Source organism: Pelobates fuscus, chromosome 1 (genome assembly GCF_036172605.1).
Source record: "Pelobates fuscus isolate aPelFus1 chromosome 1, aPelFus1.pri, whole genome shotgun sequence".
NCBI lineage: Eukaryota > Metazoa > Chordata > Amphibia > Anura > Pelobatidae > Pelobates > Pelobates fuscus.
In genome coordinates this window covers 169889777-170178134 of record NC_086317.1, presented here as the reverse complement: position 1 = coordinate 170178134, position 288358 = coordinate 169889777, and the positions used below count along the sequence as shown (strand labels likewise).

Below are 288358 nucleotides of genomic sequence, written 5' to 3'. Positions count from 1 at the left end.
TGCAATGTCTACTTTAAACCATTTGCACTTGGTATGTTTTTAGAACAAAGACATGACAACCATTTTTCCAATAATACATTAAGATGTATGCTAACTCTTAGTAGTAGTTATGAGTGTTTTGCACACTGTGTAAACATCTAATCTATCTCAGTATGTTATGTCATACTCCATGATGCAAATGTGGGAGCATAGTCTAAAGATTTTGCTACAAAAAAAAAGCTCTACTTGGCAAAATGTAAGGTGACCAAAAAAGTCACCTTAAAGAGACTGTGACGTTAGGATCTGTATTCCTGTATTCCTGTATTCCTGTAATCTGTATTCCTAATTCTATAGTTTTACTCTGCCTAGTTAATTTCAGACTCACACCCCCTCAGCTGCATTAAAAAAATTTAAATAAAAATAAACCAAACAAAAACATTTTTTTTTTTACTAATCTTATTTCTAGCGTCAAGTCTCCCTTGGCGCAATCACATCCTTCTCCTAACATGATGTCATCCAGTAGGCTTGACTTATAATTATTAAAATATAGCTTTTTTTAAGCCTGGCACTGAGGGGAAATACTGTAGGCAATATGACGAAGTTGCTATAGTGAGTACAGTAATCCTTTAAATTCAGTGACATATTAATAACATATACGTTTAATGTTTGTATGAAACACATCACCTTTAAACTGTATTAGTGTATCCAGTGTTATAGTTTATTTGGTACCTGCCTCCAAGCTTCTCTGGTCTGTAACTCATATCACTCTTTGCCAGTCTTCACTTGACTTGAGGATGTTGGTAGTTATAGTCCACAGTTCAGAGCCAGGTATCCTGCAATGGTTGCCAACCCTAATCCTAAAATGCTACCTGACACCTACCCGTAGCTTATTAGCTTCTTTTGCAAGTGCTATCTGTGACATTTAAAATACACATTTTTTAACAACAGTATTGTGAGTATATAGAATTGTTTGCTTATTAAGATGTAATTTAAGATATAGACACACAAAACACAATTGAATAGATTTAGCTAGGCTAAACAGGAGATACTTGAGGTGCAAAGTGCTAAAGGTTGAGTGACCGTTGATTGGTTCCCATGGTGATTGCTCCTTATTTAGCACTTTGACCTAAATTAACACCTGTATTTACCTTGTTATATATCCCTCAAAGTTTTATAGTAAAAAGGCTGCATTACAAATGTTTACATTAAATGAAGCAATGCATTCACATCTATGCTAAATAACACATTCACTGTCATACTGCAACCATCCCCATATTTAAATAGTAAACGTATGCTGTTTTAGTCACCCCTTTGTGAATTCATTACACAATTACCTCTGTTGCAATCCTGCTGCAAGATAGTACAGACTCACCTGTTATAGTGGAAAACACCTTCACCGATTCCACATCTTATATGTGCTATCATTATTATTATATGTTGCTATCATGTCATGTTTTCCATACTTTTATTTTATCACATTCCTACAAATGTATCCATAGCTATTCTCATGGTCCACTTATAGAACCCACAGCAATCTAGAATTTACACAAATTTTATTGTAGGTGTTACCTATTTCATAAATCAGATGGTGCTGTGAGTAGCCTTTCTGTCTAATGGTTTTAGAGTGGTCATCAGATCATATAAGTACCTGTGGTGGTCTGCTTAGTCAAGCCATATGAAGTGTTATTGTTATGTAATAAGTAATAGTTCAAGAATGATTAATGCTAAAACATTCCCCTAACCTGCAATATTAAAAACTGCAGAAGAGTTAGTATTGTTACCATCAATTTATCTTAATCTCCATCAAACAGCTAGAAAACAGTCAACACTTGCTTACTTCTACTTGAAACAAATGTTTAAAATAATAGACTCTCCTCAAACTGTTGTGACCAACATGTCATCTTGCACTTACCTCTATAAATATTGGTCAAATTCATACATACCCTTTTCTTGTAAAACAATCAGATGGCTCACTTTGTTCATCATCATCTCATTGAGCTCATTACGTTATTTATCTGTCAGTAGCCTCAGTCACTAGCTTAGTTAGTTATTTCTTTTGTCACTTGGCTTGTCATGGTATAGCATCTAAAAAAAAATAGTATAGTATAAAAAAAAATAAAAAATCTCCTTTTGCGTCCTTTACCTGATCTCTCAAACACTAGCTTGCTACTCTCATCTGTCCAAACCACATGCGTCTTTGATATTTTCTTGTCTCTTTAAAGTATTTTTCTTCTGTCGAAGTCTGATGTCTGTATTACTGTTCAAGCCTTCAAGCGGTATTACAGCTAGAAACGTCTGCCATAGATTGCCTTCAGCTAGTTTCTCACCTCAGCTATCACTGTAGACTTCGCAGCCTCGTAACTGCTTCACTATCAAGCAACTGGCCTTTTATAGAAAGGCAAGATGACATGAACACTTCAACAGCTGTCCCCTGTACATACATACACATGAATGACAAACTTCAACATACTCACACACTTTTATTCAGTCATGCACACTTAGCTATAAATGTGGAATTTCCCGGAAAATTACCATGTCAAACAACCCCAATTTTTTAAAAGACTAAATCTCCTTTCTTCCAGTCTAAATGCATGACCTTGTGTCCTATGTATAGTTCTGTTTATGAATAGATTTTCAGACAATGGTTTGTAATAGCCCTGAATATATTGAAGTGCTGTTTTTCTAAACTAAAGAAATTAAAATTTGTTAGCCTGCTTTATAACCAAAATGTTTCATTACTTTTAATTTTGTTGCCTGTCCCTGCACTTTTTCTAGTTTATTTTTGAACAGGTGCCCAAACTTGCACAGCATATTCAAGATGTGGTCTTACCAGTAATTCATACAGAGGCAAAATATTTTCATCCCGAGAATGAATGCCCCTATATATACATGACAATACCTTGATGATCTTAGCAACTGCCGATTGACATTGCACATTGTGGCACTGGAAACATTGCACATTGTAGCACTCCTAAATAATGGGAAAGTTTGAAAATTAGGACAGAAGTATTTTTCTAGCCCTACTTACTGCAAGATATATTGTATTTAATCTCTCTAGCACTTCATTTTCTCTCTGAGGTCACCATCTCTTATTTTTGGTTCTCAATAGTCCCTTCACCCAACATTTTCAATTTAACTCTCCTCAGCTTAGGAGGAACCTTAAAGGGACACTATAAGTACCATACAGTTTTAGCTTATGGAGTGGTCTTTGTGTACAGATCATGCCCCTTCAGTCGAACTGCTCAGTTCTCTACCATTTAGGAATTAAATGTCAATTGGCAGTGGCTAAGGCCATCAAGGTATTGTCATGTATAGATAGGGGCATTAATTCTTGGGCTACAAAATTAAAAGTAATGAAGCATTTTGCTTATAAAGAAAAGTTGACAAATTAAAATTTCTTTAGTTTGGTAAAACAGTGCCTCAACATGGATTTGAGAGTATTATAAAAATATATTCAGGGCAAAAAACAAACCATTGTTTGGAAAGCTATACAAAGGAATACATAGGACACGGGGTCACACATTTTGTTGACCCAGGACATTTTTGTAGACCCAGAGAATACTTGAAAATGAGAGAAATCTCAATGTATCCTTCCCGGTAAAATATTTTATAAATAAATAAAAAATAAATAAATTTAGACTAGAAGAAAGGTGATTTAGTCTAAGGCAAAGGAAAGGTTGTTATTTTTTTTTTTACAGTAAGAACAATAAGGATGTGGAATTCTATGCCGGAAAAGGTGAATTTATCAGAGTCTACACAGCTATACAATAAATACTTACAAAAATATAATATTGAGGGATATAGTTTATAATTAGTGGGGTTATAGCTTCTTGATTCAAGGAGCTTTCTGGCTGCCATTTTAAGATCAAGAAGGAATTTTTTCCTAGTTTGTTTCAAATTAGAAGCGCTTCAAGTTCCTGTAAAGAGATATCTTAAGTTTAAACTTCTTTTATTGCACACTGTTTGCCACTGTTCTTCTCTTCTTCTCCTGCCCTTCAGTTCTTCATCCCACGTATTGAACAGGAAATGTCTGACCCACTGTTTTAACCTTGCCCCACAACCTACCCTTTTGTTTTAATTCCCTTGATCCTGGTCACATTTCTCTTCCCCTGTGCCATCCTTAACAACATCTTCAGTTGCTGTCTTTCCTGTGGTGTATTTCCTATTTCTTTTAAACTATCCTTCCTAAAAAAAGCCATCTCTTGACCCAAATGCTCCAACTAGCTGGTGTCTCAACCCACTTTTTCCTCAAAGCATCTGGAAATCTATCCATAAACAGGACTTAACATAATACTTGAGGCCACCCATTTAGGCTGGAAGAAAGGATATTTGGTCTAGGACAGGGTTCAGAAAGAACAATAAAGATGTAGAATTCTCTACCTGAAAAGGTGTTTTTATCAGAGTCTGTACAGATATTTAAACGGTAACTGGATGAATTCTTGCACAAACATAGCATTCAGGTAATAATTTTCAATACGTGGGGTAACATCTTCTTTATCCAAGGATAAATCTGGCTGCCATTCCAGGGTCAAGACAGAATTTTCGTTGTTTGTTGCAAAATTGGAAAGCACTTCAAACTATGGTTTTTGCTTCCTTTGGTTCAGGACCAAAAACAGGTGTGAGATGCAAGTCTTTTTTCAGTTTATGTAACAATCTGCAGTTGCTAAGGCCAGTAAGGTTTTGTCATGTATAAATAGGGGTATAATTTCACAGGATGAAAATATAATTTTGCTTCTTTATAAATCGCTGGTAAGACCACACCTTGAATATTCTGTGCAATTTTGGCACCTCTTCTAAATAAAGATATCATGGCACTAGAAAAAGTGCAGAGACGAGCTACAGAATTGATAAAAGGAATGGAGCATTTTAGCTACGAAGAAAGGTTAAAAAATGTAAATCTCTTTAGTTTGGAAAAACGGCAAACCATTATCTGGAAATCTTTTCATAAACAGGGCTATACTTAGGACATGAGGTCACACATTTAGGCTGGAATAAAGGAGATTTCATCTAAGGCAAAGAAAAGTTGTTGTTTTTTTTTATAGTAAGAGCAATAAGGATATGGAATTCTCTGCCTGAAGAGGTGTTTTTTTTTACATTTAATATTTTTTATTGTAACATATCTGGGTTTGACATATAGGTATCCGCTTGGTACATTACATTTTTAAGTGCATATATATATGGTAGGAAAGGTGTTGTACACTTATACAGAAAGACAAGATGCATGATATGACATTATTCCTGCTTAGCTTTTTATACTCTGGGAACAATTGCACATTATGGTGCGGACTGTGGAGTATCATCAGGTAAACACGCATTTAGTGGGAGGGAATGAGAGTCCCGAGAGAGAGTGGGATCGACCCTGCAAAAATGCTCACCAAGGAGCGATGTGGTGGGATTAGAATTTAAACATCAAAAATTAAAATTAAAGATTAGAGATATAGCAGTTCTATGCAAGCACTAAAATGGAATAAGGGTGGTCTTAGGGCCATCTTAAGCATTAACATTAGAGTGGATATGAGTACTTTCCCGCTATGGTTGCAAGCGTCTAGTGTCCTTAAGTGATCCTGGTGTCGTGGCTCGCTTCTGCCTGGGGTAGAACGGCTGGATATTGGCAACGTCCCAAGGTGATGGGGTATGTTCCATGGAGGTAGGTGGGGTATGTCCCTGTACATTCTCCAATGCTGGCAGGTTCAGAGCTTTGAGAAAACGTCCCGCTTCTGGAGCTTGTGCGAGGTAAATTCTCTTTGCGCCGTGTTGTACCGACAGCTTTCGTCCAGGTCCCCAGCGGTATCTGACTCCATTTTCTTGCAATAATTTTGTGACAGCTTGCACAGATTGCCTCCATATCATGGTGGGTCTGGAGATATAATTGAAAAAGGAGAGGCTTGCGCCTTCGAAGTGGAAGGTAGGTGACTCTCGGCTGCTCGACTGTAGGAGCTGTTTGCTCTGAAGTAGCTGGAAGCTCAGGAGCAGGTCTCGAGGCGCTTCGGCTGGGGCCTTAGGCGACTTAGGAATCCTGTAATAGTGGTCGAGCTGTATAGTTTTTGCCCTGGATGGTGTGAGCTTTGCACTTAAGAGCCTTCTGAGGTAATGTGGGACCTCAGTATCTGTTATGTCCTCAGGAACTCCCCGGAGCCTTAGGTTGCGCTGCCACTTAGAGTTCTCCAGAACGGCAAGTTTTTCTTCCATGGTGTGGGTGACCTGTTTGAGTCTGTCTATCTCGGCAGACATATTGCTTTGTAGGTCTCTGGTGATGCACCCTTGTCCTCCAGTGATTGCAGTCTGGTGGTTATAGCCCCCATATCTTGGCGGACAAGAGCGATGTCGGCCGAGAAGTAGGCCTTCATTTCAGCCAGCATGTTCTTAATGTCAGCTTTGCTGGCTGGCATGGTCTCCATGTGCTGTGTAAGGCTGGTGCCTCTGTGTACTGGGGTCAGCTCTGTGTTGGCTGTTCTCTGGCCGGGTATGCCACTTTCAGAGTGTGCTGATAGATTCTCTTCCGAGCCAGATTCTGAGTCTCCCCTTGCGGGCGCCATTTTGGCAGTCCGCGGCATCGGCGTGCAACGGAGCAGAGCTCCGATATCTCCGGGATCTCGAGTGTTGTCATGGCAACGCCCCTGATCTCGCGAAAGTGAACTCTAGCCTCGCCACCAGCACCACCAGGGATGGCAGCATGGTCCCCCCCTCACAGGCTAAAGGTAAGAAGGGAGGGGAGGGGATATAATGCCTTTTTTTTTGTTTGCTTTCCCCCCCACAACACAATCCCTTTTAACATATAGACACATACATCACCCTCACACACAGCACCCTCACACACAGCACCCTCACACACAGCACCCTCACACACAGCACTCTCACACACATCACTCTCACACACATCACTCTCAAATCTCACATACATCACTCTCACACACAGCACCCTCACACACACATTACCCCTCCCCACACACATTACCCTCACCCACATTACCCTCGCACACATTACCCTCGCACACATCACCCTCACCCACAACACTCTATCACCCACAACACTCTCTCACCCACATCACTCTCACATACATGTTACCCTCACACACTGCACCCTCAAACACACACAGCTCCCTCTCTCACACACATTACCCTCACACACACAGCTCCCTCTCACACACACATTACCCTCACACACACATTGCACCCCTCACACACACACACATACTGCACCCCTAAACACATTCCATTCCAGACACACACTAGATCCCTTACCCAACTCTGGATCATCTACACACACTAGATCCCTATATACACTCTGAATCCCCTATATACACACACTCACTAGATCTCATATACACATTCTGGGTCCTTCAAACACACACTAGGCCCCTACACACACACACACACACACACACACTAGATTCCTTGTAAGCAAACGCATACTACATTCCCTAAACACACACTCTACAACCCCTACAAACACTACATCACCTATACAAGCATGCACACATTTGCTACATCCCCTATACACACACACTCTACTGTCTCCTGGTATCCCATTTATAGAGACACCAGAGACAAGACAACAATTACAAGGCCTTTTTCGCATGCTAGAGCTCTTCTGCAGAGCTCTGCGCATGGTCTAACCTGGAAGAGCATTGAACCAACATGCTCACGTTGAGAGGGGGCATGCTTGTCATTGGTGATGACAAAACACACCCTCTCTGCCCCGCCCCCTTCTTAGTGGGCCGCTGTGCTAAAAAAAAATGCCGGGGACGAATTGTTTGCCCAGTCCGGCCCTGTCTACAGTTCATAATGAACGCTGCTTCCAGACTTAGTTTTCTTACTTGTCACTCTTTTCTCTTTAACGTTAATTAAATTGACTTTACAGTTACATTCAAAATGTTAACTTATCAGTTATTCCTCTCGTCCAAAGATGGCCTTCTGTTTGCTGCTTTTACCTTTACTGCTAACTCTCGCCTACATAATTTCCATTCCAATGCAGTGGCCTGCCTCACCCATCAGACTTTGTCCTAGTCTTTGTAACGGACCGTTTCACTTACAAGAGGATAAAACCCAGTTTAGGTGATATCCCCCTTTTCCATAGACCAGCAGCTACTGCAAGCACCAATCTCCCGGACTGCAAACTGTACAAATCTTCCAACTCCCGACTGAACAGGAAAAGCATACAATCCGCTTACACTCCTGGCAGTCAGCATACAATCCAATTCCCCCAAAAACGAGACGACACATCGGTTTGAGGGTCAAGCAGAATCTGAGGTCTGGAACACCCAGCCTGGTTTTTATTACAGTTGTGCACATACAGGACGCACCCAGGGGGAGGCATAAAACAACCAATCAAGCAACAGTACAACCCACACATCCCCTCCCCTCAGATAAGCAATTAACATAATTATTACATACAGTAAAAATACAGTTTAATTGCCATGGAGCCAAAGTCTTTCCCATAGTCTTTCATTATATGAATAGGCTCCACGGCATAGCTATCTGGGGGTATCACTGCTCACACAGGGCAAGTACCGAATGGCCCCACTGTGTTTAAAGGGTCAGAATGAGTGACATGCACTCTGTTAGGGCCGAATACGTTTTGTAAAAGGGCCCAATCTCCCAGGGCCATAGTCCAAAGGCAAGAGGCGGGCAAGCAGCCCCCTCCAAGCACACGTGGCGAGGTCGGTTTCGCCACAGTCTTCAATCCTCAAAGAAGTCCTTTACATACCATCTCTTCGATGAGTTATTGTCATTCCTTAAAGCTGTCTCTTACTCTCTCCTAACATAAACAGTCCACTTCACTCTCTCACTTTCCCAAAACTTTCCAAAACTCTTGTTTTTTGTTCTTATCTGCTATGTTGCTCTTCCTTTTGTGTTCTTATACCTCACATTCTCAAGATTGTAAGCTTGTTTGAGCAGAGTTCTCATTAACCTCTTGCTCCTGTTTATATTTGTAATAGTTTGTTCCGTTTGCTGATAGTCCATGTTGGTGCTGTATTATTGTAGATAATAAGAGTATTTCAGCCATATTTCTAATATGGCACATATACAGTGAGGGGAGAAAAAAAGTATTTGATCCCCTGCTGATTTTGAACATTTTCCCACTGACAAAGAAATGATCAGTCTATAATTGTGTATTTTAGGTGTATTATTTTTTTTTTTTTAATTCTTTATTTTTGAATGTGCAGTGTTAAATACATAGGTCAGTGACGACAAATGATATTACATTCAGTAGATAATTGGTAACCTTGTGGTAACAGATTCAGGATGCTCTGCACTTTTTTTTTTGTTAAGGAAAACAAGAGTAAACATAGACAGGCATAGCAGAATGAAAGGAAATAACAGGCTATACATGCTGCCTAAACACTTAAGCTTCGAGGTAATATTGCAGGGTTATATGAAATACAAGTCATAGATTGTAGGTATCACATTTAAACTGACTGCATTTTGTAGCTAGATCAACAAAGAACGTGTTATGCAGTTCAACGAGAAATGGTACCACTGTATATCTGCCTCAGTATACGGTTGCCCAGGTTAGGATTTCTTACGATGGCACAGAGAAATTGTGTTGCAATTGATGCTATAACGAAGCGTATGGTGGGCAGTGGCTGTAAGGGGCCATAAGATGACACTATTAGATAAGCGGCATGCTGCGGGGCATAGTTCTTAAGACCTGTCTGGTACTATTAGGATGATTGTGAAGGCTAAGTTGCAACATGCACTTAAGGAGAAAAAAACATAATAAGTTTTACAATATATTATATGAGGTAAACTAGGTTAGGTTAGCAACACTTTGGATATATCTAGACATGGGATAGCGCCTATGCATTTTGATCAATCTTAGCTTTGTAAATTGTTCATGGATTGAGGCAGTCAGTGTAGCCTGTAGTAGGTAGTGTATTGCCAGAACCAGCTCTCATGATGAGTGAAACAGGTCCCTCTGCAGGCTATTCTTCACCCTATGCCTTGTCTGCAGGGTTCCCTGAGCCAGGAGTGTTGGACCTTCATTGTCTGGACCCAGTTGGTATCTGCGACAAAGTTCGCTGTGTGCTTTTTAGGGCGCCTCCTGTGATGTCTTAGCGGCCCTTTATCGGTTGTGAGGTGACGAGAGACTCTCACTGCAGTGGCGTATACTTTACACCGATGTCGGGTAGTTGTTCGTCATGCAGGTGGTCGATGAACTGGTGAGCATGTCTGTCCCCCCCTCCGCTTGAGTGTCGGTGAATCTGCTGGATCTGTCATACGTTTCGCGGCAGGGGGGTGCTTATTATGGTGTCGCCGTCTTGCAGCCTTAGCCGTTGGAGGAGGCTGAGTGCTCGGGGGCTGCCGCTTTTGTGGTGAGTTGCAGTCCGGTGTTGGTGAGGAGGGTGCTTGCAATGCACGGTTTAGTTTTGCCACTAACCACTATCGAGTGTGGTTACTTGAGAGGTCTGGGTTCTGGGTTGTGCTTCGCACATGGCGTGAGCCATATTGGTTTGGTCGCTTTGTTTCCTGCTTTGGGAGGCTGCCAAGTGGATGTGCACATCTCCGCCAGGTAGCCTCCCGGACCGGGATATCCCCCACTTTGCAGATCCTCTACATGTCATTAAGGCAACTTGAGCCTTCAGCTCCCTCCACAGATTTTCTATGGGGTTAATGTCTGGAGACTGGCTAGGCCACTCCAGGACCTTAATGTGCTTCTTCTTGAGCCACTCCTTGCCTTGGCTGTGTGTTTTGGGTCATTGTCATGCTGGAATACCATTCCACAACCCATTTTCAATGAGAGAAGGAGAGTCTCACCCAAGATTTGACGGTACATGGTACATAATTAAAATTATAGACTGATCATTTCTTTGTCAGCGGGCAAACGTTCAAAATCAGCAGGGGATCAAATACTTTTTTCCATCACTATACATAAGTACTGTAACAAACCACCTCTTTTACAGGTAGGACTTTGTCACTGATCTTGTAACCACAGCCTTCTAGGGTAATGAAAGTCCAGGACACATCCAGCTCTGTTTTCAGATTTATTTGGTGAAAATTATATACAGGTGTTTCCAGGGCCGTCTTTAATATTGATTGGACCCTGGGCAAGCATCTGCTTGGGCCCCCTGGGCATGCAATCACTCCCTCCACCCCAACCTAGAGGCGAAACTAATGTAGGGAGTGCCTTGGTGCAAAAAAATTCAGGCCTTCCCTGTAGCACAAGAGTAAAGAAAAGATAGATCCCCATCTGTCATACAACTCCTGCGATGCTATGCCAGGTGGGGATCTACCATCCTTGCAGGGTTGTATTTTTGAGCAGTGTTTGTGCAATTGAATGACAGCATGTTATTGTATAGAGTGCATGTGTGCATGAAGGGGTGTATTTGTATGTACTGTTACCATTGGAATGCAGTGGTGTACTTGTGTGTAGTGTTTGCGTTTGAATGCAGGGATGTGTGATTGTCTGTAGTGTTGGCTTTTAAATGCAGGTGTACTTTTGTGTGTAGAGTTGGTGTTTGTATATAATTTTAGCGTTTTAATACAGGAATGTGTTTGTATGTAATGTTTGTATTTGCATGCAGGGGGGTGTTTGGATGCAGTGTTGTGTTTTAAATGCAAATGTACATTTGTGTGTAGTATTGTTGTTTCAGCAAACTGATGTGTTTGTATGTAATGTTTGTGTTTGCAGGGGTCTGTTTGCATGTTGTGTGATTTCTATAACACATATACACATTAACACGCAGATACACACATAAGCACACTGACACATGCTCACACCTTGACACATACTGGCACATACATTCACACACACTCAGATACACACCCTTTGACAAACAGATACAAGCAGTTTGATATATATATGGTAGGAAAGGTGTTGTACACTTATGCAGAAAGACAAGATGCATGATATGACATTATTCCTGCTTAGCTTTTTATACTCTGGGAACAATTGCACATTATGGTGCGGACTGTGGAGTATCATCAGGTAAACACGCATTTAGTGGGAGGGAATGAGAGTCCCGAGAGAGAGTGGGATCGACCCTGCAAAAATGCTCACCAAGGAGCGATGTGGTGGGATTAGAATTTAAACATAAAAAATTAAAATTAAAGATTAGAGATATAGCAGTTCTATGCAAGCACTAAAATGGAATAAGGGTGGTCTTAGGGCCATCTTAAGCATTAACATTAGAGTGGATATGAGTACTTTCCCGCTATGGTTGCAAGCGTCTAGTGTCCTTAAGTGATCCTGGTGTCGTGGCTCGCTTCTGCCTGGGGTAGAACGGCTGGATATTGGCAACGTCCCAAGGTGATGGGGTATGTTCCATGGAGGTAGGTGGGGTATGTCCCTGTACATTCTCCAATGCTGGCAGGTTCAGAGCTTTGAGAAAACGTCCCGCTTCTGGAGCTTGTGCGAGGTAAATTCTCTTTGCGCCGTGTTGTACCGACAGCTTTCGTCCAGGTCCCCAGCGGTATCTGACTCCATTTTCTTGCAATAATTTTGTGACAGCTTGCACAGATTGCCTCCATATCATGGTGGGTCTGGAGATATCATTGAAAAAGGAGAGGCTTGCGCCTTCGAAGTGGAAGGTAGGTGACTCTCGGCTGCTCGACTGTAGGAGCTGTTTTCTCTGAAGTAGCTGGGGAGCAGGTCTCAAGGCGCTTCGGCTGGGGCCTTAGGCGACTTAGGAATCCTGTAATAGTGGTCGAGCTGTATAGTTTTTGCCCTGGATGGTGTGAGCTTTGCACTTAAGAGCCTTCTGAGGTAATGTGGGACCTCAGTATCTGTTATGTCCTCAGGAACTCCCCGGAGCCTTAGGTTGCGCTGCCACTTAGAGTCCTCCAGAACGGCAAGTTTTTCTTCCATCGTGTGGGTGACCTGTTTGAGTCTGTCTATCTCGGCAGACATATTGCTTTGTAGGTCTCTGGTGATGCACCCCTCGTCCTCCAGTGATTGCAGTCTGGTGGTTATAGCCCCCATATCTTGGCGGACAAGAGCGATGTCGGCCGAGAAGTAGGCCTTCATTTCAGCCAGCATGTTCTTAATGTCAGCTTTGCTGGCTGGCATGGTCTCCATGTGCTGTGTAAGGCTGGTGCCTCTGTGTACTGGGGTCAGCTCTGTGTTGGCTGTTCTCTGGCCGGGTATGCCACTTTCAGAGTGTGCTGATAGACTCTCTTCCGAGCCAGATTCTGAGTCTCCCCTTGCGGGCGCCATTTTGGCAGTCCGCGGCATCGGCATGCAACGGAGCAGAGCTCCGATATCTCCGGGATCTCGAGTGTTGTCATGGCAATGCCCCTGATCTCGCGAACTATAGCCTCACCACCAGCACCACCAGGGATGGCAGCATGGTCCCCCCCTCACAGGCTAAAGGTAAGAAGGGAGGGGAGGGGATATAATGCCTTTTTTTTTGTTTGCTTTCCCCCCCACAACACAATCCCTTTTAACATATAGACACATACATCACCCTCACACACAGCACCCTCACACACAGCACTCTCACACACATCACTCTCACACACATCACTCTCAAATCTCACATACATCACTCCCACACACAGCACCCTCACACACACATTACCCCTCCCCACACACATTACCCTCACCCACATTACCCTCGCACACATTACCCTCGCACACATCACCCTCACCCACAACACTCTATCACCCACAACACTTTCTCACCCACATCACTCTCACAGACATGTTACCCTCACACACTTCACCCTCAAACACACACAGCTCCCTCTCTCACACACATTACCCTCACACACACACAGCTCCCTCTCACACACACATTGCACCCCTCACACACACACATACTGCACCCCTAAACACATTCCATTCCAGACACACACTAGATCCCTTACCCAACTCTGGATCATCTACACACACTAGATCCCTATATACACTCTGAATCCCCTATATACACACACTCACTAGATCTCATATCCACATTCTGGGTCCTTCAAACACACACTAGGCCCCTACACACACACACACACACACACACACACACACACTACATTCCTGACATACACACACTAGATTCCTTGTAAGCAAACGCATACTACATTCCCTAAACACACACTCTACAACCCCTACAAACACTACATCACCTATACAAGCATGCACACATTTGCTACATCCCCTATACACACACACTCTACTGTCTCCTGGTATCCCATTTATAGAGACACCAGAGACAAGACAACAATTACAAGGCCTTTTTCGCATGCTAGAGCTCTTCTGCAGAGCTCTGCGCATGGTCTAACCTGGAAGAGCATTGAACCAACATGCTCACGTTGAGAGGGGGCATGCTTGTCATTGGTGATGACAAAACACACCCTCTCTGCCCCGCCCCCTTCTTAGTGGGCCGCTGTGCTAAAAAAAAATGCCGGGGACGAATTGTTTGCCCAGTCCGGCCCTGTCTACAGTTCATAATGAACGCTGCTTCCAGACTTAGTTTTCTTACTTGTCACTCTTTTCTCTTTAACGTTAATTAAATTGACTTTACAGTTACATTCAAAATGTTAACTTATCAGTTATTCCTCTCGTCCAATGATGGCCTTCTGTTTGCTGCTTTTACCTTTACTGCTAACTCTCGCCTACATAATTTCCATTCCAATGCAGTGGCCTGCCTCACCCATCAGACTTTGTCCTAGTCTTTGTAACGGACCGTTTCACTTACAAGAGGATAAAACCCAGTTTAGGTGATATCCCCCTTTTCCATAGACCAGCAGCTACTGCAAGCACCAATCTCCCGGACTGCAAACTGTACAAATCTTCCAACTCCCGACTGAACAGGAAAAGCATACAATCCGCTTACACTCCTGGCAGTCAGCATACAATCCAATTCCCCCAAAAACGAGACGACACATCGGTTTGAGGGTCAAGCAGAATCTGAGGTCTGGAACACCCAGCCTGGTTTTTATTACAGTTGTGCACATACAGGACGCACCCAGGGGGAGGCATAAAACAACCAATCAAGCAACAGTACAACCCATACATCCCCTCCCCTCAGATAAGCAATTAACATAATTATTACATACAGTAAAAATACAGTTTAATTGCCATGGAGCCAAAGTCTTTCCCATAGTCTTTCATTATATGAATAGGCTCCACGGCATAGCTATCTGGGGGTATCACTGCTCACACAGGGCAAGTACCGAATGGCCCCACTGTGTTTAAAGGGTCAGAATGAGTGACATGCACTCTGTTAGGGCCGAATACGTTTTGTAAAAGGGCCCAATCTCCCAGGGCCATAGTCCAAAGGCAAGAGGCGGGCAAGCAGCCCCCTCCAAGCACACGTGGCGAGGTCGGTTTCGCCACAGTCTTCAATCCTCAAAGAAGTCCTTTACATACCATCTCTTCGATGAGTTATTGTCATTCCTTAAAGCTGTCTCTTACTCTCTCCTAACATAAACAGTCCACTTCACTCTCTCACTTTCCCAAAACTTTCCAAAACTCTTGTTTTTTGTTCTTATCTGCTATGTTGCTCTTCCTTTTGTGTTCTTATACCTCACATTCTCAAGATTGTAAGCTTGTTTGAGCAGAGTTCTCATTAACCTCTTGCTCCTGTTTATATTTGTAATAGTTTGTTCCGTTTGCTGATAGTCCATGTTGGTGCTGTATTATTGTAGATAATAAGAGTATTTCAGCCATATTTCTAATATGGCACATATACAGTGAGGGGAGAAAAAAGTATTTGATCCCCTGCTGATTTTGAACATTTTCCCACTGACAAAGAAATGATCAGTCTATAATTGTGTATTTTAGGTGTATTATTTTTTTTTTTTAATTCTTTATTTTTGAATGTGCAGTGTTAAATACATAGGTCAGTGACGACAAATGATATTACATTCAGTAGATAATTGGTAACCTTGTGGTAACAGATTCAGGATGCTCTGCACTTTTTTTTTTGTTAAGGAAAACAAGAGTAAACATAGACAGGCATAGCAGAATGAAAGGAACTAACAGGCTATACATGCTGCCTAAACACTTAAGCTTCGAGGTAATATTGCAGGGTTATATGAAATACAAGTCATAGATTGTAGGTATCACATTTAAACTGACTGCATTTTGTAGCTAGATCAACAAAGAACGTGTTATGCAGTTCAACGAGAAATGGTACCACTGTATATCTGCCTCAGTATACGGTTGCCCAGGTTAGGATTTCTTACGATGGCACAGAGAAATTGTGTTGCAATTGATGCTATAACGAAGCGTATGGTGGGCAGTGGCTGTAAGGGTCCATAAGATGACACTATTAGATAAGCGGCATGCTGCGGGGCATAGTTCTTAAGACCTGTCTGGTACTATTAGGATGATTGTGAAGGCTAAGTTGCAACATGCACTTAAGGAGAAAAAAACATCATAAGTTTTACAATATATTATATGAGGTAAACTAGGTTAGGTTAGCAACACTTTGGATATATCTAGACATGGGATAGCGCCTATGCATTTTGATCAATCTTAGCTTTGTAAATTGTAAATGGATTGAGGCAGTCAGTGTAGCCTGTAGTAGGTAGTGTATTGCCAGAACCAGCCCTCATGATGAGTGAAACAGGTCCCTCTGCAGGCTATTCTTCACCCTATGCCTTGTCTGCAGGGTTCCCTGAGCCAGGAGTGTTGGACCTTCATTGTCTGGACCCAGTTGGTATCTGCGACAAAGTTTGCTGTGTGCTTTTTAGGGCGCCTCCTGTGATGTCTTAGCGGCCCTTTATCGGTTGTGAGGTGACGAGAGACTCTCACTGCAGTGGCGTATACTTTACACCGATGTCGGGTAGTTGTTCGTCATGCAGGTGGTCGATGAACTGGTGAGCATGTCTGTCCCCCCCTCCGATTGAGTGTCGGTGAATCTGCTGGATCTGTCATACGTTTCGCGGCAGGGGGGTGCTTATTATGGTGTCGCCGTCTTGGAGCCTTAGCCGTTGGAGGAGGCTGAGTGCTCGGGGGGCTGCCGCTTTTGTGGTGAGTTGCAGTCCGGTGTTGGTGAGGAGGGTGCTTGCAATGCACGGTTTAGTTTTGCCACTAACCACTATCGAGTGTGGTTACTTGCGAGGTCTGGGTTCTGGGTTGTGAGGTGATTTCCACTCCAGGACCTTAATGTGCTTCTTCTTGAGCCACTCCTTACCTTGGCTGTGTGTTTTGGGTCATTGTCATGCTGGAATACCATTCCACAACCCATTTTCAATGACCTGTCTGAGAGAAGGAGAGTCTCACCCAAGATTTGACGATACATGGTACATAATTAAAATTATAGACTGATCATTTCTTTGTCAGCGGGCAAACGTTCAAAATCAGCAGGGGTACATAAGTACTGTAACAAACCACCTCTTTTACAGGTAGGACTTTGTCACTGATCTTGTAACCACAGCCTTCTAGGGTAATGAAAGTCCAGGACACATCCAGCTCTGTTTTCAGATTTATTTGGTGAAAATTATATACAGGTGTTTCAAAAGTAAAATAAACAAAACAAAATTCCTTGCTCTTGTTTGAGCACTTACTAAACAGAGTAATTACTATCTGGAATTGGGTGGCTTTCCCACTTACCAATTTTCACAAAATCTAAATAGCTTTGCAATAAACACAATAGTTATTTATCTCTCCTTCAGCTCTCCTAGCTGGCTTTTTCTCCCTCACCCTGCAGCCTGTTCTTTTTAAAAGCCTTCTAGCTACTTGATCAGCTGCAATTAGACATAAGTGATACTACAAAGCAAAATAAAATTTCTGGTTCAACTGTTACATAGCAGCTGGTGCTATTGGAGCACTGGCCCACCCTGCTCTCCAAGTGCTCCGCCCCAGGGACCCATACCGTGGTTTGCAGAGTACCAGTAATGCATCTTGCAAACCTAACATCTCTCCCTGGGACATTTAACTCTCAAACCTCAGGCTGCTGTTCAGTAAATCAGGCCTAATATATACGCCATTAACTACCAAACCACATTTCCTCTCACAGTACATTGAAACGTACACCGTGTTTAATATTTTATTTCAGTGTAATATTAAATAACTAGACAATGTAATATTTAAAAAAAAGTTTCAAACTATATTTAGTGTAAGAACATCCAAGCTGTTTGCAGTCTGGTTCTATTGATTCCTTGGATTTCTGCTTGATAGCAATTGTCTTTGATTTAGTTAACAGAATCATCGTCATACATAACTAATACAACATTTGTTAGATGTATCTCTAGGCTGTGCACATCCTGGCTCTCTTACACCATGTTAGAATCACCTCCTGCAAGTCTCTGGAAGAGCTGCAAAACAAATGAGTAATAATACTGTTAGATATGTGAAGAATGTATAGTTAATAAACACAGCTACTATACAGAGAAACTAAGCTGGACATTTATTTAACGCTACTATATGGTATGTTTGTGTAAAAGAATAAAGATAGTTACAATGAAATGTTAGAGCTTTAGAGATTATTCAGGTTATAGTGGAAATGGGAATCAGAGACTGGGTTGTATTGAACATGCCTTGACAAATTTCTCTGGAAGTCAAGTACAATTTTCTTTAGACACATGTACCTAGGTAACACCACATCTCATCACACTCACTACACATATAACAAATACATATAAATAGAATATCTTTATTTCATGACAAACAGAATCGCCAGTTACTATGGGGAGACTTTGTGTTTCCACAAACTCATTCTGATTCTAATCCTTGAATTCTGCTTAATTGATGAATGAATTGCAATGGTTACAGTTAACCTGTCATAAATCGTCCCCATATGCATTGAATACTCCATATACAACAGAGATACATGATGTATTCAATGTAAAGTATAGAGATAATCTCCACTCTAGTGCTGCCATGTCCTCTTCTTCCTGGGCTTTTTCTATTGTGTTATTAGTTAATAGCTGCTAGGACGTTACCCTAGCAATAGCAACCACAAGTATGTGTGGAGAGCAGAAGGACGGTCTGTGGGATGTTTCTTCTGCTCTCCCTTCTCATTCAATTTCTCAGCATAGACTTGCTCAAGAATTGACTTATAGATATGGGTGAGGAGAAAAAGGACAGTCTCCTCTCCCTTGTCAGTCAATTTTTCAGCATAGAATTGCTGAATAATAGACTTGACAGGTTGGAGAAAGACTTACTTTTAGGTATTTCTCCAAGTCTATACATTTGCGAGTTAAACTGCAACTACAGCGTATAGATGAAAGATTATGCTCTTTCAATAGAGTATAAGGTGTAGGTAGCTTGTGCTCTCAAGGGAGGTTAGGGGTATTCCTATTGGGGATGTAGTTATATTTTACTGCTGCCGATACTTAAACTCCTCACTACCTTTAGTAAGATAGTTTCACGATCAATTGACAAAAGTCTACTCCCCACCTTTAAAACTCTAGCCCTCTACCAAGGGTTCCTCAGCTATACAACTTTTCTTTGCTTATCCAACTGACTTGGTCTACATCAATATTAAAATGTTTGGGTGTCCATATCCCTAGACACTTGTCACAGCATCCTCCATTCCTTGACTCTATGACTGAGGACCTAGATAGAAGGCCGTGACTATCACTCTCTTTTTCAGACAGCGTAAGCCTTTTTAAATTAATTCATTTTTCTAAATTACTTTACCCACTTTAGGTTGTGCCACTATTTTTGTCAAACAAACATGAGTCTTTTCTCAAAAAAAAAAAACTGTGCCACTTCCTCTGGAAAGGAAAGGCAGCCAACTTGAGTTTGACAAAAGTCTCTCAATACAAATTTCTTGGTGGGCTGAGTTTGCCAAATATTAAAGATTTCAATTTAGAGGCACAGGCACGTTACGCAATGGATTGGATTACAGGAGAAAGCTGCTACTCAGTGGTCCATTTAGAATCAGGGCTGGCACATCCTTTTTCGCTATGTCAATCTTACATAGTCTCCGCTCCTCCTTACCACCACAAGTAGAATCTAACCCCCTATATTGTTGTCCCCAATTAAAGCTTGGAGTTTGTTACACAAAAAAGTAGGGACACTCTCTATTAAATCCACATTTTTGCCAATCATCAGTAACCCAACTGGTGCTAACAATTGGCCATTCTTGCAGTGGGCTAGTCAGGGGAAAATTAAATTGTATGAATCTTTCCTCACATACGATACTCATTATTACTGAAATTTGTGAGAGATTCCCTGACCTTCCTCATCCCTGGTTCTTCTACTTACAATTAAGAAATTATGTCTGTTTATTTATATGAGATTTTGCACAGGCTGACTGTAAAAATCCCAAAAGCAACAAGATTCTCTGCACACAGGCTCCACCATACAACCCGGCCATCTATCAAGAAGGTGCTCCGTGTGAATGAACACCGCAAGTCCGTTGGACAATGTAACAAGAAGAAAACACAGGTAGCACTCCGAGATACTGATGTTTCAAGTTTTTTTAGGGAATACCACCAAACATGCATCATTTCGGCTCCCAAGAGCTTTAATCATGCATTAGTCATATAGAATCACGTTTATGGGGGGTGGGGCCTGGCAGCCAAGATGGCCAGACGCGTATTCCTGTAGCTCTCATCGACTAAATTGCTGTGGGAAATCATGCAACGGAGAGTTTATTTTACCTGCAACAGCTCAATCACCTAAACATGCTTATTTAAGCCTGATTTGAAGCGTTTTGCTGGTTGCCAAGTGCACCAGATCTTGAGGCCTGCTGTGTCCGGCGCACGCAATGTTGGGAAAGGCAGACGATCCCCTAACACCGAGTGCTCATAGTAAGGCTACAGATCTGCAAACTCGTTACCCATCTCTCCCCCTTTGGACCAGTGGGGGATATCCCGGTACCCACTGGGTTACTTTATCCACCGACAGTGGCCTGAAACCTTGATACCCCGGGCACCACGTGGCGTGCACAAGATGGCTACTGCACCGGGCATCCAACACTGTGTCGAAAAGCATCAGTGGAGTTGAGGCAATATGCTGGAAATTCTGGCATTGGATAAATAGCCGACTTACTACACCTGATCCACCGGCAGTGCAGGAAGATCATACCAGCCACCTGCTCATCTTCTGGGCCAGGGGCATCTCCACGCCGCCTACCAAATAACCGAGGGCTTATCGGGAACTTGTGGGCCCAAGACCACTCTTTTGGGACCTGGAGGCCTTGTGGATACGGAGCACAGACGCAGAACAGCTTACTATGCATCGTGTGGCAGAGCACCCAGGGAGACCTGCACTGTGCTGGGTCGAGAAACTGAGATACCAGGACAGGCATGGAGCTGAACTGTTTAAAGTGGCACAAAAGCGGCATAGGTTGAATATGCCTGGTTCCTCCTTTCCATCTGCCGAGATCATCATCCTGGTTTCCTAGCTGTACTTTTCATCATGAGCATCGTCATAGGCTATCTGTCAACCCTAATCATATCATAGATACCCATCTATGTCAGTTAATACAGCCTGATTTTCCTCATGCAATTTTTTATCTCTCTACTGACATGTTTTTCTTTATCTTCTTTATCTTTAGCATTATCATCTTTGTTATACTTCACCAGGTCAGGGCACCCTCTTACCTAGTTTTATCATACAATAGTCTAGCCACTCACCTGACTTATTAATCATCTTGTTTATATGATCTCTTTTTAAAAAAAATGTGCAGCTTATCAAGACAATACAAAGAAGAGTGTTTATAATCTATGTGAACATTTATGTCATTTGTTACGTGTATATTTACTACTGCACAGCAAGAAAATAATAATATAAAAATAAAAAAAATCACTTTTATGTTCCACACCTGTACCCAAATACCAGTCATTAGGGTACGCCAGTCTTTTCAGATACAGACTGGCGTACCCTAATGACTGGTCCCATCACAATAGCTACAACATTTTTCCGACTTCACTTTTGAAGACCTTTTCAAACAATATGCATACCTAGTCAAATTCCTAACTTTTGGCACATATTATGAAATGACTGTAAAAATACTACATCCTGCCTTTTATGCGCCATACGGACAGTTTAAAATGGGAAAGAAATAATCATAGACTTGTTTTAAATACCCTTCAGGTGTTGCAGATATGTATCATTGTTTCTGGGACTGCCCGTATATTACAGAATTTGTTGAGTACAGTGACACAATATCTTAAGACACATAATTTTACCTTTTATTTATATTACTCCTGATAAGGCTCTCTTTGGTTCCTTTCCTTCAACAAGGATGCATAGTTAAAAAAAAATAAGCACATATAACTGCAGTAGGGCATAAAACTATCTTACAGCATTGGAACCAACCAGACACTCCCCCCTCTATTGCATTTCCATTAAATAACAAAAAATAAATGGTTGGAAAGGGCCTCTCCATTTCGAAACAATATATTTTTACCATAGATGCGTCCTTTAAAAATACAATAAATAATACATTGGAGTACACTGCCTGGTACACTCCTGAAATGGTAGCTGGTCATAAAACCTTGCCCATCTGAATATTTATGAAGTGGAGGCAAACCTGCACATTCCCCATCCAAACCCTTACCATGATCTCAGTGTTATATTTGTGAGATTGAGACATTTGTTTGTTTGATTTTATTTATGTTTATTTATTTATTTATTTTTTTATTTGTCAATCTGTTTTTTATTTAAGGCATATGAGATGGGGTACAGAAGAGAAAACAAGGGAAATGTACGAATAATTTACAGCATTGGGTTTAAGACATCAGTAATGTTCACATTTCTAGGTTGGTAATGCCTCTTTTTTTTTTTTTTGAGAACAAAAAAAAGTATGCGTTTGAACAGAAGCTGAACCTAAGTAGAGTTAGATTAGCTAAAATGGCACCGCCTAGATCTAATCAAGTCAGGTATACAAGATGCTACGATGCGTAGTTAAGTTAGTGTGGTTGTACTATACAAGCGTGTTGTGCCACGTTTTTAGGCAGTCCGGTTATGAGACTAGTCGATTAAGATATATCAGTGAGGCTCAGTACCATTCTAGCGTAAATGCATGCATACAAAGGTGACTGTATAGTCAGGCTAGTACATTTTGCCCACTGTGAAAGTGAGCTCAGAATGAACAGTGAGTAACAACTGTGGTGTGACTCTGCGGTTTCGTCAGGTTTGTGTCGATAGACCTATGGTGTTTTATGATTTCGTGCATGGGGTTACGTGTAGACTTCCCTGCCTCATCTGTCGAGTTGGGCTTCTTGGTGTGGTACGTTTGAGCTGAAGGGAGCGTATGTCTCTGCGAGCTCGGGTGTTGATGGAGTGTGGAGGTGCTAATGGGTTGAATTGAATTTAACCCCCGCTGCCTAACTACCAGAAGTGCTGCTCTGCTGGAGCGTGCAAGCGACACCCCTGCGAGGTGTGCCAGACTTTGCCTGAATGGCGAGGTGCTGGTGGTGTTGTGCGGGATTCATGGGGCGCGTCTTCGGGGGTACCGAGCGTGTTTGGGTGTGTGTGCTCTGCAGTGCAGCTACTGGATTGGTGAGTGTGTACTCACTAGATGTAGGTCCTAGATGTAATTACTCCTGACCAAGGGAGTTACGGGGGGGTAGGAGGGGTGCTTTTGTTGTTCTGCTACAAAGTGTGAATGTAAATGTAGGGGTAGTGCCGTGTCCTGTCGATTTTAGGTGGGCTATGCAGTGCATCTAGTGTCAGTGGTTGCTAGATGTTTGCAGGTTCTATCCTGTAGAGTGGTGACTTAGAGGCTACATGTAAGCCTAGTCATTCACCATTGAAGGTTAAATAGGCAGGCCAACATAAACAAACAACAACCCCGAACAGAGAAAAGATAAAAGATAAAGAGAAAAAATAAAATAAAATTGTAGTTGTAGGATTTGCAAGGATTAATTAAGTCCTGAATATGCCTCCGCTGAAAAGGTTAGGTGCCCTGCGTCAAACCGGTCTCCAGAGGCGGTCGCTGTTCTGTGTTCTGGGAGCTCCCAGCCCATGGGACAAAGGGAGTGATGCGTTCTGGGTCCCATCTATCCGTGGCTGTTCTCCGAGGTGGGATAGCAGCGATCGGGATGTCCAGACCCAGTGTTTCTAGGAACACGGGTGCGCCTTCCATTGAGGTAAGTGTGTGTAGAGTTCCGTTTCACTGTCAGTGAGCCGTTGGTCCCCCACCTGTATTCAATGCTCGCCGATGTCAAGCTCCAGGTGAGGGTGGCTCTCGTGAGGTCCTGGAAAAAGTCAATGTAGTTCCTTCGAAAGCCAGTGGTGTTTTCCCTTTGAGAGCCGCCATGAGCTGTATTTTGTCTTGTACTGTTGGGCACTTTAGTATCACGTCTCGGGCAATGTTTGTGGGTGTCCTGGCGGATGAGGGTAGACGATAGATCTCTGCTGTGGCTAGTTTTTTTGCTGTAGCTGGAGGCAAGATTGTGGCCAGGAAGCGTCTGGAGAAGTGTGGTAGTTTGTTCGGTGAGATTTCAGCAGGGATGCCCCTTATTTTTATGTTAGTGCGCCTTTGCCGTTCCTCCAGAGCAGTGAGCTGTGCAGTCATGTCTCTTTGGTGTGTATAGATTTGCTGCACTGATTCTTGTAGCTCAGACAGGTGGTCTTGCATGCATCACGTGTTTTTCTGATGCCTGCACCCGATCGGTAACTGCTTTGATGTATTTTTTAATGGGAGCAAGTTCCGCCGCCAGGATCTTGTGAAAGTCCGTCAGCAGGGTTTTTAGGTCCTGCCTGGTGATTGGGGCCATGTCAGCTGGGTCATCCGGCAGTTTTGGGCACTCTGCTTGGGTTTCTGTGGAGGCTTCTGGGTCAGGGTGATGTGAGTGACGGGGCGCGGGGATTCAGCAGGGGCGGTTTTGGCCTGCGTGGGCCGTTGAAGCATGGGCCCGATATCCCTGCTGTCTGTAGTGTGTAGTGGTCGTTGGGAGCGACGTCCCATGGCTGGCATGTGTGCCGGTAAGTCTGTTGTGTTGGGGGCTGCCCTGTCCCACCCTTGATAATGAGGGGGGGGACCTACTGTCCTCCCCCCGGCCCCCACCCCTGGGCGGCGGGTGGGGGCCATAATGATAATGAGGGGAACACCTACTGTCCTCCCCCCCTCTCCGGCCCCCACCCCTGGGCGGTGGGTGGGGGCCATAATGATAATGAGGGGGGGGACCTACTGTCCCCCCCCCGGCCCCCACCCCTGAGCGGCGGGTGGGGGCCATAATGATAATGAGGGGGGGGGGACCTACTGTCCTCCCCCCCCGGCCCTCACCCCTGGGCGGCGGGTGGGGGCCATAATGATAATGAGGGGGAGGGACCTACTGCCCTCCCCTCCCCCCGCCCCCCCCAGGCGGCGGGTGGGGGCCATAAAGATAACGAGGGGGGGACCTACTGTCCTCCCCCTCTCCGGCCCCCACCCGCCGGCCCCCAAATAAAAATCCATTATACCCGTCGAACTTAAAATAAAATAAAAAACCAAAACGCAAAAAAAACAGACGAAAAAGAAAAAACCAGAGCGCAAAAAAAATAATCCATCTTCACCCATGGAGGGCTCCGCGCAGACTGAGCTCCGCAGGGCGGGGGAAGGCTTATAAAGCCTTGCCCCGCCCTGCAATTAGGCTAAGAACACTCTGATTGGTGGGTTTAGGCCAATCAGAGTGCTGTGTGTCATTTTACACAGCGTGGGAAAGTTCTTTGGAATTGTCCCACGCTGTGTAAAATGACACAGAGCACTGTGATTGGATGGCTTGAAATCCATCCAATCACAGTGCTCTGTGTCATTTTACACTGCGTGGGAAGATTCCAAAGAACTTTCCCACGTTGTGTAAAATGACACAGAGCACTGTGATTGGATGGCTTGAAATCCATCCAATCACAGGGCTCTGTGTCATTTTACACAGCGTGGGAAAGTTCCAAAGAAAACGGGATTCGGCATGACAGTGCCGCTTTAAATAATTGTATCTCAATCTCTAAATTGAACTTTAATCACATACAGGAGGCTCTTGCAGGGTCTAGGAAGCTATTAACATAGCAGGGGATAAGAAAATCTTAATTAAACAGAACTAAATAGGGCTCTCTTTACAGGAAGTGTTTATGGAAGGCTGTGCAAGTCACATGCAGGGAGGTGTGACTAGGGTTCATAAACAAAGGGATTTAACTCCTAAATGGCAGAGGATTGAGCAGTGAGGCTGCAGGGGCATGTTCTATACACCAAAACTGCTTCATTAAGCTAAAGTTGTTCAGGTGACCATAGTGTCCCTTTAAGTTATACCGTGTGAATGTATTCAATAATCTTCATATTTAGTCATTTCTACCTATTGCCTTTTAAGATGACATTATGTATTTTTTCATGATTTGCATATTACACTCACAAACAAAAAAACTGTTGCATTAAAGAAGAGGGGAATTTTTTTTAATTATTTACTCTATTTTTTTGCTTTTGTCTCATCTGTCCCTATGGATGCCCCTATCTTAAAAAAAAAAAAATTACAAAAAAATCTCACAAGTGGGCATTGTGATATAAGGCCCTAGGTAGATATAGCACGCATAGCATGATTATTTTCACATTAGATCTATAGGGTTACATTACACTTAATAATATGTTGATTTTTTTCTTCCTACATTTTCCTTCTTGAAGATTCAAAAACAGTATGTGATGATATCTTGTAACTGACCCCAGGGAAAGTGGCAAGGTTGCTACAGGGAGGTTGTGGGGATCAGCACTGAGATAGGAAGCATGTGGTCTCAGTAATTGTTCCCCCACAATCCATGATGCAGCCTGGGAATGCCAGCTGCTGTGCTCTCACTTACTGCATGCCAGAACTGCAAGGGAGCAATTTCTGTGGTCTACAACTTAGGAACAGCACCAACAAAGGAGCACCAGGGACAGCGTTGTCTTAACAGATGTGCATGCTTGCCAGCTTTTCAGTATATTATTCCAGGAGATGTATTCAGAAGTTTCAAGCCCTCTTTATTAAAATGTTTAGGTGGGTTAATAACCGTACATGCGGTCTTGCTGTTGTGAATACAGATCTTGACCTCAGCGAAAACAACGTACACATTCTAATTGTACATAAGCAAGACAAAATCAACACATATAATGTGCTGAAGCCGTAAAGCTATGAAAACGTTCTTCTAATATTTTTACCAGTCCATGTTCGTTGCCTCCCCCGCAACCTACTAAACGTTTATGTGGATTAAAATGTGCTATACAGCATTATTTTTCCCACAGGTTGTTTAGTTTTTTTTGGAGGTACCAATAAATCTAAGCTTAAAGGGACTCTCCAGCCAAGCCTTTTTTGTCACCTGGTTCCAGCGCCGGGAGCCTCGTGAAGCCGCGCCCCCTATTTCGTCAAAATGATTAAATAGGCGGGCGCGAGCAGGGAGCAATCAGACGCTTCCATTTGGAAGCGTCATTGCTCCCTTGTGCGCATGTGCGGATTCGCTGCACATGCGCACATACTTCATAGGGCGGCATTTATGCCGCCCTATGAAGTCCTGAGCGCACTACCGCGCATGCACGCGGTGTGCGCGAGCTGAGCTGACTGACAGCTCAGCTCGCGGTCTTTGCCTGCCCCCTCTCCTCTCTGACAGGCTGGAGAGAGAAGGCGCGCACACAGTGCCTTCTCTCTCCTGCACACGTCAGCCGTATTTTAATACGTCTGACGTGTACAGGGCCTTTTTAGGTCCCTACATGATAGGAAGTACCTCTGGTGGCCGTCTAAGTGACAGCCACTGGATGTATTCCTATCAATCAATGTAAACACTGTATTTTCACTGAAAATACAGTGTTTACATTAGATTGCCTGCAGGGATCTATAGATCTCACCTGAACAAATACATTAAGTTTTAGTTGTTCAGGTGACTATAGTGTCCCTTTAATTTTATCAATCATTTTCATTCATTTAAGTCGTTGTGAAGGCAGGGCCCCAGTGCACTGCTTTGCCCAGAAGCCTATAATGCTGTTAAGATGACCCTGACCAGGGATCATAGCCCCCAAGTGCAATCACTGCCAGCAAACATCACACACACATTACAAACTGCCAGCAAACATAACGCACACATTACGAACAGTCAGCACGAACCGCACACATTACACAACTGAGGCAAACTGTTGTGATGATAACTAAGTTGTAGAAATGTTTTAGATCACCTTTTTTGACTCACATTTTCCATTTGGATTTAGAAAAAAAATCTGAGTTTAGTTAATAACCCTGTCGATGTGTAGGGCTCCAGGCAGGCGCCCCAATCTAAAATAATTTTGTGTGTCAATACAAGCAGATTACCCTGATAGACAAGTAGACTGGGCTACTGCTTTAGTCCTTTGGACCAAGTAGATTGTTAAATTTCTACACTCCCTGCTTATGAAAGTTGCTAGTGTCAAAACATGTGTTTGCTTTATTGATTAGGGAGATAAAGTGGTTGTGTTGAGTTATCCTTAGCCTCTTTTAGACATCTGACTCTCTTTCATTGACCAATGTGGGATGTGCTGAACGTTTTTTTTCTTCTGTTGTGCCTGTCATATGGAGCCAAGTGATGGCTGTTTGGTGTGTGAGTGTACATATATCTTCTTCTAATTTGTTGTTGGATGAGCTGTAAAATATTTTCTTTATTATTATTATTATTATTATTTTATTATTTATATAGCGCCATCAGATTCCGTAGCGCTGTACAATGGGTGGACTAACAGACATGTAATTGTAACCAGACAACTGGAGGGCCTTGCTCAATGAGCTTACATTCTTTAATTTTTTTTTTATTATTGGACAAGCAAGAAGAAATTATTTTTATGAACTTATACATATTTTTTTTTTTTCGTTTAGAAACATATTGGTACTTACCATGGTGAGCAGTGGAATGTTCCCTAGTGAAGCCAAAAAGCCAAATACCACTGGAAAGAACCCTCTGAATGAAAAAGAAAAGGAAATATAGTAACATTCATAAAGGTTGATCAGTTATATCAGTAGTTGTGGGAAATTGACAAAATAATTGCATTTATTTTACCAAAAATAGGAAAAACACGCATTAGTCTCTGCTATAGATTGTCTTCTGTTGCTAGACACTATATATAGCGGTAAGAGGTTAGTGAACTGATTGTGGGATGCCATGGAGAATTTGAACCATATTACGTTGTGTCTGTAAATTCCCACCATGCAATCTTTTTCATCCAGGAGTAGCCATGAACATTTAAGTACTGGTGACCACTGGCATCTGCAGGCATTGCTCATTTATAACATATATGTCCATTTGTTGCCGGGAGTGTCCTTTAACGTTTAACCCCTTAAGGACACATGACATGTGTGACATGTCATGATTCCCTTTTATTCCAGAAGTTTGGTCCTTAAGGGGTTAAACTGCCCTGTTTTAATTTCTCTCACTTATTCTCAACCCTTTGTTGAATTGCAATTTAAAAGCTAAACTGGAAATTGACAGGAATTTATTAGGGTGTAAGCACATTGTATTACTATTATAACAAGGGAGATATAGTAAAATTAGGTTGTCATTGGAAAATATTGGTGTTCTCTGTGGATATCAACTATCCATTTTGAGAGACTGGGGACATGGTCGAGCTGGGAAACTAAGGAAGAGAGCTAGCTGGAATATGAATGGGTTATGGAGAGAAGAGAGAGTGAAGAACTTGTATTTTGAGAGGCATTAGAAGCCACTGGTCACGTCTTCAGCATAATCTTGGATAGATCAGTTGACTTGACCCTGCTTAGTTTTGGTCAGATCTTCTGCAGCACAACATTTTAATAGATCAATTGACTTGACACTGCTCAGTTTGTATAGTTACCTGAATAGGCTAATGAAGCCATAGAACTCGCACAGCATTCCAATCAGAGGCCAGCGGAGCAGGACCAGCAGTGCCCCACCTAAAAAGAACGAGCTACCCCTTAACTTTTGTCGCTGGAAGAAGAAGCTAAATGTCCTTCTGAGGCCAATAATTAGTGCCAGACCAAACAGAAATAGGACCTACAAGGGATAAAGTAGGGGACATGGTGACAGGCTGTGTAAATACAATGTCTTGTTTTCCATGCAACAGTAACATACACTTTACACTAAGTGCTTACATTTCCAAAGGCCAGAAGCACTCTATCAAAGTATAACAGTACCCCAAAGATGAGGAAAAAAATACCAAATCCTGCTAAACCAGCACCGAACTCTGTAAATAAGCAGAGAGAGAACTGTCAGTGTTAAAAGAAAGCAAGGTTAAAGAATAACAAATAAATATATATATATATATATATATGTATATATACACATCTGACTCAACAATGGTATTCAGATGGGCAAGGTTTTATGACCCGCTAATTGTATAAGCCTGCCTAGTTTCATGTTTTCTGCATTCTGATCTAGGTTACTGGTATTATTTTACCCAATTTATCAATGAATTGCATCTTTAAGTTCCTGATGCTATCTTTCTAACCTGGGAAGTTTCGGTGGTATGTACAGTTGCTGTATCAATAAAGGTACAAGTATGCTTAATCACTAGAGGGCTTTGCTAATTTATGTAGTTATGAGTTTAGGTAGCTTTCATATTTGTGCCCCCTTTTCTTCAGGCCTACCATGTTCATTGGTTATGGCACACCACAACCGACTTGCTACTACATATTCCTTATAGTCATTAGTCAGGCTACTTTCACCTGTTTCTGTGTGGACAGATGAAGGTGGGATAACTCTGTGAAATTCCCGCTCATGCCCAGTTTAACACTTGGGCATTTGCTATTGTACAAAATTTGGACGTGAATTTTGGCTAGTTGTTCATTCATGAATGAATAGAAATTAAATGTTTTCTTTTTCCTAAAAATCTTATTTTTTCGACCCCAAGAAATCCATAAGTCCCATTGAACTAATACAATTTAAAAGAAGACCCAATCGCTCTCCTCCTTTCCCCCAACCCCCCAAAAAAGCACTTAATAAAAAATAAAATCCAGACAATAAAAATGAATCCATCTTCACCCAGCGAGGGCTCCGTGCACACAAAGCTGCAGGGAATGGAAATACTTATAAAGCCTACCCACGCCCTGCAATTTGACTCAAAGCGCTCTGGTTGTTTGGCTTAAGTCAACCAATCAGAGTGCTCTCACAGGTAAATCTTCAGTCTTACTTGATTGGTTACCTGCAAGGCTGGAAGTTTACCTGTCCGAGCACTCTGATTGGGTTGTAATGAGAAATCTCCTCCATAGTGATGGTGTCTGATATGCTCAGAGTCAAATTGCAGGGCGTGGGAAGGCTTTATAAGTCTTTCCCCACCCTGCGGTGCTCAGTCTGTGTGGAGCCCTTGCCGGTTGACGAAAGATTCATTTTTATTGTCAGGATTTCTTTTTTTCTGAGTTTTTTGTTTTTAGCGATTGGGTCTTTTTTATTTTATTAGTTTGACAGGATTTATGGATTTCTATTTGGCCTTTATTGGGGCTGAAAAAAAGATTTTAGAAATTATTGATTTTTCCATATGGATTATTAAACTAGAGAATAGCAGGGTAATTTTTAGCACTAATGTTTCATTTTTTTATAGATCAAATGCCTGATAATGCACATCAGATTTCTGCCAGTCACTGACTATACTGAATGATCTGAAGTATCAATCTACATGAATAATTTCTCTGAAAGTCTGCAGCCAGGTTGTGAATTAAAAGCAGTTCGATCAATTCTGTTGGGACATTGTGCATACATTTGATAAGGAAGTCTTTCTGTCATGAGGGGGTATGTCTAAAGAGGCAGGCTTATGTTATTTTTGTGCAAAAAGTAGATTTGAGGTGGTGGAGCTTGCCATTTAGATGGAGTGGACACTATATTGTATAGCTCTTGCAGAAATTAGCCAATTCTGTGAATATCACGATCCCATTCATTCATCGATACAGGATTAAGTCTGCACTTGCCTCTAGGCATCCCCCTGAGTCAATTCACGTCATTTTTTCTCACACCAAAGATGAAATGGCAGAAACGCAGACCTGGGGCCTACCATCTACCTTGCGGCTTTGGACAGGAGGAGCTACTCGGTGGTTCCTTGCCTGATAGTGTGCCTTAATCGGCCACCGCATCCACCTACAGTTTTGGGGCCATGGTTCCAAAACCTACCAGCCGTCATGCCTGCCGAGACAAGAGACATTGGAGCCCTTACCCAGCGACAAGCACAGCCTAGGATGGCTACTACAGAAGATCCTGAGGCCTCTGTTACACTACCATGCCAACCGCAATAATCCACCTGAAGAGAAGCTGTTGGTGGCAACCATGGCAGTAATGAAAGGTGATGTGCAAGGGGTCACAGACAGGGTGCGTGCCTCCGAGAAGGATATAATTTTCTCGCAACACTGTCTTCCTTGAGAGACTCTATTCAGCACATGTTATCAGTGCAACTTATTGCTCTGTATGATCCAGGAGGAATCATCTCAAAATAAGAGGCATATCAGACACCATCACTATGGAGGAGATTTCTCATTACATGCGGCGCATTTTGGCATTATTCTTACCTCCAAGCTTGGCTAGGAAACTTACTATTGATGTGATCGGTCTACCTAATTCACTTAATGCATCATCCTCTGCGGTCCTGAACATTATTATGCACTGTTCATCCTCACAAGACAAGAGGCATCTTGTCAGCATTACAGGGCAAGACATCATATTTTTTGAAGAATCTATCCTCACTTTTTATCAAGACCTAATAAGGTCCACTCTACAGTGGCGAATATCTCTCACACCAACTGTGATTAGATTCAGTGGAATATCGGTGGATGGCACCCAGGTCCCTGGTGTTGAATCATAATGGGACTGTTCACAAAATATCTTTGAATAGAGAGGCACCTGCTTTCCTTAGTTCTTTGGGACTTTCAGCACCTGCTATAAAATCAGTTAGGCAACCTGATTCCTTTTCATTTAAAAAAATAATAAAAAATTGGTGACAGTCTTGGCATATGTTATATGATAATTGTAATCTAATTATATATATATATATATATATATATATATATATATATATATATATATATATATAATGTAAGGAGTCAGTGGTACCAAAATTGAGGAGATGAAGTCGAATGGTTTGTGTTCTGGCTCTACATCCCTGATTTAGGGAATATTTTTACATATGAATTAATGTAGCCAACCCAGGCCCATAGTATGTGTGAGTACCGTAAAATCTGTCCTGCCTGCATGCAGTCACTGACAAAACTGCCTATCACATTTAGAATCCTCAAATCACACACAGGAAATTCCATCAAAGTTTACTTTTTTATTTAATGACCTGTTATGTACAGTATTTTTATTCATGTAGAGGTTTTACTGTGAGGAATCAGACAAAACCCTCCATAAGTGAATGTTCCTCAGCATTCAGACAGTAAAAAAAAATAAAAATTAAAAAATGTATACATTTGTCGAAGAAGAATATTTTTCAACTTTTTAGCTCTGACTTACTGATTTATTTTCTTTTTCTAATTTCAGATTGCACCTGTGACCATCGATGAGAAACCATGTGCAACGGTATGTAGAGGCTCTTGTAACTTGAAGACAAGCGTTTTAGAAATAGGAATGAAATCACTCTAACCTACTAAGTCATTTAGTGAATGTTTCCCAATAAATGTGCGCCTACACAAAGTATTGTGTGGCAGTGTAATGTTAGTCACAGTGCATAACCTTTCATGAAGTATCTCATATAGTTTTTGAATTGTTTTCAAATAAAACCATATGTTTTAGGTTTTATTTATTTATTGTAGTTTCTTTTTTGTTTGGAGTGATCAAGACATGGATTTATATAAAGGCTTAATATGCAGTTCTTACACAGAGTGGAAAATTGTAGACTTCCAATGGGAAGCTATAAGGGTTGCTTTTTAAATTTGATTAGGAGTTGAATATTTAAATTACATTCAATCAAATATATCCCCTTCTTGGGGAGACGTGCCCATATCTATATCACATAATAAATATTTGGGTGATCATCTTCAGTGATACATATACAGTATCTCTTATGTGTATTTCTATATAAAATGACTGTATTGTCTTCCTGTATGTTAAAGGTACACTACAGGCACAATTAAGTGGTCTTGGTGCCACGTTCTCTTGTTTTAACCATGTAACTGAAAACATTGCCATTCTGCAGGAACACCAATGTTTTCTTGGTGGGGTTACCTGTCTAGAGACAGTCACTAGAGGAGCCTTCAGATGGTCTCAGAGCCGTGTTGCGCAATGGAGCTACTGCCTGGAAATTGCAAGGGTGGATGTATATTTCTTTAGTTACTCGAGGCAACTAAAGGGTTGTAGAAATTAGCTTGGCTAATTTAGCTTGGTCGCTGCTACTAAGTGCTGCATGCAATTAACCAATCCTAAAGCTCCATCTTTAGTGGCCAATGCTAGTGTTTTCCAGCACTGAAGATTAGATTGGTATAGAGCTGTGTATATTACCAAATATATTTGGTAAAGCATCCCTCCCAGCCTTGACGACAGGCATTCTGTCCATATTAGTCACAAATTGCACTATGACGTCTCACTAAGTAGATTTGAGGGCCATAGTAGGTCTGTTAATGCAGTAGCAGCCATCCATTGTTGGTCTGTTTCTAGAGGTACAATCCTTTTGAAGTTGTATTGTGGGAGAAAGTTAAGTAATTCTGCTCAAAGATGCATCTCATTTCGAGATTCTTGCTTTGGCTTTTATCCTCCTGATCTGCTTTTCTCTGGGAAAGTTCCACTTGTATATTGATGAGCTGCACCTGCACAGATTTAAGTGAGTTGGGCCCAAAGATCATGTGCCACCTCTTCTGTGTCCTTGGGCTGCTTGTACTGTATATATACGCTCAATTTGCTGTATATTCACTGATGACTAATAAACCATCATAAAATTGCCCACATTTCAATTATTCCTGGGCAGTCTGTTGGCCTTATTGTGTATACCTCCCTTGAACATTTCATCTAAAAAATTCCAAATGAAAGCTATATACAAGCTATAAAAAACTCGACATACACGTTTTAAGTGAAAATTTGTATTTACAATTGAAACTAAATGTGTTACATTTACCTGACGTATGCTACCATTTGTGGCTATCACATCTTACAATGTTATCTCACAGTGAGTAACACGCGGTATTAACAGTGCTATTCATATTTGTAGTATTTATCCATATGTGATAGAGAAGATGTCAAAGAATGAAATTCTATCGGTATGTTATCCAGCAATTTGAATAGCACTTGTATGAATTGTTTCATTACATTACATAGCAAGTGCACTTTAATTTAAGTGCTCGAAGTGGTTAAATATTTAATATTTCCCACAGATGTGTCATCAGCGGCTAGGATTCATTAGAAACCAAATTATATATTTGCAGAATGTATCTATTTTTTTTTTAAATTACTTTTTTTTTCTTTTTCAAAACAAAATTTCACTTTCAAGAAATGAATGTGAAACAGTAGTAGCAAGCGTTCTGTAATAGAAGGAACAGTAGTAACAGCGTTCTGTTCTAAAGGGAAGAATAGTAACAGCGTTCTATAATGCAATGGTTTGAGGACTGAATTGGACTTCACAATTATATTGTACTAGAAAGAGCAGTGCATCTGACAAACCTTACATTTGGACATTGAGCTCTTTGCTCTCTCCGGAATTGTATGGACACAATCTTGGCTATATGAAATGGAAAAACCTGTAGCATATTGTGCACCTTATAATCTTATAAGGATCTTTATTAAAGTGTAATAACTTCTAGCCAGACATTACCCTAAAGCTGATGCACTGAGTATTTGTGATACCTCATTTTTTGGAGATGAGAAGGGTTAGAAAAATCTGTAAGAAATGGTTGAATACACTTAAGAGCATAATTGATATTTGAAGTTAGAAAATGTAAGTCCAGCAAGCGGGTTTGCAAATCTCGGGACACTGAGAATGGTGGGATATAAATATCATAGTATGTGACAGCCAGAAAGACAGTATTAAATTACAGGAGAAAGTGACAGTCTATGAAGAAGAGAGCGACTAATACGAGAAAATAACCCAAGGCAGTATATAAAGTCAGAAACTGAAGAACCCCTTTTATGTGATTAATCAGTTTCTAAATTACTAGTACCCGTGGGAAAATGTACATTATTGCATCATCACAAATAGTATGACCGTTCTTACACCCTTTGCTGCCTAAAATGATCTAAACACAGATCTGTATAGTAGTGACGGGAGAAATGGACAGCTAAGCCATGTTTTTTTAGTAATCTTTTAGGAATCGTTAAACTCCCGTTAATGAGTAGAACAGAAAAGTTATTGCTGTCACACTCACTCTGTAGTTCGCTGATCATTGTCCTCACTGCCTGATCACGCAGAAACAGGATTCTGACTTCCTAGTTTACGTGTCCCATCCCCACTGACCCTTGGAATATGAAGAGATATTGAATTCAGCAAAACGTTAACTATTTGACTGGCATTGGTTTCCTGATTCTTTCTGCAGAAATATTGCATTTGCTGTACACAATAAAGCATTGAGTGCTGTTGCATGCCTTTCCTTAATTCTCAGTGTCACATGTATGACATATTATTTGCAATTCGATCAGGCAACTCTGTGAAACTTAAATGGCCAGGTTTCTATTTAAACCTCATTGAGAGACGGTTTATCACAGTAGGGGTGCAGTGGATGATTGGTATCTGCTCTTATGTGTAACATTGACACGTTGTGATGTAATATAAGATCTCTATTCCATGATATCAGTAAGCAGCATAGTGAATGAAGAATATAATGGGTTTAAAGTATGCCCTGCAGATTGGAGGCTATTCATTTCCCAACTCAATGGTTCATACTTTATGAATCTCATTGGGAAAGCATCACAGAATAATGAAGGCTGAAATTGAACCACAAACATGTGGTTTCATCAGATACTGCAAAGGTGCACTAATCAGTGAGCAAGATCACAGGTTAATTTATACATAGAAAAAAGGTCATCCAACCAGGCCCTCGGCAAGTTACATTACTGGTTGGGCCTTCCATTCCTTCTTTAACCCCTTAAGGACCAAACTTCTGGAATAAAAGGGAATCATGACATGTCAGACATGTCATGTGTTCTTAAGGGGTTAAATAGGGGTGGTCAATGGAGCTCTGCAAATTTAAGGTTCTGGAGCCACTTTCTACCCCATAGGCCCTAGCTGGTTGTCTAATGTTAATCTTACTCTGGTATGCACACAGGATGGGTTGAGGTGTGGGCCAGACGGAGATGGAGAGTGTTGGCAGATCTGCCTGAAAAGGGGATAGATTGATTCAGGGCAGCTCTGACCATCTGGTATGGTGGGACAGGATCTTGAACTCTGGATTGTCCTGCCAAAACTAGGAGAGTTAAAAGGCATCCATGTGAAGCGGGCTTAGACATTTTTTTTATTTCTAATAGATAATAATTGCAAGTTGTACGCAGAAATGTAAACAAGGTGTATACTCACAGGACGCCACAAAATCATTGATGCAAGGCTTGGATGTTGTTTGTTTATTTTACACAGAATATTCAAGGACATAGTTAATATGTATGCGAACAGGTTGTTAAACAAAGGAAAATTCTGACTGTCTTATTGGAATCAAGAAGGATTTGTTTTCCCCCTTGTGGAATAATTGGCCGTTGCTATAAATTTCTATTGTATTCTTTTGTCAATTAGTGACTGAATAAAAACAAACAAACAAACAAACGTTTGGTATAAGTCAAAATTACACCTTAGCACTATTATAAATTTAATATGTGAAGGGGTTAAACTTACCCCATGAATTCTTGATATACAAAAGGTGTATGTCAAGTACATAAAAGATAAGGAAAGGGGGGCGGAGCCAACGGCGTTCAGGAGCAGACGCCATTTCACCCAGCTCCTCGATCATCGACCGAAAATCTGCCAAAAAACGGCGCACCAACGAGCAATCAAAGCCAGAATTGAGACCCTCGTACTGGGGTTAACATTCCGGAACCGTGGATGCCTTTTTTATGCCCGACGGGCGCGAAAATCCGGCGCAAGGTGCCTCGGGCCTACCGAGCTGGAATCCCGCGACAGCCACGCATCACACCCTGGGACGGAGACTACTGGGACACGATCCCTCAGAAAGCGGACGAAACCGGGACCATACCTGGAACCCCGATGGGCCGTAAATCTCAAAAACCGACCCCTGCCGCAGCAGCCTCCAACTATGACATCAGCCAGATGCTGACCACAACGCCCCGCACACGGGGGCCTCCATCCCCCAGGCGGGAAATTACACCCGACCCAGTGGTGGACACTATACCCGAGAAAGGCACCAAGGTTACACCCGAACCAGAACCGCCTGTAACAAAGCGGGACATCCACGACCTTTTGGCACACTTCCAGGACATGTTCTTTGCAGAACTTAACCTGGTAAAAGCCGAAATGCAGGCCATAACAGAACGCCTACGAGCATCCGAGGAGGATTCTGCAGACACGAAATGAGACATGGCCACCCAGGAGGAAGCACTAAAGCAGCTACAAACCTCTCACTCCCAAATCGCAGCCAGACTGGATGCACTGGAAGACAAAAGCAGACAAAACAATGTCAAAATACGGGGAATAGAGGACACTGTACCAGCTGAAGAACTGCCTCACCTCATCAGGCGACTCATAGCAGCTATTCTCCCAACCAAGCACGCTAAACTGTTTGCCCATGACGGACTTTACCGCATTGCGACACCCCTACAAACACCAAACTCCCAACCTAGGGACGTTATACTATGCTGTAGATCCTTTGCGGATAAACAACGATTGTTGCAAGCACTACGGGGGGAACACCCCATTCCAGTTTGAGACTCACTCACTCACATTCTATCAAGACCTCAGCAAAGCCACGCTACTGTGGCGGAAAACGATGCGCCCAATCACGTAGCAACTACAAAAGGCTGACATCCCTTACCGATGGACTAACTCAAGAGCACTGATGTGCATGAAAGAAGGCAAAACCTACAAAGCTACAAACCCTTCCGAAGGCCCACAACTCCTGAGAGACCTAGGCCTGCCTGGGCTGGAGCCAGCGACGCAACCCCAAAGGATATGGGACGTTGACATACCTCCTTTCGTCCTCGGAGGGGAACGGGACACTGCCACTTGAACGAAGCCCCAATTGCACCAGGTTTCCCAAACAAGAAGGCTCAATATTTTGTTTTGAACTGTTAAACTACTTGCGAACACGTTTACAAACGACTTCAGTAGAAGCCACTTAGTTTAATTTTCAAATGTTCTTTTATTACACACGATGTCCACTCTCACTTGGACACACAAATGCTCCTGACGCTACCATACACACGACTTCAGCGGCCCTTACATCTGTTAAACCAATACACAAGTATAGGTCCGTCTGACACTGACACACACTTGCCCTCCCCCCACATAACACCCAGCGAAGCGAGGGACAATAAGTCCCTAGGGCCTTCCTAATGCACCTCTGCCCTCCTGGCACTCAAGGCCCAATTACACCACTATTAAGCACACTGACATAGCCGACAGACCAACAATAAGTACAGCGTGTAACCTACGCAGCATGGACACCTACCTCCTATAGGCTCACATTCACTCAAGGTACGACTCAGTACACACTCCAAGCTACACGAGTATAACCGAAGTTTCGGTCTGCACAATGTGTCAGTGTCTCTAAGAAATGACCAAGCTTGTATAATTGTTGCCAGCGATGCTGGTATATATCTTGTACGCCCTCAGGCTGCAACTGCAGGCCTATGTTCCAGCTTGTATATTTAACTCATAAAAATGTGCAAAACCTAACCCCTGCTTAAAAATGTATATAGCTTGTACCTAACTGCTAACAACATCATCAAAAAAAAATGTGCAGTACTATGGTGCCAAGTTGTGAATATTGATACACATTTTATGCGTGCTGTTGTGGCACTTTACTCATGTTTGTTATTCCCATGCACAGAAAAATAAAGAATTAAAAAAAAAAAAAAAGATAAGGAAAAAGGACAAAATATAGTGCAAATGGTACTGAAATTAACACCAAATTTCTTAAATAAAATTAGATCACTCACATGTGGTGGAGCCTATATGTGTAGTACATTTACTTCAAATCTTTAAAATGTACAGTAGATATCAAGCTCACCTTTTCCACAGCCTAAAATCTTGGCTTGGGGGAATAAGTATAGTTCCAAAATTCTGGGGATGGCACCTTCCCAATGAAGATTCCTGGGGCTCCATAGGACTTGGTTAAAGGGAAACTCCAGTGCCAGAAAAACGATCCATTTTTCTGGCACTGGAGGGTCCCTCTCCCTCCCACCCACCAATCCCCAGTTACTGAAGGGGTGAAAACCCCTTCAGTGACTTACCTGAGACAGCGGCAATGTCCCTCGTCGCTGTCTCCTCCTCCGCGACGCTCCTTCCATCTTTTGAATCCCTTGTAAGCCCTCCTCTTTCGTCACATGTGTGCTTTACTGGGCCAATCACAATAAAGTTCAGGCCCCTCCCCTTTAATGTTTCTTTACCACCTGTTGTTTCATAATCCTATTGAATAAAGCGTTTTGCGCCTTCTAGAAATCTAATGTCATTGGTGGCCAGTGATAGCAGTTTTGGATGTATCCTATGCCATTCATGGTTGGCGGAAGTGATGTCAACGTAAAGTTCTGCTCATCACAACCGCCAACCCTTATCGGCACTGTACTCCTGCCCCAGTCATCCTCCTGCCAGCTGCGGCAGACCCAGCACCACCCCCAGGCCCACTGCACATGTGCAAGCCTTCATTGATGCAAAAAATGGCATATTTATTGTGGGAAGTGAAAGGCAAGGGATAAAGGGAAAAAAAGATCTATATGAGTATATCATTTAAAGATTCTCCACACCAAGCATGTCAAACTCAAAGTCTAGCACGGGCCACATAAACATCTAAAAACATAGAAACTTAAGTTTATTTAGAAAATTACAGTATTAAAAAAAACAAAAAACAGCATCCCCCTCTACTAAACCACAGCACCGCCCTATACTAAATCCCAGTTCCCCCATATACTAAATCCCAGTCCTTCCCCTCTACTAAATCCCAGTACCCCCTCTATATACTAAATCCCAGTCCTCCCCCATATACTAAATCCCAGCACCCCCCCTCAAACCAACAAGCAGACTCCACTCACATTGCCGCTGCCAGTATGCGACTCCGGAGTCCAGCCTCTGGTATACCCCAAATGGCGTCATCCGCACCCTGTGCCAAATCTGATCCTCCCGCTACTTCTTGAAACCCTGTGAAGGTGGAGCACGTTGATGTCACGTTGAAATGTGACGTGGCGTTGCGTGCCTCCATGCACCTCCAGGTACTCTACTGTCCAGTTGCAGCCAATGCAACATTGACCCACACACACACACTCACTGAGCTAAACACACACTCACTGACAGATGCACACAGACACTGACAGACAGACACACACTGCCAGACAGACACTAACAGGCAAACTCACAGACAGACACACACACACAAATACACATACACATTCTTGCACACACATACTTTACTTTATTGCTCCCTACCTTTTGGAGCTGATGTGGGGCCTCTCCCTGGGGTCCTTGCTGCTCCTCATTGCTCCTCGCGCAGTTTAGTGATGCCGGGTGCCTGAATATGATGTCATATTCCGGCGCCTGGCTTCACTACAGACAGTGCGCGCAAGGGAGCAGTGAGGAGCCGGAACACTGAGCTCCCTCGCTGGCCCTCCTCCCCGGCCTGGTACGTTTTAGCAATGTGGGGAAAGCAGGTGCCTTCTCTGCTATAACACCAGCATGTACTCACGGCTCGCCGGGCCGCAAAGATGTCCCTTGTGGGCCGCGAGTTTGACATGCTTGCTCCACACCATATAATGTTAAATTTAATCTTAGATACAAGCACACTTTATATAGGTGTACAAAGTGTACTAGAAATGCTTTTCAATGCTTTCCTGTGGGAAAATGAGCGACGCTGGAGGTCCTCACACAGCGTGAGGACGTCCAGCGACGCTCTAGCACAGGTTTTCTGTGTTATGATACAGGAAGTGCCCTCTAGTGGCTGTCTAGTAGACAACCACTAGATGTGGAGTTAACCCTGCAAGGTAATTATTGCAGTTTATAAAAAACTGCAATAACTACACTTGCAGGGTTAAGAGTAGTGGGAGATGGCACCCAGACCACTCAATAGTTCCTTTAACCTTTCCTTGTAAGTTTTATCCTGCAATCCATGAACCAGTTTAGTAGCCCTTCTCTGAACTCTTTCCAAAGTATCATTATCCTTCTGGAAATACGGTCTTTAGTACTGCGTACAATATTCCAAGTGAGTTCTACAATGGAATGAGCACTTCCCTCTTTCTACTGCATCTCCTGTTCTATTACATTGTCTGCCTACCTTAAAGTTATCTGAAACTATTACTTCTGAATCCCTTTCCTCAGATGTTGAGGTTAGTAGGGTATCAAATACCCTGCCCTTGGGTTTTTACTTTGAAGATGCATTATCTTGCACTTATGCACATTAAATGTCAGTTGCCACAGCTCTGTCCAGTTTTCTAGTTTACCTAAATCATTTGCCATTTAGTTTATCCCTCATGGAACATCAACCCTGTTTCAAATTTTAGTATCAGCAGCAAAAAGACATACCTTACCATCAAGACCTTCTGCAATATCACTAATAAAAATATTAAAGAGAATGGGTCCAAGTACAGATCCCTGAGGTACCCCACTAGTAACTAGACCTTGCTTCGAATATACTTAATTGACTACCACCCTTTGTTGCCTGTCATTCAGATACTACCTAACCCATTCAACAATATTGGAATCCAAACTTAAATATTGCAGTTAATTGATAAGCCTTCTATGTGCAACAGTGTCAAAAGCCTTAATGAAATCTAGGTAAGCAATGTCTACTGCACAACCCTGATCTGATTATTTTAGTTAGCCAATCAAAAAAAATCTATAAGATTAGTTTGGCATGATCTCCCTGAAGTAAACCCATGCTGTTTCTGATCTTGAAATCCATGTGATTTTAGATGTTCAAAAATCCGATCCTTTAACATGGTTTCCATTACTTTCCCCACTACTAAAGTAAGGCTTACTGGCCTATAGTTGCCTGACTCCTCCCTACTACCTTTCTTGTGAATGGGCACAACATTCACTAATTTCCAGTCTTCTGGGACTACTCCTGTTATCAATGATTGGTTAAATAAATCTGTTTAGGGGGTGGGGCTGGACCGCCGAGCCGAGCGGTCGTAGGGAAGAGCAGCTCCTGCATAACATGGCCTATCCACGTTATAAATCGTGATTTACACAGACCCAGGCGACCAACAACCGTGACTGGAAACACAGACGGGCTACCGGAGCCGGGGAGAGGCTTGCTCCCGGAGTTCTAGTCCGCCTGAGGAGGTTTCCCTGCAGCCAACGGGATCCAGCCTGGCGGTGAGTGGAGTGGACGGCCGCCGCTCCACTATCCTGCCCAACGGAGCCCGTCATGCATGCGACACAACGGCGGATCCGGTCCTGAACCCCCCCCCTCCGGACCGGGGGGGTGATCCCGGTCCATGCCCCAAAACTTCATTCGGAGGCTTTACCAGACCACCATGCAGGCCCAGGGCCAAGATGGTGGGGGCCACGTGTGCGATGACCGACCTGCAGAATCCGAGCCGGAGAGCAGACACAACCTGGCATGGCACACAATGCTGCAACTCACACCATACAACGGTGCCCAAGCCCAGAGACTCACCGGGCGCAAAGCCCTGAAGACCCTGCTCGACACACTGCTCACGTGGACGGGGCTGCCCATGAGACCGCTCGCCCTTCTTCTGGGCTGGGCGCTCACCAAGAGGAACCCCTCTGCAGCCTGCCATACACCCTGGGAGAAGATTGGGATTGGAACCCAGGGCCCACGATCCTACTGAAGGGATCAATGGCATAAGGGCGCAAGCGCCTACAAAGGCCTCAGGCCTCAGGCTAGTGGCATCCGGACGCAGTACCACCACAACACCGGGGAAACTTGAGGACGGGCGACATCCACCTCGAGACGCAACTGCATACCTGGTGGAGTATGAAGAACAACAGGGGGAAACTACCACGTAACCTGGACTTGAGCCAAAACCTTTGAAACAGCCGGTCGCAACATCTCTGCACACTGCCTTGATCTGACCGATAGACTAGCCGCACACACCTTGGGGCGCAGCGGGCAGGAACTATGCTCATCGAGACATAGCGGACACGCAACACTGGACAGCTTGCAGCACCAAGCGGGACATAATTACTCGAAGCACTTACCGTGTATACTTTACTGCATAAGCCTCCTGACTGTGCTCAGTCATACATGTCTCACAATGTGCCTGTCTTAACGCTCCAGCCCTACCAATGTCACGTATGTGTAGTTATATGGGTCTAAGGGGCGATGTTAACTAGCTCACATATCTAGCTTACATTTAAGCATATACTCAGCAACTCGTACCAGCATATAATGCCTGCATGCCCCCCTTGTTGTGTTTTCCTTGCCTCCCAGCCACTTAATCATTAGCCTCCGCATAGCATATTGTATATTTGACATGTACTTAACTACAGACCTGACCCCTGGGGCCAATACCATAAACTTATGTACCTTCTATGTAATCGACTAACATTTCCACGGGGCCAACTGCGTGATACCTAGCATGTGCCCAAACAGACACGACACAAGTAATTCGCATTTGAACCCTGTCCAGCATGTAACCTAATCTTAACTACCACCTAAGCAACCTTACCTTTAGCAATGTTTAGCCTATTTTACACGACTCATCCAAGATGCGTTTATACAGTGCACTGTTCTACTGTACCCCGATGCTCTCAATGTTATGCTATCATTGTTTTGAAACTTGCTTGTGGATTGCCATTGGGGCACTACATGACTGTATGTTACCCTCGTATGCACTGCAAAAAAAAAAAATATATCTGTTTATGGTTTTGCTAGTACACCACTAAGCTCTTTTAATAGCTTTGGGTTTATTCCATTAGGTCCCATTGACTTATTTGTCTTTACTTTTGACAGTTGAAATAGAACCTCTTCCTCTGTAAACTCATATGTAAGAAATGACTCATTTGGCCTTTTTGCTAAGTGAAGTCCCTTTCCTTCATTTTCATCTGTAAATAATGAACAAAAATATTAATTGAGGCAGTCAGCTAGACCTTTATCCTCATCTATATACCTTCCTTCTTTTGTTTTTGGTTTTTTTCATTCCAAAGGTTTTTATTAAGCGTGCATGGACATTTTACAAACATGTTTAAGTATGTCTTCAGTTGTTACAAAATATTCATAACATTTATAAAACATAGTATTCCAACGTTAATTGTTGGGTAGAGGAACATGTCATTATTGTGTCAATATGTTTTTGTAGTAGTGTGTCATTGGAGAAGGTTGCACATTCCCAGGAGTTTTAAGCATAGCTTCTCTGTGGTCTTGGTTACTAGGGGGTGTGTAGGGAAAGTACCCGTTGTTTGTTTGGGGGTCTCAGGTGTTCGTCCGTGTCTCGGTTCTTTACATGCTTGACGGAGTAGTGAGGTTTTTGGGCTGTGCTTGTTTTGATGTACTCATGTCTCTTTTCTTGTCTGGGGATTGTTTCCCGTTTTCTGGTTTGGTCTCTCTTGTTGTCTCTCCTGGTGTCTGGTGTGTTGGTGTCTCAAGTGTCCTAAACTTCCTTCTCATGTATTTTTTCTGGCTTCATGTATATTCTGTCAAAGGCTGTTGTATTGCCTACCTCGCTATTTACTTCAGTTAGTCGTCTCTAATCGTGTGTCTAGTTCCTTAGGTCTCTCTGTCTCCCTTCTCGTTATTCTTTCATGTCCCTGTGTGAGGGTGTCCCCTGTGCCAGGGATATGTGTGCTGTTAATGAGTTGGCAGAGTGGCTGATGTGGCTATGTGGAAGTGCCCTGGGGATTCCTGTCGTATGTCTCCTTACGTTAGGGAGAACCGTCCCTTGTTTGGGTGTGTGTGGGATAATGGGGCACTATGGTGGGTATCAGGGTTGTTCGGGGTCAGGCCCCGTTTCTCCCCTGGTGTGTGGCATGTGAGTCTCTGAGCTTTGGCTGCGGGCATGCGTGGGAGTGGTGCATGTCAGTGCGTTGTTGCGAGGGGTTCCTGCGGTGGGGGCAGCGCCAGGGTTGGTCACGCTAGGGTGTGTGAGTGTTCCTGGCTAGTAGTTCTGGTGCCAAGGCCATATGGAGGGGGGTGCGGTGTCGCGCCCCACCCGTAGCTTCCTCCCCCGGTCCGGAGCTCCTTGGAGACACCCCTCGTTCCCCATCGGTGGTCGGTCCTTGCGTCCATTACCGGTCGTGTCCCTGGGATTCTCCTCTGGTTCCCAGGGTCCTACCTCCATTTCTTCAGGAATGGGTATTTTATGGTTGTCTGGTCGTTAGCCATCGAAGCCAGTGAAACCATATCTTTTGGTATCTCTGGGTTTGTCCTCTGGCTGTTAGGATTAGTTCTTCTATGGTTCTCATGTCTTCAACCCTTGTTATCCAGTCCTTCATGGATGGGGTTGCAGTCTTTTTCCAGAATGCTGGGATCAGGCTGCGTGCTGCGTTGATTAGGTACGGTGTGATTGTTTTTTTGTATGTAGCTAGTGGTAGGGGTGTCAGGTGTAGCAGGTAGTTTTCTGGTGTGAGTTCGACCGCGTTGTCTGTTAGCGTGGTGACTGCTTGATGAATCTCCTTCCAAAAAGGCTGGATCCGGGGACATGTCCACCAGATATGGTATAGAGTGCCCAGTTCGGTTTCGCATCTCCAACATTCCAGCGCGCTCGATGCGTGCATGGTCGCGAGTTTCTCGGGGGTTTTATACCAGTGTGATACCATCTTGTACCCCGATTCCTGGTATTTGGTACTTATGGAGGTTTTGTGCGTCATTGTGAACATTGTGGTCCACTGGTCTTGGGTTAATGGGTGTCCAAGATCTCTCTCCCAGTATCTTACAAAGTATGGCGGTTGGGCGTCTCCCCTCGGTGTGTTCAGCATTTGGTATAGTAGTGATATGGCGTGTGGCGTGGGTGCCGGTTGGGTGCATAAGTTCTCGAACGGGGTTAGTGGTCTTGCCGCAGTTTGGAGGTCGGGTATTGTTTTTAGTGCGCTTACTAGTTGGTGGTACCTGAGTGTAGTCATCGGGTTTGGGGGTTCGGGTGTGGGTAATTCCGTTAGTGGGGGGATGTTCCCGGTTTCCAGGAGATGTTGTAGCCTGCATGGGGTCGGTAGGCCTAGGCTCGTCATGGTTTGGTTGCTGTCGATCATGTGAAATCTAGGGTTGTCTGTGATATTGTGCAAGGGGGATGTCGGGGGGCGAGGTCTTTGTTGTCTGCTATTTTCTTCCAGACCATTAGGGTGGCTGATATTGTGGGATGTCCCTTTCCGTGTCCCTTTATCTGTTGTGGGGGCATCCATGGTAGTGTGTGGAGTGGGGGTTGGGTGAAGCTTGCCTCTATGGCGATCCAGAGCTTATCTTCCGTCCTTAAGGTACATTCGGCAATTCGTTGGAGGTGGATGGTTCTGTGATATTTGTTGAGATCGGGGAGTCCCAGGCCCCCTTGTGGTTTGGGTTTTGTGAGGATGTCATATTTTATTCTAGCTGTTCTGTTCCTCCAGACATATCTCATGAAGGCTGCACGTATTTGGGCTAGGAAGGTCTGGGGGATGAAAATTGGGAGTGTTTGCATCAGGCATAGGAAGCGTGGTAGGGCGTTCATTTTGAGAACGTTTACTCGTCCCAGCCAGGTGATGTGCGGTATGTCCCATTCTCCGAGGTCTTTAAGTATGCGGTCAAGGAGGGGGGGGGAGTTGTGGTTGAATATGCGGTGTGGGTCTGCAGTGAGCCATATGCCTAAGTATTTTATCGCGTCTTTACACCAGTGGAATGGGTATCGTGCTTTTAGGTTTGTCGTTAGGGCGCGTTCGCAGCCTAGATTTAGTATCTCCGATTTTGTATAGTTGATGCTCAAATTGGAGAGTGCGTTGTAGTCCTCGAATTCTTTTTTTTTTTTTATTCTTTATTTTGGTTGTGCAGATAATTACAGGTTATCAACAGACGCCACAATGGCATGTTTCAGGAATCACAGAAATTAAACTGTGGCACAGAAGTTTGCACATTTTTATATATATAGATAACAAGCTTGACTGAACATTTATCTTGTTAAAATAGCATTTGAGTAAATGATATTCAGCAGGTTAGGTGTGTTGATTAGCTAGACAGTTGTGATGCAGGTTGTAGGCATTGTATTTGTTAATGGTGTGTTAGGAGAGACAACCACAATACAATGCTAGCTAGACATTTTGATTTTGTAGACATTTTCATATTGTAGACATTTTGAACAGCCTAGTGATATGCTGATATTTATACGTACTGTATATGCTTGTTGCAGGTTGCTAAGCAAAGGGGTGAAAATAATTATCACTGTGCTTGGTAGGCTATATGGATTGCTTGACAGTATGCGCTATGTGTGCTGAGTAGCTGATGCAGCTTGCATGATTATGGGTTAAGCTATAGGTAGGTATGCTTATCTTGTGGTCGCTTGGTCTCAAGTAAAGCCCCCCCCTGCGGTCCATGGCTGGAGCAATGGGAAGTGGTGTTAAGGCTGACAAACAGATTTGAAGTGCCATGACGGCAGCAATAACATACATCAGAAAGTTGTATCATAGCATTGGAGGGTTGTGCACATTTTTATCATTTTAAATAACAAGCTGAACTATCGTTTTAAACAGAGGTGTTAGTCAGGGCGTGTACAAAGGAGGTTAGCTGGGCTCGTTAGCGGACTATGTGTAAAAGATTAACTTGTAACCAACGTTTGTCTTAACAGTAACTGGGGAGACAAATATACCAGAAGAACAATGAAAATGATTAAACCTCATCTATGCCTGGGGATGTGGCTTTATATGATTAGGAAACATAGCGCCAATAGTCCAGGCAAGGGTTGGTACATGTCAGTCAGTGGAGTTGAGGCAAGGCAGTAGCTGAAATGTACGCCACAGGTAGTGCATTGTTGGGAGTTCACCCTATGCCCTGACTTGGCTTCCGACCTCCTTGGTTAGGGAAAGTCTTGAGTGGGCCACCCAGTGTAGCCTTGGCCCTAGTACTTGCGAGAGCTTATCCTGGTACCTCGGACATCATGCGAGTCCCAGTGGTGGGCAGCTGCGGCATCCTCTTGTGTGTCGTCCAGTGTAGCTTGGTCTGGATGCCTTTGAGCTGTGAGTGAGCTCTTTTGATCTGGCCGCTTGCTTTCCGGGTTTGTCTGCAGATGCCGTGTCTGGGGTAGCCCCCATGGCGAGTATCCAAGCTTTGAGGTTTAGAAGAGAGGCAGTATGTTTCGGCAGTCAGGGCTGAACCCTTTCCCGGCTTGTCAGGCTTGAGCTTGCACCGTGCTGCCGTTAATGACGTTGATTGCTTCTGCGGCTTCTCTGGTGAGGTCTTCACCGTGAGTGTGTGTTTCTGCGCGGTCTTGAGCTTGTGGGTGTGCGGTGCATGGTTCGCCGCATGAACGGAGTTTCTGCCGCCGGTGCCTTTGAGGACTGTGTCTGGTGACCTCGGGGTAAGCGCTTACACGATCTTGGGAGGGCGGTCGTGCATCGTGGGTCGGTTTGGGTTGGCATACCATGCATTGGACAGGTGGGGCTGTCTGGGGCTTTAAGGCTTCCCCTTGCTCCCCTTCTCCGCGGGGTCAGACAGGGCCCAGTCTGGCCCGATCCCGGTGCCATGGAGGCGTTACGTTGATGGAGGGAGGCAGATCGTTGTGGTGCCGTGTCTTGTCCAGCTCCGAGTACCAGTTTCTCCTGCAGCCTCTTCCAGAAGTTTGCAAACAGTTGGTCGATGCGGGCTGGCAGGTCATCGCTTAGTAGTTGTGGGCCAGCGTGGCGCCCTTGTGTCTTTCCCCTGCATGCAGCCGCCATTTTGGGTAGGTGCTGTGACATTGTGCTTTCGGCTTGTGCTCCTTTGGGTCTGGAGCTGGACCGGGATAACCCCCTCCGGTCCGGGGGGGGGGGGAGGAGGGCAGCTGTGTTGCAGCAGTTGCTCAGCGGCTCCGAGAGCTGAGAGAGCGGCCTATCACGCGGTGGCCGCAAGCCTCGGTTCGGGGATTCCAGTGGCCTAAACGCTCATAAGGGGTATCCCCCGGTACCCAGATGCTTACTGAGCCGGGTCCTGCCGGTTCGGGTCCAAATCGCCAGGTTGGCCCATGTTTATAATCCAATCCGCTTGTTTAGGCCCAGGAGCTCTTACAGTGTGCGCCCGTTTAGCTCCACAGCCAGGCTCCGCCACGTAGTCCTCGAATTCTTGCATGATAGCTGGGAGTGAGGCTTGTGGTTCTCGAACTGTAAACAGTAGATCGTCGGCGTAAGCCGATATCTTACTTGTCCTTGTATGCCCCTAATGTCCGGTCTGCTGCGTACCGCATTCAGGAATGGCTCCAGGCTGAGTACAAAAAGCAGAGGTGAGAGGGGGCATCCCTGTCGGGTGCTATTGTGTATCTGGAATGGTTTTGATAGTGTGCTGTTGACATAGACACACGCCGTCGGTTTGTTGTAGAGAGCTGCGATCCACGTCCTCATGTTGGGGCCGAACTCTAGGTGTTGTAGCGTCGCGAATAGGAAGGTCCAATCTACTCTATCGAGCGCTTTTTCCGCGTTGGTGGAGATTAGAAGTGCTGGTGTTGTCTGTATCCTGGCCGTTGATTACTTTGGTGGTGTTGTCTCTGGCCTCTCTATTTTTGACAAATCCAACCTGGTCCAGGTGTATCAGCTTTGGCAGGAGGGGTTGGATGCAGAGTGCCAGGATTTTAGCTAAAAGTTTCAAGTCTGTATTCAACAGGGAGATCGGTCGGTAACTTGGACATTCCGTGGGGTCTTTACCTTCTTTGGGTATCACTACAATGTGCGCCTTTAGGGTGTTCTGGTCGAGGTTCCCCCCCTCCTTGATGGCATTTAGCATATTAAGTAGATGTGGAGCCAGTGTTTTATAGTAGGTTTTATAGTACTTAATGGTGTAGCCGTCGGGGCCCGGGCTTTTCCCATTCTTGATTGTTTTCAGTGCCAGGGCTAATTCCTCTGGTGTTATTAGCTCTTCCAATGTTTGAGCTGTTTCCGCGTCTATTTTGGATGTGAGGTGTTTGGCGCGATATGCGCTTTGTCTGTCGGGTTTAGGTGCGACAAGGTCTCCCGTCTCGTCTCCCTGGCTGCGGAGGTGATACAGGGATTCGTAGTACCGTCGGAAGCCGTCCGCTATCTCCTTTGGGGTGTGGTGGGTGGCTCCTTTGAATTTGATCTCTGAGATAAAGCATTTTTGTCTGGCTTTCCTTAGGGCCTTTGCCAGGAGCTTGCCGCTCTTGTTGCCGAATTCATAGGTCTTCTGGGCTTGTCTGTATTGGAAGGCAATCCGTTGGGAGAGGTGGGTGTTCAGTGCTGCTCTCGCCGCGACTAGTTGCGCATAGGTGTTGTCGTTGAGTGTGGTTTTATGCTGTTTTTTCCAAGTCCGCCACTTTCTGCGAGAGGTTTGCTGTTTTTAGCGTGCGCTGTTTTTTCCGTTGTGCGCCATGTCGAATCAGGATGCCGCGTATCACACATTTGTGTGCTTCCCACACCTTGTCCGGAGTGGATTCCGGTGTGTTGTTTGTTTGAAAGAAGTGGTCTATTTGGGATTGTATCTCTGTCTGGATTAAGGGGTCTTCTAACAGTGACTCGTTTAGTCTCCAGGTCTATTGTTTCTGGTATGGTGTTGGTGAGGTTATCGTGATGATGACCGGGGCATGGTCCGACCAGGACACAGGGGCTATTGTCGCAGAGAGGAGGTCATCTAGGTGGCGGTGGCGGAGGAAGAAGTAGTCTATAGGTGAGTACGAATTGTGAGGTGGGGAGTAGTACGTGTAATTCTTCTCTGTGTGGTGCAAGGTGCGCCAGCAGTCTGACATTTGGAATTCATGCAGGGTGATTCGCATGCCTCTGAGTACATGGTCTAGAAGGGTCGAGTGGCCTGCGGATGTGTCCAGTCTTGGATCCAACGGTGCGTTAAAGTCGCCGCCAATAATTAGTATGCCGTCGCTGAAGAGGTCTAATGCCGTCAGGGCTTTCCTTAGAAAGGGTTTTTGTCCCTTGTTAGGGAGGTATAGGTTGGCGAAGGTAAAGCGTGTGGCATGGATTGTGCCCTTCAGGAAGAGGTATCTTCCATTGGGGTCTGATAGGTTTTCTTCCATTTGGAATGGTACGTCGGCGGAAAAAAGTATCGCCGTTCCTTTAGATTTTGAGTCCAGGTTGGTGGCGTGGAAACTCAGCGGGTAATTTTTGTTCGAGAACTTGGGCCGCTTGTCAGTTTTGAAGTGGGTTTCTTGGAAGAACGCTATGGATACATTTAGGGCTTTCAGTTCTCTCAGTGCCCTTGCACGCTTTTGTGGGGAGTTGAGTCCTTTAGCGTTGATCGTGAGGAGTTTGAGGGCCGGCCCGGGCCGGGGGGACGCCATCCTGACACGGGTGGCTGTGTGGGGAGGGCCTGGGAGAGAGAGGGGAGGGGAAGGAGGAGAGGGGAAAGAAGTAAGAGAAGAAAGAAAAAAGAAAAAGAAAAAAAGGGGGGGAAGAGGGAAGGGCGGCTAGGGGGGTCTAGTGGTCGCCCGCATGCGCCCACCGGGACGTTTTAGTCGTCCACCGCCGGGGGCACGCGGGAGAGCTGTATATGCTGTGGCTGATCCTTTGCGGTGTGTTTGTGTAGGGTGTTAGTTAGTTTCGGGAGTGTGTCTTCTCTCCTTGCCTCTTGTGGGTCTGGTTCTATGTGCGGTCGTGTGTTGTTCTTCTGTGTTCGCTATCTCCCTCGAGTTAGAGGGTGTGGGCCGTATGGACGGCAATAAGGGGCAATCTGCCTCTGGGGTGAGGTCTCACGTATATAGCGAGTGTTCAGTGAGCCTGGCCAGTGGTTTGGCAGTGAGCCCGTGGGGAGGTGGGTGGCGGTTCTTTGCTCTCTCGCAAAGTTAATTTGGTGGTTTGTTTGGTCAGGTGGCCGGGGAGTCCGAGCCCTGCTACTAGAGCTTTTATGTTATGTGGTGAGACCGTGGGTGATATAGCTGTGTAGAAGCGTCAACATGCAACATTCATATTCAACAGATTTAAAAAACATTTGTATAACAAGTTTAGAACATTTGTATGGCAGGTTACTAGAGTAGTATTTCAAACTGATAACTGTTAGAGACATATCATGGAGGCCGCCAGCAACCGTCTCTCTGCAATTACACTCTTAATGTTTCCCCATTCCATGGTGCGGGTCGTTGGGGGTCGGGTCTTGTCTGTGTGTGAGAGTGGTGCATTTTGGTGGTTGCAGGTGGTGTGTCTGTGTGTGTGCGGGAGGTTTGTCGGTCCCTGGAGGTAGTGTGGTCATAGTCGTCCTTGGGATGCGGGGTATTTTCGTGTGTGGTCCGTCTTCATTTGTTCCCGGGTCTGGTCGGTTTCCCCTTTTGGTTCTGAGTCCATAGTGGGTGGGCGGGGTAGTCCTGTCATTCGTGCATGGGTTTGAATGTGTGTCGGGCCGTGGGTTTTGTCAACGGGGGGTGGATATCTTTTCCGCTTAGGGGGTCGTGTCGTCTCGCTGTGTCTTGTCCAGGGGTGCTATCGTCCGTGGCGCCTATGTGTGTGGGTCCTTCCCCACCCCCCCCATACCTCCAGCCCCCCCCTCCCTCCTCCCCCAGCCCCCACCCCTTTGGTCTCAGCTCCGCGTTCTGAGCTCTCATGTGTTTGTGCGTAAAGCGCCACGGAGTCTATGGTTCCCACTTGGCTGGTGTTCTAGCAATATAATGTGGCATTACATAGTACAGGACTTATTATATATACAACGCCAGGTATTCGTGGGCAGGATCTTCTGGGTGAGTCCGTGAGGGCAGTTTTGGTGCGACAACAAAAAAAAATAAAAAAATAAAGTCTCTTTGTTGCACAAAGTTTATGTTTGTCCTTGCACATTGTACGTCCGTTCTAGAGTGTCACCTTGGGGTCTACTTGAGTGTTGCTGGTCGGGTCTCCATTGTCCCCAAGCTTTATTCTTCTTGTGCTGTTTGGTGGGGCGGGATAGTGCCCACGTCCATTCCGTCTGCGCTGATGGGTCGAGTTACCGGTCTGCCTAGGTTTCTCTCGTTGAGGGGCCAGTCTCTAACCGAGGTGGCTGGTAGACCCAGGGTGTCCAGGAAGATGGAGACATCCGCTGGCAGTCGTATTGTAGCCTCTATGTTATCCTTCCTTGCTGTACGTGCGAACGGGAAGTGCCATCGGTATCTTAGATGGTGTTCCTGGAGGAGAGTCGTGATCGGTCTGACAGCTCTGCGCGTTTGCAGGGTGAGGTGGGAGAGGTCATTGTAGAGCTCCACGTTTTGGCCTTTGTACCGCCATGTTCGTTCTGTGCGTGCTCCCTTCATGATGTCTTCTGTCAGCTGGACATCCTGTATATAGCAGATGGCGTCTCTTGGCGGTGCTGTAGGTGGCGGTTTCGGGCGAAGAGCGCGGTGTGCTCAGTCAATGTATAGGCGCGCTTCAGGGGGCCTATTCAGTATGAGGTTAAAGAGTGGGGTTAGGGTCTCCCTCAGATTTTCTGGGCCTGCTGGCTCACGCAGCCCTCTCACTCTGATATTGTTCCTGCGGCTCCTGTTATCAAGATCTTCAACATGGAGCCGCAGGTCCATAAGCTGTCTGTCATTATTGTGTTTTTGCTGGGGTACTGGACCTGCTGATTCCCATGCAGATTCTAGTGCGGTCACCCTTCCCTCCAAATCTAACAGGGAGGTGCGCAGTGAGGCTATCTCCGTTCGGAGGGTTGATTTTACCTCCTGGACTATAGTGTGTAGGTCTTCTTTCTTTGCGAGGGAGTCAAATAAGGCATACCATTTGTGTGAGGGTCCCTCTGTGTCTCGGGTGCCGGTGGAGGTTTGCAGGCTGTCCTCCGACACTGTGGATCCCGGGGAGGCAGGCGCCATGTTGGATGCCTCATGTTGCGAGTCGAGAATCTCCGGGGTGAGCAGGTAGGCGCGGATGGAGGCGGATGGTCCATCCTTCTGTGTCCTCGGTGTGGACGCGGTCATTTGTGCTCGTTTAGTGCGGCCCATCGGGTCTCTGGGGGTGCTGATTGTTGCTGGATTGGGCTGCAAGGCTCGGAGCGCTGGATTTAAGCCGCCATTCTCTTTCGGCGCCAAGCCACGGCCCCCCTTTTTTTGTTTTTAATCTAACTAAACCTTTTTTTTTGTAACTTTCCTTTTCTCATTTATCTAAAAAAAATGTGTCCCCCCTTTTTTTTTTTCTTTTTTTTACGGACTGCTATTCTCTCTCTGTGTGTGCTTTGGATGCTCTTATAAGTTGCTTAGCCTCTTTCTGTCTAATCTTATAGATCTGTCTTGTCTTCCTCACTGTTTTTTTTGTTTGTTTGTTTGTTTGTTTTTTTATAATTACTAAATGCTAACTTTTAGTTTTTTTGCTATGTGGGCCATTTCTGCGAGTACCACTTTTTTCTTGATTTCTTGATTCTTGAATTTTTTGCTTTTACTAACAAGCCTAGAAATTTTCTATTGCTTTCAGTAGTGCGACTTTTAAATAATTCTGTTTCTCCTGGACTCCAGTCTGATAATGACTCATTTACACATATTCTAATTTTAGAAAAGTCTGTTTTTCTAAAATCTAAAACTTTTGTTTTTGTGTGGTGTGACCCAGTCACGTTTCTTATATTAGTATTAGTGGTGATCACTAGATCCTAAACTTTCCCCTACAGTAATATCTGATACTAAATCTCCATTTGTTAACACTAAATCTAGTATGGCCTACTTACGAGTGGGCTTTTGAACGACTTGTTTTAGAGATAATCCCAGTAGGGAGTTTAGAATATTGTGTGCTGTTTTGGTTTTCCAGTTCACATCAGGAAGATTAAAGTAATTTTAGCTATTTTTTCAACTAGTAGATTATCTAACACTTCTGTTTGTCGAGGGGGCCTGTAAATCACACCTACACGAGTTACTGTGTGATTACCAAATTCTAAAGTAACCTAAACTGACTTTTTGTTTGCCTCACTAACTTCTATTTTCACATACAGGGCCACCCCTCCCCTTTCTTCCATTCTCTTTTCTATATAAAGAGTACCCTGGTATTGCTATGTCCCAGTCATTTTTCTCATTATACCATGTGCCAATAACAGCCACTAAATCTACAATATCAGTTGCCATTATTGCCACGAGTTCATGGATCTTATTCCCTAAACTGCGAGCATTTGTAGACATGACTCTAACCTTATCATTTTTTAACACACTCGTTACAGTTATTTTCTGTCCTTGTTTTGGGGGGCAATTGGATTGATGTTTTATCACCCTTTTGTCCCCCTCCTAGTTTAACCCCTTAAGGACACATGACATGTCTGACACGTCATAATTCCCCTTTATTCCAGAAGTTTGGTCCTTAAGGGGTTAAATACTTTGTATTTAAAAAAAAAAAAAAAAAGTTTTTTTGGAGGGCGTGTGCTGAGATATGATAGGTGGGAACACTTTGGGGAGGGGTTGATGCTTATACCCGAGACCTTCAGTATGAAGGATTCTACCCTGACAAAGGTGCTTTTAGAGCACCAAAACGTGTGTCAGGCTTTTCTTATTTTTCATTTGCTTGCACTATGCACTAATTGCACATTTTTCACTCTTAAGTTTTGGGTTATTATTTAAGGGAGGATGGGAAGGGGGGCTAGGTGAGGATATACTTCATGATATCAAGATGATAGGAAGCTGCTTTTGAGCCCAGAATTTAGGGAGTTGAAGATTTAGCACCAACGAAGTTGCAGGAGGGAGTATCAGTACAAGGATCTTAGCACCATGAAGGGTACAACAGGATCTTAGCACCCATGAAGGTGCAGGAGAGAACATCAGCTTAAGTGGATAATTGGATACGTTGATTGACTTGTTTCTAGCCCAGAAAGCTGGAGAGCTAGAGATTTCTTGGAAGAGCAGCAGCAGGCAGATTCCCATTGCAAATTATCTTTATATCAGAGGATATACGTTTTTGTCTTTACTGCTTATTGTGTGAGTATTATTGACATTGAAGGGTAAATACCAGAACCTCTGTAGATGATCGGCTGTGAAGGTTATATTGATTGTTGTCTGCCTGTGTTTATCACTGCATCCAAACTCTTATATACTTACCTGCTTATTTATATTTTTTCCTCCTATCCTTATAAACCTCCCTAGGATGGTCTTCCTATTATAAGCCCATTCTTCCTTTCTTCCTTTCCACTAGCTTTTTGTCCTAGGAATTCAGTAACTATAGAGAGAGATTCTACTGGGGATATGGCTTTATTATTTTAGTTCCCCCACGTAATGACTTGACTCACTTAGCAAACAGATAAAAATGCTGTTCAAATGTTCAATTTTGGCAAAGAGAAATAAAGCCTAGAAAGTCACTGACTAGACAGCCAAGTGTATAATCTGTTGCAAAATTGTATCTATTTCCTCACACACTATTTACTGCTTAGTTAGTATATTCCAGTTACCTTCTTTTTGTTCAAATACCATATTAGGGATGTCTCAGTAGGGGTTTCCCTTACTTTTGATTCGTATATAATTTTAAGGGTTATGCCCTGGGTGGAATTGGTACCACCCACACTGACCAACCCTTATTCGGAATACTTTCCATGTAAGGGTCAATCTATCAATCTTTTTCTATAAGTCCTAGCAAAACCTCTGAACTGCTCACTGAGAACATTTGTTACCTTTGGAGAAAGATGCAAAACATCTCTTTTTTTGTACAGTTTATTTCTATTCCAAATAGAGCTACCATGAGAAACAAAGCCAAATCCTTGCTCCCGACACCATTGACCAAGCCACGATCCCTTATACGCATCCGCCTGGCATTCTTAATGTTATACACAGGCAGTACTTCTGAGAATGACAGCGTAGACACAACCTGTCGTATATCATTGGCAAGAACACAAAACACTTCCTTTACCTCTGAAACCTCATTGCAAGCCAAGTCATTTGTCCCTAGATGGACAAGTACATCCAATTCCCTTTCCTGCTTTGCTTGCCTAACAATATTACAAATATGACTCCTGTCTCTGTGAGCAGTAGCTCCAGGAAGACATCATAACAAATCAACTATAGTCACAACGTACTGTGTGATGTGATCTTTACTTTTAAATTATTTATGTTGAGTTTCTTGTTGAGTACTGCAGGAGAGATGCCACTCCTTTCTTATCACCTTGTAGTGCTGTGCTGTGCCCTGCTGGCACATAAATTCACAGATTTTACTATTAACCCTTTAAGACCGGAGGGCGTACTATTACGCCCTATTTTAAGCAGCTGTAAACGCCACCGGGCGTAATAGTACGCCCTCTGTTTTTTTGTTACTTACCCGGTCGCCGGCAATCCCACGCCGGCGATCGCGGTTGGGGGGACTCCCAGGGAGCCCCCCGCGGCACGTCCTTCCTCCTGGGGGGCCCTCGGCCATGTGAGAGTGAGGTCCTTGCGAGGACCTCACAATCACATGGCCGGGTTAGCTGGCTCAGGCATTGGCAGCAGGGGGACTAACTGTAATGACAGTCCCCCTGCTGGCTGGAAATCAAATAAAATAAAAGTTAAAACTTTTAAGTGTAAAAAAAAAAAATATATACTTAGATCATATATATATAATATATATATATATATATATGATCTAAGTATATATATACACATATACATACACAAATATACACTGTCTAGGTGTATTTTACTATTAATATATATATATATATATATATCAAATTACACGTAGACTAATACTGATTAAATCTATATATAATTTTTGTTATATATATATTTATATATAATACAAAAAAATATGTAAATACGTTAAAAAAAATGAAAAAAATAATTAAAACTAAATAAAAAAATATATAGATGTGTTATTTCGTTCTAACTGTATTGTGATATTAATATATATATATATATTTATATCAAACTACACGTCGAACGAAATAATATATATATACCTATATATAAATAAAAATATTAAAAAAAATTATATATATATATATATATATACATATATTAATTCTACACATATATTTATGTAATATTTTTACATAATTAGGTATCTTAATTAATTACAATTAGCGGGACCTGCCTGACAACCCATGCCGAAAGTAAAGGGAATTTTATTTGCTACCACCACGCGGCGGTTGGCCATCTTGGATCCTTTGTCTCCCCAGCGGTGTTTGGTCGTCGAGCGCGTGGAACTAGAAACGGATACTCGACAACACGAACACCGCTGTACTTCCAGGCCGTTTGGGAGCTCCGGACTGCTCTTATTGTGGTTCCCCATCGGTGTTCGGTACTTTTAAAACGAATTGAATAAGTAAATGTATTTTGTGCGGCGTTCGGTTGTTTTAGCTGGGATCTGAGCGGTATTCACACGAAATGTGCACTCTGACCCTAGCTATCTACCGAACGTCTGTTCGTGCAAATAAGGTGAATATTGTTGGAGTTATGGATTTAAATGTGAAATGCTGGTTCTGCTGCACGGAGGGATAATCCTGACTGTGGATTTACCTTTAATACCAGCGGAGATCGTGGGATTTAATATTGCCGCTCCGCTACAGACACATTTGAAGACATGCACAATTTTGTAAATAATAGCATGTTAGGACAATATGCTAAAACATAACTCAATAATAGAATAATGGTTTAGATTCAGAATTTCAGTGTCGTCATAATATCGTGAGATTATTCATGTTGACATGTCATGCATGGCTTAATATGTAGCAGTGTAAAAAACAGTTATAAACTGAGGTCTAGGTAGGTTTTCTGAGTGAGGAGGTACAGAACTGGTTCGTGGATTAATTAGCTCTGCTTGAGACATGTGTGGTATAAGGGACATGTCCGGGTTGGCATCCGAACGTCACTCAATCCAGATTTTTCCTCGGATGTGCCTTACTCAGCCCACAGCTGTAGTATCAGGGCCCAGTTCACACAGGCTTAAAGGTGGGTCTGCGCCTTCCTTAGCGTTGTAGTTTGCGGTGACACACCAGCCCCAGGTGTAGTCATGGATCTTTTCCGAATACCCAACGCACTCCTCAACCTTCACCGGGTGGTAGCCGCATCGTTTCAAGTGATGATGTCGTGCCCTGGAGTGTTGGCTGCGTTTAGATACACACGCCTTCTTGCTTTCCCGTCTAATGGGGGACATCGGAAAGGAAGCGCTGACCAGCGATCGTGCTGTAGGTGCACTGAATGAAGTGCTGATCCATTCGTGCTGGTTGCTGTCGCCTATTCTCCAAGCACTCCCAGAATCGCTTGCATTTGTTGTAAAATGTTTGCTGGAAGGCTGCTGCCCAACTGCTGGAAGTCACTCGCTCTGTAGGTATTGCGGTGCTATCGGTCATCTTGGTTAGGCCTTGTGTCTGCAGTCTCTTAGAGTTGCGCCCCGTAGCGATTCAGAGGTAAGTGCTCTCTTGTTGGGGGTCCGGGATAACCCTCACCAGTCCAGGGGGGGAAGTGCGGGACTCTGTGTCACCTCTAGTAAGTAAGCACGAACAGCCTCAACGGTGTGATCGGCTGTTTCATCCGCCAGGAAGCTCCCAGGCCGTAGACAGCTGTAGGGCACATTCACCATTTCTCATGCGTGTTGCTGCAAAAACCCTCTCCAAAGTTGCTCCTGCCATTCTCAGCACCAGCATCAACCTGTGAGTGTCCAAAATCTGGGTGTTTGGATCTAAGAAAGCTTGTTTTAGGCACTGTCAGGAGCTCAGGCTCTATGCAACCAGTCAGCATGGTGGTCAAGCCCTGCCCCCCACGTCGGAGACACTCTTACAAGAGATTAAGCAAAACAATATGACAATTTGGCAGAAAGTTGTTGAAGAGATAACCAAGAATGATATAGCAAGTTGTAGAGAAAATTTAGGACAAGAGAAACGTCCCACAGGACTGAGTAATGTGGTAAGGGAGAAGCAAAACAAATGCTACAAAGGAGTTGGCATACAAATGTATGACATCTGACAGAGGCACCATCTATCCCATGATGTCCGGCAGAAACAGCCAATCTGTAAAGGTTCACAGTACAATATGCCCTTTCCTCTTCAAAGAACAAAGTCAGAAAATAAACGTTAAAGGAGCCGATACAGGGTCTATATTTGGTTCCAGGCATCAAATCATCCATACGCCCCAAGCAGTTAGATAAGCTTGTCTCATGCCTGGTGGTTGTCCCCTCATTCGCCCTTGAGAAGTCTAAGAGTCGATAGTCCAGGGTTGGCTGAAATTAGCCACACTCAGATGTAAAATGCCTTAGAGGGTCAAAGGATGACACTGACTGTCCAGATCCCAGAGGAAGCAATTGAGGGTTGGGAGAAGTGGAGAATCGATTGCCATCTGCAGTTGAGAAGGGAAGCATGGCAGGGATGGCCACACAGGAGTCACGATCATTTAAGTGCCTGAGTGACATCGTAAATGCAGAAAGCAATGAGAGATGAGAACAAATTGAGGAAAAGCTAAATTCATTTTGGAAGACCAATCTTGGAAAAAGGCATTGGTTGCCAATGCCATTGGATCTGGCCTCCAGCTGAAAAAAATGGGGAAGCTGGATATTTAAGAATGAAGCAAAACGATCCACATGTAAGGGACCCCAAACGTCCCAGATTAGCTTGAAAACCACTAGAGTCGGCTGCCAATCGCTGGAGTCTTTAAGGTGGCAGGAATACCAGTCTGCCATAGTATTGGAGAAACTAGGAATGTATTTCTCCATAGCAGAGATGCCAAGTTAGGCAAAAATGCCCAAAATCTCAAGCCATGTTTGCCAGTACCTTGGACTACGTGCCACCCAAGTGGTTGATGTATCGGACAGCCAACACATTGTCCACCTTTAAGAAGATAGGGCACTGGGCCTGAGTAGGAGACAGGCTGGGGATCACGAAGGACCCTTCAAGAAGCTCCAGGCACTTGATGTGAAGCATTGAATCCACATCTAATCATCTGCCTCCTGTGGTAATGTCTCCACAGTGAGCACCCCAACCATATAGGCTTGCATCCAAATATATGAGCAGGTCTGGAGCTGAACTAAATATGGCATGCCCTAACCTTCCAAGTAAAGGAGCCACCAGTGGAGCTCATCTCTTGCTTCCATGTCGAGTCACCATATCCTCGTATGATGTGCCTCCCCTGAGGTAAAAGGCTTGCAATTGTTTAAGAGCTCAATAGTGAAAGGGGCCTGGGCATATGGCCTGTATGGAGGCCGATCATTCAGACCAGGTCCTTGAGAGAGATAGAGTTGGGTGGCTGCGAGCATGCGTCTGAACTCTTTTTTTAATGTTTGATAATTTAATATCTGGAAGGTGAATTGTCTGAAGGGTGGAGTCGACTATGAGACACAGAAATTTGTTGTGTAGGAACCAGGATGGATTTCTCCCAATTGATAAGGTAACCCTGATTTTACAATAAAGGCAAAGACTAAGACAGATGATCCTGGAGAAAGTGGATGAACTGAGCGAGAATTAGAATGTTGTTCAGATAAATAAGACGCACTCCTCGTCTTCTCAGCGTGGTGACTACAGGCTTTATGATTTTAGTGAAGCACCATGAAGTCGAGGATAGTCCAAATGGCAGGCACCAGAATATTTTACCCTTGCCACATGAACTGCAAGAAGGCTTGATGGCAGATTGTGACAGGTACTGAGGTAAGAGAAAATTCTGCGCACTCCATTATCCCCTAAACAGCAACTTCAGGGCTGACAGATATAGTTGATTTTTTTTGTTTTTAAAACACCTAATCCAGGCAAACAAATTATTGGGGTTTAGTTACATTATATGATCATACATGTAGATGGAGTAGATTGACGTTGTGGCAGGCTTATGCAATGTATGATCATATAATGTAACTAAACCCCCATTATTATTTTTTTTGCCTGGATTGGGTGTTTTACCTCTCAGGTACTTGGCCATCCAGTCAGACGGTTTAGGCAAATCACGTAAACAATGCACACCGTCTATCTTGAAGTGGTTGAAAGACACATAACAATTGAGTTGTTTCAAGTTTATCACAGGTTGAACACCTTTTTGTGAACCAAAAATATTACCTGTGTAATATTGACCAGAATCTGGTGCTGGCATGTTTGTGTATCAAATCTTGATCTTATTATGGCAATTCCTAAGGGAAAAATCCAAACCCTTCTTGAGTTTCCAACCAAACTTACACATCTTTTACGGGTCACCTTCTCAAGGGGTTTGCAGACATGGGCAGAATTATAGTATGTCACATATTCGGAAGGCGACCATTCAGTCGACCTTAGATGACGTACATTATCAGGGTCCCTAGGGATCCAGAATTTTTCCCGCATCGTCAGTCAATGGATGACTCACCTCTTCTTGACCCACTTCAAATGCACAATGACTCAAGGTCAGATAATTCGTCAGAACGGACTCCGGTTTATATTTCTTCTCATACCTGTATGTAACTTTAGATTGATTAAGTTCAATTGAGGATCCATGTGTAATTTTATGTTGTCCTATGGACTTTCAATTTGCAGATTTACTGAAGTGAGAATTATTGTTAAAAGTGAATTTCAAATTAAAGGGTTACTCCATGACATTGTCAGTGATTTGAAGTGGTCATAGTTCCTAAAGGCTGTATGTGGAGCGAATTCACTGCACATACGGAGTTTAACCCCTTTGCTGCCTGTGGTGTAACTCCACCTCAGCAGTGTAATGGGGTATCCAGCCTGAAACTAATGTAACGTTAGATGTACATGCATTCATTCATCGCTGATTTGGAGAATTATTTCCCAGTCTGCCTATTTTTGGCCTTACAATTCATTTTACTTTGTATTCATGACAGTGCTCAATTTAGTTAACAACCCTGATTGTAGTAATGTGGAATCACTGAGGCACCCAATAAAAGAAAAAATAGGAGCTTAAGTAATCCCTACACTATATAAGAATTTTTTTCTTTTTTTTTTAATAACACTTTGCATTCTAAATGGAAACAACCTGTATTGCCACTTGCATGAATTTTTTTTGTATGCTGCAAAATCGCATATTTTTTGCGTCGTGTGGTTTTTTGTTTTTTTTTTACCTTCCTCTTATGGTTACATATACTCAGCAAGTGATATTCAAGAGGCAAAAGTTTTGTTTTGCATTTTTAATGTTATTTTTTTTTTTTATGATCCTTGTTGAATATTTGCTGTGAATTACTGATGTGTAATTTGATATATCATTTTCTTCACAAGCATAAGAGTTTAGTAGTAGAATTGCTGTGAATGACCATAAAATGGACCATGATTGACTGTCCAATGAAAATGTATATGGAAAACACATTGCCTAATGGCACAGTATATGGGAGACCAGTTTTTCGAGTCTTCCGAAAGTTAATTACCTGATAATCTGCATAACACAAAAAAAACACACACATATTGTATATAGCTGTTTTTTTTTATTTCCTAATGCTAGCAAAGTCAGTATCAGACAATTTCAAGAGCAGTTTATTCCTTTAGATGACCGAAATGTGACTGCATGGCAAAAAAAAAGTGCAAAAAAATAGAATCCCTTTAATGCTGGTTGACATCCACCTACCAACCTTCTTCCTCTCTGTATTGCCCGTGTGAACACGGGTATTGCTTCTGCTATACGGGTTTTGGAGCACCACTTGCACTGCAGCAGTGACTTTGCCCCTGCTTCTGTCCAGCATGAATCCCTGTAATGAGAATATGTTGCCACATGGACTCCATTTGCACACTACAGCTGTGCCTGTTGCAATAATATACAATGCAACAGAGCTGGGAAAGTTTATGCGTTCAAAACCAGAGCTTTGTAATGCTTAGTTAGCCGCCATCTTTGATGCTCACTGTGATTAAAAGTAGTGATCTTTGAAAGTTCTTTAAAGGAGCTTGATAAATGATCAAAAACGTATACTCTTTCTGTTATTACTTTGTCAGATTAAAACTTCCTGTAAATCATTAGCAATATTTCTAAGGCAGGTAAGAAACCCGCCAGGTTCAAATTTGGCTTTTCACATAAATTCCTTTTATGTATAAAACACATTCACATTTCTAATGTCAACTGGATTTCATTTTTTCGTCTGTAAAAATGTTAAACTTGCGTTGCCTTGTAAGAAAAACTGACGACACCTCCATTGGCACAGCCATTTGAAGATCCCATTCAAAAGGTTTCCTAATTATTGTCCTCCCTATAATTAATGTTTCCACCATAAAGGAAAAAGCTGATGCAATTATCTGTATTTAAAAATAACTTGTGGCTACATAAATGCCGCAGAGCTGATTGACCTAGATTTTTCATACTTTTCTCCATTAAAAGAATGTTTTGTTTTTTTGTTTACATTATTTACCTTAGAAAGGTACACTGAGATTTGAATTGTTTTCAAGTACATCATGTTGGTAATGTTATAAGCATAACAACTGAAAGCAAAATATTTACTATGATGTATGTATATTCACTGTGACCTCTGCTTTTCACATTGTTAATGCTTTTAGCGGTGATTGAAAAAAATAAAAAGCCAAGGAAGTCCCATTACCAATGCTGGATGCGGGAACGATAGAAATTTGTACCATTTAGTTTTGTGATTTCGTTTTCTGAGAAGCCTTTAGAATACTTGGATTCTTAATTATAGGTCACTTTAGTTTTAAAAAAAAATATATAAAATAAAAAAAGGACAATATATGGACCCTTTTAATGAGAAGCATTTGATGTGAGGTCATAGGCTTATTTGATAGGCAACTAAAGCCCTTATTCGCAACACATCCACAACATTTAAACCCAACTGTTCCCCACATTATATACATACAATAAATATTGTTCCTTTGAAGCAAAATATATATAGCTATATATATATATATATATAGAGAGAGAGAGAGAGATATGTATTGTACACTATATTAATGGTCTGTGCCAGGTATGGGTTATTCCTGGCCCTTAATATACATAGATTGTAGTTTGGACTCTCTGAGTAAGTTACTCTGTTATTGCTAGGTTTGCCTGTAGAGATTTTCCAGAGAGCACAAATATTATAGGCTCAATGTGAAAGATGTGGCAAGCCTGCAGTGAATGGATTAAAACCAACACACCTACAACTTTTGTGCAATATACGTTTGGTTCTATAATTATTGATGTTTAAAGCCTGATGAACCAACTTACTGCTGCTGTCACTGTCACATGGAGGCTACACATTACCTACATCTATGACACTATGGCTACTATTTCACTTTTTTTGAGGGACATGAACCAGCCTAAGGTTTTATAGCAGATCGGAGTACCCTTATATGTTGACTAACATGGGATAGTCTTTTCCTCTATGAAGGACATTTTCAGGTGGTTTCTGGACGTGCTGCATCTCTTTGAAGACTGTTCAATGATTTTTATATTCCTCTTTGTAATGTTTCACAGACAATCAATTTTCTGCAATCAGATTAGTGTCAGGAGTGGGATTCAAGTCACTGTCATGGTGACTCCCTCATGTTGCTCCCTCCAAAAACAGGCACCTGTCCCATCCCATGGTAATGTCAAAGAGCTCCATGTGTCCAGTGGAAAAGGCGAGCCCTTCCCAGAAGGCAGCAAGAGAGGTGCCTAGACTTTGTGTAACTTTGCAGCGGTCACTGCTTGCTCTGTATGAAGAATGATAAAAGTACCAAATTAGATAAAATAACAGTGGCAACTAGAATATAGAATTTAAAGAAGAAGAAAAATTAGAATTTTTTTATTTATTTTTTTAAATCACTTGATCAGTAAGATATGGATTTCAAAAGGAGTTAGAATGACAAAATTAAAAGCTATGAAAAATGATAAGGTTCTTAATTAACACAAGGGACAGGTGATAATTTAGTAAAGCGCGTAAATTTATTTTCTCATTAGTTCTCTTAATAAAATATAGAAACATAGAATGTGACGGCAGATAAGAACCATTCGACCCACCTAGTCTGCCCAGTTTTCTAAATACTTTCATTAGTCCCTGGCCCTATCCTATAGTTAGGATAGCCTTATGCTTATCCCACGCATGCTTAAACTCCTTTACTGTGTTAACCTCTACCACTTCAGCTGGAAGGCTATTCCATGCATCCACTACCCTCTCAGTAAAGTAATACTTCCGGATATTATTTTTAAACCTTTGCCCCTCTAATTTAAGACTATGTCCTCTTGTTGTGGTAGTTTTTCTTCTTTTAAATATGGTCTCCTCCTTTACTGTGTTGATTCCCTTTACAATTTTATTAATATAGGTAAACAACTGGATGAAAGCAAGCAAAAAATAAAGTCCATATACATATTTTGTTGTACCTACATAACACCCACAATACCTCTGCAATTGGTTTTAAACCAACACAGCTTTGTTGCTCTATGTACAATCTAGTGTTGTGCAAACTACTAGATGCATTTTTCATAAATTCCTTTCCATTCAACACCTAAGGAATAAACATTAAGTTCAATTGTGGTTGCCTATTCAGAAAATCTAACTGGGCAAAAACACGCAATGTTTGTTGGTTTATAAAATAATATAAGATTAATGTTTCTCTTTGCTCCCTGCACCTGTACCATTTTATTTAAATCAAATTCTGAATCTTTTTAAAAGCCTGACTATATGGATTTTGTACTTCACGATCAACTTTATGGAGCAGTCACCCAGCTATCTTTTATATTACACATGGTTAGTGTGGCCGTATGGTAATGTGTACAGTAAAATAGCTGAAATAAAATAGCTGATTTATTTAGCTTGCTAAATAAATAACACTTACAATATGCTGATCCGTGACGTATGGGTGCCAGCTTATTGTGGTTTTGTAGTAGGTGGTATTAGTTCCCTGCATAGTTTACTTTTCTCTGGTATGTGGTTTTGCTGTGAAACAGATCTTATGCTATCTAAAATATAAGTTGGCACAGAGCAGATTTGTCTGTTCATGCAGCTGTGACACAATAATGCCCTAATCCTGTGATTAGGGACATTAAGTCATTGAATAGATGAAAAACTGCTAGAGAAAGGTAGAATAACCAGCATACAAATAAAAACAAATTAATCTTTCCTCCCTCTCACATTTCAACATAACATTTTAAGCTGGAGGTTTTTGGGGTGTATGAAAGGCAAATAGCATCTTACACTGCTGCTCAGACACACATGATGTTCGCCCCGTATTCCCCAGCGCTGTCACTGCTGCTGCTGCCGCCCCCCAAGGCGGAGCGCTCAGGAGAAGAGGGGAGGGTCTGAGGAGTTGGGGACGTGGGAGACGTAGGGGGGCTCGGGGTGGCACACAGAGCTGGAAACAGAAAATGAGAATGAGATGGTGCAGTGGGTTGAAAGCAGTTTATGGGCATCTGTGTGAAGAAAATGGAGACAAGGAGATAGTATCTTATCCCATACTTAAACAGATTTCATCCAGATAAGATACGGCTGACAGTGGAAGGACAAGCCAGTGCTGCTGTTCTGGGTTGTGAGATTACCATCTTGATTTTGACCATTGAACTTAATTTGATAGATGTACAATTTGGAACTTTAACCCTGCACTCACATTAGTTCAAGGTAATACTCTGGCCATTAGAATATATTCTGCTACTATAAAACCAAAAATGCAATATGGAGTTTCACTTTACAAAACATTATGCAGAGAAGAAACGGAAATTCTAAATATCTGTCCCCGCATCTACAAAATTCTCAGTTTAGTGAATAATACTGTTTTGTACTATTTAAAAAAGTTTAGTTTTGTAAAAAAAAATGACATTTAATGTAACTTTTATTGCAGGAAAAAGCCTTAGAGAGATTGTTTCTGTTGTTAGTACAGAAGGGGAACTAAATGATAAGAGAATTAATATAATTTGTCTGGGGAATAAAGTACCAGATCTTTTCTCCTGTTTGCGAAAGTCTCTTGAAAGAAGAAAAACCACAACATTTTAATTATTTTACTCTGTTGAATTTGTTATCATCGTTGTAATAGATGATATGAAACATAGATGACTACCATGTAAATATTTGGAAAGCAACAAGTCTATATTTTAATATAGTAATAGAATATTTAGTGGTAGATTTACTTTAGCATAAACATATTCCATTATAGCTTGTACAAAAAATATGTAAAATGTAAAGTCATTGGCTAATATTTTATGAATACCATTCAGCCACTGTAATTCTTCACTGAATGAAACTGTTAACATCACAAGAAGAGTACCTATAAAGTCCCTTTCATTGATGCCACTTAAGTCAAGATACAATTAGCTAACCTTACAAAACAGATAGTACCCATTCAGTCCTTTATTGATCCAAACTGAATTATTTCAGCAATTTCAGCTATGAGCATATAAACTCAAGCTTCTGTAGCAAACTAAAAAGAAAATTACAGCTAAACTCACCACAGCTGATACCCAAAGAAAAGCATCATCCCCTTCTACATCTGAAAGTTAATGAGACGACATCTGTCACAAAGGACAAGATAATTTGGAAGGGGGATAGATGCATAGAAACATGTCTGGGTCAGGCCACAGAACAATGTCAATGATGCAGCAAAGAACAGCACAAAGTGTATCCTTCCGACGATCACTCCATAAGAAAGGATTTTGTTGAACTGTGCATTGACACAAAAAATTGTGGCTGAATAGAGCAGCTAGTTTTTAATAAGGCCATATCCATGAAGGATCACAAATTATGAATACAGACCATCGTGCTCATTTAAATACAGCCTTATTAAGAACTATGGCTCTAGATTGCAAATTTCTGGGATGGTGCCAAGTAAGCTAGCTTTGGTTAATTTGCTATAAAATTGCAAATGGATGGAAAGAGGGGACCCCAATTACTAGCATATGCATTGTCGAGAGGGTTAGTAATGTGTTTATTAGAATAACCATGGACAGGTTAATTATTGAAAGCATGCAAATGGGACAAGCTGTGCCAAGTTCTATTTTATCCATTGCTTTGAACTTTAGTGAATCCCATATTTTATGTTTTGTCTGAATGAATAGGAAGTACCCAGTCCATTCTCTTATACTGGATCAGTCTTACCAGAAAGAAGACGACCACGCCGGGATGCTTCTGCCGCAAGTGCACAAGACAACTCAATACGCTTTTCCTGCTCCTGAAGTTGGGACTCTGGATCTGGTGGTAACTCGAGTTCAGAATCACTCAGAGGAATCACATTTTGCAAACTACAAGGAGGAAACATATTAGAGTATGATAAACAAAAAGTCTAAAAAAAGATCCCAATATTAGAAATGTGTGTGGTTTCCCATACAATAAGACAGTATCTATTGCCAGCATAGTCAGCTCTTGAAGGCCTCCCAGCTGCCTAACTCGACTTAGGGCAGGCTGACCATGCAGGCCCTCGGTTATGGATTGAGGGGCTGAAACCAGGAGATTCAAAGTGAATTTGAAATTTAAGGTCATAATAACCAAAATTCTCAGCTTTGCTTTCAATTTGGCTTCTTTGGCCTTAAACTCGAAATTTACTTTACTGAATAACCCTGTATATGAACACAAATACCGTATATATTCGAGTATAAGCAGAGTTTTTCAGCACATTTTTTGTGCTGAAAAACCCCAACTCAGCTTATACTCGAGTCAATAGTCTGTATTATGGCAATTTGCATTGCCATAATACAGACAGAGGCTGTGGGGGCTGGCAGAGCTGTAACTTACCTGTCCTGCAGCTCCTGTCAGCTCTCTCCTCCTCCGCGCCGTCCGTTCAGCACCTCGGTCAGCTCCCAGTGTAAATCTCGCGAGAGACTTACAGTGGGAGCTGACAGAAGAGCTGACCGGACGGCGCGGAAGAGGAGAGAGCTGACAGGAGCGGCAGGACAGGTAAGTTACAGCTCTGCCAGCCCCTGTCTCCCCCCCACTGAACTGCCAATGCTGGACCACCAGGGAAGGAGAGCCCCCCTCCCTGCCATGTATCAAGCAGGGAGGGGGGACGAAAAAAATATATAGTAATAATAATAAAAAATAATAAAAATAATAATAATTAAATAAAATAAAATAATAAATAATAATAATAAAAAAAATCAAAATTAAAAAAAAATTAAAAAAAATTGTCCACCCCCCACCAGGGCTCTGCAACACACACACACACACACACACACACACACACACACACACACACACACACACACCACTCATACACACACGCTGCACTCATACACTCACACTGCATTCATTATACACACACTGTAAATAAATATTCAATTAATATATTTTTTTTTAGGATCTAATTTTATTTAGAAATTTACCAGTAGCTGCTGCATTTCCCACCCTAGTCTTATACTCAAGTCAATACGTTTTCCCGGGTAAAATTAGGGGCCTCGGCTTATATTCGGGTCGGCTTATACTCGAGTATATACGGTACTTAATTTAACAGTGTAATGAGGTTTTAAAACCTTGTTTCGGGGGAAAAACAGACAATAAGCCATGGATTAGGTTATTCATATAAGTAAAAATATTTTCTTTGATCTTATTGGCAGATCCCTGGAACTCATGATACAATTTTATATTATTACTAATACTGGGTAAATGTTCAGCTTTAATTGCCTCTTTATTGCTGATAACTTGGATTGAAATCCCTAGTTTCTATAGGCTACTGGTTGTATATCGTATGTACAATTCTAAACACATGCACACTGTACCCTCTATATACAAACACAGTAGCACCTATACATATAAAACACAACCCCTGTTTTTTTCCCATTATGGGTGTCATTGGGGAGCCTCATACTCTAATTCCCTGGCAAAGTCTAGAGCTGCCACTGCTTGCCAGTGTACTATTACAATTAACAGTTCTACAGTGATCTCACAATACCAGATTTAGATTAAATCCTGTGTAGTATTTTTCTATTTTTATTGTGAATGCAATATAGAATAGATGTGGCATGTATAATTTCAACAGCAAGAAAGTAGACATAAATTATCGATAAAGGCATTCAATCCGTTACATTCACCATTTTCAATGTATCATACCAAAAGTAAAACAAACTAAACAAAAATAAAGTTAGTGAAGTATCAAAGCAGGTCATGGATAACATTCAAGAATTGTGGCTGTAACAGTGAACAATAGTATAACACAGAAATATCACACCAAATCTAGTGAATGAGATGGTTGTGCTCAACTAAGAGCAGAATAAGATACTCCAAAAGGAAGTTGACACTGCAAGAGCTCAGTTAAGCTACCAATATAACTGGTGAAATGAGAGACTAAAAACAAAGTTAACTGGTTGCCGGCATGCCATATTACCCCTCCCACGGCAGGGCTCGACGATCCCAGGTCACCATGGCAACCAGGAATTTTGTCCTGGCCCGTGGATATTTATCAGCCCGTTCAGATGAGGTGGCCAGCCAAGGGAGCATGGAGGTGGCCAGCCAGACTGCTGAGCAAGAATGGATAATGGCTGAAAGAGTTTGAAGGTGGTCGGCTGGCTAAGGAAAAATTGAGCCAGGCAGGGACACAGCTGTAATATTCAAACCCTTCTTGCTCTGCTCCCTGGATATGATGTCACTTCAGCCCCGGCATTACTAAACAGCGTGCAAAGGAGCAGAGCAAAAAGAGCTTGAAGATTACAAGTTCAAAGCAGCTCCACTGGATTCCAAGGGAAAGGATCCACTCCAGCTTGCAAGGTAGGGAGGCTGAGTGGACTTTAAGTAAAAACAAAAAAATATTTGTGAGTGTTTTAGATATGTGTGTGTCTGTCAAGTGAGTGTTAATATTTAGGTGCTAACCTTGGTCTTAAAAAAATCATCTAGAGCAATGGTTTCCAAACCAGTCCTCGTGACAAACCAGTCCACCAACAGTCCAGGTTTTGTCTCCATTGGAATAAAATAGGTAAATATATACAGCTTGAATTGTTGGTAGGCCATGAGGACTGGTTTGGGAAATACTGATCTAGAGGAAGAATATACGGTCACCAAGTCAAGAAATTTCCTGCCAAAGAGTTTTTTTTTTATTGGTCAATGTCTAAACATTCCTTTTTAAATACAAAAGTAAGTTTGGATACGAACTATTACAATTATTATTAGCTGGTTCCAGACCTGAAGAATGGTTTTGCGCCCAACAGCTGCTTTGATAAGAAGTTATAGTTTGTTAGGTAAGAGATGACTTGGTAAGGGTCCCAATATCAAAAATTCAGGGGAGAGTGGCAAAGTGGACATGCCATCCCTATCTAAGTATGAGTTCAGTTCAGCCCAAAAAGATTGCATTAAAGTGCACTCCCACAGACAGTAATACAGGTCTACCCTAGTGTGTGTACACTTGAAACAGGTTGCAGTCTCCTTTCTAGCCATAAGATGCAGTCAGTGAGAGAAACAGTAAGCATAATGTAGGTTATGTATCTAAAGAATTGAATAGCAAAATTATTCTAATTATTATTTTGATTGCAGCTCTACCATGTCTTGGATTTTAGATGGTTAAGCATGATACAGGATCTATAGAATTGTTTTCTGTAATTTATTTTAATTTTGAATTATCCATTATAAAATGGAAGACTAAACAAACACAATTCCACAAAATAACTTACAAAACCTTTTTTTTTACTGGGAAAGAAGTATCATGAATTCAACTTGTAACTCGCCAAGGTAAAAAAGAAAAAGGTGCGTGTATTCAGCTTTCCTCACTAGGAAGATATAGATGTACTCTGCAAGCCACAGCACATTCATAAGGAATGCAAAAATTTTTCCCTAAAGTAATACCATATATTTTTGGGAAAACTGGGAGGGTAGGGACCCATGTGAACTAGCTGTGACTTCTCAAAGCCCCGTCAGGAAGTGGGGGAGGCAGAATTTAGAGCTTAGTAAACACCAAGTTGAATGAGATATTGCTGTGTATTTCAGGAGATAAGCTTAAAGCAACAGAACTCTTTGAAAACATTTGTTTTGGTATTTTCAGCAAGGAACAGACAGCTTGTCTGTCTTAGATCTGTGTTAGCTGTTTCAACTGGTCTTATTGACCACACATGGAATTGTGGAGAACAGAACAGAGAATGGAACTGCACATTTTTTTTTATTAAAATAGCCCAACAGAGAATATATTTTACTATCCTTGTCAAAAAATGTGTGATTCCCTTGCAAAGTTTTAAAGGAACACACGTTCTTTTGTAAAGGACCAGTTTAGTTTTAATTATGATTTTTTTTCTTTGAGGATAAATCTGAAAACAACTTGCAAAAGCTTCAGCTCTCTTGTCTGCAGACTTTTGCGAGTCTTCCCTTTTTACGCAGCACATAATTTTAGTCTGTGCCAGAGAAATCACCAATTAGAGGCTTGTCATTGAGAAGCTTCTTATTTTGAGCCGTTGGAAGGCTTTCCAGGTAGCCAAAGGAGGATGCATGGACCAGCCATGGTCGCAAAGTTAAAATGAGCCCGGTGGATGTGTATGCATGCACTCATAGATACAATGAGCATGACTGCAACTTCCATTGATAGCTGGAGATTGGATAATGATTAGATATCCCAGAGATCATTCATCTTCTGGAAATCTCATACTTAGACACTATAGATATCAAAACAACTTTAGGTTAACGAAGTAGTTTTTCAGTATTGATCATGTCCCTGCAGTCTCACTGCTCAATTCTCTGCAATTTAGGAGTTAAAGTTTCAGCCTCAGCCACACCTCCCCTGAATGTGACTGACACAGCCAGCATTAAAAAAAATATGTTTAATTTTCAGATCATATTTGCCTTACATGGTTGTTTTTTTTTTTTTTTTATCTCCTGCTCTGTTAATTGAACGTTATTTACACAAAGTAGGCTCTTGCCAGAGCAGGAGATACTAAATTCTAGATTACACAGTGTGTGCAATAAAGGAACCTAGAATATCAAGGTTCTTTTTCATTGAGTGCAGGGAGGTGTGACTAGGGTTGTAGGAACAAAGTGATTTAAAGAGACACTATAGTCACCAGAACAACTACAGCTTATTGAATTTGTTCTGGTGAGTAGAATACAGTAAACACTGTATTTTCAGAGATACAGATTGCTGTTAGAGATCCTTCCTGGGTCATGGCTACCTAAAATGCATCCAAACATTCAGTATCTCCTCCATCTGCATGCAGACACTGAACTTTTCTCATAGAGATTCATTGATTCAATTCATCTCTATGAGGAGATGCTGATTGGACAGGGCTGTGTTTGAATTGTGCTGGCTCTGCCCCTGATCTGCCCCCTTGTCAGAATCAGCCAATCCTATGGGGTAGCATTGTGATTGAATCAGGCCACCACTTCAGATGATGTCAAAGGAAGTTCACAGGCAGATGCAGCAGCTTCAGACTTGAATACAAGTAAGACTTTATTATCTTTATGGAGGCAAAGGGGGCTAGATAGTGGTTTTAACCCTATAGGGTCTGGAATACATGTTTGTGTTCCTGACCCTATAGTGCTCCTTTAACTCATAAATGGCAGATAATTGAGCAGTGAGATTGCAGGGGCTTGATCTGTACATCAAACTGCTTCATTAAACTAAAGTTGTTTTACTAAATATAGTATCCACAGAAACAGTAAACTACATAATTTCAAGTGATCTAAATGCTAAGATTCTTATTAACCTAGTCCTGCCAACATGTTCTATATGATAGTACTACTACATTCCTTCCAATATGGTAATTTCCAGTGTACATTTTACTTGTTAGTTGAGATAGAACATTGTTGTGTGGCTCACCTTGATTTGGCTATTAAGGTCTTTATCCGTTCCACTTTCCTTTGTTTTTCCTGCTGCTCCTCCGGGCTCAGAGGGCTCTCTGGCTCCATATCGATGTAGCGCTCCGGAATGAAGACTTTGTCTGGGGTGGAGAGCTGAGACACAGAGACGTACATACATGGTGTGATACAAACAGCGTGTATGGTGCAGCAAGTGTATTACAAATGTGAGGTACCATACATGGTGTGACATACAATGGGATTATGAGACATAGATGAAGCTAATATTCCAATGATAGACCCAGTGTGTGGTTTTGGTAGAATATATGAATGACAAACAGTTGTACTGTGTGTGACCACATACAGTATGTACAGATTGGTGTATATGAAATACAATATGACATTCAGGGATTGGCACCTTGTCTGGGGTGGAGAGCTGAAAAACACAGGGGTACATTTCATTGGTAACAAGGAGAAAGTGATTTTTAAAAACAATTTAATTAGGGTGAAATGAAGGTGTTAAAATCAGTATTAAGGTCATAGCAAATACATAAAAGAGGTGAACAAAGGGGAAGGACAGTAGGAAAAGTTATACAAGAGCAGAACAACAGAAAAGTGTCTGTTCACTAAACTCAGGAGTTTAAGCCAATGGAATAGCGGTCTAAATTCCTCTGCAACATTGGATGAACTAGGCTGTGCGCACACTGCAAGTTCAGTGGGCTCTGCAGAGGAAAAGTTACCAAAACCAGTGCTGGCATTGCTAGATTCAGCTGATAACCACTACAAAGCTTAGCCTTTATAGTTTAAATTCTTCATCAGTTTTGTGATACACATTGGCCAACTCAACCATTAGTAAAGAGACCAAAGAGACTTATTTTGTGAGTGACAGGTATGCATTAGTCACCTCTCTGCTGATGTCCAAGCTGAATGCTTGAGGCTCCAAGTCCATCTTCCGCAGTCTGGCAATCTCTTCTCGTGGTGACTCATAATTTCTCTGAGGCTCCTGCGACCGCAAAGCAGCTTCTAAATCAGAGATCTCCACTTCATGGATGCTGCGATGCCGTCTGACCTGTAACCAGTAAGCAAAATAGGAAACTAGAAACCAAGACAAAATTTTTTTCTCCAGAATACAGTGCATGCTCGCATACTCCAAAAGCGCTGACTAAATACATTTTTTTTATGATGAACTTAACTGTACGCTATAAGTCACTTTACTAAGCACACAGAATCTTGAAGATTTATACCTGTCTTTGTAAACAATGTTCACTAAGCTTTGCACGTCCAAGTATTTACTCACCACCCTGTAAGATCCTGCTTGTTTGGTACTATTTGGTTCTGTCTGCTGATTGGATGGGAGCTGCATGCTGCGCCTCTTTTCCTTCATTGATCCACTTTGGTGTCGTTTCATGCGATCAATTTGCTCCTCCACACTCATTTTGGACTTGACTTCACTGGGGAAAAGTGCACTCTTTGGACGCTCCTGCCCACCAATTTACAGAACACATGTACATGGCAACATATTATAAGCAATAAAACACATATGCACAGATCACATACACAAATATATATCATAACCAATAAAGCAAACAAAGGTTTTTAGACATAGACCTGTATGATGAAGAAATGTACTTTGATGATAAAGAGTACTTTACAATGAACTAACAGAATTTTCTGCTTATATGTCCAGTCATTACAGTGTGAAATCTAATTGCCGTATTCAAAACAATGTTTGTCAATGTTTTGAGGCACAGTTACAATTTAAATATTGGGTCAACAGTAGCTACATGGAAGTGTGGATTTAAGCGTTAACACTCCCCCATACACTTACCTTAAATTACTGTGAGTGTAATAGTGATATGGGGCCACAATATACATTTCACCTTGAATATTTAGGGAAACAGCGACTGAATATAATCACTAAATACAAGGAAAACAAATAAATATGGCAAATGTATACTATATGAGCCTCACCCGAGAGAGTTGTCCGTTATTTACTCGTCCGCCTCGTCGAACCACTGATGGTTTCACTGCTGGTCCTTCCTCACTAGGCGACTTTGTCCGTGGGGGTACAATGCCAACTTGTTGGGCAGAAAGAGAAGAAATGAAGGGGGCATCCTAATAACCACTGACTTTCACTCATCACAAACTCTTTTCACATTGTGTCTTATTACCTTTGTTGACTGCCTGTGATTGTTGCTGTTTATCAGCATCTAGCTCAGTCCTTTGCTGTAGTGAACTGATCGCTTCATTAGGTAGTGAGGAGGAAAGCTGAGGGGATTCTCTCTTATATGGCTCTAAGCTGAGCTTCAGCTGCAAGGGGCAAAAAGGCAAAACATGAGAGCAGAACAAATACATGCTGAGATGGAATGCAACGTGAATGGAAATATTGAAGATAGAAAATGGGAACATGCAGAGAAATGCAAGAAACTAGAGGAGGTTGCATGAAGATTAAGAAAGGAGACGATGACAAAACAGAGAAAGTTGCAGGGGAAAAGAAAACAATGACCACATTTATTTCTATGCTAGAATATGGAAGAAAGATGGGAACATAAGACCATCAAGAGAAGGGATAGCCATACGGCATGCACACAAATTACTGTATGAATACATACATACATACAAACTTGCTCAAATACATATATTTAAAGCAAAGGTAAAACACTCACAAGGATGTGGTCATAAATGACTAGATTAATAATGCATGGCATATATAAAGCGAGATGACATTCTCGCTATAAAGTTAGCCAACTAAGCCGGTTTTGAATTGTAGTCTTATTAAATAATGTGTCCGCAAAATATTAACCATGCTTTTTGGCTCAACATCTGTTTTTTTTTTCTTTTTCTTGCCCAGAGCCAGGTTTTAACAAATCATAAAACTGGAAGCAAATGCTGGACATGTTTATGGTATACTTTAGAAAGATTAGGGGGGGGGAGGGGGAAAGTTCCCATCTTGTGTGGATTTTCACAATGAATCTGCCTCACCCTCACACCCCCTCCCACCCCCCAATCAGAAATTGGCTTATTCTATTATATAGTTTGAAAACATTATAAGACAAAATACTATTACCATATAGTAAATTAACATTTAGTGATAAAATCCACACTTTGCCCCTGTTAGCTACCCACAAATATGTCCATCACAAGCCCCATCTAGTTACCTCACTGTGTGGCCAGCAGGGGGAGATGGGGTAAGGCCATGGCTGGAAGCGGCCCTCCCCGGGGGGTGGAGGGACAGCCGGAGGAGAGTCCAAGGGAGTGTACGAAAGAGGGAGAGGGGGCCGAGGGGGGCCCGAGTCCTGAGACAGAGAGGAAGCCAGACAGCATTAGCAGTAAGGGACAGGAAGGGAAAAAGGAAATGGGGAAAATAGTGAAGGTATAGATTAGTCAGATATGAGAGGAGCAGTGACGTGTGTTAAGAGTTGCGCTTTATGTTAAAGTGAAACTTAAAAGTAAGGTAAGAGGTAGAGGTATTAAAAATATTGAAAAGAAAAAAATGACTAATTTAAATAAAGAAAAAAAACATGCATAACAAGGTTAACTTATAAAAGTACCAATCTGCACTTTAAATCTGCACTTTTTGTATAATAAAAAAAAAAGAAGATAAACTCTACACACATAAATCATTTCAGCAAGGTGAAGCGCTTTATGCGTGTGGAGTGTCCCTTTAATATAAATGCATTAGTATTTATAAACATATATTGAGACCATCACCAAAATAAAAAACGTTTCTAGAAGTAACTATGAAGTCCAGAGACCAAATTGCTGGTATGCCATCTTCACCTTTGATTCAACAAATAAATAAATCGCATTAAAGGTCCACTGGGTGGACTGCCGTGTTCCCGAAAATGAGACTGGGGCACTAATACGTGTAAGTTCAGAGCCATATCGTCAAAAAGGCTCAAATCAATGTAAGCATCTATACGCCACAAGCTTACTTTCATGCAATTTTATAAACCTTGTTGCACTATGTATTTTATTGTTTCTGCTTCTGTTTCATGTCAGTGATAACTAATTACCCCATATCCATAGAGGGGTAAGTGTAAACTAGATATTTGATGTTTTTTGTGGTGGTGGTTCATCACTTAAACATTCCTGTAAATCTATGTTTGGGGAAACTTTGCCGAAAATAGATTAGTTTACTCGCTAATAGAATACTGCAAATCTATGTTCGGAGAATAGATTCGTTCACTCACTAATGGAATCTTGCGTATCTATGTTTGGGGAACCTTCCCCAAAAATAGATTAGCAAATGACTATGGCTTATTTTCAGGGTAGGGCTTATATTTGGAGCATCACCTGAAAATAAGCTAGTGCTTATTTTCAGGGGATGGCCTATTTTCTACCTTTATAACAACAGTAGTGCCCTGTTGTTATAAAGGCAGATAACAGTAAATCAAATTACAGATTTCCCCCCCAGATATATGTAAAATATATCCACTGCTTTAAGGACGGAGGTATGTGTTTATTCCACCGTAATTTAACCGTTTATCTATAAATGCCCCCATACATTTTTTTTTTTTTTAAGGAATATCATATATATACTGTATGAATAAAACATAACAAATAGAAAAAGCTAAATTCTTTATATTTTTGCTTATAAGAATTTTTACACATCAAGTGCAACTAAAATAATTCAAAACAGATTAACGTACCAATACTGCTTGTTAAACTGTTTCATTTGTCTATGATCTAAATTAATTGTAGATCTTAATGTTAACCCTATACCATCCCCACAACTCTATACTAACTCTATTCTTGTCTCCCTACCCTCTGTTAAGGTCAGCAGTGGGATAACCCCTAATCTAAAAACTACAAGTTAAGAGTATCATGTGCCTGCCACCTATCGTTTTTTTGCATGACAAGATCTCCCTGCAATGCGGATGCTTGGCATGCCGATGCTGGTAAAGCTGAGCACCAACCACATTGGCAGTTTTGCATGCAGACCACAGGCCTGACCATCTGCATCTGAGTGCTGGCAGGCTCAAAATCACTGCAGCTGAGCTTGATTGCGCTTAGCTGCGAGGGTTAAAAAGGATGTACAGTGCTGTATTCCGTGTCAGCTGACAGATTGATGCTCCAGGTATTGACTGATATCTGTGTCTCTCTGGTGTAAGCAGGGATTTAACCCTGCTCACACCAAACTGTTCGGATGTTCAATGCCGTCTTAACGCTGTTAAAGCCCACTCTGTAGAATAAGGGGTCATTAAGGGGTTATAGTATTAATTTCATTTATACATATTTTACGGTTGAGAACCTGGATTTGATATTGTCCTCACTGTGTGGGATTTTCTCCAGTAAAAATATGCACAGGCAACAGGTCAACTAAATCCAGGAACCGTGGGATCGGTTCATGAGTATATGAGGATGGTCTGTGGAAGATCATGAGAAGTGGGTGGAGAAATAGTAGAGTCTTCCAAAAAAACATTTGTGATATATGTTGCACAGAGATTGCATCATGGATTTATTACAGTCCACATCAATGAATGACAGCTGATTAGCGGGAGGTAATTCCAGCAGTTTTTAATTCACAGTTAAAGTTATGAGACAAAATATTCCATCAGGGTGTCTAGGACTGGCTAAGCATCACAGGCGGTCATGTTCCACAACAAATGAGGCGCAAAATGGGCTAAAAGTGTTCTAGAGATAAATGTATAGCCAAAATAGATTTTCTTAAAAATAGCCTTTTCTTCAGTTCTAGCTACATTAGTTTTTACTCTTTTGCCCTTAAATGTATTTATTTATAAAATATTTTACCAGGAAGGATACAATGAGATTTCTCTTGTTTTTAAGTATGTCTTAAAGATTAAGGGTTCCTTCTAGTGTTAGAAGTAAATGTCTCCAGATTTGAGTGATGTACAATACATTGTTACAACAATCAACATTAAACTAAATGCAGTATTTAACCAATATTTGAAAGGTTTTATAGAGTGACAGTGCTGACATATCACCTGGGGTTGACAACTAAGCCGATAGCCTCTTACTTCTGCAGCAAAAGGTTCACCTATATTATTATTAATGTATTATTTATATAGCGCCATCAGATTCGGTAGCGCTGTACAATGGGTAGACTAACAGACATGTTATTGTAACCAGACAACTGGACGTACAGGAACAGAGAGGTGGAGGGCCCTGCTCCATGAGCTTACATTCTAGAGGGAGTGGGGTATAGTGACACAGAGGGTAAATGTAGGGGTACGAAGTAGGTTGTCAGAAAAGTATTCACTGAGGGCTTAGTAAGAAATTTGACAGTTGCAGGAGATGAGTCATGGGGGGTGGGGGATAAAAACCTGCTAACATCAACCCCGAAGTATTCCTTCTCCTTCTATTACCAAAGGCAACACACAAACACCAGACATACCTCACTTCCCATATCATCATAGCCGCTCTCACTAGCATAAGTAGAAAATTGAATAAACCCCCCCCCCCCCCCAATCACTCAATGCATCGCAACAATAGACACCAACAAAACATATGAAACCATGGCCAGACGAACGCAAAAAGCAGCCCTATACTGGCCCAGAGCATAGGAAAACTGGGAAAAACATAAACCTAATTAACCCTACTTAAGGCAAATATCGCAATACAATTAGGCCTCCTCGACCAGAGGCAACGCGCACATCACCCCCCCCCCCCCACTGACACCTGCTTCGAATAGAGGTCAACCCCCCCTCTTCCCCACCCCTGCAATGGCCCGTCGAAAACAAGGGCATGCACTGCTGCTCAGAATGCGAAACCCTAACAACACCCACTTATGGGACAAGATGGTGCGAGGGTAAGGGCACTAAGCTATGTGAGCCACAATGACGCACTAAGGGATATAATGACACAATCACTGAAATGCATGTAATACAATGTGTACCATCTTGAAAGGCGGTTTGAATATATGAATATACAATGTTTAAAAATGACCAGCTCATCCTTGTACCATGATAGGGCTCCCCTACCTCCTTCCCCCCGATTATTTTCTGTACCCTTACCCAACTCACAAGCATACTGCAGTTATAAAAAATGTTTTCTTCCCCCCTTCCAACCTCTTTTCTGTATCCTTATGACGAATTGAAAACCAATAAAAATTGTCAAATTCAAAATCCTGCTAACAGTTTAATTGATCTGCTTTCTTGAAGAAGTGAATTTTCAATGATTCTTTGAATGAGTGGAGACTGGGTGAAATTCTTACGGAGAAGGGAAGGGCGTTCCACAGAAGAGGTGCAGCCCTGGAGAAATCTTGAAGGCGAGCATTAGCGGTGGGAGTACGGACAGAGCATATACACGTAGGCCTTTGGCAGAGCCTAGAGGCCTTGACGGGGCATACTTGTGTATTAGGGAGGATAGGTAGGTTGGAGCAGCATTATGTAGGGACTTGTAAGCAAGCACCAGAATTTTAATTTGAGCCCTATATCTAACTGGAAGCCAATGCAGGGACTGACAGAGCGGGGAGGTGCGAGTGGACAGGAAAATGAGCCTCTCCGCCGCATTCATTATAGATTGCAGCGGTGCAATCTGGAAACATGTAAGACCACTGAGAAGGTTATTGCAGTAGTCAAGGCGAGATAGAACAAGAGCATGGACCAGCACCTTAGCCGCATTTTGAGATGGAAGCGACAGGATTTAGCGATTGATTGGACATGGGGGGTGAAGGAGAAGTTGGAGTGAAAAAAGAACACCCAGGCAGCGAGCCTGCGAGGTAGAGGTGATGGTAGCGCTGTTGACTTGGAGGGAGTCACACGGGAGTAGCAACACTTGAGGGAGGAAAGACCAGAAGTTGTTTTGGACAAGGTTGAGTTTAAGGAAGTGAGCAGCCATCCAGTTTGAAATGAAAGAGAGGCAGTCAGAGACACGAGTCAAGATGGATGGAGAGAGATCAGGAGAGGGCAGGTAGATTTGTGTGTCACTCGCATAGAAATGATAACGGAAGCCAAAGGAGCTGATGAGTTTACCAAGGGAGGCAGAATAGATAGAGAACAGTAGGGGACCAAGGACAGAACCTTGGGAGAAGCCGACAGAGTGGTTGGGGGGGAAGAGTCAGAAACACTGAAAGAGCGCTGGGAGAGGTAGGAGGAGCACCAGGAAAGGGCAGTATACCGCAGATCAAAATTACGGAGAATGCGAAGAAGCTGTTGATGGTCAGCAGTGTCAAAGGCAGCGGAAAGATCAAGGAGAATTAGGATAGAGTAATGGGCGCGAGATTTAGCAGCAATTAAATTGTTGGATACTTTGGTCGCAGCCATTTCGACAGAATGACCAGCGCAGAATCCAGACTGAAGGGGGTCAAACCAGAGAGTTGGATTCGAAAAAGTCAGTCTGGTGTACACAATTCTCTCGAGGATCTTTGAGGCAAATGGCAGTAGCGAGATAGGGCGGTAGTTGGATGGGGAGTTGGGGTTACAGTTGCATGTTAGAAGGGTGAGGGAAATGTGCCAGAGGAAACGGAGAGATTGAAAATTTTAGTGAGAGGAAGAGCAAGAGAGGGAGAAAGTGCGGATGAGATACGAGGGAATAGGATCGAGGGAACATGTGGTGGGGCGGGAGGACCGGAGCAGAGCATAAATCTCTTCTGCTGTAGCAGGTACGAATGAGTGTAGAGTGGTGTAGGGAGTGGGGTTGGGTGATGTATTGGTAGGGGAAGGAGAGAAATTATCAATGTCTTCTCTGATTGTAGTAATTTTCTCAGTGAAGTCAGATGCAAAGTTTGTGGCGGACAAGGTGGTAGAAGGAGAGGGAGTAAAAGGGTGAAGAAGAGCATCAAAAATGTGAAATAGGTGTATGGGTTGATGGGACAGTGTACTTATGAGGGTGTTAAAGTAATTTACTTTTGCAGCGGAAAGAGCCAGGCTGTAGGAGCGCAGCATAAATTTATATTGGAGGAAGTCCGGTGCAAAGTGAGACTTTCTCCAGCAGCGTTCAGCAGTTCTGAACATTTTTGGAGGTGCTGGGTCAGCTTGGTGTGCCAGGGTTGGTGTGTAATTGAAGGTGCTTGCTGTGTTTAATTGTAGGAGGTGCAATGATGTTGAGTTGAGAGGAGAGAGTTGAGTTGTAGAGTGAGGTTGCAGAGTTAGGGCAAGTTAGATTTGAGATGGGTAAAAGGAGAGTTTGGAGTTTGGTGGAGAAATGCTGGAGATCAAGGCAGTTGAGGTTTCTGTGAGATTGGAGAGTTGAGGGTGGTGAAATTTGGGTATGGGGTATGCTGATGTCAAATGTTAGCAGATGGTGGTCAGACAAAGGAAATGGAACAGTGGAGAGATTAGAGGTGGTACAGAGATTGGTGAACATGAGGTCAAAAGTGTTTCCTGCTGTATGAGTTGCTGAAGTAGACAACTGCATGAGGCCAAAGGAGGAGATTACAGAGAGCAGACGGGAGGCATCATGGCAGTTGAGGTTGTTGATTGGAATGTTAAAGTCCCCAAGTATGAGGGAGTGCTAGAGGAGAGAAAGTGGGGTAGCCAGGAAGAAAAGTGTTCAATGAATAGCCTAGGATGACAGGGGATTCTTAAAGGAGTGGGCTTAAAAAGGCAGACAGTGTGAACTTCAAAGGAAGTAAAGGAAAGGGCAAGGGCAGGGAGGATACGTTGAAATGTACATTGAGGGGAGAGAAGGATACCTACACCGCCTCCTTTACAGTCGAGTCTGGGAGTGTGGGAAAATTGTAGTCCACCGAAACATAAAGAAGCGGGAGTAGCAGTATCAGAGATGGACAGCCAGGTCTCAGTGAGTGCCAGTATTGTGAGTGAGTTAGACATGACAAGGTCAAGTATAGCTGTTGATTTAATATTACTACAGATTGAATGGGCGTTCCAGAGTGCACACTGAATGTTGGTAAAGGAGGATAAACTGCAGGGTATGTGGATGAGGTTTGTGTGGTTTCTGGTTGTCTTAGTGTGAGCAGATGAGGTGAAGGGTCCTGGGTTGGGTGAGACATCACCAGCAGCTAGAAGTAGGAGGAGAGATAGTGACAGGAGGTGTGAATGTTTTTTTTATGAGCGTAGAGCAGGAGAGAGAGAATAGAGAAATGAGTGCAGGGCTTGAGATGAGAGAAGGGGGGAGTGAAGCAGAGATGGATTAATGTTGATGTTATTGTGTTGTTGAGGGAAATTATACATGTGATAATAAAGTATGTATCTTTCTATTATGTGAGGAAAGATTTATATAAGTGTATTACACAATATTGTAAACAATAAATCTGATATACATTAGTTACTGACTCTCTAGATAATATCTTCTCAACGATAGCCAGTTTGATTGGATATAGGCAAACAGGGCCTGCATTAGGCGCCCTGTGCAAAAAATCTTCATAGAACTACACCCCCCATCCTCCCCAGTCATACACATATAGGGGATTTATTAAACTAATAATGATTTAAAAACAAATATTCATTCCCCCTTTCCTGTTACCTTGCAGTGAGGGGAGAATGTTGATCTCCGATGTTCCAGTGTGCTGGGAATCTGGTCTGCACCCTTCACCAGGTGCAGACTATGAGTAACTGTCTCGTTAGCTCAGGCATTTACAGTGTCAAGGCTTCAATCCGCAGCTACGCACTGATTGGTTGGAGCTTGGAAGACAGCTACTTATGGTCTGCAGCCAATAGAACTGCAGGGCAGAGGTATCAGACTGCTTCCCATGCATTACAGAGGGGCAGACTAAGTATGTCACATATTATTGTGATACCCAATTATAAGCAAACAGTCACACACACTCAGTTGCAAGCATGCAGTCACACACACACACAGAATTGCAAGCAGACAGTCACACACAGTTACAGGCAGACAGTCACATACACAGTTACATGCAGACAGTCACATACACAGTTACAGGCAGACAGTCACACACGCTCAGTTACAGCCAGACAGTCACACAGTTACAAGCAGACAGTCACACACGCTCAGTTAAAGGCAGACAGTCACACAGACACACACTGCAGGATAAAAACTAGTTGTCTTAAAGGGATAATGTAGGCAGCAAAACAACTTTGGAGTATAGATTATGCACCTGCAGTCTCACTGCACTTTGTTTATGAAGTACTTGTCACACCTCACTGCATGTGGCCTGCACAGTCTCGTCTTTCTACACCAATTTCTACACCAAGAGAGATCTAATGTTTAAACTGCCTTTATTATGCAGCCTGTATGATTATAGTCTGCTAGAGAATGCAGGAGCCTCCTGTGTGTAATTATAATTCAATTTACAGAGTAGGAGATAAAAACGTATAAAGCAAGTTAACATCTGATTGGTCAAGAAACCATTTTTTTTTCATGCAGGCTGTGTCAGTCACAGCCAGGAAAGGTGTGACCAAGGCTGCATATGCAGAAACAAAAATGATTCAACTCCTAAATGGCAGAGAATTGAGTGATGAAATTGCAGGAGTTTGATCAATACACCCAAACTGCTTCATTAAGCTGAATTAGTTTTGGTGTCTTTTAGTATCCCTTTAATTCAGTAAAGCCAAAATGTAAAAAGATCATGTAGTCTTTGTAATTTATACCTACTCTCTCTACTTTGTGAGACTTCCAGGAAAATCAAAAGAACTCCTAAAATCCTGCCAAAATGGTCAGCTCAGAATCCTTACAACACTGCTCCATATAATAATCACATGAAACCTGTTTCCTTGTTAGTTTTTGTAACTAACCGCCTTTTTTTTCCTGAATTTATTGCTGATATACTTGCCTTACAGTGTCAGTTGTTCCCATATTGTTGTATCTTTATGAATGTATTCTTAAAGGGATACTATAGACAGCTTAATGTCGTTGTTCTGGTGTCTACTGCCTGTCCCTGCAGGCTTTTTAATGTAATGTTTTCATTACTGCCACTGGACACCTGCAGTGGCAGTCACTCAGACGGCCACTAGAGGTGCTTCCTGGGTCAGTCCTGCACAATGTGCAACACGGACGTTCCCCGTCTCTATGTTCTGCATGGTGGCACTGAACGATCCTCACAGAGATGCATTGATTCAATGCATCTCTATGAGAAGATGCTGATTGGCGCAAAGCGGGGTTTTCCTGCAAATGTGCAATGGCCTCCCAATGCTTTCCTATGGGAAAATATGAATTGGCTAAGATAGAGTCCGATGATCTCAGTCAAAAGGGTGGAGCTAGCCTTAAGGACACCTGCGCAGCGCTGGAAAATGCTGAGTAAATCACCTTTTTAATGGTGGACAAAAGAGACAGGGGACCTAAACAGCACTAATTGAAGTATAATGTCAGGAATACATGTTTGTATTCCTGTTAAGTGTTCCTTTAATGTCTTCTTTGGGATTGCAAGGTTATTTGGATGACTTTGCCATGTTGAAAATGCATCTGTTATTTCTTTTGATTGTAAATAATATAAAAAGTGCTTGCCTACTGCAAACTTGAAAATATTTGAGGTCACATTAATTTCAAATTAAGGTAAAAAAATAAAAGATTTTCCTGCAGATGCAAATTAGAAAGCCAATGGCGAAGCATGAAAGGAGAAAGAAATATGAAGGAATACAATTTGGCTGTTGGAATGAGGAAATATAAATATATATTAAAAGCCAGTTTAAAAATAACAAACATCAAATACAGAGGATCAACTAGAAAGTAAAGCATACATATGGACAGACGATTGAATATCGCCCTCAAGGGCTGCTAATTGACAGGAGGAACACTAAACATTTACTGAAAGAGACAGAAGTTAAAATGCAAATTGTCCTGAATTGTCCAAGGAATTTAACGTTGTTGTCCACAATAGTGGAGGCTTTCAATCCAGCGAATTCCTAGTCAATTCTGTTGATGTCATGGTTTACTGAAAAACTCAATAAGCACACGAGACCACTGGCAGGTGCCGTAATACGGATGCAGGGTGAATTACGGTCAATAACTCATGAAGCCTGTATGTCTCAGAATAAAACATTGAATCTGTCTGGCAAGAAATAAAGTAGCATGTATCTGGATGCTACAATACTGTGTTTCCAGTTTGTTCTATGAGAAGGTCCCGTAATGATCATGTCTGAGAAGCACTGCCCCAGAGCCTACATTGTTACTGTGCTCACTTACCTCACTGGTGGTTTGTTTAGTGGGTGAACCTTGTGATCCGGAGATGAGTGAGAAGGGACTGAGAGGACTAGTCAGGCTGGCAGAGCTCAATGGGCTGGCTGGACTGTTGGAGCTGAAGGTCGCAGAGGGACCTGTGACAACTGAAAAAGGAGAGGAGTAGAGAAAACTATGTTAGCAGATGAAGATGTTTGAATATAGTTGTTTGATAGTAGGCATAGCATAAATTAGAAAAGAGACCAGAAACTGAGCGCGTTAACAACTGCAGTGGACACAATATCTTCTATATATAATCTGTAAAAAAAATATTAACAATATATAGTGCAGACTATCTGGTAACACGAAGAAGATAATATATGAGTGTGACAGGGAGTAAACTCACATGTACCAGAGCCCTATCACCCCTGGCTCTGGGTTTGAATTGCTCCACTTGAGGATATGTCCCACTGCTTACATCAAGGCTGATGACTTTCTTCCATCAGGTATCATACCAGGAGCTTCTATGCAGTGTAAGAGTTGTGGGTTTATTGTTGGCAGCCTTGATGTAAGCAGTGGGAAATATCCCTCTCAAGTGGAGCAATTCAAACCCAGAGCCAGGGGTGATAGGGCTCTGGTACATGTGAGTTTACTCCCTGTCACATTCCTATATTCTCTTCTTCGTGTTACCAGATAGTCTGCACTATATATTGTTAATATTTTTTACAGATTATATATAGACATTATTGTGTCCACTGCGGTTTTTAGCGGGCTTTGTTTCTGGTATCTTTTGTCATTTTGTGTCATGTAGTGTCACTTTGGGGTAGTGCAGCTACACTGCATATATTCTCAAGCGCTTTGACATTGTTTGGTTTGTGATTCATAGCATAAATTAGAGTGGTTTTTTTTCCTGATATTTCTATACATGGTGTCTGATGTGAGTGCATCAATTAATTGGGCATCTACCGGATTTCCATATGTATTTGGGTGTGTGAAGTGACTAATTGGCTTCAATACATATTTAGCTTTTGTTGATTGTATGAAGTCTGTATGGGAAAGGTGATGCAATTTTGCAATTTGTGTTTATAAAATCTCACCTCTGTGCTTTGCTGTGTCAGTCCCCCTGGATGGATTGTTCTTTCTTAATCCTTCCATTACATCTTGAATCCTCCAAATCTCTCTCTGGATGTGTCTGTTCATCAGTTCATTCTGAGGGTTCAGAATAGGATGTCAGGAACAGACATATCTTGCTATTTACCACCATACAAATACATGGTGCCCACCTCTCACCTGTATATTGAGGTTTAGCTGCTCCCACAAAGCATCATGTAGAGCAGATACCTCTCCCTCCAGAGCATCATATTCCAGACTGCTGTTGTTTAGAGCCTAGAAGAGAAAACTAAACTATAAAATCCAAACTTTGCCACTTCAATCCCAACTTGTACACCATTACCAAATCCCCTAACCCTGGATTGATTGTACTCATGAATGTTACCGTAGTGGCCTGGGATAATTCTACACGGATGCTAATCAGCTGGTTCTGCAGTGATTCCTTCCGGTGAAGTAGTTTCTCTGGAAATGCTGTCTGGTTACCAAACATCTCCATCTCTTGGTGAGTTCCCATCAGTGCACTCTCCAAACTCTCCTGAAATGTACACATGGGAAACTTGCTAAAAATTTTACAATGTTAAACAGACCGAACATGCAAAGATGCATAAATTCACACTACACATGTGCAGCCTTTCCAGACCTCTCTAATTTAGTCCTTTTATTGCTGCACCACATCACAGAACCCTCATTATCTAGAGTGGGTTTGACAAGTAGCTCTTCTCCACACTTCCTTCACCTCATGTACAAGGAGATGGAGGGTAATCATACATAATTAGGAATGACTGGTCATATAGGACTACGGACTGGGAATTACTATGATTTGTTGTACATAGGTTGTACATAGGATTCAGCAGACACAAAAACATAGTTTGTGGAAAGAAGGAACTTATTGTATCATCTAGTTTTGTTTAAAAATATATATTTGTATAGGACAAATATATATTTGTCCTAAAAGTTCCAGGAAATATAGCACAAAATATTTCCTGGAAATAGCACTATATTTCCTGGAAATAGTTCCAGGAAATATAGCACAAATCAAAAAATATGATTCATAAGGTCACAGTATTACGGTTAATGGAAAAAAAAACATGCAAAGGTGGATCTAGAAATAATATGAGCGGATAATATTCATGTTGTTTTCTACAGTTTTATATTTGGAGTTCTCAGCAGAAAAACTAATTGATGCAAATTATAATGAAAATTTAAGGAATTTAATGTCTTGTTAAATACAGAAATAAACTGTCCCCTTCCCAAGCATTTTTTTTCAATCCTATTTTACTTTCGCTTCCTGCCCTTAACCTTCTCCAGCCTTTCTCCTCCAAGCTTTCAGCCTGTACATTTAGCCATAATCACACACCCTTTTACCACTATGTATTTTGTTAATTATGCCTCCAACACCTACATCTCAACCTGTTTGGACCTTTCTTACCTTCTCTGCCCTCAGCTGCTGTACCAAGCGGTCTTGCTCTCTCACCACCTTATGCTGTTCACAAAGTCGACCAAGGAGTTTCTGAAAGGGGTCAAGCACAGTTTTACTATGGTGTTGTAATGGGCTGAAATACTTTATCCTCAATCATTGCCAACTGTAATATTTTCCAGATTATTAGATACAGACTGTTTTCTTTGGAGATATAAATGATGTATATCATTCTACTTCCACATCACTTACATCAGTATCCTGCTCATTGATCTTGTAACTCTGGAGAGCTTCTCTGTATGGATCTGCATATGGGGAAACCTGCAAAATACAGAGACACTTTCACTATATTTCAGCAACAAAAATCTTCTTTCTATAAGATTCATTGGGGGTGGGGGATTTTCCCTGAGAATACCCTCCCACCCTTTGCAATGTCTGCACTTCAGGAGTTGGAAGACCTTTGTGGTAATTTCATACAACCGTTTAGGCTTTAATGTACATATGCGAGAAACTAACCAAATGGCATAGAGAAAAAGGAAACAAGAGAAACGGCAAGGCTTTTCCCAAAGTTGATTATATACATTATCACATACAACCCATGAGAGTTCTTCTGTCAGTTTCAGACAATAATAACCTGTTTTTTGCCAACTTTCAGGATTAGTCAATATGTGAGGTCACCCAACTCGTGAATGGCAAGGGGTGAGTAAAACGTTACATGGACCGGTGCAGTTAGCATGCACTGAAGACGTGTAAATGAAAACATGTGTATGAAGACTACAAAATGTTGTGTTTTTTTTTTTTTGTTTGTTTGTTTAATGTTTTGCAAAAAAAACAATTCACCCTTCCCACCTACATACAGGTTTCTTCCAAATGCTGATAGTACTCATACATGCCCACCTTTTCTGTAAAATATGAGGTGCTTCTGAGCCCATGAATTATAGTAAATTAATTAAGGACCTCCATACAGACTTTTTGACAGGTCTTGAGAATGACAGAACACCATCAGGATTTAACTTTCTATCTACATGAGAATGGGGAGTGAGTCCCATGCAGAGTGAGGTGACACATGTGAGTGCTCTCTTACTTGCATGAAGATCTGTGCCCGGGGAGAGGAGTGAACCATATTATTCACCATGCTGATCAGGGTCTCACTCTCACTCATCTGCAGCAGGTTGGGGGGGAAAGGCAGGATGAGGACAAACAGAGCCAACCAACTCCCAGACACTTTTAAACACCTTCTCTACACTAGCAACCCCCAGAATGGACTACACATAAAGTTTGCCTTTCTGAGGATGTAGAAAGATGTCCATAAAAACACCTGCAATAAAACCTTTCCTCTGATTCTTAACAGTCTCGGAACCATTTACAACATGCAGAAGATCACTTTTTTTTTTATAAAAATTATTTTGTGGCAAGACTGTTTGGGCAGCATCCAGAGCAAAGTCCTTGAGGGAAAAAAAAAAAAAATCTAAAAAAAATTTGGCTCAGTTCTCTTAACATTCTATCTTAAAACTTGTGTCTGGACTTTGTTTTGGATATTGTATACCCTGGGAGTGCTAATCATTTCCTGAAGTTCCCCAAGTGGGATATTTACTCTGAGTGTCTCCCTCCCTCTGTTTAAGCAAGGCATGAATGTCGTTTGGTTTTTGGTTTAATGTATGGGTGCAAACCACTACTCATACCATCACAACTGGCATACTACTGCCAGTTGGAGTTAACACTACACACCACAGGGCACTGACTGGTTGGTTTCTTCTGAAATAGTATACAAACTGGGTAGTCATACCATGAAATGATATCAAGCATAGTAAGAACATGCTATAATATTCCTCAACTTAAAAAAAAATAAAAAAAAATAAGTAAAACAAATATAGTATCCTACATAAAACTATTTCACACAAAAACTTGCATGAAAAAGAAAAAAAGTCCATACTAATGAGTATACCTCAGTTTTTGTGCTACTTAGCATATGTTAACTCATTAAATGACTTGTGAAAATAAATTAAACTAATAATGTCACCTGCCCTTATAATAGAATCGGTATCATGCCGAACAAAAAAAAAAAAAACCTAATTGGTAAATTTAAAGATAAGGAAATTACAAGCAATAGCAGACTTTATTCTATATATTGTTGACAGAATAGAATTTGCTAATTACTTTATCTACACATCGATGCATTAGATTCCTAAACAATCTCTTGAGATTTAGTGGTGAGAACTGATCTGGAGGGCTCAAACAGACCTGCTACACATCATCTGCTGTAACTCCCTTTGTTCCATAGAACATCTCCTAGAGTTCCTGACATTCCTCTCTATATTGATGCTCTACCATCTCCCTATAAATCTTCCCTCTCACTAGAATTACACTTACACTTAAGAAACAAAACAAAAATGTTAATTATATTAACAGCTTCAGGAATATGTCCTAAATTTGTATATACTCTTAAATGACATTTGCATACAATACAACATAGAATACACTGCTAATTATTCTAAGAAATACTAAGCCATTAGGGATCTATTCTATTGTACACAGCACAATAGGAAGAGAGAGTGCAGGCAGGCAGACACTGTGACAAAGAGACGGTCACGGGAGGGCACATAGCTGTGTGACATCCTACCTGCTGATCCAAAAAATCAAGATGCCTCTGTAACTGCAGATCTAACATCTCTTCCTGTGGGGAAGGGGAGGCAGCGGCAGGAGACAAACACAGGGTTAAAAGGGCAAAGCTAAAGCACAAGGTGGGCAGTGAGTAATGTCTACACTTCTGTCCCTTAATATACATTGCCATTGATATCAAGTTCCTAGCAGGCTGCAGGTAACTGCGCAGATAGTGCAGTAGCGGGGAAGGAAAGAATGACATACAGCGTGTGATGCAGCATAAACACACAACGCACACAGTATGTAAACAAACAATGCACATTCGCTCAGCATTCTAAACTGTGACGTAAGAAAAAAGACATTGTGTATCGTATTGTAAAAGGTACATAAGGTGAGAAGGTTTTGTAGATGGAGTGACAGGTTACAGAAAGGGTTATGGATACAAGGTATAGTTCCTCTATTGCATGTTTAGAGAAGAATAAAATATAAGAATTCAAAGATCTTTGAACAGCATAAAATAAAGATTGATAATAATACAGTATGTTAATGTTTAGTCATATGGAAGTCATATTCAATTACCTTCCATAGTCATGAAGGATAATTCTTTATTTCTTCACCTTAATAAACACTGTATGTAAATCTAAGTATCCATAATAATAACCTCTGATAGTCTGGAGACGTTATCTAATAATGAGGACTGAGATCCTGTATCGTTAATCTCTTGAAATAGTACCGTAATTTCAATATTATATTGTGTGAATACACTAACCGTAAACAAAGAATAATACCATTAGCAATCCAATCTGTGTATATAAATATATATATGTTAAAGGTAGTCCTCACGTTACGACTTACCTGTATAACCAAGGCTCTGACTTACTACTAGCTCTCCAGCGTGAGGATTCAAGGGATTCCCCCCGTTAGACAGGTGGTCTATGTTCGGGGAATTTTCCCCGAACATATATTAGAGAGACCCCTGCTCTGGTACGTTTGTCTATGTTATGAGAAATTTCCCCGAACATAGACAAGCGCACCAGAGCAGGTGAACCCTCTAATCTATGTTTGGAGAATTCTCCCGGAACATAGATTTGAGTGATTCCTTGTGCTAGTGATCTGTCTCTGTTCGCCTCGAACATACACCTGCTCTCTAGCGCATGTGAGACTCTGCATCCTCATTAACCGACCAATTTGTTTTGCGAACGGGTCGTAGGAACGGAACTTGGTTGGTAAGTGAGGATCACCTGTAATAATATCCTAGAATGGTGTTTGTAATACTTGCTTAAGGTCTGAAGTGGTCACCAGAACTCTGAATGCAGAATGATTTCCTATTGTATTACCCTCTTCTAGTCCCTAGAGGTCACTACATAAAAAATACATACTAGAATGAACACTTAATGATCTAACAAACAAACGAAACCTGTTTTATGTATATAGCATACTGTTGCTTGCATAGTTTACACACCGTTACTACAGTGACATCACATGACCTTGAACTTAACAGGGTGTCTATTTAAATGCTATATATTGATTTAGATTTTTGGCACCGATGACCCTGGCGTAGCTGGCAGATAGATACACTGCGTGCAGAATTATTAGGCAAATGGGTATTTTGACCACATCATCCTCTTTATGCATGTTGTCTTACTCCAAGCTGTATAGGCTCGAAAGCCTACTACCAATTAAGCATATTAGGTGATGTGCATCTCTGTAATGAGAAGGGGTGTGGTCTAATGACATCAACACCCTATATCAGGTGTGCATAATTATTAGGCAACCTCCTTTCCTTTGGCAAAATGGGTCAAAAGAATGACTTGACAGGCTCAGAAAAGTTAAAAAATAGTGAGATATCTTGCAGAGGGATGCAGCACTCTTAAAATTGCAAAGCTTCTGAAGCGTGATCATCGAACAATCAAGCGTTTCATTCAAAATAGTCAACAGGGTCGCAAGAAGCGTGTGGAGAAACCAAGGCGCAAAATAACTGCCCATGAACTGAGAAAAGTCAAGCGTGCAGCTGCCAAGATGCCACTTGCCACCAGTTTGGCCATATTTCAGAGCTGCAACATCACTGGAGTGCCCGAAAGCACAAGGTGTGCAATACTCAGAGACATGGCCAAGGTAAGAAAGGCTGAAAGACGACCACCACTGAACAAGACACACAAGCTGAAACGTCAAGACTGGGCCAAGAAATATCTCAAGACTGATTTTTCTAAGGTTTTATGGACTGATGAAATGAGAGTGAGTCTTGATGGGCCAGATGGATGGATTGGTAAAGGGCAGAGTGCTCCAGTCCGACTCAGACGCCAGCAAGGTGAAGGTGGAGTACTGGTTTGGGCTGGTATCATCAAAGATGAGCTTGTGGGGCCTTTTCGAGTTGAGGATGGAGTCAAGCTCAACTCCCAGTTTCTGGAAGACACCTTCTTCAAGCACTGGTACAGGAAGAAGTCTGCATCCTTCAAGAAAAACATGATTTTCATGCAGGACAATGCTCCATCACACGCGTCCAAGTACTCCACAGCGTGGCTGGCAAGAAAGGGTATAAAAGAAGAAAATCTAATGACATGGCCTCCTTGTTCACCTGATCTGAACCCCATTGAGAACCTGTGGTCCATCATCAAATGTGAGATTTACAAGTAGGGAAAACAGTACACCTCTCTGAACAGTGTCTGGGAGGCTGTGGTTGCTGCTGCACGCAATGTTGATGGTGAACAGATCAAAACACTGACAGAATCCATTGATAGCAGGCTTTTGAGTGTCCTTGCAAAGAAAGGTGGCTATATTGGTCACTGATTTGTTTTTGTTATGTTTTTGAATGTCAGAAATGTATATTTGTGAATGTTGAGATGTTATATTGGTTTCACTGGTAAAAATAAATAATTGAAATGGGTATATATTTGTTTTTTGTTAAGTTGCCTAATAATTATGCACAGTAATAGTCACCTGCACACACAGATATCCCCCTAAAATAGCTATAACTAAAAACAAACTAAAAACTACTTCCAAAAATCTTCAGCTTTGATATTAATGAGTTTTTTTGGGTTCATTGAGAACATGGTTGTTGTTCAATAATAAAATTAATCCTCAAAAATACAACTTGCCTAATAATTCTGCACTCCCTGTATATATATATATATATAGCTATCTTTTTAAATGTATCTTCTTTTTTTTCCATTGGACCTGTGATGGAGCTCCCTGTACCCCAACTGGGTACCTCCGCCAAGTCCGCTTCCTAGCTGCTTGCAGCAACCCTGGATCGCTTCTGCCCCAGTCACCGCAGATCGACTGGTAACCTGAACAGGGAGCAGCTCTCCTTCCAGGCAGGTATCGTCCCCCCTGCTGCCTATTCCACTGCCACCCTTCTTCAAGGCAGTTATCGTCCCGTCTGCCTATTCCGCAGCAGCTCTGCTTAAAGTGATTGTAGTATTTGCCTTTGCAAAGGCAACTGCGGCTCTCAGGCCTAGCTCTTTTGTTTAATCCCAGGGCTAGAGGGATCCTGCAACCCGAAAACAGGTCCGAAGACTAGATTTTGTAGGGATCCTAGTGACAAGTTCCAAAAGAAACTGACATACAAAACTTTATTTTTCTTGGGTCTAGCCCATAGACTCATTACATGTAGATTGCTGGGACAATTTAAATAAAATACAAATAACCAAATTATAGCAGACAACATACAGCAACTTAATATAACACAATTACATATTTATAAGGGGGTGGGGAAGAAAATAATTAACATAAAATATCTATCTTGTCTGCAGAATTGGCAATATGCAAATCTACCTGAATATGAAAATTAGCATGCCTTGCTATTCAGGTAGTGCATATAGTTGTTGCTGCAACCCACAGAGGGCGCTACACAGGCTCCATAACCAAATCCTCCCACTTGGTAGCAAACATCAGCAGGAAAGGAAAGCACACAAACAATTAACAATGAATACATAATACACGAGGGGGCGGGGCCTGACAGTCAAGCTGGCCAGACGTGTTTCATGAGAGCTCTTGCACAGCAGAACTAAACTTTGGCTTTTATTGCCCAAAAGCGATATATTTGCAGACCCGCATGATGGTAGATACCTGCTGAATCGTGTGGGAGCCCGTGGATAACAGATCCACATCATCCTGAGGAGATATACCGCACCTTACACATGAGGCCTAGAGAGGAAGGCGGCCAATCTCCCGACACAGGGGGCCGCGTGGAGTGACAACCCTCCTGTTGCCCTTCTACCCCCCTCATCTCCCCTTTGGACGAGACCAAGATGGCTGCCACGCCACAACATCAGAAGAGTCTGTCATGGGGGGCGTGGCCGGCAGAGCACTGAACCAGACGTCTATCTGTGGAGCTCCGACAGGAATCCACAGAAAAAGAAAGAAAAGCCGTAAAAAAACCAAATTTTACTCACAGCACGAGACCCACGAACCACCAGAGAACAAAATGGGGCGCAAGAATCGACAAAGAGCACGACCCGAACCCCCGCGTATGCCTGATATCAGGCTCTCCTTCAGCAGGCCTGAACCGCGGCTGCAGCCCAAGATGGCGCCCGAAGCCCACACAGACCCAGAAGCCTCGGAAGACTCTCAGGAGGGAGAGGAATCGATTCCCTCATCCGTACAGGGGGAGACCCCCCCACACCTCGGAGTCGGAAGAAGACTCATCCCCATCCACTAAAGGGGACATTAAGAACCTGCTAACGGACCTGAGAAAGATCTGGAAGGCAGATCTGGCAGAGGCACAAAATGAAATGGGGATTATACACCAAAAAGTGAAAGAGGTGGAGGAGAGAGAAACCGCCAGAGACAGCCACATACAAAGCAACAGCAGCCAAATAGCGGAACTCACCGCTCAGGTACGCCAGATGCAACGGGCAATGACACTGCTCGAAACAAGACACAGACAAAGGAACATCCGTATTAGGGGTATCCCAGAGTCTGTCGAGGGGGAGCACTTATTGGAGTTCGCCAGGAACTCGATCGCAGCTTTGGGAATCAAAAACGAAGCAACCTCACCCGCCACAAAAGCAGCATTCAGGGTGAAAAAGTCAGCTGCAGCACCTAGCGACGCCCCGAGAGATACAATCGCTCTCACAAGAGACATAGCGGTACGAGCCGCGATCATGGCCAGATCCAGGGAATTACAAACCATACACTACGAAAACACTACACTGGCGATATACAGTGATCTCCCTTTTGCAGTATTGGTAGAGAAGAGGAAACTGGCACCCATAGCAAAGAGACTAAGAGACAATTCCGTGAAATACAGATGGGGAGCGGACGGGTCACTCTTGGCAATGTCGGGAACAGGACAGGTCACCCTCACTTCCTCCGAGGAACCAGAACCTTTCCTCCGCAGCCTTAATGCACTAGCAGACAGACGACAACAAATGCTACCGGAACCTACACCAAAGAAACGAGCTGACCCCAAGGGGCATGACAAACTGACCCCAATGGCTCAGGGCCACACTGCACCACGGTGGAGACTGGAATCTGCGGTAGTAAAGACCCTTCCACTGCAAAAATTACGGGGCTCGAGGAACACTACCTGAAGAGTTCCAGCGAAGACTTACACTGCGAGGACGGCAAAACAAGCCTACTATCAAAGACGAGAGACCGAAGACGCAACTAAAATCTAGAGACACTTTACTCTAACCCTAGACATTACAAGTTAAACTAGCATAATTTAACCTAGTATCATTTATCCTTAACATGTAATTGTTGTTTGACTATATGTGATAAGGACCCATACCCAGCATTGCAAATGTTTATATTTTACTATACTTTACTCTACCCATATATTGGTCACGTTGTAAGATTTATGTGCAAAAGCAAATAAAATGCAAATTAAAAAAAAAAAAAAAAAAAGGGGGGCGGAGCCGAGCAAGCAAGCTGGCTGGTCGCACATCGCATGGGCTCCAGCTTTCTGGGCTCCATAACATTGCCAAATCGAGACACAGCGACAAGAGAAGCGAGCAACCACGACAATTGGACTCACACTGAGCTTGTGCACACAACGATACCCATATCGAACCCCGGCATGCCCGGGAACCGCTACAGCTGGCTTGGGCCTACTGGAGGAGGTGAGGGGGAAGGACGGCCGCCTTCCCGCCCTACTCAAAGACCCCCAAGCGTTCGAAAATCGCTTCCCCCCCCCCTATGGACCGGTGGGGGTCATCCCGGTCCCTGCCTGAAGGGAGACCCCACACGCCGCACCGACCAACGGCTCCCGCCAGCCTGCCAAGCAACGCGGCAGTGAGGGCCCCCAAGATGGCGGCTCTGCTAGAACCAGATAAGCGAGGTCAGCGACGACCAGATCCAACCCCAGGCACCACTGCCTCGCTGGGGACGGTCACCCCCGCAAAGCGGACTAAACTGGCAACTAATACTGCATTCAAACGAGATGGCGGACACGCAACCAAGATGCACAAACCACCCGAACACATAACAGTGTTCTTTGAAAAGCTTCGCACGTACCTTTGGGAGAAGTGTGGAGCCAAGAGGCAGCCCTTCCAACAAGCGGTGAGAGCGGCGGCGAAGTGGATCCGCCCGGCGGTTCGGCGCTGCCTGAGGGGAAATCCCCCACGCGGCCCCAGTACAGCCTCCCGAGGCGACACAGCTACCCGCAGGCGACCATACACAAGCGAGCCCTCCATGAAAGCAACGTCTACTAAGGCATCACCAAGCCTCCTTCCCAGCACCCGGCACAGCACCACCTGTATCCCTGCGGACACATCCACAAGGAAAGAATCAGAGCGGCTGCATACACTTCTGAGCGGGAAAAACGGCGGGTCTTTCCCTCCATGGGAGCCGGCTGAACGGCCTAAGACTCTCTACCATAGTGGAACTGTGGGTCATCTCTCCCTTGGGCTGGACTGTGCTCTGCCCCTCGAGGGCATCGGATGAACTGAGCCGGCAAGTGGGACTCTCTGGGACTGGCAACCAAAAAGAGTGTTCCTCATGATCGCTCATTATTTTTTCCGTTCACATTATTATTTTCTTTTCCTTACATATGATGTTTAATATTTTGTTTATAATTTTTCTGGGGACATCCTTTTGATGTGCTATATGGATAACCAGCGATATATTGCAAATGTCCACCAATAGCTACCAGCAATATATTTCACTTGCTCTATAACCAAGTACCCCTGCTTTAACTTTATATGCTTATTACTTAACCTTATTAAATAATGTGTGGTGTACTACACGTCGAGCTACGCATTACGTTATGCTCATCTCTATAGCAAACAATTCTATGCATGAGCCTCCTTATAACCGTGCTACCGCACCATGACCGTGGCTAATAGCGCAACCTAACTGCAGTTTTATGACACATCGCTCTACCTAATCGTGCACCCCACCTGTCCTCTTCACTGAGCAGGGAAAGGTGCCTATAATAGCGGTGCAGCTATGCATTCTAGAATACCTATGTAATAATGCACCATACTATAGTGAATACCCACCCAAGCACTGTTAGCATTATAAACCTGAAACCAACGCTTTAACCTTTTGGTCCACTCGTATGTTATTTTAGTTGATGTTTATTAATTCGTTAAATCTTGCATACCTCTAGGTCCAACATTCGGCAATCTGCATGTCTATATCAACATACTGTCACTAAAAAAAAAATGTGCACTGTTTTCATGCCATAACTGTATAGTAACTGTGTAATGCTTCGCTTTCCAAACGCTGTTGTGGCGAGGAAAGAGGTCTGTTACCTTTCATGCACGCAAAAATAAAGAATTCAAAAAAAAAAAAAAAAAAAAAAGAAGAGTCTGTCATGGAGGGAGAACTTCGAGGCCCGCTTTGATCTGATTTGTGAGGCATTCTGGAAGCGCATACAATGCACACCTCCCTCCCAAGATACCCCTGCTACCACAGAGCATGAAAACGGAGCAGAGACTTACCGATCCTGCCCTGGGTCGGAGACCCTCCTGCAGGTGCATTCAGCTTGCCGCCTGAAGCTCCGCCAAGTACCAGGACGTCCCAAAGCCTGCGTTCATGTGGCATGGAGACAGAAGCCCCCTCTGTGGGTGAAGCATTCCCCACATATAGCTTCGGCTCAGAGAGATGCAATCCCCGAATCCAGCAGACCCTCAATTGCTCATCTGCCTGCCATCTGGCTGTTCCCGTGGAACTGTCTGTGGACGAGGGGTGACAGCATGACAGATCGGGAGATGAAGTGTCTATCGAAGCATACTCGTGGCATTGGCTAGATGCTACATGGCAGGGAACCTCTATTACCTGTATCCACCTCCCTGGCATACCATGCAGGGTCTCCTACCACAATGTGTTTCCAGTTATGATAGGTACCAGTGGCACAACTACTACTCAATGTTCCTAATGTTAGCCTAGCCTGTACTATTAAGCCTTTCTACATGCCCACATAACCTATCACTCTTGTACTCACATAGTGATTCTCAGCCAGTCTATAACCAGCCCAAACTGCGACCAATGGCTAGACATGTATGACTTGCCCCGTTTATCTTTTCTGCCTAGCTTACATTACCATTTCCACAAAATTGTGCATGTATACTAAATGCCAATGTTATGCTCTGTTTTGTTGTTGAAAAGCTTGTAATCGCTGTCGTGGCATTTCAAGTATGTTTGTACATCTATGCACATCAAAAATAAAGATAAAAAAAACAAAAAAAACATAATACGCATACCCTGCACCTACAATGGGCACGGGGAGACAAACATAGGAGTCATCCAGGGATCTAATTCAAGTGCCCATCTTATGTTCCCAGTGAATGTGACTACCGTCATAGGACCATTAAAAGTATTGATCTAGGGGGGGCGGGGCCTAACAGCAGAGCTGTGAAGACGCTTTTCTCAGCAGCTCCTGCTAAACTCGACATTTAAAGCAAAATTTCACTGCCACACCGGCACCCAATTGCGATTATAAGGCCACCACATGAGAGTGGGCAACGAGGTGAGAAAAACGATACCTCTCAAGCGAAGGACCGAGCAAAACTCACTGTGAGGCCTACAAGCATGGCAGGTGCAAGGGAGATGGCCGCTCCCCAACCGCAACACCATGCTGGTCACCTGGCAGTGGGCCAGTGGGGGTCATCCCGGTCTACCCACAACCGACCCCCCAGCAAAGCAACGGGCCAGCACCGGATCCGGGGAGCCCAAAGCCAACTGGCTCTGCGGGCGCTAAAATGGTGGTAACCTACCAAACCGCCGACTCACCCAATGCATGGCAAGAAACGGAGATGCGGCTGAATAGCATCTTCTCTGCTTTCTGGGCAAAGCTGGAATCACACATGAGACCCCTGGCGCCTGAGAAGCCGGCTCAGCCATCACCACAGTGTACCCAGCAGGAGGCCAGACGGAGACAAGCAGTAGTGCACCCCTACCGCATCACCACGAGAAGCCAGCTTTCATTGCAGTCCCACTCGAGGCCAAGCACCGGAGAACTAACGGCGAACGGTGGTGTGAGGCATCTGATCCCCAGGACCCCAAGGGTGTCAACGAGACGGCTGCATCAAACAGGTTAAGCTCACCCAAAGCGGCAGGAGCAGAAAAGAGATGCAAGGCCCAAGAAGGCAGAAACTAGAAGATGGCGGAAGGTCAAGCACTCACCTCTCCCACGCCAGACAGCAAAGCTGAGGGGACCGTTGAAGCCAAGCTCAGGACCACCTCAGGTACCCAAAGCAGCAGGAATGACCCTACCCCAGTGGCACGGCCCAGCCAGTCGACCACACACAGACCCACCCGATAGCTACACCGCAACGCAACATCACGGGCAACAGCAGCCGCAACGAGGCATCGGGTAAATCACCCAGGGTGAATCGGGACACTAGCTTTCCTGGCCGTGAGACCTCACACAGCGCCCAACGCAATAGCAGGAACTCACAACCTTGGGGGCACATCTCATAACTGCCGACTTGGCAGGAGCGGAACTTACGCCTGGGGGACCCCAGGGGACATTATGGATTTGATATGTTTGATTTATCTATTGACACTATCAATTTGCTATCTCACGTACCAAAACCCAAGGCACACACTGACAGCTCTCACACTACTCCTCACATGTTCCAGCTTGTTAAACTTTATAAAATGTTTATTATGCCTCACACGTGCTACACCATGCTCCTTCAACCCTAAGCATAGCTTTTATATCTGTAAGCACAGGTAGCTCAGCACCTTCACCTCAACGACCATCATGCCAGCAAAACCATACACTCATCGGGAATAGGGTGAACCACTCGGACTCCCTATCAACAACCGTGAGCTCCATGTTGCGTAGTACATGGATCCACAAGTTGTCCTGATATACATACATGCTCAGGTATATATTGACCCTCACTGTTTAAATCCATAGTGCTACCAATCGCCAGGTACCAGTAACAACCCGGTATAGCCAGTGTGAAACCTAAAGAAAAACGCTAATGTTTCATATGTTATGCCAAATCCACAGTTATAACGTCCTCTTAACTTACTTTAAATAAAATAAAAAAAATGTGTAGTTTATTCTTATGCAATGCCATGCCTGTTACTATACAACGTGCGACAGCCGTTGGGGCAGAGCAGGTTTACTGTTACTTCATGCACAATGAAAAATAAAGACTAAAAAAAAAAAAAGTATTGATCCTAGTATGCATATTTTATATATTATATATGGAAAAAGGACAAAAGGAAGCAGCGCCTTAAAAGTATCCTCAAAATCCAATCAGGATCTAGTAATTATCTCCAAATATATGCGCTCTAACGAGCCAAAAATTACACAGAGTATGGCCTGTACTCTGTAACATTTTTAAAAAGCCTGTAATCTTTGGCAAAACACGGTAGTGTTTATTCCTGTTACGGTTTTATTTTTAATAAATGTAGTTATTTTTAACGATATTTGCACCTTCCTGATTTTATCCAGAAGATTGTATTCAGAAGAACCTGACATCATATCCCCTGGGGAACATGCCACCTAAACTATAAGGATTGGGCAAAACCCTTTTGCTCTCTACTAGTGAGTATATCTAATTGTATTACCTATATTTATTACAACAAAGAGCACTATATATATTTTTATTCTTTTATATATATTGAATATCCTGGCGACCCTTTGCCGATCTACTTCTGTGCACTGACCAGCGTAAATCCTGAACACCTTGAGCTACAGCGCTCATACCAAAACAGCTACCAGAACATCAACCGTATCGACTCCCACACGCAAGGTCAAGTTATTCTACAGATTTATAGGCAGGGATTATATAGCCCGAGCACATATATTTGGAGCTAATAATGAACTCCAAAAAAGTATACATGCTTTTCCTTTTATTCATCTTACTAACTATCTGAAAATACTACACCATATTTAATTTTTGTCCTTTCTTTTGCATATTGAATTTTCCTGACGGGTTTTTGAGGATACTTTTAAGGCGCTGCTACCCTCCGTCCTTTTTCCACACCATCCAAGACTCTGGTTTGGGTTGTTCAAGCTGCCTACCTGAACTACAAACAAATGTTAGAAACCTTACATTTTGTATGATGTATATTAAATATATATATTTTACAGGCTGTTCTTGACAAGCAACAGAGGGTTGTAGCCACCTATGGGCGACGGTATGGGGGAAACCTACTGTCCTCCCCCCCCCCATCCACCCACCCATGGGTGACGGCCCTAAAGTCCTGCCACCCATGAGCGGCGGGTAGGGACACTAAATGACAAGGTAAGGGTGGACCTTGTCTATGGGCAATGCGTGGGGGCTAAATGTAAACCCCCCTCCCCCAAGGTCACTAGGGGTCCCCAAGCCCCTAGTCACCCCACACCCAAAAAAAAACCCTACCTACCCCCTTCTCCCTAAAAATAGTGAGGGGGAACAAGAAAACGAAATACCTGTAAATAAAAATAAAACTTACCATTTGATGTCGTCTTTTTTTCAGCCCCAAAAAATGGCAAATAAAAATCCATACCAGTCACAACTGTTAAAATAAATAAAAAAAAATAACAGAGCGCAAAAATAAATACGACGAAAAAAAAGACTAGGTGCTAAAAAAGTAATCCATCTTCACCCAGCGTGGGCACTGCCCAGACTGAGTTTCGCAGGGTGGGGGAAGCCTTTTATAGGCTACCCATGCCCTGCAATTTGACCTAGAGCACTCTGATTGGTTGATTCCAAGTCAACCAATCAGAGTGCTCTGACAGGTAAGTCTCTACATATACCTGTCACAGCACTCTGATTGGTTGGCTTGAAATCCAACCAGAGTGCTCTGTGTCATTTTACACAGCATGGGATTTTTTTTTGTGGAATTTTCCCATGCTATGTAATTTGACTTATAACACTGTGATTGGTTGCTTTCCATGCCCCTACTAGCAGTATAGTAGTAGGGGCATGTCTACTAGTATTAGTAAATTTGTAATTTAGTAAATTTGGCTGAAAGACCAATCTTGTTCTTTGAGCCTTTTGGTAGATCGCTCCCTAATACCGTGGGAATTGTAATTGTAATCGAATGAAATTCCGATCCCCACAAAGTCCCGAATTGCGTCCTAACACGAATGAAGAAACTGTTCTTATTCTGTTAGGATGTAATTCGGTAATTTTGCCTGCGTCCTGTCAAAAGACAGGAAGAAATGAAGAACAGATCCTGACAGAGGGAGGGAAGAGGAATCAATTGGGGAAAGGTGAGTTCGGCATGACAGTGCCACTTAAACCATACGTGACGTTTTTGTGAATCTAGCCCACATTGGAAGATTCAGTAAGTGAACCTCCAAACACTTATATTTGGCACATTGGAGAGAATTACCCACAAATACAACAGTGTTATTCCCTAAATTGTAAATTCACCAGGAAATTGGACATCCTAGGCCAACATAGCCAAATTTAAAAAATTAAATGTGCAAGTCAGTTATGCTTCCAACTTGGGTATTTTGGATTTAAAAATTTACAATTCTCAGAGTTTTCCTGGGAACTCATGGTACAGTAAATGGCATGTGAAACCGCCATGGTGGTCACTTACTGCAACATTAAGTGATAAAATGGACACCTAAATGCTCCTAGGGCTTATTCACTAAACTCCAAAATGCAGTGAATTCAACGGGCTATAATACCCAGGCAGTTGCTATATTGCAGTTGACAATTGTTTTCCAAATAAGCTATCTTTGTCTAATTTTTACAGTTTTGATTTCTAATTGACTACAATTCACTGTTTAGTGGATACACCTTACAGTGTAAGTGTATCAAGAGTACATACAGAGCAATATACTACATGATCACCACCATTCTTTTAGTCGTGCCACATTACCTACATTCCAAACAAGGATGGGAGGGTCTATTTCAGTTCTGCATAGAGAATAATAAGCTGATTATGCTGTAATTTGGGCAGATAATTGTCGTAGGCGTCACATTATATTTACTTAAGCCAAACATAAATACGTGTTATCCTTTTATATCATGATGGCAAGGTCTCCGTTATCACCCGCATGTGTACAAATAGTTCTGATCAGACCTTAGTAAAAGTTACTCTCATCAGCGTGCACGCAGGAACAAACATTTAAAGTGTGATGTGGTTTACTGACCAAACAAAATAGAAAAGACAGAAATACAGTCAGAATTCAGTGCACACAAATGCATACACGGCATCACAAGTAACATGATGGAAAGCACATGCAAATAGTATAATGGTGTAATGGCGCAACCTGACTGCAAACTCGTTATACATACATACCCATGGCATCGTATTGTCAAACAAACACACGCAATTTCTGTCCACACTGCTGTGTCTTACATGCATACAGGTGAGATTTTCTGTTTGCACAAGAGGCCAGGCAGTACAGAGAGAAGTCAGAACTGAAAGCACAGAGAGGCATACAGTGGGCAGGGGGGACATGTGACGTGGAACAACTTATCACTAATGTATTCTTCTAGCAAGCCTCTTACTGATACAATACAGTAATCTGGGTTATAAAGTAAATTCATTAGAATTGCTCTTCCAACCCATATCCCCCATATCACACAACGTACCATTTTGTCACGAAGAGGAGGAGAAGCAGGATAGTTGTAGGAATACATCCCCGCTGGGAGTGGCCGCCGGTCACCCATGTAGTCATACTGAGGGGAAAGATTGAAAAATAAATATTTTTATTGGATATCCAAGCATCATACTTAGATGAAGACACACAATCATATTACAATAATTGCTTTTCTTTTTTTGGCAAAAGAACTTGAGAATGCACCGTATGACCCTTTATTTAAGAATGTGCTCAAGATCAGCCTACTTGAAGGGCAATGGTGTAGCTAGAACTAAATATGCTGACAACGGAGTTACAGGCTGCATTTTATAGGGTGTATGCAGAAACGTTGGGGTTTATAAATATATATACTTAATTCTTACTTTTGGGGAGCTGACTGATCGTCTCATGGTATATGCTGCTGGGTCCCCATAATTTTCATCTCCTGTCACACTGTCAAATCTGGCACTTGGGGAGCGCACGGGAGAATAGACCCTTGGACGAGTGCTATATGTCCCTTGACTTGGAGAGCGAGGTACCGAGCGGGATCTAGGTTGCAAGGATAAGCGACGTAGAGATCCACATGCTGCATCAGTTTCCTGATAATAAAGAGATGGACGAGGACCCCACACTTCCTGCCGCCCATAGCCCACCGGTTCCTTCCAGTCCAGTGGATGGTATGATGCTCCATTGAGCATGACCTGCCGCTTGTCTTCAACACCCCATTGAGGGATTCCTCGATCAAAAGCAGGCATTGAACAGATGCTATCTGGTCGTGAACTAGAGGGTGTGCAGTACTGGTAGCTATCAGCATAATGAGAAGGGTACTGGGAGTAATAGTCGGGTACTCTGTGTGACCCTGGGAAGAATCGGCTGGGACTGAAACAGAGGGAAAGAGTATTGTTCATTTTATATACCAACATAACTGCTCACAATAATGGAAAAATGTGCCATTTACTGGTGTGGTGCTTTCATACCTTTGCATGTCCTCGGTTGGAGCTGTACCCCTGCGCAGGTTCACCCACTGTTGCAGCTGTGACATTGAGTTCTGTCTTTGCGCTAGTTTCTCTGGATGATTTCTGGGCAAGTTCCCACGGCGCTGCCCGCTTCCCTCTGGAAAAGCAGCACTCACCGGTCGACCCGGAGAAGGAACAAAACCCCACCCATTGGGTTGTGATGGACGTTCGCTCTCTGGTAGATGTCTTGGAGGCTCCAGGTCAGGATGTCTCTCTGTAGATCCCCCTGTCCCGTTGACTTTAGTCAGTGGCTCTTTCCTGCATTCTGACCTCCTTTCCAACTTCTCAGACCCTCTCCCATCACCCTCCCCACGACTCCGGGTGTCTGGCTCACGATCTCTGAGAGGGGGTATGTTTTCACTGTCCTGCCTCTCCAACCTACACATTGAACACAAGTATATATAGCAAATACAGTCTTGAAGGGTTTTTAGTTAGCATGTTATTTTTGTTTCTTTATTTTCGTCTTACAGTCCAGAATAGCAATCCAGAAATTCAGTAAATCATTATTTCACTAATAGCATTCTACATTAATTATCACTAGTTTCCTTGCTCACATTGTATGATTAAGGACACTACCTTTTTTCTTAAGTTAATAGAGTTCATTCCCCCCACCCCAACACAAAATTATAAGGAGGACCTGCTGTACACAAATGGAATGCAATGTTGTCCTCTATTTTTATAATTCCTTAAAGGGGCAGTCTAAGTATTAACCATATAACCATTACAGTCCCCAACATGGAGTGCCCTGATTACTCCCCATGGTAAGTGAGATGGTTTGACAATCTACAGTGGACTAAACATTAGTACCTAACATTTCCGTAGCTCAAATGTACGTTTTTCCAATTTGGTGTTTTTCGCCTTTGACATTTATATATCTTTGGACCGGTAATATTTACTTCTATAAAACTAGATTTGTCACTAGTCATATGTACAAAGTGAGAGTGCCAGCTCTGGTGAAGCATGGCGTAATATATCTGATGCATTAATTGCGCAGGGTTTCTGACCTAGGAGTAGGTGAGTTTTGCACTTGCGACGCCTCTCCCATGACTCGCACCCAGGACTCCTGTTCTTCTTTGCTTTCTGCACTGAAGTAGTAGGTTCTAATCCCAGCGTGCTCTGCCTGCCGAGAGATGGGGGCTGTGTTATGGAAAGTGTTGTCTCCCACCCAGCAAACGGTCACCTAAATGGACAAAAGACATAATTAAGAGGATACAGATAGAAGATGCACAAACAACAAGAAAACATGCACACAAACAAGTAGAACACACAAAACACTTATGTTAGGCAATGACAGACAATCTCGTACCTATGTTACAATAAAAAAGGTTTAAGCCCCTAACACTGGTTTGCTTTGACAAAACAGGAGACAATTTTAGTATGTAACAATGTCTAGGAGAAGTGTATGCGATAAAAAGCACTAACAATGCATATATTGCCCTACTCACTCCAAACAGTAGGAGAAGTAGAACACACTTTTATATTGTATTCCTTCACACCTGTGAGACATTTATCAAACACATATTAATGTACACATGAATCTGACCACTCATGCATTTCCCCATACATGCACTGGGTTGCAGGCAACACATTTTAAGAACAAATCTATTTTTCCAGCTCGCACTATGAATGTGGCAGCATGCACTTTCCTGTGTCTGGATCGGTTGTTCATGCAGCATGCATCCTTATCTAGTGCCAGGCAGTGGGTAGGTAACACGGACATGCAGCAGGTACAGCAGGACTTACTACCTAGCATAGCGGCTCTGCAGGGGGCAGGCTCTTGGCAAGGGACGGTCCTTAGGATCCTCTCTCCAGCACAGGAGGGAAGACAGAAGAGGTGAGAGGGAGTATACACAAGGGGCTGGTCTGAGCCACTCAAAGCATAAGCCCCATACGCAGCTTAAATGGACTGCACACTTTATATGGCTTAAGTGCATCGCATTAAAATGAAAATGCCGAAAAAATAACAGAGAAATGGACTAAGGACAGTGCCATAGTTAAAAGTTAAATATAATGCTGAAAGTCCAGATATTTTAAAGAACCCAACAGCCTAATTGGATTCATTAAACAAATCCGACCATTACATTAATTACCAGCTGAGCTTTATCCAACCAAGTGATTAGCAGAATAAGAAGGAAATGGGATGCCAGTGGCCTGGTACAATTTGTAAACAGAAGAATTTCACTCAGACTGGACCCTCTGAAGCATATCACTGTCATTAGTGCATCTTGATCATTGGCAAAACAAAAAATAAACCCTTACACATAAGTACAAGTATATCTATAAGACCGTCTAGGGGTGATCTAAAAATGCAATTTCTAGCACAAAAATCAGTCACCCAGTCTTACATTTGACAGTGCATTCAGTATAATGATACCGTCAATGGTTTGATAAATGTGAGAAAGGAAGAAGCAATTGCAAACATTCCTGACATAATGTCATATTTACAGTGTTCTACCAAAACAAAATGATACAAGACTATCAAAATGCTTAATACTGTGTGCATCAACATTTTTAAACAATACATTTATATATCTCTAACAGAAATGTTGCTTCGGCAACACTTTTATATACCTCACCGATGTGCTTTGTCAAAGTGTAACTTTGGGACACTACAAGTAAGTTTAAAAGTGATTTAAAAAAAAGAATTAAACAAGCTAGCAAAAAAAACGGTTACAGCTCAATGTAAAAATCCCTTGCCGATATGTTTGCTATAAAACCAACAACAAGCAAGGCATTATTTTGCATTAATATATTTCTTACTTACTTTACCAATGAGATTAAAATTAAAACTGCAGTGTTTTGTTTGTGTGCTTTTAGATAACTACTTTTATTATACCGACCTTAAAGGTGTGCTTGCGGCTGATGTTATCTGACGGCTGGACCGGGGAGATTCGGAAACTGAGTAGAGGGATGCTGCCCAAAATCCCTTCTTCCTTTTCATCTGGATTTTAAAAACAAAGAATGAGAGATTGCAATGGAGAGGACCTAAAAACCATATGAGCTAAAAGGCAGAAAGGTGTATCGACGACTATGTGGAAATAAGGTGTTAGAAGGTAAAAGAGAGAGAGCACTGTATGAAGAGAGATTTCATTTAAACGGGAAAATAAGCTGACGCAGATACCTAAAGGAAAATAATTAAACCTACAAAAACACGCATCCTCTGCAGCAGTAAATCATTGGTAATAGAAATTGGGAGCTGTGGAAAGTTGCCAGTAGATTAAAAGTTAAACATGTCCTTAGAAATAGGCAATGAGGTTGAACACCTGCTGTAACTCTCTCCCTGCCAGAAGATCCGGCGCCCGAACACAATGCTTTACTGTTCTGATTAGACTGGGACAGTGTTTCCCTCCACACAGTTAATCCCAGCACCTGCCTGCGTGCCTGTGAGAGTTATGTGTGGGAGGCTTTTGTACATGCAAAATATTCCCTGAACAATGTAAGACTGATAAATTATTGAAACTTCACCTGCTCCGGGCCTGAGTGCAGGTGAACAGAGCGTTTGAGAGGCACCATCTGGGATCACAAGACTCCAGGCTATGAACCTTGCTGTCAATGTGTAAAAACCTCACACAGACATACCCCACAATGAGTGTTACTTTCCCACTTAGGTGGGATTCTGCCCCCATATTATGTACCTTTATAATAGAAGAGGCAACGATCAACCAGGACAAACCAACGCTTGTTCCACTGCTTTACTCCAGAGCTGGCCTGCAGCAGATAAGACTAGTGTCAAAGTTACACAGAGAACAACAATGATGGAAGATCAGAAACGCTGGGAGTAGATAGAAAGGGGGACTCCCACCTTGGCTATCCAACTAATAGACTTAAATAAAAACTAATTCCAGCTAGATGGAATGCCCGGCGTCCAAGGATGGACAAACCCTGCATAGAAAAATGCTTCTCAAATTGGAATGGAGGGCAAATACACTTTAAACTTATTTGCAGTAATGCCAAGATCTACGAAAACCATAGCATGACTATGATATCATATTTAATTTAATTTTCTAGATATGCATTATCATTCTATGCATATGTGGGCAATATATGAATGCTTTTCATTAATTACACAGATTGAACGCAGAGCGTTTATTCAATGCATCTGGTCCTAATTTTGCTGGTGCCATGCAGAGAATGAGATGTATTGATTATTTGAAATGGACTCTGGCATGGATTGATGCACTGCGATTCTATCACTGAAGTTTACAACAACACATTCCTTTCTAGAATGAATTAGAATAGAACAGTGTAACAGGGTTGCACATAAATGTAGGGGTGGTGTGCGTAGAATGAGTGATGATGGTATGTGATTAAAGAGAATGAAGCAACATTTCCTGTTCCTCGTACAGTACATACCTGCTTGTAAAGCCAGCCTGTCTTTGTCACCTCCGCATTTGGATTCCTTTTCATGGAATTGGACCGTTTTCCAAATGCTATTCCCTTCTTGGACGGTCTTGAGGGCTTCAGAAACCAATATACACACACTATTATTTCTGGTGATCTCAAAACAAAGACTATGGATACTTTAATGTACAAAGGTCTGCATAGATACTGGGGTACGAACAGGAAATGTTCCCAATTAGTAATCCATCTCTACTGCTGTGTGACAGGAGGAGAGGGACTCAAAGGGAGACAAAATAATGAAAAATAAAATATACAAAAAAAAAAAAAAAAGAATCTTTATTGAGATTTTGTGCAGCTCAGTGATTAAGTGAAAAAAGGAAGAAAGGATATACGAGAATACCAGTTTTTCACTAAACACCAAACTGTAGCAGCTGAAACATTATTAACCTTAGATGATGTTGGGTGAAACGTTGTTTAATAGTTGGTTATTTTACCTACCACTGCATCAGACTGCCCCAACATGGGAAGATAAATATATTATAATGCTGTGTGTGGAGGGCTGTACTATATAAATGAAGCTAAATCATACAAACTAAATAGACTAGAATAGAGAAGTTAATGGAAATAGGTATAGATTGTCAATTAGTAGGATAACAATTTCTCCTTTATAAAGACTAACAACAGACTCTATGGCAGCTGAATGTGTTCTACATGAAACTCTCACCCTTATGGACGGCCCTTCCGGAGAGGCATCGGAAACCATGGTGTAAGAGGAGTTTTCGCTGGCTAGACTCGTAGAACGCTTCCCTCCAGCCTCAGCACTCATGTCAGACCTGGGTAGGAATGTAAGGTACCTTAATGTCATGCCAGAAGGACTACAGAGGAATATCCCCCCCACAACAGGACAGTGAAACTGTAACTCACCCCAGATGTCCACTTTCCTTTGGGATTTGTCCAGTCACTGGGTGCAAGAGAGTGGTGAAATGGTCATTGTGGCTGTAATAAAAAGAAACAAACAGGTCAGATGACTAAAGTGTGGCATTTCTGTACTACAATTTGTAAATTATATCCCGTATCTATACAACATGGACTATAAGAATAAAGACTGGTTCAGAAGTTGTCTACATTTAATGAACATACATCTTGGTGTACCAAGAAAAGAGAAAACAAAAATCAAAAGAAATGTACAAATTGCTATCTTATATAAACGTTGGTAAATGCAGTACAGAACAGAATATGGGAGTTAAAACAATGAAATTAATGGGAAAGAAATAGCATTGTAATACATTCTAAACAATCTAAAACTCAACAATTCTTAACCATAGTTTCCTATTCCATTTTAATTTGTTGGTATTGATTTCCCACAGTTTCAAAATGTTGGCAGTTTCAACTCCCCAGATGAGCAAGACACTAGCCGGTTACTACAAAAACACCATGATCCAGCAGAGTACACAAATCATTACAGCTTTATTAATATGAAGAACATCGGCAATTGGAACTGCACCACAGGGGGAGCCAAAGCCTATCCGTTTCAAACCCAATGGTCCTTAGTCTCAACCCCTGCCAGGAAAGCAGACCCAAAATTCACTTCTCTTTTTGAGTCAGAACATTTACAAACATGAACCCATAACCATAAATGATGTGCTACGACTGCTGTAGGCAACCTTTTTTGCAGTACTGCGCCAAAACAAGACCTTGAGGTCCCTTGGCATGCCAGTCCTATTCATTTCTATATTTGAGGTGTGCACGTTGTGTTATTTATAGGTGCTGTAGTTTATTTGTAAAGTTTGTGGGAAATTGTATATGTTCATGAGTAGTTTGTGGTATTGTGTATGATACCTATGAATATGGGCAGTGTATGGGGGGCTGCGTAGGAAATTGTGTATGTGGATAAGTCAGATAGTGTGTTTGGTGGTGTATCTATGTGTGGGGCTGCTTGTGGTACTTTATGTAAGAGGCTGCTTGTGCGCTTGTGCGGTTGTGTGTGTGTGTATGTGGATTGTCAGTGATGTTTGTGTGTGGGCTGTTTGTATTATTTGTATGGATGGGGGGCTTATTCTGCTTTTCTGTGTATATCTAGCAGTGTGAGTGGCTTACCTGGGATCCAGTGGGGACCAGGCTGACCCGGTACAGGTCACAGGCAGGAGCTGCGATAGCTGCCGCGGGCTGCTTTACTCCACTGTGAATTCCAGTTCACAAGTGCTGGGAGGAAGTGATCAGTGATCACTTCCTCTAAGTGCTGTCATGCATAAATTGAGCATTGTCCCTCACTACGTTTTTGCACTAGCAGATATCTCAAGTTCCGCTGGGTTCCTGATAGGCCTGAGCCTGTTTCGCTCTGGCAGCCTTGACTGACATGCAAAGCTACCGTAAGTGCCATAGCTTGCGGACTCCTGTGCTAGGACTTATAAGTAATGTAGCTATCAGTCCTTTAAAATGGTACCTACAGTACTTTTCCAATCCCAGCTCAGGGTACCGGTCCCATACAAATTGCAGGATGGGTGATCTGAAAATCTACAGAAGCTTTTAAGTCTATGTCTTCAGAACATCTGCTTGGTTTATTTTGTGTGTGTGTTTTGTTCTTAAGAGACAATGTATACCTGATTATAACATGTTGAACTAATCTTTGCTCAGAGGCAAGCAACACATGACTCCCATTGTACAAGGTTCTAAAACAGTAGGATCTTTATAGGAGATGTAGTCAACATCTGGAGTGCCGAAAGGTTGCTTACTTCTGTTCTATAGACTACATAGCTAAATGTTACATGCAATTTGGTCACCAAACAGCTACAATGTTGACAATCTCTCCCCCCCCCCCCCCCCCTCCCTTCTATGCAAACCAAGGAAAAACATGACAAACTGCTAATGTTATCTCCACTTCCACAACATAATGCTGTTTAACTGCTGTAATCATGTGTTTAAATAACCAGCACAAGAAGCAGCCACAGTTAAGTGTTGCTAAATTTAATTCCATATAATGATTTGTTCAGGATCTAAAGGCACTAACACATTTCTTAAAATAGGAACGCACCATCATATCAGCCCTCATTAAGGTGCTATTTACAGAAGGGAACAATGGCTGTCCTTGTGCTCCCTCGCTATATCTTAAATACAAACACGCCCTATTCAACATACAGAGACACAACAATCGTAGTACACCCAGTCTACTAATAGCTATTGTCCCCCAGCTAAGCACAGAATTCCATGTTTACAGGATGGGATTGTACTCATACGTTAAGAGTCAAATCAGCAATAGATTGACACAGATTGCACAAAAGCACCAATGCTGAAGGAATTAGTAACCCAACAAGCATTTGCACTGTCGATAGTCCAACATAATCCGTACCATCAATCGATGTAATTCATTTTTTGTTTTGTTAACTAAAATGAGATACCCATTGTAAAGTGCTACTGAATTTGTTGGCGCTATATCAATATAATAATAATAATAATAATTACAAAGTAAGGGACATAGTAGCTGAAATATAAGCGTTGCAGTGCATTTTTCCAGTTTAAGAATTCAAGGTGACTTTCAAAGCTAAAGGCAAAATAGCCACTTTAGTTAATACCCGGTAAAAATGACGTGACTCGTTTATGCCTAGCACTACTTATATAGGAGTGCCAAGTGAGTTCTCCTGACTGGCATTTGATGGATTAATCAAGTGATAGAGAACATGTTGAATGCTAGAACACAATAATAAATAATAGTATAGTACTGAGACAGTCCTGTAAACAGTATTTTAATAAGTTACAGAGGCGATTAGCAGTGATAAAGTGAGTAATGCCCATCTTATTTTCAGTATACATGCTCTGATGTACATCTAAGGGATTTCAGATCCAACCACCGTACTTTCCAAGATGTAACTTTTTTCCTGCTGTTGGGTAGTGTATGCAAATTTCTGCCCAGTAATACACAGAACCCATATGCTTTAATAAGAAATCCCAGATTAACTGCCCTGATTGATTTATCTTCTGCAGCATAGGAATGCTATATACCAGTATAGAGATTTCATGTGCTGGCCATGAGGAGAGAGCTCAACTAAGGTATGGCAGATCCAACAGCCAAACTTGAGCTGGATAGTGGCCAGTATTTCAAATTAAATGCTTCTAAAATAACGAAAGCACAAAACATTCTTCCGTGAGCTGTACCTGACAAAATCTATGATCTCATTTTCCTATCGACACCAAAAATACATTTTCCATCTGGTCACTGTAAAAGCTTCTTTATGTGAGTCATGTATGTTTACCAAGCGTGTGACATTTTTACCTGGCAACCGGCTCCTGCTTTTCGGTGTAGCTAGTGTTGAACCTGGCTTTGTCCATTCTATACTAATTATCCAATGACCATTATCCTCCTGTACAGGTTTCCTTACTCTTTGAAGTTAAATTCACAGATTTCACACTACCTCCACAGTAAGTAAGTGAGCCACCTAGCTACTGGTGTAAATGTTAATATCCAAACATACCTACTCCAATTACTTTAAAGAGTTACAGTGTTGTTCATTAAAGTGCACATTCCCAGTAAATGTAATATTTAAGGTTAAAATAGCCGAACAGGAAAAATTATCCAAGTCAGGTAGGCTTTCAATTAGGCTATTTTGGCTTTAACTTTAAAATTCACTTTGAATTCTCATTTTAACCCCTTAAGGACACATGACATGTGTGACATGTCATGATTCCCTTTTATTCCAGAAGTTTGGTCCTTAAGGGGTTAAAAGACAATATTGGCACATTTTATCAGCACTGGAACCTTAACGTAAAGCGGTCTCGGGTTAATTATGTGCAGTTCATTGATAAATCAAACCACATTAAATATACAACTGATATTATTGGGGGTTTTTTTAGAAAGAAATTAACACTTTACCACTTTCACTGTGCTAGAAAAATTATTTCAAATCTCACAACTTTGCTTTAAGTCACATAATGCCTTGTGGAGCAAATCCTGCAAATGTGACAAACCACTATGAAAGATCTGTGGAGATGCTCTGATATAACCAGCTTTCATTTTAGTTGTTTAACACATTGCCAAAGATCTCATGTGATCAATTTGCAATTATGCCAAAAGAGTTTACTGAAACAAAAGTAGCCTTAAAGTACTTTTGGCTTTTACAAAAAACTTTACTGTTCGGAGACAGAAAAAAATACACCCTCAATATGTATCTTTTATGAGGGTTTCCTTTTAGGCATAATGGTAGTGGATCAAGTACTGTGCAAAACAGAGCTTACAACCAATCCCCGCAGCATGTCCAACAGTACTTTTAGGAAAACCTGTCAATTAAAGACTATTCCGATACTCAATGCCAGGAGTTCAGCTGCATCTGTAGCACTAAATACTGCATTGCAGCATTGCCTTCATCACCTTGTCCTCGCGGCTATGTAACTAATGCTAGAGTTTCCTATTTTTTCACAGCACAGCTGCTGGAAGGCCTCGATATGAATGGCAGCAGTGAAAGGGTCTATTCGCTCCTATACATACCTGCCTTTGCTGTCAACACGAAATTTCAGCATGGTTCTGCTCCCTTCTGCCCTCAGAGGTGAGATGGGAGGCAGCTAATACTGAGGAGCCACGTGTGTCCCGGACAGAAGAGGTCACATCAGAGGATAAAGGGGTAGAGAACAGGCCAAGAGATACAGAGAATAAGGAGGTAAGACACGGGCAAGGACAGCAACCGTCAGGGTGCTAATTCTAGCATGCTTGGAGTTTTAAGGGGACTGGATGGTGAAGGGAGTGTCTTTGAATTTATAGATCTCTGGCTATTGTAGTGGAAAACAGGTTGAACACCTGCACAGATATTACAGTGGGGCAAGTGCACCTTTAAATTATATATGCAAGGTTATATCAATCGGAATTACCCGTTTCATCATTATATGAAATTGTTTGGTTTTTTTTTTTAAAACAAATGTATTAGTACATCTGTGCAGTCTGATACTTTGAAACATTGCTGAATCAGTGGGCCACCGTCCTCTTGGGAGATATGACATTTATTGGGAGCAGAATGGATGGGGGTTGCAGGATTTTGGCAAAATATCGTAGGGGCATGAGACATGCTTGCAATAGAATTAAATTGGCAGTTTTTATTGCAGGTAAAAAAAAATATATATACATACACATACACATACACACACACACACACACACACACACACACACACACACACACACACCCCGTATATAGCAATTGATTTACCATGAAAGATACATCACTTGCATAAGCTAAGGACATTTATGAAAGGAGGTAATGTAAAGAAAGGAAACCAATAGCATAAACATAAAGCAGTGTTACTGTGTACAGTATTTATATTGGTATACATACACCAATAATTTATCTTGCTGAGAGATGAGAGCTTTAGAGGTACAGTAACCTCCTCATGAGAAATTGTTGTCAATCTAAAGGCAGAAATATTTGAGGTAGGTATTCTGTAAGCCATAAAAATTTGAAGCACTGATAAAACAATTTTGTCTTCCCTAATATTGATATGTCATAAATCAATATGTCGCATGATTTAGAGTCAAATTTGGAGTTTTTTTTATTTATTTATTTTTAATTGACAATTATTTACTAAATGTTGCACCTTGGTTGGCAACTTACTGTTTGGTAAATAAAATGTACCAGATTTCCATGAGCAATCATTATTATTGCTCCAGTATATTTGACTGGACATAAGTGTGAGGTAGGTTTAATGGACTCTGGAGGTAAAAATGACCTGGCCTAAAAAAATAGTCCACTGGAAACATCAGGTCTACAAAGGCTACATACCTGGATTTTTTTATGTGATTTTCCTATTTGTGCCAAAAGATTCCTTCCTGTACTTCTTACATCAGTTAATTTTGAATTTTGATTTTCCTCCACTGTTTTCCAAGAGAAGTAATCCCCTTTCACTATTTCATTCTCTCTCTCTCTTTTTTTTTTTTTAAGGAACAAAAACTTCTTCATATTGTGAATGAATCTTTTTTTTTCATGGCAATATTAGATAATTGTAATAATTATATGTGTGTCTTCTTTTATGAATGCAATGACTGGTAAAATCAATGGAGCTAAAACCCACAATAGAAATAAAAGGTGTCACCAAAAATCATCTACGTTTAAATGGTGGAGTAATAGTTGTATACATATGAAATGGCACATGTGCACATACTGACACAAAATGTCAAAGTGAAGGTGACAATTTTTTTTTTTTAAATAACATGTTCTGAGTGTCAGATGGGCACCTGTACCTCATGTACGCCACCTGACAGTACAAATACCCTGGAGTCTGGACTTTCCAGGAACAGGAGAATTAAGAGTATATTCTGTCTCCCTGTAACTTAAAAAAAAATAAGTAGTTCTCTGGTTCCCCATCTATGAACTCGCTTCATGATTTTGTAGTAGACAGTGCAAATATAAATATATACACATATAGATATACACACACACACATATATATATATATATATATATATATATATATATATATAAAAACATACATACATACATACATACATACATACCAACACAGTTGTGGTGGATAAAAAGATGTGGATGAAAACCCCTTCCACCTGAAGTAAGTGGATAGTTAATTAATTGCAAAACACAAATACACACACCAGTCAAGCCATAAGACTTGCTTTCCCCACATAAATCTCACTTTAACAGTGCTCTCACTACTGCAATGGATTCTGGGTAGGCATATGCAAATTTGCTCAACAAAGAACCACATTTTTGCCACATAATTCCACTTTATACATGGATTCCTTGGACTATGTGTTTGCTGTATACAACAGATTTGAAACAACTCAGGAAGAGTAGCAAAGCCATTCCAAAAATGTGGTTCTTTGTTGAGCTTATTTGCATATGCCACCCAGAAACCCTTGTAGTGAGTAGTGAGAGCATTGTTAAAGTGAGATTTATGTGGGAAAAGCAAGTCTTATGGCTTGACTGGTGTGTGTATTAGTGTTTTGCAATGTATTAACTATATCAATATATATATATACACACACACACACACACACACACACACAGTATCTCACATTTTTGTAAATATTTTATTATATATTTTCATGTGACAACACGGAAGAAATGGCACTCTGCTACAATGGCACCTCATGGCAAGAACTCGCTAAGGATCTGAAAAAAGAATTGTTGCTCTACATAAAGATGGCCTAGGCTATAAGAAGATTGCCAAGACCCTGAAACTGAGCTGCAGCACGGTGGGCAAGACCATACAGCGGTTTCACATGACAGGTTCCACTCAGAAGAGGCCTTGCCATGGTCGACCAGAGAAGTTGAGTGCACGTGCTCAGCGTCATATCTAGAGGTTGTCTTTGGGAAATAGACATATGAGTGCTGCCAGCATTGCTGCAGAGGTTGAAGGGGTGGGGTGGTCAGCCTGTCAGCGCTCAGACCATACACTGCATCAAGTTGGTCTGCATGGCTGTCGTCCCAGAAGGAAGCCTCTTCTAAAGATGATGCACAAGAAAGCCTGCAAACAGTTTGCTGAAGACAAGCAGACTAAGTACATTGATTACTGGAACCATGTCCTGTGGTCCGATGAGACCAACTTATTTGGTTCAGATGGTGTCAAGTGTGTGTGTGTGGCGGCAAACAGGTGAGGAGTACAAAGACAAGTATGTCTTGCCTACAGTCAAGCATGGTGGTGGGAGTGTCATGGTCTGGGCCTGCATAAGTGCTGCCGGCACTGGGGAGCTACAGTTCATTGAGGGAACCACCATGAATTCCAACATGTACTGTGACATACTGAAGCAGAGCATGATCCCCTCCCTTTGGAGACTGGTGCCACAGGGCAGTGTTCCAACATGATAACGACCCCAAACACCCCTCCAAGACGACCACTGCCTTGCTATAGAAGCTGAAGGTAAAGGTGATAGACTGACCAAGCATGTCTCCAGACCTAAACCCTATTGAGCATCTGTGAGGCATGGGTGAGCGCAAGGTCTCTAACATCCACCAGCTCCGTGATGTCGTCATGAAGGAGTGGAAGAGGACTCCAGTGGCAACCTGTAAAGTTCTGGTGAACTCCATGGCCATGAGGGTTCGGGCAGTGCTGAAAAATAATGATGGCCACACAAAATATTGACACTTTAAGCCCAATTTGGACACTTCCACTTAGGGGTGTACTTATTTTGTTGCCAATGGTTTAGACATTAATGGCTATGTGTTAACATTTACACTGTTATACAGGCTGTACACTTACTACTTTACATAAATGTATGTATGTAGATAGATAGATGTGGTATAAAACCACAAGACGCAAAGTGCAATGTTTCAACAAGAGAAGAGAGAACTAGGAAGAACAATTAATTTTATACATTATACATACACTTTATCTACAACAGCATGTGTTCTGCTACAAAGTTGATTGCAATAATATGCAATCATTCTTTCTGAGATCATATTCGGAAGAAGAAAATGACTTTGTAAGAATGTATATTGAGAAAAAAAAATAGCTAATAAAGCAGTACCGCATAATACTAATTAAAAGATCACTATAGGGTCAGGAACACAAACATATTCCTGACTCTATTGTGCTAAAACCACCATATAGGTGGCTTGCCCCCCCCCCCCTAGCACCCCTATAAAAGATTAAAACCCACCTTATTCACTGCGCCAAGCGGGTCTGCCAAGGGTGAAAACATTGGATTGGCTAAAATCGGCACGGGGGTGGGGCCAAATGCGATTTTAGCCAATCAGGACCATTGAATCAATGCATCTCTATGAGGAAAATTCAGCGTCTCCATGGGGACACTGAACGGCAGGGTTGCACAGTGCCAGGAAGCCCCTCCCCAGTGGCCATCTAAGGAGTTGCACTTGGAGGTGTCCCTAGGGACAATGTAAACACTGCTTTTTTTCTGAAAAGGCAGTGTTTATAATAGTCCACTTCAGGCATTTTCATGTACTCACCAGAACAACTACATTAAGCTGTAGTTGTTCTGGTGACTATAGTGTCCCTTTAATTTTCAGAGACCTATATTTAAACATATGGGGGTATTGTTGAATTTAAACGGTCTGTCATTCGGTTTGCCAGTTGATGCAGGGCCCTCCTGTGTTCAGTCAATATTAATTTTGTGATCCGCTTCTTTAATGTAATAAAGTACATATACACCCATTGATGTATCAGTTGTATATGCATGTCTGCTCTTTGCCAGGAGAGGGAGCAATTTCATTACATTTTGTAGATTCGTGTGACCTTAATCCTCTAAGAGGGTTTTGCTGTAAAACCTGTAAGAGTTAGAGATGGCCTCATTTGGCCCATTCATGTATGTCCTAAAAGTACAATTTATAAGCAAGTAAATCCACTAAACCATTACTATCAAAATACCCTTTCACTTGGTCAAATCCTTTATAAGATTTAATTATTTTCGTTTTTTTACAATGAGGATCTATGAAAAGCATTCACTTACAGTAATCTTAAAACATTAAAATAATTTTACTGAAACTGGCATTTTTATTAAATCCCATGTTGTGTGTACCCTGGATAGGTACAAGTGATAAAAATGTAAATGATGGTGATGCATACCATCAATTTGAACGCTTTAATAATCATTCCACAACGAATATATTTATCATCAGTTCTCTAACTGTTTAGACAGGGTTTGGTTTCCCCTAAAACTCTGGGATCAAGCATTATGGGCAGACCTAGCTCACAGTAACCAGTCCCAAGAAATCGAGACAGACTGGTCCTGATGATACAAATCCTGGCAGTGGGAGGGTCTCTCTCTTTAACCCCTTAAGGACACATGACATGTGTGACATGTCATGATTCCCTTTTATTCCAGAAGTTTGGTCCTTAAGGAGTTAAGGAAGACAATTAGTGCAGGAAGGAAAACATCCACTGTTTAGCAGGAAGCAACTGCCCCGAAATGTTGGCCATCGTTCTAGGTGTAGGATTGAATACAAATATACCTGCTAAAAAGTATTAATTAAATATTTGTACTTCACTGCAATACAGATTTCTACATGTACCATCTGCATACCTCGTTCTCGTGCTACTTTAGTACTGTTTGGAACTGTTTTTTTCTATATTTAAATAAAATAGCTTACTACTACGAGGACTGTCCTAAAAGCAGAGACGGACCACTTTCCCATATCAAGGTTACTCTCACATCATGACCAGCCTGGCTGTATATTTTGGAACAGGCCGTTGCAGATAACGTGTTCCCTGGATTCCAGAGACTGAGAGAAGAAACATCTGGAGCTAATAGTCTCAGGAATGCACAACCCCCTTCCTAAGCACACAATGGTGGGATCTGCTGCAGCCCCTCAATATCCATAGAGGGGCTCAGCTAACAAAACAAACAGAATACCATTCATAGGAAACAGCCTATCACTTCAGGTGTTAGTGGTGGCCTACAATGCACAGGAAAAAAAATGAGTTTGGAGAAGAAGAAAAAAAACACATTTAATTAAAACACAAAAGAACACTTTCTGTATTTAGTACACGTAACATGCAGTACTTTAAATTAGTCGCAGTAGTACATGCTATACCTGTATAAATATGACTGTCCAAGTGCTAACTAAACCAATAAAAGAAATGATCAACTCCAATAGCATCAATAAGTTAACCTGGCACGTAATATACATTTATTATAGTGACATCACAGTACACATCCAAATAGTATTAAACAGCTAAAGATCTACTATATTTAGGGAAATGGTAGAAAAATTGTATCCCTCTAGTAGCATAAAGGGCAGAAATAAGTTCCTGAAGTCACAAACCCCCCCACAGATGTTTGACTCAAGGCCTTTATCAAAATGGTCATATCAATAAAAACGATAAAATGTTAATATGTCACTTGTGTGCTGCATATTTTAATGAACAGCTGGACACTGCATTCAGCACTGTATTTGCCGGAGGCAAACAAGACATTTGCCTTGGGCGGCACTTTTCCAGACTAATGCTTTGTTAGCCCTGGGGCAGACGACTTATCTGAGCTCCAGAGGGGCGTCGAGGGAAAACGGATTTGTAAGCTAGCGGATTTGTGACCTAGCCGGGAGCCGGAATATGCCGCCCACCTGGACCTCAACTGGCTGAACGCCTGCCCAAACAGCCAGGCCAGCAGCCCCACTGGACCCGAGGTAAAGATCAAAGGTAGGGAGTCTGGGCGGATTTAAATTAAATTAAAATATCTGAGGGGGGGGGGTGGTGTGTGTGTGTGTGTGTCTGTCTGTGTGTGTGTCTGTCTGTGTGTGTGTCTGTCTGTGTGTGTGTCTGTCTGTGTGTGTGTCTGTCTGTGTGTCTGTCTGTCTGTGTGTCTGTCTGTCTGTGTGTCTGTCTGTCTGTGTGTCTGTCTGTCTGTGTGTCTGTCTGTCTGTGTGTCTGTCTGTCTGTGTGTCTGTCTGTCTGTGTGTCTGTCTGTGTGTGTCTGTGTGTGTGTGTCTGTGTGTGTGTGTGTGTGTGTGTCTGTGTGTGTGTGTCTGTGTGTGTGTGTCTGTGTGTGTGTGTCTGTGTGTGTGTGTCTGTGTGTGTGTGTCTGTGTGTGTGTGTCTGTGTGTGTGTGTCTGTGTGTGTGTCTGTGTGTGTGTCTGTGTGTGTGTCTGTGTGTGTGTGTCTGTGTGTGTGTGTCTGTGTGTGTGTGTCTGTGTGTGTGTGTCTGTGTGTGTGTCTGTGTGTGTGTCTGTGTGTGTGTCTGTGTGTGTGTCTGTGTGTGTGTCTGTGTGTGTGTCTGTGTGTGTGTCTGTGTGTGTGTCTGTGTGTGTGTTCCAAACAGGAAGGTTTGATAAGGTGTTGTTTGTTTTTTTGTTTTGTTTTTTTACAGATTATTAACATTTCGATGATTTTATTATTATTTCTTTTAATACTAAAATATTTAAGGCTATAATAGTATATAGGTGGGGTAATCGGTTGTTGATCCAAGGAGAAATGTGAATGCCATTTTGTAGTCAACAAGGAATTTTTTTTTTCCCATGTTTTTACAAAATCAGAAGCTGGGTTTTAGCCTTCTTTTGGATCATCAAAATAAACAGAGATGTGTCAAATGCTGGTGTATAAGCATTTCTTTTTATCAATAGGAGCAACAAAAATGTATGAAAGTTTACAAAATAAAACAAAGTATCATTAGGGCCAATATCAATTGTGTGCATATCGGAACGTAAGCACACACAGCATGCTGGTGACAGGCATCCAAGGCAGCACTCTCCCCTCGTGCAGCTCATGTCCTCCCCTCTCCTACAATTCTCCCCCTGGAGAAGGGTTACTGTAAACACAATTGTGTTCTTAAAACTATTTGTAAGTTGCAGTAACCCTTTAAATTACCATATTACTAATCAATTATATTATATTACAACATGACACACTAACATGCAATTACATCTGGTAGAATTATTGTTTCAAACCCTGCATTTTTATGAACTATTTACAAAGTATGAAAGGATGTGGCATCTTGGTTTTAAGCAAAAGGGATGCTACACGACATGTAAGAGGGAAGGACAAGAAAGTTAAAGAAATGAATGTAGTCAAATCAGAACATCAGATACAAATGTAAAGGAAAATTAAACCGGTACAAGAGCACATAATGTATGCATATCCAAAATACTTTGGAGAAACATATGTGTATGTCAAGGAAGCGTACAATACCTCGGTACACAAAGTATAACCCAAGTAATAAAATGTGCTACCGGGTCTTAAGAGTGGCCGGACTTCACAATAAATGACAGACAGGTAGAATAGTTAGGACTAGCCAGAGTTAAGGGAAACCATAAGATAGACGATAAGACAGAGCCAGTTCAATGATCAATAGCCGTATTTCAAAATAGTATAAACGCACTACTAGGTCAAGGATTTTAGAGGTTTTATAGGCTGGGAGGCTATTGCCATAATGATGCTCCCAAAACTTTGCGGGGCAGTAGTTCGACCCAATTCCATTACTGGCAACTTTGCCAGTGTGCCATATTATAAAAAGGGCTGTGAGTGCAGCGGTCCATCATTGTTGCTGTGCAAGACTGCAGGGGCTGGAACTATAGCAGTCCACCGGGTCGGCACTACACGCGACCAGCAAGGAATTCACTGAACCCCTTACTGTATCAATTGGAGGGAAAAAAATACATCTAATTAGTTTTAACAATTCTGTAAATAAGCTATTTTAGATCAAAGGATGGAAAACATGGACCCCAAGGTCCAAAAAGATACAAAAGGCTATAGGAAACATTTTAAATGTTGTGACTGAGTGCCAGGACTCCGTCTGAGTACCTCAATCAGAGTTCACTCGCGCTGAAGTGACTATTGCCTTTTCCTCAAACTCCAGACGACAATGCTTTATTGAGACAGGCACACATTTATAGGGACAATCACAATAGGGGCTCCACAGCAGGGACAATATTTTCTCTCCCTGGCGCTACGGTGTCTGGGGGGATAAAACGGATGATTTTATTAATTCTCAGACAGGGCACCTGACAACAGTAACCCCAAAACATGACTTTCTCCAACAGTATGTAAACAACTTATAAATCCCTAGACAGGGCTGATCCCCCCTCAGCAAAAATGTCCTAGAAGTGCCAGACATGGATGTACACTGACCAGCAAGGTGTCCCCCTCACTCTGGTTAAGAGGGTCAAGTAGTGCTTTCCTGGTGGACTAGGTAACTGAATGGCAATAAGTGTAATTAAGTTGCACTGGGCAGCCACCTTGTGCTCCAATTTAGAGCTCCAGACGGTTAGCTCCTGATTCTGCTGGAGAAGTCACGGCTGCCCCTGTCCTTTGGAGCAGTCCCAGGGATGGAAAATAGAAGGTAATGTGGATGGAACAAAGGAACGAGCCAGTAAGAGTGAATATGCTCTTTTAGGGGAGTTAGACATTGAGTCCTGCACCAGTTGAAGTATTATTGGAGCAGGCTCCGCCCCAAATATATTTATTGTGGCTCCATAATTAGTTCTGCTTTTGTTCAATAAAAGATACTAATCATTTTATGATCTTTGTTTTTAATCAACATTGTAATTTGGTTTCACGAATTTGCTCAAAAGAATTTGCCTTAGGATTACACAATCATAATAGCAGATAAGGCCAAAAACAAATTGCCCATAGGAAAGTCAATTTGGAATCAAATTTTTTAATCATGCCTCCAGCACAACGTTTCTCACTGAGAATAATAATAATAATAATAAAAAAAAAATTGGTAATTTTCCAGATTTTACTCGGGCAAATGTTGCTTGATTTAGAAAGCTAAAAATAAAACGTGCTCTAGTTGGCATAACTTGTCAAAATCTCTCTCCAACATCATATTGGGCTAAGCAGGCATTCCCATTCACCTACTGCCAATGGATTCAGGTTTACTCACAAAACTCGGAATTATGAAGACTTTCAGGCCAAATAGCTAAACTGCAATAATTCCCCCAAACAGCATTTTTTCTAAATTACCTATTTTGGCCTAAAGTACGGTAGCTTGTGGGCTTTAAAGAAATATTCCAAGCACCATAATCACTGTTGCTCCCTAAAGTAATTACAGCTTCCAGTGTGCCCCGGCGCTGTTGTCAAACAGTTTTAGTACTTATCTCATATTTGTAGCATTTTATATAAAGTATTAAGTATTAAGTAAATCATCCGAAAGGTTACAATCTTAATAAACCGTATACATTGAGATAAGTAGCAAAAGAAAACATCGAATTTTATAACCAGAGATATGAGGAGCATCAAGGAAAAAACAGTGAATTTATCAGCACTCGGGGAGCTCACAAATGAGTAAGCGGGTATTAAGCAGTGAATTCACATTGATAGGAAACGATGATATTTTAAAGTAAAGCAAGGTTGTGGTGGCAGGATATAGGTAATGGACAAGAGGATTGCTCTAATTAGGGTTTGAAAACTAAACTGGAGATTTCGCACTTCCACAATATAAAAGTAAGCCTTGTTTCTTTTCTGTCTGCATTGCATTGAATATCTCTACACTGAATGTTATTGCCAGAGTTGGCAAATGATAGCATCACAGAACACACACACACACACACACACACACACACACACACAGACAGACACACTCTGTTCTAAGTCTCAAACTCTGTTCTTATCACTGTGACAGAAACAGCACAGGGTCACAAGGTTAAACAAAGTATATTTACTGCTTGGATTAGCCACACAAACAAACACGAGTTCAGACAGACATACTCCTCCATGGAGTTATAAAGTTCTCTAGCTATAAAAACATGCAGTACATTGCAGTGTATAGATACACCTACTGATAACATGAATGGGAGAACCAATCACTTCTATCACAGTTAGGCAAAAACATGTATGTATAGCATAGGAGCAGGTAGAAACTGGTGGAGAGTGCAGCCTGAAGGCACTAGCCATGTGGCATAACACTAAGCAAACATGGCCACTTACGTGGGCAAACCCAACGAATATTCAAAAGTGGATGCAATTGCATAGTTCTGATTTGCCATGCAATTCCTCAACACTTCAGTTGGGGTAGTTAAATACAAGGGAAGAATAGCCCAAGGGCATCCAGGATATTTCCCAACTGTACCTACATAGAGTCCTTTATCCTTATATTCCTCTTTTCTAGCAGTTCCATATTGTTGGTGTATAACAGAGCTCCACAGGAATTCTCACAGTAACACACAGACATGTCTCTAAACTGCAATACATCTGTCTAGTAATCTGTCTGTGTAAATAAGACTGTTATTGTTCTAATTTACATTTTAGTTGCCGAAATTGTGATCAGTAAGTCATCTACAATTTTTCAGAAAAGTCCTGAAATCTGCCACAACCCCACTGACTCACACCCCTAAAAATGTATTTATTATTTATTACTGGTATTTATAAAGCGCCAACAGATTCCGCAGCGCTGTACAATTAGTGGAGAACATACAATATACACAGATATATATAAGAGGTAGAGAGAGCCCTGCCCGTAAGCTGATATCTAGCCATTGGAGCTCTTTTATACAAAGTGCTTAGCTAGACAGCCCGTGAACTTACAATCTAAAGGATACAATGGGGATTTGAGACAAGAGGTAGCAGGGGTAATTTGGAGGTGATGGCTGAAAGAGTTAACAGAGAGAAGCAGCTTTTGGTAAAATATAAAGGGAATGAAGAGGTAATTGAGTGAGAATCTCAAACAAAATTAAAGTGTACCTCTTTGTCCTACATTATATATATATAGTGTAGATTGGATTAGCCTTATTAATCCAGTAGACAAGATGCCAAAATACCAGAGTATTTCAGTATGCAATGAAACATTTTTTATTGGACTAACATAATATTTCAAAGACAAGCTTTTGAGAGAATACTGCAATACTCTAGTATTTTGTCAGCTCATTCTATATACCGTATATACTCGAGTATAAGCCGAGTTTTTCAGCACATTTTTTGTGCTGAAAAAGCCCCACTCGGCTTATACTTGAGTCACGGTCTGTATTATAAATGCAGAAAGATAAGTCCTGCGCTCACTCCCATCACTGGGCGGCAGCAATGACTACAGTACACATCAGCCCCAATATATAGTAAAAAACAAAGAAAAACAAGTTACCTGCGCTCTCTCCTTAATCCCTATGTATTTTTAAACAAATGGAGGTTTTTAGTTACCTCCAATGGCCATGAGAGGATGAGCCCACCTGCCAACGTCAAGGCAGACCCCCCTAGGTGGGTCCTAACTCTAACCATTCACCTTGCTTCCTTGAGCCTCTGGCAAAAATCTCTAATGAGACAGAAAGGGGTATTTTTTTATATACACCCCTATATATTATTAACCCTTGTTTAAAAATACATAGGGATTAAGGAGTGAGCGCAGGTAACTTGTTTTCCTTTGGTTTTTACTATATATTGGGGCTAATGTGTACTGTAGTCATTGCTGCCGCCCAGTGATGGGAGTGAGCGCAGGACTTATCTTTCTGCATTTGTATCCATTTTTTGTATCACTCAGCCTTGTTACAATGCAGCCGCCCATCCCATGTGTTCCCTATTAAGGGTTAATAATATATAGGGGTGTATATAAAAAAAATACCCCTTTCTGTCTCATTAGAGATTTTTGCCAGAGGCTCAAGGAAGCAAGGTAAATGGTTAGAGTTAGGACCCACCTAGGGGGGTCTGCCTTGATGTTGGCAGGTGGGCTCATCTCTCATGGCCATTGGAGGTAACTAAAAAACCTCCATTTGTTTAAAAATACATAGGGGGGGGCATGGCCTGCACGGGAATGGAGTAGGACGCATCTCGAGCCTGCTCCGCGGCCCCAGCTCACACTAGCACCCATTAACGAGCGCTAATCGAGCCGGGATGGGTAAATCCCGGAGACCCCACACACCGGGTCCCTCACAAGCCGGTTCGCCGGGTCGCACCTCCGGCCCCATGGACGGATATGTCTGCACGCCGCGAGACACGCGGTCCGCACCGGCCGCAGCCAAAATGGCGCCGGCCTCCCCAGGAGCTTACAGCACAGACAGCCAGACGCAGGGCTCGCCCAGGGGGGAATCCCTTGCCCAAATTGCATCGGATGTGGCCAAGATCACGGCCAATATGCTGTCCCGCGCAGACAAGACTAAATGCTGGCTGAAATCAGGGCTGTGATCAGAGAAGAAGTTACAGAGGTGAGGAAAGACCTGACAGCCCTTGAACACAGGGTTGAGGCCCTAGAAGCAGACAGAGCCCAGACTGTACAGCACCAACAGGCTACTGACACTGCCACCACCAGACAGGGAAATGTCCTATTGGACCTGAGGAGACAGCTTGAAGATCTTGACAACCGCGGACGGAGAAACAATATCCGCATAAGGGGCCTACCCGAAAACGCAGACGAAACGCTGCCCGAGCTCCTGACGGACCTGTTTACCCATATTCTGGGGGACAGAGCCCCAGAAGACTACGGCATCGAAAGAGCCCATAGGGCGCTGCGGCCTTTGTCCCCTGAGGGGCCACCAAGGGACGTAATATGCTGCCTGCTCTCTTACGCCTTAAAAGACGACATCATGAGAGCGGCGCGACACCAGCAGCACATCGCCTTTAGAGACGGACAGATCTCGCTTTTTCAAGACCTCTCTGCACTCACGCTGGAGGCCAGGAGGGCGCTGCGTCCGCTAACCGCCATCCTCAGAGAGCGGAGGATCCCTTACAAATGGGGCTTCCCCTTCAGCCTGCAGGCGAAGGTGGGCTCTTCCTGGCATATTATCCGCTGGCCTGCAGATGTACCGCGCTTCCTACGAGCCACAAGCCTACCTGCGGTGACAGTACCCAATTGGGTCCTGGAACGACAACCACAGCAGACACGAGCCGCTAACGACAGACCGGGCACGGGCCTTACAGGCAGCGGGTTCCGGCGGGGCGGCCCGGACAGCCACGAAGAATGATGAAGCCCTATGACCCTGACCCCCTTTCGGCTACCCCGACCGCTGACCTGCCCCCACATCAATGACCATCTATCCGCTGCTGAAAGAAACCACGAGACGTCGCTGAAGACCTGGCCAACCACGCCGGAAGCCCCAGTGGGTGTCGGACACCTTGTACGGTCATGGCCCCCCATGGATCCGACAGAAGCCTTGACACATCTTGGTATGTACTTTGTACCCTGACCCAAGCCCATATATAGGGGTCCTGACCCACACTGGCGGGGGGTGGCCTAGACGGAGCCTTACACCCGAGGGGGGACTCACCGGGGTTGGAATTCGCCTGGACATGCCTTGCTAGAACTGGCCCAGCTGCCGCTGTTTGGGAACACTAACCACCTTTTGGGTGGGTGGAGAGTGGGGTTGGGGGCGAGGGGACTTACACCAAGCCAAAGTTTTTTGCACCCCGCTGAGAAGATTAACTCCCCAAGCCCTAGCCTGATAGGCCCGGCCTATAGCACGGACTCCCGCTCCACCTGGACTGCTGCGGGTTTCTCTGTAATGTGGTGGTGTCTCTGGGGCGGGGAGGTGGGGGGCCCTTTGGAGGGGGGGAAAAAGGGACCAGTCTCCACAATTGTTTAATGTGACTGCTATGTAGTTTCAAATGTTTGAAAATGTTTGCTTAGGCGTTATAAAGTATGTATAGAAACAGTTCCACACTAGCGTGCAAATTGGGGGCCGAGTCACTCGGATAGCTCGCACGTGGGCCACGACAGGGAGGGACGCACGGGGCGGGTGGGGTCTCCGGGGTGGGAACACACTCGGATAGAACCAACTGACACGACTGATGAGCTGGGAGCCCGGGGAAGGGCTCACCACGACTTTCACGGACGACCCAGACCAGAGAGACCACATACCCCAAGTAACGGACTCACTTTGTACATATACTCAGAGGCCTCTGAGGTGACTTAGGGGACCTGACACCTGAGGGCGATAACAACCGAGGCGAGTCACAGTTGCCTTTCTCCTAGACAGACTTCACCCCTTCCCGGACATCCGACAGACCTAACTACCCTTTCTCCCCCAATTACCGACACACACACTCCCGCTCACGCACCCCACGCTCCACGATGCAAGCGATGGGCTCTAACTATAAGCCTACGCCACTGACCCTTTGGTCGAACAATGTGCGAGGCCTTAACATCCCTGAAAAGAGGTCCCAACTACTCCGCACACTGTGGGCAGAGCGCGCCTCAGTGGCGTTCCTACAGGAAACCCATTTTCATGGCGCAGATGCGCCGGCCGTGCGAAACAGCCGTTACCCCACAGGATTTTATGCTAATCACCCAGATGGGAAGAAGGCCGGGGTGGCAATTTTACTCTCCAGTACGATTCCATTTGTCTGCCTAGAGCAGAAGTCAGATCCCGGGGGTAGATACTTATTTATTAAGGGAACAATCGCACAAACCACCTACACTTTCGCCTGCTTGTACACCCCCAACAGGCGCCAACACGTCTTCCTGGCTAGGACGCTCACCCTACTAAATAAATTCAGGGATGGCCTTTTGGTAGTTGCCGGTGACCTCAACACCCCCCTTGACGCTAGGCTGGATACATCCAGGGGAGAAACCTCGATACCAGGTCACTGCATACGCTCCACAGGAAGGGCACTGGCCCGGTGTGGCTTGGCCGACTGCTGGAGGGTGGCAAACCCTGAGGCCAGGGATTACACCTTCTATTCGGCTGTGCACCAACGCTACAGCCGAATCGACTACATCTTAATGGCACAAGAGGCCCTGCCACTGCTCCAAAGAGCTAACATAGGGCTCATCGCAGATTCTGACCACGCACCAATTACAGTACAAATACAGTCCCCCCTGCACAAACCCGCTGAACGGCAATGGAAGTTAAACGAAAATCTACTGCTCGACCTAGCGGATAGGGAACAGGCCAGGCAAGCCCTGACACATTACTTTGATACTAATAACACTCCCGACACCCCCCCCCTTACCACTTGGGAGGCGCATAAATGCGTCATCAGGGGCCACTATATCAAAGTATGCTCACAGCGCAAAAAGGAGCGCGCACAACAATTGACCGCCCTACACGCACAAATCGCCACTTTAGAACAGGCACACAAACAAAATCAGGGGGAGGACGAGTTCCACCAACTGACGGAGCTCAGGAGGCGGAGACGGGACATACTAGCCAAGGGACTCTTGCGCACCCTTAGAAAGACGGCTCGACACTTTTTCGAATACTCTAACAAAAGCGATAGGCTGTTGGCTCGCCAACTCCAAGACAGACGTAGGTCGAACCACATACACAAAATTAAAGCGAGGAACGGAACTGAAACAAGCCTACCAGACGGTATCCAACGTGCCTTTGTAGACTTTTACACTGACTTATACAACATCCCCCAGCCCACGACGGACGCCGCATATACCCAACGACGTAAACAAATATCTGAGTACTTAGACCAACACGTAGTACGACAACTTACCCCCGAGATGATAGGAGACTTGGAACGACCCCTCACGGTAGATGAGTTAGCAGCGGCACTAAAAGTCTCCAAATCCCACAGGGCACCCAGCCCAGATGGCCTCCCACTGGCATACTTGCGGACATTCCGCGACATCCTACTGCAGAACCTCCTACGGGGTCTTAGCTCACTACAAGACGGGGGGCGGTTTCCCGCCGACACACTAGCGGCCACAGTCATGGTAATACCCAAAGAAGGCAAAGACCCAACGAACTGCGCTAGCTATCGCCCCATATCCCTGCTCAACGCTGATCTCAAGCTGTTCGCCAAGACACTGGCCCTACGAATCGCGAAGCACCTGCCTCACCTAGTACACTCGGATCAGGTTGGGTTCATCCCTGAAAGGGAGGGTAGGGACAATACCATCAAAGCCCTCAACATTCTGCAGGTGGCTCGGTCGCAACGTCGGGAGCTACTCTTGCTCTCGACGGACGCTGAGAAGGCATTCGACCGAGTAGACTGGGTGTACCTGGAAGAAACGCTCACACATATGGGATTCGGCCCACATATGCGATCCTGGGTCCTTTCCCTGTACACGAGCCCGACGGCTCGGATACGGGTGAACGGAGCATTATCCGCCCCCTTCACCATACGGAACGGAACCCGCCAGGGCTGCCCCCCCTCCTGTTTGCCCTCTCCCTGGAACCCTTCCTGGGGGCGGTCAGACGGGACGGGGGTATCACGGGATTCACTGTTGGTCATCGAGAATATCGGGTGGCCGCATACGCGGACGACATGTTGTTCTTTCTCACCTTACCGCGGGTTTCACTCCCTAATCTTCTGGCCGCATTCCAAAGGTTTGGCTCAATATCTAATCTTAAGCTTAACACAGATAAGTCAGAGGCTCTCCACCTGCCTAACCCACAGGACCCCCCCTCGACGCTACATACCCAATTCCGCTTTAAGTGGTGTCCCACTAAATTGAAATACCTGGGCATCTGGTTACCTAAAGACACAACCCAACTGTACTACCATAACTATCATCCACTGCTACAAACGTTACAGGCAGATATGAGAAAATGGGCCCCTCAATATATATCATGGTTTGGGCGTATTAACACAGTCAAAATGAACCTACTACCCAGGCTGCTTTACTTATTCCAGACTGTGCCGATCGCGGTCCCCAGAGCGTTCTTTAGCTCCCTGACGACTGCCATCCGCAGATTTGTCTGGAACTCGCGCCCAACGCGCACCAAGAGGTCGACACTGGAACTACCCAAACCGCTGGGGGGAACCGGACTGCCCTCAATAGAGACTTACTACCGAGCAGCACATTTACACAGGTTCATAGACTGGCATGCACAACATCCCACAAAACAATGGGTCACTTTGGAATTAGAACAGTCGGAGGGGCATATACCCCCCAAACTGTGGCTACACACGGCCACGTATGCAGCCCTACAAACTAACAATCCCCTAATTGACGCAGCCATACGGGTCTGGATGGCAACCCGATACCGACTGCAACTCACCACCTCACCCAGCCCCTTGACCCCCCTCATATATAACCCGGACTTGGCAGATACGCTGACGCGCGGGGATCTAGCCGGGCTCCAGCCGACGGACTGGCCATATCTACACCAGTGGCTCAGTACCAGCGGCCTCAAAACACTTGGTGAGCTATGTTCCGATAGAACACCCTCATTTCTAGAACAGTTCAGGTACTGCCAAATAAAATCGTATTATTCATCCCTGTCGGGTAGGGGGCATATACATAGACCCTTAACCGACTTCGAAACCCTTTGTGTACACCGCACACACATCGCTAGGGGTATTTCAACACTTTACACGTTACTCATGGCCCGGGCGACTAGGGACGTAGAGCTTAGGTTCAAGGATCATTGGGAAAGGGATGCGGGAGAGACACTCACTACCCAAGACTGGGAAAAGATTTTCACCCTCACGCACAAATGCTCCATTAGTTCAAAATTTCAGGAGCTAAACTATAAAGTGCTAACACGCTGGTATAGAACACCCGACACACTGCACCGCATGCTCGGTACCACATCAGATGTTTGCTGGAGATGCGGCACACAACCTGGCACGTATATCCACATGTGGTGGTCATGCCCGGTCATTGCCCCTTACTGGGATCAAATTAGGAGAGTGATCAACAACATCACAGGCTCCGATATACCCCTGGCTCCCTTACCGATGCTCTTGCATCACACCCGTAGCCCACTGAAAGCATATAAAAAATCCCTGGTGCTGCCCCTCCTCAACGCCGCCAAATCCCTCATCCCTAGGATGTGGAAACAGCCAAGTGCGCCCACCCTGAGGCAATGGGTGGCGGCGGTAGAGGACATACACTCGATGGAGACCCTGACGGCCGATTTACACGGTAGACCGGAGCAGTGTGCATTGACCTGGTATCCATGGACCACGTATGTGGCTGATAGAACAGTAACCCCCGCTCCAACTTAACTGAAATTCGCTGAACATCACAACACATATCCTGCCTCTCATGGACACAGACACCCCCACCCAATTCCACACTGACAACCGACGGTTCCCCCCACAAACAAGACTGACAACGAGACGACTTAACACTCACTTGGACTTCTGCCCACACCACTGAGACCTGGAGCAATCCAGGACTGATAACTTAAATCAGCCAATAGCTCAGAGCAGGTTTGTGAGACGGAATCACCTGGTTCCCGGTTAACAGCTGGACCCCAAAGCTCATGCGAATTGCCCCGAGCACCGCCCCTACAGTAGGTAGAATGCTACTAAGTGAAATGGAGGCCCTCCCCTGACTCTGAGAAGCACAGTTGACCTCCCATAAGACTAGCACAACACTTCACACCGTAATCTGCTGGGGGGAAGATACACCCTGGGACGACAGACACAAACTGGGGGGCACAGACAATCTGGCCCAAAGGTAAACCGGGCACCTCAGACAGCACTGGGTTCCCAGGAGATAGCCCTTAATGGCTTCTGGGGGAGCAGGGGCAGTGTCCCGGTGACAGCAAGCCGGCTGCGGACATCTGGAACCACGGCCTTCATCGGCTGGGGCCGATGCGGCTATTGCCGCACAGTCCTGAGACACTGGCCTGGCTTCGTACAGGGGCTGTAAAACGCAGGCTTTAGCCTAATTATCTAGATGGTCCAATGGAAAAGAACCTGTAGTCTGATTTGTGTATTGGCAAGAATTCATCCTTACATGTGTAATGTTGTCTACTCATACAAAATGTATTATCCCTGACTGACATATGTTGCCTTACCTTTTGAAAAATATCGATAAATAAAGATTGTCAAAAAAAAAAAAATACATAGGGATAAAGGAGAGAGCGCAGGTAACTTGTTTTTCTTTGGTTTTTACTGTCTGTATTATGGCAACTTACATTGCCATAATACAGACCAGGACCACCGGGCTCATTACATATACATTATATACACACACTCTGCATTATATACACATAAAGTGTGTGTGTATATAATGCAGAGTGTGTGTTTGTATGAGTGTGTGTGTATATAATGCAGAGTGTGTGTGTATATGTGTATATAATGCAGAGTGTGTGTGTATATAATGCACACACTCTGCATTATATACACACACAGCATTCACACAAACACACATTCTGCATTCATTATATACACACACACTACACACAAACACACGCTGCATTCATTATATGCACACTCTACACAAACACACTGCATTCATGATATGCACACTCTACACAAACACATACACTGCATTCATTATATACACACACTGTAGCTGCTGCATTTCCCACCCTAGGCTTATACTCTAGTCAACAAGTTTTCCAATTTTTTTGTGGTAAAATTAGGTGCCTCGGCTTATATTCGGGTCGACTTATACTCGAGTATATACGGTATATATATATATATATATATATATATATATATATATATCTGTCCATGAGTGGTTCACTGGCTTTGCATCTTTTCTTAAATTGTGTTTCAAAGATTTTGTATACAGCAAACAGACTCACAGTATTACTGTAAAGTACAATGGGGTATGTTGGCGTTATATACACTTTAATAATGATATTTGGGTAACTTATGACGCGCTTAAAATGCCCAGAAAACACCAAACTTGTTTAAGTTTATGTCCGCTACTCTGGTAGTTCACAAGAAAAAAAAAAGGTTTCTGAAATGTACAATGTTATATTCCTCTCTCTAAAAAAAAATAATTCCCATCTGAAACTCGAAACTTAAAAAACAAAGTATCTGTGTATTTGTGTGTGAAGTGGTTATAGACTATTATTGTAAAAAAAAAAAAAAAAACATGCTAGACATTTATTGCACTCAAGTGTTTATTGTGAAGTTTACCCATAGGTTTTTAATATCCCTTTAAGCATGGTGTTAAGAGATTGAAGGAAAGATTAGCACAGTCTCTGCTTGTGGAATGTTCAGAAAAGCAGGTTAATAATTCACACTGAATATTACCTCTAAATGGCAACTTAGATAGCCATGGGGCAAGAATAGCCCACGAGTGACCTCTGTGCAGAGGCGTGGAGGTCATTTTAGCACCAGTTCTTAACGCAGCTCCTGTGCTCTGTTAGGGTTGTGGCTATAGTGTATTTAGGTTTGAGTGATGTTCGCTGCGCCTTTTAATAAGCAGTATTCCCGGTGACCCAAACCCATATAAAGCTATTTGGCTCACACAGCTGGAGACAGATGTTGTGTTTCTGAATCTCTTTCACCCAGACATATTCCAGCCACACCCAGCACAGGCACTCTCTCCCCTCCATCCCTTCAGCAGAAACAAAGCCTATACAGCGCTGCTCCATTTACTGTGTACAGCTGAGGGCCTGCAGAGCATTACTCCTTTAACTAAGCACTGTTGGAGTGGATGTGCAGATCATTACTCCCTTAACAATGTACTGCAAAACATATCACCATTAATGATAAAAAAAAAGCAAAAAAAAAAAAAAAGCAGAACATTCCTCCCCTTAAGGACCACACTTCTGGAATAAAAGGGAATCATGACATGTCATACATGTCGTGTCCTTAAGGGGTTAAACAATACACTCACAGGGTTATTTACGGAAGTGAGAGTTCATGGTAAATTCAAAGTAGATTTCAAATCTAAAGGCAAAATAGCCAAACTGGAAAAATTATCTGTGTTCCCTATACTTTCTATTCAGCTACTCTGGCCTTAATTTAGAAATTCACTTTGAATTCTCCTTAAATCACTTTAGTATATACAGATACAGAGCAATGGTTAGATAAGCAGTCACTGCTAGAGTAACAAACAAGCTCAGAGCATCACTATGTAATGCTAGAGGATATGCAGATTATCAATTAACCATATAGTCTCAGAGAAAAATGCAGCCTGTCGCACTTCACTATAAAAATGCTAGAAAGTGCAGAGTATTGTCTGAACAAATACAGAGTAGTACCGCTCCAAAACTCAAGTACCGCTAGACAAATGTGTCAACTATTGCTCCATTTATGAGGATACAGAACATCCCTTCACTAATTATGTACTAAAATAGCAAGCAGAACACTGCTTCTTCAACGCTGCATTTGAGGAGAATACACAGAGATCACAATACATTAAATCCACAACATGATCAATGCTGGTGAGTGCAGGGGAACATGGCCGTTCAAAAAAAATATAATTTTTAACTCAAACAACAATCCTAGACACGGTCCTAAACAAACTAGCCACTAGTAAACAACAGATTGTCTTGACCTGCAAGTTACATGTTGATATGCCACCACTGCAAACAACACAGACCTCGCAATGTACAGCGACAGACATAAATAGTGTTTCCAGGTCCTCACCATGGAAATGGGAATTTAATACTGAATATATAATGGTGTATGGAGAATTGTAAATTTATTAGCCAAGGAAAGGTATGTACATTGATGGCCACACAGGGCCACAGTTACTGAGACATTTAGCACATTCTGAAGGCAGAATTTCATTTGGAGCGGTGTGCTGAAATATTCTACTGATGTTTCTGGTGATTTCTCCAACTTGTATATACTTCCCAAATCCCAATAAATGCTCCATTGTGACCATAATTGAGTCTCATCATTGCCAGTCATTCTGCACTTTAATAATGTTCTTGGCTTTGACCTTTGATCAGAATGGGATCAAATGCATAGAGTGATATGCAGGAGAAATACTGGTAGAGACAAAAAAAAAAAAAAATATCGAATATATTCTTTCTGTACCAAAACATGGTTGCAACTTCAAAGCAAATTGTTAAAATGCATGAGACACTATTTATATGCAGCGAGTAAACCAGATATATAAGGTGTTTTTTTCTTGTTTTTGGGGGGTGGGGGAGATTTGGGGTATACAAACAAAAATGGCAGGACACACTCACCAGGGAGAAATATTCACCCACCAACAGCTAGAAATGTTAAGCATTTATAAACATTAAATGAACTTAAGAGGAGGATGCCTCTGTTGGGTTTATACTTGGGGTGTATAAATCAGTGGGAGTATCACCATGTGCAGTACTGGCATTCAGCATCTCCAAGCTCTGCATGGAGGCACTAAATGCTTCCCATGGAGATGTATTGATTCAATGCATTTCTACGAGGAGATGCTGATTGGCGCTACACAGTGTTTTATTGCATGTGCAATAGCTTCCCAATGCTTGGATGATCAAATTTGATGATCTCAGCCAAGGAGGTTGAGAATGGCACATCGCTGGAAAGACAGCAAGTAAAAACCTTTTTAATCAGGGGGGAGGGTGGAGCGACTTAAACAGCGCATCTAGAACTATAGGCAGAGAATATGAATTTTCTTTTTATTTTATATTATATTGCATAAATATAAGCAATCGTACACATCCAAAAATTAGAGAATAAATGCACTCATTAAATTACTAAATCTAATTTAGAGCTGCACAAAAACCTCAAAAGTGGTCCTCTCACAATTCCAACTTAAACAAACGTGACCTATAACTGCCAGAAAATGGGAAGTGCACTCTAGAAACAGAAGGCACAACAGCAAGTGTTAAAACACTTATCAATATCACAAATGATTGCTTCATAAGAAATGTGATTTGTTTATACATGTAAAGAAAAAAAAACAAGGACATAATAGTGCAATACATAAAAAACTCAAATATGCACAAATATCTGGACAAGAAAAAATGGTGATGTGTGAAGTGATTTCAGGTGAAATAGGTGTGTTGGCCACTTGCTGACAGTAGAGCCCAATCTGGGCTCTATATTCAATAATAACTTTGCCTCTTTTGATAGCAAGGATAGTTTCCACCGTGATGTGGGCCTCCTTCCCTCCTCCGTAAGCAGATACACCATGGAAAATAGCAACACGCCGGGCAGGTATAAGAAGAAACAATGTTTCACATTTATTCAGAAAAAAAAGGTGCAACTTTTTTTTCTTATACCTACCTGGTATTGGCTAGGAAAGACAGGGGGTGGGGGGCTTGCAGACAAGAGATCTGCAGCTTTTGCAAACTGTTTTGAGATAAAGCCCCATTGGAAAAAAAAAAAAGTGTTTTAATTAGGGGATTATTTCCTAAGCAGTGATTTTTGTAGAGGCAGTGATGTGTCCCTTTAAATTTCAAATTCAGTTTAAATTTTCATTTTGGTAAATAACCGTGACAGTTTAGACTCCTGTGCCGAAAAGTAGGCAGTAACACTGCTGATTGTAGTCAATCTTCCCACAGCTTACACCACAGTAATACTTTAATGACTTTGTTTAAATGACACCAATAGAAGAGATTTATCTAAACACATGGAATTAGGTAACAAAAACATTTCAGAAGTTATTAACTCTGACATATATTCCTCTAAAAACTATTTTACAGTGAGGCTAATATATAAATGACTTCAATGGCAAAACCAATATATAATGCTGAATAAAAAGGGACACACCATGCACCAAAACAACTACATCTTAAAACAACATTCCTAGCACCATAACAGACGTTTCTGCTTAGGAACAATGGGGGGCATATATCAAAACATAGTTAAGGAACACATCCAACATTAACAATAACACAATATATATATGTATATAGTTAAAGTGTTCCTTTAAGGAAAATGTGTCAAAAATGCATACATAGTTAAGAGGAGCAACTGTGTTCATGTTTTATGTTCTTTATTTTTTTTTAATTTAATAACACGTTTGTACTATCATTACTACTCTTTTGTGTGTGCAACATAATATTAACAAGCACAGGCTTGACATCGAGTTTCCCATTGATTGAATATCTTTGTAACTTTGTAAGCATCAAAAACACCCATAGATTTGCAGGCATGGCTGATGAATATCCAGAATAGTTTTATTCTCGGTGTCAAATTGCAATCGAGTTCTATGCACTCTCACAATGGCGATACAGACTTCTAAATTACATAAATTTCTCTAGCGAGAGAAAGAGAAAATAAAATACATTTACCCATCGTATATGTGATGTATCAGTAAAGCTATTAAAAATAAATAAAAAAGATCCCACAACAAGTGCATCATGCAGTTATATGCATGGAAATGTTCTATCAATTTTTACAAATGATAAGGTCAATGGCAAGAAAGCAGGTCACAATCACATCAGGTACACATGTAACACAATAAGGGAATCTTGCATACAATGCTTGTGTGAGCAAAAAGAACTAGTTAATGTAAGTTATTATACAGCAATCCAACCTTTCAGTAAAATGATGTGCTCCTAGGGGATTGCTTGCCATGGAATGGTCCTGAGTGACCTTATGGAATGTATAATGGAGACAGTGTGTATGATCCATTAGGTTGTAAAATGAAAGCCCAATAAGGGGTGGTATATGCCTGGGTCATGGTGCAGAGGTCTTTCCTTCTGAGGCCATCAAGATCTTGGGAAGAAGGGCCAATGCACAGCTGGCCTAAGTACCATACAGTATTACTAAAATCGTATGATTAAGTAAAAAAAAAAAAAAAAAAAAATTGTCAACCTCTTAATATATGGTGCAGTTGATAAAGACAATGGCACTGCTGTACTAATCTGAGTTTTAATTATTTTCTTTGCAGCATTTGACTATAAAAACCACAAGCCTGCTTTAGTGACTCTCCCCTAGTCTTCAATCGTTTAAGAAGTGCCTTAAAACCCATCTCTTTAGGAAAGCTTATGGCCTCCCAGACCAGGCCTCACATACCTGTCTCTTGCTCTCTCCTAAAGGGCAGCACTTTACTCTCTCTCTCTCTCTCTCTCTCTCTCCTCCAGCTCTGCTTTACTCCCACCTTATTTAATTGCCATCTCCTGTCCTAATGTGTTTTATACCCCACCTCCTATATACTGTAAGCTTGTTTGAGCAGGGTCCTCTTCTACCTATCGTTCCTGTAAGTTTTCTTGTAATTGTCCTATTTATGTAAAACGCTACGGAATATGTTGGCGCTATATAAATAGCAATAATAATAATAGTGGTTATGGTGCTAGAGTGCCCTGGCGTTCTTCCATATTTTGTGTGTGTGTGTGTTTATTTATTAACTTCATCAAACTGTTTTCACTGGTTTGACAACATACTTGGGTACTGCAGGACATCCATTCAGTAGGACCATGTAGAGTCATGCTCACTGACTGCTCTCATCCAATGATTGTGGCTCTAGGTCCGCGAGGCATAGCTTACTGAAAACATCTGACTTTTCATGAAGGTGTATCCAGGTAGGTTGTTAAACCATTTTAAAACGGTTCAACAAATTACACTGGGAGGGCGCCAAGGTATTCCTGGACCATAACCCACTGTGGACTGTATTGAGATGTTTCCATTTTCAGTACCAGTGAGCGCAAAATGTGTGTATATACAACACTGAATAGATATTCATTCAACATTCACATAAATCATAACGAAGACAAGCAGCAGCGAGAAATATTAGCATATCACTTAAAAAGAAAAACAAAACAGCTAAGATGTAGAAATCGAAGGGAAAAGGGGAAATAAAGTGGGGAAAAAGAAAGGGAAAAAAGAATTAAGCAGATCACAAATCATGAACAGGCAAAAAAGAGTAGGGACTTCAAAGTGTCAGCCAGTCCACTTGAAAGGCTAGAGGACTTGGTAAGCCATTCATGGAAACCAAGAGGAGAATATTTTATGAATGTGTTCTTCAGCTGAGTTGTCAATGTTTACATGGTAAGAATAAACCAGATATTGTGACTTGAAGAAATTAAACGAGGGACCCCCTTTCTAGTGTTTTGTGATTTTCATTCACATTGCAGATCCTATGTTTATGCCAATTCGAGCAGAGTTTTTAACGGATTAGTTGAATTATGCATCTATTGAGTAACAGCAGACAGCAAATATCTCATAGCCTGTAGGCTTCTTTAACCAGGGGCTTCCTCTCCTATTTCTTTACTTGTAAACCACTGCATAATATGTCGGTGCTATCTAAATAGCACCATAACATCAAGCATCTCTGACAACATAACAAATAGAGCTGTGTTTTTTTGTTTTTGTTTTAATACGGAACTCAAAAATGCCCTGGAACCAGAAGAAGATTCCTGATTTGTAGCCCTTGTCCTTCCAGCCCTAGTTATTTTCTGGTGTCCAGCATCACTGAACACATTCACAGCCAGGCAAGTGCATTGCGCCATAGCTGAGTGCACAAGATTAGTTGAATGAGAAGATACCAGTACGTCCCCTCCGATTTGGAGGACTTTAATATATACAAACATGTAATCATGTGTGAATGGGATGCTATATTGCCCCAAATAAGATATGGGCCAAGTAATGCATGTAGAAAATAATGCAAGTTCTGAAAATCTCCATGACACTGTGTCCCAGAATCCAAAAAGCATTTTATGGGGTGCAAGGCTGACACCCATGAACCTCCCCAAGGAGATACACCAAGTTCACAGGTTGGGTTTTTTGGACCGAAGAAACTGGTGTTAGAAGTGCATCCTGGTTTTGTTCAAACCACTGCCACTAGAGGCCAATCACCATAACCAATACACTGGAATATAGCGGTTATGTTGGTTAGACTGTCCCTTTGCGTTTGCTTAATTACTGGCCTTACTTCCTACCTTTATGATGGCTAAAATAAATATCCGATTTATGGACTGTGACTGGAAACTATACATCCCTTAAACACCCCCTGCACAGGTGTACATGCATATGAAAAAAAACACCAAAACAAATTAAACTAAGAGGCTCCTGGGTGGTGGTGTTTTTTATTCTAATGTTTTTGCATAATACTTGAATGCATTATCTATATACTGCATATTTAACTAACTAGTGCTGCAACTTTAAATTTGTTATTATTTAGGGTTTAGTCACAGTATGATGAAAATGTTACACTAGGAAAATATACAAAACGCCACCCTCCTCCCGCCACAATATAACAGAAATATGCGAGTACAGCTACCATGTTATATTAACTTGGACTGTAGACCACCCCTTGTTCTTTGATCCACTTCTAACATAGAAGCTCTAAATTATTCCTACACCAAACTGAAAATTAAATGCTAAATGAATGGATCAGTGAAAACCAAATGTGCTTACACACAGAGAGAAATTGTTTTCCTGGGATACATCTAAAAAATCTAACCAGTGAAAACACTAGAAATTCAACCGACTCATTTCAGTGGTCCCTAAACCCTGGGTCAAAATCCCAGACCTGGATCCCCAATAATTGGAATAGGCACATATGATTCAGATCCACGATAATTGTTGAGAGTCCATTGTTTATGTTACGTTCCCAGAATACTGGTAACCCCTTCAAATACCGAGAGGAGTTTAATTTATAACCAATTCTGCCAAACCTCTTCATTATTATTATATATACAGCGCCAACAAATTCCGCTGTGCTGTACAATCATTAAACATTACAATTAGAGAATGGCTCACTGATTTAGAAATTAATAACGAGTCGCCAAGCCATGTACATAATATGGGTGCTGGTAGACAAAGTTAAAATACAAAATATGGTTTTCCTAGTGCCTTGGTATACAACAGCTATTTTCAGCCAGCCTCAGGCACATATTGATGGGAATTAAGTCTAATAACATCTGGACTTCTAGGTCCTTCCTGAGAGAGATAAAACAAAAATAAAAAACACACCTTTGTGGCTAGGTACAGCTGTATATATTTTTGGCAAGCATACAGCTGTATCAGTATGACATGCAATCAGGTGTGATGATGGGTGTATGTATGTGTCAAGTAAATATTTGTGCGTGTCTATAGGTCAAACAGACAGCTGTGTGTCAAGGTGTATATATCAAGTTACGTTCCAAAACACAAGGCCCATTTCTTGCATTCCTTTATATAGGATACAGTAAGCTACAAGTTTAGACTATGCCCAGGCAATCTTCATAATTTTGGGACACCAATACAAAATTTAACAGCAAATTCACTTAAAATACATAGTTGCATGGACTGAAAAGAGACATGCTTCCACCAAGTACAGCCTTACATTTGTTTTTGCTGTTGATCCAAACTAAGGCAACAAAAACCCAGTTTGAAGCACTTCCAATTTTGCAGCAAACAAAAAAAAAAACGTTTTGATCCCAGAATGGCAGTCAGATCTCTCCTCAGATCAAGAAGCGATTACCCCACATATAAGAAATGATATCCCTGAATATTATGTTTTACATAATACATTGTTCTTTGTAACAGGCATTAATATGACTATGCCAACATTAACCTACATATATTCCTACATAAACAAAAATATAATGTTGTGTACCTGGATATCATAAAATAATCCACTGTTATTTAACCAGGAAGTATTTTTTGTATGTTTCATTTTAGTACAGTATATCAGACATACAATTACACAAAGAAACAGAAAGGTAAACACAAACAGAGAAACACAAAGTGCTTGCACAACACACACTCCAGCCAGCTGCATTTAGCCTATCAGTGGCTCCATTCTATGCTGAAAGGACCAGGGACCTTGGAGCAATGTTTGCAGAAGAAAACAAACACACAGTGTGTACTGTCCTATTAACACCTCAACTGCCAAAAAAGGGGGAAATCACTCAAATTAATCAAAACAACAATAATCACATGGTAACAAAGGCTATGGTTGTATGTCCATCCACAATATGCATCAAGCCTGCAATGCTGGGCAAAGGAACCTAGTGACAACTGACAAATGCTTATCAATTACAGTACATGTTTATTCACACATACATCAGATATAAACAATTTAACAAGGGGGGTGGGGGGTGTATCCTGGTGTATCCAATACAAAACACCAATCACAACCAGGAACTGGCCCTGCTGGACCTAACATGACACTGCAGGTCAAAGTCAGTGACAGGATCCCCTGTGGAAGCACTGGATGAGATATTCAATTCACCTGTAACATGAAGCCAGCTCCTCTCTCCTCACGCCTTTTCACAGCCACCAAAAGCAATCGGGCAAGCAGAAATAGAATCACATCACCATAGCCACTGTGCGGCCAAGTCACCTGCCTCCTGGAACTGTATGTGTCTGCGAATGTTCCAATTCAGAATGTTTCACAGTGAGAGCAGTGCTGACTGTCAGTATACCTCTCTGACACCGCCTACTCTGTGTCTCTCCCTTCCAGCCTCAGCCAGCCCCCTCCCAGCCACTGCTCAGGATATAATAGCCTCACACACCTTCTACCCCGATAACTTGTGTATCTCTGATCATTGAGAATTCCTACACCTCTCATCAGCCCCCCTCCTGTTCTAACTCCTCATTATACCTCACAAATCACACCCACGTCGACCCTACTCTTCTCAGTTTGTGCCCCTTATTTTCTCCCCACATGACGTTACCGCCTTATATTAGAGCCATTTTTACCGGAATATCCTGTTGCCGTTTTTCCAAATCTAATAATTGCTTTCACTCTTTTGATGTCCACATAGCAGGCCAGCCTTGTTCCCTTCTTCATACACATATTTCTCAGTGCTGCCCATCGGCCGGTTGTTGGCCCCCACCTTTCTTACTGTACCCTTTCATTACTATCTCATTCACATACACACTCCTCCTCTGTAATCTCATTTTCTGTGGCGGTTACAGGAGATTTGCCAAATATTGTTCTAACTTCTTCACCTTCCAGCTCCAAGCAGCAAAGAGGCTGCCTGCTCTGCTAAAATCCATCCACAAACAGCATATCCGAAGCACAATATCCATGTTGCTAAAATGTATTTCTCTGAACTTAACCATTCAAAAATGGGACTAGTTCCTGAACAAAATAAGTTCAAATTCAAACTAAAGTATTTATTCATACCAAATTATAGTTAACTGAAAAACAACATTTTAAGTTATCTAGCCAAATTAGCACTTTTTGCAAATAAAAGTTAGCTTTAAAATCTTTCCATTTTGTATACAATTCAGAAAAAATGAGTTTTTAGAGAAGAAACCCGTGGAGTTATTACATGGTATTCCACGTTCATACAATTACGTTTATATATGAAATTCTTGTTTGGTATTAAATGGACACTGTAGGCACCCAGACCACTTTAGCTCATTATTATTATATTTTTTATATAGTGCCAACAAATTCTGCAGCGCTTTACAGTGGGTGGATGAACTAACATGTAGTTGTAACCAGACAAGTTGAACACACAGGAACAGAGGGGTTGAGGGCCCTGCTCGATGAGCTCACATGTTAGAGGGAATGGGGTAAAGTGACACAAAAGGTAAGGGAAGTATTAGACTAATGACAGTTGCAAGAGAGGAATCAGTCGGGAGCTACTAACAGTTTAATTGAAGTGGCCTGGGTGCAAACTCTCATTACCCTTAACCCTGAGCATGTAATTATTGCAGTTTTTATGAATTGCAATAATTACCTGCTAGGGTTAACTTGCTAGGGTTCCGGGTGGAAAGGTGACTTTTGGTCACCTAAACAACACTGGGCGTCCTCACGCTATGCATGAGGACTTCCAGTGTCACCAGAATAGGAGTGCAGCCATTGCCGCACATGCGCATTAGGTCTCCCCGCTGGGACGTCAGCGAGGGAGGAGCTGAGCCAGCGCCGAGGCGTCCCTCGGCGCTGGACCCAGGTAAGTGACAGAAGGGGTTATTAACCCCTTCCGCACCATGGGGGGTAGCCTTGACAGAGGGGGAAGCTATAGTGCCAAGAAAAAGAGTTTATTTTCCTTGCACTACAGTTTCCCTTTAAGGGACAAATGTTCATATACAGGGTCTGCTTTTCACAGGACCAACATTTATAGCACTGTTTTTATTTCAGTACAATACTGTGTAGTGACTCTACTTAAAGGACCACTCAAGTCAATCAGGCCATTCCATCTCAATTTAGTGGTGCTGTAGGTTTAGCGCTGCAATGTAAAACAATGCGATTTTGGAGAATCTGCAATTTTACATTACTGCAGTCCCCATAGAAAAGTATTGATTGAATTCTACATATATTTGACCAACTATGAAGGAGGCCATGCCTCATCATGATGCCGCAGGAGGATGAGAGGTAAAAGTCAAAGGGTTCGAGACCTGTCTAGATAGGCGCGGGAACACAAAAGCATTAGGAATGGAGTTTTAACGTTCCTTTAACTCTTCTTTAGAGATAGATATGGTGGAATGCTAATATTTGACAGTGCTATTTACCCTAGACCCACACAAGTAAGAAATTATAAGATTTGTATGTAAATGTAGTTAGCTTTTCAAAACTACTCAAAGGATCACATTGAGCACCATAACTACTATAACCCTTTGTAGTTTTTTTTGTTGCCGGGAGTGTATGGGTGCCGTTACATGGTAAGATGTCAAACCAGCTTAGTACAGTTTGACAACTTACCTGGGTCCCATCAAATGGCCCTACCACATCTGGTGTTCTCCAAGCATAGAGAAAAACAGGACCGCAATCACTGGCCAAGCGTGCCAGTTAAATGCTCTGTCAATAAGCATGGTTCTACATGGTCCTGCGTGCTCTACAGAGTAATCCAGTCCCTCCTGTTGCAGAAGATCACATGCAGCTGATGTGGCACAAGTCTTCATGTTTCTCATGGGCCTCCATATATTGAAAAATATATAAAAAAAAACTTATCTGTCTGCATGTAAACATCCCCAATATATAATCCACTGTCACAGCACTACCTTCTTTAATGCACAGTGCAAACAAAGTGCTGGAAAGCGACAAATAAAATGTTGTTGAAATCTTGTCAACAACCCAGTTAAGGGAACAGGTTGCCAGGCTAATGTCATGTATGTAGCGTGGGTCCCTGAGCAAAACAATTAAACACCACAGGCTTAATGTATTATTATACTATTAGCAATGTATTGTTCCCAGTCACCTTTACTGTCAGTCTGTGGCCCAAGGTGTCACTCAGGTATTTCTGGGGAAGATGCTCCCACCCTTTTCTGGTCAGCCAAGCAGACATATTGCTGCGGGATGTTGCTGTTTTTATTGAAAGGAGGAGTTAGATTCAGGCAGCCAGACTGGTTCTTGCAGGGTGAAGAGTGTCATACAAGCCCAAAGTGTGCAGGTATCCCTGCTCCTCCCCCACCATCCCTTGGAGCTGCATGAGCTCAGGGGTCAGCAATTCATGACAGAGGGTTGTGTTGATCTGTCTATCACATTAATCTAACCTCTTGAGTTCAAACAGACACACGTTATCTCATCCATGGAATCAAACAGGGAAGGCCCAATGCTTGTCATGTCTATGAGATGCCTTCACATTCCGAAGACAAGTAAAAATGTAAACGGTTATTAAAATAAAAACTAACTGGGAAATATAAAGATACATCTCTAAGATAAATAGAACTTATCTTGTCCCAAGGTCTTATGTTTAGAACAGTTAAAAAATGTGTTCTCAGTTGAAAAAATATATAAATAAATAAAGCAAAACAAAACCTCAATCGTATATAGATACATATTCCAAAACATCTTAACCTGCTTATTCCTTTGAACTTAGTAGGTAGATTAAAATTCACTTCCTCTTTGCTATTCATATATTTAGTATACTGGAAACAAAATTAAAAATAAAACATACTCACATTCTGCATTTGCTGCAAACCCCCAGGCCATTCAGTTTCTGCAGTGAACACTCAGCAAATCAGAGAATGACGCAGAAAATCATGGCACTCACTTAGTTTTCTATAGCTCAGCTCAACGTGCCCCAAAGGCAGTGATTTATGGGCACAGCACGGGTTTGTGAAAGTTGCCAGATTTATGTCAAGACATCATATACAGCAGTGTTTTTGGAGCCCCCAAATCCTGGTCACTGATGGTCTCTGAGCTGATGCTTGAGAACCATTCACCAGGGACAGTTACTTTAACGTTCTCAAAAACAGTATGAGTTCCCTCATTCACAGAGTGTGCTACAAATAATGGCACAGCCATAGCGATTGCTGGTAGACTGATAAAAACACCAGCATATTCTATAGTGACATCTCTAACAGACAAAACAAATCCCTGCTTGAAATTCCAAATCAATAACAATCTGAGATCGTTACACACGTTATGGTATGCTGCCCATACAGCGGTCTACTCTCTCCATATCACTCTCGTTGCACTTCTTGGGTTACTTTACCATGGCTGCAGGCATTAATACAATTGATTAAAGGAACTGAATGGATATTTATTTATATATAAAGAACCTGAGTGAGAGACAAAAAAAACCTGGAGAATAAAAAAAAAAAATATATATATATATTTCGCAATGACACAACAAAAAAAAAACTAAACTACTACTACAAAAAAAAACAAAAAAAACAGCTAATGCTCGTCAGTAACATCTTTGTCTCTTTCTACAAGTGACTGCAAGCTATTTTAACACTCACCAATAGTTTAATAATTATAATTTAAAATATTACTTTACAAATTGTGCAGCTAATCCTGAAAAGGTGGTTGAGTGCATAGTTGTAAACCTGCAAAATGCAGGTGTTAGTTAAAGTAGGAGTCAATGCACCATAACCACATCAGCAAGCTGTAACAGCTATGGTGCCCGAGGTTCCCTGACACCATCCCACACCAAGTAGGTTTTGAATGGTCAGCACTTAGGTGGGTGCACATACAGACTCCTATATCACGATCACTTCTAAAAGCAGATGTGGTCATGGTGACTGGAGTGACCCTTCAACTAAACACAGAGACAATTAATTCCTGCTTTTGTGGTAAAATGTATTTAAACCCTTAAGGACACATGACATGTCTGACATGTCACATACACAGTTATCATGAATGCTTAGACTAAGAAGGCTGGCGGCAGGTGATAAAAATAGGATGTGACTGAGCCCACAGGAGACCAGATTCTCTATCACAGATTCTTCACATACCCACTAATCACGCAGAATGAAATGCTAGATTTATGCTATTTAGGTAGTTTGAACGTCATGCATAGAGAATAATTCAGCGTAAAACAAACTGCATGCACAATACACTTCCAGTGTCACGCACAGGCTTCATGTCATCACCTGATGGATCGTCATTTCATCTGTGACTTAAAATGGTATCTTGATTCTGCTCCAGAACTCTCGAAGACTAATAATATGCTATTAAGTATTTCTTAGTTGAGGCCCAGGTTAAAAAAAAAAAAAACACACACACAAAATAGAGAAAAAAAGAAGAAATAAGGGTGCATCTTAAAGGGTGCGCATTAAGAAATAAGGGTGCATCTTAAAGGGTGCGCATTAAGAAATAAGGGTGCATCTTAAAGGGTGCGCATTAAGAAATAAGGGTGCACCCTTATTTCTTCTTTTTTTTCTCCATTGTACTCTAAGGGGTTTAGAGGGGATTCCCCTTTTTCATAGGTGTGCTGCCTTGTTGCCATATTCCCTGTTTACCTATCAGCGCTGAACCTCCTTCTTGATCTCGAACACACACAAAATTGATTAGTAAAATATAGGGGTCAGATCACATCATTACCACAGCTGGAAAGATCAGATACCCCCAGATTTAACTTGGGCCTGCATGTAAATCTCAAATCCATGCATTTTGTTGCAGCAGTCATTAAAAGAAGGATATTGACTCTCTATATGGACTCCGAAGTCTCATGAGTTCTTGCTAATTTATGATGCTTGGATTCTGTATATAGGTTCTTCAGACTCTTGATTTACTCCTGCGATTGTTTTTTTTTTGTTTTTGTACCTCTCCAACATATCTCCAACACGGTCAACAGATTTAACACAACTTTAACTCTTCTGTTAATTTTCAACTTTTTTTTCTAAATTAATATTAAAGGAACATTATAGTGTTAGTAAGACAAAACTGTATTCCTAACACTATAGTGCCCTCTGCCACCCCATCCCTCGCAGTTCCCCCAGCGTCAAATAAAGGGTTAAAAAATGTTTATTTGCTTGCCTGATTACAGCCCCGCTGTCCCTGTTCGTGTTCCTCATCCTTTGCCGACGTAATGGCAATACGGAAACCTAATGCTTTCCTATGGGGTTTTTGAAGACATTGGACGTGTTCATGCAAAGCATGTCAAAACAGCAAGAAGCGCCTCTAGTGGCTGTCTGGTGGACAGTCATAAGAGAAACAGAAATATTTACATTGCAGTGTTAAGACTGCCTCTAAAGGAAAAGGAAACTGCACCCAACCACTTCAACGCGATAAAGTGGTCGTGGCGCCTTTACGCTTGGGTTTTCATAAAGCTATCATTCTATGTATCCATACCAGATTTTACAGTTAGTTACCTTCTTCTCTTTATGCCTTTAATGTTAAAGGCATGCATACAATTTTGTCTGGATATGTCATTTTTAATTGCACCGCTTTTTCTCTTATCTTCAATAAAAACTTAATTTATAAATGGTATGACACATGCCATTAATAAATTAACACACAGACATGTTGCTAGCTGATTGGAAGGATTCACTCTAAAAAGTCCAACTTAAAAAAGCTGAGTTAAAGGAACACTAGCGATAGGAATACAAAACTGTATTCCTAATGCTATAGTGTCCCTCTGCGCCTTCCCCATCCCACTCATCGATTTAACCCCTTAAGGACACATGACATCTGTGACATGTCATGATTCCCTTTTATTCCAGAAGTTTGGTCCTTAAGGGGTTAAAGGACCACTATAGTGCCAGGAAAACATACTCGTTTTCCTGGCACTATAGGGTCTCTAGGTCCCCCCCACCCTCAGGGTCCCCCTCCCGCCGGGCTCTAGAGGGTGGAAGGTGTTAAATTTACCTCTTTTTCCAGCGCGGGGGCGGGGAACTCTCCTCCTCCATATCGCCGTCATCGGCTGAATGCGCATGCGCGGCACGAGCATCCGCGGCATTAAATCAATGCTTTACTATTGGGATTTTTTTTTTTTTTTTTAACGTTCAGTGTACCATTTCCAAACATAAATTTGACAAATTATAAACTTGTTTCCAGGGTGAACAGATGTTATATAAATATTTTGTGTTCTAGATTTCAAGACCAGCCTAGCTCCTGTTGGTTCTGCTAAACAGGAGAGGGCCCTCTGCTGCATATTTGGGTGGAGTGTTAGGAGGTAGGGCTATTTTGGAAGAATATTCACTCTTCCTTATATCATCTACTAGACTGCTAAACTAGTAACGCAAAAGTCCCCTTCCTTTCCGCCCTGTGGGATACTTATACCAAATTGCCCATTTCCATCTACAACAAAATCTCTTGTTCAGCACCTTCTGAACACTGCCAAAACTGTAATCCTGGTCTTCTGAAAGATCACTTGCCCTCTTTAATGCTTTAACAATGGTTGGCAATAGTAGGAGGAGATGACACTCTCCCTATATCAGATAAAGATATTGTATTACTCCATTTGAGCTCATTGGCCTGAGTTCCTAGATGAGAGACCCCATCAAGTGTGGAGAGACTGGATCCAAGTATAGGTCAGTTGTCCCCCTTTCTTAAATTATTTTTAACCATAAATATCTTTCTTTCTTCTTCTTACCCCCATTTTATTCTTTCCTTTGTCCTCCCCATGGGACTTCTTTTCGGTTTTGCTCTTAGTACCCATAAAAATCAAGTAAGCCTCTAGGATTTAATTTAATTTAATCTGGGGCTACTTCTACCATATTACATTACTTGATACTTTTAGTTTCTTTAACAATAGTTCCTATGAGCTCCTATATTGCTGTTTACATTGCATTTCAATATATTGTGCTCCTACATTTTTCTCCTGCACTTATTTCATCACATACACGGGATCTCTCTTTTCTCGTATAATAATTATTCTGTTTGTGTTTTTATTCTTTTTTTAATATTGCTAAATGAATATTGATTAAAAAAAGAAAATTTTTACATCAATCCTTACCTATGAAAATTGGACCTTGCAAATTCCTGTTTTCCTCCATATGGTGCAGTAATTACCGTATGTCATTTATTATGTACTTTAAAGGTGTGCATGTGATCATTGCATGTTAGGGCAGAATCCGTTATTAATGGCTAGAAATTACAGTTGATTGCTGCTATTTTAACAACTTAAAATGCTCAGTTACAGAGACACATATTCAGGCACTGGAAATTGACACTACATTCCTGATTTAGTGTGAAGTATGGGGGCACGATGATGACAACACCTTGTCTTTAAATAGATTTACAGATTAACACTTTATTCACTAATCTCCAAATTGACGTCAGATTTGCAAAATTCAGTGGAGATCCCCAAATATGCACCATGGTTGCAATTCAGGTACTAAATGCAACTGGGTTTGACGCAGGGAATCACACCAAATGTTCTCATCATTTTAATAGTGGCATGGGTATTGCCTGGCACATTAAAGGATGTCATACAGTGGAATTGGCCATTTTCAGCACAGTACTAGGCTGTGGCTTTCTCCTTTTGAGCAAGGCCTACAAACTACAGTTCAGACCCAACTCACCATACATGGGTGAATGGAAAATAATGATCATTCTAGTACAGTTCTAGGCCACCCTCTGCACTCTATATGTTGTCCTCTGATGCTTTAACTGCATTATGGGAGATTTGGCTCACAACATCTGGAGTTGCCTACGTCTGTTCTTTTGCATTAAGTTTGATATATTTTGGAGGATAGTAAATCTAGTGAGCTACTTCCAAGTTGTTTTCTCCTCGGCAAATTCAACATTTAGCCTACAAGTGATATCGGTTGTAAAACTATTTTGTTAAATAAAATAAAAAACCTCACAAATTAACACAAAACTTGCTTATAGTGTTATTCCTGGCATTTTACATGACAAGTGCTACTAGCCTCCTCAAGAGCAAGCATTAATAACTAAAGGGTCGACCAATATAATTTTTGCAGAGCTCATGCCGTTACAGATTATAGGTCGCCAATCAGGACAATCGCCACTAATATTCTGTACATTTAAAGTTTTGGAAAAGCAATACAATTTCTACACAAATCTGGCATTAGCTGAACATCCTGTCCACAATCACACTCAAATTACTTTCAGACAGTCGGTACATGCTGGGATCACACGCCTATCACTCTCAGTCAGCAAGCCCAGTACATTACATTAAATTATTCACTGTCTCACCTCCCTGCCTTCAGATCCGCATGTGGGGACTCATGGCGGTGTGCGGTGACTTAAGAGACTTAAAGGGAGACTGTAGGCGACCAGATCACTTCAGCTAATTGAAGTAGTCTGGGTGCTGTGTCCCTTTTGCACTTAGTGCTGCAATGTTAAACATTGCAGTTCCAGAGAAACTGCAATGTTTACATTGCAGTACTAAGTCAGCCTCTAGTGGCTATCTACTAGACAGCCACTAGAGGACTTCCTGGATTGAAACAGACCTATGGTCCGGTATCTGACGCTGGACACCCAGCGTCAGAGTTTTCCCTATAGGATAGCATTGATTCAATGCTTTCCTATGGGAAGGTCTGATGTGCATTAGCACCCGCTCATTGCGTGACGTTGGAGGGGGCGGAGTTTCGGCCCAGCGACAAGGGACATCTGTGCTGGGATAAGGTAAGTAAATAAAGGGTTTTAAACCCTTTACTTACACAAGCAGGGAGGGCGCGAGGGATGGGGTTGGCGGGAGGAGCGATAGTGTCAGGAATCAGTGTTAATTTTGGCGGCAAATTTCTATTTAGTTTTAGTCATATTTTAGTCATCTGAACTGTTTTAGTTGACTAAATCTCCAATTGATTTTAGTCAACTATATCTACTGAAGATTTTAGTCAACACGACTAAAATCTAATGGGTTTAAATAAAGTCTCTATCTCCCCTTCCCCAGTCCCTCTGTATCTCTGTGTGTCCTCCCAGGCCTTCTAGGTGTCTCTCTCACAAGCCCTGGTATGTCTCGTTTGCCCCTTCCACAGCCCATCTGTGCAGTGTTCATTTTGGTGGCAAATTTCTATTTAGTTTTAGTCTTAGTTTTTTGACTAAAATGCCATTTTAGTTTTAGTCGTATTTTAGTCATCTGAATTGTTTTAGTTGACTAAATCTCAAAAATGTTAGCCGACTAAAATTGTTAGTCGACAAAATTAACACTGCCAGGAATACAGCTTTGTATTCCTGGCACTATAGTATCCCTCCATAAGAGAGAGTTACGTTGCAGACCTATGGTAAATTAGAAGACCAATACTGGTTATCAAAAATATGTTGAATATTGGCTCTAATAATCAGCAGAACCGAAAATGAACCGCCACTTATAAACCTTACAGTGAATATCTGCTTATCCTGTACATGGAACCATAAGGGACGTTTCTCTTATGGGTTTGTGTCAAAATTTGATATAAAATATTCTTTAGTTAAAGGGACACTAAAATCACCAGAACAACTACAGCTTATTGAATTTGTTCTGGAGAGTAGAATCATTCCCTTCAGGCTTTTTGCTGTAAACAAGGTTATATCAGAGAAAAATGCAGTGTTTACATTACAGCCTAGGAATAACTTCACTGGCCACTCCTCAGATGGTTGCTAGAGGTGCTTCCTTATCTCAGTCTTGCCTAGTATGCATAACAACATTTAGTGTCTCCACCCTCTGCATGCAGACACTGAACTTTCCTCATAGAGATTCAAATCATCTTTATAATGAGATGCTGATTGGCCAGGGCAGTGTTTGACTTGTGTTGGCTCTGCCCCTGATCTGCCTCATTTACAGTCTCAGCCAATCCTATGGGGAAGTACTGTGATTGGCTCAGAACAACACTTCTGATGATGTCAGCAGACAGTTTCACAGGCAACCAGGGGCATAGGTAGCAGCTGCAGACTTGAATACAAGTAAGATTTTACTATATTTAGGGAGGCAAGAGAGGGCCAGGGGGGGTGACTTCAACACTATAGGGTCAGAAATATATGTTTGTGTTCCTGACCCTATAGTGCTCCTTTAAAACACAACAGTGCCATTCTTTGTGTGTGACAGTATATGGGAGCCTCCCATTCAAGTGAGATACATGTTAAACCTCTCTCCTGTATGTTACACTGTTATGCCAAATCCACACAGCATAAGACGTCAACTGAGACTAACATGCCACACCTGATTAATTCTGTGATCCTGCTCACAAGATAACAATCAGCAAGCACATATTTCTATGCGCACAACCTGCACATACATGCTGACGTTTGATATACACACACTGTATGAAAATTGTAAGGATATCCTAGTATCGCCTGCAAATACATGCTAAGACAACAGCATGCAGGTTACAGACATAACCTGACCGCACTGAATGATCTGAACAACAAAACAACCTGCATTAGAAGGAGAGGACACCCAGACATATAATAAGGCTATCACTACCTAATTATAGTATCTTTAACTGTAAACAGACAGATTTTCACTTATACCCAGCTCATTCTGTGCTGTTGGGGTCAAACTGTGTGCATTCTTTGAAAAGGAAGTCTTTCTGGTGAGGGGCCATGGCTTATATTTTTGCGTATAAACTATAAAGATTTGAGCATGGAAAAAATACAGCATATTAATAAAGTGAAATTCATTAAAGTGGAATTGTGTCCCTTTAATTCCCTTGGATGCTTTCCCTGTTCTTAGAAATGTCACAGAGGTAGGTTTAATACTTAACCTCTACTATCCTACTCAACCCGGTCAGCACTAAAATAATGATTACTTGGGTGGTACTAAACATTTTTTTTTAGTAAAGTTTTCACAGTTATTAGAGTCAATCATGTGTCCATATCTGCACAACTATATGGGTTAAACTATAAACCAAACGACTCTGTGTGAACACCAACTGAATGTACATTTACAACACAGCATTCTGGGAAAACAATATGGCAGTCTCATCCTGTATTATAATAATAATAATAATAATAATAATAAGATGAAATTATCAAATCGTGCCGGATACATTTAGCTTTCACTAGATTTCAAATAAGTCCTGAGAGATATATGTTATGTCAACAAAATTGTACTTATTCTATTAACCTCTGACGTCTGAAACTAGTTATACTCTACATGGAGCATTAACCAAACAGCTCCCTCTACTGGACAAAAATATGAGTTGTCAAACTTCCATATTGCCAAAAATGTTTCATTTACTTCCTGGATTCAGCAGTATTTCTAAAAAAACAAAACAAAAAAAAACAAAAAAAAACTTAGGGACACTAAAACAACTTTAGCTTAATGAAGCAGTTTTGGTGTATAGAACATGCCCCTGCAGTCTCACTGCTTAATTCTCTGCCATTTAGGAGTTAAATCCCTTTGTTTATGAACCCTAGTCACACCTCCCTGCATGTGACTTGCACAGCCTTCCATAAACACTTCCTGTAAAGAGAGCCCTATTTAGGCTTTCTTTATTGCACGTTCTGTTTAACTAAGATTTTCTTATCCCCTGCTATGTTAATAGCTTGCTAGACCCTGTAAGAGCTTCCGGTGTGTAATTAAAGTTCAATTTGTTCAATTTACAGAGCAGGAGATAAAATTGTTTAAAGGAATACTATAGTAACCTAAATTACTTTAGCTAAATAAAGCAGTTTAGTGTATAGATCATGCCCATGCAATTTCACTGCTCAATTCACTGTCATTTAGGAGTTAAATCACTTTGTTTCTGTTTATGCAGCCCTAGCCACACCTCCCCTGGCTATGACTGACAGAGCCTGCATTAAAAAAAAAAACTGGTTTCACTTTCAAACAGATGTAATTTACCTTAAATAATTGTATCTCAATCTCTAAATTGAACTTTAATCACATACAGGAGGCTCTTGCAGGGTCTAGCAAGCTATTAACATAGCAGGGGATAAGAAAATCTTAATTAAACAGAACTTGCAATAAAGAAAGCCTAAATAGGGCTCTCTTTACAGGAAGTGTTTATGGAAGGCTGTGCAAGTCACATGCAGGGAGGTGTGACTAGGGTTCATAAACAAAGGGATTTAACTCCTAAATGGCAGAGGATTGAGCAGTGAGGCTGCAGGGGCATGTTCTATACACCAAAACGGCTTCATTAAGCTAAGCTAAAGTTGTTCAGGTGACTATAGTGTCCCTTTAAGGTAAGTTACATCTGATTAAAAGTGAAACCATTTTTTTGTTTCATGGAGGCTGTGTCAATCAGATCCATGGTAGGTGTGGTCAGGGCTGCATAAGCAGAAACAATGTGATTTAACTCCTAAATGGCAGTGGATTGAGCAGTGAAACATCATATTCATGATCTATACACTAAAACTGCTTCATTAAAGGACCACAATAGGCACCCTGACCACTTCAGCTCAATTAAGTGGTCTGGGTGCCAGGTCCATTTAGGGTTAACCCTGCAGCTGTAAACATAGCAGTTTCAGAGAAACTGTTTACATTAGGGTTAATCCAGCCTCTAGTGGCGGTCTCATTGACAGCCGCTAAAGGCGCTTCCGCGCTTCTCACTGTGATTTTCACAGTGAGAAGACGCCAGCGTCCGTAGGAAAGCATTGAGAAATGCTTTCCTATGGACTGACTGAATGCGCGCGCGGCTCTTGCCGCGCATGCGCATTCAGCGGATGATTTCGGAAGAGGAAGGAGAATCCCCAGCGCTGGAGAAAGGTAAGGTTAATCCCTTCCTCCTCCTTCAGGGAGGGGGGCCATGAGGGTGGGGGGGTTCCAAAGACCCTATAGTGCCAGGAAAACGAGTTTGTTTTCCTGGCACTATAGTGGTCCTTTAAGCTAAAGTTGTTTAGGTGACTATAGTGTTCCTTTAACCCCAACACACAATATAGATATACAAATGTAACCTCTACATTGTAACTATAGTATTAAACAACTTTCTATTGCACACAATTTTACTGTGTGATTGCAGACTATCTTCCCATTGCAGGGAAACGTGTGTTTAATTTTAGTTTTTGCTGCTCTAGGGATGAAATACAGAGAATTTGAGCCTATATACAAGCACATAGGCAGTCTTAATTGACCATCCTGCCAAAGCCCAGACACATGCAGGCACACTGATAGTGAAGCTATTTGCATGACTGGCATTCCCTTCATTAGTGACTAATCTTTTTAGTATTTTATTTATAACCCTTGCAACATTTTATTTTATGCCTACCAAATGGCAAAATCTGTAATAGTTCAAATGCTAAGGGCCAATGGAGAATTTTTTTACATTTAGTCAACAGGAAGTTTACACAGAATAAACAGTGTCTGTCTACGCAAGCAGCACACTTCAGATCTGAAAAATAAAATATCAGTCAGAAATAATATCCATGTAACACAATTCAGAGATACAAGGATATTTTTTTCAGTAATAGAATACTTTAGAAAATGCATAGAAAGCAAATGGAAGCTTTCCTCTTTTATACATGGAAACAGCCTATTGATCAGTATTGCCAAGGCTCTATAATATAAATGATATACGTTAAAGGGACACTGTAGGCACCCAGACCATTTCAGCTAATCGAAGTAGTCTGGGTGCTGTGACCCTTTTGCACTTAGTGCTGCAATGTAAAACATTGTAGTTCCAGAGAACAGCAATGTTTACATTGCAGCTCTAAGTCTGCCCACTGGGGGCGCTTCCGGAATCCAAACAGACTTTTGGTCCGTTATGTGACACTGGACGTCCTCATGGACCTCCAGCGTCAGATTTTTCCCATAGGAAAGCATTGAATAATGCTTTCCTATGGGGAGGTCTAATGCGCGCTAGGCCATTTCCACATATGCGCATTAGGTCTCCCCCCCGGCGGAGGAGCGTGGGCAGAGCTTGACCAGCACCGAGGGACATCGGTGCTGGATTCAGGTAAGTGGCTGATGGGGTTTTAACCCATTCAGCCCCGCGGGAGGGGTTCCCTGATGGAGGGGGGGCACTCCAGGAGTCTATAGTGCCAGGAGAACGGGTTTGTTTTCCTGGCACTATAGGTTCCTTTTAACTCTAGGCACCCCAGCAAATCAGTCATCCTTTAAGATCACGTCAAGTGAAAGAAGTCAGACGACTTCTTTCATCCTCAGTAATATGACACATAACACGATTAGACAACAAGAAAATAAGCTATACCTAACAGGAATGCAATGTAAACAAAACGATGCAAAACATGTAGCATTCCTAAATAGCACTGTACTACACACACGTTACACAATATTTCAATACCCAAATATTTTCTTTCCTTCTCTCTTTAATGAAGGTTAATTTAGGAGATTAGATCAGAAGTTACAGATTTTTCATTAAGAGACAGGAAAGAAATCTGATTTAGAGAGAGGGAGATAATACAGAGCATGGAGGCAGTAATTTCACCCTCTATACACAAACTCTAAATGTCTAGCGTTTTTTTTTTTTATTTTTTTTTTATCAGGGACGGTTTTCCTTTTATCAGTCTTCTAGGATAGACAGAGTTCTTGATTTTTTTTATTTCATTATTATTATTTAATTATTTATATAGCGCCAGCAAATGCCGTAGCGCTGTACAATGGGTGGACTAACAGACACGTAATTGTAACCAGACAAATGGGCGCACAAAAAGAGAGGGGTTGAGGGCCCTGCTCAATGAGCGTATATGCTAGAGGGAGTGGGGAGGGAGTGACACAAAGGGTATAAGTAGGGGTAATGAAATAGGTTACTGGAAAAATATTCACTGAGAACACTGACAGGAGTCATGGGGGGGAGGGGGAAATGAAATTAAATTATATGCTCTCTGAAGAAGTGCGTTTTCAAAGATTTTTTGAATGAGTGGAGACTGGGTGAGCATCTAATCGAGGAGGGAAGGGAGTTCCACAGAAAAGGTGCAGCCCTGGAGAAATCTTGGAAGCGAGCGTTAGAGGAGGGAGTACGGACGGAGGATATACATAGGTCTTTGGCAGAGCCTAGGGGCCTCGACGGGACATACTTGTGTATTAGGGAGGATAGGTAGGTTGGAGCAGCATTATGTAGGGACTTGTAAAGAAGCACCAGAATCTAAAATCATGAAAGCGGATTTTTTGTTTTGTTTTTTTGTATGGGACTTTAGTGTCCTGTTCTAGTCTTCTATGTAATTCTTTAAATGTAATGGTTTGCCATTATTATGGAGGAATTATAACTCAATTTACAATAATCCACAGTTAATATCTTTATCCCTTAAACATTGGTGTAGCTAACAAGAAGTTAATATAAGTTACAGATGTATGTAATGCTCTGTAAGAACTAATGTTAGAACGTTTTCTTTAGTGAGGGACTAGCTAAAGACAACTGTGTAAAACCCATTGCATGCCTGAAATATTTATTTAGAAAGTGGTTTACAAGGAAGAATACACATCTTGGGACACTCAATCAATATTTTTTTTCTTTCAAACAACAGTACAGAAGATGCCAAAATACAATATAGTATTGCAGAATGCAATGATACCTAAGCGTATACAATGAATATACTTACACACAACTATTTCAGTTTTAATAAAAGTGGCTACTTACAAATGGCTGGGACAAACATGGGCACAACAATATGCTAATGTTTTCATGATCGACCTAGAAAACAGATTCTTATGTACACAGCCCCACAAACCATACCACCAGAATTCCGGCTTCCAAGCCATTTATACCAAACAAGGCATCATTTACAGCCAGGCTATTAGATATCACTGCATTTGCTCTGACACAGGAGATGAGGTAAACACCTGAGTACTCTGTCAGTCATTTAGGAGAAAGGACTATGCTATGAGGAAACAAATAAATCTAATCTACACGAAAAACACTACGGGAAAGACTCCTCCAGTACAAAGAAAAGATAAACAAAATAAGAACTCTTCTGTAGTTACCTACAACCCAACTCTAGAAGACGTATGTAAAATTAATATAGACCTACAGCCGTTACTCTCACAGGACCCCACACTAAAATAAATATTTCCTCAACCTGCCTACTACAATACTAGCATTCACACAACCACCTAACCTGAGAAAGAATGGTCCACAGCAAACTGATCCCAGAACAGGAGCTCACACAGAATGGCGCTGTACAATACAATAAATCGCTCTGCAATCTGTGCCAACATATTTGTAACATAGCCAGACAACAACAAATCATACAACATTAAGGGATCATAATCATGCACATCTATAAACGTGGTATACATGATACAGTGTACAGCATGTAACAAAGGTTATACATTGGAGAAACCGGCTGCATCTCAGAATGAACCTACACAAACACTCAATTAAGAATCACAAAGAAAACAAATAATGTACCCTTGTTGGGCATTACTTTATCCAGACTGATCACAAGATTAAAGTACTTTAAGGAACACTATAGTGTCAGGAATAAAAATGTGTATTCCTGACACTATAGATCCTAATGCACTGTTTAGCTCTCCGGCCCTCCTTACACCTGTTAAAAAGGTAAATTAACTCACCTTTTTTGCCAGCGCTGCATGCCCTGCCCCTTTGCCAGCGCTGCATGCCCTGCCCCTTTGGCTAAGATCTTTTGCGCATGCACGGCAAAAAAATCAATTAAAAAACGTGATGGCCACTACAGGTGTTACTAGGCAGTAATTATTCCGTGAAAAGGCAGTGTTTATATTAAAAAGCCTGCAGGGACAGGCTGTAGACACCAGAATGAGTACATTAAGCTATAGTGATGCTCATGAACAGAAGGTATTTGAGATAAAAATGATCACACATTTCAGCACCATAAGTGAAGGACATGTAGACTCTGGCTTTCGGACACACTACCCAAACTTTAAATAAATACACATCTTAATGTCGTATATATATTTATTTTTCGATACTCCCACTTTGCTTATATTTTAGTAATTTACATATATGCAGCTGTATATTTGTTTGCCCTTCTCTGCTGGTTTTTATTAGCTCATTGACTCCCCTCCGTTTATTTTACTGTTCTAGTTATTATCAACAAATCTGCACCTTTCATGCTCAGGTATATCTTCTAATAATGACAGACACCCCATTCACCCCTCTAACCCTTCACTAACAACATCAGTTGTTTTGTGTGTTAAATTATGATATTGATTGGAATTGCTTCAAACGTGCAAGAGAAGAAAACTCTTAAAAGCGGTCTTATAATTACATATATTGGCTTCTATATAGATCTATAAACATTAACCATTGTTATAGGTTTTTATTTTCAGAGATTGACAAATTGTGGAAGATTTTACATTTTCACAAAGGTTATTCCACAGTTATGGGGCTTGGTATCACAAAGCTGCTCGACACACTACTTTCCTCTAATAGGGAATGGTGAGTAAGGTCCCGGAAGTGGCCCTCAGATTACATGAACTGTAGAGAACAGGGTGTAGCTAGAATAGTACCGGAGATTGCAGGATAAGGGGTTATAAAGCAGGTAAGATATAAAGGGTTTTAAATGTTAGCCTTTTCTCTTTGTTAATCATATCACAATAATGGGTAGTGTAATCATATTTCAGAATGATAAAAAGAATAAAAGCATTGGGAGTATTTGGTTTACCAAAGTTTGATATACCCAAGGGTTAGACAAGGGTCACTGTGCCAACAGCCATATAAAAAAAAAAAAAGCAATAACTAGTTATGTTTTTCCTAAATTTGGATGATTGACACCCCTACTGACTGCAGCTCAATAAATTTGCCTGAGAATTCTCTTTCGGGGTATAACTGGCCAGCTTGACCCACTCAATGTACACTCTATGCAAAATAAAAATACAGGTCCAGCTTGGTGTAATAGTTAATGTAGAGATTAAGTTGACAATAGTATCTGTATGCCATCTCCTTGGTTTTATGAAAAACTGTTAAGGAACAGTTTAAATTAAATAAAATTGGGTTGTGAAGTAGAGCTCCCCTTAGCACCTGGAGACCATGAATTCCCCTCCCTCAGCTGCATAGACAAAGCAGAATGTATACTGTATTAATGCCAATTTTCTGTATCCTGGACACCAATGATTGGTTGAGCGTGCTGGGTACAGGCTATCTGTGGCTTCCAGGTTGGAGGAAATTCTTATTGGTGATACAGAACTGTTAATTCCGTATTCTAATTTACAAAATGTAGCTTTAATAGAAGGTCGCTAGACAAAATAATCATGGTTTAGGTTTACGTACGACGCAAAAAAACCAAAAACTTCAGTTTCCATAGAAACGTAGGTTTATTTAGAAAAGTACAATATAAAAAAAAGTTGACTAACTGACACTGGACGTCCTCACGCTCGTGGGGCTTCAAAGTAAACAAAAGAGCAAATTTATTTAAAGCGGCACTGTCATGGCTGAATCCAGTTTTATTTAAACCCCCCCTCCCGACTCCACTACATTTAATTGTCCCCCTAGTCACCCCCAAATAGCCCTAAGCTTACCTATTTTTTCCATCTTTATTTCATGCCTCCATCTTTGTGTGGGTAGATGAAGGCCCTGTGGGACACACTAGATAGCGCTGTGAAATTCCTGCGCATGCCCAGTTAAACACTTGGTTGTGCGAACGGGAATTTAATCTATTCATTCGTCAGAAAGACAAATAAATGAATAGAAATTTCAAACGACTAAAGACCTCTTAGTTTGTTTGTTTGGTTTATTACAATATGCAAAAAACAGAAGCGGTCCTCCTTCACTCTATGGGGGTCCTCCTGAGCCCACACCCGTGCCCCACGAGTGGGGGCTATAAAAGTAAACAGGGACATATGGTCCCCATTGGCCCCCACCCATGAGCGGAGGGTGGGGGCCCTAAATGAAAATGTAGAAGGGGAACCTATTGAATTATGCTATCCTATAGGAAGGTCTAAGATATGCTTTCCTGGCACTGGAGTCCCTTTAATTTTTGGGTTGTGACCGAAGGCAGAGATGTTCTGAGAAATGCATCTCTTTTAAAGTCTGATTCCTAAACACGTTTATTGTAGTTTAAAAACACATTACTGTGTTATTGATGTGGAGCTCTGTTATACACTCAGACACATCATCAATATGGAGCTCCTAGAAAACAGACATTAAGATAGTAAATAGAGGCAGAGGGATGTGGGTGAGAAATTGAGACGGTATCTCCTAAATTGGGACACTTGGGAGGTATGGATGAAGCATTCGTTTTAGCAATTATAATGGAAGAAAATAAAATGTATATTTTGTTTAGTTTCATAGGGAAGTAGATAAGGTTGCCATCTATGTTAGCAGTTCTCATGTATAGCCACATAAGAACAAATAATCACCGATCTATGGCATAGAGGTTTTGGAGAAGAGTCAAATATCACCCTGGAGCAATGTCATAGGGAAACTACAGACAGACAGTTTCTATTAAATAAAGAGTTATCATGGTCTGTTTTTTTATGACACCTGAGCAGATCAGTTTTTGAAATGTGATTTTGCTGCCATGAGTTACTACTAATCCAAGAAAAGTTAGCCAAATGCCAGTATGAAACCCAGGACTGGATGCCGGCAAGAATTTACTGTGATAAAGTGTAAGCATAATGTCAAGTTTTATGTTAACCCATCTGATGTAAAACGTCTAGAGCAGGGATTTCAAACTTCTGCTTCCATATGCTAATGGCCTACAGCTCCCAGAACTCGTTGAATGCAATAGATGTCCAGAGAGTTGTAGTACAGCAACATCTGGGGAGCTATAAATTAAGACGCCTGGTTTAGAGAATTAAAAAAAATTAAAAAATGAATTTAAATGTAGGTTAAGGTGGTCACAGAACAACCTGCAAGGATGAAGAAGACATTATAAGGGTAAGTAATGGACTTTGAGGTATACAGTATATTAAACCTAAAGGAAATAGTATAGGTACAGAGATACTTGGATGTACCTAATTTCTCAAAGGATGACAAAGGATGCATATATACACGAGTGAGGTCATCAGAACACATTCAGAGGAGCTAGATAACTCTCACTGCTATATCAGATTATGTGCTCTTGCTAACAGAGTCAAGCACCATCCCTGGAGACTTTAATGTGTGCTTTATTATGCTTTTCTTCCTTTATGTGTTTATTAAAAGGGATTCATTTATTGCTTACATCGTCTAAAGGCTATATTGCTATTCTGCTTTTTTGACCTATATCTAAATATTTCTGGTCCCCAACTTCCTCAGCTTAGCCTTGAGAATGGAAATAAAATCCTTGTGCCATCATGTCTAATTACTATCCCGTCTCCCTTATGTCTCATCTCTCAGAACAGCGTGTCAGCTGTTGCGTTATTAAAGAGAAATAAAATGATAAATTAACAAATTCTAAATTAATTTCACGTGTCACAGTTATAGAATGAGTCCACAACTCACCAGTGCACATTATATATATATATATATACACACACACACACACACACACAATTCCTATGCAAGTTGACCTCTCTAATTTTGTGTCAGAGTACCTTGATTTGTTTTTTTTAGTTTTTTTTTTATTCTTTTTGAGATACCACTCCAGTTTTACTGTGCTAGCAACAAAATATAAAATACATCTGCACATCCATAATGAATAGCTTATTAATTTTAAATAAGAAAGATTTAACATTGCTTTACATGTGTGGACGTCTGCACACTCATATAGGGGAACATAGGGGATCTATTTGTAATGCAGCTGGTCAGGTTACAGAGTACGTGATATTTTTGGTGGTGGCAGGAGGAGGACAGGGGGAGTAAATAATTTACCAATATATTGTTTTGGATCATTGAAGAAACTTGATTCTTCTGTGGTGTACTGAGAATATATAGCTTTTGGCACTTAATTTTGAATTCCTTCAACGTAAACAACTCTTTATGGCCATGGGCATTTTGTGCCAACACACAAGCTATTTGACTGTCAACTGCATACAAAGGACAACTGTGCTGAATAATGCCAAGAGTTACAGACAAACAGGGTAATCTACTAAAGTGGAAATTGTCAAGAATACTAAGAAAATTCAAACATACATTTCAGAGTTAAAGGGACACTATAGGCACCAAAATAACTATAACTTAATGGAGTGATTTTGGTATATAGATAATGCCTCTGCAGGCTCACCACTCAATTATCTGCCATTTAAGAGAGTTAAATCACTTTGTTAAAGTAGTCCTAGCCACACCTCCCTTCATGTGACTTACACAGCCTTCTTAAACACTTCCTGTAAAGAAAGATCTAACTTCTTTTATTGCACATTCTGATTAATTGAGAACTTATCTCCTGCACAAATAATAGCGTGATTAAACTTCAATTTACAGATTAGGAAATAAACACTTCTAAAGCAAGTTAACATGATTACAAATGAAACCTTTTAATGCAGGCTTGGGGAGTCACAGCCAGGGAAAGTGTGGCTATGGCTGCATAAAACAGAAACAAGAGTGATTTAAAGGACCACTATAGGCACCCAGACCACTTCAGCTAATGAAGTGGTCTGGGTGCCAGGTCCATCTAGGGTTAACCCTTTCTGCTGTAAACAGCAGTTTCAGAGAAACTGCTATGTTTACAATAGGGTTAATCCAGCCTCTAGTGGCGGTCTCATTGACAGCCGCTAGAGGCGCTTCCGCGCTTCTCACTGTGATTTTCACAATGAGAAGACGCCAGCGTCTATAGGAAAGATTTGAGAATGCTTTCCTATGGACTGGCTGAATGCACGCGCGGCCGCATTCAGACGATGACATCAGAAGAGGGAGGAGAGTTCCCAGCGCTGGAGAAAGGTGAGTGTTTAACCCCCTTCCTCCACCTTCAGCCCGGCGGGAGTGGGCACCCTCAGGGCACTATAGTGCAAGGAAAAAGAGTTTGTTTTCCTGGCACTATATTGTTCCTTTAACTCCTAAATGAAAGTGAATTAAGCAGTGAAACCATAGGGGCATGATCTATATACCAAAACTGCTTCATTAGGCTAAAGTTGTTTTTGATGCCTATAGAGTCCCTTTAACCACATAGTTTCTCTCGGACCTCTCTATACAGCTGTCACATTCTCCAGGACCAGCTGAATGCCGTAACACAAATATTCTACAAGTTAACTATACTTTCAGTTTGGCTGCTTTGGTCTTAAATGTTGAATTCACACCAGTCCTCACTTTAGAAAGTATCTCTGAAAGTATGCATTCTACATCAGATCCTCTAGAACAGTATTCAAGAATCTTTCTCAAGTACTTGAAATTTACACAGAAGGGGGTAGGGATTTTGGAAGCTTCAGGGGAGGTGTGGAGATTTAGCAGGCATTACTGCTCATCTTTACCCCTCACTAGGTTCAGATTCTGAAGAACCTATTCCCAATGTGTCCTATACACAGTAAATGTGTGAATGGTTTAAAATTAAGCCTTTGTTTCTCTGTGATTTATTTTAAGATAATCCCTTTTCTGATTGAGACAACATTGCTGTTAATTATATCAATGTAAACCTGTCTTTTACACTAAGCATGAACTATTATACAACTTTATGATCCAGTCACTGGGATGCTTTTACAGTGTTGCTGCCGGGAGGCATATTATATAATGGTGGTGACAGAGCGGTTTAGAATTAATCAATGAAGCACAAAAAACCCAAGCAGTCTGGATCTTCATTGGAGTGTCTCTCTGGGTGGAGTAAATAAGTTAATAATAAAAAGAGCTTGGCAAAGGGTACGCTGTAGGTGAGAGAAGCTGATGGATAGAACGAGACAGCCTGTCAGTCTCAATTACTGGCTCTCCTGAGAAAATGCTGCTGTACAAAGCCTAATGCACACTTCGTGGGTGCAAAACCAGAAAGGATGCGGGATTATAGAATAGTTTTCTGTACATGTCATATGAAAACATCACTCACACAATACAAGGGCCTTCTAGATTCAAAGAACAGTGATACATGTGTCACAATAAGTGAATAAGTACTGCAGGTGCTTAGCTGAGTAACTCAGAGGGCTTGAGAAGTACCAAGAAAATAATAAATATCACAGTACCCTGAATGGACAGGAACCTCAAGCCATCTCCAAAGACCTCAGCACGCACATCACAAAAACAATTATATAGTAACAAGTTGTATTGTAAAACTACAGTCAAAAATACTAAAGGGTTCACCAGAACTGCATCAAACTACAATTCCCATCATGCTCTGCAGGTATGTTTACCATACTCGTATGCCACAAAAGACTAAAGTCCCCACCAAGTAATTAAAAGGTTAATCCTTGCAGCCTATAAGAAGGCGGGTACTTTTGTCACAGTGGCTGCAGTGGCAAACAGCGTGACATCTGATATGACAATCTCTGCAGTTCTCAGTTTAAAATTACAACTTGCACACCTTCTATCTTTTACCAACATCTATGCAAAAATATAACGTCCCATGAGATTCATGAGGGGACATTCCCATTCAGGCGATTTCATACATTTGATGCTAGGCACTAAGCAACGTCACAAAGACATAAATACTATGTGGCACCTGCAGTGGGCACCGCCCTTGACACTCCTTAAGCATGCCTCCTTGGGCTATCTAACCTGGCATTACGGTTACAGTGTATTATTAACAGCTCACCACCTCCAAACAATGCTACATATACCAACACCTCCAAACAATGCTACATATACCAACACCTCCAAACAATGCTACATATACCAACACCTCCAAACAATGCTACATATACCAACACCTCCAAACAATGCTACATATACCAACTCGTCCAAACAATGCTACATATACCAACACCTCCAAACAATGCTACATATACCAACACCTCCAAACAATGCTACATATACCAACACCTCCAAACAATGCTACATATACCAACACCTCCAAACAATGCTACGTATACCAACACCTCCAAACAATGCTACATATACCAACACCTCCAAACAATGCTACATATACCAACACCTCCAAGCAATGCTACATATACCAACACCTCCAAACAATGCTACATATACCAACACCTCCAAACAATGCTACATATACCAACACCTCCAAACAATGCTACATACGCCACCTCCAAACAATGCTACATACGCCATCTCCCAAAAAGTTATATACACAACCTTCAAACAATGCTAGTAACGTCACCTCCAAAAAAAATGCTACATAGACCACCTCTAAACAAAGCTACATACACTTTCTGTACAACTACAAATCCTGATCTGTGTACAGTGTATTGCTCTCTCCATTGCACCCTTGTTTATGGTGATGCAATGTATTAGTAGCAGCCCACCCTCCCTATATGCAGGGTGTCAGTCAGGCTCACATATAGTACATGGCATTTACTTACATTTCAGTACAGTTTTGCTTAGGGTTGCAAATATTTTTTTTTTTAGGTAATGATACTGTATGTTTTCTGTATACCAACGACAGTCTTCTTAACAAGCGGTACATATATAATTGTAAAGGGTTCATTTAGCTTTGGTATACAGATGTTATTACCCCCAATGTCCCCAAACCAGCCCCTCTACTAGTTCCCTTCTAATCCAGATGCTGAAAAGCACTGGAAAATCATCTGCTGTGGTGTACAACTCCCATCACACATGGGAACAGCAGTGTGAACTTGATGGGAGTAGTAATCCACAGCTGGAAGGAAGCCTCTCCAATCTTTTAGAATAATCTTGTCTATGATATTGAAAATATGAGGAAGAGGAGGACTCACTCAGGAGAGTGGTGGATCTGCCGCGTGAAGCAGGGCTGCTGTCTCTATCTGTCGTAGATGCTCTGCACATACAGATTATGTTTCCGCCTGTGCCTCACACATGCTTATTTACCTGCATCGGTGTCAGTGGAAGGAGGGAGCAGACATGGGGTGTGTGTATTTAAACCAGCCAATCCTGACCCAGGCCGGATATCCAACTATTTACCTGCTGTCTGCATTGCAAAGGTAACCCTTCACTTACTAAGAAACTGTCTTCCTGTCAGAACAATACAAAAGAAGATCCAGCGCACTCCCTTATACACTAAACAGCAACTTCAGTGCTGACAGATTTTGTTAGTTTTTTAAAAACACCTAATCTAGGCAAAAAAAAATAATGGGGAACGTGTAAGAACAGTGACAGGATAAAACTGTACAGCTCACAAGACATAAAAAGTATGACTTTTTAATTTATTTTATTCCAACGTGCATAACTCAGTTTAAGACAAGTGTACTTAGAAGCCTGCTACCACTCTTGTCTCCCTGCTTACCGCATGGTATAATGTTATCTGGGCTGCAGAGTTGCTTTTGCCAGCTAGCTTAATGTGATCTTCCATATTAAAGTGTCTTTAATCTGAATGTAACCTATGGTGTAATTTTACGCTGTCTCCCACTACCAGGCATGTATAGCTCTGACATGACGACAGATCAGGGGGCTCATTATCCGATAACTGCAATTTAGCACGTAGTTTAGCCGGAACCTGCATAAAATTCCGTGTTTTCCAGCAGCCGACACTGCAGAATCTTATATGCCCTAATATACCTTCTACTGTACTACCCATAGCGTGACATCATTACTTACAACAGCAATCGTAGTAAAGCATGTACACACATCACTCCCACATAGACACGCAGACCCAGACCAACGTTTACACTTTAAAGCGAGGACACTCAACCTAAATGTTAAAGTAATGTTCTTAATCGATCGATATCCTTTTGTATTACCTAATCAAAAAAATGTGCTCTGTTTATCTATTACCCAATGTAACAAATGTTTTGAAACCTACGTATGGAATGCCGTTGGGGTACCATATGTAAGCATGTAACTACCATAAGCACTGCAAAAATAAAGATTTACAAAAAAAAAGACAAGTGTACTTTTTATGATTAAGCATGTTTGTTTTACCCGGTTTTACCCTATATTTTGTATTTACTGATATTTATGGCAAGATCACGCTCTATAACATATTAAATCACTTTGTTCACAACTCCACCACCACCTGCACCCATTGCAACGGCGTAATAACCTTCCTGAAAACATCTATTTTCTGTATCCACACTCAAATCATGCTGAACGGTTTTGTAAATGTAACCATGTTGTATTCATGTAACACAGAGCACACTTAAACATAATGGACATTTCACTGTAGTTTCCTGGTAAAAATGCAAATAAATATTATTAGAAATAAAGACGAGGAGAATTGAAGATAATCAATTGTCCCAGCCCGGCAAGACATTTCCTAAGAGTCTCAGTCACTATCCAGTTTAAGAAGGGATGTTTTACTGATGCCCCAATATAGGCTCCAAAAAGAGCAGGATATCAGCATAAAGGGCAAGCATTGCTTAATATCAATGCAGGGTACTTCAGTCAATGCTAGAATGCTTCCCAAGGCTCTGTACAAGGGCAGCCCTTGGTGACTAGCAGTCATATAGATGGTTGCCTATCAATGCTGCAGGTTATCTGTCACGCACATGTCTCTTGCACACCAAAACTCTGGATCTGCTCCCCCAGCGTGACTTTGTACCCATTGTACAGCGCTGCTAAATTTGTTGGTGCTTTTTAAATAATAATAGTAATAACCAAAATCTAAGGAGGCGCTTGGGATCCCTTTCTTTTTGAGAGTGAGTGACGGGCCATAAGCATAAGCCATTTGCATTACTTGGTTTCTAAATAGTATTTTGTTAGCTATCTCTCCCCAGAATACGTTGGAACTTTACAGATAATGCATGAGAACGACGTGTTTGGATTTCATCCACGCAAACCTAAATCTCTCTAAAGCCCACAGAAAGTTGTTGTGTCTTGAGGACAAGAAATGTGACCCTGAGCTTCTAAATCTCAGTGACATCTGCGCCTGATCTCTGCAAGACTTTTATCCTCGACTAATTATGTCTCATACAAAGAATCCCTTTCTCTCCTTTGTGAACAGCTCCCTTCCCATCTACTATAAAACAGAGCTTGCCTTCCTTCACTGCTTTTGTATAGCACACTCCCTCCTCCACCTTTCCCACCTCTTTTTACATGACAATATCCATCATCACATGGGTTTCACGCAATGCACTCTTTAAGCATGGCACTCTCCTCCAGTTGGGCTTCAGTCACAGTGGGCACAGCACAGGGGGTTTAAAAGTCTTAAAAAGCAGTTTGCTTTCTTCATGTCAGGGCAGTCTGCAGTTCACAACCTATTGTGAGACATCAGCTTTCATTTACTTTTCATCCATGGATGGCTGAAGTTGTGGGATTTGGGATAAATAAATACATAAAATATATAAGGATGTTTTTTTTTTTTTGTGTGAACCAGACACAAAGCTGATTGTTATGCAGAGTGAATTAGATTAGTCGCAGTGTATACAGCAACTGCAATGAGTCATGCCTATAAATGGGAACTATGACAGAAACTTAAATAAAAGTCTACTGCATTTAATACCTGCTCATATGACGACGGTTTTTGGAAGGTACAAAATAAGTGTTGTGATTTTTGTCTCAATATGGATTAATACTTCACTACGTTGAAATCGCAGCCTCTTTAACCCCTTAAAGACACGTGACATGTCATGATTCCCTTTTATTACAGAAGTTTGGTCCTTTAGGGGTTAATGTAGAAAAGTAATATAAAACCTTTCGTTCTTGAGTGACAGCGTTGGTGCAGACTGGACTGCTATCTATATCAGACTCATTTACTAACAAAAATTTGCTTTAATCAACTAACAGTCAAAAATAGTGAATTATTAGCTCATTCATTAAAAATAGTAAAAGGTTTTCATAATGATGCAGGTCATTATAAAATGAGTCGCAGTATTGTACCACAATATGTCTCTCCGGGGTGCTAAGCACAGGGTGCATAACCGGACAGGGTAATATTACTGTTCTAACCCTTCTGAAGATCCCCCTGTATCTTTGATCACTTTAAATTTTGTGTGGGTAAGAATTATGGGAGGTATAGTTCACAACATCGTAAATTTGGATACCCACTAGGGTGGATAATTCCCTAAGTCTAAGTACCCTTCACCCAAACCATCATGTAATCAAGCAGAGGTTTTAGAAACAGCTATTTATAAAAGGCATACTGATTTAGCCGCACTCAAGAATGCAGCACGTGTCAAATAAATGACCCTTATAAAGATAGACAGGCTAAGGCATAACTAGTGAATAGATTACACAATGCTGCTTGATGTCCAACATGATTATTTGTAACATTTTGTACAGGGAAGAATTATCAATTTACATAGTATGCTCAACTACTGAATTGTATGCCTGTAGTTATGCAGGGCAGGTAAGTACGCATGTGACCATGAGAATACAGCTGTCTGAGCTCACAAACTGTTTTATCATAAGCCCAAAGGATCATGGGATTCTACATTCTACCACTTGTAGAAGAAATGTTTTGCAAATTAAAGCGGATCTGTCATTTCTTTATTTTTATTTTTTTTGTCTATTGTCCAAATCTACCCCACCTCCCGGGGAATCCCATTTTTTTTTCTGTTTAAATAATGAATATTTTTGAAGTTATATATAAGAAAAAGTAGAGACTACTTTTTTCTAATGCATACCATGCAGGGTGACAAAGGCTGGAGCTTTAGTCTACATTTGTCATTGGTTGACATATTTTTACCTCCTTCGCGTCATCAGCTCGAGGTTCTAAAAGAAGCAATTTCCAGTAGTCACCATTTTGGAAACTACAAGATGTTCACATCGAGGCAGAAGACCCGGAGAGACCAGCACAACATAAAAACAGTAAGTAGCACTGGTCGTGGTCCACTAAATGTTGTTGAGAGGGCCGGGTGGCTTGAGAGAGGGATACATAGGCTGGACAGGGGTAGGATTTAGTGACCGATCTGCTTTAAAAGCAACATAAATTTTGTTTATACTGAATTACTGAAGGAAAAAATAAAATGGCAGCACACCCCCTGTAGATTTCACGTATTTTCCAAACCATATAAACTGAGCTCTGTCTAGTATGACTTTACAATATATTTTTGGAATGTAATCACTATATCCACTGCTTTGCTGTATCCCAATACTTACCGCTCCTTTTATTTTACCAGTGTCATAACACTGTCACGTAAGGAGGGCCTTAGGCAGCACTCATTTTTGATCTAATTCAATTCTGCAGCTCGGTAGGATGCATTGATTATAAATAAATAAGAATCCCAGAGAACCTGGTCCAAGGTGCATTTTTGTGCTGGAGGATGCCATCCTGCAGGCAATTACGGATTTAGTTTCTGCTGTATAAAATTATAGAGGAAGAGAACACTGTGCTGCTGAGAGCTTCGAAGCAGAAGGAGTCTGAGATAATGCCCTAAGGGAAAGGGATTGCTGCTTAGAACAAAGAGCGGGACCCCTTAGGCATTTCATGAGTTTGATTAGATAGCAGCATCTGCAATTACTTTCCATTGAGAAATACCACACAGCTGGACTCACACACGCACATTACACGCATTGTTTAGGACACACGACATAAAGCAGTTTTACACACCCACACAGCCCCCGTAACGTGAAATTACATGCACACAGCATGACATTTCACACACACAGTCACGGCATACTTGAAGACACATTAGCCATGCAACAGGTGAGTTTACACACAACACAGTTCCCCTCTATCCAGATTTCCAAATTTATGTTTTTAGATTTAGGGAAGTGTGGTACAAAAATGCAAACTGCAAAACACAAGGCCGAGCAGTGGAAAGTCTTGTTTAAACAAATGAACAGTATTTTAAAGGGACACTGTAGTCACCAGAACTACAACAGGTTTGTGTAGTAGTTCTGGTGTCTATAGCCTCTCCCTACAGACATCTTAATGTAAACACTGCCTTTTCAGAGAAAAAGCAGTGTTTACATTACAGCCTAGGAACACCTCTAAGCCATTCTTCAGGTGGCTACTAAAGGTGCACAATTTGCAGCACTGACATTCAGCGTCTCCAAAAACTTTCACCTCAGCGCATCTCTATGAGAAGATTCTGATTGGTCAGGGTGGCTTTGACTCGGTCTCCACCCTGCCTGCTTGTCTGAGATCATCAGAATTTACTATCTCAGCATTGTGATTGGCTGAGATTCAATTCAGATGTCAGTCAAGGAGGCGCATCGGGGGTGGGGCCAGACGTGAGGATCCAGCACGGTGCTGGGAAAAGGTGAAGAAACCACCTTTCTAACCCCAGGTAAGGGGGGGTGACCACCTAGACAAGGGTTTTAGAACTATAGTGTCAGGAATCCACATTTGTGTTTCTGACACTCTAGTACCCCTTTATAGACACCAATATTTTGGTCTTAGAGGTGATTTGCCCCATCAGAAATATGCAAGGGTTGAAGTCACGGTACCAACACATAGTGTGTGAGTGTATGGCAGAAATAGTACATTGTGCAGACGGAGACTAGATTATGGAGTTAATAACCAAAAGGCCACATTTAACTAATGAAAGGGGCATAAAAAAAAAAAAAAAAAGTGTTCACCAAATGCTTTAAAAAAACATTGTTTCCCATTATCACTGCCTGTAAGCTTATTACTATTGTCTATAATGGCATGGTATTTATCTTGGACAGATAGCCTGATTGACACTATTTACACAGATGAAGGCTTGCAACACTCTGATATATGTACATAAAACAGAACAGATATTCAGTGATGTACCTAATTGTTCACATTACAGACTGGGCAGAGGACACAGCAACACTCATCAGTCCAGTTTTAATGGCTCTAAATTCTTAAACACCTGCTCCACAAGGGGATAACTACTTCTGTTTTAATCAAGCTTCCATTAAATAAACGTAATATGATCTTGGTTACACAGCTATTTTTTGTGCTACCCTAAAACACTTGGTTATGTCAGTTTAGTGAATGGTCTCTGATTAACCAAAAGTGTCAGCTGACCACTCTCAGCCAATCAGCGGCGCCCCAGCACGGCGGCACTCAGAAGCCGAATGCCACCTAGGAGGAGCGGAAACCACACTTTTGGGTTAAACTGTTCAAGAATGGTTTAACCCCTTGAGGTAAGAGTGTGCCAAGGTGCCTCCTACAACCATAACAAGTTAATTTAGATTAAGTTGTTATGGTGCCTAAACTGTCCCTTTAACATCTATCATTACTTCGCCACTGTCAAACACCTTGAAAAAAGCCTGCATTACAATGCTCAAAAATATACAGCTTTCTTTGGAAAAATACTCCTGAAAGTAATGTTAATTGCACATTTTAATTTAAAGTATTTATTTGTGAATTATTTATTAAGGTGACTTGAAAGTTATACAAGTGGTAGTGTATGGTACAAATGAAAAGGGAAAAACACTTCGAAAAATGTTAAATTGTGACACCAAACGTTAAAGCAAAATAAAAAATAAAAAACTGGGTTGAAGAAAAAAGAAATGAACAGATACCAAAAAAAGAAGACAGGGGAAAAGGGATGGGGGGCTCAATTAAACAAATCTACAGCTTCAAAAATAATATCACACCATGGATGCTAAATTTTATTTAAAAAAAGTAAAAAGTAAAACAGTACTATGAACAGTAGTGGTCACTTTTTCCAGTAAACAGTTGCCTTCAATTCTAGCTCTAGCAATTCTAAGAGAGGAGCAATAGTCCCCAACCAGGTTGCGGCCAAAGGTCTCCTAGCAAGTAAATGAATTTCATTAAAGAGTTTTTGAGCCCATATGGGAAGACCCTCTAAGGGTCAACAAGATAGAAACAGTCAGGGGTCCAGTACAAACTACCTCTGAAGACAGCCATCAAAAGGTCCCTCACCATCCTCTAAAAACTGCACAATCTTATTTCTAATATTACATAGTAAATATGGAGACAAGTACAATGTACTATGATCTTTTACACACAAAAAAAGCTATATTATTTATTTATAAAATATTTTACGAGGATGGATACATTGAGATTTCTCATGTTTTCAAGTATGTCCTGTGTCTTTGTCCACAAAACATTGCACTGTTACAATAGGATACAATATTACAAAAATACAATATACAAACTATACATATACACACATATATAAATTGAATACATAACCGGTAATAAATATATTCAACCATGACAGGTGTATTCTGTGCTGAGGTATATTGCCATAGATCTCTTAAAGGATTTTAGATTGAATGAAGATTTGACTGTGTCCCTGAGGTTATTCCATAATTGCGGTGCTCTGTAGGAAAATGAGGATCGAGCCACTTTATTTTTGTAATGCGGTAGGCTAAATATCGTGCTAGTACTAAATTGGAGGTTATAGGAGGTGGGAACAGCGGGGAGAGCATTCTACTCAGGTAGGGTGGGAGCTTCCCAGAAATGCTCTTATGCACAATGAAACAATACAATTGTATTGTTTCACTTCCTTTACAAAGATATCGATACATAAATTACATATAATGTATAATTATATCTAAGCTGCTCTATTTCAAACTTAAAGGGACACTATAGTCACTTGAACAACTTCAGCTTAATGAAGCAGTTTTGGTGTATAGAGCATGCCCCTGCAGCCTCACTGCTCAATCCTCTGCCATTTAGGAGTTAAATCCCTTTGTTTATGAACCCTAGTCACACATCCCTGCATGTGACTTGCACAGCCTTCCATAAACACTTCCTGTAAAGAGAGCCCTATTTAGGCTTCAATATTTCTTTATTGCAAGTTCTGTTTAATTAAGATTTTCTTATCCCCTGCTATGTTAATAGCTTGCTAGACCCTGCAAGAGCCTCCTGTATGTGATTAAAGTTCAATTTAGATATTGAGATACAATTATTTAAGGTAAATTACATCTGTTTGAAAGTGAAATCAGTTTTAGTTTTCATGCAGGCTCTGTCAATCATAGCCAGGGGAGGTGTGGCTAGGGCTGCATAAACAGAAACAAAGTGATTTAACTCCTAAATGACAGTGAATTGAGCAGTGAAATTGCAGGGGAATGATCTATACACTAAAACTGCTTTAAAGTAATTTAGGTGACTATAGTGTTCCTTTAATGCATCAGACACATCCGTATTTAGATTAAAAACAGGGAATACAATATATGCGTATTAAAACTTAACATAAATGTTTGCTTCTGTCCATGTTTGTTAAAAATTTCATTTACTGAGCAAGCGAACCTTAAAAAGGAAACCACTTCTCCAAATGATCTTTGAATTGCTCTTTGCTGGTTAAACACATGCAATGTTTAAACAGCTAGGATTTTTATTCAGTAAAATAAATCATTTGGGATCGCTCTGGTTAGTGAATGGAGGTGGCAAGTGTTCCTCATTGAATGAAAAATGACAGACCTCGGGTGCTTTGTGTGACGAAGTGCCCTTCGCCACTTTGTCCTGGAGAGGCCTGCTTGCCTGCCTCCTCCCCTGCGACTATGGTCCTGGACTATATTGCACTGTAAACCCTGTATTCAGGCATATGGACTTGTATTAGACTGTCTTTTTCCCTTTATCTATGCTGTAGGTTTGGACTACTAATATAACCTAACAGCCAGGAGATTTAGGCGAATATATTGCATAAGAATCACATTACTGGAGAATACAGCCGTTCGCATGATTTCATGCGAATTCTTTGTGCTCTGAATAGGTGGCCGCCATTTCGGGACTTTTCCACGTGTTCGCGGCCATCTTGCGTGCGAACAGCGGTGTTTGCCTGTGAACGCATGGAACTGAAATCGGAAGCACAAACAGGCGAATACCGCTAAGACCTCCAGACATCCAGAAATACGCACGGAAACTACCGAACGACCGGCCGTTCGGTAGTTATACTTAACTTAGTATGGGGATTCTAGCGACCACAAAGATGCGAATGGATGGCAAGAATTTCGTCTATTTTACCGTGCGAACGGAGACCGACCGCAAGGCCAAAACTCATGGAACTATTTTCGGCTAGTTGGTCTGTGCGGTCGGTCAAAACTTTGGAGCCCTGTATCTCCCGAACCATCCATCCGAATGGGCTGATTTTTGGACAGACTGTTCCCCTGAACAAGGGCTATTTGGGGATACCAGATTTAAAGCTGTACCCCCTGTTTTTGGGGTACATCCAGAACTTGGGTAAAATAATGTATGTTTTAATTGGGTTATGTGTTTATCTGAGGGGAGGAGACGTGGGGGTGTTACCATGCATGTGATTGGTCAATTTCATCCTCCCCCTGGGAGTGTCCTGTATGTACCTGATCCTAATAAAAAGCAGGCTGGGTGTTCCAGTCCTCAGACCTCTTCTGACCCTCAATACGTAGCCGTGTCTCGTTATTGGAGGGAACTGCTATATCACACTGGGGATTGCTATGCTCTGCATATTCCCCTGAGCTCTTAATCACTTAGCTCTTTTAAGAGCTTGTTCCAGATACGCTCTCCTGGAGGAGAGGTCTTCCCCACACGGTCCTGGAGGACAGAAGCCGATCCAGGGTGGAAGGAAGACGGCGCAGCTCCAGTTAAGCTACGGCGGTTGTGGAGTCTGCGGTGGTTGTGGTGTCGTCTGCAGTGCTTGGAGTCCTCTGAGAGCGCTAGGAGCATCCATCAACGGAGGGTACTCGGTCGGAGTACACGGAGCTCCGTTACAGTGGTGGCAGCGGTGGGATGGCGTCCTAGTGCGAGGAGAAGCAGCTCAGAGACACTGGTAACGTTTGGAGTTACAATTGAGGGCAACGCTAGCCATTGGGCAGCGCCCCTGGCTACAACAGGATGGCTTCCCTAGGGCGAGGAACAGCATCCTGGGAACACCCAGCAAAACTGGACTATTGGTATAGTCACGTACAGTTTGACGCTATGCTGAAGCGGCGGTTGGATGTCTACGGGTCCCTTCTAACCGAGGAAATGGTACCAAGAATAAGGAGAGAACTGGCGGAGTATCTGCAGATGGAAGCAGAATATCGGGCAGTGAGGGCAAAGTATTCCGTCCCTGCGCCCCAACAACAGCGTGAGTTACAGGGGGCCGAAGGGGTCGTCCTTTCCCCCCAGCAGCCGTGTGTCCTACAGAGAGCAGAGACAGTTGGTCCCTCTCTACAGCAACAGGACCATGGTAAGGGAGTGGAGACAGGCGGTCTCCCTCTCCAGCGGCAGTGTGTACCCCAGGGGGCCGGAGGTGCCGTACTTCCCCCCCAGCAGCAGTATGTCCTACAGAGAGCAGAGACAGTTGGTCCCTCTCTACAGCAACAGGACCATGGTAAGGGAGCGGAGACAGGCGGTCTCCCTCCCCAGCGGCAGTGTGTACCCCAGGGGGCCGAAGGTGCCGTCCTTCCCCCCCAGCAGCAGTGTGTCCTACAGAGAGCAGAGACAGTTGGTCCCTCTCTACAGCAACAGGACCATGGTAAGGGAGTGGAGACAGGCGGTCTCCCTCTCCAGCGGCAGCCTGTGTTTCCAGGAAAGGAGCACAGCACCCCCTCTCCCCAGCGGCAGCTTTCCCCAACAAGGGGAGACACCAATCCTCCAGACGGCGCAGATGGGACCGTGGTCTCTGTGCCTGACCTACAGGGATGCTGGACAGCCTTTCCAGATCCCCAACTACCCTCACCGGGACACCCAGAGGAGGGGGTAAGTACAAATTCCCCTCCCCAGCTAACTCCTAGCGTGGCACCAGGGTTAACGGAGGCGATGCTAACCCCTCCTGACGTCCAGGTTCCCTTAACTACTGAGCCGGATTATGGTCTCAGTACCCCAGCGGAAGAGCTGGCAGCTGGACAGAGCGCAGTCGGCCTCTGCCCTACCTTTGTCCCTGGTCCAGAGCCGGATGTCCCGCAGGCTACCCCAGCCGAAGAGCTGGCAGCTGGGCAGAGTGCAGTCGGCCTCTGCCCTACCTTTGTCCCTGGTCCAGAGCCTGATGTCCTGCAGGCTACCCCAGCAGAAGAGCTGGCATCTGGGCAGAGTGCAGTTGGCCTCTGCCCTTCAAGTACCCTCGGCATGTGGCCTCATTACCACAGCCAAATACCCAGGTGCAGTGACTGTGTGTTGTGGGTGGGCTGTTCCTGTACTTTGATGTTGTGGGGGGGCCACTCGGACATCTGTTTATTGTGGGTTCGTGGATCGACTAACGGAGGCACTGACCGACAGAAGGTCAGGTGCCTGGTTAGTCTTCCCCCCAAAGGGGAGATGTGTGACGAAGTGCCCTTCGCCACTTTGTCCTGGAGAGGCCTGCTTGCCTGCCTCCTCCCCTGCGACTATGGTCCTGGACTATATTGCACTGTAAACCCTGTATTCAGGCATATGGACTTGTATTAGACTGTCTTTTTCCCTTTATCTATGCTGTAGGTTTGGACTACTAATATAACCTAACAGCCAGGAGATTTAGGCGAATATATTGCATAAGAATCACATTACTGGAGAATACAGCCGTTCGCATGATTTCATGCGAATTCTTTGTGCTCTGAATAGGTGGCCGCCATTTCGGGACTTTTCCACGTGTTCGCGGCCATCTTGCGTGCGAACAGCGGTGTTTGCCTGTGAACGCATGGAACTGAAATCGGAAGCACAAACAGGCGAATACCGCTAAGACCTCCAGACATCCAGAAATACGCACGGAAACTACCGAACGACCGGCCGTTCGGTAGTTATACTTAACTTAGTATGGGGATTCTAGCGACCACAAAGATGCGAATGGATGGCAAGAATTTCGTCTATTTTACCGTGCGAACGGAGACCGACCGCAAGGCCAAAACTCATGGAACTATTTTCGGCTAGTTGGTCTGTGCGGTCGGTCAAAACTTTGGAGCCCTGTATCTCCCGAACCATCCATCCGAATGGGCTGATTTTTGGACAGACTGTTCCCCTGAACAAGGGCTATTTGGGGATACCAGATTTAAAGCTGTACCCCCTGTTTTTGGGGTACATCCAGAACTTGGGTAAAATAATGTATGTTTTAATTGGGTTATGTGTTTATCTGAGGGGAGGAGACGTGGGGGTGTTACCATGCATGTGATTGGTCAATTTCATCCTCCCCCTGGGAGTGTCCTGTATGTACCTGATCCTAATAAAAAGCAGGCTGGGTGTTCCAGTCCTCAGACCTCTTCTGACCCTCAATACGTAGCCGTGTCTCGTTATTGGAGGGAACTGCTATATCACACTGGGGATTGCTATGCTCTGCATATTCCCCTGAGCTCTTAATCACTTAGCTCTTTTAAGAGCTTGTTCCAGATACGCTCTCCTGGAGGAGAGGTCTTCCCCACACGGTCCTGGAGGACAGAAGCCGATCCAGGGTGGAAGGAAGACGGCGCAGCTCCAGTTAAGCTACGGCGGTTGTGGAGTCTGCGGTGGTTGTGGTGTCGTCTGCAGTGCTTGGAGTCCTCTGAGAGCGCTAGGAGCATCCATCAACGGAGGGTACTCGGTCGGAGTACACGGAGCTCCGTTACACTTTGTAAATGGAAAACCCGCATAAGGCTTTTCAATGTGGACCTTGTGACATATCTTAGTACACATGCGAGTGTTGGCGTTACAACGTGCATGTATGCCCACTAAATCCACATTGGATTGAAAGGCAAACCAGGGATTAGCGGAGACATCTTATCCGGTGCCCTGCTTCTTAGAAAGAGGAGATGGATCAGACCCCTGCGAGAATGTGCAAAAGATGGCAGATGTGTTTTTTTCCCTTGTAGAACGAATTTGAAATAGGAGTTAAGAATCTGAAGAAAAAAATCTGTTCAGCTAGGATAAGCTTATCAGATGTCCCATTTACCCAGTGATGTATGTGAATATATCAACAGAGCGCACCGAATAAGTCTCAATTCTAGAAAACCTTAAAGGGACACTATAGTCACCAGAACAACTACAGCTTATTGCATTTGTTCTGGTGAGTAGAATCATACCCTTCAGGCTTTTTGCTGTAAACACTGTCTTTTCAGAGAAAATGCAGTGTTTACATTACAGCCTAGTGATAACTTCACTGGCCACTCCTCAGATAACTGCTAAAGCTACTTACCATCTCAGTCTTGCTTAGTGTGCATCACAACATATCAGTGTCTCCACCCTCTGCATGCAGGCACTGAGCTTTCCTCATAGAGATTCATTGATTCAATACATCTCTATGAGGAGATGCTCATTGGCCAGGGCTGTATTTGACTTGTTCTGGCTCTGCCCCTGATCTGCATCCTTCACAGTATCAGCCAATCCTATGGGGAAGCATTGTGATTGGCTCAAAACAACACTTCTGATGATGTCAGCAGACAGCTTGCTATTCTGAGGCAAACAGGGGCAGAGGTAGCAGATGCAGACTTGAATACAAGTAATATTTTACTATATTTAGGGAGGCAAGAGAGGGTCAGGGGTGCTGGATGGTGGTTTTAACACTATACGGTCAGAAATATACGTTTGTGTTCCCGACTCTATAGTGCTCCTTTAAACTATGCTAAACAGGAATCCTCATTATCAGAAGATTAATGAAACTCCTAAACTACGGTGAAGATTGTAAAAGTATCCTGATTAGCAATTTCACATGGTTGTTCACCAAAGTGAGAATTCAAAGTGAATTTCAGATTTAAGGTTAAAACAGCCGAAATGAAAACAGTAGAGTCTGATCCAATATGGCCGCTCAACCACATAAATAAGATAGATAACCGAGATATAGACCATTTAAAAAATATATGATTGGGGGCGTAACGGACGGAATGGACACATTCCTGTGAAGCGCCACACCTGAAAAGAGCAACAAAACTTTTAATCCTGGCAATACCCCACAGGAGAAGGCCTAATCTATTGCCCCCACCAGCTGACAACATGGGCCACAAAAATAAGAAATTGCGAGTACCTGAGAGCCCTAAACTCCCAGATATTAGATCAGCCTTCCCCAAACTCCGGCCCTCCAGATGTTGCTGAGCTACAATTCCCATGATTCTATGAAAGAAATAGATAGGCTGAGAATCATGGGAGTTGTAGTTCAGCAACATCTGGAGGGCCAGAGTTTGGGGAAGCCTATATTAGACTCTCATACGAGAGGCCTGCTCCGAGAGAGAATCACAAGATGGCGCCACGGCACAACCCGCGATGGGTGACTCTAAGGAATCACAAGAGGAGGTGGAATCCCCAGCTTCTCATGACCACAGTGAAGTCTGATGAAGACGCAACACCTTCAACAAAGGAGGATATCAAGAGGCTGCTCCTGGATCTCCACAAAGTGTGACAGGCAAATCTTCACAAGACTCAAAGAGAGCTGGGGATCGTGACCCAGAAGATTAAAGAGGTGGAGGAGAGAGAGAGTGCAAGGGACAACAGAATACAAGTCACAAAGACCAATATGCAGGAACTTACACAGCGCTATGGCTTCCACGGGGTTTCGACACAGGCTGAGAGGCATTCCAGAAGAGGTCAGTGGGGAAGCATTGCTGTTTTATATCCAAAGGCTATTCACCACTATGCAAATTAAAGTGGGAGATGACTCACCTGTGCTGCTGTCAGCATTCAGGATCCATAAGGAGGCCAAGGCCCCAGTTGACTCTCCAAGGGACATAATAGTAATGACCAGAGACATAGTGGTTCGCTCCGCGATTATGGCTCGCTCCAGAGCCCTGGGAAGTGTCACATTTGAGAATAATGAGGTAACATTGTATGGAGACATACCCATCGCAGTCCTCACAGAAAAACCCAAGCTGGCTCCGGTTGCCAAGCTACTGAGAGACCAAGCAGTCCAGTACAGATGGACTTACTGGTCCAACACGGGGGATAAGACCCTCTCACGTCGGACCAAGACCCAGAGACACACTGGAAAGACCTGCAACTACACAGCGATGACCTGGTTAAGAAGCATAATGTAGAGAACAGCAGACCAACTAAACGGGGGACCCAGGAGACGGCACCTCAAAGATACAATCCAAACACCAAGCACCCATGAAAGCGAGAAGTGATAGCGTGATAGGCCAGCTGGGCCACAGTGGACTTTCCTTCCTGCTAATGGACATGCTGTGCTCCTGAAAGTTTTTTCTATTTTCTCTAAACGTTCTGCTTTTCTACCTCTCCAACCCAACAAAGCACATTAACCTGCATGATAACGTATACTTTACTTTCTCGTTACCTTTATGTTATAGTACATTTCTCAGATGACTGGAAACGCAATGTTGTACTGCGTTGCTCCTGATGTTACTTATATTGCCTGATTTAATTTCATTCTCAGTTATTGATCCAAATGTATACATGTGTATACAAAACCAATAAAACAAATCAAAGAAAGAAAGAAAAAAAAAACAAAAAAAACAGTAGAAACAGAAAAATTGTCAGTCGACTATTCTTTCAGTTCCCAATATGGCCTGACATGTCAAATTCACTTGGCATTCTATCTTTAGTAAATAACTGATATTATTCTGCCTCATATTGTTTTTGATCAATCATTCACTGTCATGCCTTATTGCTTTATACCTTGCCCCCCAATCTCCCCATAATTTTTTTCCCTTTTCTCCCAGTCTTCCTACTCCTTTCTAATCATCATCTCTTTTTCTATCAGAGTCACTTCCAAGCTGCCTATAGGCGAGTCAACCCAACATTGCAAACTGTTGCCTCAATAACCTTTGAGATCGATTAACTTCTTTGTGTACTTATACTTGACTTCCTTATTGTCATTGCTCTTACATTGACTCACATGTTTTAATTCATATGCGGTCGTCTGCCTATAGTGTGCAAAACTTGCATGTCAAAAAAGGTTGAATAAAAAAAAAAAGACAAACTTGCAATACGCATAGGATGATCTGTAATTCTTTAAAAGAACAAGATACTTGTGTATGAGAGGATGTCCACGGACACTGCACATGCAACCACAAAGTTTAGGGAGACGTAGGGGGTGGGGGAGACCTGGTATAATGGAGGGGAACATGGCACGGAGTAGGGCAGGGTAGGGGAGAGAGGAGAGGGATATGGGGAGGGGGGGGGGGGAACACAACCACCCATAGGGTGCTACTCCCTGACTGACGTGAAATGGAGTATATGGTAGATGCCTAGTACTATTCCAACCAGTTCATGCCTTTATGTAAATGGTTTTGTAAATACCTTTGTTACGTATGATTTATGTTTTTCTTCATAGTTCTCATGCATACCATCTTGTGGTTAACTGAAGGTCCCAGATCCGATTTAACTAATCACCAACTTGAGACAATTTTCCACTGTATGTAGTCCTCAGTTGCTCCTACTATGCTATATCATCTTACTGTGTCGATGACTGTATACATGTCTATATTCACTGAGTTGTAACTATGTACTGGATATATATCTATGAAAACCTTCAATAAAATACAATTTAAAAAAAAAAACAACAACATGATACATCATATTTTTACAAAAGCAAGGCGCAAAAGCAAGGTGGAGCCAGTTCTATCGGGAAATGCTGGGTGTCAAAATAGCTCATAAATCAGACCAAAGCCATAAATCCTGACAAACATCTTACCCCTCCCTGTATCAGCAGTATCTCCTCTCCCTGGAGCTTTAGTGGTTGACAATTGTTTTTGAAACATCTCTAAAATGCCTGTGGATGGACATGGGGGATGGGGGTACTAGCACTAAAAGGCTTCAATGTGCACAATTTGCTCTTCTGTAAGAAGTACTAATGAGTTTTCTTCTCATTTGCAGAGTCTCTAAGGACCCAATCTGCTTATGCAATCTGTCACTAGAGGTATTGAGCATAGTACATAGGCACTGACTTGCAAGCAGAGCTTCCAGGGTACTCTCCAGTACACAATACTAGTGTACCTTGGCAAGACAAATAGAAGCTTTACTTTCCACAAGTATTGCCTGCAAAGAACTCAACTGAATACTTTACTTGGAAAAACAATAATGGAGTATGGTCTACAACAGTGGTGTCCAAATGTTTTAAAACTACAGTTTCCATGATACTTTGTAATTTTAAAGGCATGCAAAGCATCATGGGAGTTGTAGTTCTACAACATCATCTACCTTTTGGGCACCCATGGTCTACAATTAGAGGGTTGATGGGCATGTTCAAACAGATGTGCAAAATATACACTATCACCAAAACAAACACATGCTACAAAAATATCTACTGGCATTCTTTTCTATATTTTGCCCTGGTTAAGCACAGCTGCAGTGTGGGCACCCCATGGCAGAAATCTTTAGTTTATAGACTTATAGCATCTCAGCTAAAATTAGTTGCAGTCGTTACAATGAACAGAGTGCCTCTTTGATGCCTCTTTGATGCCTCCCTGTGCTCTAGACCAAATGGCACATGGATGAACAATCCGTTATGAAGCTTTTTTCTTAAAACTGCATAAGTTCTGAAAGATCAGTTATTAGATTACTTTTTTTAGAAAATGCAGCAATACTCTGCAGTAATGACATGCAAGATATAGAATTAACAGTCTTGGTAATACTATGTCCTATGAGCATACCTTACATGTTTCAGAGAGACAAACCCAGTTTGCCTGTGTGGGACATGTTCTGTAACAGGCTGGATAGACTACATGTGGACCATTGCCTGGCATAGGAGCACACAATTCATCGAACTCTGTACAAGTGGAGTTTGTAAATAAGCGCACACTACTGAAAATAGTTATTAGAACAAAAGCATATCTTCCAGTGCTTGTCATATCTGGTATTATTATTGGCATTTATTTAGAGCAACCTTTTTCCGCAGAACTTTATAGCAAAAATGAGACAAACTATTATATATTTTGACAGGTTGATGAGGATACTGGTTGGATGAGCTTACATTCTAGAGTATTTTGGGTATATATTTTGGCTCTAAGTACACCACCATCTTGTGCTGACAAGCACTGAATTGGAACACAGCTTATCAGCCAACCACAACATAACCATTCTATCCATAGACAACGTTCTCAGAGTCACCAACGTGCACTTTCCACCAACATTCTGTCTCCGTCATGTATGAGGAGCAGAATACAAAGACATTTATATTTTCTATTTAAAAGGGGTCCAAGATTTTGTGAATGTTTAAGATGTGAATTCAACAGCATGGCCTCTTGCTTGCCTATTGCTAAGGCGGAAGTTCATCCATACTTGGATGGCATTAATTCAACAACAAGGTACATATCACTCCTAAAAAACCTTTACAAGTCATCACTACTTACAACACTACTCACAACACTACTCATCTTCCCAAACAACATCAAAGCTGAACCTCCTTCATGTGACAGCAAGATGCTTTAGAGTCTCTCTGATACACTACATACTTGCATTATCCATGGGACATTGTCTTTGACCTCAGCCCAAAGTTCATGTAAATTGAATGTAATGGAAATTATTATATAGTATTTCCTTCCTTGGCGGAAGTTTTTTTGTTTTGTTTTTTTACTTATTGCAGAGAGAATGTAAAAGGGCAGCTTACTTTTCAGTCCTATAGAGAGTCAGTTTGGGCAAGATATAAATGGGTTTGAAAGATTTAGAATTCATATGAATCCGATTATTACGTGTTGCCCTGTCTATGGCAAAATAACGATCATTTATGATCAAAACAAACAAATCAATTTAAAGGAAAATTGCCCCTGCGCACTGTTCAGGAGTTTCAAACATAGAGACGATTACAAGACAAACCAAGGCAGCCCAACCTGCTCAGTAATATCGAGCCCGCACTCAAAATATATTTCACTAACAATGTGCTGCTGCTCAAGTATCAAAAATGTTTCGGATTTTGGAAAATATCTTACAGATGAAGACAAAAAAAGGAAACTTGCCACCAGCGAGAGGTCACAAGCTCAGACAGAACAAGATCTACAACACTGCCAATTTTCAAACAATTATAATGCATCGTCTCGGAGAGAGAGCAAATAAAACATCCCAATGTAAAGTCAATGCGATTATCCTGCATCCTTTTTTTCCCCAAAAAAAAATTATAGAAAAAAATCAGTTACATAAAATTAAAAAGTAGAGTTTAATAAAAACACAAGATCAACTTTAGTCCATTGCATGTGTGAAAATATAGGTTTTGTCTTTTTACTCTTTTTATGTACCTTTAAATGATGTAGGCCATTAGTTATTAATCATGGCTAACAATTCTGCTTTATTGGATTAAGCCCGTTGACCCCTGAGGATTGTTATCCTGCTAGAGTGCTAGGATTTCTCTAATTAACATCCAAGGCTCCAATTAAGTTTCATGTAACACCGAGTGTTCTACTGGGCACTGTTCTGTTTCGGCATCTCTTGAGCTTCAGAGTTGGAGAGGCCACCCATCCTGCAATTTTTTGGTATTCTTTTCTACTTGTATTAAGCTGCCATTTTCAGAAAGCATCTATAAAAAGATTTTTTTAAAGTTCCTTATTTGCTATTAAATCTAGGGAGGAAGGTAACCAAAACGTTAACCTTCAGCTATAGGGCATTTCCCATAATTGATGGCTGGCAGAAATGTAAGGTGATTGGACTCCGCAAAAGTTCCATAGTCAATATTAAACAACTCTGCATAAATCCAATTTAGCAGAAAACAAAATTATAATGAATTACTCACACAAACAAAATAAAAAACAGAGTTTAAACCACACACTTAACAAGTTTCCAGTTACTTATCTTAATCGTCTAAAGGGTCACAATTTAGATTTTGTCTAATTGAATGGTGGCATTACACAATTCTGCTAGTGTCACATTACATTTCAGAGATTACAAAACACATTTTTGGCTATTTTTTAGAGGGGGGCACAGACTCTTGAGACTCTTTTGTTGCGTATAACCCTGCATATACTAGAACTTTACAACCATGTTTTTTTTTTATATACAAAAAAGTTTTAAAGGGACACTTTTGGTACCAAAACAACAAGTTTAATGAAGCAGTTTTGGTGTATAGATCATGCCCCTGCAGTCTTACTGCACAATTCTCTGCCATTTAGGAGTTAAATAACATTGTTTATGTAGCCCTATCACCACCTCTCTGCATGTCACTTGCACAGCCTTCCCAAACACTTCCTGTAAAGAGAGATCTAATGTTTAAACCTTCTTTATTTCAAATTTTTTTTTTTAATTCTTTATTTTCGTAGTGCATAGCTTAATAACATACAAGCTTGTTATGTTACGACAATTGTGACAAGCATTATTGAGTATACATGTAGATACGGTGTCATAGCATGTGAGAACATTGTACATTTTTGTGGGATTAATACACAGGTGAAACTAAGCACTTTTTTTGTTTTTAAAAGTTAGACAGGTTAGGTAACACGCCCAGGGTTGTGCTATTTCTGACAGGTGTGGTGGGTTGTGTGTTGGTTCCCTGGGATCCAGGTTTGGGTATCTGTGAATGCTCTTTGGTGCTAAGTGCAGCTTTAGTTGGTAGACTAAGAGCAAATATATGCTTGTTACAGGTTTGGGTCAGGCTTGTGGTGACATGTCAGTGGGTACCTGTCCATGGGACCCCGTCGGTTTTTGGTTTGTGTTTCATCAGGTGTGGGTGAGGCTCCCTGTTGCGGGGTACTACCTGTGGCATCTTAACTAATTCCCCTTACCGTGGGGGGTGGCGGGGGTACGGATGGATGTGTCTAAGGTGGGCGCCATCAATTTGTCTCTTGTGTAGGTCTGTTTGGTACCGTTGGGTGCCTCATGTATGTAGTGGTAGAGTTTATGAGCAGGATTATACATGTAGTGACAGGGAAATAACAGGTATTAATATGAGCATACACATCACATGAGGAGGAAGGGGTGCCTGCGGGATGTTATGCACGGGTATAGGCACGTAAGGAGATCACAGCTGAGTATCGGTAATATATGCATAAAAGAACAACAACAAAGTAGTTAAATAATAAAATAAGTAACATAAGGCTATAGGCCTTCCGTGGTTGTATAAGAGTTCAGGTTGTCAGCCTAGCTGTTATGAGCAGGAGTGTCGTGGTTGTGACGAGGCAGGTACATCCAGTTCAGGTGTTCTGAGGTTGTTGGTTTTTCGTCGCTTGGTCGGTTGAGGTGCTGGCTGGTGTTGCCCATGAGGTGATTTGGGCGTCGTCTGCAGTGTGCGGTTGTTCCAGGTGAAGTCCCAGTGCTGACAAGAATGCCGGAGCCCCCATCGGAGAGGTGAGGTTGTGGGTGGTCGCTGCGTGATGTACAAGTAAGGAGCCGGTGTTACCCCATCTATATGGTATGTTGGCTTTGCGCAGGGCGGCCGTCACTGGACCAAAAGATTTGCGTCTGATTAGAGTGGCCCTAGTTAAGTCTTGGAAAAACAAGAGTTGGGTGTTCTCAAATTCTAGTGGCGTTTTGCCTTTCATGGCAGTCATTATTAGGATTTTGTCGTGTGTGGTGGCGCATCTCAAGATAATGTCTCTGGAGGTGCTAGGTGAGATGCGGGCTGAGCTGGTTACACAGTATATACCATCAAGTGTAATTCTTTTGGCCACTGGATGCGTCATGATCGCTGACACGAGGCGCCGCGTGTAGTGCGGCAATTCTTCGGTGGTGATGGTGTTAGGTATGCCGCGGATCTTAATGTGCGTGCGGCGTTGTTTGTCTTCCAGGGACATTAATTGTGCTGCCAGGACATGTTGTTCTGTTTGCAGCTGCTGGACTGAGTCTTGCAAGGTGGTTATGGTGTTGTGGACTTGTGTCACGTCCAGTTCAGTATTAGTGACTGTCTGTGATCTGTTGCATATCCCTTTTAATCAGGGCAAAGTCAGTGGCCAAAAGTTTTTGGATGTCCGCCAAAAGCACCTTTAAGTCCCCTTTAGTGGTGGGGGCTGAGTCCTCTGGTGAGGTAGGGGCTATGGTTGGACCTTCCTGTGGGTCCTGTATGTTTGGGTTCCCCCTGCCCTCTGTTTCTGTGGCGGGGGCCATGTTTGGAGGGGAGTCTGGTTGCTGTGGTGTGGCCAGCCCCGGTTTTATCAGCAATCCGGGCAATTGAGGTTGTTGATTGGGATGTTAAAGTCCTCAAGAATGAGGGAGGGAATGCTAGAGGAGAGAAAGTGAGGTAGCCAGGAAGAAAATTGTTCAAAGAATAGCCTAAGATGACCGGGAGGGCGATAGTTGATGGCGATTCTTAAAGGAGTGGGCTTAAAAGGCGGACAGTGTGAACTTCAAAGGAAGTAAAGGAGAGGGCAGGGGCAGGGAGGATAGGTTAAAAGGTACACCGCCTCATTTACAGTCGAGTCTGGGAGAGTGGGAGAATTGTAGATAACCCATGCTATTCAGTTTCCTTTTTCCCTTTAATGTCCTGATAGGACTGCTGACTGTATCCCAATAGTCAGTCTCTCTAAATCCTAGGGGCAAATAATTGGGTTCTTAAGTCATTCTAGATAAGACTTGCATACCCCTCTTCAAAAACTGCAGAGTGAAATGACTTCTTTGTACACAAAATGAATCCCTGCATTCAAAATCTCATTACTCTTGGGCAACAGCAATGACTATAGTACACATCAGCCCCAATACATATAATAAAAAACAAAGAAAAAAGAGACTTACGCACTATCCCAAATTCTTCTGCACAATTAAATAACTGGAGGTTTTTTAGTATCACTCCAATGTAAGCTCACCTGCCACATCAAAGCAAAACCTCGTAGGAGAGTTCTACACTAACTATTCTCTGTGCTGCTTTTAGCTCAAAGGCAAAAATCTAGAATGAGACAGAGAGGGGTATTTTTCTAAACCCCTATGCATGTATTTATCCCTATTGAGGAGTAGTGGGCGTTTGAGCGCAGGACTTAATTATGTATGTTTTCATTTGCTTCTTATTACACAGCCGTGTTACAGTGCTGCCGCCCCATCCCATGTGTTCCCTATTAAGGGTTAATAAGTGTGTGGGTGTTTTATAAAAAAAAAACACCTTCTCTGTCTCAGAGAGTTTGCCTTTCATTTCAAAGCAGCAAGGTGAATTGTTAGTGTAGGACTCACCTAAGAGGTTTGCCTCGACGTGACAGGTGAGCTTACACTTTAATGGCCATTGGACTGATACTAGAAAACTTCCAGTTATTTATTTGTACATAGGGATTTGGAATAGTGTGCAAGTAACTTTTTTCTTTGTTTTTTTATTGAATTACTGCTTCGCCCTGTCAGCATTTCAGCGCACACAAAACAAAATCCACAAAAACATTTTTTTTTCTCTTCTTCACAAAATCCCATATTAAATAGTTTGCTAATTAGCAGTAATTTGCCTTAAAATCCATTTCAAACGTGTTTACCAATGAACCACACAGAACCGTGATGAATTTCATTCTCTCTTTTTTTTTTTTTTTTGTCAATCTTTCTTTTATTGAGGTAAGCATTAACAGGGGTACAGAATGAAAGATAGGGGAAGTACTGTTTGTGTACAGGATAGGAACACGCGAACACAATGTATCATCTCCTATGTATATCAGCCTCATTTTATATTAGGTATGCGTTCCAGAGAATTAATAACAAACATATCATAGTTAGTATGAAAATAGCTATTCAAAAACTATGTGAAGTATCTTTGAGTAACAGACAGGTTAGGCAGCCATTTTGTCCGATGGTTGCTCAAAACTCTAGCTAGACATGCCCTTAGCGCGCAGATATACAGTGCTCTACGTTGATATGTGTACAAATCATGCTTTGAGACTTGCATAGTATATGTACTGGAAGGCTGCAATACGATTCTATATTGGTGGTTCTGACAACTCAACTCAGACCCTGTCGCACTGTAGGTTACTTATAAGCACTACCAACATTATCTGTTACTATCTCCTTAGGTCTTAAGGGTGAGAGTGCTTAAACTTGGTAAATCACACTACATGCCATAGAGCAATAATACTGCTGGTCTTACTTGGGTGCATGGGTGAGAGATCCGCATTGCATATACTGCCGACAAGTTTGAGTAAACATAACATAGCGCAAGTATAGCGTTAAGGCTCGTCATATGCGCACATGGTTTTGCATTGCATGATACAGCCTATTTATAACGGTGCGCGGCTTGTAAAACTTAATGTCGGCTAAGGCAATGTGATAATAGTTGGTGCAAAAAGACAGAGTAAAGTTAACAATAACACCTAAACATCAACTGCTGGCAGAAATAAAAGGGCATTGCAGCCATGCATCATTAGCCATGGAGAGGTGATCTGTCCTGGTGGCAAACCTGGCACGTCAGCACAGTCAAGCTATACCCCGGCTGGGCCGTAGCACACAGGGCTGTTAGTGACCCGTCAGGCGACCAGTCCGATTTACAAGTGGGCCAGTCCTAGTTAGCCAATGCCCAGTCTTGGCAGGGTAATTGTGGAGTCCTTCGCAACACAGAAGGCGACTGGGTGTTGCGGGTGCGTCGGAGCCTTCTTCCAGCCCCAGGCCTTTATGGAGGGCCACATCCGGGAACCACAGGCTCGGTGGCTTCTCGAGTCCGAGACTTCCCTGTGTCGGGTGCAGTAAAAGACCCAGGTGGTCATCCGCCGCTGGCGGCGGGCGGTCTTCCTGCGAGGTGGGCGATGCATTGGAGGCTTTCTCCTTAAGACCCTCAGCCTGGGTAGGTAAGTAGGAGCGGCAACGAATGTGGGGCTGTTAGTGGTGCCCAGGGACTGTCCACCTTGCTCCAACTGGTCTCCCTCTTTCCCCTCTTCCATGTAGATGGATTGCAGGGCCATGCGTTTTTCCAGCGATGCCCAAAAGCGTTGGAAGCTCCTCTCAATCCGCGTGAGGATCCACTCAGAGCCGCTGTCTCCGCCATGTGGCGTAGGTGTAGGCCCATCCGCCGTCTTTTTAGTGACTCCGCGTGAGGTGGCGGGGCTGCTCTGGGCTACCGGGGGCCATGGAGGAGTTTGTGTGAGTCCATCGGGGACCGGGATAACCCCCACCGGTCCAGAGAGGGGGGGGAGGTGGAACAGGGGCCCAACGTCGAAGGTCCAGCTATGAGTGGCGTCAGAGGAGCGGCTGTCTCCTCTGCGCCGGCCATTCTTGTAGGCCGCAAAAGGTGCTCGGGTGAGTCTCGCTTTGGATGTGGCATGTTTGGTATCCGTCGAAGCAGCTGGTTTGCCGTGAGTAGCTTGGTAGCTTTTTGGGAGCCTTGTACTTGCTGTGTTGTCGTTTTGCCGTTAGTTTTGTCGGCCAAAGCAGGAGCTGTGTCTCCAAGCGTCCGCTCTGCTCGGCGGTCAGGCCCCGCCCCCCTCATTCTCTTTTTTTTAAATTTTTTTTTTTAATTCTTTATTTTATTTGTGCATATGATTAACAAGCGTGTTTGCCGTGCCACAATAGCTGGAGCAAACTGGACTGTATACATAAGAAAACATCATTGTGGCATTTAAAACATTGCACATTTTTAGGTAAGTAATCAGGATGAACAAATATATCATGTCACTGTGGAGTATGTGATTATAACAGGTTAATTAGTGGGTAAACTTGCAAGGCAGGTTGCGCTTAGTGGCCTATGTTAGCTATTATCCTTGCTATCTGTTCTACTCCTTGTGTATAATAGAAATGTATAGCACAATGTGTGATGAGAGGCAGAGAATTAAATATTACAATACTAAGAAGATACCAACATTGTGGAGATTAACAATTCGCTTGCTTGGTGTGTGTAGCAGTAGCTGCCAGCAGTTGCTATGTTCGCTGGTTGTGTGATAAGCGTGTAGAGAGTGTGTTTTCTGAACGCTAGTGTGCTAATCTGCAAAATGTGAGTTAAGATGTACACGGTCACGGTCACTAGTGCTTGCTAGTTAAATAGGTAACCGCCGGGATACACTATGGAGGCATATACATATCTGATTCTATGTAGTGCGAGGAACAATCTAAATAACAATTTTAAGTGCTGAAGCTCTCATGGTGGGTATACGTCAGAACTAAGATTGCCAACCAGCAACGTGTATGTACAGGCAAAAGATAAGCAAACCACAAATATATATATATAGTGATCGCCAAGTGAGGCATATGGTGTCCAGGATGCAGTTGCTGCTTGTGGGCTTCTGGCAACCATGCCCACCCAAGGGCTAGCAAATATAAGCAAACATAAGAAAAATAAAAATAAAAGTCAGACTAGGTGAGTCGCTGGATTGCGGTGGGTAGGGCTCTACCTGCCAGGTATAGGTCCATTAGACTCAGCTAGGTCAAACGTTACAGTTCTCGTGCACAGTAGCCTGAACTGCGGATCCGATACTTTTCCCAGGGAGCGGTTAAGGTGGTCAGCGGTGGTGCAGGGTCCGGTAACAGTTGGGGAGCAGCAGATTCACTGGACCTGATGGCTAACCAATGCCTGTAGCGGGCCACATTATGCAGTCTCGTTCATTGTCGGCTATGGATATGTTGAGGCTCGAACCTCTGAGGGCTCCGAGTCTTTCTGCTGGGTGGGAGTGAGGTGAGATTGTGCCCCATTCCCAGGCCTGTGCCGAGAGCCGTCGCTTTGTGCTGCTGGGCCGGGAATTAGTAAGTCCCATGTTCTGCTCTGCCAGCGGAACGTAGGGCCGGGTCGCGGTTTTTCGGCGCGATTTCAGTTGATTATTCCGCTTACGTGGTCGCATCCGGACAGCCCGTCCGTCCCGTGGAGGCAGCATCCTCCCAACCCCTCGCCCGGGCAGGCTGCGTGCTTGCATTACTAACTTGGGGGTAGGTGCTGTGCCCGGAGCAGGGCGCCGCTTCCCTCCGTTCCCCTCTCCAGTCTTGCGGTCCGGCTTCTGTTGGGGTGATTCCATGCTCCTCACCCTGTGGGCCTCATACAGTCCGTTCTTAACTGGCAGGGAGTGCTGGCTTGTCATCGGTTTTTGCATCCTTTCTCTTAGTCTATGCCAGAATCGGGTGAAAGCCGCGTCTATACGCCGTTGAATATCATTGAGAGCTTCCATTTCAGGTGAGCGTGTCAGCTCCTCTGATGTGTTTGGTGCGCTGCATGGTCGGCTGCCCCGATGGTGCTGTTCCTCTATTTGGTTGCTGGGCCTTAGATTGCCATTCCTGTCGCTTGGCGTGGACCGAGATGTCCCCCATCGGTCCAAAGGGGGGGGGGGTAGGAGGCGATCTTCTCGAGGGGTCCATATCCAGGTCAGTTAGCCTGGGGAGCGGCCGTCTCCCCGCTGCCCGATCTCCAGTAGGCCGCAAGGCATTATGTCGGTTCCCCGGGGGGTTGTGGGCTCGATTTTGGTATCGACTGATACCTCCGGGTGTACCTTTCATGCTGGGTCCTCTCCTGTGAGCGGCTGTGTTATTTTTTGTGGGGGTCACCCCCGAATAGTGCATAGTGTAGCGGGAGCTGAGGCTCAGCACAACCGCTCTGCTCGGATGCCAGGCTCCGCCCCCCCTCATTCTCTTTTTTAACGTGCACATATGGCAATTACACTTCAAATAATAAACCATCACCCAATGTTTGTTATGGTGTTTAGTATTAGATAGAAATACTGGACTTTGAACAATGTTTGCCAAGGCAGGCATAAGATGATGCATTGAATGGAAGGCAGCTCTAGGAAACCATCAAGACTAGGGGCTAATTTGTTAATTAGTAGCTTGGGATAATATGTAAATAATGTTTCTGTAAATACCGGTTTTCCCCCCTTACCCCAAATCTCCCTTTTTTATGAATGTCTGTTCTGATTAGGATAATGAATGTTTAATTAATTCCTTGTGACAGCTCATTAAAACCTCACCAAGCCTGACAGTTTACAATTGAGATTCTGTAATAAAAGGCAAATTGCATATTCAATGAGACCAATTCATGATAATTGCTACTGTTTACCATTGGGAGGTAGTCATCATAAGACAGGCATTTGCTTACACCCTACTTAAATTTCAAAAATTCTGTCTTTAGCTCTCCCAGGATTCAGCAGTCGTGAGGTTATTGTACTACGGCTTTAACCAAAACAGCACTTATCAAATATTCTTAATTACCTGTGCCAATCCTTATAATATACAGATTAGAGCACACCCAACATTAAATATGCAAGAACTACCTATGGGGTGACCTGCAATAGAGCAAGCAGATGTCCCATTTCTAAAAGATACAGATATGTAAGAGATACTCTTAATATCTATCACATTTCTAGTCTGTATTCATGTACACAGCTTCGGTCACCTGAAATATTCCAAAATATTGCTGCAGGGTGAAACGATCTTGCTATTTTAGCAATGAGTTAAGATACCATTATTTTACAGCAGTAGCAGAAGACAGAACCAGGAATTCAGAGGACAGAATAGCTCCAGGGTCCAGAGTGAACTACCACTAGCACGCGGTGCTAAATAACGTATCACATTTGATCAACTGTATGACAGACCTTTGCTGCTCTCCCAGGTAGTGAATATGTAACACTGCTATATCAATCACACGGCTATTCTAGAGTAATAATATAGAGTCAGATTGGCTGCTTATAAACAACTGTATATTGCTACAAATTTTGGCGTCCATTCATTAAAACCCAAATTTATGTAAACTGGAGTACAAATTGCAAAATGTAGGCAAATCCCAATGATCGCAATTATATGGTTATGTGGCCACGCATTGAGCCTTCTAAGCATTCTATACTTTGCTTTCTTAAAAATCTCTATGAGATCTCCTTCAGTCCAGCAACGGGCATAGTGGTTACCATAGAAACCCATGAGACAGATGTAGCCACCCTTTACACTGTAGGAAGGTTAAAAACCACAATTCACAACGGCAACAGTGAGGCAAAGACAATGAAAAACCCACAGCGACCAATCAGGGGAAAGAATGCTGTGACATCACAGGCAATATTGCAGAGGGAACAGAATGCTAAGTGGGCTTATAATCGCCAGCCTTAATAATATTGCAACATACAGCAGCACGCACGTCTTATGCATATAGGGCCCTGTCCATTTTCTATGTGTCCATGTATTTAAACATTGGTGCATACAGGCTACACGTAATGTCTACAAGCCAAATGCACCTGCCGGCATTGCTGCCTGCATTTGAACACGTTATTTCACATTAATGAAGACATTTATTTCTTGTAGGTTATAGAACAATTTGTCCTGCTGTATATGATTTGTACTGATGTGTACATAGAAGGGAAGGGTTTGTTGACTGTCGGTTGAAAGCCTCTCTAATTCTCTTTGCCTCACTTCCTCCGTTGCTCTCCTCTTCCCATAATGTATGATATTTTTTTTCCTCTGTCCCCTAGTTATCCCCTCCCTGTGTCCCTTTGGCACTATTAAACTCTTATCATTTTGCACAGACCAGAATCAGGATCAGCAGGTTGTTGCTATGGCAGCTATCAGGACAGAGCGTATACCCCCACAGGCGCGTCTCTGTGTCCAGCACGGAGCTGGCACCGTCATGACTTCATTGGGTAATAATCTAACACAGAGCGGGGGGGGGGGGGGGGGGGGGGGGGCAGTGCATGTCAAACACAAATCCACACAGCGCCTCAGCATTTAACCTTAGATTAGAATTTCAGAATGTAGTGTAACTCTTCAGCAGCTAATTATAAACATGTTTTATTAACGCATTAGGCATTTCAAACCAATGGCGTATAACACATATCAAGTTGCAGCAAGCAAAAATAAAACAAAGAAGATAAACATATCTGAGAACAAAAACATAATAAAGTCCAGAGGCCAAGAACATCATTTGTGATAAAGCACCAACATTTTCTGCAGCGCTGTACAATGGAATTACAAAACATACAAGTAAGTTCAATAACAGATGTTTGACTGAAAGGAAGAAGTAATGATGGTCCTGCTTAAATAAGCTTACAATCTAAAGATGGAGAGATGGACTGAAAGAGACACATTATATAGTTTGGATAGTAGAACAAGATGGGCAGCAAATCAATAGGCCACAGATAAGTTACTTGCAGGTTAGATTACAGGGTATCAAGAAAGAAGATGTTTTCTCTATTCTGTAACCCCAATTTGCACTTATCCATGCTTGATAAAAAACTATAAATAAAGAATTTATAAAAGAGAAAAGAAAAAGAAAGAAGATGTTTGATTCAAGATGCTCCCACTTCAATTCAAAGGATTGTCTCTCGTAGATAATGCCAGAGAGTAGGAGCTGGCTACGCTCCCACTTCCAGTAATAGGATCCGGAGACTGGCACCTGTACGAAGTGTCTGCGGTTATTTCATTACATCGCTAACAGGCCCCTGGGGACCTTAAGGTGAGGAGTCATGTACCCAGGGGAGTGAACAGAATAACCCACCACTCCCAGCCAAAGATGTGAACAGCCAAAATCCACCAGCAACTGTACAGAACTGTATTTTATTCCAGTGGACAGACAAAAACCATACTTTTAATGCATTAGCAGACTACAATTCTGTAGTAATAATTTATACCCAACACACAAGTTGTTGCAGAATTATTTTATATACTAATGGTAGGAGATAAATGGGATTTAGAAATCGTGTTTTTAGCCATTATCAGCCTGTAGGCACTGAACTTGATATTTGTACAGCTCCCAAATGTACCCCAGTCCCCAAGTTGTAACAAATCAGGTTATGTAGAGCCTGTATATTCAGCGTTGCGGAATATGTGGTCACTTTATAAATGCCAGTAGTAATAATATGGCTCTACTGTCATAATACTATAGCAGGATTCTTATTGCAACGCATGGTAATAAAATCTATAACGAATGTTCTGTTAATTCCGCATTGAAGTACAGCAGCAGACAAGTTCACAAAGAGCAGTCATCAAAAAGAGAACGGGTTCTAAATCTGCATTAACCATAGCAATATAACGTGAAATCCGCACACGTCCTAATCATGTGCATACAGATGTGCACTATAAATAGATGCGTGCAGCTGTACCCAAGGCCAGGGTACATGCAATCATGCAGATATTTTGAACACCTGATGTGATCTAGATCAATATACACAAATATACATTCAGGAATACACCTAATAAGGAAATGGGAGCAGATTGAATAAACAGTGGGTGCAGGGATGAATGATAAAATGGAGAATGTGGTCAGAAAAGACAGAACAAAGTAGAAACAGCATGGTACCAGGAGAGTGGAGGAGGGGATGAGCAAGCAAATGAATGCAGCATGGGGACCTGGAGAGGTGGAGTGATGCACCAGCTAATCTTGTGATGTGGGGGACTGAGCATTAGAAAATGAAAGCGTTTTTTAGCAGGAGATATTATGAAGGGGTGATTAGATTGAAAAAAGAAAAAGAAAAAAATCAGAATCACAAACCACCAAATCAAGTACTGAATAGCATAAGGTTACAGCTAATAGCAGAGCTATTTAAATCCCTCTATCACCATGGGCAATCAGATTAACCCACTGCATTCCAGCTGCATTGTATAAGGATTTAATTTTAAATCTACCTAGCTCTCACACAGCTATCAGAAGAAGAGCAGAGCACTTACCTTGCATCCACCACAGTAGGTCTGGGCAGCTCCACAGGTTTAGTAGGGATCCATGTATTATATCCATTTCTATACATCTACATGCATCAGTTGCAATGATGAAGCTGTAGTCTGCTACATCTTGTCAGTGATGCAGAGTGCCTTTTATACAGCTATACAATGTGCCTTTGTGATCGGTGCTAGATACAGATTGGTGCTGTATACAGAGCCTGCACTGAGCTGTGATGTATACAGAGCCTGCACAGAGCATGCTCACAGAATCCCTGAGGATTTAAACCCAACACGTGATCCCAAGCTGTCAGGCAGAGTGAGAAGATTTAACCCCCTGTCTGTCACATCACATTTACACTAATATATACTGATATGCAGTGCAGGTGTGTGTGAATATACATATACACAATATACAAGATCCAGCGCATTCACGTATCCACTAAACAGCAACTTCAATGTTGACATATATTAGTTTATTTTATTTTTTTAAAACACCTAATCTAGGTAAAAATAATGTGGGTTTAGTTACATTATATGATCATACATTGCATAAGCCTGTCACAACGTCAATGTACCCCATCTTTGGCAGATCAACATTGAAGTTGCTGTTTAGTGCATAGTAAGTGCGCTGGATCTTGTGTATTGTATAAATTGGCCCCCAGCAGCACCCCATTTATGCATGTTCAGGTGAGTGCAGCCTCCTGGTTTCATTTATATATTTGGGAGTCTAGCCAACTCCTTGGTTTTGCACCCCTCCCTGTCACAGGTGCCTCATCCCAGGGCCCTATTTAGCCTTGTACTGCAGAGGGCCCCAGATGGATTTTTTTCTCGAAGAAAGTGGGTTAATCTCATAAGAGCAGACATTAGGCTTTTTCGAGTATGGGGTACATTGACGTTGTGGCAGGCTTAAGCAATGTATGATCATATAATGTAACTAAACCCCCATTATTTTTGCCTAGATTAGGTGTTTTTAGAGAAAAAAAAAAAAGCTAATAAAATCTGTCAACATTGAAGTTGCTGTTTAGTGGATATGTGAGAGCGCTGGACCTTGTGTACTGTATATTATATATATAATATGCTATATCCTGTGATTGTTTTCTGACCAGCATAACATATTTGTTGCTAACACTATAGTACACTCGCTGACACTTTACACAAACACCTGCATTCTCACACATTGTATTTTACATATATATCCAAAACAGAGAATATGAGAACTCTGAGAACGGACAAAAGTTTAGAGGAACTCTAGAGTAGCTTTCCCTTCTGTAAATCCCAGCTTAGGTCTCAAAATAGTTTTTTGCTCACTTGTGCCATTACAGAGTGAATTATTCCATTGCAAATCAGATTGAATCCACTCATAAGAGCAGTACAAATAGAAATGCCAGCAAGTTCCCTTTGCACGAGAGATACAATAACCCCAGGACCTCTCGCACTCTCTGCTCGTAATTTGCGACCTATGGCTTTCCAATATACACAGGAGCGAGAGAGGCACACAGACAGAAAGAAAAAAAAACCTCCCCGCAGAGAATGCGGACTCCAAAATATTTTCCTGCACTATGGTGCCTCTGGCCTGAGGACTTAAGGTGCCCTGTGCAAAAAACCTTTACAGTTCCCCTCCCTGGTCACATATTGTGTGTATGTTTAGGGGATAGTTTTTCTACCCGGCTTTATTAAATGAATAATTATTTTAAAATATATATTTTTTCTTTCCCCCTTCCCTGTTACCTTGCTGGGATGATGGCATTGTACAGCACTACGGAATTTGCTGGCGCTATATAAATAATAAAATTAAAATAATGAGGGATGTGGGCTGGGGGAGGAATAAGACACATAGAGGCTTGGGGAGGAATGAGACACGTGGGGTAGATGAGATGCATGAAGGGGCTGTGGGGGACACAAAGCGACAGAGGGGCTGGGGGAGAAAAAGACAAGGTTCTGGTGGGGAAGAGACCCACAAATGGGGCTGTGGAAGGGGCAAAAGAGTCAGAACGAAGCTTGTGAGAGAAACACCTAGAGGGGTTTAAGGGACACAAAGACACAGAGGGGCTGGGAAAGGGGAAAAAGAGACAGAGGCTTCAACAAAACACATAAGTCTTTTGTAGTGTCAATTAAAATCTACTGGAGATTTAGTCGACTAAAAAAAAACAATTCAGGTGACTGAAATACGTATAAAACTAAAATGTTTTTTTAGTCAAAAGACTAAGACTAAAAACGAATTCAAATTTGCCGCCAAAATTAACACTGCTACTGACAGATGGTAATGTGAGGAAGAGGAGAAAAAAATTAGGAGATGGAAATTTGGGTATTACTGTCTTATAGGTTGTCATAAGGAAACGAAGGAAAGACTTTGGTGAAAGGGTAGACAGGAAATGTCCAAAGTATCATTTATAAACTTCCACCATGAATGTACAGGGCTCTGAGTTTATTATTCAGTTTGCACACATGTTGAAAGTACAGTTTCCTTGTTAATCAGGTACATAGGTATTTAGATACTATACACTGATACCACAATTTACAAACTTTCACTAAGGCCTGCAAGTTACCTCATCTGAGGTATAAACCTAATAATAAAAAAAAAAAAATTTATCCCTTGTTAAAGTCACTCAGATCTTTTTGCTGATCCCAACACATGAAATTCAAGAACTCGCAGCTCAGTTGCTGCCTAATATATGCCACCCCTTTGACAGCTGCCATTGTAATGACATAATTAATGTTATTCTCTTCACTTGTCAATGGTGTTGTGGCTGATCAGTGTATGTGTATATATCACAAGCAGAATTGTATATATAATACATGTATAATATATACACAAAAATTGCTACAAACATAAAAAACAGAAATGTACAATTTCTCTAAATGGGCTGTCACTCATCAGCTTATGCTCTCAGACCATCACCAGCTGCCTGGCTATACTGTCCCCATACCGTGGACAAAGGAAGCCAGTGGCAGTAGTTTTGGATACCAACTTCACTGTTCAATTGGTGCAAACCCCCTGAAAGCAAGACATTGTCCAGACACTCCTACCTCAATAAAAATTCAATATTGTTTATAGTTTACGTCCCATTACCAGATATATCATAAGGTAATGAGGCTGACATATTGGCTGTATTCTGACTCTCATAACCAATGAATGAGTTCATACCTTGCACAAAGTAGACATATGGTTTCTAAAACTTGAAAAAGGAGCAGTGCTGCCACCCAGCATAACCAAGGTAAATGTCACACCAAAAAAAACAAACAAATAAAAATCTGATTGAGGTGTTAATGGTGGGACAGTGCCAGGGCACTCCTGACACCATAACAACTTCAGTGTGCTTCATTTTATGCATTTCTATAAACAGGCCCACAAAAATCATATGAAAAAAATCAGACTAATGAAGCCCTTAATCCTGTCCTTCGTGTGCGGATATATTAACATTTGTAATGTATTAAGGCCAATTAGAAATTAGTCTAACAATTTGCAATGATACATCTTATATACATTGGATCAAATGAAAAATATATTGGTTAGAACCCAAAATCCACAAATGTGTTGTAAGGACAAATTCCCCTTCCAACAATTTTCTAGTTTGGTTATTTTGGCGTAAAATTTGCCATTTGCTTGTCATACCTCCAAGTTAATGAATCATTCTAATTTTGCTAGTGATTACAGCTACAGCAACATTTGCCCAGCTCACTATAACAAGATAGAAAACGGTTTTCTGTGCTGCCTAACGATACCTAAATACTACATATTTTTATGTGTAGCCTATTGAAATAATCTAAAAAACAAGCAAACAAAATACAAATAAAATATAACGTGGAACACTCAATACCCTTCAAAGTTGGTACAGGTTAACAAGGCAGCCCTGCTGGGTGCATTTTACATGGGTACATTCAAGTAAAACGAAGAACTAGAACCATAGACCATTATAGACAATCACTGGGTTTAATTTTTTGAAAGGTGGTGCAATCAGCAGAAACATTTTGGTCCCCAAGGCAATTGCTCCAGTTGTAGAGCATTGCTCCACAAATATTCTGTATAAAAAATGCACTATGTTTGAAAGTTCTAGTTAAAATAGCATTAATCTCCTGTCCTTTAACCCCTTAAGGACACATGACATGTGTGACATGTCATGATTCCCTTTTATTCCAGAAGTTTGGTCCTTAAGGGGTTAAACGTTGCAGCATCTCTGAAGCAGTTTGTTCGGTCACTGATGTAATACAATTTTCGCAGTTAGTAAAGCCATCAATAAACAGAGCTGCCTGGTCAAATGTTTGTGCAGGAACATCTACAAGTACAACCTAGGTCAGAAATTTCTTTGTTCGTGACAAATCAGCTATTCTGGGCCTGTACATTCCAGGCCTCATTATCTGGAGCCAGGTTGTAATGCAAGGCTCGAGCATTGTAACGACAGTCAGCTCAGGATAGGTAACTCTACAAGAATTTCAGAAGTGTGATAAAAAGTCTAGGTGGAAAGCCTAAAGCATTCTAGATATGCTCGTCTGGAATCCCAAGAAAGATGGATACCTGTATATACAGGCTAGGTGTTTACATTCCAATACAGGGCATTAAAAGTATTTTCACAACATACAATAATCTCGTTCATGAGCTACGTAAAGTACAAAAGAATTGCTGTCAGACTGATGCTGCCTAGATGTAGGATCTGTGTGTCACTGAAAAATGTAAAGCCCCTTCATACGTGACATACTAAATATGCCACAGTGCAGAACCTGAAACCAGTAGCTACAGTTTTATATGAGGGCAGACTGTAGTTTGTCCCAGGTTCACATTGAGGTTGGCACAAAGTGTATCCCACAACAAAGAACCACATATCTCATGTGGAGACTGTAACTGCCATGGGATTTTATTAATTTCTCATCATTTTGAAACATTACTGACACACTGGTACTAGATTAGGCAGGAAGCACATGGTAAATATGTAACTAAAGAAATTTTTGGCAACACCCCCACACATCCCACTAGATTCTTTAATGTCCAGCAGATACTGGGAGATGTCCGGTTTCACACGCTTAAAAGCAGAATATTCCTGATACAGTAAGCAGTGGGAGACACATTTGTTTTACTGTGTGTGTGGCACTGTCTGGGAATGGTTTCCCAATGGTTTTAATAGAGTATACATGCCTTTGGCCCGAATTTCATTCACTGTAACACCATAATGTTCATTTGTGATGGTAGTCACCATCCCCTGGGGTTTCATATGAACACTTTATGTAGGACCCTGTACCCATTATAGGTGCCGGATGTGTATTGTTGTTTTATTGTTATATGTTTTGTATGCTCTTGTCCTGCTAATGCTTGCTACCAAGCAGGTGGATTTGGCTGTGCAGCCTGTACAGCGCCACCTGTTGGTAGCAACAGCAAAAATATGAATAGCAAGGCCTGTTAATTTGCATATACAGGTAGATTTGCATATTGCAAACTCTGCAGGCAGGAGAGATATTTTAGGCCAGTTATTGTCTTCCCCATCCCTTTCTAAATATGTTATTAATAATTTCCTGTATATTTTATGACATGTTTTGGGTTTTTAAATTGTATTATGTTTCTCACAACAAGCTATGTAATGCGTATATGGGCTAGTCCAGAGTTAAAATAAAGTACTGTGTGTTAGTTTCTGTGACAGACCGCCCTGTCACTGGAATACTGTGTTCTCTTATTATTCCCTGTTTTGTTTGGTAAGAATCGTGTTCACCTACTTTTCCCCTGTTTTGTTCGGTAACCGAACAAAACCATGAAATACTCAGACCACCCGTATGCTTATTGACCTCATTCACCCCTGTTAAAACTTCAATAATGATTCACACCGCACTGTTCTAAGTGGCCAGCTGGGTGGCAGCCGTTCGTATGCACGAACACATGGTGGCGGCCATCTTGTTTGCACAAACGCAGGCAGCGATGTTTGGTCATTGAGTGCATGGAATTAAAATCAGACACTCGAGCTCGCGAACATTGCTGAAATTCCATCCCCGCCTGTGTTCGGTTTTATACATCCTGGAAGAACACTGTTCGGTGGAATCATGCAGACTGATTAGGTGAACACTATCAGCATACCAGCTCAAGCCTACGTTCTGCATTTTATAAATTTTTGTACTCCCGAAAGAGACCAACCACCACCTTCTTTCTCATGGAACTATTTAGGGCAGGTGCCACGTGTGCGGTCGGTCAAAACGTTACCCCTGTGGTGTTTCGGCTTTGTTTGTGGGTTCTGAGCGCTCTTCGGATATGTTGTGCTCTCAGATCCAGGCTATATAAAACTTGAGGGGGTACATAATGGTTATTATAGGTCTGTATGTCTCTCAGGCACAGAGGGTCTTGGAAGAAAAGACCCTGTATGTTTGTGTTGGAAACCCAATCTACGGGTCTTTGCATAAAAGGCCGTGTGTGTCCCCTAATAAAGTCAGTTCACTCCCAGCATTCAGTCTCGACTAATGTCTGTGGGGGAAAGCTATTCCTGCTCTGGATTATACTACTTGGGAAATTCTATCCTTCTTTACTAATACAATTGGATTTACTGCAGCAGAGTTCCAGAGAGGGGAAAAAAGACGTCCTTGGCGGCGAAACCAGTTTTCCTATCCGGGTGGCCGCCACAGTTTATTTTGGAACGGTTTCCAGTGCGGATTTTTAGGGATCCCAGTCACAGAATTGTCACACCTGTTGGCTGGCTACACCTCTAGCCCTGGGATCAATCAAGAGAGCTAGGCCGGAGAGCCGCAAGTGTCTTTATAAAGGCAAAAGCAAGCACCATAAGCAGAGCTGCAGAGGAATAGGAAGAGGAGGAGATACCTGACCGAAAGAAGTGCTGCAGAGGAATAGGGAGAGGGGACGATAAGAGCCTGGAAGGAGAGCTGCAGCCTGATCGAGTGGAAAAGCTCCAGAGGAAAAGCCTTGGCGACTGGGGTATGAAGCGTACTAGGGTCCTAGCAAGCAGCTAGGAGACAGACTGAGCGGAGGTACCCTGAGTACAGGAGCTCAGTCACAGCATTATATGGTATTCTTACTGAATCCAATCAAATTGTTTTCTGTAAAGGTCAAAAGTATTCCACACATTAACAGCCACAGGCAAGAAAGCTATTTTGGATCAAATTGGAATGACCTCAGAACCACCTAGATTTTATGCTATATAATTTCGCTAAATTGCCATTCTCCAAAACGACTAGGTCAGAGTAGCACAGAATAAGGGTAAGATGATTTGTCAGTGCTTTGTCAAATGTTTCCCCTGCCTCATATGCAAGCATCCACGTGCATGCTCATATGTACTGTGAATTCATCTGGATATACACTATTCTAGGGGGCAGTCTGTTCAGCTCTATCTAACTGAAATGTCCATGTATAAGATGCTGCTGTTATCTGACCAGTAGGACTATGTAAATTGCATTTTACCTGGAATCTTTCTATTGCCTATGATCAAATATTTTATTGAAATAGTTTTACTGTTTAAATCTCTAAAACAGAGGAAATACACATCTCACAGGCTCTCCTGCTCATGACACACTGAATGTGACCCTCATCGACAGACTCTGAAGCCCTTTCTACCATGTATTGTATGACATTAACAGCCTTAGGAATTTTCCCAGTTTATCAATGCCCCACCCTCACAGACCTTTGTTCTGTAAGAGTTTATCAAATGCTGTCTGAATGCTTGCAATGTTACACTTACTTGATATAAAACTCTGATCCCTCTGCTGTGAAGCCATATTCCCAGCCGCAAGGACAGTCTGCAACATCCAGATAAGATTCAGTCATGATTATGTTAACACTTGACCTTTGAAACTAGGGTACACATATTGTCACAATTTTACTCATTTAGAGCAAGCGCCTCAAACTCAGCTCCCACATGTTGCAGAACTACAACTCCCAGCCATGGCCATGTACTGCATTGAAAGAATTCTGGGAGTTGTGGGGCATCAACATCTGGCGGGCAAAATACATAAACCCAGCGGCGTACATACTGCGGTCGCAGGGGTCACAGCTGCGACCGGGCCCAGCTTTTTTGACCTCAGTCCTCAAAGTGATTATTTACGGCCTAAATATTGACATTAAAATGTCAACATTATAATGTTATTACAGTGCCAGTCATTGAAAGAACACTCCACCATTACCACTGTGGACTGCTGTAGCGGTTATCTTGCCAGGAGTTCGCTGGCAACCTACCACAGAAATTAAGGAATTATTTTTAAGACCATTTTCACAACTTACTTTGTGTCTGACAAACACCTGGAGCCGAAGCTCCTGAACCATCTGGTCAGAGGCAGAGCTTCCGGCTGCAGAGAAGGAGATAACGGGCGCCCAGCAGACCCAAAGTAAGTCGTCAAACAGAACTCCTGACACTGACACCAATACGGCCTCCTGGCACTGACACCAATATGGCCTCCTGGCACTGACACCAATACGGCCTCCTGGCACTGACACCAATACGGCCTCCTGACACTGACACCAATACGGCCTCCTGACACTGACACCAATACGGCCTCCTGACACTGACACCAATACGGCCTCCTGACACTGACACCAATACGGCCTCCTGACACTGACACCAATACGGCCTCCTGACACTGACACCAATACGGCCTCCTGACACTGACACCAATACGGCCTCCTGACACTGACACCAATACGGCCTCCTGACACTGACACCAATACGGCCTCCTGACACTGACACCAATACGGCCTCCTGACACTGACACCAATACGGCCTCCTGACACTGACACCAATACGGCCTCCTGACACTGACACCAATACGGCCTCCTGACACTGACACCAATACGGCCTCCTGACACTGAAACCAATACGGCCTCCTGACACTGACATCAATACAGCCTCCTGACACTGACATCAATACAGCCTCCTGACACTGACATCAATACAGCCTCCTGACACTGACATCAATACAGCCTCCTGACACTGACATCAATACAGCCTCCTGACACGGACATCAATACAGCCTCCTGACACTGACACCAATACAGCCTCCTGACACTGACACCAATACAGCCTCCTGACACTGACATCAATACAGCCTCCTGACACTGACATCAATACAGCCTCCTGACACTGACACCAATACGGCCTCCTGACACTGACACCAATACGGCCTCCTGACACTGACACCAATACGGCCTCCTGACACTGACATCAATACGGCCTCCTGACACTGACATCAATACGGCCTCCTGACACTGACATCAATACAGCCTCCTGACACTGACATCAATACAGCCTCCTGACACTGACACCAATACAGCCTCCTGACACTGACACCAATACAGCCTCCTGACACTGACATCAATACAGCCTCCTGACACTGACATCAATACAGCCTCCTGACACTGACATCAATACAGCCTCCTGACACTGACATCAATACAGCCTCCTGACACTGACATTAATACAGCCTCCTGACACTGACATTAAAACAGCCACCTGACACTGACATCAATACAGCCACCTGACACTGACATCAATACAGCCTCCTGACACTGACATCAATACAGCCTCCTGACACTGACATCAATACAGCCTCCTGACACTGACATCAATACAGCCACCTGACACTGACATCAATACAGCCTCCTGACACTGACACCAATACAGCCACCTGACACTGACACCAATACAGCCACCTGACACTGACACCAATACAGCCACCTGACACTGACACCAATACAGCCACCTGACACTGACACCAATACAGCCTCCTGACACTGACATCAATACAGCCTCCTGACACTGACACCAATACAGCCTCCTGAGACTGACACCAATACAGCCTCCTGACACTGACACCAATACAGCCACCTGACACTGACATCAATACAGCCTCCTGACACTGATATCAATACAGCCTCCTGACACTGATATCAATACAGCCTCCTGACACTGACATCAATACAGCCTCCTGACACTGACATCAATACAGCCACCTGACACTGACATCAATACAGCCACCTGACACTGACATCAATACAGCCACCTGACACTGACATCAATACAGCCTCCTGACACTGATATCAATACAGCCTCCTGACACTGACATCAATACAGCCACCTGACACTGACATCAATACAGCCACCTGACACTGACATCAATACAACCTCCTGACACTAACACTAATACAGCCACCTGACACTGACATCAATACAGCCTCCTGACACTGACACCAATACAGCCACCTGACACTGACATCAATACAGCCTCCTGACACTAACACTAATACAGCCACCTGACACTGACATCAATACAGCCACCTGACACTGACATCAATACAGCAGACTGTAGTGGTTATGGTACTTGCAGTGTTCCTTTAAAGTTTGCTATGTCAAAGTGAAGGGAACCTTGGTCTAACACTAAATGCTTCAAGTACAGAATACAGCTCTATAGCCTTCAAATCCCCATAGATAATTACCTAATCCTAAAAGTGGACAAACAGCTCTCTAATTAACAACAGTGTGAAAAAAAACCAAAACAAAAGCTTGAATACAACAAAAATGTATTTGATTAGACAAGTTTAATTTGGACTTTTTTTTTTTTCTTGGAGATCAGAAGGTTTCTGATATAGTTTGTCACTTTCTTATCCCTCATCTTCCCATTAATGTGTTTAAATAGAATTCAATTTTTTAATTAACTAGATTGGCATAAGAGTAGGGAAATGTGTCTCACCATTTTTGTTTAAATGTCCAGTCTGAACTGGGTATCCGGTTTGTGGGTGACACCACTGCGTCGTCTCGGTGTGATCACTGTGAAAAGAATGGCAGATGTGTTACAGCATTCAGCTGGTCCTGGAGAATGTGACAGCTGTATAGAGCGGTCCGAGAGAAACTATGTGGATAAAGGGACTCTATAGGCATCAAAAACAACTTTAGCTTAATGAAGCAGTTTGTGTGTATAGATCATGCCCCTACAGACTCACTACTCAATGCCCTGCCATTTAGGGATGAAATCACTTTTGTTTTTGTTTATGCAGCACTAGCCATGTGACAAAATGGTTTCATTTTCAATCAGATGTTAAATTGCCTTAGAAGTTTTAATATCTTGCTCTATAAATTTAATTTTAAATCACACACAGCAGGCTTCTGCATGGTCTAGAAGACTATTAATAGAGAATGAGATACGAAATTCTAAATTAAACAGAATTGGCAATAAAGGAAGTTTAAACATTAGATGAGGAAGTGTTTAGGAAGGCTTTGCAAGTGAGATGCAGAAAGGTGTGGCTAGGGCTGCATAAACAAAGTGATTTAACTCATAAATGGAAGAGAATTGAGCAATGAGACTGCTGGGGCATGATCTATACACAAAAACTGCTTAATTAAGTTGCCTTGGTGACTATAGTGACCCTTTAAATAATTACTAACCTAATTTTAAAATAAGATTCATATTACACAGCTATGTCATCATGAGTATTTTATATGATCTTCTAAAGTATTTGGTCAAATATCTTATTTTTCAACCGGAAAAAATATACAGTGCTTGTTAACAGTTTTAGTAGATTATACCGCTGAGCTAGAAATGTATTAATATTATGGAACACATGGAGGGGATACCTATATATCTAGGGAAAGGAACACTAACACAATAGGAATACAGGTTGGTCTGTCATCTGAAAACGTTTATATAAATTTGTTAAAGGAACACTATATGTCAGGAATATAAACATATATTCCTGACACAATAGGTCTAAATGTGGCACTTAGGTTTACCAGCACTCCTTAAAAAGGTGTTTTACTCACCTTTTTTCCCCAGTATCCTTGCAGCTGGCCCCATACCTGCTCCGCCTCCTTGATTTGATATTAAACTTGATCTCACCATATCTAATGCTTTCCCACAGGAAATCGGGAGACTATTGAACATGTGTGGCAAAACGTCATGACAATCAGCACTGAATCAATGCATCTCTATGGGGAACGTTCAGTGAATTTATGCAGAGCGTGGAGACGCTAAACGTCAGTGTTGCACATTGTGCAGCACTGACCCCGGAGGCACCTCTAGTCGCAGTCTGAGTGACTGCCACTGGATGTGTTCCTAGGGAGCAATGTAAACAACTCTTCTCTGAAAAGACAGGGTTTACATTAAAAGCCTGCAGGAACCGACTATACTCACTAGAACAACTACATTATGATACATTAAGCTGTAGTTGTTCTGGTGACCATAGTGTCCCTTTAAAGCAATACTTGACTTTTAGGTGAGATGATTTTTTTTTTACTGTGTTTGCAGTTATTCAAATATCACTTCCCAATTTTAAAATGTTTGAGTGAGCCAAACAGGCAGTGATTATGACAAAAAAGGAACAAACACAAGTTGCTGAATAATGTAATTATCACAACTTTGGATTTTCTCAGGACAACTGTAGAGCACAGTGTTCAACTGTTCAGGGAAGAGGAAATCTGAGAAATTTAATGATACAAAGTGCCCACTGTGCCAAAAAGTAATGCCCAGGCTGCTTTGAAATTCATTTGCCCAATAAGCAAAATAATAAATAAAATCTAAATTAAAAAAAATTATATATATATATCTATCTCAAAATAAAGTATAATTACTTTTAAAGGGAAACCAGCTTTAGAAATACAAACATAGTTGTATAACTTTTCTGCTCCTAATAGAGATTTTATCAAGCTCTGTGGCAGATGAATTATTTTTAGAATTCACTAAACTCCCTCAGTTTGAAATCCAGCTTTACATGAACACTCTGGGTACTATAACAACTTCATTGAACTGCCAGGGGGTCCTTGGCACTGGCTTGCCATTAGGGGAAAAACTGTTTAAAAAAACCAAATCCTGGGGGCGGAGCCTAACCTTCAATGGAGTAAGACGTGTGCTCTCCTAGCTCTCTTACCCCGGGCATACAATCTGCATCCATCAGCCTCCACAAAGGTGCATCTCACCCTCAAAACCGACCACAGACCCACAGCGACCCCACCACCACTCAATCAGATGGGGGGAACGAAAAAAAGAAAAGAATCCACGCCGTCAGTGGCCACAATGTTCCGCGCCAAAGATGACAGGCAGCCATCTTGGGCCCAAAGTCAGGCGGACACAGGCTCAGACTCTGAAGAGAGCGACCGAGAAACTAACGACACATCCCCTCTTACCAAAGAGGATCTCCGAAAAATGCTCAGAGAAACATCCGCCGATATCAAGGCCTTCACCACAGCCGCGCTCGAAAAACAAATATCAGGCCTCAAAGAAGACTTAGAGGCACTGGCCTCTTGTACAGGCACCACAGAACGCCTAATAAAAGAAACCCAAATACGAACAGCTAACCAAGGCAAAGAAGTGGAGAAGCTGACAGACAGGGTACGTTTCCTGGAAGATGGCCTAGAGGATTTAAACAATAGATCCCGCACTTAAAAGAAAAATTGATGAACGCGGCCAGAGACCGCCCGCCACTATACCAAGGGCAACAGCTACACTTCTATCAAGATCTGGCTCCCTCAACATTGAGGAAACGTCGGGAGCTTAAACCCCTCACCACCGCATTAATCGAAACCGGGTGGCGCTACATTTGGGGGCACCCCTTCAAACTGACAGTGAAAAAGGGAGAACAAACCTTCACCCATCAGGTCACAGACATGCAAGATTTTGCAGCACATCTGGGAATCCCTTTGCGGTATCCACCGGACTATTCAAACCGCGCCACACCTGGAGACAACAGCCGTAAAGGAGTACCCCGCTCCAGCGCAACCCGCACGCAGCCCAAGAGGAAATCGCCAACAACCTCACAGGAGCTAACCCAAACGGACACTTGAACGGTACCACAAGCGGCTGCCAGAACTACCCTGGCGGATCCAAACAGAGCGGAAAGTTCCACTCCGCAAACGTGGTCCAAGGACACGGTTACTCTGGTAGTATATACTACAACATGTTACATCCTAGTTAATGTTTTTGTTTATTATGCTGGTTTCTCAAAAAGTTACAATTAATTGCCATACCATAGAGCCACAGGGCACCACACCCGCTTAAAATAGGGCCTAGGCCCGGTAAGCCCCAGCCCAAAGCTCGTAATGACAACACACAAGCGCGGGGGACAACATGCATGCCCCCCAAACCTTAAACCTCAAACATGTCTGGAAGCTGTATAACCGCTTCCCAACCACACAAAATGACTACACCGAGACATAACAGGCCACATGGTAGAACCACGAGCCCCCCCGGTCTCTCCAAGATTTACAACCTCAGCCCAGTACTTACACAACCCACCCTAGTATACCTAGAGACATCACACACCATGGTTACAGACCGGAGCCAGAGTGCAGTCTCTCTCCCCCACCTTTCTATTATTGTTTTATTGCCTTCTTACTCTACTCATATATTTCTCTCTTCTTTTTCTTCTTGTCCTAATTGGTTGGGGGGAGGGGAGGAGGGGGGTGGAGGGAGGGGAGAGAGATGGGGAGAGAAGGAACACACCGCAGAGGCCCATAGATCTTGCAGGGCTCTACAACCAGACCAAACCAGCCTGACCTAAAAACAAGCACCCAGGGTGGAATGCAGGATTTCGCGCTCGGAATCTACAATAAAAGACAGAAATGAAGGGGGCAAATAAAGCTTGAAAAGCTACAATGCTGGGCCAAAGATGCGACAGAGCCAAAACTAGGGCCTTACAGGAGAAACCTCTACAGAGGGAACGGGCAAACCGCCCACAGGGCCTACCGGGAAGGAAAATTACTTGATACACACAACTAAAACCGATTGCTTTGCCTCTGCACACACCTTTGTTTTCCAGCAAAAACGATTCTTGACACCTGAAACATGAAGGATAGACAGAACACCCAACCTGGACAGAAACGTCACGGATGAACACAGACTGTCCAACGACAAGCAAATAGACACCTACCCGGAACACACCGATATCCAAACACAAACAGGTTAGCAGAAAAGACCCACGAAGCGTAGTCACAATAACACCTGCGCCACCCATCAAAGACGCCACGACAAGCACACGCAACCAAGGAACCACTCAAACACGTAGCTAAGGTAAGAACCACACAGACCATAGCTGCAAACAACACCCACATGACATCGCAACTTACAAACTATGTTCTCACAACTCACCACTCTACCACACAACAACCGACAAACTAACCCTCCAATATTTCCACACTCGCACGATGCGAGGCAAACCAACAGCACAACTGAAACCTATACTCAAGCCACCCTACCCGAGATGCACCCTCGGAAACAAAACAGAAAACCCGGGGACAGAGAGGGAGAGGCGCAGCGCCGACCCACCTCCCTCCTCATAACCCTAAACAAATGTATAACACCAGGAACACTTTACCAACTAGCAAAAATAAGAACACCCAAACCCTAAATTGCACACGACCCAAAAACATCTACACACACGAACCCAACCGCCCAAAAGACGCCTGGCAACTAACCAGTAAAGACCAGGATCCAACCCACCCCCCCGTACCCAGACCCACCTGGGACACCCTACACCCCACAAACTCCCCCCTACACCGTCGCCCCTCACTCAACCCCCATTCCGAACTCTCGCCCGCCCCGCCAACCGACAACCCCGTACGCCCCCCCAACACATACAACAAAAACAAGACAACACACACACTAGAAACAACACAGCGACGGGGGGCGTGGCCGGCAGAGCACTGAACCAGACGTCTATCTGTGGAGCTCCGACAGGAACCCACAAAAAAGAAAGAAAAGCCGATAAAAAAACAAACTTTACTCACAGCAAGAGACCCACGAACCCCCAGAGAACGAAATGGGCCGCAAGAATCGTCAAAGAGCAAGACCCGAACCTCCGCGTATGCCTGATATCAGGCTCTCCTTCAGCAGGCCTGAACCGCGGCTGCAGCCCAAGATGGCGCCCGAAACCCACACAGACCCAGAAGCCTCGGAAGACTCTCAGGAGGGAGAGGAATCGATTCCCTCATCCGCACAGGGGGAGACCCCCCACACCTCGGAGTCAGAAGAAGACTCATCCCCATCTACTAAAGGGGACATTAAAAACCTGCTAAAGGACCTGAGGAAGATCTGGAAGGCAGATCTGGCGGAGACACAAAATGAAATGGGGATTATACAACAAAAAGTGAAAGAGGTGGAGGAGAGAGAAACCGCCAGAGACAGCCACATACAAAGCAACAGCAGCCAAATAGCGGAACTCACCACTCAGGTACGCCAGATGCAACGGGCAATGACACTGCTCGAAACCAGACACAGACAAAGGAACATCCGTATTAGGGGTATCCCAGAGGCTGTTGAAGGGGAGCACTTATTGGAGTTCGCCAGGAACTCGATAGCAGCTCTGGGAATCAAAAGTGAAGCAACCTCACCCGCCATAAAAGCAGCATTCAGGGTGAAAAAGTCCGCTGCAGCACCTAGCGACGCCCCGAGAGACACAATCGCTCTCACAAGAGACATAGCGGTACGAGCCGCGATCATGGCCAGATCCAGGGAATTACAAACCATACACTACGAAAACACTACACTGGCGATATACAGTGATCTCCCTTTTGCAGTATTGGTAGAGAAGAGGAAACTGGCACCCATAGCAAAGAGACTAAGAGACAATTCCGTGAAGTACAGATGGGGAGCGGACGGGTCACTCTTGGCAATGTCGGGAACAGGACAGGTCACCCTCACTTCCTCCGAGGACCCAGAACCTTTCCTCCGCAGCCTTAATGCACTAACAGACAGACGACAACAAATACAACCGGAGCCTACACCAAAGAAACGAGCAGACCCCAAGGGGCACGACATACCGACCCCTATGACTCAGGGCCACACCGCACCACGGTGGAGACTGGAATCTGCAGTAGTGAAGACCCTTCCATTGCAAAAATTACGGGGCTCGAGGAACACTACCTGAAGAGTTCCAGCGCAAACCTACAATGCGAGGACGGCAAAACAAGCCTACGATCAACGACGAGAGACCGAAGACACAACTACAATCTAGAGACACTTTACTCTAATCCTAGACATTACAAGTAAAACTAGCATATTTTAACCTAGTATCATATCTCCTTAACATGTAGTGCTGTTTGGCTATATGTGATATGGACCCATACCCAGCATTGCAAATGTTTATATTTTACTATACTTTACTTTACCCATATATTGGTCACGTTGTAAGATTTATGTGCAAAAGCTAATAAAATGCAAATTTAAAAAAAAAAGAAACAACACAGCGACTCCCAGCATGCCGGCCACCCTGACCTGCCTATCAATAAATTGCAAAGGATTAAATAATCCGGCCAAAAGACATAAACTAATGAGATGGGCAAACAGATCTAAAGCGGACATACTCCTCCTTCAAGAGACACACTACACCGAAGCTAAACAACTCTCCTGAGCCGACACTACCGAATTAACCATTTCGCCAGCTCCCCTCACGATAAACACAACGGAGTAGCTATCGTTATACGAAAATCGTGCCCACTCGCCATCCAGCGCACAATAGCAGACCCACAAGGCCGATACCTCACAGTCACGGGCAAAATAGGCACGCACTCGTATGCTTTCACCTCCTTATACGCCCCAAATACACCCTCCAGTACTTTCTGGCAAACGATACAGGCACACCTAGCCCTCTTCCCCTCCCATCCTTCCATACTCGGCGGAGATTTCAACGTCACCCCATCACCCTCAGTAGACAGACTTCGCACACGCACACACACCCAACATAGACAACCGACGGCCAAAGCCGACAAACTGCTCTCCTCATTCATCTCACGCACCCACCTACTAGACGCATGGAGATCCCAACACCCAACATCTTTAGATTACACCTTCTTCTCGCACCCACATCAATCATATTCCCGCATTGACCTTTTTCTCATCTCCCCAGCACTAGCGCGACAGGCCAACTCCACATCCATAGGCCCCATTACGTGGTTCCGACCACGCAGAAATAACATACAATTAACCTACCGTGCACCGTCAGACCATGGTCATGGAGACTAAACCCCCACCTGTTACACAACCCACAAATCAGACAATCGGTTGATAGAGCCCTCACAGAATACTTCCAACTGAACAAAGACACGGACACCTCGGAAGGGACCCTATGGGCTGCCCATAAGGCAGTAATCAGGGGAGTCCTGATAAACCAAGCAACTATCCATAAAAAACAACAGGTAGCACACCTAGAACAAACACTCAAAACTCTTAGAACCCTCGAAGCAAAGCACAAAACTGACCCAACGCAAGAACTAAACGAACAAATAAGAAAATGCCAAACAGATATCAAAACATACATGGCAAAAGACTTGACAAAAGCCTTACTCTGGTCAAAACAACTCTTCTATGACAAAGCAAACAAAGCCGATACGTTACTCCCACGAAAACTTAAAGAACCGAAAACAAACAGATACACACGATACGCACACCAGACGGAGCAGTCTCAGAGGCCCCAGAAGAAATTGCTAGCGTCTTTCTAAAATACTACGAGGCTCTATACGATCACACACCAGAAGCACGCCACAACCCAACACCTATTAAAAGACTTACAGGACATGTAACAGGTAACATTACCATCCCTCACTGGAGAAACAGCACAATCGCTGGCCAATCCCATAACGATAGAAGAACTCGCAGGGGCGATAAAATCCCTGAAACCCAACAAAAGCCATGGCCCAGATGGTTTCACCGGACTCTACTACAAAACGTATGCCCCCACCTTGATCCCACACCTATGCAACCTGTACAACGCCATATTACAGGGTGACCCACTACCAAAAGACATGCTACAAGCCAACATATGCCTCCTCCCAAAACCTAATAAATCACATTTAGAACCAGGACATTACCGACCGATCTCCCTTCTCAACGTAGATATAAAACTGTTCACCAAAATCCTTGCTGACCGCCTCAATCCCCTCATACCCAAATTAATACACCCAGACCAAGTAGGCTTCATACCAGCGCGACAGGCCAGCGACAACACAAGATGGACATACAACCTCATTTGGACGGCACAAACTAGACACATACCAACCCTTTTCCTATCACTCGACGCAGAAAAGGCCTTTGACAGACTGCTATGGCCCTTCTTTTTTTTTTTTGAATTCTTTATTTTTGTTGTGCAAGTTGTACATTTTGCTTGATTAGCCACAACAGCTAGGTCAAGCGCGACTGTAACAAGTGTAACATTAGTATGACATTTGCTATTACTGCACATTTTTTATTTATGTAGATTAGACATTCAGGAAAACTTGAACTTGTAAAGTAAAGATGTTGCGATAGCTGTGTCAGGTGTGTTTACCATATTTATGTGACGTCTATGTGGCATTGATAAGAACTGTCGTTAAGCGCGTAGTGTTAGTGGAACTTAAAGTATGACATTGGCTAGGAGGTTTATATAAAAGCTCTAGTTCCACTTGGTTGGTGGCGTTATCTAAAGCGGTGGTGCCGCGGTGAGCGCTTTATGCTGAGCGTGCCTTATCAATAACCGCTCTCAGGGAGTGTGCCATCTGCTATGGCCCTTCTTATTCGCCACTCTAGTTAAATTCGGATTCCCACAAACATTCATAACCGCTCTGCAAGTACTATACGTCACCCCACAAGCCCATCTCCTATTTCCCCCTAACACACCCCCCCTCCTTCACAATACACAACGGCACACGCCAGGGATGTCCTTTGTCCCCACTCCTCTTTGCGCTCTCCCTGGAGCCGCTCCTATAAACACTCAGAACAAATGAAAACATACAAGGCCTGAAAATCCGCGAAGAAGAGTACAAAACCGCAGCATATGCGGACGACCTGCTCATTACAATAACAGAACCAGTAACATCCCTTCCGCTACTCCTCCAAGCCCTAGAAACCTACGCCAAAGTATCGGGATATAAACTAAATATCGACAAGACTGAAGTCCTCGCCATACACATAGACGCCCCCACTAATACAGCTACACTCAAAATCTACCCCTTTGACTTCACATCTACATATATTAAATACCTAGGGATAGCCATACCAGCAGACTTCTCTCGCAGCTATGAACTAAACTACACACCTACGATTCAAAAAAATCACACAGGATAGTAGACCCCTTGGAATTCCTGGGTCACCGGAACCTTTTCTATGACCCCCCCTTTTTTTTTTTTTTTAATAGCAGAACTGTTGCTGCAAACAGAGCTTCTGATTCTCGGGAGGATGGATAAAGGGAAATTATTAATTTTATTTTGGGCAGGTTTAGAAAGTGCAATCGGTGCCCTCTTTTCACCAGATTTAGAATCCATAGATTGCTTGTAGTTTCTTCCCAACTTTTGAAGAAACGCTGGATTCTGCCTCCTACTCTCTTGGCATCAGAAAAGCCTACACTTGTCAGATCTATAAAAAAATTTCTCCTCAAACCTCAGATTTTTTCCTCTTTTTTGAAAATAACGAGGCCTATCCTGGCAGGTTCTTCTATTCCTATACTGGAATTTTTTATAACCAGGCTTCCAAGAAAATTTCTTGTCTTGAGGTAGGGCTTTTTTCGTCTCAAACATCTGTTTAATGATCTCCTCTAAAGGAGACCCGAACAGCTTTTGTTTTTCCGATGGGAGTTCACCGAGGACCGATTTTGAGGCTGTATCTGCAGTCCAGGCTCTGAGCCACAAGGCTCTACGGGCAACTGAAGATAAGCCCATGATTCTGGAAGCCAACTTGAACACTTCATCATATCCATAATAAATGTATTAGACCATTTCACATTTTGTAGCAGCCCAACCAGTTGCTTGTCTGGAGAGTCCAACATCATCTCCTCTAAAGATTGCAGCCACAAGTTACTAGCTCTGGATACTGCTGCCCCTGCCAGCAAAGCTTTACATTGGAAACCTGCCGACTGGAAAGCACGCCTGCAGAAGGTCTCGGCCCTCTTATCCATAGGATTCTTTAATGCTGCTACTTCCCCTATTGGAATAGTGGTCTTTTTAGAAAGCTGAGCCACCAGGATATCCACTTTAGGCAATTTGTCCCATTTAGCATCATCCGTAATCTTGAACAATTCTTTAAAATGCCGGGAGATAAAGGCTCGCTTTTCTGGGTTTTCCCATTCCCTGTAAATACGGTCAACCATGGCTTGAGGTACAGGGAAACCTTTCTTACCCTTAGCAGTATCTTCCTGCAACAAACTCTGATTCACTTTCTTAGTTTATCCGGTGGGAACCCAGACTCCACTCAAGATGATGAACTAGAAACCCCTGAGTCAGCAGTAGACGAACATTCGCCTGAAGATATGTCAGAATTAGAAGAAGACCACCTTTTTCTGCCTCTAAGGACCACCTCAGGCACCACAGCAGAAACCTTATGTGACTCTTTAAAAGGATCCAAAGTCTGAGCTAGGTTATCCTGAAACCAGGACAGGAACGATTGCATATCCTTTTGTTTGGATTTTTCCAAAGACATTGCTGCACATTGATTACACACTTTATTCCTAGTTCCATCCGGTAGGGGGGGTGGAACAATCATTGCAAACTAAATGTTTGGCTTTGGATGAGGCCTTCCTAGTTGCAGGAGTAGGCATGTATTTATCCATTTGCTGAGGGCTAGACATATCTGAAAAATAACAGAAATATACCTTTAAGATAGGCAACCTTCGGCACTCCAGATGTTGTGGACTACATCCCCCATAATGCTTTTACACCCATAATGCTGGCAAAGCATCATGGGAAGTGTAGCCCAAAACATCTGGAGTGCCGAAGGTTGCCTATGCCTGCGGCCTAAACGGTTTAACAGAAAGCAAAGAGTTTCAAAGTAAAGATTTTTTTAATCTTTCCTCAAAAACCTCTTAGCCGTGTGGGGGGCTGGTGACACGGAGAATCCTTTCTGACCAGCATCTAGCTGCCAGAGGAAAACTGCACCGCATTTTTACGCCCAAATCCGGTGCGATTTCCCGGAAGTTCCGGTTCACGCGTGCAGCGGCGTACCCAGAATGTCGGTGGAACGCAACACCACCCAGGCATGCGTTCCACCGCTGTGCACAGGCACATGGCCTGTAGCGTCATGAAGGCATCCCCTGGCCCTCCCATAATCACAAAGCCGGAACATACTTGCGCGACACAAATACCTGAAAGGGCTCGGGACCTCCATGGACAGAGCCATGCCGCTCAGTCTACCACCCGGGCGGCTCTACCTCAAGTAGAAGCTTGATCCATCCCATGCTGGGACAAGGATGAACTGGGCTGGGTTTGCCGGGGGAAGCCCTTTATGGGATAAAGGGGAGGGACTTTTCATTAACTCCTATCTTGTAGATGCTTGTCATAATTAAGGAGGCACAACCCACAGGGAGTGCACAGAGGGAGGGGAGATGTATATTTTCCAAGTGTCTCCTGCAAGAGAAGAAGCTGAAAATGTCATTCACCAGAGTTCCGGCTGCCTAAATCACATGTGCCAGGGGTGCAACTAGTGCAAACAACCCTTAAATCTGACTTTGTGTTTGCAAACATCAGGACACTGGAGTGTGCCCAAGTAACAAGATGTTCTACAAGTTCACAAGGGTAACGTATAATCAAAGAGCATGGCCTGTTTAATCATAAAGCAACCGCCAAGGCACAGGCGGAATATGCTTGGCTCCATTCGTCATCGCTATACTAAGAGTGATATGTGGGGCCCAAACTGGTGATTTGTTTAGGATACTCTAGTACAGGCTTTCTCAAACTCCGGCCCTCCAGATGTTGCTGAGCTACAACTCCCATGTTTCTATGAATTAAATAGATAGGTTGAGAATCATGGGAGTTGTAGTTCAGCCTGCTCTAGTATCTTAATCCTGCTCTGTAAAAAAAAAAAAAAAAAAAAAAAAAAAAACTTTCGACAACTTAGCACCAGGGCAAAGACTGCCTTTTTTTTTTATATCTGACCATGTGGAAAAATAAAAGCGCACAACAGTGTTAGATAGAATGAATGTATTTTAATTTTTTTTTCCAAATAATTATTTGGTGTCATGTTTTCTTTATCAAAACTACTGTATTGATAAAACAGCAGCGGTACTGAAAACAGCCATTATCAGGACAAAGATTACAACTGAGCCTGGTAATAGCGTAGATGAAAACAAGCGAAAATCGCAAAGTATCCTTCCTGGTAAAACACTTATTAATAGCAAGCATTTACTGTTATTACATTAAGTATGTCTGTGAACATTACTGGCAGCGATTATACTTGCACTGCTTCTACAAAATGCTCAAAGGGAACTTACATAAAATCTCCCCCCTGGTGGGGGTTGACGGAACAGTGTGTTATAAACACAGGGTATGGATTAATAGCGGCACACTCACTTAATGAAGAAAACTCTTCCATCACTCATCACTCCATAGCTCCAATTTTCAGGCAGGTGTACCCATTCCACTTCTTCTGACATGGCTAGTCTTCTAATGGTTGGCTGTTCTACAGAGGAAAAATAAAGAAGGTGACACTTGTGCACAGCCTGGAACTACTTGTTGGTATCTATGGAGAGGTGTGCTACTTGTTGTAAAAGGTGCTTTCTTCTGATGTGCAGTGCTAGACTACTTCCTGGTCTGGGAGACTTCAGACAATTCTGCTTATCTGTTCATATCAGAATGATATTAAATGTAAACTTCAGGATAAAGGTGCTTTACTTGTGTTTTGAACATTTACGATTACAGACAATGCATTTCATTCATATAGGCAAAACGCAGTATTTTAAACAGCCATTGGGTGGGTTCTAAAAGCAAACAAAGAAAATAGAAAGCACCATTGTTAAATAAACGACTGCAAACATTAGATTACTATCAGTAACAACCCCTCGATGTTGGGCTAAGGTAACATCCCTAGGACGTACTTGAAAACCAGAGTAATCTGAATGTGCATTTCCTGGTTATTATTATTATTTTACTTTCAGATAAATTCCAGTGGGCCTTGTAATTGTGGCTCTAAACATCTTGACACAGGGAAATAACAGGCGTATTTCAGATACTTAAATAAGTACCATTTATCAAACAACAAACAAATACAGTGGATTTTAATGTATTGCTTATTATTTTATATATGACAATTTCTTAAATTTAAAAATTATCATGGTTTTTAGAGTATAAATTGTTGGGAATTTAAAGGGACACTAGGCACCCAGATCTCTTCAGCTCACTGAAGTGGTCTGGAAGCACTGTCCCAGGTCATTTAACCCTGCAATTGTAATTATTGCAGTTTTTAATAAACTGCAATAATTGCCTTGGAGGGTTAACTCCACCTCTAGTGGTTGTCTATAAGACCGTCACTAGAGGGATTTCCGGGTCATTCTGAGACTTTTGGTCGCCTGACTGTGGATGTCCTCTTGCTATGCAGGAGGACATCCAGCGTCATGTAAAACCTCATAGGAAAGCATTATACAACTAAAGCGAGCACGCCCATTAATAATGCCAGCGCATGCGCATTACATTTCCCCCACTTGCTGATGTCTAGGGGAGGGGGAGGGTTGCAATGGTTGACATGCTTACTCACATTGCAGGTGCCTACTCTGCTAAAATTTACCTAGCCGTGGAGGAGAGGACGCTGGCGGCAGCGAGGGAGCTCGCGCGTGCCCTCTGAAGTGATGCAGAGTGCCGGAATATAACGTCATGCCGGCATCACTAAACTGCGCGAAAGGAAGCAATGATGAGCAGGAAGACTGAGCTCCTGAGAGAAGATCCCCACTGGACCCCAGGGAGAGGCCCCACATCAGCTCCCAAAGGTAGGGAGCAATAAATAAAATGATGTGAGTGTGTGCAAGAATGTGTAAATGTGTGTGTCAGTGTGTGTGTGTGTGTGCTTGTCAGTGTGTGTGTGTCTGTCAGAGAGTGTGGCCCACAAACTTAAACCTTGTTTATTTGGCCCGTGCTAGCCTTTGAGTTTGACATGCTTGAACTAAACAATCTCCAACGAACTACTGAAATCAGCTATTTATGTCTAAACTTGAAATTTACTTTTATTCATATTTTAATGTGTATATCACTAATATGGTCTGAAACATAGTCTGAAACATAGAAAGTAATTTGATAATAATTTAATGTCAATGTTCTTCTGGCACATGAATGGCTGCAAGGTGCTTTTATGTTTTTATTCAGGCCTGAGTCAAATATAGTGGATTTCAGCTTGCTAATGCAACTCATTTTCTATAAGAAGTAAAATTTCAGGCAAATAATGATTGGAATAAAATATTCTCAAAATGACAGAGCACAGTGGTAGGTTTAAACAAAAATAGTAAAAAACTAATTTTCATTTTGCTTAGGTTTTTAACCCGTGTACTAAAAATAAGATTCTAATGTGTACGCCAAGGTTATAATTTTTCATAATTAAAATTTGTTCACCCGGTCATTCACGACACAATTGTCATTCACTAAGTGGGTGTGTGCTATGATCTGGATGTTTTTGTCTTATGTAACTTAGAAGTTATACTATAGTTGTGACACTTTGTGGTAATAGTGATAATGTGAGTTTAACAGGACAAGAAAATCTAAAAATATAAAGACATTAAATACATGTGTCATTTATTGAAATCCATTTTAATACCATGTGCGTGCCTCTATTATTCCTTTGATATAACATGGTGTTAAAGTTGTTTTGCTGCCAAATATGGACATTATGGCCATGCCTACAATCACAAAAGGTACAATATACATATAACACAGAAGTAAGACAGATCGACAGACAACGTGCCTAGACTAGCAGTCTTAAATAATGGTTATGTGATTCAAAATTAATCTCAACATGCACAAATAGACTATTCCTAGTTACATTTCTGTAGCATTGTACAGTTATGTCGGGTGAGGTCTCCTGGAAAAAAAAGACATGTAAGGTTAATTCTGATTTACATCGGCTATGGAGTCAGCACTTAATTCTGGTAGATGCACATCTGAAGAGCACTGAAGCAAACTGCTGATCAAATTACTTTTTGCTGCCATTTAGTCATTTTGTATTACAACAACTATGCGAGTCAGCCCTCACCATGATAAGCAACATGAAGGTGCAGAGTTTGGGTGCCCACACTAGGCCCCTGTAATGATTAGAAGAAGGAAAAACTATGCTGCTCCACCAGTGGCGGATCCAGAGCCTGATCTCGGGAGGGGCACTTGCAGACTATAGCTCAGGGGGGCAGTGTATGTATAGGGGCAGTGTATGTGTGTGTGGGGGGGGGGGGGGGCAGTGTATGTATGGGGGGGGCAATGCATGTGCGTGTGGGGCAGTGTGTGAATGTGTGGGGGGGCTTTGTTTAAAAAAAGTCTCCCCCTGGATCCGCCAGTGAACTCCACTGTACGTTAGTGACTGTTCCTTATTTCAAAAATTAAAGGATCTGGCCATTTTTCAACACAAACGCCTTTGGTCAAACCTTATGAATAAACATTTTGTGTCTGGACTTGACTAGAGACAGTAAAAAGATCAAAAGTAGTGCAATTTCTGTGATGTATTCCATTGGCTATATAGTAATGGTTTAAAGTTGTTAAAACGTAATGCTGGCCATGATAGAAAGGTGTTAGAACACACAGTGCATTGCAGTTTACACCGCAATGGAGCGGTATATGGGGCTCAGACCGGTCAGACTCATGGGGCTCAGACCGGTGCCCTATAAAAAGTGCCTTCAATAGGGACATATGGAGCAATGGAAGAAGCATGCCTGGTCTTATGAATAACATTTTTAGATCAGATGGATGGCCAGATGCGTGCCCGTTGTTTACTTGGGGAAGAGATGGCAGCAGGATGCAGTCAAGGAGGCAGTGCAATGCTCTGAGCTCTCAGCATATATCAACATAGAGACAATATAGCAATGTTTCAGTATTTGGGTAGATATACTTATTGTCGGACAAAAAAAATACATGCATGCAGACTCTCTCTGTCCATCCCCATCTGTCCATCCCCCAACAAATTCTAGTCCTAAATCAAACTTTCCATCCATCTAAAAAAAAAAAAAAAAGCACATTTTTGGCTAGTAAGCCCTGTTTCCCAAGATCACATCCTTCCTGACCTCATCGGAAAAGTAAGCGATAAACCGGCATGCAATGGGAATTTGGATATCCCATTTATGTTTACAGTTACTTAGATCGGTGAGAATATAACCAAGTGGCAGCTGTAATTTTGTTTTCTATATTTTAATTTAAGATCATTGTAATGTTTAAACCAGGAAGTTTGAAATTTGTGAAAATCAGGTTAAAAAAAAAAAGACATGCACTCAAGATCAACTTTTATAATTATCTGTATTTAAGGATTTTCCATTAAACCAAAGGATTACAATAAATATTTTCTCTGCTTCTAAGGTAGAGTCCGAGTTCTAAATCAACTTTACCTGTGCTTAATTAGATTGTTACAACCGGTTTGCCTTCTGCTGCTAGAAAAGTATCCAATTTCTCGAGGGTATGGACTGCATATTCATATGCCATCAAAATTCAATTGGATAGCAAATTCCACATCATAATGAGTCTTAATGCATTATATTATTGCCTTTTGTTATTGTAATCCCTAAATAACTTTGCTTTTGTAAAATATAACTAGGTTACATCCACTGCCACACCATATAACAAAGTCAGAACTGGTTCTTATTGAAAGTAAATTGACTTTTTGCTGCCGTACAATAAAAATAATACCTCCAATAATCATGTAATGAGAATGTGACATATTGGTCCCCAAACAATACCAGGGGTCATGGAAAAGTCCAACACCTTATACAAAGACCTACACATTTTCAGTGTTTATTATAATTTGATGAACATTTTTTTTCCCCCCCAGGTACACTGCATCCTACTTCTTTGGTTTCATGGCTCGTAGACAAAAAAAAAAGCAACAAAAATCACATACCGGTACATATATATTTATATTCATATTCTTGTACACATACAAGCACAGAAATTTAGTTCTACTCATGACACAGGTTTTATATGATGTAAACAAGACTAGCTGAAGTGGTGTTTTTTAATAGCTTGTCGAGTGCAGAAGGACAATGTGACACCCCTTATTAATGTTAATTGGGAAGCTCTATGCATCTCTCAGTCTTATCAAGGTAATTTTTAACCCCTTAAGGACCAGACTTCTGGAATAAAAGGGAATCATGACATGTCACACATGTCATGTGTCCTTAAGGGGTTAAACAGAAAAGTGGTGGGTCTGAGCTGTGGAGCAGCTGTCAAATGGAACTCTGGAGCAGCTGTCAAATGGAAGTTCAAGTATAAAGTGTGGCATATATGCATACATGTGTGTATATGTGAATAGGTGTATGCGTACATATACATATATATGGGTCTATGTATGTGTAGGCACATTTGTACATGTATTGGTGCTTGTCTGTGGATGTATGTATAGGTGTGCATGTTCATATATTTGTGAATTTGGTTGTATTTATATGTATATTGTTGAATGTACTTGTACATATACACTACTTGCGTATATGTATATGTACCTGTGTGTGAGTGTGATTCTGTGTGTGTGTGTCTGTGTATGCTGGATATAGGCCTTCATGCATATCCTCTTGGATGAGAATTCATGCATTCTTAATATAAGCAATTATTTTGCACCTTCTAGCACCGTCTTCTTGTTTTTTCTCTCTCTCTCTCTCTCTCTCCCTCCCTCCTCACTCTGTGATCTTCACACAAGATATTTACGACCCTCTGCGAGAATGGTGTCTATTTTCTATCAAAACTGTGTCTTATCTGGACTCGTCGCTTTAACCCTTGTATCACAACTCAACTTTGAATGTGTCACCATGTGTCATCTTGCTCAGAAATGCTTTAGACTTGAGAAAGGGAAGTTCTTCCGAAAGCTTGTCATTAAAAAATTCTGTTAGTCCAATAAAAAAGGTATTACAAGATACAAATATTATAAAAAAAATTTACATATACACCCAGAATCCTTTGTGGTAGTAACATCACTGCAAATTTGTGATTTCTGTGGGAAAAGCAAGTCTTATGGCTTGACTGGTGTGCAGACATTTGTTTAACATTGTATTGAATATATATTTATATATTCCCACACTTAATTATTGAATATGTACTGGTGTATTTTGTTCCATCACAAAGAAAAAAAATGAAAATAAAAACACACCGTCTGCACAGCCCGCCACTCTATATCAGAACAGGCAGTTGAAACACTAGCATAAAGGTTAAAGAGAACATATATAAGCATTTTGTCCTGTAAATAACCACCTGCATTATATTTGTAGGGACATTTGTGCGTTTGAGAAAAAAAAAAATGATGACAGTTTTATTACTGTATGGCTCACACAAAAAAACAAAGTCATAAAACATGAAAAATAGCCCCAGAGAAATGTTTTGTATACCTTGAAAATACCAGGAAAAAAAGTTAATTTAAGTAAATGTTAAATTCACATTGATGGAAATATGTACGTTTCAGTCTTTAAGCAGGATTTACATGTCCTCATTAAAGTTCTTCTTAAGGACTGAAACGTCGACTTTACCATGTAAAAACTTTTGTTGGATTATCAATAAAGAAGATTTTTGGAAGAAACTGCCCAAGAATGGTGGCCGATTTTGGAGGTTTACACACAAAAGTATTTTTGTTCTACCAATTGAGAATTAAAGCTGAAAGCCTCCACTTCAATCGCATCTCATATGTTTATTTTCAATTACACTGCAGGGGTGAACAGAGCCAAAATTATGAAAATTGTGTCCGTGTCCAAATATTTCCAGACGTGCACATGTGTGTAAGAGCACATCCTTCGCCCACTTACTAAAAGTAATTGAAGTTAAAGGGTAAATGTATGTGTGTTTGTGTATTCGATATAAAAGGAAATTCTGGTAATGGTTGGTTTATTTGCTTAATTCAGTTACCACCCAATTATCTTACCCCTTCAACACACACGGCACAGGCAACAGTATTAGTTCATGATCATGATACACAGTTTAGCCTTCCTCACCCACAGCAGATCCACTCATCGGCGGGCACAAATTGGATGGATTGTGGATGTAAATGAGAAAGCAAATTTCGTTCTTTGCCATTACTGCTCCAGGGATATCTGCAGTTATAATCCACACCCAGAGGGGGCAGTATATGCACTATAACCTTTGCAATCATACATAGTGTCAATAATAAACTTAAATCCACAAGTGAGATATACCTGAATATTACTCTGACTATGTAATCTGCTTATATAGTGCTTTTAGATTATTATTTTTACCAGGCAGCGTAGAATGATAAACCAGGATTTAATGCCTAAATAGATTTAATGGATTAATAATTCCATGAACACTACCGATGACGGGATATTCTCACACACTGGTCCACTAGGGGTCCAAAACAGCAAGAGATATGAAAGGGGGGAAAAGTGCTATAGTTCTGGTGAAAGACTACACTTATAAGATAATTAATCATTGCAAATTACAGCAACAATAACTTAAGATAATGAATGAAGTGTTCAGGGTGTAACACTAAAAAGGGAGGTATCCATCCTCTCAACTACTGGGTTCACACTGTATAATTTGTGGAACACTTATGTAAAGTTGGCCCAAAATAGCAGCTTACTTACAAAATCTATCACAGTTTATGATTCAGTTGTAGAATCATCACAAGAATGTGGACAGGAATAAAACCAAATGTTCAGGCACACATGGCACACTTAGATTCATTTGTAACTGGCGATGCAACAGGTTTGCTGCCAGACTTTTCGATGAAAGGCTAGAATCGACAAAACATCTCCCTAACCAAATCCATTCATTACCCCAAAAAACAAACAAGTAAACAAACAAAAGACCAGCTACTTTTGCGAATTTACTGCAAGGAAAAACAGGGCGTACAGAGGGGCGTCGGGAAGTGAGGGATGGAGGGTGCTGACCGGGGCTGGAAACCTGAGTGGAGCCCTGAAAAGCCCATGTCTAAAATGTGCCACAATTATTAGCCCACAGTGCTCTGTTCTATGCCGGCCTATTTTCCTCTGTAACCCATGCAACGAGCATAGCTTTCCACGGCACTTAGATCAACACTTTAAATACATTTTTAGAAGATACTTGTAACAATTCCATTGTTAAGAGACACACAATCTATTTATTATTATTTTTTTATCAAGCTAAAGGATACACACAGCCATAGCCAGAGAGCAAAGCACACCCTTGAAACACAATGGTTAAATACACGAAACCAAGGTATCTCTCTAAATAATATCATCTTAACCAGCAGAAATGACCTGAAGATGGCTTGGCAGATAAATCCATAATGAACAAGATTTGTCCTTGAGATTACAAGAACAAAAAGTGGAAATTCCTCAAATTACCAAGGGTACATACGTTATGAATAAACCGTGAGTAGTTTTTAATTATTATATAGTTGTCATTACCCTTACCCTATCGCGACTTGGAAACATTCTAGACAGGGAGTCCTGATTGCGAACTTGAGAACATACAAACCAATACAAACAAAGTGTCTGCAAAGATTGACATGTCATTCAACCCACCTGATTATTATTATTATTGCCATTTATATAGCGCCAACAGATTCCGTAGCGCTTTACAATTTTATGAGAGGGGATTTAACTATAAATAGGACAATTACAAATAAACTTACAGGAACAATAGGTTGAAGAGGACCCTGCTCAATCGAGCTTACATTCTATAGGAGGTGGGGTGTAAAACACCTGATGACCTATTGTCACATACTAGCAAGCAAATTAATTGTTTTGATAAAGAAGACCAGATCCCTGAGACTAAATGGGATATTAACAAACTATTGATGGACTCAGTGGGCTAACCAGAGGGTCTTGACAACAATTAGCCAGCTTCTAACTGACCACCAAAGTGAACTAGATAGAGGATATACATATATCATTCTACCATGTAAAATTAAAGCAATATTTCAAACAAATACCGTCCTATCTGAAAATCCCGTAGATGATCCTAATCCATACACTGTGCACAATGTTTCCAATTATCATTTGAGGACTTATCTGAAGCAGAGACTTTTCTTAAGACTTTGAGGGCACCTTCTCCACTGAGATTTCATAGTGATTTCTGACCAACCTGGTTACCCACAACTGGAACATGGAGAAGACAATTTGCATGCTATCAAAACCCCTCCACTGAGGTTTCATAGACCCTCCATTGCAGGATTTGGATGAATACCCCAACGCAGTTTGTGGTTGTCCTATAAAGTTTAGTTGCTTAATTTGTTTACTTAATATGCTGCCATGGAAAAGCCTTTTGAAATGAACTACATACAAACTGGGCACCAAGACATTAGCAGCGGATTCTTTAAGTCCTGCAAGTTGTGAGGTAGGGTAGGATACATACATATATACATACACACGAGTTGTATTTTTTACATCTTCAATTTACTGTACACCTTATACTAGCCTCGGTCTTAATATGCCTTACAAATACTGAGGATTTGATTACTGTGGTTGTATAATGCTGAGGAATTTCACAACTGACTAGTAAAATCAATTACATAAAACACCCATACCATATTACAGAATGCAAGAAACCAAATATCCACTAGCTGAACTGCTCAGTATGCAATACGTAGGGTATAACTCTGATAGTGACTTTTTTGGGGAATTGCTCAATTTTAGGCCAATCTAACTGTATTAGAAAAAATTTCAAAACGCATCTTTTTACAATTGCAATTTCCTGGTACATTCTGACAATTCACAGTTTAGGCACTAACCTTTTATAAGCTTTCATTCATACCTGGAATGTATGTTAGAATGTCCTTGTACACAGATGATGTATTTCCAGTTTAAATATTCTTCAATATCTTTGAATAATTGCTGTCCCCATGATAAGCCCTACAATAAATAACCACAGGATCATTTACAAATCAGTAGTAAAAAGATTTATTCACTTAACACCAAACTGTAAGAAACTGAAAATCAAATGGCAAAAGTTAGGCATCAGATTTAGCAAATTCGTCAAGTCTGCAATTTTTTATTTGATTTTACAATTAGGTTTTCAGTTCACTAGAAGCACTGGTTAGTGAAAAAAATCCCTGTATTGAAATAGTGCATGGCATTGAAAACATAACCATCCATTAAAACTGCCAAATACGCAGCATATTTACAGCTATACATCAACTGTATAATCCAAGGGCTCCTCACCAGTAAGGGACACAGGGATCTCTTCCAAACTCATAAAAATAAGAATTGTGGATAATCCCCTTTTCAAGGTGCTAGTGTCCCTTTAACAGAGCGTTCTGCAATCAGCACATGTTAAGATCTCCTACTTACCAGTCATTCAAACCAAAAAAAGAAATTAAATACTTGCTGCCAAATTGTCTGCAGTTACACAATTTTTCACACAGGAAAAAAAAAATGTTTTACAGCCAGCAGAGTCCTAACTAGATCTTTTCACACCTGGGGCAAATTCCAATTGCTCCCACCCCCAATAACACACATATAAGAACAAATATAGGTTTAGCAGTTTTTCCCTGCTGGGGGAGGGTACTACATTAGTAATATTTCACTACAACACAATGATTAATAATACTGATCATTTTCCTACCATATCAGAATGTTAGAACCCTAGATTACCCGCCCATGTAATCAACTAAAAGATAGAACGTTGCATCTCTTTTGACATGATCTAAAACCTTAACCTATCCCCCATCTGTAAATAACTAGGGAATAGTTTGCGATGTCTTTAGAAGAATTGTATAATGAGGCTGCTTTCACTGTACCTGGGGATGAAGGCCACAAGAGTCAGCTGTAAGACCAGGAAGTATCTCAATCCTTTCTCAGCATATAAATGAAACATATCACTGAGAATGTTATTTCTGAAGTACACAAAGTGTTTGGCTTTCCTCGTCTACTTGTCAATCAAAAGGTAACAGGAAGACATTGTCCCACACCTTTTACAGTACACTCCTCCCTCTTAATTACAGGCAATTACCTGCTCCCTTGTTAATATTCCCTCCACCCAGTCCCTGGTAGGATCTATACATAGTAAGTCAGAAGGGGTAACTTCTTGCAGGGAGGGGTTAAAGCAGGCTTCCTCAAACTCCGGCCCTCCAGATGTTGCTGAACTACAACTCCCATGATTCTATGAATGAAAGAGATAGGCTGGGAATCATGGGAGTTGTAGTTCGGCAACATCTGGAGGGCTGGAGTTTGGGGAAGCCTGGGTTAAATGAAAAGAGTGCAGCAATTTGCTTGAAAATATATTTAGTTGTTCTAACACCCACACATTCCAATATCAACTTTTCTTCTGCTTTGGTAAACACTTTCAAAAACTATTTTTGAATAAGGAATTTGGAGTTCATCATTCCCTTTAGCAGAACAACGACTGTGACTTTGAGAAAAGTCATTTATTGTCATGGATATTTACCAAGCTAAACACTAATCCATATTTTGCCAGAGCCCAGAGAAAACGTCTCACAGCCTCAGGAATCCACGTGTGGGCACTGCAACAATCAAAGGAATGAAGCAGAAATCCCTAATGACATGCTTCAATTGAACACCCTGAGGGTGTGTGCAGGCCAGGAAGCCAAAATCTGTATCACAGCAACTTTCCGAGCAAGCTAACATCGCCCTCTAGTGGACATTCAGTTGGTTTAGAGCGAGAGAGGAGAGATCTGCCACAACATTAAAACCACTGAGAGGTAAGGTGAATAACATTGATTATATACGGTTGAGACATCAGGCAGCAAGTGAACAGTCAGTTCTTGAATTTTATGTATTGAAAGCAGGAAAAATGAGCAAGCGAAAAGATCAGAACGATTTAACAAGGGCCAAATAGTGATGACTAGAGAACTGGGTCAGAGAGTCTCCAAAACCGCAAGTCTTGTAGAGTGTTACCGGTATGTAGTGGATAGTAGCTACCAAAAGTGGTACAAAACGAAGGACAACCAGTAAACCAGTGTCACAGTCATGGATGCCTAAGGCTCATTGAAGCCGATAGAAAAGCTACTGTACCTCGAATTGCTGAAAAATTTAATGCTGGTCATGACGGAAAAATGTCAGAACAAACAAACCATGGATTAATGGAAGAAGTTTGCTTGGTCTGATGAATCACGGTTTCTTTTAGATCAGCTGGATGGCTGGGTGCATGTGTGCCAGTTACCTGGGGAAGAGATGGTAGCAGGATACACAACGGGAAGAAGGCAGGACGGCAGAGGTAGGGGTTATGCTCTGGGTAATGTTCTGCTGGGAAACCTTGGGACCTGGCAATCATGTGAATCTTACTTTGCAACAATCTCGAGGTGACTGGTTTCTCTCAGACCACCTGCACCCCTTCATGGTACTGGTGTTCCAACTATGGCATTGGTCTCTTTCAGCAGGATAATGCACCAAGCCACAGTGCAAACATTGTTTAGGAATGGTTTAAAGAACATGAGTCCAAACTGTTGCCTTGGCCTTTAAAATCCCCAGATCTTAATCCGATTCGGCATCTGTGGGATGTGCTGGAACAACAAATCTAATCCATGGAGACCCTACCTCACAGCTTGCATGACTTAAAGAATCTGCTGCCAATGTCTTGGTGCCCGATTTCAGAGGTCTTGTGGAGTCCATGCCTCGACACATCAGAGCTCTTTTGGCTGCACAATTGTGAACTGCTCTCAAGGTACAAACCAAACACACAAGCTAGTGATCATAAAGAAAAAAAAGGTAGCCAGGCTTAACGTAAAGAGCAAAGATTCAAATTCCAAAAGGTAGTGTTGCACTCAGGGAACCCAACAGAGTCTGCTACCACGCCTGGAGAACCATAGATGGAATCCCCAACTAACTGTCTTAATTGTTCCCCAACCAATCACCACACATGTATTCTTGTTTATTTCCTTCTCTGACATTACTTCCTTGGCCGTCATGGTCTTAGTAAACCGAGAGTGTATTCCTCGTATGCCTTGGCTCTGTTACGTCAACTATTCTTACTTTGGGAATCCCTGACCTTGGCTGTGTGTACTCTATTTTTCTACCTTCTCCTATCTTTGACCTGGTATCCGTGTTCTATATGCTTTGCTTCTCACAAAATCAAATTCCAAAGGCTTCAAATACTGCAAATAGGAAGGAGTTTTATTTTGGATTAGAACAAAGTATAAGTTTCGGCATCAAGAATTACATGATTAAGACTTGAAACTGAAATGTTGTATATAATTTTGTTCTCCTAATCCGAAATAAAAAAAACTCCTTCCTATTTGCACGGCTCTATGAAGCCTTTGGAATTTGATTTTGTAACAAGCAAAAAAATGTGTCCTAATATAGAACACGTGATTTGGGCTACTATTACTTTAAAACAGGGCGGAACCAAGCGTTCTGCATCATGACTTCAACACATAGGACCCTAGAGCGCATGCATTAAGTGCTGGCCGAATGCTGGGATACAGCTTCGAATGGAGGAGATTCAACATCAAAGGAAGAGGAGCACGGCGAGGGCTGAGATGTAGTACTTACACAATATTAGACAGGTGGTTTTAATGTTGTGACTTATCAGTGTATTTTATTCCAAACATTAATGATAACAGTAACAGCTACATTAATCCAAGACAAAGGTCATCTTATTTTTCCCATATCTCCCAATATTTGAACAGAGGGGTGTGACGGTGGACAAGGGAGGGGCTGTTTTGAGAAAAAAAAAAATTGAGTTACGTACTAATAATTTATGCAGTTAAAATAAAATTTCAAATAATGATGCATTTTATTTACACAGACTGACTTCTCAACACACGTATTGCAGTTTAAAGATACATTGCTGTGGAGCTCTGTTATGACACACCAACAATATGGAGCTTCTGGAAAAGAGGGACTTTAGAATAGAGAGACAGAGGAATTTGGGGCCAGAATAGGGACTGTCCCTCTTAAGTAGCGACACTTAGGAGGTATGTTTTCCCTTACTGAGGTTAAGAAATGAAATAGTACATACAAATTTGAATATCATCATCAAGCAAGGAGACAAACAATATTTGCTGTCTAAACCTGAAGATGTCTCTGTTGTTTATAATTCTAACAAAGATGCATTCATTTAAAAGTTTAAACCGTGTATCTTATTGTAACGGACCGTTTCGCTCAGAAGGGGATAAAAACCGTTTAGGCGATAATCCCCTTTCCCATAGATCCACAGCTACTGCAAGCACCAATCTCCCGAACTGCAAACTGTACGAATCTTCCAACTCCCGAACTGGAAACACACGAACCCTGGAATAGCTGAACAGGAAAAGCATACAATCCGCTTACACTCCTGGCAGTCAGCATACGATCCAATTCCCCCAATAACGAGAAGACACTTCGATTTGAGGGTCAAGCTGAATCTGAGGTGCTGGCACACCCAGCCTGTTTTTTATTACAGTTGTTGCAAATACAGGTCCGCCCACAGGGAGGGATAAAACAACCAATCACATCACAGTTACATCCCACAGATTCCCTCCCCTTATCCTGAGAGGAAACTCAATTACACATACAGTTAAAACATACTTTCTACCCAACTTTCATAACTCTAAAACCATACATCACATTCACATAAAAAACATATTCACAATCAATCCATTCAGGGGAACAACATATTAAAAAATGGCATGAATCAGACCAGGGGTTCAAAAGTTAGTAAAAGTATCTTTTGGGCCCTGGCTGGCACATGGCTATCTGGCTCAAACCGGTTTTACAGAGCCCTCTCTCCTGGAGACAATGGAGAAGTAATCCAATTACCTCCCAGGACAGAGACCAGACTCCATTATGCACATGGGGACACAAAGACAGTAAAACACTTTAAAATACATCAAGTCACCTGTTACACATAACACACAGACATTTCACATATCCCCAGATAGCTGGGATCTGAGCGCACAAAACTACCGAATAGCGCTCAGATCCTATTCACACAGTTCAATTGCCATGGAGCTAAAGTCTTTCCCATAGTCTTTCATTATATGAATGGGCTCCATGGCATAGCTATCTGGGGTATCACCGCTCACACAGGGCAAGTACCGAATGACCCCACTGTATTTAAAGGGCCAGAATGAGTGACATGCACTCTGTTAGGGCCGAATACGGTTTTTAAAGGGCCCAATCTCCCAGGGCCATAGTCCAAAGGCAGCAGGCGGGCAACCAGGCTTCTCCAGTTCATAGTGGCGAGGTTGGTATCGCCACACTTATATTTGCCCTTATACTTGAATTTTAGTTGTCCTGTGTTTAGGTACAAGCTTTGTGTTCAATACAATAGTTTGGCTCACATGAGAATATATAGCGAAAGAAGATCTCCGGGAGTAGAGACTAGGTTTACCTAGTGTGACATATTGCTCAGAAAATACCAAAAACATTCTGTTGCCCATTATTTCATAGTTGTGGAAGAGAAAAACAAATTTTAAAAATGTATAAATTGCTCATTGAACATTAGTCCTGCAAATCTGAAAATTGTTTGGGAGCATTATATCAATAATATTGCCTGAAGGTATCTGATTACATAAAATTCTTCAAAATGTCATGTATACTCTGTATGCAAGTGGAAAGTTTTGTCTCCAATAATAAACATGTTGTGATGGAAGCTGCAATTGTTGAGTGTAGCTTCTATGTGGTAGGATGGAACTGGTATGCATAGCTGACCATAGTCTCAGTTGCAGGCAAGAGCTGGAATAAACCACAGACAACTTCCCTACCCCCAACCATTGTGACCACCCACTGACCCCTGGTGACTCTACCCAGGAGACTGCCAGACCTCCACCGCTCTTATCAATGTTCCAGATTCTTCACCATGACAGGGTCCATCGAACCACTACCTCCAGGCCATCAGGGGCACCAATTCCCGCTGTTGCAGGAGTAATGTACCTAGCACATATGGCTTTTTCAAAATAATCAATATTCAAAATCAATTTTGAGTGAGACAATATGTGCTAGGCACTTTACACTCTATAGAAAGGGAATGCTGGTAAGCAGCACCTTCACAAGTGTCCTCAACTCAAATAGAGATGGAGCCATATGTAAAACAAGAGGAAAAATAAAACGGAATATGGTGTAGTATTTTTGATGTTGGTGATTATAAATAAAAGAAAGGAAATGCACTTAAAACCGGATATGGTGTAGTATTTTTGATGTTGGTGATTATAAATAAAAGAAAGGAAATGCACTTAAAACCGGATATGGTGTAGTATTTTTGATGTTGGTGATTATAAATAAAAGAAAGGAAATGCACTTAAAACCGGATATGGTGTAGTATTTTTTATGCTGGTGATTATAATCAAAAAGGAAATTTAGTAGTGTGTTATTTTTCCTCCAGCTCCAGAAATATCCTCTTGGACGGTACAATACCAGTCTGTGGATATGCTGATCTTTGTCTCTGTCTTTATCTTATGTTGAAAGGTATCCTTAGTCCGGTCAGCAGCGTGTAGTGGTCAGCATTCGTAGAAGTGGTCTCTTTCTATGTGCCATCTTATCACAGTGACAATTCACCAGCGTATAAAATTTAAATAAAAACAGAAGATGGACCACTAAGGGACAGGGAACGGAGAGGAACAATGAGGGACAGAGAAGAGAGGGGAGAGACCACTAAGAGAGAGAGCTCTAAGGATGGAGGGGTAGGGGAGATCACTAAGGGACTGGAGGAGAGGTAATATCAGTAAGGGACAGAGGGCCAAGGGAGAGCACTAAGGGACATGAGGGGAAAATCACTAATTGATAGGAGGGGAGAGCACTATAAAAATAAAATAACATATATATATATATATATATATATATATATATATATATATATATATGTGTATGTATATATAAATATAAAAACTGCTCCCCTCTCAGCCCCTATCCTACCCCCACAAACATACACAATGCACCCCTACACACACACACAGAGAAACATACAATGCATTTCTACTCACACACACAGACACACACTGCATTAAATTACACACACAGAAATACATCTTGCATTCCTTACACACACATACACACACACACACACACTACATCCCTTACACAAATTGGTATCCCTATACACCATAAGAACACACACACATTACATCCTCTACAATAACACAAAACACATCCCCTACACACATACACTTCACTCCTTGTGAGCGAACTCATGGGTGGGCCATGTAGGTGGACTTATGTGCGGGCTTTGTAGGCATACTCACAGTCAGGCCCTGGGGGCCCAGACCTTGAGCTGTGTAAGGGGCCCACAAATGGAGCTGCTTCCTGTTCGTTAATTTTTGTGAGCACTGTTACAAACAGTATCCAGAGAGCCTCTTCTACACCAATTTTTGTTTGCCTAGGGTGGGAAAAATCCATGCATCGGCCCTGGGTACAGTTTATGGAAATGGGCTGCCATGGGGTTTTTAAGTGGAAAAAGGCTGGGAACCACTGCTTTAAATTATAAAAAAGGCAAAGTGACACTATAGTCACCAGTGCAACTACATGTATTCCTGTCATGTTAACACGACAATCTAGCCCCCCTGGGCTCCTCATGCCTCCAAAAATATAGTAAAAATCTTATTGCATTCAAGCCAGAAGCTGTAAATCTGCATGCTGTTAGACTCAAGAAAAACAAGCAGTCTGCTGACATGTGATAGCCTGATTCAATCCAATCACAGTGCTTCCCCATAGGATTGGCTGAGACTGACAAGGAGGCAGAGCCAGCATAATTCAAACACAGCCCTGGCCAATCAGCATCTCCTCAGAGATGAATTGAATCAATGAATCTCTATGAGGAAAGTTCAGTGTCTGCATGCAGTAGGAGGAGATACTGAATCACAGGATGCTCGTGAACAGCAGATCTGAGTGGATTGAGGAGTTTTATGCCTCCATCAACTCAGAAGTCCCTCTGGTTCACTCTGAGTGACTGCAACTGGAGGTGTTCCTAGCTTTCAATGTAAACACTGTATTTTCTCAGAAAATACAGTGTTTACATGAGAAAGGCTGCAGGGAGCTATAGTTCTCACCCGAAGAACCTATAGTGTCCCTTTAAAGAAGTCAGTGTGCAACCTAAAAGGCACAGACGTCCATATTTTAAAGCCATTTACAAAAAGGCTGCACCAGTACAGGTGTACATTATTATTATTTATAAAGCTCTTTAAACAATAGTAAACTATATTTTGTCTTTTACATGTACCACATGATACCCTGTGAAATATAGGGGAACGTTCTTTATTACTATTAGCGCTTCACTCACACTATTGTTTTGTGTGGTTTACAATTTAAACATTTAGATTTGTTTTTTTCGATAATTTTAACCCACATGTTAACCAAAGTTTTCCACATTGTGTGTTCTTTGACTGATATCTCTACATGTAACTAACTTGGTCAATGTGACGGATGAGCCCCCCTCTATGCAAGAAAAGATAAGGGGGAGATGAAATCTTATCAGATTTAAAAAAATGCTGTGTAAGCCTTTAGGATGGGAGTAGTGTGAGCTAAACATAGGGGGGAGAGGTAGATGCATTGGGAAATAGTAGATATAAAGACTAGCAACATAAAGATAAAGCAGATAAAGGATGGGAGTGAGAAACATGGTGAGTGTGAGATGACCTGGATTAATAGAATTGTAATATAATGAATGGCTTAAAAACTTTTAAAGCTGGGGGGCGGGGCCGGGCCGACGAGCTGAGCGGTCGCAGGACAGCTCGGCTCCTGCAAAAAGAGAGACCCATAAAGCTTGCGAATTGCAATTATGGAGGAAACAACCCACCAAAAACTGCTTGAAGTAACTGGGCTGCCTGAGCTGAGGAGAGGCTTGCTCTCTGAGTTCTAGTCCCTCGGAGGTGAGATCCCTGCTACATTAGGCGGGACCTCGCCTGGCGGTGAGTGGAGTGGACGGCCGCCGCACCGCTTCCCTGCCCGAAGGAGCCTGACAAGCACGCAGACTACCTGCGGACCTGGCCCTGATCTCCCTCCCCCCCCCCCCCCCCCCCCCCCTCCCTCTGGACAGGGGAGGTGATCCCGGTCCAAGCCACAGAGCCACGCTCGGAGGCACTGTCAAGACATCATACAAGCCGAAGGCCTGAGTTAAAGATGGCGACAGCCACGTGCATGGGAACTGAGTTGCAGAGCCTGAAGCGGAGGGCAACCACCACCAAGCCCAGCACACAGGTCACCAAGCATTAGAGAACCAGTGTCAGGCAGCAGTCCCCAAGCCCAGATGCACACTGGGCGCATGGGCGCTTGTTACCCACCACTCACGTGGACACCGCTGCTGAGAAGGTCGCACATCCTTCTTCTGAGCTGGGCGCTCATCAGGAGGAACCCCTCCACAGCCTGCCATACCCCCAGGGAGAAGTTTGTGTTCCAGCGGAACCCTGGGCCCACGATCCTGTTGGTGGGATCAATGGCGAAAGGGCGCGAGCGCCTACTAAGGCCTCAGGCTGAAGAAAAGTGGTCCTCGGTCGCAACGACACCACGACAGCAGAGACATCATGGAAACCCGCGTTAACAGTGCCTGATGGGGGAATCGGCTGTCCCGGAAACCATGTAACCTAGTCGGCAGAGACGGTGCACGAACCGACCCACGAAACCGGACTGATACTGCACATCCACAAGTTAGACCATATGGCCAAATGACACCTGCCTGTACCCAGCCATACTACAGACTGGTGCCTGGCACAGCCTCTGTGATGAACTGCCGAGGCCTGACCTCATGCTACTTTTATTGTTATGCATACTGTGCCCGACACGGAACCTAGCTTGCATGACTTTACGTGGTATGCACCCAGGTTAGCTGAGAATGGTATGCCCTGCTTTATCCCTTATAGCCTGCCCGCTACCGGAATACTAGAACCGTTAAGCAGGCATTGTTGGTGCTAGCCTAAAGGAGGCACATATTGTAGTGTCTTCAGTCAGTAATGTACCGCGCCAAGGGACGGGACCAGGGCATACATGTACATGACACACCAGCGACTGCTTAAAGCTTACATATGACATACCACACCAGCTCAGCTCACACAGACAAGCCCAGATGCTCTAATGGCCTCTATTACTCTGCTCCCCTTAACTGACACGTGAGCACTCTGTAATCCAACAAACCGAGTCAAAAATAGCCTGTGGCAATAACTGACATACATCAGCGACGTCACACGAACCAACACGACTAGCCTGTTTAGGGTTTAAACTATATATTGTTTCCAGCGCGAAGACTATAGCCAGACCTATAAATACATGCCTAATACATGTTTAAGACCTTATACAGCCCCGCAATATGTTTCACTAACTCACTTAGACTTGCATGGCGTCAGTGTATGAATACATTACCACTGCACTGCTGAGCTAACCGGACAAATTCATTGCATCATAAAATGAAGCAGACATTTATGTGAATATGTATCAATGTTAAACGTTATCGCAAATGTATGAACACCCTCAGATATATCATTCACCCTCTTCTTCCCTTCTGTAACGTAACTATATTGCTTCAATTGGAATTACGGTGCAACTAAAAAGTATAACAACATAGAACAAGGCATGTTAGCATGTTCCCCCTACTGATACCACACGTTGTTTTATCTGCTATGACCTCACACACTACTTGTTTACTGCATGCCTAAGCTTTTGCATAGTCTACTGTTACTTTTTAATAGTCTATCAGGTTTTTTTTATAGCTACTAGCTACAACATGCTTCTGTTACATGACAAGTTAACACATTTAAAAATGAGGCATCATTACTCAGGAAATTAAATTTTTCGCAGCTATCGATGTACTAACCATTTATTGTAAACCGTTTTTGCATTTCCCTCTCTTTGTTCCTGTACCCCATCAAATATGCTTCAATAAAAGAAAGATTGACAAAAAAAAAAACGTTTAAAGCTACTTTTTCTCTGGTAAGCTACACTACATGTAATTAATACATCTCAACTGCAAAACCTGGCAAACACTTCACACCAATAGCCATTTTTTTTAATATGGGAAACAAATAAGGGATATATTTTATTTGACTTTAATTCTTTCATTTCTTAAGAACCAAATAATAATAAAAAAAAAAGAAATTACTTGTGTTCTTCCCAAATGTATATTTAAACAAATGGAGGTTATTAAGTTGCTCCAATGGCCGTGAGAGTTTAGCCCACCTAACAAGGCAAGGCAAGGCAGACCTCTCAGGTGGGTCCTACTCTGACCCATCACCTTGCTTCCTTGAGCTTCTGCCAAAAATATCTCTGAAAACAAAGAGAACGTTACCTGCACTCTGGCCTAAATCCCCATGTACATTTAAACAAAATGGAGGCTCTTTAGTTTTATTCCAATGGCCATTTGAATATATAAGCTCACCTGCCACGTCACCTTATGTAGGTTTGATGATTAGAACAATTTGTGAATCTTTCTTTTATTATGGCATATGCGTTATGGGGTACAGAAGAGAAAGAGGAGGCATTGTGGGGTAACACAGGTTGGTGGTAACAAGGTGGTAGACAATACACCTCTGAGAAAGACTGCCATATTTTGTTTTTTAGAACATCATGTAAACAGTTTTATACAAGCGTGGTTAATAAAATAAAAATTAAAATGATAGACATTTGTTGCTTAAACAGTTGTCGCTTACGCAGTTGTCGCTTACGCAGTTGTCGCTTAAGAGAGAGTACATAAGAAAAGTAAAAAGGTCAAGGTGATGAACATTCAATGTGATAGACATGGCTTAATAACATTTGTTCTCAACAGTAACAGGCGAGTGATTATTATGATATAGCATAGATTAAAACTCGCTAATACTGTACCACAGGCTTAGTAACAAGAAGAAGGGCATAACTAGCTATTAAAAATTAAGAGCACTCATAAAATTTTAAGTTGAGTAAACAAGTGTAAATCAAATGTAATACCATCCATGCTTGCCGTTGCTAAACTAGGTATAGTAAGTAGTTTGGTCAAGATATTTCACAAATTAACTTTTGTGGAGCATGAAGGCAACTTAGGTAGGACATATAAAATAGGCAGAACGTTGCTAGTAGTGCTTAGGCAATAGTGAAGATTAAATAACATGCTGGACAGGGCACCCCTGCGATTACTTGTGTCATTACATGCTAGGTAATGCGCAGTTGGCCTCGTTTAAGTGTTAGTCGAAGTCAATCAGGCTGGGGACATACGACTAAAGCGAGTAGGTGCAGCTAAATTATTATAACAGGATTTTCTAGGCATATGGGGTGTTAGCATAATACCAACATACCAATTTACGGTTTCTGAAGGCACTCGAGTAGTGTGGGGAGTGGGTGCAGGTAATGCCTTAACGGCATGTGTGTGCTGCCTTACGTCAGATCGATTCTAGCAAAGTTATAGGTTGGTGTCATAAATATGTATAAACCAAGGTAAGGGATGAAACTGAAGCAGAGTAAAGGTAACGTTAGCGTCACTAGGCGGCTATACAATTACAGCCTTGTTAAAGCGTCCCAAGTCCTTTTCAGTGTCTAGACTGGTGGTTGGGGTGCGGGTGGTTGAGACATTTCACCCGATGCCACTGGGACGTTTCCGGAGGCAGACCACCTCGCGGTCCGGTGCGGTGCTCTCAGCATCGTGTCTGCCTGGGGTCTCCTGATTCCCTGCTCTCCGCACGCTCTGTCCTGACGCTTGGTGTCTGGGGACCGTGTGTCTTCGGCCCGAGGCCTTAGTAGGGGTTCTTGCCACAGTTCCATTGACCCCATCAACAGGGTCGTGGGCCCGAGGGTTGGCCGGTGCCCGGCTGTCTCCACGGGTGTATGGGTGGCGTGGGAGGGTTACCTCTGGACGAACGCCCAGATCGGAAGAAGAGCGTGTGGCCCCTTTAGTGGCTGGGTGCGTTTGGCGGTTTGCCCGGGATGTGCTCAGGAGCTCGCATGGGTCGTGTCCTACCTCCTCCCCGTGTCTGCCAACATGGTTTGGTGAAGCCTTGCCTAGGCTGTGTTTCCGCTGGGAGGCTGTCTTGGCTGTTCGTGGGGGGATTATCCACATTTGGCGCCGGTGGCCGGGCGGATCCAGGCCGCCAGTTCTCTGAACTCTCGTTTGCAAGGCTGTCCCTTGGAATTGTGCCCCCTCCACAGGCGTGTGGATAGCTGGTTTAGGAACTCCAGGGCGTCCCTGGGTGGCTTAAGAAGTGTGCACTGTGAGGTTCCCGCCATTTGGTTGGGCCCAGAACATCCAGAGTCCAGTCTTGATTTGGTAGCTGCAGTTTCTGAATGTACGTTTGTCCCGTTGGTGGGGACCGGGATAACCCCTGTCGGTCCATAGGGGGGGGAACGGAGGCACCAGCCTTGTCCCGTGGCTTGCTTCAGCGGCAAGAGAGCGGCCGTCTCCCCCACCGCCGCCATGCTCGTAGGCCGCAACCTCGTGCGGGTCGGGACCGGTGCAGAGAGCAACCTTCTTGGTGTCTGCACGTAGGTCTCGGTGGCCCCAGTCATTTGGGAGTTGCTAGGATGCGGTTTACAGCCTCGGTTCGGCGGTAATCGGCGGTGAGCACGGTTGAAAGCTGGAGCAGCAGCGACATGCGACTGCTCCGTTCCGCAGTCAGGCCCCGCCCCCCGATTAGAACAATTTGTACATCTACACACGATGCATATACTAAATAATTTACTGCATCTTAAGTTACAAATATGTCAAAGGTAAACACACCTATCTTTGATGACAAATGGGGTTTTAATCACATATTATGGCCATAATAATGCTTAGCATGCCAACTGTCAAAGCACCCCAGTAGGTCCCACTTAATATTTTATTTTAATGAACTAAAATAAATCACTGTACAGAAACCAATTTCTGTTTTGCCTTCTCAATTGGACTCAAATGGTAGGGAGGGTTGATAAACGCAGAAGCTTTGTCAAATTTCTAATATATATATAAAAAACAAAACAAAAAAAAAAACAGTCCTCTTAACAACCATGCTTATACTTTTGTCAGGTCCTTACTTAAGATTTGCTCTTTTTAGATTAATACAGTAAATTGACTCGCATAGGTCTTTTCCATGGACATAGGTATAAAAGTAGACAAGTAGGTCAAGAGAAAAGACCCCAGAGGAGGTACCAGTCATGCTGGATGGATTTACCTAGGCTGCAAGCCATCAGTGATTTATTCCCATAACACTATCCTTAAGTCCACAAAGCACCTCCTAATCCACAGAAAAGATACTCAAGAACAGGCACATACGTAAGGTGACACAATCTGGGTATTTTACAACCATACAGCATTATGGAAGCATGAATTTGCTTTGTTTTTACAGCAAGACTATGTTCTTTGAATGGAAATAGGTTGGCTGAGCCTGGTATGTCTCTAATAACTGTATAACATGTTGTTGTTAGGTGTATGAAGGCCCGTTACTCTGAATACTATACATTGCATTAAATTTGTAACAGAGCTCCCTGTACCCCTGGCTGGGTACATCTGCCAAGAACCGCTTCCTAGCTGGAACAGAGGAAAAAACGCAGCACTTCTGCCGCCAGTCGCCGTGGCTTGACTGGGGTCCTGGAACCACTCCCTCCTGGAGCCAAATGGGGGAACTCTCTCTATCCACCCCCAGGCACTGGATGACACTCAGTCCTGGGAGCTCTAGTCCAGGACTTTCCCCGTTGAATCCTCCACACTGGAACAAGCTGGAATACTGATTCGCCCCTCCACCCTTCACCCCCCGCCCTCAGTAACCAGACGACAGTTCTGGGAATACAAGCTGGAATCTTTTAATCTGGCCAGATGGCCTGCTTTTATATATTTCTGGACACACACAAGCATGCCCATGACACTCCCACACAAAACAGGATAATACCTCCCCTATGCCTGGGAGATAATTGAGTCAGGAATTGTACAAAGCTCAATTATCTCCAGGCACAAAAAAAATAAAAAAATAAAAATAAAGAGAGAACAAACTACCTGACAGAATCCATTGCCATACCGTGGAGCTTCTTCCCTTCATCCAGACAAACGATCCCACCAAACAGTGTTCTTCTAAGTTATATAAAACCGAACACAGGTGATCATGGAAGTCCAGCGGTTCAGTTCCATGAACTCGACGACCAAACACGTTGCGAACAAGATGGCCACCCAGACGAACCATTAGAACACTGTGGTTAGGATTGTTACAATGTATCCTTTAGGCTTAACAAGCTCCCGGGTGGTCCATGGTTCGTTTGGCGGTCCGGTTCCCGAACAGCATTGCGGAATCACACGAACGAAGCCAGTTAAATAGTCTTTTACAGGTTTCCCTGCAGGGTCCATAGTCAGTGGGCAGGAGGTTGGCAAGCAGGCTCCTCTAGGAGTTTGGAAAGGGGAGTTTGTCACAAAATGTTTTCCAACCTTTTCTATCTAGACATCCTTAAAAGACTCCTTTTTATTTATTTTATTATTAACCTGATGCTCTGGACATCAGATTATGTTACTCTCCCTAAAATGGGATATATAATTTTTTTTTATTTCTTGTCTGTTACAAAGCTCATTGTGGTCTATAGGTTTGTGAATAAAATTTTATGTGTATTTGACAAAAAAACAAAATCTGTCATATACAGTAGAACCTCGGAACTCGAATGGTCCCTTTCTCGAACAATCCGGAAGTCGAACAAAAACTTAAAGTAAAAAAAATATGTCTCGGTACGCGAACGATCCTCAGTACCCAAACAAATCATGCCACAAACATGTTCAATTAGACACACTTCAGACACATTTTAAATGCCAGAAGAACAGTTACCTATCCCCATCTCCTTTCCAATTACACCATCAACTCTCATCATTACAGATAAAGTGAAGTTAAATTTTTATTTAATTTACTGTACATTGTGTTTATTTTTTCCTATATGGTTTAATGCATGTAAGGCATTATTAGACTGTAAAATTTGTGTTAAAATGCTGTAATTTGGGGGGTCTGGAATGGATTAATCAAATTAAATTCTTAGGGGAAATGTTGATTCGGTTCTCGAACTAATCGGAACTTGAACAGCCTTCTGGAAAGGATTAAGTTCGAGTTCCACTGTATTTCAATTTATACCTATATACGCACACACACACTGTAAAACCAGTGCTTTGATTCAATATAGGTACCAGTAATTCAAATTAATATAGCCCTAATACATATATTTTGATTATAACATTGTGGAAGGACTGGAAGCTAGTTACCCTAAGGTCAAAATGTAGTTTTATGTAAGGCCCTATTAAGAGGCAACTGGGCAGTTTTGTTACGATTTGTTGGCATTGAGCATGTTCCCCCACTTAGGATGGGGCCAATTCAGAGCACTTTTTCAAAGGAAAACATTTTGGATACACTGTCTTGGTACAGAGTCATCTCAGGGATTGAATGAGCCAACTTAATTTCACTATGTTTTTGCTTGTTAGAGAAGCAAAACTCAACTATTCTAAAATAGGATCATTGAAAAGCTGGCATACTTGCTAAGTAAGATCCAACAGCAAAGAATTATTTTTTTATTTTTTTTAAAGGAACAGTAATTGAATTTTTTTCACACCGTAAGACACACAGATACAATATTTTTTTCCAACCATCTGGTAGACAAAATACCAGGTCATGAGATTATAAAAAACATTTGTCAAGATGTACAGGATATGATGTACTAACCTCCAGTGTGCTACTAATGTCTTCTAGTCTCAGGGTTTGATCTTAAGTTTTTGGAGTTAATATTTAGTATTTTATTTTTAATGTAGAATTACAAAGTTACAAGAACTAAAACAGACTTGAGAGAAAAACATTACCCTAGAGCCAGGAGATGAATACAAAAAGGTAGAAAAACAGGAAAAAAAGGGTGGTAACCCCTAAATAGTGAACATCAATAGAGAAAAACCAAAAAGAAAAAAAAATGCAATTCTACCTAAATGGAGTATATGAAACAATAGAGAACATAAAATATAACTTTAAAGAGCTATATATTATTAGACAGTTTCTCCTTTCTCCTAGCATTTTTAACTATTTTTTCCATAGATTTTATATTTATCTATTAAAAGTTATATTTTATGTTCTCTATTGTTTCATATACTCCATTTAGGTAGAATGGCATTTTTTTTTTTTTTTTTTTCTCTATTGAAGAACTAAAACAGAATTAAGATTTTGAAATAATGCATAGTATGCCCCAAGCTTACAGAAGTGTGATTAATAAGTATATCTTGTCTAAATTAATAGTAGCTGCAGTTTTACGCACAAGTGATGATCGGAATAAACTATCCAATAAATGCTTGCTTGGCAGGGGTTTATGTTATAAGCTTCTTTGTGGTTAGGGAGGGCTCTGTCTACAGCTTTAGGCTGAATCGCTAAACAGTGTGTCAAAGGAAACCTGAAGGTATTTTTTTGCACCATTTTTTATAAATTATTATTATTATTATTGGGGTCATTTTTACGACATAGGGTTTTGTTTTTAGCTTATATGCTGATGTACTCTACTTCGTCTCACCAATTACGAAGTAATAATGTTGAATGGGTGCCATAGAGAGACAAGTGGGCTTTGAGAAATTAATCTAAACTCTTAAGAACTTTTTACTATTTAAAATTACGTGATGTTGGGACTGCAAGCAAGGAATTATTAAGTGTAGGAGTCACAATATTTTTAGGTGCCTCTCCATCTCTTACAAAGCCAATTTGGACTGCATGTATTAATTTGGGCAGGATACGATTTAATATTAGGATACAATTTTAATAAACAAGTTGAAGTGACGGTTTATTTTAGAATCTATAGGTCTACTAAGGTGCAAGAGAAGGATAACCCTGAGGTTTTAAAACACAATGCAGGGGGCGGGGGCGGACCGCCATGCTTGCTGGCCGCATGTCAGAATGGCTCCTGACGGATCTGGCCTTTATTTAACTATCAGAGAAAAGCTCAACCAGACCTAACATATCATGATTACAAAGCTAGTGCTCCCCTCGGCTGCCAATGTGCCCTGGGACAGGTGCTATGAAGCTCCAGAGGAAGGACTGCAGACCTGTGGCCTATTGGGCCGGGAGCGCAGTGGACATCCGCTTCTCTGCTCTCATGCCTGATCGCCATGCATTGGCTCCTGAAACTCCATCTCGCTGAACCTGTTCCTCCCCCCCAGTTATCCTGATCCCCACTGGAAGGCATTGCAGCGGACATCAATGGGGCATGCAGCCAGAGCTCCAGTGCTGAGATTCTAAGATGGCTACTGCAGCAGCCCTGTGGGATCTGATCCCGACAAACTCAGCCAAATTATTCCCGAAAAGCCGAATATAGTTTTTAGAGGAGCTCCCAATTTTAGATCTATCTTAACCACAAATTTTACTAAAACAATCCCACCCAAAAATACAGCATCTTTCTTTCCCCAAGTCCAAGGTTTCCATAAATGCAAATCATGTATTGTATGAAGAACCACTGATCCTACAACACCGTCCAAGATAACACAATTTACCTCAAATAGGACTAAAATGACTTACAATATTAAAGAATTTATAAGCTGCAATACGAAAAATTTAATCTATATGCTTGAATGTCCATGTGGCTTCCAGTATGTTGGAATGACCACAAGGTGCTTAAAGACTAGATTAAGCGAACATTGCAGAAACATTAAAAATGGATACTTAAACCATTCCGTATCCAAACATTTTATTAATCACAACAAAATTCCTAAAATGCTCAAACATTTGGGGATCAAAAAAATTTATTTTACTTTGGAGGGGAGGAGATATTAAGAATGTCCTAGGAAAAGTAGAAATGGAATGGTTCTACAAGTTACAGACCCTCACACCCCAAGGTTTAAATGCAGACTTTGATCTGTACAATTTCTTATAATCATTTTCATTGTTATATTGATTTTATGTAACTCCTTTACTTTTTATAATTGTGTAATTTGATATGCATATGTAATGTTAACAGCAAGTTATATATCTCTATATAAAGGATATGCATTTTTTTATACAAGTTATAATTCATACTTTCATTCTCCTACATCTGATGTTTTTATGTATGTTGCTATGCAATGTGTCTACATGTAATGTTTATGCTTCAACATATGTAAGATCAGTGATTATTCCCTTTTTAACTAAGGCAGTAAGTTTTCTACTCCCCCCTATAAGTATTTGTCCACTGACTCCGACGGCATGAATATTACGTGCCGCCGTTAGTTTTTAAAGCGCCATATTTGTACTGCTAGCCGCTTCCCTCCCAGCCCCTCCCCTTGTATTTGCAGTCTTAATGACTAATGGTGCGAGCGAGCCGCTCGTCACACTTTCTCCTTCCCAACCGCCCCCCTCTTGCCGGCTAGCGCTGACCAGCGAAACTACATTACCCAAGGAGCTTAGCTTCAAACAGTGCCGGTCACGTGACGCCATGCTCCTATTAATATTACATTACACAAGCTTCGTTTTTAATATATAATTACATTATTTAGCTCATATCTGTTTAATCTATTAAGCTATAAAAGGTATTATTTGTTTTAAACATGTCTTCTGAAAATTAGTTCCCTATTGGCTGATCCAAGTTTTGGCGCCAATTTTAATTTAGATATCCTTATATAAACTCTTCATGCCAGGAATGATGCCATATACAATTTTGAAAAAGCCTTAAAGGTGAAACGTGTTAATGGTTTTAAATTGTGCATTTTAACAATAAAAGTCTTTTGGTTACCCGTTTTATAGGACCAATTTTCATTTTATTGGATTTTCTATGCACTTTTTATTATTTTTCTTCCTGGCACCTTTTATTCTTTTATTGTATCCTGACTCAAGAAATCCTAGGTGGGGATCATTCCACCAACGCTCTATTGATTTAGCAGTGCCTTCTGCTCTACACTTGCGAGTATATTTAAGTGTTCTTGCAAAGCAAGACCACTTACTGTTATCTCACATATATATTATTATTATTAAGTGTTCTTGCATAGCAAGACCACTTAATGTTATCTCACATATATATTATTATTATTATTATTATTAAGTGTTCTTGCATAGCAAGACCACTTACTGTTATCTCACATATATATTATTAAGTGTTCTTGCATAGCAAGACCACTTAATGTTATCTCACATATATATTATTATTATTATTATTATTATTAAGTGTTCTTGCATAGCAAGACCACTTACTGTTATCTCACATATATATTATTAAGTGTTCTTGCATAGCAAGACCACTTACTGTTATCTCACATATATATTATTATTATTATTATTATAGCCAAATTTGCCACCCTAACTCCTCCCACAGTTTTTACACTACATAGACAAAAATATACCAAAAGTGCAGATTGTTCCCGATCAGATTGCTATTACTTTGTGGAACGTTTCGGCGAATGGTTCTCGGAATATCGTCGTTCTTGTGGCGAAATTTGTCCCATAGGAATGAATGGCAAAGCTAGAGTGGGAGCTGGCAAAAGCTGAAAAATCAGGACATGATTTCTAAACTGCCACCACTCCCTCATTTTCAAGCCCACCTACACAAATCTTATATCAAAACGTTCAGCTATCCCTGCTGCCACTAAAAATATCCACGGCTAAGCCATAGTCCTGATAGTTTTTAAAATATGACCATTTGTTTGCAACTCGCGCCACCCATTGACATTCAATGAAACTCCACTCTGCAAAGCTCACATTTGAAGGGCAATTTCTAAACTGCGACTGTGCCTTCATTTTTAATATTGCAGAGACATACTATACATCAAAATGTAGGTGTGGGTCTTGTGATTCTCACAATATAAAGCTCTTTGCTGTAGGATTTATAGTTTTTAAAATACGACCGTTTGAAGATGGCAACCGCAAAAATACTCTGATCTGTGCAAGGCTGCAGCAGCAAGTGATGTCATAGACAGGGCCTTTTGCACCTGCTAATGTTTTTATAACTGTATCTTTTAATGTAACTGTGAAGCACTTTGGGCAACAACGTTGCAATTAAATGTGCTATATAAATAAATAATAACAGTTACTACGCCCACTCCAGTTGTAGACTACTGGTGGAGGCAAGAACACCACACAATTTCCCCAGAAATTGTAGCTTTTCTAGTTCTTATTATAGCCAAATTTGCCACCCCAACTCCTCCCACAGTTTTTACACTACATAGACAAAAATATACCAAAACGTGCAGATTGTTCCCGATCGGATTGCTATTACTTTGTGGAACGTTTCGCCGAATGGTTCTCGGAATATCGTCGTTCTTGTGGCGAAATTTGTCCCATAGGAATGAATGGCAAAGCTAGAGTGGGAGATGGCAAAAGCTGAAAAATCAGGACATGATTTCTAAACTGCCAACACTCCCTCATTTTCAAGCCCACCTACACAAATCTTATATCAAAACGTTCAACTATCCCTGCTGCCACTAAAAATATCCACGGCTAAGCCATAGTCCTGATAGTTTTTACAATATGACCATTTGTTTGCAACTCGCGCCACCCATTGACATTCATTGAAACTCCACTCTGCAAAGCTCACATTTGAAGGGTAGGCCCACTGGGGTTGGCGGGAAAACTTCCCACGGGTGGGACACTCACCCAGACGACACAATATGCCACCCACCGTACCCCCAGGCAGGGAACTCACCCGCCGCATAGACCGCAAAAGCAGAAGATTCCTCACCGCAAGCAGCGCCAAACACCCAAATCCCCACACCAGCAAGACCCCCCTCCTCTTCAGGGCACTACTAAGCTCCACGCTAATGAATCCCACAATATACGCCTTCCCGGGTCAAGAGCAACTGGGCACAATACCCAAAGGTGCCGGCCACACAGGCGGAGAGCGGCAAAACGACGACCCAGCTGGACGACCAAGACTCACCGCACCATCCCGAAAGGGACGACCCTGGACCAGAACGGATCCCAGGCTCGTGGCAGGAGGGCACCAGCTCTCATAAAGATCCGGGGCAAGAGAGGAGACCCGACACCTAGACGCCACGCACCCCCACAGCTGGGTTGGGATTCCGGCATACGACCCAAGCCTGGCGGCCACCATGTCCATGGCAGGGTAGCGGCAACTCCGGTACACACTAAGGTCGGCAACTATCCCTGGCCCACCGGTCAAGCTTCCAGAGCCGGCATTGGCTGAGCAGAGTGGACTGAACCAGTAATGCTTGATACCTCACGTTCTCTGTGTGGTTTTTTTTATTTTTTATTTTTCTCTCTTTCTTTTTCTCTTCTTGCTCTATCTACTTTTCTCAATACTTTTACACTAATATGCATAGCTGGATGTTTGAATATTATAATTGTTTTCCGTGTTGCTTAACGCGCTCCTAATTTTAAGCAATAAGCCTCTACTTCACACATGATATACCAATGCAGTTGTCTTGCAATTTATACTTTGCTTGGAAATGTAATGTGCTTGTAAATTGAGACAAATCTACTTAGTAATTTTTATATTCCCCAATTGACATACACGGCCAACATGCTCTGCGACACCTAGAGGCCCGTAATAATTGATAAATATTTTGGCGTTAAGCATAAGCCTATGTTTTATGCGGATATCTCACACTACAGGGAAACTGGTACCCACAACACCTAAAGCCTGTACATCGCATAATGCAATCTAAGACTCAGCCTGTAATGAGCGACCATCATCCATATACTTTACAGCTTAAGCGGTGCTGACGTTGCCTACACAATGTTTCATAACGCTTTACAGCATAGCCAGTTGTTTTTGGTTTGACTAATTTGACTAGCCTGTTCACTGTATGCAAACTCGAGACTTATATACATACCTACCTAGCATGATCCTCTTGTACTTAAAAATATAAAATTGTGCACTGTTCCTACATACCCCATTGTTGCCTATGTTCTGACCTACGCAAGTGGAATGCCTTTGGGGTACCACATGCCTGTATGTTATCCTAATATGCACTGCAAAAAAAAAAAAAAAAATGTAGGTCTGGGTCTTGTGATTCTCACAATATAAAGCTCTTCATTGTAGGATATATAGTTTTTAAAATACAACCGTTTGAAGATGGCAACCGCCAAAATACTCTGACCTGTGCAAGGCTGATGTCATAGACAAAGCCTTTTACACCTGCTAATGTTTTTATAACTGTATGTTTTAATGTAACTGTGAAGCACTTTGGACGACAACATTGCAATTAAATGTGCTATATAAATAAATAATAACAGTTACTCCGCCCACTCCAGTTGTAGACTACTGGTGGAGGCAAGAACACCACACAATTTCCCCAGGAATTGTAGCTTTTCTAGTTATTATTATTATTATAGCCAAATTTGCCACCCTAACTCCTCCCACAGTTTTTACACTACATAGACAAAAATATACCAAAACGTGCAGATTGTTCCCGATCGGATTGCTATTACTTTGTGGAACGTTTCGCCGAATGGTTCACGGAATATCGTCGTTCTTGTGGTGAAATTTGTCCCATAGGAATGTATGGCAAAGCTAGAGTGGGAGCTGGCAAAAGCTGAAAAATCAGGACATGATTTCTAAACTGCCACCACTCCCTCATTTTCAGGCCCACCTACACAAATCTTATATCAAAACGTTCAGTTATCCCTGCTGCCACTAAAAATGTCCACGGCTAAGCCATACTCCCTATAGTTTTCACAATATGACCATTTGTTTGCAACTCACGCCGTCCATTGACATTCATTGAAACCCCACTCTGCAAAGCTCACATTTGAAGGGCAATTTCTAAACTGTGACTGTGCCTTCATTGTTAATATTGCAGAGACATACTATGCATCAAAATGTAGGTCTGGGTCTTGTGATTCTCACAATATAAAGCTCTTTGCTGTAGGATTTATAGTTTTTAAAATACGACCATTTGAAGATGGCAACCACCAAAATACTCTGACTTGTGCCAGGCTGCAGCAGCAAGTGATGTCATAGACAGGGCCTGCTAATGTTTTTATAACTGTATCTTTTAATGTAACTGTGAAGCACTTTGGGCAACAACATTGCAATTAAATGTGCTATATAAATAAATACTAACAGTTACTCCGCCCACTCCAGTTGTAGACTACTGGTGGAGGCAAGAACACTACACACAATTTCCCCAGAAATTGTAGCTTTTCTAGTTATTAAGTGTTCTTGCATAGCAAGACCACTTACTGTTATCTCACATATATTATTATTAAGTGTTCTTGCATAGCAAGACCACTTAATGTTATCTCACATATATATTATTATTATTATTATTATTCTTATTATAGCCAAATTTGCCACCCCAACTCCTCCCACAGTTTTTACACTACATAGACAAAAATTTACCAAAACGTGCAGATTGTTCCGATCGCGTTGCTATTACTTTGTGGAACGTTTCGCTGAATGGTTCTCGGAATATCGTCGTTCTTGTGGCGAAATTTGTCCCATAGGAATGAATGGCAAAGCTAGAGTGGGAGCTGGCAAAAGCTGAAAAATCAGGACATGATTTCTAAACTGCCACTACTCCCTCATTTTCAAGCCCACCTACACAAATCTTATATCAAAACGTTCAGCTATCCCTGCTGCCACTAAAAATGTCCACGGCTAAGCCATAGTCCTGATTGTTTTCGCAATATGACCATTTGTTTGCAACTCACGCAGTCCATTGACATTCATTGAAACGCCACTCTGCAAAGCTCACATTTGAAGGGCAATTTCTAAACTGCGACTGTGCCTTCCTTGTTAATATCTCAGAGACATACTATACATCAAAATGTAGGTCTGGGTCTTGTGATTCTCACAATATAAAGCTCTTCACTGTAGGATTTATAGTTTTTAAAATACGACCGTTTGAAGATGGCAACCGTAAAAATACTCTGACCTGTGCAAGGCTGCAGCAGCAAGTGATGTCATAGACAGGGCCATTTGCACCTGCTAATGTTTTTATAACTGTATGTTTTAATGTAACTGTGCAACAACGTTGCAATTAAATGTGCTATATAAATAAATAATAACAGTTACTCCGCCCACTCCAGTTGTATACTACTGGTGGAGGCAAGAACACTTCACAATTTCCCCAGAAATTGTAGCTTTTCTAGTTATTATTATTATTATTATTATAGCCAAATTTGCCACCCTAACTCCTCCCACAGTTTTTACACTACATAGACAAAAATTTACCAAAACGTACAGATTGTTCCCGATCGGATTGCTATTACTTTGTGGAACGTTTCGCCGAATGGTTCACGGAATATCATCGTTCTTGTGGCGAAATTTGTCCCATAGGAATGAATGGCAAAGCTAGAGTGGGAGCTGGCAAAAGCTGAAAAATCAGGACATGATTTCTAAACTGCCACCACTCCCTCATTTTCAGGCCCACCTACACAAATCTTATATCAAAATGTTCAGCTATCCCTGCTGCCACTAAAAATGTCCACAGCTAAGCCATAGTCCTCATAGTTTTCACAATATGACCATTTGTTTGCAACTCACGCCGTCCATTGACATTCATTGAAACTCCACTCTGCAAAGCTCACATTTGAAGGGCAATTTCTAAACTGCGACTTTGCCTTTATTGTTAATATTGCAGAGACATACTATGCATCAAAATGTAGGTCTGGGTCTTGTGATTCTCACAATATAAAGCTCTTCACTGTAGGATTTATAGTTTTTAAAATACGACCATTTGAAGATGGCAACCGCAAAAATACTCTGACCTGTGCCAGGCTGCAGCAGCAAGTGATGTCGTAGACAGGGCCTTTTGCACCTGCTAATGTTTTTATAACTGTATGTTTTAATGTAACTGTGAAGCACTTTGGGCAACAACGTTGCAATTAAATGTGCTATATAAATAAATAATAACAGTTACTCCGCCCACTCCAGTTGTAGACTACTGGTGGAGGCAAGAACACTTCACACAATTTCCCCAGGAATTGTAGCTTTTCTAGTTATTCTTATTCTTATTATAGCCAAATTTGCCACCCTAACTCCACCCACAGTTTTTACACTACATAAACAAAAATATACCAAAACGTGCAGATTGTTCCCGATCGGATTGCTATTACTTTGTGGAACGTTTCGCTGAATGGTTCTCGGAATATCGTCGTTCTTGTGGCAAAATTTGTCCCATAGGAATGAATGGCAAAGCTAGAGTGGGAGCTTGCAAAAGTTGAAAAATCAGGACATGATTTCTAAACTGCCACCGCTCCCTCATTTTCAGGCCCACCTACTCAAATCTTATATCAAAATGTTCAGCTATCCATGCTGCCACTAGAAATGTCCATGGCTAAGCCATAGTCCTGATCGTTTTCACAATATGACCATTTGTTTGCAACTCACGCCTTCCATTGACATTCATTGAAACTTCACTCAAGCCAGCTCAAAATGAAGGGCAATTTCTAAACTGCGACTGTGCCTTCATTGGTAATATTGCAGAGACATACTATGCATCACAATGTAGGTCTGGGTCTTGTGATTCTCACAATATAAAGCTCTTCGCTGTAGGATGTATAGTTTTTAAAATACGACCGTTTGAAGATGGCAACCGCAAAAATACTCTGATCTGTGCAAGGCTGCAGCAGCAAGTGATGTCATAGACAGGGCCTTTTGCACCTGCTAATGTTTTTATAACTGTATGTTTTAATGTAACTGTGAAGCACTTTGGGCAACAACGTTGCAATTAAATGTGCTATATAAATAACAGTTACTCCGCCCACTCCAGTTGTAGACTACTGGTGGAGGCAAAAACACTTTACACAATTTCCCCAGAAAATGTAGCTTTTCTAGTTATTCTTATTATAGCCAAATTTGCCACCCTAACTCCTCCCACAGCTTTTACACTACATAGACAAAAATATACCAAAACATGCAGATTTTTCCCGATCGGATTGCTATTACTTTGTGGAACGTTTCGCCGAATGGTTCTCGGAATATTGTCGTTCTTGTGGCGAAATTGGTCCCATAGGAATGAATGGCAAAGCTAGAGTGGGAGCTGGCAAAAGCTGAACAATCAGGACATGATTTCTAAACTGCCACCACTCCCTCATTTTCAGGCCCACCTACACAAATCGTATATCAAAACGTTCAGCTATCCCTGCTGCCACTAAAAATGTTCACCGTTAAGCCATAGTCCTTATAATGTATGTAATATATAATGTAGGTCTGGGTCTTGTGATTCTCACAATATAAAGCTCTTTGCTGTAGGATTTATAAATACGACCATTTGAAGATGGCAACCGCCAAAATACTCTGACCTGTGCCAGGCTGCAGCAGCAAGTGATGTCATAGACAGGGCCTGCTAATGTTTTTATAAATGTATGTTTTAATGTAACTGTGAAGCACTTTGGGCAACAACATTGCAATTAAATGTGCTATATAAATAAATAATAACAGTTACTCCGCCCACTCCAGTTGTAGACTACTGATGGAGGCAAGAACACTTCACACAATTTCCCCAGAAATTGTAGCTTTTCTAGTTTATATATATTGTATTACTTATATACTGAGAGCACTATTGCTGTTTTTTATTTTGGGGCACTGACTCTACCAGGCCAGAGTGACGGACGCACCACTCCAGTATATCCTTTAGCGGGGATTATACCACTACACGCCCTTCACCCCAGAGCTGGTTAAAGCTCTCACAAATGTGAGTGTATTACCTTCCTTTTATCTATTTTACCATTGGATTTTACAATATTACGCTATCGGCTGTATGTCGTATTCTCCCTCTTCTTGTCTCCACATATACGGATATTTTATCAATCCGGACGGATCAACTCCTGAGGACTGTACCACTACCGTATCCAACACATTAGTGAGACTTTTATATGACTTTTTAACCTCCATAATATATTTTATTATCTGGACTGATCTATTTTTATTCTGTTGTTTTAAGTGAGATGTTTAATCCCTCACTGTTTACTATCACGTATATAGGTTTATTTGTTGGTGTTTAATCCATTTAGACCATTTGCTCTGGTTTCTATTATTTTAGTCTGTTACTAGCGCAGCCCTTACCCCCTTCACATCTGTTTAGCTTGTTTTATTAAGGGTCTTGAGGGATTCCCTTTTTTTGGGTTGCTGCTTATTATTCCTGTTATTTAGCGCTGACTCTTCTCCCCCTTGTTCTGATCCCTCAACCAGCCCGTGGAGGAGCTCCCTTATACAAACTCATGTCAACTCCAGGGCTCTATTCAGGCAAATGCAGACCCTAAATGGCATCACTGTGCCTCAGCTTGGAAGTGGAGGTTGCCGCAACATTTCACCACACACCCGACATCTGCAAATGGTTCCCGCCATCCCTTACCTGAGCCTTGTGGAGAGGAGATCTCCCTTATCGCAAGCCCTACACCCTGGAGAGTGGTCCGCCACCGTTGGGTGCGTTACGGGGACCTCCCCAGGAACACCAATCATGGCTCATGGGAGCACCGGACCTGAGGGCACCTGATGTCGGCTCCAGTTGGGGCTTAGGGCTGGTGGAGTGGATTCTGATTAACCGGTCTGTGTACTCGGACTTTTACACCTATCGGACACAGTGGAGGTCGGAGCTGGTGGGGGGGGGGGGGGGGGTCTCTCACGGGGGGGCTGCCATGCTTCTGTTTGTTACATGGTGTTTAGCAATTTGTAATATAGGAGTAGTTACAAGCGCATGCCTACCAGCATTACTATTGTTTTAAAAGAGTATGTTCCTCATCCTGAGCAGTAAGCCTCACTATTATCAGTCTGTCAGTATAGGGCATGAATGTTAGCGAGGTCAAAGTTATTTTTTTCTACAAATGTGCCCCAAATGATCACTTCTGCAGCTGAGCCTAATCACCCAGTGGTATTCACATCTTGCAATTAACTACAGTTCTAATCTATATCTTTTCACATTCTCTCTTTATAGAACTTTATAGAACTTTAAAGTTAACTTTATAGAATTGTGTTCATGGTTTTTTTCTCATTAACTATAAAATGTGCAGTGTTTTTGACATTTCCTGTCACACCTACATCTTTATGTATGTTGTCATCGATATGAAATGTCTAACCAAGCTTGTATTAAACAGAACGCACAATAAAAATAAAGAATGTTAAAACACAATGCAAGAAACCCATCTGCACCTAAGGCCTTGTGATAATTGTGGGAGGCAATGGCCTAGTAATTAAACTATTCACACTTTTGAGCTCCACCCGTGATATAATCAAGAGGGAACAAATTACCAGAAAAGCAGAATGGAGAGGAGACACCTGAGGCATCAACTCTACCTTAATGCTGTTGTATAGGGAGGTGTAAGATGTGTTAAAGGTGTCTAAAATGCAGTGTGGAGGAGGTACCTGCCACGATACCCCCAGATGAACTGCCACATTTCCTTAGGAGGCAGATGGCATCCATCCTGCCCCCAACAGTAGCTAGAAAAAATAAATCTAGCTGGCATATACCGCCTACCAGCAGGGCCCAACTCACCATCAACAAAAGCCTGGGACGTCATCCTGCGCTGTGCCACAACACAAAATAAGAATATATTAATGGCAGTGAGAGGCAAGACCCCCCCTGGCATTTGAAAATTCTTAATTGCTCTTTTTTCAGGACTTAACACGAGCCACTCTGCTCTGGTGGACGTTAATGCACCACCTTACAATCAACCTGAGAGCAGCGGGCATAGTCTACCGCTGGGGGACACCAAGAATCCTACTGGTCACTCATAATGGGGCCATTCACAGAGCTACATCAGAGGCAGACATACCTACACCCCTTACTCTCTTGGGACTTACTGGTCTACCAGCGAACATAATCACGAAAGGCCCATCCATGATCGGGAATCCAGCCACCACCACAAACCTAGGTTGGCAAAAATCCTTGCACCGGCCCTGGATCCTCTTTATAAGAACATAGTTACATAGTTACATAGTTAGATAGCTGAAAAGAGACTTGCGTCCATCAAGTTCAGCCTTCCTCACACCTGTTTTTTGCTGTTGATCCAAAAGAAAAGAAAAAAAAAAAAAAAAAAAAAGAAAAAAACCCAGTTTGAAGCACAATTTTGCAACAAGCTAGGACAAAAAATTCCTTCTTGACCCCAGAATGGCAGTCAGATTTATCCTTGAATCAAGCAGTTATTACCCTACATTGAAAGATTATATCCTTCAATATTCTGTCTTTGCAAGTATGCATCTAGTAGCTGTTTGAACATCTGTATGGACTCTGATAAAACCACTTCTTCAGGCAGAGAATTCCACATCCTGATTGTTCTTACAGTAAAAAAACCTTTCCTTTGCCTTAGACGAAATCTTCTTTCTTCCAGTCTAAACGCATGGCCTCGTGTCCTATGTAAAGTCCGGTTTGTGAATAGATTTCCACACAATGGTTTGTATTGGCCCCGAATATATTTGTATAATGTTATCATATCCCCTCTCAGGCGACGTTTTTCTAAACTAAATAGGTTTAAATTTGTTAACCTTTCTTCATAGCTGATATGTTCCATTCCTTTTATTAATTTTGTAGCCCGCCTCTGCACTTTTTCTAGTGCCATGATATCCTTCTTTAGAACAGGTGCCCAAAATTGCACAGCATATTCAATATGTGGTCTTACCAGTGATTTATAGAGAGGCAAAATGATATTCTCGTCCCGAGAATGAATGCCCTTTTTCATGCATGACAATACCTTACTGGCCTTGGCCACTGCTGATTGACATTGCACATTGTTGCATAGTTTGTTGTCTATAACAATTCCCAAGTCCTTTTCGTGTGTTGTTATCCCTAATTCGCTTCCATTAAGGGTATACGTTGCTTGTGTATTCTTTACGCCGAAGTGCATAACTTTGCATTTTTCAACATTAAATTTCATCTGCCATTTGAGTGCCCAGTCCCCCAGTCTATCTAAATCCTTCTGCAGCAAAGTAATATCTTGCTCACATTGTATTATTTTACAAAGTTTTGTGTCATCTGCAAACACTGAAACATGACTTTCAATGCTGTCTTCAAGATCATTTATAAAAATGTTAAATAGAAGGGGTCCCAGAACAGACCCCTGAGGGACACCACTTGCCACCTCTGTCCAGCTTGAAAATTTACCATTAACAACAACTCTTTGTATTCTGTTTTTAAGCCAATGTTCTACCCAAGAACAAGCATTTTCATCGAGACCGATTTCCTTGAGTTTGAACACTAATCTTTTGTGTGGAACTGTATCAAATGCCTTGGCAAAATCCAAATAGATCACATCCACTGCAACACCCTGATCTATACTTCTACTTACTTCTTCGTAGAAAGCAATCAAGTTAGTTTGACACGACCTGTGCTTCATAAAACCGTGCTGATTTTTGCTGATAACCATATTCTTCTCAAGGAATTCTTGAATATTATCCCTTAATAACCTTTCAAATATTTTACCAGCCACAGAAGTTAAGCTCACAGGTCTATAATTTCCAGGCAAGGATTTTGAACCCTTTTTGAATATAGGAACCACATCTGCCTTCCTCCAATCCTCCGGAACACTTCCTGAAAGAAAAGAATCTTGAAAGATTAAAAACAGAGGTTCACTTATTTCTACACTTAGTTCCTTAAGTACACGTGGATGGATACCGTCAGGCCCTGGAGCTTTGTTTATATTAACTTTCTTTAGTTGCTGCAGCACATTGTCTTGAGTTAACCAATTACAATTATTCTGCAAGTTTTTAGTAGCAATCATTTGCACATCTATTGCCATGGGTTCTTCTTTAATATATACGGAGGAGAAATAGTTATTTAGAATTCCTGCCTTTTCTTGGTCTTCATTAACCAACACCCCCGTTTCAGTTTTAAGTGTACCTATACTTTCATTTTTGGGTTTTTTGGAATTTATGTACTTAAAAAATGCTTTGGGGTTGGTTTTGCTCTCTTTAGCTATCATTTTTTCATTTTGAAGTTTAGCAAGTTTAATTGCCTTTTTGCACGCATTATTTGCTTTCTTATATCTTTTATAAGATGCATCTGATTTGTCTGATTTAAATGCTTTAAATGCCCTTTTCTTATTTTTAATCTCTTGTTTTACTTCTCTACTAAGCCACATTGGTTTTAATTTGTTTCTTTTATACTTATTTCCCAATGGTACATACTGAGAAATGTACCTTTCTAATATTTGTTGGAAGATGATCCATTTATCCTCAGTGTTCTTTTCACTAAAGAGTTTATGCCAGTCAATATATTGTAAAGCTTCCCTTATCTTATTGAAATTGGCCTTTTTAAAATTATATGTTTTAGTATACCCCATGTGCTTTTGTTTTTTTGAGTTTATTTCAAAGGACACTATATTGTGATCACTATTTCCCAAGTGCCACAAGACACATCACACTGCACTCTTACATTACAATCCTACCTTCGAGGAGCGAATAGAGAGTGGCAGTGCTATGAACTAATTCTGTTGATTAGCCTTTGGTGCCAAATTGCTTGAGTTTTCAATTATAATTCTAGGTACTGAATTTTGTGTTTACAGGGAAACTGAAATAATGGCTACATGTTTATTTTCTGGGGTTTTCTTCTTTTCGTTTCAGTTAGAAATGTTTAACTTTGAATGATCTCCTCTGGCATATGTGAGTTCAATTGGTGTTTAAATAGACTACAATTCAAAATTACATGATTCAAAAAGATTTTATTTTGCCAGAGTTTCATTTTTAGCTCTCAGACTCACTTCCTGTTCCAATGCTTTCTGGAGAAAACCTGAAATGACTGTTCCACAAGATACACTGTAAGCAGATAATTGCGATTGAGATTAGAACCCAGCCTTGTTATTTTTACACATAATCACATCCTGCTAGCCAGCTCCTCCATTAGAGCGATCATTTATTCTTGTATTAAATATAAAAATGTGGCCAAACAGGACTATATAAAAACAAATATTAATACCTGGTTTATGGCTGGAATACTAGACTTTGAAACACGGAAATGTCAATATCAATTTTCTCATTACTAGTATTTAACGCATCCAACGCCCAGAATTCTAAATTGCAACCTAACCTTTGTTGACATGAAAAATCTAAAGACTAAGTGTGACAGGGACATTGCATCCAGACCACTTTAATGAGATGAAGTGGTCTGGGTGCCTATAGTGTCCCTTAAGTCTAACAAAACATGTTTAACATACTGAGAACAGAAAGCTGAAAGAGTCCCTACCCAAATGAGCTTACATTCTTGCTGAAGCTCCATTTGTAAAATAAGTCTAATTTTAACTACAACCTTAACACTAATAGGATTATTCACTAAAGTGAGAATTGTGGGGAATTCAAGGTTTCAGATTTAAGGCCAAAGTAGCCAAACTGAAAAAAGAAAACAGTATTGACTTTTTAAATGTCAATGCCTTCTATTTGAAATTCAATTTGAATTCCTGCCAATTCTCACTCTAGTGAATATTCCTGTTAGGTTCCCAAATTTGTTTACAGATCTGCACCCCTAACCCTAAAACTCAAGGAAGTATGTACTTGCAAATGCTGAATGAGTTGAACATCAAACCTCGGAATGCTGTCACATTTCATGTTGCCACATGTCTATAAACTACATTTAAATACTCCAAGTGAACACACTGTTCTCATGGACGTGAAAGTAAATGTTTACTCTTGTCCTTCTAATATATGGAAAGCGTATGCAGGAATCCAGTTGAACAGTATCTACCCCCTCGCCTACTGTGTGACTCGGCTACTGTAAGCAAAATATAGTTTTGCATGGCAACTTTACCATTACCTCTGTTCACTGTGCTGTGGTGTGCTTCCAGCAGTTTATATTTTCTGGATCTATCTGCTATTTTTGACACTAGGTCCATGGAATTCAAGTAGCTGCATGAAAGAATTGTGTATATTGAATTGTATAATATGTTAATATCTTAGCAATGTTTCATATTTCATGTTTCATCTACACCCATGTTATGTTATATACTATAACCTACTGAACTTCCAACACCGGTAGGGATGAATGTGGACTCACATCACTGGTATCACTCACTGGTGATATGGCAAGGCAGGACTGACAGAACAAAAAGATGGTCCTGTCAAAAATTGGAAGCTTATGGTTGTCTATGCAGAGACATTTGCACACAGCAAGCATACCTAATGCTCACACTACACTGTTTAAGGACAGGGGTCAGCAACCTATGACACATGTGCCATGTATGATACTTGAGCCAAACAGGCTTTGGGCCTATCAGGAGTCCCAGTGGAACTTCAGATATCTGCTTGTGCAAACCTAGCAGTGATTGCGTGTGGTGAGGACAATCCTTAATTTACGCATTGCAGCAATTATAGGTCACTTCCAGTATTTGTGAACAGGAATCCACACTGGAGTAAAGCAGCCTCGGGTAGATATCTCAGCTCCTGACCTTGACCAATACTTGGCAAGTCCAGTTCCCACTGGGACCCAGGGAAGCTACCATCAAAGCTAGATATACACAGAGCTGCAATAGAATCCTACATCTCATATGAATAATACAAACACACACAATCCCTACAAACACAACAACACTGACAAAGCACATATATGCACACACACATACACACAATGTGACATGACAGATCCACAGCCACCCATATACAACACACCTTCAAAATCTTGTTTTGGCACAGTACTAGTAAAAGGTTGCTTGGTGTGTTGCTTCAGGAGACACAAGAGACTAAGTCGGGATTGCAGGAACTGCAGAACTATGCAGAACAGTTATGAAGTATCCATTCCCCCATGTTCCCAAGCTGTGCCATAATAGGACAACATGGTCTATGTATTCTTTACCAACTGAAATCTGCTCAGGACATCATTGTTCAGTGTTCAGAAACAGGTCAGCATCAAATGTGATTTATCACTCAAAGGACAATGAGGATTCATGTTTTGGGACCTTTTTATTTTAAATTGTGCCCGTTTCTATGGAGAGAGCATTTCCCAGACACTTAAAATGTGTACGCTTTTGTTAACACATATCTAACAACAGACAAGAATAAAAGTTAGAAAGAGTAATACAGGGATATTATTATAAATCTCTTTGATGCCTGTTAAGGTGGAACTGAATGCAAACCATGTGCTTGTTATGCATTTAACAATGTTTTTAAATAGTACAGTAATCACATTCCATTCCCTAAATGCAAGAATATGTACAGACATCCATACGATTTTAAACGTTTATCATTGAACCTCACTCAACCATGTCATGTACTGACAAGTGAACCTGCATTAAAAAAATACACACTATATTCATTATCTGCCGGTTATCATCTATGCATTAAAAAGGAAGATACTGTGACTGACAGTGCAGGGCCCCTAATCTAAGGACAGACTCGGGGCATACATGTTCTGGCCTGCCTGAGCTTGGTTGTAATTACATTCCTGGACAGCAGCTGCCGATACTCTTTCAGCTTCTCTCCCGATAATACCAAAAGAGGAGCTGGGAACAAAAATACTCTGTTGCTGTCTCCCTCCAGAAATTACATTAAATAGAAGGACAGTGCATGAAACTCTATAACACGTGCTAATATATTCAATCTGTATGTGTTCATCAGTAGAACTTTCTGTAATTCTGATTTGCATTCATGTTGTACACATTATTCAATATAAGAGAGGTTTTAGATACCTGCAGTGACACACAGTGGTTCAAATGGAAACTGCATTTCCTTACCATTTGGCAACTTCTGAAGTCTGACAGGCTCTTCCATTTATGAGGCTTTCAAGACTGATGGAAGGCAATTGCTCCTGCAGGCAAAATAAAATTTATACATATCTTTAGTTTGATTTCCCATTGTTTATTTTTGAACAATAGACAAAATTCCCACCAGATGCATATTTGTACATTTAACGGTCACACAGAGTCTGAAACAGCAATTGTTTAGAAACTTCATGATGTAAGCAGAATAAGTGGAGACATTTGAAAGATTTAAAGGCCATGACAATATATGTTATTTATGCTTTTTTGTAAAAAAAAATTCATATATATCATTTGGAACAGAGAAAGTGAAATCTTAAAAAAAATTAAATAAATAAATAAAAAACACCCAGGCCAAGAGAGGAGGAGATCAGGGGCTTTAATCACACAAAGTTTATTCTTCCTCATATAGTTACAGACGCTGACTTAATTACCAACACTCAAAGAATGGCAGTCCAGGAAGCCATAAAGGTTAGGGTCCACTGAAAAAGTCCAATCAGGACCACTTGTCCAAAGAACTTTCGTGTGATCGTAATGGTGGACTTTAGAAAATAAGTGAAATTGTGACCAAATGATTACCTGCAAACCTACAATAATGACAGCAGGCCCATCATGTAGCTGTGGTTGTACTTCAATAGATAGAAATCTGCTCAGGTGGGGATTTATTGGTTACAGTCATAAATCTCAATCATATGCCAAATGAGCCAACGTCACAAATAAAGCTGGCTCATTCTTTCATGTAATACTTCAGTGTAATTCAGAATTCTATGCTTTGTCCGAAAGCATGTTTAGTGTGCCCATAAGTTTAAGAACAGAGAATAATTGTACCCAGTCATATTAAGAATCCAATTGTAAGTTCCTAGAAGACTCATGGTAAGGTTCTCAATTACTTGATTCAGATTATTAGGAATCTCAGAAGAGTAAGCTAAACATCAATGTATAAGTAGGCAATCCCATCATACAAAATATCCAGAACGGTGGGAATCCAAAATAAAGTCCAGCAAATTCCCCTTGAGGAGGACCAAGTAGGTACAATATATCAGATGTGGCCTATTAGTTTGCTAGCCTGTACAAGAGTTACAAAAGCCCCATGAATGATATCTTCCCTGGTAGGACTAAACATTCACGGAACAGCTTATCACAATGACAGAACATTGATTCATAGGTCTAAAAAAATAAACAAAAGGACATAACACAGCCTTGTACCTAGACATGTACACTTAACTAGCAGACCATGCGTGGAAACAGAGCTATCAAAACCCACGGGTTGATTTTTGATGTTTCATACTACTGTATGAGACAGCATGACTATCAAAGAGAAATGTGAAAAAGAAAAAAAGTGTGTGTGTGATCCACAGATCAACTTTTAGAAGGGGCGTGTGGACCCCTCACATGGAAAACTGGTATTTGTCTGAACAGACCTAACCCTAACCCTAACACACAAACCAGACAGAAGAGTGAGTCGGTCCTTAGAATGTCCGAGCTGGGGACAGATAGAGAATATGTCCGCAAGCAGACTAGGAAAAAACAGAATTGGAATAGCGAGAATACTAGCCAAGGTCAGGATAACAGAATACAGGAAATGTAAGGGCAAGGAAACAAGGACAACAAAGAAGTATATATAACCTAGATAGAGCAGAAAGACAGACATACTACATACTATATTCTGCAGTATCTTTCTGTCTCCACATATACTAGCTCTAAGAACACCTCTACTTACCAAACATAAACATATCGGGGGGCGTGGCTAACTGCCGAGCTTAATGGTCGCTTAAACCTGAGCTACGGCTACAGAGGCCTACAATCCACATCAATCTGCACGATTGGGACTTGTAAAACGCCAACACAAAAGATGGCACAACATAAAACGAAGAAGGCATCAGCCAAAATCGAAAAATTAAACTTTTTCGGCACTAAACATCCACCAGAGACCGCGGAGCTGCTGCGGCCTTCCCAAGATGGCGACGCCAGCCCAGATCACCAGAGCTCACAGCATGATGCGGAGCAATTAACAGCAACAGATCAACTTACGAAAAGTCACCTGCAACAGGCACTCGACGACCTCTCTCAGAAACTCATGTCCTGGCAGCACTCGATGGACTCTCTGAGGAGAGATGTACAAGAGGTCAGTAAGCGCACATCGCAAGTAGAATCCAAAATGGATGATTTCGCTACAGCACACAATGACCTTGCAACCCACGTAGAGCTACTTGAACAAAAGCTCATAACAACCGAAAACAAACTCGCGGATATCGAGGACCGATCCAGGAGAAACAACCTGCGGCTGCGGGGGATCCCTGAGTCGGTCACGCAAGAGGAGCTCCAAACGTATGTACGAGGCCTGCTGAGGGCCTATGCGCCCGATATACCAGAAGAAATGTTCCTCCTGGACCGGGTACATAGAATCCCAAAACCAAGACACTTACCTGATACCATCCCACGAGATGTACTCTTGAAAATACACTACTTCCATGTTAAAGAAATCGCTCTCCGCACAAGCAGAAACAAAGCGATACCACATCAAGATTACCCCACGGTGAAACTGTTTGCCGCATTATCTGCCAACACTTTGAAAAGAAGGAAGGAATTTGCACACATTGCGGACAGAGTGCGAACTAATGGGTTGAGATTTAGATGGCTAATGATCATCTCCAAAGAAGGCGCTCTACATACGATATCCTCCCCAGAAGAAGGGGCAAGGTTGCTCCAAACATGGGGTATAATAGAAAACACATTGGAAAAAGCAAAAACACCCTCTCGCCGGCTACAGGTAGAATGGAAAGCGGCACCGGCCAGGCGTGACCCCCGCTTAGAGAATAAAGGAGACGACCCGACAAGCATGATTCTGATCCAGACATAGGCATACGAAATGCCTCCAACTTCAGGAGACTTTCCTGATAATACCGTTCACCCACCATCTAAACCGCGACATGGACAAATAGCACACATATGCCAATTGACTCTGCAGTCCCAGGGACTTACGTTTTTTGCTGATCCTGCAGACCCCACCGTACACTAATATAGAGTATCTACCGCTCTAAGCCTCAGAAGTGTATCCCCTGGACGGAACACGGGTGTCAAGCCAGCAATCAACATACTGTATTATTGCCAAATCTCATGTAACATATAATTGTGATTCTTTAACCGTATGTAACTTAGACAGAGAGACAGATTGTGAGGATCACCCGACCTGCAAGGGGAAGGGATCTGTATAATTGGCTATGCTAACTTTCAGTAAAGGGGGGGATACACTTACAACTGCATGGTAAATGGCAATTAACTGCTACTTGGGATGATATTGGTGCAGAGGATAGCATAGGAACTGATATGCAGAACAACAGGGCACTTCAGATAGATCACTTAATGACCTAGTCTGCTGAGTAACACCGACTAACAGAACACTCAGCTGCGCAATTAAGACGACATGTTACAGCCCATATACCTGAAAGACACTAGACGGGGAAAAAACAGGCATCCTGAGGAAGGGGCCACTTGCATACAAACAACAAGTAGAAAGAAAATGGGCGCAGGGCCCTGCAGGGGATGTTAAGACTTCAAGTCTAGAAGCCTGGGTGTTTTAAAGTGGAGGGCTGAGATTGATCGTTAGAATATCACAGGTTACCAATATTCTGTTGTTTTATATTCTGTTATTTTATACTTGCATGTCGAAATAACAAAATGTGCAATGATAGCATATGAAATGTCTAATAGGTGACGGACATAAGGGATATCTCATGGAGATCACATGGAAACTTGCACGGGTCGATACACAGAAAACCCACATTGTATACAGGTCCTAATCTACATAAAGATAATGTTAAGGCCGTTAGCCACCCGCATAGATATCTTGATATCTACCCCCCATGGCCCCATCAGTTGGCGCCATGTCCCCGTTTGGGGCGCATTGTAAATATCCAAGTTTTGCCCCCCCAGGTCACTTCCTCCCCACCCACCTCTCACCCCCCAGAGAAAACCGCTGTTGTTACACCTGACGTAAACCGACGTAAACATTTGGTACACTCGACTCAGTCACACTGGCAGTATGCTAAACTAGGGAAATTAAGGCCTCAAAACCGCACCATAACTGCACGTAAATACTTAGAAAGCCACAAGCACTCTCTTACTCTCCCAACTTAGTATGAAAATACGAACCCATAACGTGAGGGGACTTAACTCCCCTCACAAAAGAAGAGTACTCCTGGAGGACATGAAACGTGGCTGTGTGGACATAAGACACACTTTAAACATAATAAAGTCCCGACCTTTGGGGCCACGGATTACCCAGTCCAGTACCATGCCACCCACTCCTCCAAATCCAGGGGAGTATCCCTTCTCCTCCACAAATCCCTTGCCTTTGAGTTGTTACAAATACAAAAAGACCCACAAGGACGCTCTCTCATAATTTACTGCATTATAAATATGATTAAATACACATTAGTGGGGATATATGGTCCGAACGCGAACCAGAGGCACTTTCTACTCAAGGTCCTCAATAAAATACCACCAATACAAAAAACATCTATGATACTATGCGGAGATGTGAACCATGTCCTACACCCAATAGAAGACACTTCACTTAGCCCTGACGCACCTAGGACTAAATCCCTAAGGCAACAGTGCAAAACACTAAATAAACTAATCTCCGAACACAATCTTTATGATATGTGGAGACTTCACCCAACCGAAAAGGGATACACCTACTACTCCCAGGTCCATAAATCCTACTCTAGGATAGACATGATACTAACTACGAGCGACATACCACAAAGAATAACTAGTAAAAGGACAAGTCTCTGAAAATACACAAGGGGGTCTTGGGTAGGTCTTCTTTGGTTCTTGATGAGGTCCTCAGTGGTTGATATGAAAAACAAAATTAGACAAAAAGGAAGACCAATAGTGCACAACCATAAAGGATGTCACGGACAACACAGAAGAGAAAAACGCCAACTCACAATCAGTAGAGCTATGCCCAGCTCTAGGTAAAACAGCATACAGTGGTATTTGAAACTCCCCACATGTAGGATATAGCTGGACAATAGGTGATTCTTCAATACTTTGTACAACGACTCAAATGCGTGTCAGCATATAAAAAACATAAGGGAAAAGGACGGACCAATGTTACAATAACGTATGGCACCTGCAGCTACAGACAAACACTGAAGTCCTGAGAGTGCTAACTTACAATAATAAGAGCTATAACCAGCTCTGAGTAAAACAGCATACAGTGGTATTTAAACTCCCCACATGTAGGATATCCTTCTGGTGATGTATGGAGTGCAGGATTTATGAAAGACAAAAGCACAAAAAAGGGCCCATAGTGTTCTCAGTGAATAAAATAGTGCAAAAGGTAAAAACTAAACGTACTTACAATAAATAGAGCAGCCACACTGCTCTATGAACCAGGCGTGAGTGGAATAATCCCCACCTAAGGATTTCTTTGTAGTACTGGATCTGGTAAGACGCACTAGTGTAGTACTGGTAAGACGCACTTTGTAGTACTGGATCTGGTAAGACGCACTAGTGCGTCTTACCAGATCCAGTACTACAAAGAAATCCTTAGGTGGGGATTATTCCACTCACGCCTGGTTCATATAGCAGTGTGGCTGCTCTATTTATTGTAAGTACGTTTAGTTTTTACCTTTTGCACTATTTTATTCACTGAGAACACTATGGGCCCTTTTTTGTGCTTTTGTCTTTCATAAATCCTGCACTCCATACATCACCAGAAGGATATCCTACATGTGGGGAGTTTAAATACCACTGTATGCTGTTTTACTCAGAGCTGGTTATAGCTCTTATTATTGTATTTTAGCACTCTCAGGACTTCAGTGTTTGTCTGTAGCTGCAGGTGCCATACGTTATTGTACCATTGGTCCGTCCTTTTCCCTTATGTTTTTTATATGCTGACACGCATTTGAGTCGTTGTACAAAGTATTGAAGAATCACCTATTGTCCAGCTATATCCTACATGTGGGGAGTTTCAAATACCACTGTATGCTGTTTTACCTAGAGCTGGGCATAGCTCTACTGATTGTGAGTTGGCATTTTTCGCACTAGACTTGTCCTTTTACTACCTCCCATCCACCTAGCGCACCCTGTATTTTTGTTGTTTCCTGTTCCCAGATTTATTGAAGGTTTTGAGGGTTGCCCTTCCCCTCAGGTGTGCAGCTCCCTTCACCTCTGTGATCAGTACTGTAGCGCTGTTCCACCCCAAATTCTATTTCTCTTTGTTAAAGAATAACTAGTGTTGAAATTGGTGACATAGTGTGGTCTGACCATGCCCCAGTGTCTGCCACAATACGGACCAAATTCGACCATAGGGGTAAAACGCCATGGAGATTAAATGACTCCTTGCTGTACAACTTAGACTTCCACGCAAAATTGAACCAGGAGATTGTTGAATACTTTAGGAATAATACTCTGCCTGAACTTACACCCTTAACCACATGGCAAGCACATAAAGCAGTGGTCAGAGGAACTTTCATCAGCAGGGCGTCTTACCTTAAAAAGATGAGAGACCAAAAATATATTGGTTTATTGAAAACACTACGAGACCTACAGAGTACCCAATATCTCAAACCGACAACAGAACAAGTTAGTGAAATAACTGAAATCACGAAACAAATTAATGAGATACTTTTAGAAAGTACAGCTTATACGATCCACAAACTAAAAATGCGCAATTATACACAGGGCAATAAAGCTGGAAAAGCTCTAGCATCTTTGTTGCGACAAAAACAAGCACAGTCAAAAATTTCCTATTTACATAGTAGTACTGGAGGGAAAATATACGAACCTCATGAAATTCTTGCTGAAATGGCTAACTTTTATAACTCACTATATAATATACAAGAGGACCCACAGACGCACCAACCGACTTTCTGTCCAAAATAACCGAGCCTAACATTAGACCAACAAAAACTACTCAGTAATCCTATAACTTTGCCTGAAATCTTACACATAATAAAAGCGTTACCCCACGGCAAATCACCAGGCCCAGACGGTCTAACCAACTCCTATTATAAAGCATTTGGACATACTATAGGGCCACATCTAGTGAACACATTTAATCATATAATAGCTGCGGGAACAATGCCGCAAGACATGCTGATGGCACATATAGTAACCCTGCCCAAACCAGGCAAACCACCAACTAAGCCACAGAACCTGCGGCCCATATCCTTGTTGAACACGGATACCAAAATTTTAGCCAAACTATATGCCACGCGAGTAACGAACATGATACCGGAGATAATCAAACAGGACCAAGTGGGCTTTGTAAAAGGCAGGCAGGGAGCAGATGGTACCAGAAAACCATATGACCTGATGTACTCTAAACAACTACGGGAGGAACCCAGTGTATTCCTGTCACTGGACGCTGAGAAAGCGTTTGACAGGCTGCACTGGAACTTCCTAAGAGAAACTTTGCGGAAATTTAACTTCCCGCAGCAGTTTCTAAACTTAATCTCGGCATTATACTCTAAGCCATCTGCCTGTGTAACGAATAGCGGTTTTGCGTCAAAGCCCTTTGGTATATCTAACGGCACGCGGCAAGGATGCCCACTGTCGCCGATATTATATATCTTAGCCTTAGAACCGCTGTTACAAGCTATAAGAGAGGAAAAATCGATTACAGGCATTATAAAGGGTGGGAGAGAATATAAAATAACAGCATTCGCGGATGATGTAATGTTTTCACTGACCAAACCGCTAATATCTATCCCCTCTTTCAACACAATACTAATAAAATACAGCGCCTGCTCGTTCTATAAATTAAATGTTACTAAAACACAAGCTATGTGCTTACACTCAACGCTGGAGATAGACAACAAACTACAACAATCCAATGCCTTCGAGTGGAGGCAGGATCATCTCACGTTCCTGGAAGTCAAATTTACAAAATACACACACAAAATATTTAAATCAAACTATATCACACTTATCCAAACAATAAAAAAAACAACTTACAAGCTGGAAAAACAAATATATCTCCTGGACAGGTAGAGTGGCGGCGGTAAAAATGATGATTCTCCCTAAGCTTCAGTACTTATTTCGAACCCTACCTATACAACTGCCAACTACATATATTAGAGAAGCGCAGAACATAATTAACTCCTTTGTATGGACATATAAAAGGCCTGGAGTGGCAGCAAATACACTCCATTAACCACAAAAAAGAGGAGGCATGGGTCTCCCAAACCTAGATCTATATTATAGAGCAGCGATCATTAGTCCCCTGATAGCTGCGTTTCATTCACACGCCACGCCACCTTCCTGGGTACAACTGGAGGCCACATACACTGAGGGTTATGAAATTACTATGATAGCTGGGATAAATAAACAACACAGACGAAAATTTCAGAACATGCTCCCCGTGACCGTGTTGACACTAAAAGAATGGGATAGATATACAAAAGTCCTCAATCTTCATAGAGAAGTCCTGCCGACAATGCTACTCCGATCTTTTGACATGCTGATACCACAGCTAAATATAAGCAGTTGGGCCAGCCAGGGGCTGGCACACGTACACGAACAACTCCCTTTCAGCATTTTACAAAAGAAATATAACCTCCCTCTCACGGCAGCATTCGCGCACAGACAAATAACCTCTTGGATTAAGACACATAGAGGGCCAACACTCACAGATACCACAAAGGGGCACATGCGAACTCTGGTACACATGTGCGGAACAACTACAAAACCGCCGGGCATAATCTCCAAAATTTATAACAGTTATACCCCCACAACAGAGATACGGAACATGAGCTTTATAAAAAGGTGGGAGAAAGATATAGGGAAACAATTACCAGAAGAAACTTGGCAGAAAAGTTTCACAGCTAATAAACATCTAACACTCAGCACATCCCAAATAGAAATGTCAAAAAAAATGCTCTACAGATGGCACATGGTACCTACTAAGCTGAAACACATAGACCCAAACCTCACAGGGGCATGTTGGAGATGCGGACACGATACGGGAGACGTTCTGCACATGCGGTGGACGTGCCCGGTCATAGTAAAAATATGGGCAGATGCTCAATCACTAATACAAACTATAGGACACATAGACATACCGCTAACGCCAGAAATTTTTCTTCTGCAACACATTCCGCCACACCTACCTAAACCCCTAAAATATCTTATCTTTCACATCACCATAATGGTAATCACATCTATAGCTAAAGCCTGGCTGCAAAAAGATCCACCAACAATAGAAACGAGCATACTGCGGCTAGACACGATCAAATCCTACGAATGCACCACGAGATCATACAGAGCTCCACAAAAATTTTGGGTGGAAGCGTGGAAAATGTGGGACACACATAGAAACTCCCAGAATGAAAACACAAAGAATTGGGCAAGATAGCCCACTAGAGAGAGAGGATACCAAACCCACCACAACCTAACAGACAACGTAAAGAATTAGGCAACGCATTCTCGGGGAACAAAAACTATATCTCCCCCTCGTCGTCCCCCCCCCCCCCACCCATCCAATCCCCCCCCCCTCACCCCCTGAGTTCATAGGGAAAAAATATGTTCATCCGAAGTTAAAAAAGGTACAACCAAAAACCCAACAGCTCATGTTGCTGCAACACAGAGTGCCCTAGACCGTCGGACAGTAAAAGACATGAACAACAACCGCAACCAAAGTCAAGAAAAACCATGACATGACTAGGCACTGTGACGGACAATGCTAGGATTATAAACTGCTCCCATCTTACAAGGCAATTCCGTGTATAATAAAGAACTGAAACCGTTGTGATTGATGAAAATTAGTTGGTACACTTAAACCTTTATTTAAGATGGAAATGTAAGATAATGGAATGTACAACAAACGCGAAGGTCCCACAACTTAACTATACCCTAGGCCTCACGCACTATGTGAAGTTATATCCATTGTATTTATTGTATTTAATGTAAAGAGTAAGTCCTGTATTTTGTACCTTGAAAAATTGCATAAAAAAAAAAAAAAAAAAACACATCAAGGCGCTACTCCCTCTTTTTCTACGTACCTTTTATTGGCCCAGAACGGAGAGACTTAGTTCTTAATTCTTTAAGTGTGTGATCCACGGTTTGAATTCTTAAAGTGCATTGAAAACTGCCTTCATCTCTTGGTAATTGGAAGGTTGGGTCACCTCCTCCTTGGACCAAAAGCCTTGACGTATTAGGGTTTTTAGGTGAGCACCCAATCTAAACATGGGAGGAGTCTGTCATAAGAGTAATCCATTCCCTATGTCAAAAGGAGAAGCCTTGGAACAGAAACTGACTTTCTTCACCAATCTAGTTGATTTCTGACTTTGAGAGGCTGAATTTGGTTTTCAGATCTATTTTTCTTTACCAGTTTTCCAGGATCTTCCTTTGCAGCAGCCTCATTCATGCTTTTGCGCACTGCACCGCTGGAATGGCGGAAATGAGAATGCCCAGCATACTCATAGCTTTTCTGATACAGGTGTTCCTAACTTTACGACAAAGCCTTGAGAACCTCCTCTAACATATCACAAAAAATGTATTTGCTAGCTTTAAATTTCTAATCAAGTGACGGGGGGCGGAGCCTACCAGACCCGAACGGACGCCATTTCAATTAGCTCCCAACTATCTCAGCCTAATCCTACCGATATCACGATTTCCAGCGCCCATCCAGCCTTGCCACCTACCGCACGGGCACAAGCCGACTCACGGTACCACCCGATGCCTTTTTTCCAGCCGCAGCGACTACAGAAAAGGAGACGTAAAAACGGGGCCTACCAAACGCCGTCGAGCCCCGGCCTCGCGGAAATCCTACGCGGACACCCGGCAGAACTCGGGGATTCCACCTACCTGTGGGAAATACCCACCATCCCTGCCCACACACCAGCCATGGGGCGCCGGTCCCAAAAGCCACAAGGTACATCCGGGGACAGGGATATAGGGGCCATGCTGCAACGGCCTGCTACCTCTAAGCCAGCTACCATGCCAGACAGGCCGGACTTAGCCCGGGCACCCAACACAGCCCACCTGAGCCCCAATCCAACTGGCCTCCCTCAGAACAGACAGCAGGACAAGGCACCCAGCATAAGACAGCCTGAACCTGCCTCCCCTGAGCCCCTCCAGGCACCAACACCCGCAAGGCCGCAAACCCGTGAACGCCTGGGCTCTGACTCTCAGGAGCACCCCCAGGCTCTACAGCAGATAAGTGCACACATCACAATGTTGCACAGACCTGACTCCCCAGGGCCTTCACAGGAGCCACTGCCACGTCCACTGGAGTCCACAGATGACTCAGCTCCAACCACCAAACGAGACCTCAAAATTCTCCTAGCAGAGATCCACAAACTCCTGGCAGCCGACTCAGCCATCCTCAAGACTGAATTACACACAGTCGCAGAAAGGGTGCGAGCCACGGAGGAAGAAGTGGTGTCGGTTCACACTCACATGAACCAGATGGAAGACACCATCAGACAACTCCAGCAACAACACACCTACCTGGCGATTAAAATGTCGACTTTGGAAGACCGACAACGCCGTTCCCACATTAAAATCCGGGGCATACCCATGGCGATCTCTGCCGACGAGCTGCCGCACTATGTCAGGCGCCTCTTGAATACTGTGTTACCACACTCACTCGTAAAAAAAATCATAATCGATGGAGTATACCGCTTACCCAGCGCCCCGCATATAAAATCTCCACCAGCCAGAGATGTTATCCTCAAATGTGTCTCTATACAAGATAAACAACACATAATGACGGGGCTGAAAGGCAAGACACCACTGCTATTTGAGAATTCATCATTGACATTCTTCCAGGACCTGTCGAAAGCTACTCTCGTGTGGCGCAAATCCTATGGACCACTCACCACACAGCTACGTTCAGCGAATATCGCCTACAGATGGGGCGCTAACGGAACTTTGGAGATAACACATAAAGGATGCACTCATGTCCTGACCTCAGTTGAAGGAGCAACACCCCTCCTGGACACCCTGGGACTGACTAGCTCCATGAACGCTACACGACACAGACCTCAAATAACGGCCGAAGACCCGGAGAACACCGACCCGTTTGAGCCGGGACACAGCGGATCACAACACCCCGTCCCATGACCGGTGTGAATTGGCACCACCTGCCTCTCTAACACAACAGTGGCATACCTTCCCTGTTCGGACATTAATGTTTGATATTGTTTATTGTCTTTTGCTTTTTCGTTCTGGTTCTTTAACTTACACTCACTACCAGCGCTTTAGGTATACTTAGGCTTCACAACCACAGGTCCAAGACCGCTTAACCTTCTACCAGAGGGCCACAAAACGGTTAGCACCATAAGATTCAGCACAACCTGTGCCCACACATTTGGCGTCTTCACATCCAACCTCCCCCCCCCCCCCCCGTTACCCCCTTGGTTAGGGGTACTCAATCAATGCTAAAGCACCACCTGCGACAGACTCCCTCACTCAGCTCCACATAAAGAGCTAGACTTACGAACTCGGTGTAAGCGCAACACAGGCACACCATAACCGCACTAACGCACCACCGCCCACACGGAGCGCCAACACCAGCAGACCCATAACCCGCACGTACTGACACCAATCACTCAGCTCCACCCTACTCACGAGGGTATACAAAACATACGAACACATCTAGATAGCGCCTCATATACAGTTTCATATGTTGATGTTATTTCTGACTACGTTATTGCTTGACCCAAAATTTGGTGCAAACCTTAAACGATATTCTATCAAACTGTTTTTTGGAGCACTCACGTGCACACATGTCTATGAAACTAAAATATCTTGCACCAAAAATTATAAATAAAGAATTTAAAAAAAAAAAATTCTAATCAAGTGACAATTACTTCTCAGATCCTTCCAAAATATTCTAGCTATTGCAGCCATACATTTTGGGCTCTCGCTACTGTGGCACCAGCTTTACACTGAAAGCCTGCTCCTTGAAATAACCTTCTACAAGACGCCGCTGTCCGTTTGTCCATTGGGTTCTTGGGACCCGCACCTTCCCCATTGAGAGTGACATTACAGAAACTGAATTTGCCTATAGGATTTCCACTGAAGTGTTAGACAACGTTAGGTTGCTGCGCCGTACAAGAGGCTAAACGAGGAAAGGAAAATATAAAAAAATATGTCTGCCTATACCCTCAAGTGGCAAGAATAGGGTACTTTAGGTAAATGAACTCAGATGTCCCCTTATGAGTGCCTGATCAGGGACCCTCTGCAGCTCCAGGCCTGTATGAGAGCCAGCTTCTGCAGTCCACAGACAGACTTACAGGAGCCAAGTCTTTCCCCCGCTTGGGGTTGCAGGAAGAATAATGGAGAATAATGCTGTCGGCGGCAGATCTTTGGCCTGTGTTATTGGTGCATAGAAGCAGTGCCTTCTGAGGCTCTCTGCCAGGGAAGGCAGGAATCAGAATGAGTAGATGCTTGCCGACTTGTGCCTTGAGGGGATACAGTCTTCTCCGGTATGGTATGTCTGTATTCCTCACGGTTTAGTCAGGGAGTCTCATGTGCTCACGTAGCTTAAGCCAAAAGACCTGGAATACCTTGTCTAAGCATCGCAAGCTGTATTCCATCGATCCACTGTGAGGCTGTTGGGATGGGCTCAGGCCCTGTACATCAGCATGAGGAGCATCTGCCATCTTGCTTGACATGAGGAGTACCGATCTGAGCACAAGGTAAGTGCAGCAGAAGTAGCACAGTGAACGTCAGTGTGGACTGGGATATACCCTGCTGGCCCTGGGGGGGTGTTGGAGACAGGGCACTGGGTGAAACACGCGATGGTGTGAGCAGAGGATCGGTCGTCTCCCATGCTCAGAGCCCACCAGTAGGCTTTATAGGTAAGTCTTCTCAATACTGGGATTTATTGCATACCCAATGGGATCACTCGATGGGCTGCAGCTTCACATCGGGTATAGCCGGATTACAGGCTTAAATTGGCCAAGGTTTCGTTATAAATGGCTTAAATTTACATTTTCAGCGGAGCGCTCCAGCACCATGTCTTCCTCGTTCAGTTGTCAGGTACCGCCCCCCCCATTTAAAGTTTCTTTTTAGGGGTAGTCGTCCAGCATGGATAAAAACATCCCACAGGTACTGTCACTATAAGTGAGGTGAAGCCAGTTGTGAATTTCCAAAAAAAGCACCTAAAAGGACTTAAACTGTGAGAAAAGATGATCAGGTCTGATTGAATCAAGATTATGCAGTTTGGCTTCAATTTAAAGTGTCTGGAGAAAAACAGGCACCATGCCAAGGGTGAATGAAGCATGATGGTGGCAGCATCATGCTTTTGGGGGGGTGTTCAGCAGCAAAAACTGGGAGAATGGTCATAGTTGAGAGAAAGCTGAACACTGCAAAATACAGCGATATCCTTAAAGGAGAACTACAGACACAAACTTGTTTTCCTGGCACTATAGGGTTATTAGCTCACCCCTCCCACGTGGCCTCCACCCATTCAGCCACTTACCTTAATCCAGCACTGGGCTCCCTCTGTGCTGGTGACCTCTCCTCGCCCTGCCGAAGTCGGCTCCGAATGCGCGGCCAGCGCCACACACTCATTCAAACGGCCCAAAGGAAAGTATTACTCAATGCTTTCCCTTGGACGTCAGCGTCATCTCAGTGTGATTTTCACACAAAATCGCAGAAGCACTTTTAGTGGCTGTCAGGGAGACAGCCACTAAAGGCCTCAATGAAAACAGTTTCTGTGAAACGGCTATGTTTTTAAGCTGCAGGGTTAAAACCAGAGAGACTTGGCACCCAGACCACCTTCAATGAGCTGAAGTGGTCTGGGTGCCTATAGTGGTCCTTTAACCACTTAAGGACCAAACATCTGGAAGAAAAGGGAATCATGACATGTCACACATGTTATGTGTCCTTAAGGGGTTAATCAAAACCTAAGTCAAAATGCTGAGGACTTCAGATCGGGCCGAAGGTTTACCTTCCAAAAGGACATTGTTGCTAAGCACATAGCCAAGACAACGCAAAAGTGCCTTAATGACAACTCTGTCAATGTTCTTGAGTGGTACAACCAGATTTGAACAGCTCTCGAAAGACTCAATCTGACAGACCTTAAGAGGGTCTGCAAAAATTACCCAAATCCAAGTGTGCAAAGCATTTCGCCCTATACCAAAAAGACTGGAGGCTGTAATTGCTGCTTAACGTACTTCCGAGTTCAGAATCTGCATACTTATGTCAATATGATAAGTCAGTCTGTTTTTTGCTTTGTCATGGGTTTGTTATAGTGTGTTGAGTGTAGATTGATGAGGGGGGGAAAAAATGTATCAATTGTAGGATGAGGCTGCAATATTTAAAAAATGAATGAGTTTGAATATTATCTAAATGATCTGTAGTCTACAGCACAAATACTCCTGATATTCATACAATACAATAAAAATACAAAGTGAAAACGATAGCAGGGCTTAGACAGTACAGAGGTCCAAATGTTGGCCAAAATATATGCAGTATGGGTGGTAATAAAAGGTTTTTCTCAACCACTTGCATCCTGCAAATATGTAATCCTCATAATACGGCTTTATGGTTCTGAGTTGCAATGTACTTATTTAATTAGTTTAGTGATATGAAAAACAAACATTTAATAAGAGTAGTTAACTACTAATGCGCACTGTACTAAATGGTATGTTCCAAAGTCTGGTTATCAAGTTACATATTGGTAATCAAGCAAGCATCCAAAGACGATTTGGAGTGATTAGTATCATTAGCTAGTGCAAAACATGCTAAGCCTTCCTAACGAATTAAGCTATAGCTCAAATCCATCCATTCTAGCAAAGACTGCCAGAAATAACACTGTGAATTTGCATGTCATTCATGGGTTAATATATCTGGTCCAAATGTTTCTGAATTTGTGAAATGTAGCCTCTCCCCCCACCCCATACGATTGCAGCACCTGCGGATAAGGTCCCAAATGCAGGGGGAAAGCGAGGGCAAAGCCTGACCCAGAGCAGAGGAACATCATTGCTGGATTCAGGAA

At 42.2% G+C, this 288358-nt stretch overlaps 3 protein-coding genes across 17 annotated transcripts in view; all 3 read right to left on the bottom strand.

Moving 5' to 3' along the window:
• Positions 1 to 2323, bottom strand: part of KISS1 (KiSS-1 metastasis suppressor) — a 7180-nt gene extending 4857 nt beyond the window's left edge. The window contains exon 1 of the mRNA XM_063444384.1: positions 2307 to 2323. The gene's annotated coding sequence lies outside the window, so the exon portion shown is untranslated. The remainder of the gene's footprint in view (positions 1 to 2306) is intronic.
• Positions 2324 to 17895: 15572 nt separating this feature from the next.
• GOLT1A (golgi transport 1A) lies at positions 17896 to 36101 on the bottom strand. Its single transcript, XM_063452459.1, has 5 exons — positions 36025 to 36101; positions 29848 to 29939; positions 29571 to 29749; positions 28618 to 28681; positions 17896 to 18177 (listed from the first exon to the last, which is right to left on the bottom strand). Exons 1-5 carry the CDS (start codon positions 36041 to 36043, stop codon positions 18136 to 18138), a joined length of 396 nt encoding a protein of 131 aa, XP_063308529.1. The 5' UTR covers positions 36044 to 36101; the 3' UTR covers positions 17896 to 18135.
• Positions 36102 to 63894: 27793 nt separating this feature from the next.
• Positions 63895 to 227595, bottom strand: PLEKHA6 (pleckstrin homology domain containing A6). Of its 15 annotated transcripts, none has more exons than XM_063452315.1 (30): positions 227487 to 227595; positions 214942 to 215018; positions 211941 to 211998; positions 113569 to 113640; positions 113369 to 113477; positions 112657 to 112761; positions 111939 to 112011; positions 111144 to 111244; positions 109308 to 109483; positions 108265 to 108681; positions 107671 to 108166; positions 107301 to 107387; positions 93371 to 93424; positions 91835 to 91912; positions 91003 to 91071; positions 90763 to 90843; positions 89719 to 89868; positions 89514 to 89609; positions 89321 to 89432; positions 88251 to 88390; positions 78401 to 78538; positions 77414 to 77552; positions 77214 to 77320; positions 76540 to 76722; positions 76147 to 76311; positions 75661 to 75678; positions 75265 to 75398; positions 69642 to 69784; positions 67752 to 67908; positions 63895 to 66270 (listed from the first exon to the last, which is right to left on the bottom strand). In XM_063452315.1, exons 1-29 carry the CDS (start codon positions 227567 to 227569, stop codon positions 67760 to 67762), a joined length of 3810 nt encoding a protein of 1269 aa, XP_063308385.1. In that variant the 5' UTR covers positions 227570 to 227595; the 3' UTR covers positions 63895 to 66270; positions 67752 to 67759. The 15 variants fall into 15 exon arrangements, with proteins under 15 accessions (XP_063308385.1, XP_063308410.1, XP_063308394.1 ...); XM_063452340.1 differs by having other exon boundaries at positions 109308 to 109423; XM_063452324.1 differs by lacking the exon at positions 75661 to 75678.
• Between the last annotated feature and the right edge of the window lie 60763 nt (positions 227596 to 288358).

Excerpts from the sequence above, each read along its gene's own strand:
- GOLT1A (XM_063452459.1), bottom strand. Across the intron at positions 29,750-29,847 it reads TGCTTCTGGCCTTTGGAAAT|GTCCTATTTCTGTTTGGTCT; the intron begins GTAAGCACTTAG and ends TATCCCTTGTAG. Across the intron at positions 28,682-29,570 it reads GGCTTCATTAGCCTATTCAG|AGGGTTCTTTCCAGTGGTAT; the intron begins GTAACTATACAA and ends TTTTTCATTCAG.
- PLEKHA6 (XM_063452315.1), bottom strand. The coding sequence starts at position 227,569 with ATGTCAGAAGAAGTGGAATGGGTACACCTGCCTGAAAATTGGAGCTAT. Across the intron at positions 111,245-111,938 it reads TTGCCTCTTCTATTATAAAG|ATGAAAAGGAAGAAGGGATT; the intron begins GTACATAATATG and ends TTTAAAATCCAG. Across the intron at positions 77,321-77,413 it reads ATCACAGGCAGTCAACAAAG|TTGGCATTGTACCCCCACGG; the intron begins GTAATAAGACAC and ends CTGCCCAACAAG.